This window comes from Ciconia boyciana, chromosome 3 (genome assembly GCF_034638445.1).
Source record: "Ciconia boyciana chromosome 3, ASM3463844v1, whole genome shotgun sequence".
NCBI lineage: Eukaryota > Metazoa > Chordata > Aves > Ciconiiformes > Ciconiidae > Ciconia > Ciconia boyciana.
In genome coordinates this window covers 103,178,778-103,397,088 of record NC_132936.1, presented here as the reverse complement: position 1 = coordinate 103,397,088, position 218,311 = coordinate 103,178,778, and the positions used below count along the sequence as shown (strand labels likewise).

Here is a 218,311-nt window from a genome sequence, read left to right as displayed (position 1 = left end):
TCAAAGTGTAAGAATGGCATTATTCTCTGAATTCTCAAAATTAAAGTGATGAACAGGAACGGTTTAGGAAGGAGTGACCTAAGTTTCACTTAGTCCAGCTTCTTGATAGCAAAGACAGAGAATGGTTTTCTTGAGTATCCAAACCAGCATGAGGATGAAGCAGCCGAATTCACCTTCACTTGAAACAGCTTTAAGATTTTGAGTTCACATAGTCCAATATGATCTATTACCAATAGTGCAGAAAGCTGTTTTATTCCCCTTAGTCAAAACATCGTTACCTGAAATGACAACTCTTGGCTGTTCAACCAGAGATAAATGTGTATAAATACTAATTTAACTTCAACTGCAGGGCAAATCTGAGCAGATCTCAAACACTGGTGCACAGATGTGAGGCAGATTCATCATTCAAATAAAACATGCATTTGTTAGGTAACCTCCTACTCAGAACTGTGTAAAGGCCATCAGCTATGGTCAGATGAGATTTTTTCCTCTCCCATGTTCACCAAACAGTTATTATGCATATGGACAGTTGATTTGCCCATAATTTGTTAACCTGGACAACACTTGCATATTTCAAGTATTCCAAAATAAGTCTTTTCTATGTGATCTGGGAAAAATGTGTAGCAGAGAGAAATTAATGGCCTTCAATATGCGATCGCCATATTTAACATACACTACACATAGCATATTTAATGTCCTTTTACTCCCTTTTTTAAGTCGCAAAGGCAAGTGCTCAGGGCTGTTGAAATGCCAGATTTTAAAAAACCTGCCTGTAATGCATAATTCTGTCTCTTTGTGCATCTATTAGCACGGACTCCAACTGCTAGTTTTTGGCAAGCAATTGGACCTATTTGCAACATCCAGATGCATGGAAAGGGATTTTCCCACTCGAGCCAAGACGAGCCTTTTGGGAATGGGGCACGCGCTGCCGGGGCTGCACAACTACTGCGTGACCATGCTGGGCTCCCAGCTTCGCTTGGCCCGGGAGAGCAGTGCCGGCAGCAAGCGGTAGACCTCTGGATGCAGAAAAGGCAGCCGAGTCCAGCACCATGCCACCTTGGTTGGGTCCGTACCACCGTGCACAGGCAGCCCTCCTCTAGCTCCTAAGCGTCCTGTGCCTGGCCTTCTGCTTTCTGTCCTCGTTGCTGCCTGAATGTGCATAGCCTGTGCAAGCATCACCAGCCCGGCTGGGAGCAAACACGGCCGGCATGCCCGGGCACTGGCTGTACCCGAGGTGCTTTTGCAAGCTTGTGGGAGAGATAGTAAGTGAATTTGGTTTCCAGGGCAGCCTCTAGGTCACCCATAATAGGTCACCCTTAACAAACGGCGTTGACACAGAGCTGGAACAGCGGCGAGTGAATGAAACTTAGCTCTCTCCTATTTGAGCAATGGAATTTATTCCCAGCTCTGACCTTGTGCAAACTCTGTTACCATATTTATCACACGGAAAGAATGACCATGGCCGCTGCTGGCAGCACGGGCAGGAGGCCTCCTCAGCAGGAGCGGCTCCCAGCCTGGTCTGCACACCGAGGAGCTGAAACGGACCCGGTGGTGCTGGAGGAAGGAGGGAAGAGGCATGTCCTCCGCTCTCCCACCTGAAAACGGGGATGTTGCAAAAGGCTGCTGAACCTGAATGGCACACAGGGTGTGGAGCTGCGCAGGACGCTGGGCTCTGCTGCTCCCCAGTGTTTCTCTTCCCCCATCCCCTGGGTGCCTCTGGGTGCAGCAGGGTACTACCCAGAGCTCCACCTCCAGAAAGGGGTGAGGAGAGCTGGCCCAAAGCATCGCTCTCTCCAGCGGTGCCATTGCAGCTGAAGGTCACAGGCCAAGGAGGCTGCAACCTTCCGTTCACCCTTGCGCTTGAAGTCAACAGCTGCATCTCTGAGACACGGGTTTGTGGTGAGAGATGCTGTGCTCGCTCTGCCAGCTTCTCAGGGGGCCAGAAGGAAGGGGGATTTCTGCATGAAAAAAATCTTCCCTCCAAATCCCTATCTCCTCTTGTGCTGTCAGGGGCTACTTAGCTACTTGTACAGAAACTGCCCGTTCCGGTGCTCCCTTCTCTCCTGCGTGCCCATCTCTGCTGGGAATATACTTTGCCAGAAAGAGCAACTGACCTCCCCGAGCATACAGGAAGCATCACGCTAAAAAAAGAAAGCAGATCATGTAAGCAGAGCTAAAATTCCCACAAGGTGTAATTTTTCTCCCTTTGTTACTTTTAAATGCAAATACACCACGACAAAAAGGTACAGAGGAAGTATAAGAGAGCAGGGGAAAGAGCCCTTGGGACCCATCTGCTTTGCATTCGGATATCCCGAGCCTAGAGAGACATTTGTGCTAAAGGTTATTTCAAAGTAGCTCAAAGGAGAGGCTTATTCTTACTTAAGGATTTTTGTTAATCAGCTGTGACGCACCTCAAATCATTCACCTCCCTGGGCTTTATCTGAAATAAGTCTGTGTTTTTCCAACCTGCCACGCTGGATGAAGGAAACCTCCTATTTTGGTCAAAGTGTAGGTTCTGGTAACAGCAGCGAGAATAAAAGCAAAACACAATGCGCAGGCACAGCAGTGCTCACACCGCTGCTTGGCAACTCGCAGGGACCCTGCTGGAGCCAGACAGCCTCCCGGGAACACCGGGATGGGATTTGCCATGGCCGAGGGCTGCGGGGAGGGATTCCCTGGCCCAAGCCTGCTTTGTCGGGTGGTTTGTGGCAGCACCGCAAGAACATGCAAAGAGCAAGAGGGTTTTTTAGTGATTAAGCACTTGTTCATTTGGACCATATGACTTTTTCTGGATAGCTTCAGCAAACTTGAACCAGTATAATAAAATGTCCACCATAAAGAAATCATACTGTGAAGCAAACTCCTTTTTATTGCCTTAAGATGGTGAGTGGATAAAATATTATTTAAAGGCGCTACTGTAGTGATACTTCCCTGGGTTTCTCCTCCCCTCACCCGCAGCGAGATGCCAGAAAGAAGGAGAGTTCGCTGTGAAGCTTTTTTTTTTTTTTTGGCATCCCCAGCTAAGACAGGAAGCCTGTGGTTACAGGCTTTGGATTTGGGGGCAATAGACGTCCTCCTCATTCCACCCGTTACCCTGGAGCTGTGAAGCGTATCTCCATGATGGCCCTCTACGCAATGATCTGAAAGTGTTTTGCAAGTGGCAGATGCCACCAGCATGAGGTGACAATGAGAGAAATAGCCTCATTACAAAGGAGGAGAAGCAAGGACAAGAATGTTAAATAACTTGTGGAAAACGATGCTACGTCGACAGCGCCGGCAAGAGCAGGGTTCATCTCAAGCCTCTTGTCCTGCGGGCATATGTAGGTATATAGCCACCCTGCTGCCTTGGCTCCTCGGGGTGTGCCTGGCATGAAGCAGTATGCAGTGCTCGAGCTGGTGGATCTAATGACTCACCCGCAGGCTTGCTAAGCAAAAATCATTATCTGTGATAAGTCTGAACGCAGACCATAGCTTCCTGCTATACACGATAGGTACAGAGATGTAAGAGGCCACCAACAAACTGCAGCCATGGTAGAGGAAAATTTTGTTGTATACTATGGCCCGGTGAGCAAACCTTTTCTTTTTCTGTGGGTGTTTCAGTCTTTCTGTTTTCAAGGTGGGGCTGGGTGGTACTGCAAACTGCACTTCCTAGCTGGCCGCTTGCATCATGATTGTGTCAAAGCTGCCTAGAGAAAGTAGAATTGCAGCTGAGATACAGCTGAGCAAGATTAAACTGCTCTTTTTGTTTGCACTGTTTATCTTTTCCCTTGCCAGTGCACTTCCCCACATTCCTCTGGTGCACTTCAGAACAAGTAAGCCTTTTGAAATGATTCTCCTAGCACACGGAGAAACCACCTTGGGCAGTCGTCAAAAAGCCAGGCTCAATTTAAGTGTGGCATACTGGCAAGAAAGAACAAAGGTGAAGCTTTTTGCCTTGGAAAAGTGTGAAGGCGACCGTTGCAGTCTGCTGCAAAGGAGATTTTATTTAGAAACACACACACAAATATGGTCATGTAAAATACCATAGAAGACGTTCAAACTGTACTGGCAGCAGATCTCTTTCTTGCTAATGATGTGGTACAAGTGGTTTGAGGCTTAAATCAGACAAGAATAATATAAGAAAATTTATCTGCTGCTTTTCTGCCTTTCCGTGGGGTTCACACAACACTGTCTTCATCACTCCTCTTGGCATCAGTTCCTCTCCATAACATGAGCCTTCTACTTCCCCTGTGCTCTGGCCTTTTGAAATGCTTTCATGAGAAGTGCTGTAGGTCTCTCATATTGAAAGATGAATATTGATTGTAGAGGTATAAAAAATACATTGGTACTTACAGTTGAGCTGGGAAAAAAATGCTTCCAAGGTATCATTATTTTGCCGTGGTAGGATGCTGCAGAGACTTATGTATTAATGTTTGATTTACCACAGCATAACTTCAGTGGTGGAAAATGAGCAATGTGCAAGTGCATCAACACAAGGCACCAAGAGAAGCAGCAAATGTTTTCATGCATTGATCTGTCCGACAATTTGATAAATCAGTAAGTTCTGCCTTTAAAATAATATAGAGGAGTATCAGAGGCTTCAATTTGAAGATGCTAGTCTTTTCTGAGTTGAGAGTTTTGTTCTCATTAACTCAACCTTCATAGTTTCCTTCGGTGAAAAAAGTTTCTGGTTTGATGGCAACAATGCCTGGACTGGGTGCCCGGCCGGGAAGGCAGGTGACAGCAGTGGAAACCCAGCTACAGTTACACTAGGAACTGCCATCAGTGGTACCAAGACCACTGGGCTTACAAAGACCCTATGAGGAAATGATGGCTCTGTGTGCTGAACCTGTTTGGAAATAAGTCTATGGAAAATAAACAGCTTTGGTTGTGCCAGGTTTGGTTGGGAGTGCTTCCCCTTTCAACAGCTATTCAAATGCCAATCTATTTTTACCATTCCAAATATTTTTACAGCACAGTTTTGGCATGCATTTTCATACCTTCATTGGAAGGACTAAGTTAAAAGTTTTGCTTTTACTTTCTAAAATGAAACCAGAGACATAATGCAATGCCCTCTTCAGCCAAGAGCCTGCCGATGAGTGTGATTTGCCTTGTAGTGGGATAGAGAGTAAATATAAATCAGTCTAACACCTGAAATACAGTGGGCGACACCTTCTGTTAGTGCAAATGAGCAGAGCTGCTGTGTCGGTGGAGCCTGGCTGATTTACATCTGTGGGATTCTGGCCCTTTGTGCAACTCACATCAGCTGTGGCTGGTAGGTCCCAAACAGTCTTATTTTCTGCTCCTGGATAGAGACTTTCCCCTGGCTGCCCGGTGGGACTCAGTGGGTATGTCTCCCAGACCCAGACCTAACCCATCATGGGTGTGCTTTCCCCTTCTGCATGACCCTGTTCCTAGCAGGTCACCTTGGCATGAAAAATCGCTTGTCTCCGCAGGTCTGTGCAGGGCCAGATCCTGATTTTGGCTCCCTATGATTACCCCTGCTCTATTTAGTGACGTAGGCCTTAATGTTGAAATGTTCACTGGTGCTAAAGGTCCTTGGAAGACAAACTCCTGCTTTCAAATGTCACTGCAGAGCCTGCCTGGAAGCTCAGGGGATGAAGGCTCCTCAAGGATTCAGGCACTCCTGAAGATGAGTGGGAAGGTGGGAACCAAAAGCGCTGATTTCTGATCCCGTCATGTCCTGCCCACGTTGCTGTGGCTGATGCTCCCCTACTCTGTTCAAGGGGAATGCTATCATTTTGGGGTTTTTTTTGTCTTTTTTTTAATTCACCAGGATACAGCGTGAAACGGAAGCGATTCGGGCCATGAGCTGTCAGTCACGACGGATGCGTTGTGCCTTGGTCGCTGTCAGTTGATATTGCAGGAGCAATTGTGATGGTTTATTTATGCTGTATTGCAGCACCTCAACCCAGAATGGGAGACTCTATTCTAGTGTTGACAAGTTCGGTGAGCCACAGTGGTTTGATGGTAACTCTTAGCCTGGTCAATGTGACATTGAATTAATCTTGCTATGGTAGAGGGGTTTGCAGCACCCGAGTGTTGCTGAGCAATGGAAAAACTGGCAGATGTCAGAGTAGAAAGGGGCTTTTCCACAAAGGATAAACCATTAGCAGTCTTATAGCATATTTGGTAAATAGACTAAGAAGTTGAAGCAAAGCTAAGATACCGCTATACAACCGGAGGTGTTCAGGAAACCACTGCGTGCTCTAGCTTCGTATAATTAAATAGCTGCCCTGTTTCGACCCAGAGGTGGTTAATCTTCAGCAGCAGATGAGCTACTTTGTTTATAATAGGCAAAGGCAGCCTGCAAAGGGCTTCAGTTAAATGCAGAAATCCTATTGTCAACAAGAATAATACTTGATTACTAAGAGCTGGAGTCCTGGCCAGGAACAACACATCTTCAAGTTTACGCCCTTATGATCAGAAGGATAATCTATTGATAATCCAGTTTTTAGGAAGAGTAACTGGAAAAGCAATCTGTGAGCAGCTGAGACTGCATTCTGCTGCACGCCGTTGGTGAAAGGATGTATTATCACAGTCCTCAGCACTTAATCATTGAGTGGAATACACAAAAATAGCCAGGAAAGTTGCAGGCTGTGCTGAATGGGTTGAAAGGTTGTGGGAACATGTTCTGGCACACCCTCGTGCTGTGGTGAGACGCACGACGAGGGGGAAGGGGAGGGAGCATTTCGGCGGGCCCAGGCAAAGGGGAATATACTCTTGTTTCCATATAAACCATCTTCTCTCGTTCACTCAGCATCGTTTTGCTTCCTGAAGCAGAAATAATTTCCACTACTCATTTAGGGTAACACATTTCTAATGCATATAATGTGGAAATGTCTCAGCTGCAAATCTATGGTCCTGCTCAAACACTGGCAAAAAGCTTTAGTGTATTACACAATAAAGTATTGCTAAACATAGGTGACGTGAGTTTAAAAGAGGAACTTTGGTCACCTTAAAAATAGACCAATACAGCATTACAACATGACAACAAATGAGCCAGGCAGGGGTTCCCTGCCTGCGGCTCTTAATAAAACCACCACCAACCCAAGAAAAAAACAAGCCCCGGCACGGGAGCGGGCAGGAGAGCAGGTACCCCAAGGAAATTAGGATAAAGAGCCACTTGGTTGGCTACCTGTGATATATATTAAGAAAAGGCCCATAAAAACCAGTCATTGTGCCACAGTTAATATCAAGTTAGCCGCCTTGCTGCCAGACCAGCCAAGGCATGAATACTAATGCTGCCCTCAGCTGCCAGAGAAATTGTCTCTTTGCATAAGAGCAACGAAGACCTTTTGTCCTTAACTCACTTGTGCCGGGACTAAGCCAGGAGCTCCAGCTGCATCTGCAATCAGACAAGCTCTGCTTAGCAGCATTGAACTCGCAGCATTATATTTAAAACTCACTCTTCTCCGCCTCCCAGGGAGCAAATGAAACAGGAGGCTGCACACACGTTCTTTGGTAGGGGTGGCCCCAAGGTGGTGTCCCTGCTGGGTGCGCAGCAAACAGATCAAAGCGCAGCCAGAACATGCTTTTCTGAGCACTTTGGCTGTGTGAGCGCAGTGGGGGACCCGCAGGCCCTCCCCGAGGGGCCGCAGGGCAGCAACGGGGACAGAAGGTGGTGGGAGACGGCACGGGCAATACAGGGCTGTGCTGGCACTGGTGGAGGCGCGGGGATGCAAGGCACAGCCTGAGAGACCCGCTGGGGCCAGGGATGCGGCGACTGCGGGAAATACCCGCCACTACCGTGGGCCTGCGTGCGGTGGGAAAGTGGAGCAGCACAATTTTGTACAAATCTGGAAGTGAGCAGAAGTCTTTCTCACTCGACAGGAAGGTGAGGGCTCTGCCACCAGGCAGCAGCAGCAGCAGCAGCAGCAGCAGTTCCTTCAGCCTGGGACAGGCAGCAGCACGTCAACAGCCACACCACAGGTTGTGTTATGCACCGCTGGACCCGTTCTCAATGTCGCTGTTTGCTACCTGGTATGGCTGGGAGTGCCGAGACAAGAAAACTAAGAAATTAATTTCCATGTAGAAAAGTTTTTCTGCTGCCTTCGTGCTTGAGAGTATCCTTGGTTTTATGTAATACGACTCACCCAGCAGTCTCGCATCACTTTCTTGACGGATCGCCTACGTGGTGGAGTTACTGCAGAGCTGTTACTTCAGAGTAGCTGTTTCGGAACAACCCTGTGCAAAACCACGCTTATTCTGAAAGAAGAAAACCTTATTCTGGTTGGTCTGGATACTCTGTCAAAACTGACTCCCTTCCAAGAGTGGATTAGGTTTAATCAGACCAGGTGGAAGAAGAGTGCCCACACACAAAAAGATCAGGAACAGCCTTCAAACTCACACCCTCTCTTAACTGGGGTGAACTGGCAAGCATGGACAACTGTCCCATTGCACAGAGGAAAAAAAATAGAGTATATAAATAGGAATCTGATCCGAAGATGCAGCACAAGCCTCCCAAGCCCTACTCTTCTAAGTACGTAACAAGTCTGTGAAGTTTAGTGTCTCCTGTCAGTTGCATTTCTTATGCAATGTAGTTTGTTCTTTTAGTTTTATTCTTATGTTGATTATTTTTCCCCCTGCTTACTTCTGCAATCGTCAGCTTTCTCTTTATCTCTCCAGCCCTGCTTCTTAAAACAATTGCATGTGTACAAACACCTGATTCCTTATGACGCAACACTTCCAATTTTCACATAACCACCTTCCTGTCAACCACCTGCAGCAAATCACAGTCAACTCAAGAGAATCAGGGCTCACTGCATTTATGTCAGTCACACGTTGTTTTCAAGAATCTGGTGGATCTCTTGATCTCACAGTATACACAGTCACTTCCTCCATCAGTAAATCCATGAAAATTAGCAGAACAAAAATAATGGTGACACTGAATAACTCAGTAATATACTCCAACAATATCTGCTAAAGTCCTGTCAACACAGCCTACTTTGCTGTCACTGCAGCATACAGTGCAACTGGCTTTACAGTCCTACGGACTATTATTAGCCTGCTTTTTGGATACTTAACACCTTTTGCAAGAACAGGAATAGAACAATAAACTGAGATTTTATCATAATGATGTTAAAACTAGAAGGATAAAACCCCAAACAAGAGTATACTGATATTTTGTCACACCTATAGGTAAGTTGATGTAAGAATGATTAGCTCTACTCAGTCAGCTTAGTCTTTGCTGCTTGGATTTGTGTGTCCATCTCCTCCTCTGCCATGCTCGCAACAATATGATGTGAGAGCACACTTACAAGGCAACCAGGGAGTTAGGTAATTTATGAGCCAAATAAAAAATCCAGGCATGGTAGAGAAGTGGATGTCTGAAGATACTGTACCTAATGATTCAGCCATTCTTCTTTAGACAAGAGGGAAGAAGTAAATCATAAAGCTGAGTCCTTGAGGTGAAGGAAAGACACAGAGGAGGCTTTGTGTTAATACCAGTGGGGCTACTAGGGTGGCACCTTAATGTGAAGGAATGAAGCACTTCCTTAGCTGAGTCAGGGAACTGAGGCAATTAAATTTTTGGTTTTCTTTGTAGTTAGCTTCCCCAAGGGATTCTTAAGTCAGTGCTGTTACCAGAAGAAATGCTTGCCAAGGCGTGCTGACCATGCATCCGTACAGATCCTGAGAGTGCCTCTTCAGTTTTGCCAAGCCAGGTTAGCTCAAGTCACTACCAAACTGCTATTAAACTAAACTGGTTGACTTAAACCAAGTCTTAACTTAACTTGACTTAAACTGGTTGACTAAACTAAACTGGTTGACTGGTTGACTATAGCTGAGCAGTGAGAGGCATAACTTCCAACAAAGCAGTAGGAACAACTATTGGAAACAGTACCATCATAAACTGCCGGGTCATTCCCAAATCCCACTTGGCAATTAAAGGGTAAACACTGAGGCCAGAGACAAGACATCAGTAAGCAGTATCATCTGCATGGAAAAACCTGCAAGATACATAAGGTGGGATTTACATATATACATAGGATTTGGGAATACTATCTCAAAAGGCTTAATTTGATTATAAAACATGGAGCACAGAGTTTCTGTAAATCCTTTAGAAGGAAAGGTAATTCAGAGGTATAGCTTGCTGGCTCAAAACAAGAGCTGTTCTTTGAATGCTTAGTTCAGCAAGTGTCTCAGGTAAAGACAGCGCTGGTTACCTTAAACCACTTGACATACAATTTGTATCAGGAATTCTCCTTCTATGCTTTTGCAATCATGATTTTATCATGGTAAGGTCAAGGAAGTTGGATATAGAAGAATCTTAAGTTTCAGTTAATTCTCCTAGGCTTTGAACCAGGTTGACATCAGCTTAAGATGTAATTATGCCTGGTGGTCCATAAAACAAGTTGTTCCACTAAACAAGTACTATTTGAAAGGAGAAAATCTCACATCTCCACACAATATTATTCATCCAAGTGGTAACCCATTAGTGTAAATCATCTCTAGGTAGCCATTTACAAGATAGAGGAGATAATGGTTTGGCTGCAGAACATTTTTGGAGGAGGGAAATATTGTGAAAGAAGTGGAGGAACATGAAATCCTATTGTTGAAATGTCTGACGACTCTCATGTACTTCAGTAGGGTCCACATCTCCTTATTGTGCAACCTGTTATTTGCAAACTGCATGGAAGAATCCTGCATGAAAAACTGGCTGTAGCCAAGGCAGGTTGCTCTGATAATTAAAATTAGGACAGAATTCAGTCCCAAACCTACTTATTTTAGGTTATGTTTCTACTACTTCCATCTACCTCAATATCCAGAAGTAGGTTAAAATTAAACTAACAGATTTTTTATATTCCTGTTTTGCCCAGGATACTAGATCCATTCAAATAATCATTTTTTTTTAATCTATTTTTTTAAAGAAGAACTATAAAAAAATGCCTGCAGCAGTACATTACTTTTCCCACTTTCCTAATGGCATCTCCTCAAAGCTCGTGGGATGATGGCCTGTAATTCAGTAAACAGGAGAAAGTTGTTCTGGCCCCTATACATACTTGAGTGCTCCTGCTAAAAGATGCGACTTGATGATGACTACTTTTCTTTTTTTAAAAAAGCACACTACACATTTACTTTTGCTTTGTAGCTGTAAGAGACCTTTCACAAAAGCCAGTTTCTCTCAAGTCATTTATTTCCTTGAAAAATACAAGCTACAACATAAAACACAAACCAGGATGTTTTCCTCTAATCCCTTTCAGCTACTGTACTATTCAATGCTACTGTAAAGTAGGTGTGAAAATTTCACATGGAAAACATGAGTTAGTTGGATCACATCCCCTTCAAATACCTGAATTCTTTTGCAGTAGAAAAACTTCATAGGGATTCAGGTTTGGTTTGTTTTCGTTTTTTTAAAACTTCATAGGAACTATTATACCAGAAGACAGAGTAAACGCTCCAACCTAAGATACAGATCTTCTACTAGCTCCCCCTGGGGAAAGCATGACTGAGGAGTTAGTATCATTAGCCAGCAGGACAGTGATCTCATTTCAGTGACCTTGTTCTTTCAGCATCAGTGACGGCGTACAATGACAAAGCATTTAATATTAAGATGTAAACTGTCAAGTGCTTTCTAAAATGTCAAGTGCCTCTCCCCCAATTTACAAGCTATTATTTTAGAGATACTGTATTATTAAAGTATTGTGAAGTTATGTTACAAGCAGTTATTAATGCCTTTGCTACAGGCTGAATCTGTAAGAGGTGACAGAGCAACCAGCTGTTATGGGATGCCTGTTTGGGATAGATCAAACTTATTTTTCTAACGCACCTTGCCAGTATTTTATTTCAGAGAAGCGACAAGCTGTTGGCCTCAACAGCTGTAGTGCTGATGGTTCAACAGCCAGCTAAGTCAGTAAATACAGGCGTTTTCAAACTGGAAGAAGCAAGAGGATGGCAAGAGGAGTACAGGCATTACATACTTGATTATACTTTGTCTCCTCTTGGACTATAATCACCATCAGATGGACATAGGGTGATTAGAAGCCTTTTATATTTACTTAACACATTCATAACCTCTGCTGGAAGCAGGTAGTCATTGTGGTACTACAGGAATAACTGTAGAAATGCCATCCAGCATGAAGGGGCCCAGATCTACCTCCAATAAGTTTCTCTACACACATTCCAATACTTGCTTTTCAGGAGGGTGTAATGATTTACACATTATTCTGAAGCAGAGGAAGTTTCAATGGCAGATTAGTAACATAAGCTGACAAGCTATATGTGCCTGTCAACAATGCACAGCAGAGCTGTTGCTGTCTTTGGACTATAACAGTTGCCATGTAAAAAATACTCCGTTTTCCTTTATAAAAAAAATCTACCATCCGAAGTCAGTAAGAGACCATGAGTAAGTATTGTGTAGATTTTCCACACTCAGCTGACTTCAACTGTTAACGCCTTTAAAAGCAGAAGAATAAAACCCCAAGTTTATGAGTGTTTGACAACAAACTGTGTAATTCCGGTGCATCGTTGTCAGCGTTGCCAAATCTGGTCTTGATACCACAGGGTCAACCTCCATCAGGTGCAACCGCTGCATGCTGCTTCAGTCACTCTGTGGCTTTCTGTGGAAGTATGTGCAGATCTTCCTCATAGAAACTGAAGTGGTTGCAGCCTAGGAAGAAAAAACCCCAAACCAACAAGAAACGTTTCTAGGTTAACAGTTCATATGCTGAAGGAGTCTTAAAGTCTCCCCTCCATCATTGCTCCAGCTTGTTTAACTTCCCAAGTAAGATAGTAAATGAAAGGTTCTTTACTATAATCTGTTTGTCTCACAGATAAGAGGCTTACTACCTACAGGAAACACTGGGTAAAACCTAGGGTTGGCTTACTGCCGTAAGAAAAGCACTCTGGCTGCCGTTTCAGCTTCCCTACAGCAGATAAGAGAGCTGCAGATTTCCAAGATGTACCAGATCAACGAATGCTGCTGGTGTTCCAAGCACCTCCTCAGGCTTTGAGTACAACACAAGAGCATCCCGAAATCTGAACTAGAGCATACTGGGCAGGAAAGGTAATTGTTCTATAGTAATCTCCCTCCACTGCAAATCTTTCTGTCTTGTGTGTAAACATGTACAGCATAAAGTACAAGTAGTTGTAGGTTTCCTATAACCAAGATTTCTTGGTACAACCACAATATGAAGAGTTCAGCTGCTATGCATAACTTAAGGAGTGGTGGCTTGCCCACTTCATATCTGATAGAAGTGCTGGAAGAGGTGAAATCAGGTAAGAAATGAGATAGCAAAATAAGCCTTAATGATGGCAACAACTTCTAGCATCAGATATTCAATTGAGAGTATAACTAAAATTTGATGATTGAAAATTTACCTAACATTTACTTAAATAAGACTCAGTCAAAGACACTGCAGGACTTGGAGTCCAGTTTCAGAGACGAGTCAAGTTTGGTTTGTTTTAAAAAATGTAATTATCATTTCTCAGTTTGCATGTTAAACCCTCATGACAACTTTTTTAGCTGCTTTATAAGCTTAACTTTCAGATCCGAGGATGAGCTCTGTGCCAGGCTTCTTGTACATCAAGTAGGATTATGTGGGTCAAATCCTGCCCTCTGACCCTTTTACAATTCCTTTCTTTTCTGCTAGTTTTCAGTTGAAGGAACTGAAGGCATTAGTTAGCCCCACGATTTTAACATGGGTAACAAACTCTTTTGCTACCTGGGCTAGAATAGAATGTGGCTCTTTTTTTCGAGCTAAAGTGGCTTTCCTGTAACATAAACAGGCAGATGTGACAGTGAACACATAAACAGTAGATCTGCCAGGAAAGGTGCTGTCATTATTGTGCTTCCCAGAGTAGAGCTGTATTTCAGATGACGGCTACATCCTTTGAACATCCAGCTGGGGACTGCGAGGATCTCTGAGCTCCTGTGTGCCCTAAGTCCCTTTAAAATAAGGGACACCACCTTCCTAAAAATTCTGTTCCTGCATGGAGGGGATTAGTAGATAACATCATTAATGTATCTGGTTTATTAGGCCAGAAATCATCCCTTTTGTCCGTAATCAAAGGGATCAGGTAATTCTTTGAATGCCTGAGCAGGAGAGAACAAACAGGGGGAGAGTGGCAGCTAGGGATAATTTCTTTCATGGCCACTGTCACTGACCGTCCTACTTACAGTTTTCAGCGAAGTGGCCGCTGCCACAGCCTCTTGTCGTTTGGCACCGGGACTGCAAGATGACGGGGGGCTGTTTGATGCGCTCTGGCTGCCAGCTCTGCCAGTCCGGAGCTTCTCTCCCAGAGCAGACAACCAATTTTTTCTTTCAGGTGAACTATTCTCTTTATCTACTACCTCTGTGTCTTTCTCGCATGGAGATATGAAAAAATGGGGGGGAGTTTGAACGCCCGATGGATTAATATGGCTTCCAGGAAAGGAAGGCTCTTTTGGGTTGCGGCTGGAGCCTTCGCAGTCGTTATCCAACTCAGCCAGGCTGAGAGAGCCTTCATCGCAAGCTTTTTGGTCTGCAGCCAAGTCACATAAATTCAGCTTGGATTTCTTAGCCGCATGGTCCAGTTCAGTCACGCAGCTACAGGCCTGCAGACACTTCTGCCCCGCATCGTCCTCCTTGCTGCAGTCAAGCCTTCTTTTGGCACGCTTTTCAAACTGCGAGTGTGGGGCTTTAGGAGGGCAAGTGGCATCCAGGAAATCTTGGGTGACTTCTGCCAGGGCTTTTCTAGGAGAAGGAGCCTTTTTCCCCACTTCTGGAGGAGAAGAGCACGGAGTCCTTGTAACCCAATGTTTAATGGACATTTTGGAGGAAGGGATCGGTCTGGGAGAAGCGCATGGGCTGGCTCCACTCCGCTTGGCTGGGGTGCAGGCTGCGGCCGTCTGGGTTTTGAGAGCACCCGTCGGAGTGTTTGTAGATAGGGGAAGGTCTCCAGAATAAATGGGAGCACAGGCAGCCGGCCGTGGCGAGGAAATGCACGGGCTGCCCACTGTGAAGGCCTTGGCAGGAGTACTCTGTGGGCTGGCTGGCGGTCCTGATAGGGGAGAAATAAGCAGTCTGATGAGGAACACAGAACAGCAGATCGAAGACAGCCCTTTTATAAACACCCCTTCCAACTAGGAGATGAATTCAGTGCTGACCGTGCTTCTCAGACACACGCTTTTGAATTAAGAAGCTGCATAAATCCCTCTAATTTCAGTTAAACTGTTACAAATCTTATGTAAAATCCTGTATCATATTGATAAGTATAATACAGTACGTTTGTGTAAATGTCTGACATCTATCCCTTCTGTAATGAGCCCTCTTACATGAGCTACAGCCAAGGGATTGATGGACAGACAAAATAGATCTTGAATCTTCCAAGTTTATCTAGCCTTGCTGGAAGCCTTGCAGTAGCTCGGTCCAGACAGCTCTGTACTGAGATGCTGCTGGAGAGCAAGGCTGATCCCCATCTGCACCACCATCTTTAGCGGTTGCATAACTGAGTTGAGGGACAAAGGTACTGTAAGCAGGTCCCACAGCTAACTACAATACCAAGGAAGCCTTATGCTATAATGCCCTACCATATGACTAATGCTCCTAGTCAGGCGTTAATGGTTGCATATTTTACAGATGAAAAAAGAAAGAGTGAGAACAGGAAAGGACATACTTTCATTCTCTTGTCTTTTTGCTGCAGGATTTTCTGCGATGCTATATTAGTATGAAGGTGGTAGTTATTTATCACACCCAGGGAAATGTGAGAAACTCTTCAACTCCTGAACAAGGACTTAAATTCCAAAGAAAATAAAATCTGTCACTGTAGTAAGTTATTTCTTTAAAACAAATGATTCCCAAACAGGGAGTTCACACTGGCTTTTGAGCTCACTAGCCAAGATGTAAAGCCCTCTGCTTTTATAAAAGAGGTTCTGAATACGCAGCTTCTTAAAACAGTAGTCATAGGCAGGGGCATAAGGACCTCGCTACTAACACTGGGAATCGTATATAGCAAAGATCTTGGTCTGCAGCAATATTAGAGGGGTGTTTTTTAATTTATAATTTTTTATTTTTTTTATTTCTGGCACCCTCCAACAGAGAATACATTAGTGGGTTTGTTAAATGCCTGCTTTCTCATTAATCTAACTTGTGGTGATGCAATTAAATAGGACAGCACCTTAGTTACTCTATGCATTTCCACTGCTGAGCACAAGAGGTCTAAACATTTTCTGTATACCAGGGGTTTAATCTGAACTCCTAATTCTCAGCATTAGCACTGTACTATAAAACACTTCATTAGAACAATGAGAAGTCTAATGTGAATAACCTGCCATTTTATTTAGGACACTGGGCTGTCTCACAAATAACATGTTGAGTGAGGACCTACATGACTCTTTGATTATATACTATATTAAGCTTCTTTCGATCCTTCCTTTTACTGTATTATCTAGCATCCAAAATACAAGTACTGGTGCATCAGAGCAAAATTAAATAGGTTCCTGTATTAACGGATCCCACTACAAATCCCTCTAACACACAAAACAGAGTTAAAGGCCCCTTTCCTGATCAAATATGCTACTTCATAACAACTTGCTTCAATCTGGACTAAGAGAAAGTAACCGCCAAGATTGGTTCTCCTAATCTTTACTTTAATGAGCACTTACAAGACAATATCTCGGCTAAGGAACTAGTTGCACTTAAAAACCTAAGCTCCTAGAGGTAGAAGAGAAGTAGCAAGCTCAGCAACTCTTGATCCCTAATGACCATCTACAAATTCATACAGCAGAAATACTGCATGACTAGCTGGGTATGAGCACTCTCAATCCCAAACCAATCTGAAAGTTATACTGTGGAGACACTGGATAAGGGAAAAAAAGCTACCCTTGAGTTGGATGGATGTCTACGGCAAGAAGCAAACCCAAACTTGAGAAACGTCCCCAAACTTGAGATAAAGAATACGAAGATCAGACTTTTTTGTAAGACTGCATGCATTTTTCAGGCTTCTACTAAGCCAGTTCCAAGCTGTTTCCATTTATGCTGCCATTGCATGTAGTACAATACTGTAAATACCTGCAGTCAACCTGCATAACACCAAAGCAGGTTATTTCAGATGTTTCCTACCTTCTCTGCTACAAATCTTCTAGAGTGATATTACCAATCTCCAGATTTAAGAGTCACAAATTGTCCATGCACGTGCCTGGTCCAGAAATTTGGTTACACAAAAACATAGAGAAAGTAGTGCAGCTTAGGGAAACCACGAAAATAATTTCCAAAGAAAAGGAAACTGTGCTTGCTACACTTGATGATATAGGTCAACAGTCAATACACAACCTCGATCTCACAATTTGTTCCACATAAATGGGTGGGGAACTACCTAGATCTCCTCCCAGCAGGTCTGAAATAGTACTTAGCTTGCCAGCTCTGCATCAGTCTCTGCAGATAACTCCTATATTCTAACAGCACATGCTTTGTGCTCAAAAGCCAAGGTCAGCAGGAAACCTGCTGTTGTGTTTGCAGTGTCTGTGTACTTCCTCTTCCCTCCTGTGTTACTCTAACGCAGCAAGAGCAAGGAGAAATAAGTTATTTTTCTAGTATGACTGCCAAAGCTGACTGGTAAAGTTTCAGTGTACAAGCAACTTTAGGTTTCAGGCTTCTGGACTAGACCTATGCTTACTTCTCTTTCGCTGAAACTAGTACACGAAGTGATTTTTGAGCCCTCTCTGAGGCAGAAGTGTGTGCACACACAACCCATTTACCAGCTACGGAGCAGACCTGGCACTCTCCCTGCTATTGTCCTGCAAACTTCCTGCAAGACTGTTACTCACTGGCAAAAGGTTAGAGGTAATGTTATCCCATTAGTGGGATTTGGAGACCTTCAGCCTTTATTTGTCTTAGCCACGGTGAAATTCATTTGGAGGGTGGCTAGAAAAGATAGGTGGGACACAGGAAGTCACACCACCAGCTGCTGAGAAGCTATTGTATTCTTAGTTTCAGAGCTACTCTACAGAGAAGCTCATCTTATTTCACTTTTGGGTGGGGTTATTCTCCTTTCACCTACTCTACTGTAACAAAATGCAAGTTTCAGACAAGTCAAAATAGTGCTATGATCCAGGGCTCCTTTCTGCTGGTCTAGGGTACTATCCAGTGAGTAGCTTCTCCACAGAGCCCAGATCTGCTTGCTAGCTGTGAGAGCCTGTCTGATCGCCTAGGCTTTGTAGAAAGGTATTGCATTTGTTAACTAGCCTTAACATGTGAATAGATGAACGCTGCTGATTAATTCTGGAACATTATGATCACATCATGATTGTCTACATGCATTTTTGAAGTACTTTCACTACGTGGCATTTGTCTGTATGGACAGTCAGTACCGCTGTATGAAGCTGAAGAAAGAGATGTAATATTGATAGCAGCAGCAAAGAAATCTGTGCAGAATTCGACTACTGGGCAGGAGGAAACAGTTCAGAGTTCCAAGGCTGTATATGTGCTGTCAGCCCTTTACTGGGTAAACTAGCAAACTGGAAAAAGAGTATGATCTTACTGCTCTTAGTTATTATTTGATATAAAAAAAAGGGTGACTTGTTGATACAGTGCATGCACACATGAGATCTCCTTTGGCTGTTCAATTATTGAACTCTGCTGATACCCACTGAAGATCTGGCTGCCCGATAAGCTGTATTAATGAATATTTGCTTTGCAGTGTGGTCATACAGACCTCGGCATACTTGTAAGCTATTTCAGCCAGCTTGCAGAAGTATTAACAAGTAGAAGTGTTTGTCTGGCTATATGAATTATTGCTTAGTATGAAAAAAATAGAAGACTAATAAGACAAGCCAAAGGCTTTTGTTGGTACAGAGAACAGCCAAAATTCGGAAGCCACGTTGCAGAGCAAGGTATCTCAGCTCAGGGGCCTTACCTGCTCCACGTTGTTCTTCTGGTTTCTTCTGAGTGACCCAGCCCACCAAGCTGCTTTTGCCGAATGCTGATTTCTCCTCCTCAGGATGATGTCGTAAGCGCCAAATCCTCACAGTGTTGTCATCAGAGCATGTGGCAATCTACAGTATAAATTAGTTTGTTGGAGTAACCTGGGCACATCCTATGGATCACTGGCCAAATGAACTAGAACAGCTACACCCAACACACTGTGCAAATATGAATGAGGGTGAAGCCTGGTTGAGAAGGTACAAGATTTGCCCATAAAACAAACAAAACAACCCAACTCTGTTTCATTACTGTACCAGACAGCAGTATTCGCTTTAAAGCGGGCAAGGCTGCTGCCTTCATGTCTTTCTGCTAGAGAAATCTCAGTCACTACTAACCATTTGCCTTGCATAGCTCTGTAACAGATGGCAGTCTGCTCAGGAAAGGCCAGGGCATATTGTGAGATTTCAATCACTCAGTAGACAAAAGCGGCCATGCTGCTTTTTGCACCTGCATCCAGGTCTGTCCCTGTTACTCAGGACCTTTTCTGCTTGGGGATGAGCATTTGTAATACGCTGAGAAGGTGACACTGGAAGGCTGTTGCACTAGCCTTAAGCTAGTTAGCACTAGCCTATGTCTTCAGAGTCAGATGTCAGCAGTATCTGGCAGAGAAACCAACTCTGCTAGAAACATTGGTCTAGATTCCCGCTGCAGCATCATGCGCTCCAAAAGGACCTGTGGAATCTCGTCCAAAGAAGCAGCAGAACCCACCTAGCCCACGTTTTATGGCTCTCTTCGGACAGATTAGCTGGTGACTGACATGGGAATCAGCAGGAAGAAAAAGGAAACGCTATAGCCAAAGTTCGTAGTAATCTGGATGGGAAAGTACCTCTACTCTGACCTCTGTGACACCAATATTGTCCCTACAGAAAGCAATTTTGCCTCTCAGATGACTCCAAGCAGCTTCCTGACCTGTTTTAGCACCACATTTTCCACTTTTCTTCATGCTTTGGCATCTGTACAATGGCTGACTATTTCTTACCTATGTCAGTAACAATTTTAAAGGCTGTATTGGTCTGCATTTCCAACTCATCACAATCAGGATGCTGGGCTACCTCTAGATCACAGATTTAATCTAAAATGCTAATTCTCATATTTTTGTGCATCTTACACAACTAGAACAATTCCTCCTGCTTGCTTGCAAGACTCCCACCCTGCTACACTGCCACACTTTTCTGAAGATCCAGTGCTATAGTGCAAGCTAGGGAAAGGGGGTGACTTGCTTAATACTGTGGGGTGAAAGAAACTCAGGCTATTATCAGGACACTGTCTAGGATTTTTCAGGGTTATTTCTCATTTTGAGCTAGGCCAATCATTTGAACCAACCTCCTACTGCAGTTCTCTTCCTTTTAGTGATACCTGGTGCATAATTACTGACCCAATTTCACTGTAGGTTTTTGGGTGTACACACAAATATGTCACAAAACCAGCTCAGATTTTGTTAAAAAAGGTCACAATGAAAAGAGTCCACATGTTTGTTAAAGGGCATTCGAAACTTCTTGCCGCTGTGTACAAGACTAGCAGATGTATCAATGGTCAGACAGGTAAGGAAGCTGTAAGTATGGAACCACAAAACAAGCTTTTGGCTTATGAAAGCCCTGATTAAATGGTTTCACAGTTTTGTCTCTTACAGGTAGTGTCAAAAGCTCTCATCAGGAGAGGTCTTTGTTCATGTGCAATTTCCTAGGTCTTATCAAATAGCCTAAATTATTTGAAAATAATGAAAAAGTTCTGATACATTGTACTCATGTGACAAGCTTGGTTTACTGAGCCCCCATGAACATTTTTAGAAATTATTGACTAAAAATTTCCTCCCAAATAAAAAAATACTGCTGCAATTTTGAAAAGCAGATGTTGCCACATCACATGTATTGTTTCAGGGGAAAGACAATTTTCTAGAAAACAAACCTTAGTGAAGTCTGAAGGACACCAAGCAATGGAGGTAACTTCTTGAGAGTGACCAAGGAGTATCCGTGGAGGAAGGCTGGGCTCGGAAACCTTAAAAATTCCATAGAAAAGCAAGTATACCATCAGAAGCCCTGCAGCCTAATATACATCACTAAGAAAAGACCCCACAGCCCACCTGTGAAGCATGTGAATACTTTCCATCTTTCCTATACGAGATGGATAAATCAAATGCTCTTAGTCTGTCATCATGAGGGAACAACTGATGGAGCCCTAAAAATCAGTTCATGTTTCATTTCTAGAGGTGAAGCAGCTGGTCAGCACTGAGGTGTACTGACTTGCCTGGAAACACTTGTTCAGTTCCTGCTACACACAGGATTTCTGCCTCCAGAGTTGTCAGCCCAAAACACGACACAAGCATTTTATTATATTAAGTACCTCTACCTGTTCTAGGTAAGACGCTTAAAAGTCTGGGAAGCTCATACTTTGAATCAGGATAGGCAAATATATTCTGCTGCTGTTTTACAAATGCCCCAATCACAGGTCAATGGTTTATTAAAAAAATAAAACTGCCACCAACAAAATCCTGTAGATGAACCTTCAGTGGCATCAGAACTGGCATTTGTGCGACTGCCAAGTGCCTGTACCTCCTCCAACCAACCAGCTGGACCAGAGACCCTCTTAAGAGTTCATAAAAAAGCTTCCTAAATCACTCATGCTCATTAAAGTGATCTCCATTTCTCTTTCATAAAAATCTTTCTCCTGTTCTACAGTATTACTATTAATCTTCGATTACAGCTCATGTAAGTGACAGATACAGCTGAAGCTAGCATTAAGTGGCACAAGGAAGAAAACACACACGCATACACATGCACAGAGATTATATCCAAGTTTTGCATGCTTTCAGCAGGCAATCCTTTCTGGAGCTATAAGTCACCATTACTGATGTGATATTATAAGGGGGATTTATCAAGGGGATTTGCATAAATGACTAAGTGAATGAACAGATCCTTTAGTGTGTGGGCAAAGGAGTAGACCTTACATACAGATTTCAAAGGAAGATGCAAGATATCAGGAAAGGCTTCTGATTTACACACAAGTTTTCTCTTGTGGATCACCTCCTACAACAGCCTGCAAAACTGCAATTGAATATCCAGCTTCAGATCTTAAAGTTGTTCTGATACAAACAGGTTGATCTTAACAGGTTGCTTTTTTTTCCCTCACATAGCAGAGGTAATCACTTGACTAAATATCCACTAAATGCCTTGGTCAGAGTATTCCCTTCTCTGCCAAAACATGCAATACCATGGAAACTAAATACCTATTTAGGGAATAAACAACAGGAGATCTCGGTGCAGAGAACACCTTAGTTTACATTTAATAGCGGTCCTGCTGTACGCACATAACAGACACAATAGCGGTCTAGTAGCCATTGATTGCTGAAAGGAAAGCAGAGGGAGAGAATTATTCTTGCTGGGACACAGTGGTTTTACACTATACTAGCGCAAATTAAACCAACTTATATTATTGTGAACTAAAGGAGGATGTATAGTTATAGCTGTGTCCGCTGTGTTTGGCAGAAGACAGTCGGCCGGTCTGTGCATGTTAAGTCAGGATTAGCCGCAGCACATGCTGCTTTTTGCCTGATTTGACAGGATATTGGTGGGGAAGTTAGAGCTATTGTGGAAAGGTTAAAAGGAGAAACCTAGGAAATGAGACTGTATTAGTTACTCTACTCACTGAAACAGCTGTTGTATCCTTCTTCAAGATTTAGCATAAAATGGTGTATATAGTTTTATGCACCATACGATACAGAAGCACTTAAATTCCAATGCTGGGACAGACCAGAGGGTAACTTAATATGGTCACCTCAGAGTGGCCTGTACCAGAGGATTCAGAGGACAATGGAACTATGGAAGTATATGTCTATAAAAAATATTTTTTTATTACCAGGAAGAAAGCTCAGCTAGGTACCATCTTTGTAGAGAGAAACCTCTCTGCTCTCTGTCTTTTATAATTTTAGGGCTGTTCAAGAGTCAGTTCATTAATCGACGAACTAGTAATTAAAAAACCACCAACACAATGAAGTGAGTGTTCATTGCCTGAAAGTGATTTATATGTGGAAACAGATTGAAACAGTGTTCTCGTCAGCAATAATTTCTAGCCGCAGTATTCCTTGGGAACTGCTGACCCAAACACAACTTAGCACTGCTGCAAAAGTTCCTCAAAGGAATAATCTGGGTGGACAAGGTCTTGCTCTGCCTTTCATTCCTTGACAAGATCTTGCTCTGACTTTCATTCCTCTCTAGATATGGAAAGCTAGCGCTCTTCATTAAGTTCTTTCCAACATTACCTGTAATTGCTCATGCAATATCTAACCATGGTTTTTTCACAGCATAGTAAGTCCTCATCCCAGGAAAAGATACAGATGTTTCAGAGTCAGTAAAATCTGCCAACATTTAAAACAAATTAAGAAGCCTCTGGACATGACAGATCTCGAAAGAGACAGTTTCGCTGGAAGTCCCACTTTCTAACATGACTATGGGATTAAAATAAAAGTAATCATCTGATGATTTATTTAATAAATATGCAATACGATCTGTCACCCACGTGTGATAGCAACAGAAGCCTTCTGTACACGAATGCATTTTGAATGTGCTTAAATGCTTAAATTTTGAGATGTAATGACATCCTTGAATGCTCTCAACCCAGTCCCAGCCTGTGTTCCAAGAAAGTATCAAAACACGTGAACACAGGATGCGCAACCGAAGTTTGCACAGGTATTTTTGCTGAACTCGCACAGAACATGAGGAAGGTTAAAATTACACCACTTGGCATGGGAGTAGCCATGCTACTGCACTCCTGCTACTTCTGAGTAAGCAACCTAGCTGCTTACAAGTGTTCTCCAAATCAAAGAGAATACATACTCAAACCACAATCACAGCAGGCTGGCCCTCTGCTCCTAAAGGTTTGTATTTTACTTTCAAATGCATCATGAAAGGGGTAAACAAGTCAGCATTCCTTAAAAATTACCCCAAACTTGAAATAAGCAGTCATCTGTGGTTTCTGTCTATTCTACTTCAGATAAGAAGTCCACTCTGTTCCCATATGGCTGTCAAGTATGGGGAGCAGAACTTGAAGCACGCCTTATTCTGAGGTCCCTGCTATTAACTTGGTGACATTTGCATTTCCTACACGTCAGCACAAGATGCCAAGTGACGAAGCCTCTCAGCTGTCAGACAATGCTTTGGAATTTTGCTGAAGGCTCTGGCTGAGCCCTTGCTGTAATACAAAGTCTTTAACTACTGTAAATTAAACATGAGAAAAAGCTATGTCTGAAGCAGGAGCTGGAAAAAGGGGAAGTGGGGGAGAAAGAGTGCCCTTTAAAACAATTAAATTGTTAGGTTTCTCTTAACGTGCTCCATTGCTAAACAGGAACCGAGAACTGTCTGTCTACTTGTCATAGCTGGCTGAATCACCAGGATTGAAAGAGGATTTTAATGCCCATTAAAACCAGATTAAGATCAGCAACTTGCAATAAGCAGCAGTGATGAGAGACATACTGATGGCAGGAGGTTAGCTCTGTTTTACATTAAACAGTTACATCGAGCCTTGACAGCAACACACTCCGGGCACAACATGCCAGGAGCTAACCCCACGCTGCTGTAAGTAGGAGTGGGAGGCAGGGAGTGTCCTACGTGAACATGAAAAGCAAATGAAAGAGTGGAGCAGCTCCGGGTTGCACGCTTGGGTCTCTCCCAGTCGCCTTACCTTCCAGACGTACGCGTTGCAGTCACTCGAGCCACTGACCAGGAACTGGTCATCTGGGCTGGTGCTGGATTTGATGTAAAAGCTTGAATTCTGGTGCCCGCTGAAAACTGCCACTGTGAGGAGAAAAAGAAAAGAAGAAAATAAAAGCCCCACTCAATGCACAGCCATGGAGCCGGTTGCGCAAGCAGGGCTGATCTTACAGGCTTTTCCTGCCTAGCCACATATGCTCTGGAGAAAGTGGTTGCACTGCTCCCTCGCTCTGGGGCTCTGGGGCAGGAAGTCTTTATTATTCAACTGGAGCCCTTCAGGCTTCCCAAACGAAGCAGGTTTACCTGAACAGCTCTCGCCACAGCACTAGGAAGCAGTGGCAGTTTCATCAAAGCTTTAGCTTCACCCATGTCACAAGCAGGCTGAGACATCACCTGGGCTGCCCCATTACTCTGGTTAAGGTTCCTTGTCTCTTCCTCTCTCAGCCGCCACCACTAGCCCCGCTACATTAACAGCAGCGGTCGTGCATAAAGCATAGCGAGGGCCGTCTTCCACGCAGGTGGCAACGAAGGCGCTTGCCGCTCCTTCCTCCTGCTGCCAGCATCTTTATTTCATCAACAAAACTTGCATCATGTCAGCCACGCTCGCTGGTTGCCTATATTTAAAGCCTCAGTAGTGTTTGCTAAAGCCTTGAAACCATTGCCCAGAACGGCTGCCATTTCCCCTATTGCGAGGACCGGAGGAGCCGGCAGCCAGCACAGGAGCTGAGTGTGGATCTAGAGCACTCGGCCACACTATGTCCCGTCCTCTCATCGGGGCAGAAAGGGCAAGTTTCCTGATGTAGTGCCAGGTGGGGCTGGCACCCCCTTGACCAGCCCTGTTTTAATAGTGTTTTTGGTGAAGGAGGCAACCCACAGACCAGAGGACAGATGACTACCTTTGGCGGTCTTTGAAAAGTTGCAAGACCCCAAAAGATCCCTTGGTTTTTACCCACAGATCTCTCAGCACAGCAGTTACAGGACAGCGAGGGCTTTCCTAAGCCAGACCTACCAGCAAGTCCTGTTATGGTGAGGATTTCCTCACGTCCCCCTGCAACCTAAAGCTGCCTACATACCAGATAAGCACAGCCGCAATGGGGTTGAAAGCTGGCGAGCGAGGACAGAGGCACCAACCCACGGGCAGGCGCTGCCCTCTGCGGGAACCGCAGCACACCGAGGAGCTGCACTCGTTTCACCCAGCTGGATGAATCGAGATTGCTCGCTGGGTTTTATCGGCTGCACGCAGAAGGCAAGAGCTCCATGAGGAGGCTGAGGGCGGGATGCCCTGTGCTTTGGAGAGAGCCCACTCCTGCAGGGGCACATGCCAGTGAGCGTATTTCCAGAGCTCAGCAGTGGCAGCCGGGGTTAACCTCGACAACTGGCCTATTAATATTTACTACTTGCACCGCTTCTGGACTCTGGAAACGTTCCCACCCACTAGACTGCCTTCCTGAAGAGCAGACAGAAAGACACATTGTTCATTTAATTTCAATCAACTGAGAGACTGACTGAGAAAAGGCAATGGAAACTCAATCATGTGCCTGGCTGGAATGCATCTAACAAGTTTTACCGCTTTCTGAGAAGCGGCCACTGGCCTATGACATAGCAGCTTAGTGCACCAAAGTCTGTGGGCTGTCTTGTCAATGTAAAGGTCACAGATGCAGAGCTGAAGGAATCTAAAAAGCTGAAGCATCTCCACAATATGCTGGGGATGCTTTCTTCCAGAAACTGCAGTAAAAGCTAAATTTAAAAGACACATTAAAATATCTGAATATGACCATTTTACCTGGATTCATACCTAAGAGCTTGAAAAATCAGTGACTGCCAGTAAGCAGAAGATTCAAACTTGCTTTAGGTGGGTAGCAGCTGGACACTAGCCATTCCTCAACAGGTAACATGCAAACTACCCTTAGTCTCAGTCTGGGTGAACCAGTATCTGCACTTATGTAAGTTTTTGTGCTATTAATTTTATGTGGAGGGCTTAACACAGAATATGAACAGCCCTTGTAACAGGTGCCTTCTCTCACAGGTAGCTTTAGACATAAAAGCATGGAATAGGTTTCCTAAGCATTCAAGCTGGTCTAAGTCGCAGGGAGAAACTCGCCTTTCTATGCTCTGTAACACCTATTTTTTGCAGCTATTTCCACAGATATCATGCTTACCTGGAATGGTCCTTAAACTCGTCATATTGAACATGTAGATACTGTCATCAGTGCAGTTAGCAAACAGATTAGCACCGGTGGAATCCAAAACCAGGCTAGAATATCCTATAGTCAGAGAGAAGTTCTTCATAAGAAATAACTCCACAAAAAACATTTTGGGAAACAGGCATTCTCAAAGAAATGCCTAGAGAGGGAAATTTGGAAAGGATCTCTATCACATATGAGATTGTCATTGGAAAGTTTATTCATTTGACAGAGCACTTGCTGGAGAAGGGAATTCTTTAGATTAACATCTACATTTTCTCATGAGGATTCAGGGTGATATTTTGAGAGGAATCTCACCTTCAGACCAGGCAAGTGGTTTATTTGATAGTTTCCAATGCATAACAGGAACAACCAATTGTAGAAGCAGAGATTAAAAATAAATAGAAACCCTCATGCTTTGGTAGAATGAGCCATCCTCTGATTTGCTAGTGATTTAGGTTCAAGAAAAATCTTTCCCTGAAAGCAAATTATTTCACAACCAGCTCCTCGAGGATTTCCCTCTTGTTCTTGGGACTGATACTGACCATTACCACGTCAAGACAGTTGATTAGGCAAGTCATCGGGAATTACTGTGTTGCATCAGAACATTGTAAGGTGTTAAGATACAAAGAAGCACAGAGCAACATGAACAAGAGTGCTATTGTTTTTAATAACAAACAGCTTCAAGTATTGCTCAACTCTGGAAGGTTATAATGTAAAAACCCAGCCCAGTCTGTTGTCTTTGCAAGATACAATGCAAAGAAAGAGTTCAATCTGATTTCTGCTCATGCATCAAAACGACTAGCTAAATTCTACCTCAAGAGCTCTATTATTCCCTTATCTCCATTTCTGAAAATGCACTGCTGAAGCTTATGCAAGTTTTTATCATTGGTGCAATGATACAAAAGTGGGGCACTTTCACTCTTCAACTTGAAAATTTGGTATTGGCAATCAAAATACCCTGCTGAGCTTGTCAGTCTGATCGATAATTGGCTAAAAAGATGAGATGGCACTGTCAGTACTTCTTAAATTCACTTTGCACTTTAACAAATACATCCTCCAATAACTTACCAAGTTTGCGAGTACTGGTCCCAGGATAGCAAAAAGACTTGAAGGGCACCGGGTCCTGACGGTAAGCTGCATAGTTCTTGCGCAAGTCCCATACTTTGATCACACTGAAATAGACAAGCACAAGTGTCTTCAACTTCGAAATTTCTTTTGCTATGCCGATAGGGCCTTCTAAGTGCACGGGAAGACAGGTTGCTCATTACCGAGGAGTGTCCAGTGCTAAGGAGCACAACTGAGCAAGAGTAGAGCAGAGACATGCTGAAAGCAAAACAATTGCTCTGCTGGTTATGGGTGAGGAAGAAGTACTGTCTTCTGTAACTAACACAAGATACAACATGAGCCCGCAAGTCAACTTTCTTCAGCTAGTAAAAGGAAATACAAGCATGCCTTTATACTCCTGACCTGGAGTTTTAAAAATGAAGTCCTTTAAGGTTTTTCTTGCTCTCCAGGAGCAAGCCTCTCTCATGAGCCATAGGCAGGAGAGTCAATCTTATCTGCCTCAGAAAGGCTCTGACCACATGGAGCCTGCTAAAGAATCGAGTTCTGAGAGGGTAATCACCATGCTAATCAATGAGACAGTTTGCTTGAGCTCCAAGATGCTGCAACAGATCTGGCACCTAAAAGAATGGATCCTTTGTAACTCAAGGCAACATTTTCTCAAGCATGCCTACACATATCCAGGCACCAACCACGCACTTGCATGCCAAAACAGCTCACTGTCTAACAATAGTCTGTTTACTTGAGGTCCAATAGGTCCATGAGAATAGAGAGAGACGATAAGAACTGCTCTTGTTCTGCCCCATAGCTAAGATACTAAAATGACCCTTTACCACACATGCACAATTTGTCCCAGCACTGCCATCTTCAGTAAAGAAGAAAAGCAGCATTCAGCTTTGCCAAAGCAAGCTGGCAGCATAGCTCTGCTGATTCTACCTAATAGCAACTGTAGCTTTGTGGGCCACTGTGTGATCTTAGGAAAAAATTGCCCAATCTTTCTGTGCTGCTAAGAACATGCAGAATAGACAGAAAAGCAGGCATCCTCCCTCCTTACCCATCAACAGCTCCTGCAGAGATAAGAGTATGCTCGTCCTGAAGCAGCACCACAGTTACACTCTGCTGGAAATCCTTAAGGGAAGAAAGAAAACAAATAAAAGAAAAAACCCACAACTTTATTTGCTTTCAAGGTCAGCAAGATCTTGCTGCTTAGTCCAAGACCACGTGAATACCAAGGAAACCTCCTCCTAGCCAGGCGGGAGAACCTGGAAATACCAGATGCCATTTAGGACACAACAATCCTTCAAACACTCCCACCAGTGAAATTGCCACTAAGCGGTAAGTGTTTGGGCAGCAGTTTGAGGTTATACCTTTCAGGTCAGAGATAAGAGAGCTGCCTTCATCACAAGGTTTAACAGATTAAATAAGACCAGGTCTTACTCCAGTAAGGCAGTCATTTGTGTGGTCAAATTAGGGGGGAAAAAAAAAATAAAGAAAAAAAATTACAACCCTCCCTATCTCCCCCCTCAAAAAAGGAATGCTGGACCAATCCTTTCCTCTCTGGAAAAAAAAGATGTATTTTCACATGGCATTTGCACAAAGATGGCTTTGATGGCACATGGGTGGTTAGACAACTAAACAATGTCTAAAATTAGCCATAGCAAGTGACCATGACACAAAACCCTATCTCTGCAAAGATAAACTGAAGCATTTACCACATTGAAGCCAAATATTTCTCACAATAATTACGTAGGAAGACTTCTATGAATAACATTATCCCCAGAAGACAGGCCTACATTTCATTTGTTCCCCAGATACGTACCACCAAGGGAGCAAGTCCTCTTAGGTTCTGCCTCTTCTTCTTCGGTTTGGAAGGAGTCTGCTTGTCAACCACATTGTGTGCTCCACTGATTTGATTTACCTGCCTATAAAATCCATCTGAAAGAAATAAAAGACATCTCCATTAATAGTTTCTATGCAATTTTGCCGTCACTTTAATAAAACAGGCAGCAGCTTGGAAAAAAATCCTAAAAAGTGGCTGAGACTAACCTTTAAAATCATGAATGTAATCTGAAAACAAAAATTGTTAGTTACTACGAAACCAATGAGAAGAACACAATAGAAAACAGGAGCATATATTGCAAAAAATTGCAGAGGTCAATGTAGCATGGACACTGAAGCTAGAACTGGCCTAGGCAGGCTGCCTTTGGAAATCATTACCCCTTGGTGTGGTCTTCAGCATGCATCCTCATCTGGAGTGTTCAAACCATTTCATCCTGAGCAGAACTGTACTCATAGGTAGGTTTCCAGTGCTTTTCCACTCTACTTAATAATTTTCTATTAGCCTTTTGTCTGCTACTTCTCACTTTATGAAACTTACTGCATTACCAGAGTAAAGCGACTTTTCTACTTTTTTTCCTATACCTTCCACTTCAATCATGTGGAGCCTGCCTTTTCCCCCACTTGCCAGTTTGAAGAGCCAGGGAACCTGGGACAGATGAAAGAGTGAGACGTGTTCTGGCAGCACAGGCCAGGAAACTTCTGGGACAGAGCAGGGAACTGGGAAGAGGCGTAAGGGCATGACCTGACTGGGGAAGAAAAAGCACAGGCCAGGAAACTTCTGGGACAGAGCAGGGAACTGGGAAGAAGGCATAATGACCTGACCGGGGAAGGAAAAGCTCCAGGAAACATAAAGAGAAGAGCAGAATGAGCTCACCCTGCATTTAGTAGGTGTTCCCACAATACATTCAGTTGCCCCCAGCACTCACAAGTTCCTTTGTTCCTGTGCTTTCTGCCTTCCTTCCTACTCTGGCAGGAGTCTTCCCAGCTTTTCTTCATCCCTCCAAATGGCTCTGACCTAAGCACTCTCACCCAGCCCATCTACCTCCGTGCTATCCCACACAAGGATGTATTCTGTACCCCCTTATCTCCTCATGAATGCACAGGGTATTATCAGGACAGCACGTATATCATGCTGCAAATCTGAGACTTTTACAAAGTGGAAAAACATATTAGACACAGAAGAAATTCCACCCTAAAGCAGTCCACTGTTGTCTGACAATCTTCTTCTTACTGAAGTGTTGCCTGTACTGTAATCGAAAGCATTAGTCCAACATGTACATCTAAGTGCTATTTTTACATGAGATGATACCAAGATTTTTTGATACATATCTGAAAGTTCAGTTACCTTTCTTGTTGCATCTGGTATCCCAAACCATGATGTTTCCATCTCTGCCTCCAGTACAGAAGACAGCTAAGGGAGAGAAAAAGAATGCTATTAGCTTCCAAAAGTGTTAATTTAATTAACTGAATGCAGTACAATGCCATCTATGTGCCTCTGACTTTTCTGCCCCAACACTTGGGATGCCAGTCCTAGAAATACAAAAATCAGGCCAATGTTCTGCCATGCTTTTTGACTAGTTCCTTTACCCTTCCTAGTCTTTCTTTACTACTACTCTAGAGAAAACAGCTTATTAAAATAGTATTTACACACTTATGTATGGAAGGGCTGAATGATTTCAATATCACGTCTTAAACTTGCCCAAGATCAGAAATGTGCAGATGTTAGCATCAGGTCACCGTGAAGTGCCAACAAGTTAGTTTTGGTTCACTGGCTAGGTCACTGCTCAGTCTGCCTCTGCTATTTGTAACTGCCAGTTTCCAAAGCCCTTTTTTAGCCCCAAAAGTACTGATGTGCCAGGGGGAAAGAAGAAAGAAAAAACAGACAACAGGGAATATGAACATTTACCTTTCTCAAATCTAGAAAAAGCAACTGACTTAAGGCTACACTGGTGACCTTTGCATATGCCAAGAAGCTCCCCGGCTCTCACATCCCACACCTTGGCTGTCTGATCTCCTGAAGCAGTGACCTTCAGAGGAAAAAGTAAAATGCTTTAGTCATGTTCTGCACACAGTTGCCAAAGCATTAAAAACAAAGTTAGATGGCAAAAGACTGCTTACAATCCTGTGTTCCCCTGGTACCCAGGCAAGGTCAAATACAGCATTTGAGTGAGCCTGCCATTCTAAAAAGAAAACAAAAGCCAAGATTAGTTCAGTGCACTGCAGCATGATATTTTGCAGAAGACTAAAGAACATCAGACACTGAAATCAGAAAACTTGTCAACAGCTTGCCTTACGCATGAAAAACAACACAGAACAATTCACCTACTACTGCTGTTCTAAGAGCACACTCATGCTGCTGCTTTGTAAAGAAGAGTCAGCAAAGTATATGAAAGGATTTAAGTACTGCCCACATTTATGTTTAAATGACTTGCAAAAAGCTTTCTTTGATTGCAGTAAATAACGTTCTTGTCACATCAAATGAAGGTCACATTCTACATATTTACCCTTAAAGATGAGTTTGCTGGTAGTTTGAGCTTCAGTATCATACAGTCTAACAAATCCTTCTTCATTTGCAACTGCCAGTACATGCTCCAAATTCGGGGCTGAAAAGAAATTGAAACATATTTGTGTATTCTGTAGCTGATTCATAATCATGCCCCTGCTCTTTGTGAAGGGCCACAGACACTTTAAATAGGCTACACAGCAAATAGATAGCTGTGAAATAAACAGTATTTACATAGCAATTTAAATGTTCAAAATGCAGAAATATTGGCAAGCATTTTTTCTAGATGTTCCATTCAGGAACTACTATACATGAGCAGTCAAATGGCTCCAGGAGCAACTTTTGAGATAATGGCCTCTCACCAGCTATAATAGTTCTCTAGTTATAGTTTTCTGTGTCTATATTACCTATCATCTACAACCTCCAGTACTTTCTATGGATCTGAGTTGGAGAAGCAGGAAGCTGCCTTGCAGAAATGTATACGCTCACACCAAAACCGGAGTACTACAAATGAAAGAGTTTTGCCCTAAAGATCCAGGAGCTTCCACGCTTACTTCACTCATCATGTATTCATCTTGGGGAAGCGCTACATGTAACCGTCTAGTGACATCCATCCACCTCTTTGCTTTCTACGTACTATTCTCCATCCTGTTATATCTTTTACATATTTTGAACAAAGCCCAGTTTTTCAACTGTGTAGCCTAGCACTGTCACCAAGAGGACATACCTTGAAACAGACAAAGCTGAAACAAAGAGACGTTAAAATAAGTGCTTTGTAGTTGCTTCTTTAAGGGAATAATTTCCACCAGTATATCTAGGGGCACCATGATCCAATTTATATCACGTCTAGGTGCAAGTACACTATTACCGCTCACTTTAAAACAAGAAACTCTGAAACCGAATCCGGAGACATATTTTAAAAAAAAAATTTAAAAAGCTGACAGCGGTGCCCACACCCTTACCCCTAAAAGGGCCTTTCGGAAGGTGACTTTACCTGCAGAAAAGGTGCAGCCGAAAGGAGGGACCGGCATTCCCGTTTCCCCGTAAGACAGGTGGTCATCTTCTTGGCTGCACTGGTAGCTGTCCAAGAGGTGCTGCAGGGGAAGCGGCGAGGACCGACCTACAACGAGACAGACGGACCGTAAGCGCACCAGACGCCCCAGACTCGGACGCGGGGGTCTAACCCGGGGGCTCCGAGACCACTGCTACGGTAGCGGGCGGCCCGGGCTCACGCCGCCGCGGTCCCGCCGGCCGGGGAAGAGGCGGCGGCGGCGCGGGACGGGGCGGGGAGCGGGGCGGCGGCGGCACTCACGGCGCGGCGCGGCCGAGGCGCGGCGGAGCAGCGCGCGGCACAGCATGGCCAAGAACAACCGGCGCGCGCGGAGCCGGCTCGTGGCGCCAACTCCCGCCACCGACCGACCCGCCAAAGCCCCTCATTGGGCAGCAGGCGCCCGCTGCGCCGCGCCCTCTTCCTCTGATTGGGTGGCGCAGAGGGGGCAGGGCCTCCAGGCCACACCCACCCTCCGGTCGCTCAGCGGGGTGCAGCCGCCGCGAGTAGCCGCGGCCGGTGTGGCGGCTGCCGCGCGCACGCGGCTCGGCGTCGCGCCTGCGCACAAATCGCGCGGCGATGGGGTGGCCGCCCCCGGGGCTGAGGCGGCGGGAGGGTGAGTGCGCATGCGTGGCGGCAGGGCAGGGCAGGGCCGGGGCGGGGAGCGGCGGGCTGGGCGCTGGCGGGGCCTGGCGCTGGCCGGGGCGGCCGTGAGGAGGTCGGCATGGCTGCCAGCGCTAAGTCCTTCCTGGCCGATGCGGGCTACGGCGAGCAGGAGCTGGACGCCAACTCCGCCCTCATGGAGCTGGACAAAGGTGACGCCGGGCGGGCTCCGGGTTGTCGCCGGCCTGGGGAGCGGGGCTGGGGCTGCCTGCCCTGTGCGGCTGCCGTTAGAGCCGTTGGCGCCCGCTCTCTGCCTGCCGCCGCGCAATGGGGGGCGGTCCCGTCCCGTCCTTCTGTTCCCAGCGGCTGGGAGCTTTGTTTTGTACCGCTTTACCGCGAGGGGGGGGTGGAGGAAGGACCTGGTTTCCCTAATAATTATTGTTCTCTTGTTTAGGCCTCAGGTCTGGCAAACTCGGGGAGCAGTGCGAAGCCGTCGTTCGTTTTCCCAGGCTCTTCCAGAAATATCCTTTCCCTATTCTCATTAATTCAGCTTTCCTAAAGCTAGCTGATGTTTTCAGAGTGGGGTAAGTAGCATCAGTCAATTTCTATCCATTCAAATCTCCGATCCGTAGTAATGTGCTGCATCTTGGAATGTTGCTGCATTGGAACCTGGGCAGTTGTGGGGTTTTCCTGCTTGCCTGATAATACCACAGTGGTACCTGCTCACTTGAGGACAAGTTGTGCTTGACTGAAGCTTGCTTTTCCCGTCTTTAGTGGGCTTGAGTGGCTGTGAGTGATCCATGACACAGTTCCTTTCCATCTGTCCTGATGTGAGGATTCACTTGCTAACTGACTTTAAGTTCACTGGTGTAAATTCTCCTCCATAGGCATGTTCAAATTCATAATTAATAAATAGATGAATGATATGTGTGAATTCCATCTCTAAGCAATGTTAATAACAAAGCCCAAAGTATAGCTTTTCCAAGTGCCTGATGTCTAAATGATGCATGGGATGAAATTGGAGCTACTTTGTAATAGCTTACAAAGTTCTCTGTTGCTGTTGTGGACTCTTTACTGTTGGCTCCAGGAAGGAAAAGAAATTCACTCACACCTGGCAGTGGCAATTAGACTTTTCTGTCTTAGTCCTGGACGTGCTTTTCTAGCAGAATTAGATCCCTAAGCGTGCACAAAACAGGCATCTGCTTACACTCCTCACTGGTGTCAACAGGTTGATTTCCCTGGAATTGGCCTAAATTTGACACTACCTGTACTAGAAAATAAAACAGTAGTGTGTTAATAGTCTCTTTTTAACTATATACCATTTCTAAAGCATAGACCTTTCCTTGTTTTAATTAACTCTCAGAAGTTGGTTTTTTTAAATAGTTCTGTGTTTAAAGTGTTTGAATTTTTATTGTAAAACAGCCTGATTAAGAAACGTGTGTGTCTTCTAATAGAAACAACTTCCTGAGGCTGTGTGTGCTGAAAGTTACTCAGCAGAGTGAGAAGCATTTAGAGAAGATCCTAAATGTGGATGAGTTTGTGAAGAGAGTTTTCTCAGTAATTCATAGCAATGATCCAGTTGCTCGAGCTATTACACTTCGGTATGTATTACATAAATGAACCTAATTTACTTGAAATTTCTAGCTAATTATTAGTGTGCTAGTCTGGAATAACAAAATCTGCAGCTACCATGAATGAAGTGTAGGAGGCGTCTTCTGCATTGGTCACAGAAATAAAAGCAAAGACATCTGTCTTAAAGGGGGTGAACAATAAGGATCCATGATCAGAATAACAAAGTTATTAACCACTTATGATGGTAAGAATTGTGTGGATGGCTCCAGGCAAAATGGAATTTGCAACACTGAAATTTTGTGTTCTCGAGAGAAGAAAAATAAAACTGTTGTGTGCATAACTTGGGTGTGTGTAGCTATATGCAACACATGATATATTGCATATGACACATTTAGACCAAGACCAAAAGGGAAGTGCTTCCCTATGTGTTAAAATAATTTTTGTTAACTTGTAAGTAAAACTTACTTGTATGAACCTTGTTACGCTTGCACCTGTTTTTCATTTATTGTTGTGCTAGAAGTTTCCTGATGATTGTTCTCTGATAATAACTTCTAAGGGAATGCCCTTGTATTATTGATTGCTTTGGCCTTCCTAGGAATCAAATGGAGAAAAAAATATATGAATTAAGCTGTCTTTAATGTCACTCTCCTGCTGTTTTGGTGTCTGTATCTCTAACACTACACTACTCAACATGACCATCTTAACTACGTTTTCTAACTCCTGTGCAAGTGAATTCAAATGTGAAGAGAGCACTCTTCTTTTTCCTTTTGTATTCTTTTCTTCTGTCCATCTACAACTGTTACTGATTTCATTATTGAAAGATGAGAGGCATTAACAGGGGTTTGATTAGCTCATGCGTCCATTTCTTCTTTTGATTTTTTTAATTTAAGATTATGCTTTGATGCTCTAGTGTCTCAGAAATGTGTGAGTACAGTATATCTAGATGTTTTCTCATAGTTGCACTTCAGTATTCTAACATAAGATTACCCTTGTTGACTGGTATTGAGGGCTATCTTGACATACTGCTAGAAGTGCCAGGAATCTGCTCAGTTTGCAAAAATACTTAAATTACAAATCAATTCACAAATCATTTCACATCAAGTGAAAGGTTAAAATGGCTGTTGGTTCATCAGTATGAAAATCTTCAGTTGATTGGGTTTTGTCCTCCTTAAGTAGTGTCAGTAAGAAAAAACATGCTGAAGGAAAGAAATGCTAAAGTGAAACTTTGTGTCTGGGCAGGAATTTTATTGCTAGATAACTGTATGTAAATATTTGCATAGAACTCTTGCTAAAATTACCATCAATGCAAATCCTGTGTTCATTCTTCTTTTAATTGGGTTATGCTAAATATGTCTGCAAAGTATCTTTGAGATATTCTTGGCAGAAGTGTAGATACTTCGATTTGTTCCCTTTTTAGCAGTTACACAAAAGGTATTACACTATTCCCAATAATAACCTTATCTCAGATCAGCAAATGATCTTAGAAACAAATGATGAAAGTCAGACATTTGTTTGCTTGATCATGGTAACACAAAGTTTCTAGAAACTTTGTTTTCTTAGCATGTGGTTAACATTTATGACTGTTCAGACATTTTTCACTTATTTACTTCTGCAGTCTTAATTGGGAGGAGGGTGGAAACAGTTCTCTAAATGCTTTTTTTTTATCCCCCTAGACGACAGTGTTTCTGACCTTAAATCCCATGATGTGTACTTCGTGTGTGTCTGAAAATAGCCATCAGTACATTTTAGCATTAAATCTGTTGTATTACTATATTAACTTGAACATAAAAGCATCTTAAGAATGCTCAATGTTCCTAGTGCCATAGTGCACTCTTAATTTTGTAATAATTCTTGATAAGTTTCTCACTGTGCCCATTTCAAGCTGAAAGGTACCAAAATATAGTTAATTTTTATTAAACAATTAACATAAGCCACATGACAAAATTTGTTACCTTTTAATTATATGCCTACTTTTAGTGTTTGTTTCTGTAATAGACATGAAAGAGCACATTTATAGAAAAAAATGAGTCTCTTAACAGTCCTTTTACATTTCTGTTTGGTTTAATCTTGCATTTCTTCATGATCATTGTTTTTCCTGATTTTGCTGTGATTTATTTCTGTAGGATGTTGGGCAGCATGGCATCTATTATTCCAGAAAGGAAGAATGCACATCACAATATTCGTCAAAGTTTGGATTCCCATGATAATGTGGAAGTTGAAGCTGCTATATTTGCTGCTGCCAACTTTTCTGCACAATCAAAGTAAGATGTAATTTATTTCATTTTTTCATATTACAGAGAATGGAAACTCCATTAACACTGGCATTCACAAAACTTAATATTTTATTCTGTAGTGCTAGCCATGTCATTTATAGCAAAACACTTAATTATGTGCAATAACAGTATTGTTAAGTAATCTGAATACAAGTTTAACAGAAATTCTTTTTCTTTTTTTTTTCCTAAAATACTAATGGAAAGCTCATAAATATGGAAACGCAAAGTGGAATAGCAGCTTTAATCAAGGATTATTTTACAGAAGTTATATTAGGCAACTAAATGTAGTGCTGCTTAGTCAGTTTGACACATTTTTGAAAGATTCCATTTTATCATTTGATCATGCCCATGTGCAGGGGTTCTAAAATGACTTAGGTCTTGGCAAGCACTCTTTTGTAAAAGTTTTTATTGTTAAAATGCAACATTTGGTAGTTCAGTTGATTTTTCTTTTTAGTTATTTATTTCTTTTTCATTTCACCTGGTACTTTGTCTTTTCTCTACAGGGATTTTGCTGCAGGAATATGTAATAAAATCAGTGAGATGATTCAAGGTACATATGTATATTGAATGATAAAGGGGAAAAGCTCTTAATTTCTCTGAGAATTCTTTATTATCCATATGTAAATATCAGATATCAGAATACTGTTGCCCTTATCCTCAAATGATTCCAGTTTTTAAATTAGGTAACCAATAATCTAATGTCTGGCTCTTGTGTCCTCTTAAAATCCAAGTTTTCAAAACACCTGTTTGGTAAAGAATAAAAGCTCATCTATAGTACGATGAATGAACTTACATAGACTATTGCAGTTTTGCTTCAGATGAGTTAATATGTGTGTTACCTGCAGTGAAGCAAGGAGCAACCTTCTCAAAGAACCATGAAAGTGCTTGATACTGCTGTGGTTATCCTGCTAGCTACTAGATGAGCTATTTGAAGCTAATGCAAGTGTCTGCACAATCTGCATTCAGCAGTGGTAGCAGTGCAGAGATATTGTGTGCCTCAGTACTGCCAAAAGCCAGTACAAAGGACTAACACTCTGCCTATGTCTCTCTCTTCCTTGTTGCAGGTTTAGCCACACCTGTGGACTTGAAACTGAAGTTGATCCCTATTCTACAGCACATGCATCATGATGCTAGCCTGGCCTCCAGCTCCAGGCAGCTCCTTCAGCAGCTGGTAACATCGTATCCTTCTACCAAGATGGTCATTGTTACTCTGCACACCTTTACTCTGCTTGCTGCTTCTTCCTTGGTTGACATTCCTAAACAGGTAATTCTTCCTAATTAATTGCTTCAATTTAAAGTACAAAGTACATTTATAAAACCTCAGATTTTAGCTGATGCTGAAAATAAATTGTGATGGGTATGCTAGGGCAGTTGCTTCTATGTGCTATTGTCTGGTTTCAGCTGGGATAGTTAATTTTCTTCCTAGTGGCTGGTATAGTGCTGTGGTTTGGATTTTAGTATGAGAATAATGTTGATAACACACTGTTTTAGTTGTTGCTAAGTAGTGCTTACACTAGTCAAGGATTTTTCAGCTTCCCATGCTCTGCTGGGTGGGAGGGGGCACAGCCAAGACAGTTGATCCAAACTGGTCAAAGGGCTATTCCATACCATATGATGTCATGCTCAGTATATAAACTGGGGGGAAGTTGGCTGGGAGGCAGCAATCACTGCTCGGGGACTGGCTGGGTGTCAGTCGGTAGGTGGTGAGCGGTTGTATCACTTGTTTTTTCCTGGGTTTTGTTCTTCTCTCGCTCTGTTGTTGTTTTCCTTCTCATTACAATTTTTTTTCCCAATTATTAAACTGTTCTTATCTCAACCCATGAGTTTTCTTACTTTTGCTCTTTTGATTCTCTCCCCCATCCCACGGGGGCGGGGAGGGTGAGTGAGCAGCTGTGTGGGACTTAATTGCCAACTGGGGCTAAACCACAACAGCTATAGAGAAAGAATACCCTGAAAACTGCTGCTGCTTTCATCTTTTTTGCCCTCTCTGGTCCCATTTCCAGATAACCCCATCAAACACAGGGACACTTCTTTACAGATTATAACCTGTCTTTCTTTAAATCAACTGGCTTTGAAATCAGCTAGGATCAATCAGCATTTAGGAAAGCAAACACCTTGACTTCTTCTGAAAAGAGTTCATCTTACCTGTAGAACCCGAAGCCAGGCTTCACTTTTCACTGCTGTATATTCTCTTGGGTCGTGGGTGTGCCTTTTGCCTTCCTTGCATGCAAGCAAATGAATATTTCAATAGCATAGAGTGCATTTAAAAATGTATTTCTTGAAGAACTCTGAGGAATTTCAATCTGTTGCTATAATTTAGGACTATAAACCAAGTTGTGGGAAAGCAGCGATGGAAAAATACAATGCTTTTATGTTCTGATAATGTGCTTTGTGGACATGATTTATATAGCAGGTCTAAATACAATGACATTTGAGATTCATCTAACTAATCCTTGTAAAGTAGTCATGAAAGTTATTTGCTTTCTTTCAATCCTGTACGGCTATGGAAGGCTGGTGTCTTACTGTTAGACTAATAGCATTGATCTGTCTGAAACTTCTTTTTGGTATGGCTGATTTCTGTATTTCAGAGGATGCTTTTGATAGTACTGAATCTAAGCCAACTAAAACAACATTAGAACACTTGATGTGCTTTTTTTTTTATGGCAGTAAGCATGGTGCTTTAGGCAGTATTTCTGCAACACAAAAGCCAACGCTGCTTAAAAGTGATGTAGCCAGGGTGGGGATGGAGAGCAAAACCATGGCCAGCATGTTCATGCTTTTTCATATGCTGGCTATTCTATCTCTGTAAATTTGCAGGAAATGAACACAACAAAGGACATGCAGTTAAGTGTCACTTAACTTGAGATAAATACTTCAGAGGGGGTGGGTAGGGGTTGTTTGGTTGGTTTTTTGGGGTTGTTTTTGGCAACTAATGAGACACATAAGGTATGTTGGTGTTGCTGTCTGTTAACTGCAGATCATGCAGACACCCAAATTAGCATCAAATGCCCAGAATACTTGCTAGTAGCGTAATCATGACAGTATAAAGTGTTTACTGAGCTTCTCGGGGATGTTTTATGGTGTTTCTGTGACTGCCGAAACACGTCTCAAGGCTTCTCAGGTATGCAAGGTGATGTAGAGAAGGGTGCATGAACCACGAGAGCAGGATGGTAGAAATTGGCTGTCAGACCGTTTTAGCTTGCCATGGCATCACAGCCACATTGCCTTATTGAAGGCAATCAATAAGGCAATCACAGATAAGGCAAGTTAGTTTTGGCTGAGTATGCTCAAAATTTCTTCACAAGTATTTTTGAAAATACTTCCTTCTAGTAGCATCTCTCTTAAACAATGGCTTTACTTTGTTGCAGATCCAGCTTTTATTGCAATACTTGAAGAGTGACCCCAGGAAGGCTGTGAAGAGGCTTGCAATCCAAGATTTAAAGTTGTTGGCCAACAAGACACCACATACATGGAGCAGAGAAAATATTCAGGTTTAAACATTTTTAAGCTAAAGTTTATTATGAAACTTTGCAATTAGTTGTAGAATTCTTTCCAGAAGAACAATTTGGGAGGTAAAGAAAGGAAAAACATACATCTCCATATCCTTAAGTTAAGTTACTCTGCTAAGCAGAGTAGCCATGTATTAATGAACAGTTGAAGTAGTATAGCTGAGGAAAGGCATATGTCTTGTAGTAGGCCTTTTTACAGTAAGGAAATAACTTTTTCTATCTGAAAAACTCATCTAAGATAATAGACATGAGAGCTGAATGTTTACATTAATCTTACGATACTGAGCATGTATTAATGCTGTCATGTAACACGGAGTCTCGCTGAAATTAGTCCAAGCATGTCATCTGGTAAGGTATACTTGAAAGGACAAATGTAACTTTGACTTAATTTCTTAGGATTAATGTCTCATTTTCCATAGTATCCTTGTGACTCCTGTTGTATGAATGAGACCCTAGAAGGTGTTCATAGTGCGTCTGTGTTATTTGGGGAAACAGTTGTTGTATTGTAGATAGTATTGCTGCTTTCTTCCAATCGCAGTTGCATATGAACATTTTTTTCTCCTTGTCTTTCCCTTTTTCTGTTAGAAATGACTATGGGAAAGTAAGTATTTCAAGAACTTTATAGCACAGGCTTATAGCTCTACTTTTCTGGGTGGTCTTTGTTTTTACTACTCTTGGAAGCTACTCTCGCTATATGCTGTTGGAGCATAAGGCAGCTGGGAGGACAAACTATGTGGATTTTTGTTAATTGTGAGAAATAAAGCATGTTTTGCTTTGTCTCCAATTGTTAGATAAAATGATTTGGAGTGTGCAGAGGTTTTTATTTTAGTGAACTGCTTTATTCTTCATTGACTGGAGCTTGTTACTGCATGCTGGATGGCATGCAGTTGTAATAAGAGTTTTTCTGACTTCTAAAATATATAGTCAACATTTTGAGTTGGGCGAATCTTTTCCATATGTTTAAATGACTTGGTAATATTTATACAACAGGGACTGGAACAGACCCTCCTTTTCTCATGGCAAAACCTGCTTCTTGTACCTTTTTACCAACAAGAGTTTCAGCAGTGTTAACTTCTTGAGTGTTTTGGGACTGTCTGTGTAGGTAAGATAGGAGGCTTGGTCTGTGAATTGTGGAGACTTCACTGACTTCCAGACATCAGCTTTAGAAGCTGTTCCTGTTGATGCTTAGAGCAGTCCTCCCACTGACTGTGGAGGTAACAAGCAGTCTGCAGTCCATCCTTCTAATTCTTTTGTGTTCCTGGCTTTCTTCATAGTTACTGTTTCAAATATGCGCTGTGAGTGGTGATCTAATAGCACTAGACTAAAACATCAGTGTCTTGGGAGACATCAAGACTCATTTTCAACCCTAATCATTGTATCATCTTCTGTCTGTTGATGCCATGCTATTCAGTGGATTAGCAAAATACTACATTGGTACAAATTACAAATTTATTTAGAATTTAACCCTTGCACCATACGAGAACATACATATGTCTGGTAAGAACACTATTTGGGGTTTTTATTTGTTCTGTGGAACTAATTCTGTGTTGTTGTTTTTCTTTATTCAGTTACTGGATGTTATAATTCAGCTTTGGCACTCTCTGAGGCAGAATATACTTACATTTTCCATTTGTCTCTCATGTTGCTTTCTCATGTTGACTAAAAAAGCCTCCAAAACCAGTGAATGACTACATTGTGGACTGTGTTGGCATAATAAATCTGAGAACAATGTGAATTTTAAGAGTTATTCCAATCTAGATGTGATAAGGCCTGAAGAGATCTGGCAAAAGGCACAAAAGTGTGAAAGCAGCTCTACTACAAATGAGTTAAAAAATAAAATACGCTTTAAAATGTTTCTCGAGAAACTTAAACTGTATTCTGTTGGACACCGGGGCTGGTAAAGGGAATGACACTTGAAACTTTGTTCTTCAGGGATGTATACTTACATAAAACTCTGCAGATTGTTATAAGGCAAAATAATCCATATACCTCTAAGACTGGAGAATTGTCTTAATCTTTTGCAATATTTGATGAATGGGATCCGATAATATTTTTGCCACTGATTTTTAATTAATAAATGATCTATAATTGGTGTTTCCTAGCATATGAGACACACTGTGACTTTTCTGCAAGCCATGTCCTCAGTCTACTAAAACAGATGCTTCAGGAAACAACTTCTGACTTTTGATTTCAGCATAGTATTTTCTGTGGAAAAATCTTGACTCTCAACTTTTCACAGGCAAGTGCAACTAAATGTTTAATACAGATAGCTCATGGAACTTCCTTCCCTCTGTATCTTTTCTCCTGCTAATCTTTAGGCACTCTGTGAATCTGCTCTTCACACTCCTTATGACAGCTTGAAACTGGGCATGCTATCTGTTCTTTCCACGTTATCGGGGACCATTGCCATTAAACAGTACTTCAGCAGTGTGCCAGGTAAGATGACTATCTTTGGCATTTCTAATGGGTTGGCTATATACTGATAATCAGTTTCATCTAAACACTTTGTAGCATATTCTTAAACTGTTTTTGCACTTCAGAACATTAGCTGAGAGTCAGACTGTGTTCATTGTATGTAAACTTAAAATGGGATACTGTATACCTATGAATAGTCATGCTCTAAGATTTTGTTCTGGATTTTGTGGGTAATATGCTATATGAAAGGGTTTTTTACCTTTGGTCTTCAACTTTTCTTCATAAAATGAAGAAATTTAATGCCTCTCAAATGGCTGACCTGCATTCTGCTTAAGGTGCTTTGAAACCATGGATTTGCATACTTTTTGAGTGGCATGGAGACTTAATGGTGTGAGAGTGGGCTGGCATGTTACCCTGGCGTAGTGAAGCTATGCCACCCTTGTGGGAATGACCTGCTTCAGTATCAGGTGAACCTTTCTGCCTTGTGACTATATTCGGGAGAAACAGAGTAGACATTTTGAAGTGATTCAAGGTATCTTGTTCTTAAAATGGTGATCGTACTGGTTTCTTTTTTCTTCTTGAAAGCCAGACTGCCCTAATGAGTATTATAAGCCCAACTACATGGGCTGCAGAGATGGAGAAAAATAGTACATCCTCTTCAGTCATTCTGGCATGGCATGTCTTAATTATTAATATGCTCACCAGCTTTTTTTAATCACATATAATATTTCTTAAGGCAATACTTGTCTGAGTTCCTGAAACATCAGCCTTCAGACCCAAATATTCTTTCTCATATATGTCTAACTTATGTAGTGTTCAGGAATGGAGGGAGAGCCTCTGTTTGTGTGTGGAGAGAGAGAAATGTTTTCGTCCTGTCCTTTAAACATATGGAAAAAAATTAATCCTAAGTCAATATAGATGTTTTGCAGAAATGTACTTGAAAAGATCTGTGGTGTAATTATGGACTGTGCTGTTTTATGTCTTGTTTGCCTTGTCTTTATTTAGGCACAGCAGCTACAACAGCGAGATCATTTGATTTGGTAAAACTAGCACAGGAGTGCTGTTACCATAATAACCGTGGTATTGCAGCTCATGGTGTGAGAATTCTGACTAATATATCAGCCTCTTGTCAGGAAAAAGGTAAATGAAAGCAAGGACAATGAAATGTGTCTGTTTACAGTCAGGCTTATGCACTTAACACATATTAACTGGTCTTGTCTGTGAACCTGTCTGTAAATCTGTGATCCTTCATGCTGGTTAGGGAGAATAGGAACTATAATCTAGTAGAAAATATTCTGTATGATTTTGTGAATGGTTGGGAAGATTCCATCTTTGTCTAATTTAGAGAAAATTAATGGGCACAGTAGAACTCATGCTAAATAAATGCTTGTCTTACCTTTACTGTAAGACTAGTGAATTGTCTGTCAACCTTTGAAAACTCTTAGTACAAAGTCTGTTGCAAATGAATAACAAGGCATCTAGAAGTCTTAGTCCAGAGATTTATGCACACTCTACGAATGTCACAGTTGGTGTGATTGCTGAATAGTTACCTGAGACTTGGAATGGCAGGATTGTTTCTAATCAAAATAAGGTAAGGCAAAAGTATTAGAAAGATACTTATCTGTCACGACTGCAACACCAGTGCAAGTGTTACACCAGTTATGGTCAGAAAACGTAACAGGGAACTAACTTACTCTGTTTTTTCTTTTCTTAGATCTTCTGCCTTTGGAGCAAGATGCAGTTTTTGGCTTAGAATCTCTTCTTGTTCTTTGTAGTCAAGATGACAGTCCAGGAGCTCAGGCAACCTTAAAGGTGACAGTATTGTTGTCTTTCCCTAGCACAGCTGTAAGTCATAGTAATAGCTTGTATAACAGAAAGGCTGGTGTGCACCAGGTTCTTTCTGGTGGAAGCATAACATATTGGGAGGAAATGAAGATTTTTCTATGTTTTGCCCATAATCAGAGTTCAGAGCAGTAGGGAAACTGAGCACAACTATAGTGGAACTCCTCTCATTTCTAGAGTAAGTTGACTGTTGGGGGGGGGGGGGGGGGAATGCATTCCTCTCAGAGGAACAGCTGTAATAAAACATGAACTTGAATGTGGGGTGGAGGTGTCTCTGGAGGACGAAGAGAATCTTAGAGAGAACCTGCTTTTTGGAGATGGGGATGCAATGTACGTGATTACAAGACTCTTATAAACTATTATTTTTATTTTCCCACTTCATAAGCTGCTACCATTAATTTTATCTAGTTAGCTACCTGTAAAGGCTGGCAGTATGAGAAAGAAGATTATAGTTTTTTAAATTTGTGATAGGTTTTTGTGCTGTGAGCTAGGGACAGAGGCTTGGGCTCTCAGAAAAATCTCATCTTTTGTAGAATACATGGTTCTGAAAATACAAGATCTTCTATATTTCTGCAATCATACTTGCAGATAAGTGTCTGGCTTTTTTATTTTTAAGTAGACATTGTGTTTATTGTATCTGTTGATTGTGTGAATTGCAGATCACGTTAACTTGTATGGTGAAGCTGGTCAAGTGCCGTCCTCACCTGAGCCAGTCAGTAGTTGAATCCCTGCTGACCCAGTTGCACAGTGCCCAGGATGCTGCTAGGATTCTCATGTGCCACTGTTTAGCAGCTATTGCCATGCAGCTGCCTGTCTTAGCAGATGGGATGCTAGGAGACCTAATGGACCTCTATAAATTAATTGGACTATCTACCACAGATAAAAAACAGGAACTCTTGGTAAGACCTCATTCTGGTGAATAGCCCTTGATGGATAAACTCTGTATAAACTACTGTGGATGGATTTCATTTAAAAAGGCAGCTAAGCCATTTGTTATGTCCAAGTTGATGTTATGTCCAGTCTATAACCTTATTTTTAGTTTTGCTTTAACTTTTGACTATGTATGTCGGTGTTCAATGTTGAAATCACATCTCATAGATGGAGCTGAACTATGCAGTGTATTCCATTACATTTTTCCAGCAGATGGCACTGCTTAGACAAACCTAGCTATTGAAATTATTGGGGTACCTGTGAAATAATGCTTATAGAAAAACAAAATGGCAGCTAGCTCAGTTTATGTATGGTTTTCTGACACACATGACTTTGAATATACTGTAAGAGATAAAAATGCCTTTATCACATCTATTTGGAAAGAAATTTGAATTTTAAGAAAGAAATTACAAGCTTCCCACTAATTCATTTGGAGCATTTGAAATATCTCAGTTAAAAACCACAGTAAAGATTCTTTAAATGAAAGTGACTTTAATCTACAAGAAATACTTGGGTTGCCATAACTACTTAAAAGATACATGACTGAGAAAAGTTCTTCAGTTAAAATATATATATAATCTTCTGTGTAGTTTTGAGTTCAAAATCAAGCAGATCATTTCTGGTAGTTTAGGAAACCGAACTGGCTTTTTTTTTTTCTTGTTTCGTTTAGTTCTTGAAATATAACCTTCTTCCTTACCCCTCCACTCTTCATTAGGTTTCTCTTGCCACAGTGATATTTGTTTCCAGTCAGAAAGCTTTATCTTCAGAAATAAAAACTGTTATCAAACAGCAGCTTGAGAATGCCTCTAATGGATGGACAGCCTACAGGATAGCCAGGCAGGCTTCCAGAATGGTAAGTGAAAATACCTGGAGGAAAATGGTTTGGCGTGGTTGGAAGGATGCTAGTGATTTCTTCGAACTGGAAAAAGAAAGTAAGGAAAATAGTAGGACTTGGGAGGAGGAAATGAATGGGGAGCAAGAAAAAAAAAAATTTCCCTCTTAATTCCCTGGAGTGCTGATTCAGATCTATGCTATTTAGGGCAATCATCCCATCAGGATGGTTTTTCACTTGTCTTTTTGAAGTATTTGAGAAGGAAGAAAGTATTGACCTGATACTTTCTCGAGCACATGCATAATAGTCTGCATTGTCTAGCTGTTCTTTAGAAGGTGATATAGGCCATCCTGATGTCTGCTTCTCTTTCTTCAATGTGAAGAAAGGAAGAAAAAGGTACTGTTTCCCTCTTCCCTTCAGTAAAGTCACAGCTGGGGTTAGAATTATATAGAAACCCTAGTACGAGATGCTGGGGTAATTTTAAACAGGTAAAGTACATATTGCAGAGGCGAGGACAGAGCATAGCACTGTTTTGGTAAATCAGTTGGGATTCTTGATTTTTAGCTCTGGGCTCACTTGATAGTTTTAAACCCAGTGTTTCTGTGGGGATGGAAGATATGTTTTCAGTAAAAAAATAAGTAAATTTTGATATTTGTAAATTTCTCATCTTGTCGAATTGTCTTGTGTAAATAAGTCCTATACCTTATACAGGCTGATATTTCCACAAAATAAGCATTTGTGCTTTTATTTATTGGTAGGATTGTCATGATCAAATGATTGGAAGAAATTTCACTATTTTTATTTTTAAAGTAAGAGTAGTTCTGGAGATGTTACTGCACTCATATTTGTTTTGTAGAAACCCACAGCCTTCTTTAGTGTCTCCTCTTAGAAACTTTCTTGTCATTACAGGGCAACCATGACATGGCCAGAGAACTGTATCAAAGCCTGCTGACTCAGGTGGCTTCAGAACACTTCTACTTCTGGCTGAACAGCTTGAAGGAGTTCTCCCATGCAGAACAGTGTCTGACAGGTTTGCAGGAGGACAACTATAGCTCAGCACTTTCTTGCATTGCTGAAGCTTTAAAATCCTATCACAAAGGAATAGCATCACTGACGGTTAGCACAAATCTACTTTAGTGATGATGTTTCTGTATACTGCGGCAGGTCTGTTTGGTTTCTGTTCTTAAACCTCTGAAAAGTTTTTAAAGATGTCTGACATCTGCCAGACTCTCTTTTTGAGAGGACTGCAGGGAAGAGCCAGCTGTAACACACTGCATCTTCAGAGAGAAGGTTCTGTAGTGTCATTAGCTAGATTTCTCTTTTTTTCTTTTCTTCTCCCCCCTCCACTTCCTGCCTTGATCAAATCATATGATATGTGACAGGTCTCTTAAAGGTACAGTACTTCACATTTTCCACTCCTTGTTGTGGATGAATAAACACTATTGTGATAGTCAAGCCCAGGAATTTGTCTAAATTGTTTGCTGTCTTCTCAAGATATGGAGAAGGATTTAATTGTCTTCCTCCCTTCTTCTGAGTTCATGTTGCCTTGTATTTGACAATGTGATTCTGTGGAATCCTAACAACAAGACAATACCAAGTTAGTAAGAGGAGGGAGGACAATTCAATATCATCAAATCAGCAGAATTCAGATGGTACCTGCTTTTATGCAAATACTTTCCACTTCTCTGAGGTGGTAAAAATAGCAAGAAGCTATGTGTGTGATGTCTGTGAATGTAAACAAAAAGACCATTAATGAGTATGGACCTTCAGTTCTTACTGTGAAGTTGCTTCTTAGTCAAAGACAATCCAGCTTCACGCAATACTTTCTTTCATATTTTAGTTTCCATAAGAAATCTACATACAGTTTTCTGTATGTCTTCTGAATGAGGCTGCTTTTTTTTAGTGTTTAATGAAGCTCAGATATTACTGCTTATTAATAAACTGTCCCTGAATAAGCAGGAAGGATGTAAATTTTACACCTTTGTCCTCAGAGAGGGCTCCATCGTTTCTGAAGTATTTAACTTGTTGGCTGAGTGAATAAGGCTTTTAATTCAACATTTCAAGATTTCTCTAACATTTAGAAGACATTGAGGGGGGGACCTCATCTAATCAGATGTTCATATTTAATACAGGCAAGAAAATAACTTGCTTAAATAGGTAATTCTGTGTTTCAGTAATTTAATTAGCCTTTCCCTAGAGTTTGGTTGTTTTTTCTGTTGAAGGATTCCTGTCCTCATCTCCTCTGCTGACTTCATTTCCTGCATGTTGCACATAGGTATTGCACCCAGAAAAGCACTTCCTTGTGGGTTATTGTGGTCTAGAGGAGTAAGTACAGGTTTTGGAGGGCTAGAGAAGAGGAAGTTGGGTTTTATTGCTGGCTGTTGCTGACTTGTTGCATCACTCTGGACAAATCCTAACCATGCTTGAGTGTATCAGCTGTAAAAGGAGCCACTCACTGCTTACACCTACAGAACTCAACATCTCAAAGCGGAGCCAAGTGCCATAAAGTGCACGATAGTCTTACTGCTGAAGACTTTTGCTGTCTCTTCCCTCTGACTTCAGCTTTACTGTTGCCGCTGTTTCAATGTAGAGCATGACTCAGCACTGTTGGTATTGCAGACCATTAGTGCGTATGATGAACCCTGTGTAGTTGTCCACTTTGTAGCTGGAAGACACTGTGCCGTAAATCTGTTGCAGATGTTCAGTCAGCCCAGTTTAGCAATTATGAAATATTCAGACAGTGTCTGATCTTGTCAGAAAATTTCTCAATTCCTTCTTGATTTACATGCAACTGTCCGTCTTGCATTGCTGTATGCAAAATGTTTTTTTCATGTGAGTTAGTCCACTTGAGGAAAAAAGTCCCATTACTTTATGGATGGGAGTGGGGGGCAGCGGGGAGGGCAAGGACTTGTCATAGAGCGTATCAGCCACAGTCCCCATCTGTCTCGCTGTGTACTTGCTTGTATAGTTAGCAAAGGTTTTGAATAGGGCCTGCTCTTTCTGGCACAGAACATATATCTCATTGGAAGCATTGTGCTTATTTTGCACTGGTGGTAATCTAGAGAAGATTAGAACTTGAACAAAGCACTAATATAATCATTGATTAAGTAGCACTAACTCCAAATATGTTGATAACAAGTGGTGGTGTTTGAAGAACTTGGCTGAGCCAAAGAACTCCTTCTGTAATTTTCAAAAAAGAATTGTAACTCATTTATTGCCCATGGCTGTATGGGTAGCAGATAAGGTAAATTGCAGTATTAATGAGACAAGCTTGTATTTCCATTTACAAGAATTGAGTCCAATTTGTGCTACTAAAAATGTCTGGATTTTTCTGATGTAAGTACTGGTACTTTACTCTCTATAAAAGCGTGTAGTCTCTAGAGCAATTACAGTGCAGAGAGATCTCTTCCACAGAGGGTTTTCTGAAACCACCCTTGCAAAAGAAACTGAACAATTTCCATTCCAAAGGGATTTTTTTTTTATGCCTTTGGAGAAGTGAAAGCAAAGTGGTAGCTAAGAGGGGCTGAATGGCTCAAGTGATGAAGTAGTCTTATTTCTTCAGTTGAAATCTAGCTCAATAGTTTAAAGTGGTTGCAATTGGCTGATGTTTCCTCACTTTAGTCAGTAGTGGGCCAGTTCTCAGACGACATGATGTTTTGTGAGAAACTAGTTTGCTGCTTTCCTGCCAGCAAAGAAATGGTTCTTAGTAAGGTTTTGGGATAGGTTATAACTTCTTGCTTCCAGAAGTGACCTTTTCTGTTGAGGAATAAGAAGCACTGGGGAAGACATGCATGAGTTTAACAGGCATCCATTCTCTAAGTAAGAGAAGGTCCCAGTGCTTTGTTTTGCAGATAGCTCCCCCCCCCTCCCCCCCGCCCCTTAAAGAAAAAAGTGTGCTCTTCTGAAAATCCAACAGTATAAGGAAAAATAAGTAGTGGATTTTTGGCTTAACCAGTATCAAATCTTGAGTGCTGCAATTTACCCCCTCCTGGGTGTCCTAAGCTGTCACAGATGCTTCGACAAGTCAGGTAAGCTCTTAGGGAGCAAAGTTTCACAGAACCATATTTTCTAAATAATAGCAGCGTGTCTACCCTCCTGGAGTTTTGTTATTTGCTGTTCTTAGTTGTCACTGAACTGTGTCTCTGCCTTCATCCAATGCAAGGTTCAGTGCCTTTGTAATGTTCCTGTCCATTTCACAGTTCCAAAAAAATCAAAGGTTATCACCCCCTTCCTCTTGCTGCAGATAACTTTAGCCAATTCTTTCTCTTTTGGCTGATGTAGAGAATTTCTTTTTCAGTCCTTTGTGTTTCTGTTTGCCTTCCAATTCAGTGTGCTCTTTGTTATGGTAAGGACTGTCTGGACTAATGTCATTTGAAGCCTAATGGCTTGGCCTTGGAAAAAGAGAAAATAGGTGCCCTAATAGCATTGTAACAGCTTAAGTCCCATTTGTTACAAGGGTGATACGCTTGAAATACGGCTTAGTAATTACCTAACTTCTGTGTCCTTCATATTCAGTGTGATTTAAATTGAGCAAATCTCTTAAATGTAGTTTTAAAAAAGCAGCTTTTAGAATTGAACTGAAGGGTTCAGTTGTCTGATGAGACAGTTCAGTGACATTGCAAAGTTAATTTGTCATGTTTGCTTTTGACCTAGATTGCCAACATTCCTATTACTGTGTTTCAGGCTGCTAGTACGCCACTTAATCCTCTGAGCTTTCAGTGTGGATTTGTGAAACTAAGGATTGACCTTCTGCAAGCTTTTTCTCAACTTATTTGTACCTGCAACAGCTTGAAAACAAGTCCACCACCAGCTATTGCCACAACGATTGCTATGACGTCAGGAAATGATCTCCAAAGGTGTGGGCGCATCTCTAACCAGGCATGTGTTCTTGTTCCACTCTTGTGCAGTTACGTTTATGACTCTGGTATGAATTTTGCTTCTCAGCAAACATATCTGACAAAAGAAAAGAAAAGTGGTAATTACGAGTTTTGCTAAATAGTGGGCCTTGGTTTTCACCTGTAGCTATAAAAATATCTGCCTGTAGCAGGCCATATTTTGAAGTTGAGCACGTACGTATGTTTTTCTCATACGTTCACGCGCACAGCTTCCAAGGATATGCATGTAGTAAGCCACTCAATACACAGTCAAACTTGCAGCACGACCTTTCACACCTTGTTTTGAAAACACCTCAGATACTGTGATTACACTAAGGAAGAATATATACTTTAGGATGATACTGCAACTCCTTTTGGTGAGTGTTGGCAACTGACTTGATACCATACAGAACACCAAGACAGTCGTCTTCTAAAATGCATGTAGGCTGTAAGAAGGAATCAGTGGGTGGTCTTTGAAAGACAACAGTTTGATTTACCAGTAGGGGATGGGAGAGGTTGTTGGTGGAGGTTTTTTGTTTTACTTTATTTTTAACCCCAGGAGGGTGTGTTGGTACAGGAAAAATCTGTTTAATGTGTGGATAATAGTCTGTCACTTTAGTGATTTTTATCTGTGTGAAGAAGCAAGAACTTTGTATGTTTTGCCAGAGTATGTTGTCTTATTCCTTCAGTGTTGTATGTTACAGTGTAGTGGTTTTCTGGATGTGTGGGGGTTTGTTTTGATTTGATTTTTTGAGTAGTAATTTTGTCTCTCTAGATGAAACACTCAATGGAGGAATTCCGAAACCTGGCTACACGGTATGGAGATCTGTATCAGTCATCTTTTGACGCAGACTCAGCAACTCTAAGGAATGTAGAACTGTATCCTCTTAAAAGTCTGAGAATTTGTCCACTTCTCATGTGGACAGCATGAAGCTTAACGATCCCCTCCTATGAAGACTGGCACAAAGTCATTTTGAAGCGGTTAGTAACATAAAAATTAGGTACCAATTGCTTAAAACCTATTTGGAAATAAACATTGCCATAACTATTGTTTGGAATTACTACATAACATTACAAATTATGACACAAAAATTGCAACTGCATAAAACTTGGGATTTCCCTAGTTCTTGCTCTATGTTTACTAAAGGAGTAATGACCGTAGGATTACTTTACAAAAGCTAGAGAAAGTGGAAAAGGAAAGGAAAAGTGCCAGTAAGTGTACTACATTTCTTGTTTTAGGTGCCAACTTTGTAAGTCTTTTAACTCCTTAGTATTAATACCAGACAACAGCAGAGCTGCCTGTTGATTTCACACGCGATAGAAGCCCTGATTTTGGATCCAGAATCTGCAAGGTAGGTTTGATAGTTAACTTTCTACTCCTTTGCTATTTACTTCTAAATCCTTGGGGCTTTACGCCTAGGAATTCAAAGAATGTTCAGAAAGTTTCTCAGTAGACCCTTGTAATTCTGCTGTGAGCAGGCTTGAGGACCTGTTGCTGCTGTGCTATACCTGGCAGGCTAGGGACTGTGTTTCGGGTTCTGCACTTTATACTGATTTTGCTCTTGAGAGCACTACACTGGACTGGTCTTAAATATAGACTTGCATTAAAATAAAAAACAGCTTTTAATCTCTTCTTTAGCCACCTATTTTAACTTGTGTCATTCTAAGTCAGCTCCCATGCCTACTGTTTGCGCTTGTAAGTGCACATTAGTTTCCTTCAGAGTCCTGAAAATATATGCACTAAATTAGTTTAAACTTCTAATGTAAATCCATCACCTCTGGTTCTCTTTTAGCAGTGAACTTATACCCACTGGAACATCACATTGAAGTACCGATGAATTGAATCACTCTTTAAAACTCCCAGGCTGAAATTAAATGGAAGATAATGTGGATAAACATCTTCTTAAATGTGTGATTTTATAACTGGAAATAAAAGTGAACATCCTAAGTGACTGTCGTACTCATTATGAATTAAGCATTGCTTAGAAGATTTATTAATCATACTTGTAAAAAGTATGAAGCTGTGGACTACAAAACACTAGGTGTCTAGCAGATGGAATTGTATTCCAAGCATGAGATTATAAACTTCCAGATTTAGTCTTAACTCTGACTAGCATTCTTGCTTTTCCTTGAGTTGTGAGACTTTTAAAAACATTATAAACACTGCAGGCTTTAATAAAAGCCAGGGGAATTAAACACTGCAGGCTTAAATAAAGGCTAGCGGAATTAAGCATGCTGAGTTTGTTAGACCTGTAACTGCTTCAAGTGAGAGAGGGTGGGGACAAAAAGTGATGGATAAGCTGTAGTTAAAGGATTTAAATGTAAAGGACAAGTCTTATCGTGGAAAAATAATAAAGAAACAGAGGAAACAATTTGAAAGACACAGTTATTAATGGATTTCAAGTTGTAACAGAGGATGGTCTTGTTGGGCCTCTTTGGGAGTAAGACTCCCAGGCTACAATGAGGAAAGTAGGTTAGACACTATGAAATATTTTATTTTTTAGTTTCCAGGAATATAGCTCGAATGGAACAGCACATGTTGAGAGTGAATATGAAAGAAGAATGATGTCTGTATTTAATCATGTACTGGAAGAAGTGGAATCCCTCAACAGGAAGTATGCTCCTGTGTCTTACTTGGTAAGTAACAGTTTTAAATATATATTCTGTAGACAAAGCTTGCAAAAACTCTGCAAATCCATATATCTATGGTGGTCAAGAAACTGAAGAGCACACTCAGTTAATTAACAAACTCTTACTGGCACAAATGGTCTCTACAGAGACTCACTACTTCAAAAATACTTCAAAAAAGGTTTTGCTAAGACATCTGTAACCTTACTGGTCTGGTTAAAAATAATGTTTTAAAAATTCTGATACTAAGAATATAGCAGATGTTAAGATCCCTAAAAGTAGTGTTAAGTCTCTGTCAGATCACTTGCCACACTCACATTCAAATACTGAAGCGCATTCTCTTTGTTCATGCTGTTGTCATGAAGAAATTCTTCCCCTACCACACACAGTGCTGGAGGGTCCAGCACTAGCCTTTCTTAGGTCGCTGAGCTGCTGGCAGTTAATACTGGTGTTTTGTAAGTATAGTGTTTCTCTTATCAATGGAGGTCATCAGAGAACACAATGTAAAGTGTGCTGAATGCAAACAGTGAGCTGATAAGGTACTCCTTTACAGGGCTAGTATGGTTTCGTCTTTTACTGTTAGTGAACGTCATAAACGTGAAGTGCATGTTGATGGGAACAAGGTAGTTCATTTGTCATGGCTGGCATCTATTTGCCTTGTTTCTAAATTCAACAGTCCTTACCAATTTCAAATTGCATAGAAGAATGAGTTGTGTAAAGCATAGCAAAGGTAACCCGGTAAACTTAGTTGTCACTGGCTCCATACCAATGCAGCTTGGTGACTTCAGTAGCGCTGCCCTTGCTCATCTGAGCCAGAAGAATGGTATAGTGCAGTGGGGAAAGGAAGCGTAGATAAGAGGCTTAAAACTTAATTATTGCACCACATAAAGTTGTGATAGATGCAAGTCTTGTTTGCTTGGAGGGGAACTATTGTTTGTTTGAGAGTTTGTGTGTGAGGGGTTTGTGTATGAGTGTTTCAAGCAGATCCTGCTCTGCTGACTGTAACGCTAGGACTGAAATGATTTGGATTTTTCTCTTTCTTGGCCTCCTTGTTCTTTCTAGAGCAGAATACCTTCTTCATAAGGGCAGAACATAAACAGAGAGGCTGAATGTAGTCACTGTCATCATAGTGGCTGTTATCCAATGACTTTTTCAATATATTTCTGGACTTCTAGTGGAAATTACTGCAGTTTCAGTACCTCAAGTGCATGTCTTTTTCCTATGCTATGAAAGATATCTTTTTTTCTCATTTGTTTTGGCTCCATTTCTTACAGCATACAGCTTGTCTGTGCAATGCTGTCATTGCGTTGTTGAAGGTACCCCTTTCATTTCAAAGGTACTTTTTTCAAAAGCTGCAGTCTACAAGCATTAAGGTAAGTACTGCTCAAATGTGGCCTAAAATTTATCTTTATAGAGTCTTTACTTCATGAGAAAAGCCTTACTGAAGGCACAAAGCTTCAGCATTTTTAGTGAAGATACTTAACCGGAAATAGCATCTGGGTTTATCTGTTAGGAACAACTTAAATATGTACGTATGATCATTAAGAACCACTAGGCTGTGACTTATGCAAAGAGGATTCAGTTCTTTGATTGCAAAGCCTTAAAGATAAAATCTAACTGGAACTTTTGTTGATTCTGAGTCTGCAAAGCTAAATAATGTTCTAGTCCTGGGAAGGCAACTTTTATAAATTTGTATTGTTTTTCCTTTTTCCTTTAAAAAAGCAATGTTTACTATCTTGGAAGAAAATTGTAATATTTATCAGCTGACTGAGTAAGAATGGCTATGTGTAACCTTCGGGGGGGTGTATTGTTTTATTATTTTTTAATCAAGTGGTCCCTTTTTCTGCGAGAAGTGAAAGCCTTAAGGTTCTTAATATTTACTCTTATTGCATTTTACTTCTTTGTTCAGCTTAATATACTTGCCTGTGGCTATTTTGTAGAAGATTTTTTTCCACTTCTATTGAAGTGCAATTAATGAAACTGATATAAAGACCACATCTGGTATTGCTGATGATTTGTATTAATTATTATAGTAACAAGTCTCAGATGTAAGTTCCATGTTTCCATTTGCTAGTTTCCCTACTAAACCCCTCATTGGAAATTTTTCTATAAGAAGGTGTTCTGTTTCATCCTTGAATTGTGTTTGCTCTTCTGGAGGCATAAAATTACATTTTAGTCTGTTCTCTTGTGTTTCAGCTTGCTCTATCCCCATCTCCGAGGAACCCAGCAGAACCTATTGCAGTACAGAACAATCAGCAATTGGCCCTAAAGGTGGAAGGAGTGGTTCAGCATGGATCTAAACCAGGCCTTTTCCGTAAAATCCAATCTGTCTGTCTAAACGTCTCTTCAGTGCTGCAGAGCAAATCTGGACCAGACTATAAGGTATGGATAGAATAGAGCTAGGAGGGGTCTTAAGCTTTCTTGCTGTATTTTCCTGCTCTCTTTGGCTCTGGTTGGCAGAATTTTCGCGTTGAAATGAATGGGGGGGTTCTGTAATCCTCTCACTCTTGACAGTTGACATTCAAGCACTGGCCAGAGCCAGGCATAGTGCATGGAAGGGATCTGGGATTTTTAAGTCTGCTGTATGCTAATACCTTTTTAGTAACAGCTGTTCTTCCAAACAAAAGATGCTTTGTGATGTTCAGAACAAGTCATTAAGAATATGCTTGAGATCAGGAAAATTCAACCTAGGTATATATCATATGAAAATCCACAAGGGAAAAAAGGCAGGAATAGATTATTCTCTACACACAGTCTCTAGAACTTCTTTATACTCATTTTAAGGTTTTTTTGGTGGTGGTTGTTGTTTATGGAAATTGGGAGGACAGGCTGTCCAAATTAAGTAGCACCTGAGGAGATACATATTAAATTCAAGTCAACAGTTTTATCAAAGATGGCATGCCTGAAGTTCAGGTTCTGCTAACATCTGACACTTAGTGAAAGGCCTGTTTTGGTAGGTTTTGGGGTTGGGTTTTTGTTTGTTTTGTTGTTTGGGGTTTTTTTTGAGGGGAAAAGGAAAAAAAAGTCAGTTCCTTCTAAAAGAACAACAGAACTAGGAATTGTGTAATGTTTGTCTGACTCGTGTTACTCTGTGGAAAACTAGAACCTCAGGGAGAAAAAGACTTGTTAGCTACCTCGCTTCTGTGAATAGATATTAAAAACTCATTCGTCGATAAAAAAGCATGTCAAGCTGGCTCAAAAATGCACATGCATTGGTTTAGGAAAATTGAGGACAGCCTCAATTTCTCTTTTTTTCCTCTCCTTCAAATGGACAGCAGAAAACTTATTTTAACAGGCTTATATAAAATGGCATTTTAACCTTCCATGTGTTCTCAGATTCCTATTGACAACATGACCAATGAAATGGAGCAGAGGGTGGAACCACACAACGACTACTTCAGCACTCAGTTTCTGTTAAACTTTGTGATACTTGGCACCCACAACATCACAGTAGAGTCCTCTGTAATAGATTCAAATGGTATTGTCTGGAAAACTGGGCCTAAAACAACTATTTTTGTTAAATCTCTTGAGGATCCATACTCCCAGCAGGTTCGTCTTCAGCAACAGCAAGGACAGCCGCCATCACAGCAGCAACAGCAAAGAACAGCATACTCACGGTTTTAATTCCCAGAGTGACTCTGACCTGGTCAATGGTATTACAGTTTTTCTTGGACGCTTTTTTTGAAAGACCTACAATTTTAACTTTCTCCTAGAAAGTCTCAGATGCCAATTTATTGCTCTTTAAATTATCTGGGGTAAATTTGAACTTGATTCAGCAGAGGCAACTCTGTTCAAATTTGGAGTTGTGCTTTTAATATAAGAACTTCTACCTGATCTCTACACTTCTGTTTACAAACCTGTTGCAGCAGGCTCCACAAACTTTGATAGCAGCGGACACTAAGAGCTCTTTGACTAGTACTTTCTGTACTGTCTTTTTTGAAGCACATAGCCTCTAATGTTAGGCTTATAGGACATCAGTAAACACTTTGGCTAATTATGCAGAACTGAGTGTAATACCAAGTTTGTATCTTTTTAATGTGAAGGAATTGGCAGGAATATCCAGAGATTTGTTTTTCTGACATTTTAATAGCAACATCCAGTATTTGGCTGGTGTATGTGTATTATTACAATTTAATGCATGCATCTGAAAGAGAAAAAGTTGCAGCTCACTTCTCATACCCAGTCATTGTAGAGGGAGGAGACTGCTTGAGCGGTTGGTGTCTGGGGAGTCTTACAAGAGGCGGAATCTTACAGGTGGGAAACATAGCTGTTTCTTAGATGATACAGAAAAGATTACTGTGTTGGTTTAAAATCTTCATGTATCTGTATTTCGGAGGGCTTTGGTTTCGTTGGGTTTTTTTGTTTGCTCTTTTAAGAGGGAAGTTAACTTGCAAGTTGTTATTTGTTTTAACTGCTTAGTTTTTAAAAAAGGAATTTTATATACCAGAGCTTTGTAATCTTGTGTACTCTTTGACCAATTTAGTAATCTTAATTATTAATTTTACTGGGTAACTTGAAGGAGAATTTTGCCAATACTAGAAATTGATTCAGAATAATTTTGGAAATATGCTGCTTCGTACATAGTTTTCATGCTTCCTTTGAGATGTAAAAGGCTGAATGCTGGCTGTGTCTGGATTGCCAGGCAATAGATCACATAACATGTCCTTCACCTGGTCCTCATAAATAATCTCTGCTTATCACTCTACAGGAAAGTAGGACCCACTTGAATGGGGAGGAGGAAGGATGGCACTTCTTACAGTCTTAAGTTTGTAAATGGTTTAATCCCTCTCATTGGAGCAGAAATTTTCAGTTATTTTCTCAGTAAATTTGTAAGATACTGTTATTTCTTCAAGTTGATTTCACTGTAGAAGCTGACTAGAGCTTGCAGATTCTGCTTGCTTTATATGCAGAGAATGTGATAATGAATTGTTATAAGCCTAGGTTTCTTTGGCATAGCTGGATGAAGAAATTTTTTTGCTGTGTTTTCCTGTAATAGTTGCTTAAGAAATCAACTTTCTTCCTCTTGGCTTGAGACTAACAAAAAAAAAAAAAAAGAAAATGAAAGCTATCATGGTAGATTTCATAATATCTTGGTCAGGCTATAATCCTAAGCAGAAAAGATAACTGAGATGCAAGGTGGAAATAGACTCACAAAATTGGTGAAAAATTCACCAGCATCCTTCTTAAATCTGATTTTTATTTTGTGCAGGAGACAAGCTACTGCTACCCTTCAAGCTGGCTGAGGAAAGTGGTGGTTTCTGTCCCCACTTTTATGGTTATATACTTACACTTTTTTGTGTGTGAGTATACATACAGCTATGTATGCACGCATGCGTACATGTACCTATAGTTACATATAGTTATATGGTCCGGAAAGAGATGATTCACCTAGTGTTGTGCATGCAGTCTGTCAGATTGAAGATCTGAACTGTTTGTGGTTGGTTGGGCTTTTTCTTTAAAGTTGTAGATTGGTGTCTTAACCACAAAACCCTCCTTATTGTAATGCAAAAAAAAAAAAGACTAACAGGTCAAACAATTTTTTTATCCTGCATAATGAATGTGTGTTTCTTGCTCTGTTGTTGACCAATATGTTGCTGGAAACCTGCGATGGCAGCATTCCAAAACAACTCAGAAATGAAACAAAATTTCCGCACTGGGGAGCAGACTTTTTTTTCTCATAAGTCATATGATGTTCATAGTGTATAGCTAAACTTATGAGAAGCCTAGTAGAAAAAAAACTTACCCAGGGAAAGCCCTGACCTGGCCTGAGGGTTAATTGTCTGTGAGCCAGTAAGATTAACTCTGCTGCAGTTGGAAAAACTTGTTCTTTTTCCAAACAAGCTTGTTCACCTGATCTGAGAGGCCTCTAGAACTCCAGGAACTTGTATCATTTTTGGAGCCAAATTCTGCAGGATTTCTCATGCTGGCTCACTTGCAGGCTAGTTATATGTGCATGCCGATCAGGAAAGACCTTGGATCTGTTACTAAATTGGCCTTTTACATAAGCATAGTGTTTTATGTTATATGGGGTTTGTAGTGAGGTTATTCTTTGAGTGTTTTTGTTTGTTTTCAAACATTGTGTATTTTTATTCCTAGCACACTGAAATACACTTGGCAAACAGGAACCAAGATTTTCATAGAAATCAATCACTCAGAATACCCAAAGAGAAGTGTGGAAGGGTGTTACAGCAATGTACAGAAAGCTGCTGTTGGAGCTATCGGCAGTGAATGTGATCCTTGACTATTAATAGAAGCAGGGAGGCTATCTTGCTTGAATCCTGCATTCTGTTTCTGGTGCCTGTACTTGAAGATGTGCAACATAGAATCTAGAAAGTTCTTCTAATGATACGGACCCAAGTTAAATCTCCTTAGTGTTTCTCAATAAACAAAGCAGTAATTTGATCACTATGCATAGCTGCACTCTGATAATGGAAGACAATTCAGATCTTTTTCGCTTACTGGCAAAAGAAAGAATATATTCAGCGGCTAGACATTGGTCTTGAGGCTGCTGCTAAGAGTTCAAACAACAAAAAGGCTTATGCAGGCAGCTACATCATTATCTAGTCTTAATGATTAATATATGCTTTCATCTAGCTTTGATAAATTCTTGGGCTGGGGAAGGGTGGAGATGATCAAATTAAGATAACTGGAGGTATTCATAATACATGCAGTTCTGCATTAAGCCAATAGTAATTGGTGCTTAGGCTCTAGAATTTAACCTGACTTCTCTGTGAATGATGTAGCCAGTTACTCTCAGAAGTACTTACTAGTCACGTTCTTGTGAACCTGTGCTCAGACATACCAGAAAGTGTCATTTCTAGATTCCTGGCTGATCTCTTGCTCAAGGCAATGTGGAACTCAACAAGGGGTAGGGAAGGAATTTCCCCTGTCAAATTCTGCCTTCCTCTGGAGTTTAGAGTGTAATCTTCTGCTAAGGTCATTTAAGTGTGTTTTGTAAGTGATTCCCTGAAGTTGCACTCGTCATGGGTATTCATGGCGTCTTAGACTTCCCTTTCTTTCCATTCTTGTTTCCTTGGATATGCACTCATTTTATCTGAGGACTGAAATGACTTAATTTAGCTAAGGTTTTTGTATTTGATAGTGAATATATGTATATCTTTAACTTAAATCCTGTGAAACTGTACAGGAATTAGACAGGTCTAGAAGTTGAATGGTCATTTAAACATATGCATAAACTTCTAAAATTATTTTCTTTAGTGATGTCACAACTTTAGTTAAAAAACACTTCTTGAAGGAATTAATAGGATTCAAATGAATTATATTGCATTCCTAAAATCTCTTTTGAATGATGTTCAACATGTGTGTATGTATACAGAGAAAAAGAGATCTTGTACAACACAGTGTGGAAGCATCTTGCCTTCAAAGTAGCTATGTTTCTTTTCTGTCTGTCTTCTTTCTGCTGACCTACAGTGCTTTGCTGTCTCCTTGGTCAGCATATTTACACACGTGCCCTTTTAATTCTTAGCAGCATCTTCTCAAAACAATCCGTTCCTTTTGTGGCAGTGCAGGTGTAGTCAGGTTATCTGCATTGTCCAAAGCAAGAGGGGGAAAAAAATAAAGGAGGGTAGAAGCGGGGACTTAGGAGCCCTGCCAGCTCACAAAGCAGTTTCGAGTTGAGTAGGGCCCAAGAACTGGTAGTTCTCTCATCTCAACTGCTGTAACCCAGCATCCAGCACTATTGGAGCTGCTCTTGCTTCACCCACATAGATGCCTCTAAGGACACAACCTTAGATGCTAAGCAAAAGGAGACTTATCCAGAACCTTGGCCTGTTAACCTCCAAAGCAGAGAGTGATAGAGACAAAAGCACTCCTTGAAAGCAAGGGAAAAACAAGTGTTACATTGCTTTTCTTACAAGATATATTACGCAGTGTTGCAGTTACCTTCTCCCCATGTGAATTTTTAAGCCAGGTGCTGTTTTGTGTTACTGAGAAACAAGCCTGTCTTAGTGGTGACCCTAGATAGCTCCTGAGTTCTTTGTACTCCAAGGGACATCTCTCTGACAAACAGCAGCTGCTCAAACTCGCTATTGAAATCGCGGATTACATGTATTTCAGTGAGCAGTCATCCCAGTTGTTGTTCTGCACACTTCAGAAAGTTGCTCTACTCTGCTGATTCTCAGCATAGTCCTGAGAAATAGGAAGTATCTTCTTGGTGTTCTTATTTGCTTTTATGATAAAGTCTTTACCTCTTGCTTGCCCACCTCAAAGCAATGCTATTGAAATTAAGGACAGCTTGGCTGTATGTTAATGGAGTTTCCAATTAGCGGCAGCCTCCTGATCCAAGCATCTTAGACAAGGCAAGAAGAGCATTCAATGAATTTGGAGAGAAAAATCTTTCTCAGGCTAGAAAGAGCCTGTGGCAATGTCTTAAACTCTTTAGTCTACTGGATGCCTAACTATAGTAAAAAGCTGAGTTTTCTTTTTGTCAGTGCTGAACCAGTGACCCAGTTGAGCAGTCAAGGAGATACTGCAGCTCTTCTATTGTGTAGAAGTAAAACTAGGCCATAGCCACTTCACAGTCTTAAAAATAATCCTTTTTTTTTTTCCCAATGGATAGGGAGTCTTACTTTCACATTCCCTCAGATTTGAGTTTGATGGGGTTTTCAAGAAGTCTTTTAAAACTGACTAATAAAAGCAATTGTTTGGAGTTTTTGATGGGTATCATTGGTGACTACAAAGCTCCAAAGAAGATAAAATAAAGACTTGTGTGGGTTGGCTGATACAAAATTCCTTTCCTCAACAGTTTAAGTATGTGACTTGCTGGCAGTCCATCTTCTAGATCCCTTCCCTGCTTACTAGAAGTACTAAATTTAGGAATGCAGTTAATTTGAAATTAGTGGCTGTCCATGCTTAACACACAGCTTCTAACTACAGGGCAAAACCAATGAGTAGCAGTTGAACTAGAAGAGACTTTCTGTGATAAATATAAACTGAATGGTATGTGGATGGGTGGACTCTGCCAAAGATGATGGGTACAGTTTCATGCTTCACTTAATACAGTCGAGGTGTGTGGTGTTGCTGAAAGGGGCTCTCTGCTGCTTATTCCTGATTCTGTCTTTGCTCTTTGCATCAGATCATGAGTTTATCCAATTAAAACAGTTTCATTTTGCTAGGGTGTGTTTTCAGCTGAATCAGCATGTTTGTCTTGGCTGACTGTGCTGCAACTTGATCAACAGAGCCAGTACAAGGAAGGTGCTGGGGAAGATGTATGGTGTATCCTAGGAATAATAATCAACTGTTGGACTGATGGACCATTTAGGTGTGGTATACTGCTGTATTTAATAGAAGTCTGGAGGGAACAATCTGTTCACATGTATCTCAACTGTGGCATTTCTGCATGGCCAGTTTGAGAGGGCAGAGATCACTGCAGTAGTTACCAGCCAGCTCTATGGCCTTCCCCTCTGTTGGGAGTCACCACCCACGAGTGAGGCAACAGAAGGGAAGAAATGCCCTTGTGGAGCAGTGGATGAGGCCCAGCCTGCAGTGAGTTGTCAGTCTTTGCTCTGGAGCAGATGAAGTGTGCTTGAGTATGTCCTGATCTGCCAGCAATGCATATGGATAGTAGCTAACAGTTGTGAGCAATGACAACTGTCTGACTTGCCTTGTTTAACAAAGTCCTAAAGTGTGTGGATGTCAAGGTTCTGATTTCACATTATTTTTTTACTTATACTGGTGTTATTCCTACATGAACACTTTGAAATTTTGGCTAAAGCCAGGCTTTTATCACTTAATCTTAAATCCACTCGCACTAGTTTCATGGGTACATATCTGCAGAAATTGGTCTGTGCAAATGACAGCGTTGACTAGATCATTGTCCACTGAGTAAAGTGGAAAAGCAACATGGATGGAGACCTCTCAGAGCTAGTCACCCACCTTGGACAGGAAATTCCAGGAGTTGTAATAATTAACAAAAAATGTTGTCTGACCTCTTCAGAAGGTCTCTTTCCCTCACTGAGGGAGGAACGACAGCTATTGTAATTAATTATGCTAATTGTTGTAACTCATTTAGTGAAGCTGTCACTCTGACGTGTTTTTTCCTAAGCAGTGTGAATTGATCCTGTCTGCAATGTACAAATGCTGATAGTTTGTTTCCTTTGTGTCTCTCTATGTCACCAGTAAAGAACTGATGTGCATTTTCATCCTTGTAGAGGAAAAGATTTATCTGACAGTCTTCTGTGCCCTGTGAGAGAGATGCAGAACCTTTCCTTGTTTTGCCTGTTGTAAGGGTTTGCGTATTAGTGTGGACAAAGTCTGTGAGTTGGGTAGTAATTTCTGAGAGTATTAATTCTGAGCACATCTGCGTGATACAGCCAACGTGATGGATCCCCTAGAGAGATTTGTATTTCTGTTAGCATGTACACACTAGGTTAAGAACAAAAATAGACTCTGATTTTTATTTTTGGGGGGAGTGGGACAATACAGGTGAAACAGATAGCTTGAAGGCTGTAGGTTTAGTTGTCTTCCGATATTTTGGCCTGACTCTAAGAAAAGCACCTAGTTATTGTGTGTTGGCTTTCCCATTTAAACAAAACAAAACCGTAATTCCTTATGATTTACTATTTGGAGTTTTAGAAATTCATTGGTGCTATGGAAGTACAAAATACTGTGCTGTTGTTTTGTAAAGGGATATTTTTTTCTTTTTGTATAGAAAAAGGAGGTCCCAACCCTTGACTCTTAAGTGTGTTGTAATACCTACTTGGCAAGATAACAACTTGGCAAGATAACAAAACCAGTGCAGAACTTGCACGGCAATAATGCTTTTGAGAAAAACTATTTTAAAATGCCATGCTGATGAATCAATCTCCTTCTCCCTCTTTTTTTAATGAAAACTTTTTTCTCAATAAAAAACAGTAGTGCAGACCAGGTATTCATGTCCAGGTCTGTCCTTTAATTATATGAGTGTACTAAATGGCAGATGGGAATGTTGATGATTCAGTGAATATATTTATGTATCTACGTAAACAGTACCTCACCAGAAAACAGCTTACCAAGAGGGATATGATAAGTTAAAATTAGTTTTCAGTGAAGCCCATTCTGTAGTATAAACGTAGTGAGCTCTTGCTGTGACAAGACAGATGGGAGAGCCCTCTGCGATGCCTGCCTAATCACCTGAAATGCTTTTCTGCTTCTCTTGGGCTTTGTGCTTTCTGGGCACTACCCTTATCGTCATGGCTAATAACAGCATTTACAGACTGATAATCTACTGCCAAGTCAGTCACTGTTTACCTGTGATGTAATGTAGTTTTTCTCATTCATGGGTTCTTACCTATGTCTGACCACTTATCTTCTGCTGGCAGAGATGAGAATATTCTTTGATACGAAACGCTTCTGGGAGCATGATGCCCTCTTCCTGCTGTAAATCTTAGACTGCTTCCAGCAGCTCCAAGGCAGCCCGGGGAGAAGTTGGCATTGGCCACCTCAAATATTCTGCTATGCAATGTGAATAAATTTTAAAAAGCCACTTTTAATCTCTTGAGCTTTTACTTTCAGCTGCACCTCCATGATCATGATAGCCATAAATCATGTTTTGCATAATCTCATTCTTCACTTTTATTTTTAGTACTTGACTCCAGGAAGTGTGGCTTTAAAAAAAATAATTTAAAAAATACCAAGAACCAAATGTTCAGTAGAATCTGTCCTTCTGACAGTATTGTTAGACAACTCAATTAGTTTTGATTTGGCCTTCAAATGCCCAGTCTTACTGGGCTGTGCCTGACATATTTGGCCATTCAAGGAGTAAAGGAACAGCAGAAGAGGAAATTAACAGAAGTTTTACAAGCCAAGTGTCTTCCACTCAAACCTGTAGAAAAGGAGGTGCAGGCGGGAAGGTGGGGAGCACTTGTGTGAGTGAGACTTGCAAGTGGACAAAAGTTGATTGCAAGTTAGCAATTGAAAAATGTGTCACTGTAACTATCATCTGGTTTATTTCCTCATCTCCAGCTTTTGGAAGAGAAAAAACACCCTCTGATTGTGCTCGTAGAAATGATTACAGCTAATAAAGTTACCTATTCAGTAAACTCGAGTTTTGAAATATTGAGATCACTGGGAATAAAAACATAACTTATTTTGTCCTTTACCTTCAAGGAAAGACTGACCAGTTTTCTAAAGAAGCTATGGAGCCTGGGTTAGTCATAGCAGTTTAGCTGTTTGAGCACTGATTCATTTGTACCTCTTCTTAGTACTAGTTGTGGTGTTGGTAATGAAGAATTGATGGCTGAAATTACAGGATAGAGATGGAAAGGGCCTTGTCCAGCAAGAGAGCAGTGATCTACAGCTGTGCTGTCTGAGACATAACTTGTTTGCCAGTGATTTGGTTACTCAGCAGTCTAGATGGATTCACAAGCCACTCACAGGAAGCAAATATCTAAACAGAATGTAGACAAAAGTTTCCTTCAGTGTAGGACAAATCCTGTTAACACTGTAGTAGGGTTGACGCAGGGCACAGGATCTCTGCTATAGTTCTGTATTGGACTTCTGTTAAAATGAGGTACGTAATTCATGCTCACCAGAGGCAGCTGAGACCATGACTCATTTGTGCCACTCTAAAATATTAAAACTTCCAGGCCACTTCAATTACAAGCCTGGCAGGACATACCACCTGATACATGAAATATTTACCTGTGTTATCCAGGCAATGGCAAAGAATCCAGTCATTGCAAAGAATGCTACTTGTGATTAATGATGTCATTATTTAAATTGTTCCTTTAATTATTTTGACTACCTAGGAGTAGAAGGAGCTACAGTTGAGTGGGCATTCCACTTACTAAAGTATGTTGGAGGTGCATGAAAGCCTTGTACCTTTTCTTCAGGAATTTAAGTCTTTAAACTATTTGTGAGTGTGTAAGCAACTACTAGTCTGAAGGGGGGTGGAAGACAAGAGAAACTGGACAAATTTATATTTCTGTAATAGCAAAGATTAAAGATGAATTCTAAAAGAGAATTTGAAAAGGATCTTGACGTATTTGAGTTTTTGGGGTGGGGGGAGAGGTGTTAACTGTGTTTAATAAATACACTCAAATAGCATATGTTAAGTAATGAAACTCTACTGGTTAAAGACTAATTTAAGTGTACTTGATGATCAAGTCTAATATAACAGAATTAGTACTTCTGAATTGCTAAAACTAGAATCTTGTTCACAAGCATCCTTTTTAATCTAGCTGGTAGCAATAGCTGGAGTTTACATGTTCCTGTGCTTGTTTGTGTGTTGGTGGTTTTTTTTAATGGCCAATCCAATAGCATTGTATCACAAGTTCAAAATTTGTTTTTTTGCATTTATGTAGGCAGCTCTGTTGAACTCTGCAGATGACAGATGTACTTAAGAGTGGACTTAGCCTGGAACTGAAAGCATGCAAATAGCTCTATATGTGAAACTGTAGACTGGACTGAAAAATCTGAGTATTCCAGCTCATGTTTCCCTGCATAATGAAGTCACTGACTAGTATCATCAGATAATACAAAAGTAATCTTTGGCATATACATAATGCCTAGGTTCACATGACCTGTTTTTAATCAGTAATCCGTATTGTTTATCTTGCATGATGAAAGGATATGAATGAACATACATTTGTGTACATTGTGATGACCTTTGTAGAAACCGTGCAGGATTTTATAGCAGTTCAACTGAAATTCAGTGTGAACAAGATCAGCTTTTACAGGCTTGGTAGGATCCCAGAAACATAGCTCACAGGGTGAAGAGCTCTGTGAACAAGGGCACAGAGACCTAGAAAGAAACAGTTAATTAAGTAGAGATTCTACTAAAAAGCAATGGTAATATTTGAAAAATACAGGCTTTCAACTAAAATAGCAAATATATGTCTTTCTGTGGCACTTGACACCCTTACAAAATAAAATGGAATACAAAATTCTGGAAAGTATTTCATTTGTCATCCGTTTTTAAAGATAGTGACCAGAGACAGTGTGAGGTTTTGGCAGCTGCTGATCTCTGGACTACAGGATTGCAAGACTCAAGCTGCAACTCAATGTTTTTATCTTTTTGTTTTGATCATAAAGTCAAGTACTGGTGTTTTCTAAGGCCTCTGGTAAATACTGGTGAAGACTGACTGCTTCTGGGTTTGTCAGAGTAGTGATTTGCAAATCCTTCCTGACTTCCTGCAATGGTTCAGGCTTCTCCAGAGTGTATTATATAGTGTATTTGAGCAATCTTATGTAAACACTTGATTAACTTTTTTCCCTACAATCTATTGCCTTCATTCTTCAAATTCACAAGTGGATTTCTACTCAATTGTGTCTTTATCCAGCTGCTATCTTGCACCTTTCTATCTATCTCCTCAAAGACATAATCCATAGCTTCTAACCAGTCATCCTGTACAACAGTACAACCTGTACATCCTGTACAACAGTGTTTGCACCCAGTCCTTTAAAATATACCTCATGATTCTTTTTGTCATTCCCTTAAGTTATCTTTGCAAAAGTTGTGATACTTAGGAATTTATGTCAGAGAAGGAAGAGCAGAGGGAGCTAGGAAATAACTTGCATGTGTGTGGTGGGGTGACCCTTGCTGCTTTACAGTGAGCAACAGCCTCTGCCTGACCAGGCTGTGTTAGGGCTGTTCTCTTCCATATTCACTATGAAAATTCAATGGCTGGGAGCAAGTGTTAAGATGGTTGGCAGCATAATGAATAGCAGAGATGCAAGTGTATTTCCTCACCTGGAATGTGAGCCTTTCTGCTATAGACTGGGACACGCATACCTTATGCTTGCTTGCAGTCCTAGCTTCTGCCTCTGTCATCTATCAGAGTGAAGCCTAGGGAATGTTTTTGTGGCCTCATCTAATGACTGCTGTTGTTTTGTGTTTTGTGTTTTTTGGGTTTGTTTGGTTGTGGTTGTTTTGGTTTTTTTAAGGTGTACCCTATCCTTAGGGGAGAGATTAAGGTATGTAACAACCCCTGTACTACCTCCACTTGGAGACAGAAGTTGCCACGATAAGAATGTGTGGTGTAGGGAGTGGAATGTACAATACAATTTGCAATACTCCAAATTACCGGCCTCCACCCCAGCTTGAGACAGCAACGGCTGATGTGGGACTAGAAGGTGTCAAGCCTCTGCTTCCACTTCTCCCTGCCTTCAGGAAAAGAAACAATTTATAGCTGGGTATGGTAGATCCTCCTGCAGATTCCCATGTCCAAGACATTGCTTTAGCTAGGGTTGCTCCTGACTAGGCTGTCAGCTGGTAATCTCAGGCACCAAGATAGTCTGGAATTAAAGTACCACCCTATAGTATGTCCTGTCTCTTCACCACTCAAGCTTGAGAATCCTTACTAACAAGCAGTAACGAATGCAATACAATTTGTTCTTCAACTGCTGGATTTTATTTTTGTATTTAGTATCTTTGCTTTAATAAGGGTCTAACTCCAGTCATCACTGAGTATTAACAATGGAAAAGAGGATGCTAGGCTGGTTTCAGGAGGCAAGAATCCCCTGGAATACACATGTACAGAGAAAAGAACATTGAATAGTAGGTTAAATACCTAAGCCTACACTTTGCTGTAGCTAGCTATTTCTCCAGCATATTACTGGTTTGATCTTTACTTACAGTTTGCCAATCAAGACACATTTTATGACAAGATAACTTTTTACTTACTTTTTTCATATTCTTGCTCTGACTAGAATTTTCTGCTTCTCTGTAAATTTTTGGTCTAAAAGGTTTGAATTAATGTCTTCTGCCATTTAGAAATGCTATCTAAAAGACATGCAATTAAATCTTGACCTCAATTAAGTCAGTACAAAGTTCTCGCAGCTTAGTGTGATAAGCAGTTATGGTTCTATGATACTGAATTTGCTATGAGGTATCATTTTACCACTCAGCATTAACACAAGGCACACCTTGTTTGATAATTTTTCAGAACCTCAACACATCAGCCTGTTTCCTCTTCTCCACCCCCCCACCCCTTCCGAATCTAGTTATAGTGGCTTTCATTGCTGTCTGTCAGTCTTGACAATTATTAGTGGAAGGAAGCGGAAAGACCCAAGTTATACCAATAACCAGACTTCATTTATCAATCTTACAACTTCATTCAACTACCATTTCTTAACCCTCAAAGCTGGGGATGCATCCTCATCTGAACAACAGATGATTGAGTGGTGAGTGTCCTGGGGTAAGTATGCCGCAGGAACTATGTCCTACTCAAACATGCTGTCAGATCAGGTCGTGCTCTTCTACCTCCTCCTGCCCTGGGCTCTTTTGGCCCCAGCTTCCATTCGAACCCTTGGGGCTATAGAGCACTAAGAGGTGAAAGCTGGGACCTTAGTGAAACTGTTGCATTTGAGACCGTGGGAGGCACTAGGCATAAAACACTGGTAGGTTAGATCAGCCACAGCCTGGGCCAAGTGGGATTGACAAGGGTGTATGTGTGTCCAAAGGAGCTCAGTGAAACTGGGACTATTGAGGGCAGAGTATTCGTATACGGGGAAAATAGGATAATAGTTTAGCAGATGTTTGAAAGGGTTTTTTCTTTTCCCCTTGCATCACTTCTGTGTAGTAAAGGGAATTTCTGTTGTGTTTTTATGTTCTTGAATCTTTTTTTTCCCAAAGACATAGTAGATTAATAAATCTAAGCACAAGTAGCATTACAGTTATGTCTTGATCATTTTGACACCGTAGTTTTGTTTCCGTCTGCTTTTTTGTTATGAGACTTAGGCTGGGCAAATCCAGCTATGTAATCCCTTGAGGTCTGGCTGGATTCATCCACGCCATTAGGACTGCTTTTCTTAGCCACAGTTAACAATGGTGTAATGGCTTTTATAACATTTTATTAAGTTGAAAGGCATCAATAGCACTAATGATAAACAATTGTGGTATTTTAGGAAGAACAATTTCCAGCACTTACTACACATGCCAACCTGCGGAGCTTTTGGGCAGCACTTGACTCTGTGGCATGAAAAAATTTAGTATTTGTCCCTTGCAAACATGTTTGTGCTGTGGCACAGACTTAAGGAAACTGGTCTTGGATGTCTGTGGTAAGGAGTATATAAAAGCATTACTTTCATCTCTCTAGATTAAAATTCCTCTTCAACTGATGATCACTGTTGCTTAAGTCTTTGCTGCTGCCTAGTATAAATAAGGATAAAGTGGCCTAGCTTGGATTTGCTGTGGGGAGGATTGGAAGGAGCCTTCTTGTTGATGCCAGTCATATGACAAGGCAGTTGGAATGCAGCCTCATCCCTTCCTCTCCCTCCCATGCACGTTGGGACTGTCCCTGGCTTAGGATGATAAACTTAATGTGAAACTACAATTAAGATCATAAGGAATTCAATCTCCTGCTACATCTTTAACTCTGGAGAGAAAAAAAAAGCAGGCTACCTTTTAATGCCTAACAGTGTTATCTAGCTTAATTAACGATTATTGTTTAACCAATCAGTTAAACAATCAGCCAACAGTAGCTTTAAGTGAACTTTTCCCAAAGAAATGATTAATTGCTGTTAACAACGGACAACAGCATTCTACTACATTCAGCAGAGAGACAGCAGTATTTTTTTCAGCCAGTAGTGAGACTGCAGAGGATGTGGGTGAATGTAGCTTAAATGCAAATTATGATGTGACTTCTCCTTTTGGATTTCCCAGTGTTGCGCTATTTCTTCAGTTAGCTTCAGCTTGTGCAAAAACTTCATAACTAGCTTGCAGCATGGACATATTCATCATTACCTTCTTTCGGTAACCAAGTTAAACATAGTCTTGAGGACGCTAAGCAAAAGAGTTGCAAAGCTGCATGTGGCATCATAAGACAAGGAGGTTGCATGCTGTGCTAAATTGGGGGAGGGAAGATGAAGTGTTTTTTTAATAGACCTCAGTTCTGACCAAATTTCAGTGATGGTATTTATTTTACCATACCTACTTCCTAGAAATGCTCAGTGGACCTTGGATCAGACCTGATTAGTTTGTCCCCAGTTCTTCAGTCAACTCAAATGGGATGGATCTTTGCACTTTGCACAGTGCTGTTTGAAGTCGCTGGAATTCAGCACGTGGACAAATAGACTCCCCCACAAAGCCAGCTGTTGTTGTTACATTGGACTCTTTACTTTCTTTTTCAACTAGAAAAAACACCACTTTTCTGAAACATCAATATTAATTTTAGCTTGTAATGATATATGATCCAACAAACATAAGAAGGATAAAGTAGTCTGAATACCTCTTTAATTTTCTAACAAGCTATTCACTAGGGATTTAAGTGTGAGAATATCTTAATAATAGCATTAAGTATTTATTTAGTTCTCTTGTATTTGCGGTTTGATCTACAAACATTGACTGGATGTTGATAAGGGTTTACCAAAACCCAAGTCAGTCAGTCTGGTAAATGTTGACTTGAAATGAACTTGAACAAGTTTGAAGAAAATAGGAGCTTCATCTCATGACTGACCTCACCTCATGTGATCTTTATGATCAGGACCATGCAGTGTAGTGCTTAATTTGCCAGTACAGATGGAGAAAAATATAAGAGATTAATTTAGTGCAGTCAAGTCCCTGTTTTTACTACATCCTTTTTTTTTTTTAATGGCTAATCACAAAACAGTGTGATAGCTAGAAAATGTTAGGAGTCCCATCTGCCTAAAGACAGGTTGGCTTCATCTTTGTGTTTGTACCATGCTTCCATATGCAAACTTTATGCGCTTATAAAAATCTTGCAAAGTGCAAGCCTGTATATAATCAGCATATCATCGTTGCCTGAAGTAATATGATTCTGTAGATATGATTGAACTAAATCAATTTGTCATGGATAAAGATTTCATAACCAAGCTAACACAGAGGTTAAAGATTCAGTAACTAGTTGGAGTAACTCTAGAGCTCCTTTCTTTCAAAAAAAAGCCCTGAACAAGCCCCAGACAAACCAAAAGCAAACCCGCAGCTCAAACTTACCATGGTGACGGTAGTGCCAATGGGTGGAAAAACACCCATGTAACTGAGATGAGAACCCAGCTTTGTTGTGCTCTACTTAAGCTGCCCATTGATTGACACACACAGTATGGCAGAAACACATTATATGCAGTAACAAATGAAAGTTGCTCGCTGACCATCTGGTTGCATTGCGGTGTATCTGTTATCCATCTTTAATAAGTGGTCTCTGTCAAAGTCTTCAGGTTAGTTTTAATGAGAAATTAAACACCTCAAAACATCTGAATTATTCAGCTCACAGTTACAGGCATTGGTATGGGAAAATTTAGTGTGGTATGAAATGGCATTGTAATAGCAGGAACAACAATTTTTTTTCCTGTTGGAGAATGTATATATTAGGTAGTGCAATGTTGAGAGTCGCATCAAAATGTTTATTTTGTTGAAACAAACAAAAAGTCACAAATCTGAGAGTCAAGGCATTGTCCCTCTATGGTTAATACAAAATTCTTGCTTATCTTACATCCTTATGAAAATTGTAGCCAGAAAAGGGAACTTGAAGTTAACTTCTGCATCTTTGAGGAGATTGAAATATCTTTTGAGGGGTTTAGCTGTTTAAAACCTAACTCTTTTTTGAGAGCTGACCTCTGTGTTTTTGAAGGTGATACTGATTTTGACAACTGTGAAATACAAGTAATCTTACTGGATCTGCATATGAGTTACAGAACATGTAGCTGCAACAAGAGGGCTTATATTCCTGATATGCTAGACCAAAAGCAACCAAAAAAATTATAAAGATGATGTATACACTTTATGTAAAACAGATTGAGATGGAAGATCCAAAAGTGTTGGTTCCATTGTTGTAAAGGCTAACAAGCTCTGCCTAAGTGGAAAATTATGAAATTTGCATATAGCTGGTAGAAGAAAGGGAGGGACATGGTTACATCTGCCTCGCCTTCTGCTAGTCTTGCCTAACTGACAAATTGTTCAAATGTGATGTATTCTACTTTCTCACCTTTCTTACAAATGGTGAAGGTCATGAACAAAGATGAGTGTGCTGTTCTTATCCAGCTCCAAACTTCCTTGATTTGGTCTTGCTATGCTGTAGAAAGAGTAAGAGAAAGATTCAGACATGAATCTACCCAGATTCTTTTGGGAGATCAGGATAGCCTTGACTGAAGCATCATGTAGCTTGGTCCCCCTCTGTAGCTTATCCTTAGAGTCTCTTTAGATTCTTTGTGGTGAAAGTTACTGAAAACAGATACTGGTTATCACACTGCTTTTGTGCTACAAAGGAAATAAATGTGTCCAAATGTGTCAAGGGTTGTTAAAAACAAACCCTTGACAAAGCATAAGTAACAGAGTACTTCTAAATTTTAGAACATGATCTCCACCTGAAAAAGTTTACGAACTATCACTTTATATGTGTCCATACCCAGCGGATCTATTTTGACACTGCCTTGGCCTCAGGAAACCATTGGAGAACACATGAGATAAGTAAGAATTAGCTATCAAATGGGACAAAAATACATTCCTGTAGACAGCACCCAACTATGTTGGCCAATTAAATAGAGCAGCAGTAATCCAACAGATGAGCTCAATCTGAAGTGCAGAGCAGAGAGAGTGCAGTACATGTTCTTGAGATTTCTCTCTGTATAAAGATCCATTTTGCTGCAGGACTTTACTAGACAGAGTGATGGGACCATAGCCAGACCCAGCATTAGATGTGAGCAGTCTTCTCTGTTCCCTGGTAGCACACTTGATAATGTTTACTTGTACTGATTTAGTGTAGCTGTGTCTTCCATGTCATATGGCCTCCTTGGCTATGTCTCAGCTTGCTTTCCCCAGAAGCTGTGTGTCAAATTCTGATTTTTACTTTGTTGGACAGAATTTCAAACATTGCAGTGGAATGTGAGGGGATGTTTCCTCACTGGAGCCAGAGTTTGTTCTTCTGTCTAACTATATAAAATTCCCTAGAGCAAAATTACAATGCAATAATACCTGGTTACAAAATGTTTACTTGGTCTCATTTACGCTTACAAAAATTTTGGAATGAAATATTAACTCAAAGAACTATGTAACAATCCAACTTGCATAATATTTAATGATTCCTGATTTAAAAAAAAAACACCAACAGATTTGGGGTCAAACAACATGACACTGCTACTTCAATACTATTTTTATTTACTCAGAAGAAATACCTTCTCTTTGTTTAGTCTCTCTTACCCTAGCAATAACTTTTTGGTTTCTTTGGCTTATTTGGCTGTGTGTTTATATAGATTTTTTTTGTTTGTTTAAAACCAGTAAATCTTCTTTGCCACCTTCTCCCAGGAAAAAAATGTCCCTAAAACAACTCAAGGCCTTAACCTGGCATCCTGCAGTCTTGTTAGAACTAACGCTGTCTGAGGTCTAATGTCAACTCAAGCTAGTAGGGGGGGGAAAAAAAGCGTGCATTTATCATGAGCCTGAAATTTTTGGTCACACTTGTGACATTTTCTCTGAGGCCTATAATTTTTTAATGTGAAAAAACTTGGGCTCTCATCCAAGAGCTTAAAATATTAGAGAAAATGAGCAAAAATGACAACTCTGTATGCTAGAACCGTAGGAACTGGCAAGGCTGACTTGTCTGCAGCTGGCTGATCTTGGTGAGGGATACTGCATGTGGGATCTGGGGCGGGGGGGCAAGGGAAGGGAGCTTGTTAGGGGGCTGAGCCCTGTGTCAGGTCAGTTAAAGCCTTTTTACATAAATACAGGAATGTAACAAGTGTTAAAGTCAATCCCACAATTTACTTCCATTTTAACAGCGCCTTCATGTTACCCTGAAGTGTCCTTAAAAGCATTAAGATGCAAATAAAAGCATCTTTGACTGAAAGGTCAAATAGTCTGATAACATTTACTTCCCGGAGAAAAACCAGAAAAGGAAAATGGCCTGGGTTTTGCATTTTGTGTGTGGAGGCTCATATCCATTTATCAAAAGAAACTCATGTATCTAAAAGATTACTGAAAGTAGAGCTTTTTAAAAGCATGGTCTACTGTTGGATGAGTAAGAGAAAGGATGTAAGAACAGCTTGCCACTGAAGATCAAGGGACTTTAACAAGCACGTTTGCTCTGTTCCTCCTGAGGTACAGCTGGTAGAGATGGAGTGACTTATACTGTCCTTTAAATTTAAGAATTTACTTGGAGAATGGAGGTGATCTTGCCTCTCATACAGAGGATGTAATGGAAGCTACTGTTACCAAATATTTTGGAAGGTTTAACTGTTGTTATGAAAATGAATGAAATGTTTAATGTTCTGAAGACAGCAATGCAAAAATCCTCCACACCAGGGTATCTGTCACTCTGTAAAGCAGCTCAGAATTGGAGGTTAAAATTTAATTAAATCTTTTTTTAAAGGGCCCACAACTTCCTACCTTTTATTTTTTTTTTCTTACCAGTTCTTTTCCCTTCTGTCTTTATTGCAGCCTATAGAAAACATAGTTAAGTTCTTCTTGGTGCTTCTTTAAACTGTTATTTTCCCAAATCCAATGCTAACTACTTAATTCACTTGATGCTTTCTGGATTTATGCTCCCTTAAGTATATGCCCTGTTTCATATTATGCATCTTCCAGCAGTCTGTGCTCTGCACATGCTCCCATCTTTGTGGTTCCTCAGAGCAGTTTTGTCTACTTTCATCTCTTCTGTCATGCTATTTTTTTTTTAATAAAATTTTACACAATTTTCCAAGGAACAAGTTGCTCTTTCTGAGAGGTTGGAAACAGTAGTTGTTTTCTGCTCTGTAGAATTTCTGAGATTTCTCAGGCTATTTTCTTGTCTTTGTTCTCTGTATGACAGGCCTTTATGATTTTTAAAGGCAATTTTGGTTTTAGTGTCATCAGCACATGAGTGCATCCTTCTAACCCTTTTTTTTCCTCTGACCATACAGCATCTGTGACTTCAGTTTGCTACAAGGAAAGCAAGCAGGGAGAACTGATTGAATCTGGTCGGGACAAATGAGCAGCTTTTTATTTCCCAATCTTCGACCTAGACAGAAGTTCAAAAGCATTCCAAAACTTGCTGTTTCTGAACTCCAGAAACAAATCTTTTAGTTGGTTTGGTGTTTACAGCTTTGAACCTGGATTTCATTATGGTTATCCATGCCTCTGTGACTTGTGGACTACTTGAATATCTGCAATGCATTCCCGCCTCGCAGCTATGCTTGCAGGCGGCTCTAATGCTACTGCAGGCAGCTGTAATGCTACGGTGAAGTTGGAATGCAAATGCGTGCTATTGAACGGTAGTGTATGAGAATGACAGTGGCTAATCACTTCTTGAAGTGTACCCAGAGCCAAAAAATGTTATCTCTTTCAAAAGTCTCTCAAGGAGTTTATGACTAAAACCCGACTTGAATCTTGCAGCCAGATACAGTGATCAAATCCAGCCTGTGCAAATTAAGAATCTTCCAGACTGTGCAGCTCTCTTGTGGTAACCTATATGCTGTTTAGGATAACTTTTAAAAGTAACTGAATGTAACAGATGTGTTTTGGTTATCGCTGTGTAACATACCCACCTCAGTAATAACATGTTTTCCCTTCTTATAGGCAGGAACAAGTCTAACCTTCTTTTTCTGTGTTTGTGGTCTGTAGGTTTTTTTGGAGGTGAGTGGGAGACAACTCCAATATTTAATTATCTGCTCCAGCAGTCCTTGAAGTCAGTTAATCACCTAATATTACCAATGTTAGTATCTGTATCTACCAGTTAATAAGCACATTAAAATGTATTTTTACACTGATCAGCAGTGACATCCCTATCAGTATTTCCGTAAGGCTGAAAAGACATAGTTACAGGGGGCATTCAGTCAAAAATATGTAAACTTTAGAGAAATGGTTAAAAAGGCCACAAATTGAGAATTGCTTATATTAATTTTTTGCCTTTTTTTGCATTTATAATAGTCAAATGACAAACAATGAGAGTTCATGAAGCTCAGATTGAGGAATTGCTTCCAGAATCAGGATTTAAAAAAAAAAAAAAAAAAAAATCAAAACCAAAAACCAGTTGTGAAACTTCTGAGCTTCAGTCTTAAGTTATTGACCAAATGAAAAAAATTTCTACTGCTTAGTTTTCTTTTTGTTTGCAGTAATGGCATGTATATACACATATGTGTTACTTTATACTAGAAGGGATTCTTGAGAGGCTCAGACTGGATGACAGACAGCAGGCTTCTCGGGATCCGTAAGGGATATTTCATTGTGCACGCTTCCTAGGACTTGGGTTGTCCATGTGAAGGCCAGGAAATGAGGAATAAGGGTGGGTCTTTGCTACTAGCTCATTCAGCAAAATGCTAAACCACAGCTTCCTAAGCTTTAAGGCAGTCACTCTGACAAAGAATGCTTTGTATGCCTGCTTCCTCATGTGCAATTCCTTTCTGCAATATAAATTGCCTAATTCATTAGTTGTCTAACATAATTTCTGCAGTCCCTCATTTTGATGCATCAGATTTGAGAATATTATTCCAAATTGTACAGTGTGAATAAAATTGAGATACCAAATTTTATAAAAATTAATTATAATTCATGTTTTTATCTTGGAATAATATATAAACAAGGCTTCATTTTGCTGTTGGGATCTAAAAATTAGTATGTAACTTTAATTATGGCCTAGAAATTGTCCTTTTGCTACCTGAGGATTTTGGAGCAAAATTTTGCTGAAAGTTCAAGTGTATGCCCAGAGTTGTCTGCATGAGACTTAAAAGAAAATAAACCAAAACCCAAGTCTTACTGAAGCTGGTAATGCTTCAGAACAGCTCAAGCTGACTCCATAATGATTACTAAGTGCAACTGTCAGATTTAACCTAGTAATAAAAATAACATAGACAGAAAAACACCCAGACTTGGCAACACTTGTGCAAGACATGTCCTTTTTGTCAAGGAGGTCAGCAGTTTTTGTTTTGTTTTGCACAAATAGAACATTATGGCATTATTTGGTTGGTTGTGTTTTTTAAATTCTCAAATGAAATTTATCTGCAATAACAACTTTGTTTTCTTCCTGGAATGGAGGTTGGGATTTAATTTTGTTGATGGTACAGTCATCTCTGAAGACTCATTGTCTAGGAAACAGTGGACTAGCTTTACGCACGGCATGGTTTGTATGTGAAAGCAGTATGTTTTTTCAGTCTAAGTATTACAATTTGAAAATTTTCATTTTTTGTTTTCGGCACGAAAGACCTTCTAGCATCTCTCCTTCTTAAGGTGTAGTTGAGTTGTTTGTGTTTGTTTTGTTTTGGTTTTTTTAATCTGCTTCTGTTCCTTAAGAACCCAGAGTTAAAATCACTTGCACGAGTCATTCTGCTCAGTGTAGGCGTTTTAATAAGTTGAACTAAGCTGAGGAAACTGGGCCTGGTCAGGCTGGAGAGGGCTGAAGGCGGTCTGACAGTGCTCCTCCAAGGCCTGTACAGGGGTCACAGAAGAGACAGGAGCAGACTTGTGTCTGACAGGCACAGTGAATGGAGGAGAGGCAACAGTCCTGTATCACCACACGGGCTGATGAGGCAAAAATTCCTCACCCTGGAGCGGTGTTGTGGGGGTGCAGGTTGGCTGGAGGGGGCTGTGAAGTCTGCCCCCTCCTCTGCTTCTGGGCCGGGCTCAAGTGTCACTGTAGATCGCAGTCCTCCGCAGGGCTTTTCTAGAAGTAGAAGACGGTGTTTGTGGCTGCAGGGCAGGGGTAAGAGAGAAGGGAAAAGCGGGAAAAGTTGATCTATAAAAAGCATGCGAAAGGGACTTAAGACTTCATGTTGTTGCTGTCCGGGCCAGAAGCGCCTTTTTGGTGCAGCTGAGGGGCCTGTAACAGTGTCCCCTCTTCCACTTTCCCCTGTTTACTCAACTTCAACCGAGGGGGATTAAAGCAGTAGGTCGCTAAAACGCGGCGGGGGGGGCGGGCATAGGGCCGGGCCGTGCTGCTCCTCGGCCGTCCCGATCTCGCCGCGCCGGGCTCCGGGACGGGAGGAGAAGCCCCGGGGGGGCCGCCGCAGGGGCAGCCCCTGCCCACTCCGCGGAGCGGGAGTACCCCGCGGGCCTGTTCGGGAGGTGCTCCCGGGGGCGGGGGGAGCCGACAGCCGGGCTGCGAGGGCGGGCTCGGCGGGGCCCGCTCTGCTCCGTGCTGCCGAGCGTGTGCGTGTGAGGGGGCGGGGGGCGCAGCCGCCCGCGCTCTTCGGCGGGGGGCGGCGCTCGCTGCAGCGCCAGCCCCGCTCCTCGGCAGCCAGCGAGCGGGCGGTCACGGCGGACACGCAGCCGGCGGGGGCGGGGAGCGCGGCCCCAGCGGCCGGCATGAACCCCCGGCGGCCCGCGCTGCCCGCGGCGGGGACGCAGGCGGCGGTGCCGAGGTACGGACCCTGCGCGGGCCGGGCCCCCACCCCCAACAGGTGCCGCGTCTTACACCCCCCGCCCGCGGCACCCGCCTGTCCTTGCGGGGCCGGGGCTCGGCGTGGTCCCGCCCGCGGAGAGTCATGCTGAGCCGAGCAGGCGGGGAAGGGAAGGGAAGGGGTGCCGGGCCCGGCCCGGCCCGGCCCGGCAGCTGGCGCGGGAGAACGGAGGTGAACCCGCGGTCTGCGCCTGCCCGCCCGGCCCGGCGCTCCCGCCTCCCCGCCCGCCGGCCCCCGCGCTCACGCCGCCCGCCCCCCTCTCTCCGCAGGGAGCCGCAAGGCGAGTAGCGCTGCCGCGGCCGGGCCAGCCACCTCTGGGTCCATGAGCCGCCGCCAGCCGCCGCCGCCAGCCGGGACTGCTGCCGCTACCGCCGGGCCCAGCTCCCCCAGCCCCGCCGCCTCTTCCGCCGCTCCGCCGCCCTGCCGGAGGTGAGTCCCGCGGCCGGGCCCGCCGCCACCCGCTCCCCTCTGCGCCGCCCGCGGGCCCCGGCTCCTGTCAGCCGCTCCGGGGTGGGGGGAGAGGCCGCCGGCAGCCGCGTTAGCGCCCGTGACCTTTTTTGGGGGGAAGATGGAGGCCGGCTGGGACCGCGCGTGTGTCCCCCTCAGGGGAGCTGCGGGCTGGGGTCCCCCGGAGCCCGCTGAGGTGAGGGGAGGCGGTCCCCGCTGCGGCGCCGGCTGGAGGGTCGCGCCGCTTCCTTCGTGCCCCTTGGAGCGGGGGTGGCTTTCTTCCCCGGTGACTAACGGCGGAGGCAGGTGCGAGCAGCTTGTGGGAGCGGGCTGGGTCTGGGGCCGGCGGGCGGGCACCCTCGCCTGCCTCGCCCCTCTCGGAAAGCGCTACCTGTGCCTTGTTTTTCCTCTCCCCGTAGGACGGTCCCGCGTCCTCCGCTGTGAAGAGGATGGCCGTGACTCTAGAGCAGGCCCAGCGGGTGGGCTATACCTGTCTGAAAGCACTCCTCAGGTTCGCTTTTATGGTCGCCAATAACCTGGTTGCTATTCCGTCCTACGTCTTGTATTTAATTGTGCTGCAGCCTCTCCGAGTGTTGGATAGTAAAAGCTTCTGGTATATCGAAGGAGTATTATTTAAGTGGCTTTTAGCTATGGTGGCTTCCTGGGGCTGGTGGGCAGGATATACAGGTAAGAATGTCTTATTTGTACATTTTAAATTAATATAAATATGTAAATAAGTGTTAAAACACAGATGTTTTAGTATGGGGACACATAGGGGAATATCTAAATATAGTGGATATGTGGGATGTTTTTCTTTCAGGTGTCTCATACAGATGCTTTGTATTTCTGGATCAAGATGCTGAGTGTACTGAAACATTTTTTTAAATTGTAGGTACAAACTTCTTATGTGTTAAGTAAGAGTTTAGCAATCAATATTTCATCTTAGTATAATCGGAAATACGATTTTTTCCTAAGTATCTTGATCACTTTATTTTAGCGTTACATGAATAAGGTACATCTCTTCAAAAAAGAGTTGATTTGTGCTGTGCATGTAGCTGATAGAGCCAAACTTTTCTTTATTAAGACTGTGCATCTCTAAATCTTCTCCACTTAAAACTATCAGGACACAAGGCTAAGAAGTTTGACATGAAGCTCATATCAGAAGAGTAGGTCTTCTATTCCTTGCAACCGTGACTGTCTTTGCTGCTGCTTCAGAACGGAGGGAAACAGATGGAACCTCTTTCATACAAATAGTGATATGCAATGTTTCTCGACTGTATGGCTCTTCATTTACTGTTAGCAGAGCTAATTACCGAATCTGTAGGGTTTTTCCCCCTCTGCATGCTTGCTTTGCAGTTATGGAACTTATTTTTGCTTGTTAGTATTCATAGGCTCCTCAAGGTGATGGACTGAACTGAAATATTAAGGAAGGCTCTAGTCTTGTCCTTGAATGCACTGATTTTCATCCTGGCTACTGCACTTCGTGCAAGAAAACAGCCATCAATTCTTTGTATGTGCTTAGACCTTGGAAAGGGGAGGAAATGAATCTACTGAGTGCAAAATGTGAACAGTCCTCCTAAAATTCTTTCCCTCTCTTCTGCCCAGGCTGCATCTGCAGGTCTTGTCCATGTAAACAAGGAAAAAAAGGAATGGCAGCACACAGCTCTGGAGTCTGGTCAGACTCCTGATTAGTCAGAAAGTCAGTGTTGACCCAGATGAAGCGCTCTTTTTGTTAGGCTACAAGAGCTGAAGCCTCTGTGATAATGTGCCTTTTGGTACCCTGTCGTGTGCCTTTCCAAGATGCACAAAATTTCTGTGGATACTCTAGGTGAGCTTCCAGTTCTTCTTAAGGAGATGGTGGCAGCAGCAATCCAGATTCTGGTCTCTTGGGCTAGAACTGTCGCAACGTTGCACTGCTTCAAAATTGCCTTGCCTGGTACAGCTCAAGCTTTTCCAGATATGCTGTTTAAAAATATTTTTATATGTTTGTATTTGCTCATTAAAAGAAGTCCACATAGTATTTGCAGTGGCAGGTATATTTTTAAAAGTCTGCTTTATGCCTTAAAGCATAAAGGCCTTCTAGAAGGCAGGATTGACTTTCAAGGTGTTGCGTGTATTATTAATTGGAAATGGGAAAGTTTATGGGCATAACGGTAATGTTAAAGTCATATGGCTCCAGGGATTCGCTGTGTGTATTGAATGTGCCAGTTAAAATTCAAGCCATTGTCCCATGACGATATGGTTGTCAATTTTTGAAAGCAGTTTCCTTGGGATAGTTTTACTGCTGACTGCAGAACTGTGTGGTTTCTTTTGCCTATTGCTTGGAAAGTGGTCTTAGCATGATCTGCATATCCTAGAGTCTTCCTGAAGCATCTGTTGATTGGTGTTGCTGATATCTTGACAATGTGAAATCATTTGTTTTACAGTCTTGAAATGTCTTAGTATGTTTGTTTGAAGTATCATTTACAAACAGCTACACAGAAGTGTTTTCTGGGATGGTGTATGGGTAAGGAGGCCCTTTTTGCTTTCCACTATAAAGCATGGCTTTTGTTTTGGGGACGATTTTAAGCAAACGCTTGTACAAAGTTTCAGTTTAAATACATTTTATTTGATATGAAGATATTAACATGTTTTATACTGAAAGCTACAAAATAGCAAGAATAGCTTATTTCTTTTTCCATTCTTTCTTTACCCTCATCAGTGCTCACCACCACATGCAGAACAAACCTGGAAAGTGAATCTTTCTGGCCTTAACATACGTAGACACAGTAATTTATGTGTCTGTTTCCAGACTGATAGATTTATAAAAGCCTGTCACTAGGTCCCCTCTTTTTATAGAGTACGACATAACTAATTCAGAACTGAAATACTACTTTATTAGAGTTGGTCTCTAAGACTTGCAGTAGTGCATCTGAAAGAGACATTGATCCAGAATTCTTCTGTTTTCAATTCCAAAAACTAAGTCAAAGATAGGCTTCAGTATGTTCCATCGTTGCAAAAGGAAATACTTACTATCTTGTATTCATTGGGTTCATTGAGAAGGTGAAGGATTTTTCTTTTCTTTTGGGTAGCAGAGCAGTTGGTGAGTTAGTTTGGTTTTTTTTTTTGTTCTTGATTGAGAAGGTAACCAGCCAAATAAGTTTACTTGTCTTTTAATTGGAGATAGTGTTCTGCTTCAGTCGTGTTGAAGATGTGTTTCAGTTTTTTAATTTATTTACTTTTTCCCTTTCCGAGCTTGGGTCATCTGTTGGGTGGGAAGTGACATAAACCATTTGTAATTAGGGACTTAAACTCAGCCTGCAAAGTGGATTCAGGGCAGACTTTTTTTTCCCCGGTAAGTTTGTATGTAATGTGTATGAGAGAGCTCAACACCAAATGAAGAAAACGTGGTGACTGCTAGGTTTTCATTCTGGGCTCTGCTGCTGTTGCGTAATTGTTGGTATATTTTATTGAATAAAGCTGGAAGAGGTGAGGAAAACTTGTGAACTAGGTCTGCCCTTCTCCTCCCCACCCCCGTATAAACCTGTGTTTTCATGCTAGAATCCTAGAGGATTTGTTACAGAAATTACATGATCTGTGACTACACTGGCAGCTCTAATTTGTGCTTTTTGATAAACGTGTTTCCGTTTGCAGATGCACTTGATGTTATGTAAAGAGATAGTGCATAACTGGACAAGCAAAACGAAGAAAGGAATGGGAAGAGAAATTGTAAAGGTCACTCTCCTTTCCCTAATCTTTTTCTTCTTAAGATGCAAGTATGAGAGAGAACTTGGGTGTAATTGGTTGTCTTTGATTTTTAAAGGGCAGAGTATGATAAATATCTATGTTGTTCTCTTGAACTCTATGAAAAGGAAATCTGAGTGTCTTTTTATGAAGAATGTTCAGATAGTCTAGCAATGTTATCTTTATATGCTTTCAGAAAGGCCTTATAACTCTTCTAAGCCTTTTTCTTTTTTTAAGGCTTTTTGTATAAATGTATTGCTCTCGTTGTAGGAGCTGTTCAGTTAGGATGCTTGGAATGTGCATATTAGTGTGATTTGAAAGGTACCTTTGAATAACACCTTCTAAATGTTTTCCTGGATTTGTTGGAAGATGCACTCTAAAAAAAGCAAACTCAAGAGTGCTTGATCCTTTGTTGGCAAGTACCTTTTTTTCCCGATACTATAATTTGTCATTTAATATACATGTAAACCAGAAACCACTGAATAGTGCAGTAGATGTAATGGGAGGGAGGTGGAGCATATTTGCAGTGGTGAATTTCTGATGACCTCCTGCTCACCTACAAAACTAGTTTTAAAGCAGCCATCTTCTAGACATGAACTTCTTTGGGCAAGTAACTATTGCAGACTAAAGTTTAATATCCCTGTATCTAATCAAATAGCTAAAAATAAAACTGCTAGAGAAAAGCTTGCTTTGCTTAAATATGTTTAGACAAACTGTTTTGTTGTCTTCTCCTGCTGTCTAAATGCAGAAGTTAGTATTAGCTTGTGATAGTGTTGTTGCGGTATTGCAATTGGAAGTCTCTAGGACAACAGAGTAATCAGTTAGCAATGCAGTCCTGATACTCATTATGCTAATCTTGTGCTTCACTCTGCTCTGCACAGCTCGGTCCCAGTGTAGGGAGCGGTGGTGTGTGCCCAGTCTGTACGTCTGTCTGGGGACAGGGAGGAGCTGGCAGAGGGTGACTGTGCTCTGTCTGCAGCAACCATCAGCGCTCTTCTGCCTGTCAGAGCACCAGGGGAGAGGTGTGTTGCATGTCATCAGCAGGGTTGTGTGCAGCTTGGGAGGGAGTTCCCTTAAGAATTGTGCTTGGAGTATTTCATACTCCAGCAGTGAAGTGGATAACTCGACAAAACCTTCCATTTCAGCCTCTTGCCAACACACAGTCTTGCAATAGTGTTGGACAGGTTGGTGGGCTGTGGGCTGATGAAAGGAAGAGTAATACACCTCTGCTGCCACACACAAGAAGATCTTAGTGGTGTGAGTATGCTTACTGGTATAATGATGCAGTGCTTAATAAAAAATGAACTAGTCCTATGGTATTGCATGTTACTGTTCTGTGTCAGCCGGGAAGGTGACATTTAAAGAATGTCTGCAAGAATTGTCATGTTTTGTCAAGTGGGGAGAATTTCCCTTTCCTCCTTTTTTGTTATTCAGCCAAGTAGAGTAATACTGAGATTTGCATTTTTAGTTGTTTATCCCCTCCTCTCCCCTCAAGTAATTTAAAATTTATTGGCTGATTTGTATGTATGACTAAGTAGTGACCACTCTGTAATTTTTTCAGCAGTCATACTTATTTTTCTCTAATTCAAAATCTTTGTTTCCATGTCATCAGTCAGCAGCCTCAACTCCTCTAATCTTCTAAGAATGCGAATATTTTTGTCTTCCAGAACTGTAAAAGATACAGGTGGAGTTGCTGTGACAACACTTCCTCAGTGCAGACAGCATGCGCTGTCTGTGCTGCTTCTCATGACAAGTTGGCCCTTCTCCTCAGGCAGGAAGTGCAGCAGAAGCTGGAGAACAGCAGATGAGATAAAGTAAATTTTTTGCCCCAAATAAGGCAGGAGGTGTTATTTCAGGAGACCTATCTATGCCTCTGACCCTGCCATTGTTTTCTACCCTCATCTGTTCCTACAGTGTGATTTTTAACTGGCAATATTTTGTTTTCGGGACTGGTTGCTACTCTGAGGACTGGGCAGGGAGGGGCAGTGTGGGGGAAACAACTCATGTTTTTGAAATCAGGCAGTGTGTGAAATGGAGAAACAAAATTGTTCTTGTTTTCTGTTTTCTTTGAATGTTTGAAATTATCTGATGTGACTCAGTGGATTTAGATAGCAATATACGACACACAAACTTTTAGTTTATGTTATGGCTATGTGTTGAGTTTCTAGGTAATCCCTGGCTTAAATGCAGCTTTCTCTGATGTGTAAGACTTACATGTAGGTTATGCTGAGATCAAACAGGGATCTTTGAGTTTATTTTGCTGTTTGTAAGAGGAAGTTTGTGTGTAATTTGTGAGCTGTCTTGATAAGAAAAGGTCAGAGTTGAAGGTCAGAGTTGAATGAGTTGGGGACATTGGAGCTGTTTGTACCGTGGCCTCAGAGCAAAGGCTCATTGTGCCTTTGCGTAAGAGGAGGTAAGTACAGTGAACTTACTGTCAACTTTTTTGTGCAAGTGATGCGTCTGTTTGTAAAGAGTGCTATACAGTGACCCTTGTCTTATTTTAATAATATGTAAAATCACACCAGGAAATTCTCATTTCTCCTTTTTGGAACATGAGTTACAGGCTTTATCATGCTTCTTTGTAGTTCATCTAGCGTCAGCAACATGTCAAAAGCATTAAAACTTATCTTTCATTTTCCTGTTGTATCATTTAACTATAAGGGATAATTCCAAAAGATTAAGTATTGAAATGTTCTCTGAATTTTATTTTTAGAAAGCTACTGCCGTTTGGTACAAAACTCAGAGTAAAAGCACACACTGTTGTTTTTTTGCTAGGGATATTTTTGTTGTTTGTTGCTATTTGTGGGCCCCCCCCCCCCCTTTTTTTTTTTAGAGTTAGGGTTAGTCTCTGCTCCTGTTTCACCTACTCTGGATAATATAAAAGCTGTTGCAAGCGTACCAAATCTGTCACATCTGCCTTAGGCTAGTAAAGATGAAATTATTGGGGAATACCTATACAGAAAGGTGTGGTTGTTTACTTTTAAGTCCAGGAATGGCTGTGGGATGCTTCTGAATTAGCTTATGTCCTAACAGCGAAAGGAAGACAAAGTTTGGGGAATTCTGGGTTCTATTCCTGCTTATGGCTGAGTTTGCTATTTTTAGGATGTGTTTTCATCCTTCCCAGTTCTTCTGGGCCTTTGTTTTTAGCATATGTATTTACGCTAGTCATCTTACTTCTCCCTTCGTTGCTGGTTGAGTGTCTGAAAGGATATGACTAAGAATACCTGAGAGATGTGTGTCTGTTGTCTGTACCTTTTCTTGTTCCTTTTCTTGATGGTAGGCTTTTAGGAACCATGTGGAATAATTACAGGAAAGCTGTTGTCCAGCTCCGATTTGGAGAAGCAAAATCTTAGGGAGTTAAATTCTTTGTCCACAAATTCTTTGCAGAGTATATGAAGGAGGAATTTTTCTCCACTTTGACAGTGCGATCGCATCTGTATTGGAACATGTCGGAGATAATGCCTTTATGTCAGAGATGCAATTTCTCATCTCATTTAATGTAACTGTTCTAAAGCATAGAAATTTTAGAGCTTTTCAAGAGAACTGGAGAAAAAATTGGATGTTTAGTGTGGATAAAACCTATTTTCTCTGTCATTTTGTTCTGGGAAATTACTTTTTTAGAATGAATCTCAAACAGATGAACAGAATATATCACTTTCCCTTTCACTGTTGGGTGTGCATGAGGGACAGAGAAGTCTTGCCAAAGGTTAGTTTGGCAAGGTTTTAAGCTGCTGAAAACAGGATCTTAAAAATGGAAGAGTTGTGCAACCTTTATTAGACATGGTAGTTAGTAAATCCTTTATGGAATACAAGCTTAGTGGTGTAACTTTCCAGTGTGAACTGGGCCAAAATACAGCTCCAAGATACATAATCTGCTTGCGTTTATTACAGTGGAATATAAACTCTAATGCTTAAGATGACATGTCAAATGCGGGATCGCGTAGGCATGTAATTGCACTGCTGTTGCAGTCACCACAGTTGAGATAATAGTCCAGCCATTTGTATATGCAGTTACTGAAATAAATAAGGCTAATATGTTTGCATTCCTAAAAATGTTTCATGACACCAGTGAGGGATTCCACATATGAGGCTGGGCTGTTTTGGTTTGGTTTTTTTTTTTTTCCTCCCCCCACAAGCATTTCAAGCAGGGAGTGCCTCTGAAGAAAGCCAGTCCCAGCCTTTCAAACTCATTCTACCACCACTGCTTCAGTTTTATTGGCCAAATATTTTAATGATTGTGTGGTGATCTGGATCATGGCCCTGATCCACACTAAAACTACCTACCCCTTTTTTTTTTTTGCTGGGTGGCTTACAAAACACAGTCCCTAACCCAGTTCATTTTGCAGGTGTGGTGAAAGAAGAAGGTGGGTACAAATGGCAAAGGGAAAGAGGAAGGAACTGCATCTTTTGGTGACAGTACCAGCTTTAATGTATTTGTTGAACTACTGCTTGTGGCCCCAATTCAAGAGAGCAGTTCTGTGCAGGACAGGGCCTCTAGTATGTGAATAAAATGTCACTGAAGTAGACTTCTTCACCTTTTCTTACTATTTTGTTAACTGATTAATGTTTAGACTGGAAAAGTGCCTTCTGCAAAGTTCCTTTAGAGAAGAAAAGTTAAGTGTAGGGTGAGAACAATGGGTTATCATAAAGTGAGTACCAGTTGATAAAGGAATAAAAAGACCAGTGTTCATTTTGATGAAAGCTTAGCAGTGGGGTTCCTCTGAAGTTTTGTATGCGTACTGTTTGAGTTTGTCAGCTACAGAGACAATTGTAAAGAACTTCAAAAGTACTTAAGCTGTATGAATAGCCAACAAAATGCAGAAGTTGTTCAGAGTTGAACAGTCCAAAGTAATAAACATTTAAGTAAAGTAGCAGTTTAGGAAAGAGATTAGTATCATGGTGGAGAGCTTAGGGAAAATTTTGGCTCGGTGCACAACTATACATTCTGTTATAAAATATGTAAAGAACAAGATGGAGAATAATATTAAAAATATAAGTGGTTCAACTTCGCATTCTGCTGTTTTTGTCTCAGTTGTTTTAAAGCTATTGAAGAGTTAAGAAGGGGCTCTAAGACGGTCAAGAGCTTCATTAGTGCAAGCTGAAATCAAATCAGAACAATTTCATTCACAGCTGAACTTGAATCTGAACTGAATTGGACAACTCAGTGATTCTTTTTCCTGGGCAGAATAGAGTAGAAGAGATGCAATCTCCCTGCCTCTGTGTAAAGAAGAAGGGGACTTTTAGTGTCATTGGATGGTAGAAAATTAAAGTCTTTAAGATTTAATAACACATCAGTGCCCGGGGCTTTTGTTTGTTTGTTTTTTTGTAAATACTTTCATTATGTCTTTTCACAAATACTGACTTTGCAGGATAGTTTCAATGGTGTTACTTCTTTTGAGTCATACAACATAATCTGAAAACTCCTTCTTTAAATGTTATAGTTCTAAAAGGTAAGGAATTGTCCCTATTTAAGGAGTCTAATAGTTTAAACTAGCTTGGAGATTCACCTCAGTTTTGTAATTTAACTAAATGGGGAGAGGAAAGATTAATAGCTTTATTACTGCTTCTCATTTATGTAGAACTAAAAATAGAAGTGGTGTTGTAAGAGCAAGGGCCAGCATTGCTGCTGTTTGGGAGGATGCGGGTACTGGAAAGTTGATTCATTAGGACAGTGGTATGAGTGCTTGTGGGTGTGGGTTTTTTGGTGGCAGAAAGGAGGATTTTGTCATAGGCTTTTTAATTTTGTTTCATTTGTTTTCTAGCATCCCGAACTTAACAAGCACACGCAGTTTCTGTGAAAGTCTGTAGTGTCTGTGTCTGCTTGCCAGAACTGGGGAAGAAAAACCATTAATATTAAGAATATGTGGTTTTGGTTAATTTAAGCATTAGTTACATTTGAGTGTGGTGTTTAGGGTGGGGCATTGAACACTATTTTAATGTAATTTGGTGACTTGGGTATTTTATTATCTATGTAGATAAATGTGACAGTGTTTAAGCATGGTTTCCTGATGGGATTAAGCTACTTGTTTAACAGCTATTCTTTCTCTCACCCCTCCCACACTTCTGATTTGCCTCCTTGCAAATCTGTCTGCGATTGACCAGATGGTTCAGATTTCAGACATAATGGTGTTCTCATGAGTTTTGTGAAAATTGGCAGCTGAGCAGAGGAGAGAGAGACCCAAGTTAGTGCCTCAACTGAGGGTAGTGCAGGCAGATTTGGCCATCGTATGTCTTGTTTGACATCTGCTGCACGTCCAACCAGCACATGAATGGGTTTGGGTTTGCCACAGTGCCGGCATATCTTGTCCAGCCTGTTGAGGAGAAGGAGGTTAGACAACAAGTTTTTGGGAAACCAGGCTTTGTTACTTCTGCTGTTGCTGAAGCAGCATGTTAATCTGGCAGTGGCAGACGGTATATGAAGCAGCATCCTTTCCTTTAGGTGATGTTTAGTCCACCTTGCTTATCATAGCCTTTTAGATCCAAAAGGCATATGCAGATAACTGTTTAGTCTTAATGTTAGGAAAAAGGATAAGGTGATAAAAGAACTTAAAGTATTGTGTTTTTAAGACTTTCTATTCTGTATATAAAACGGGAGTTGGCGTAGCCTCCTAAAAGGAGGACTAGAAGGGCATCAACCTGACTAAAACTCTCAAGAAAGAGCAGTGATGCTCAGATTACTGTAGGCAGTGCACAGCTAAAGAAGAAGTCAGTTATGAATCTGACCCAGGGACACGTAGAAACGTGAGGCTTGAGGTGTATTTGAGCGTATTTGGGAAGACCTGGGAGAGAGCAGCGGGTGGTAAGCAGCATGAGAGTCTGTCAGGAAGGGTTCTGTGCCACTGTGTAGCACGTGTGAAGGCATTACATTAGAAATAGCCTCTTGAGTTTTGTACCTGAACCTGTTCTATTTTGATATGCATAAGTATATATAGATGGCCTGGCAAAATGCCAACTCTGGTAACTGCCAGTTCCTTTCTAAATGCATTCTTCTTTCACACCCATTTTTATTTCCTGTGCTTGTCTCTGGCATAAAATGCAGTTGTTGTTGTTCCTTGAAACAGCTTTACTTGGAAATAAATATAACCGTAGCCTGTGTATACACTAATATAACATGAAGGACCTATGAAGTTCAGTTTACATTTGTAAAAATGCTTTCAGATACAGGTACGGTTAATATAAATGTCTGTTAAGCCTCTTGCATGTAGTAGGTTACATGAAAACAAGCAGATGAGTATTTTTTGGTATTTGAAACTCTTCTATTTGTATCATCAAACCTAATACTTCAGTCTTCTAACCTAGTAACATAGGAAGGGAATGTGACAACAGCATGACCTTTGCCCAGGTAATTCTATTATCCTGAACGTGTTTAAAGATCATTTGATGCCTGCCTTGGGCTGCTGGAATTTGACAAGATTTTTACAGGCTGGAGAAGTACTTTTGTCCCTCATCTATTTCAGAGGGAGAAAATACTGAAACATGCCCCTTTTTTTTCCCCTTTGTTGCTTACATTCTTTGCAAATGTTTTAACAGCCTACTAAACTTCAAAAACTAAAATGCAGAGCTGAGTTCATGTAACCACGAGTGGCATTGCCATGTGTCACTGTAGGAAGGCTAAGGGTTATTTGGGTGGCTGCTGTGGTGAAGAAAGAGCCATAGCACGTGGCCTGCTTCTTCCTTTTCCAGTCCTATTACCACTCTTTCCTGATACTTTGCAAAAGCAATGTGGTAAATCTGAGTGTCTGGTCACTCACTGGGTTTGCTTTGAGGCAGGGTTTCTTGGAGCAAAGTACGGAGGATTTAATTGGACAGGTAGAATTCAATATTTGAAGTGTATTGACCAAAGCTTTTACTCCTTGGGAGTGCTAGACTTTTGTAGCCCGAATAAATTTATTTTTGCCTAGTTTTCTTTTTGTCTGAGGAAAGAGTAATTTGTAACACTTTTGGCAAGTGTTTCATGAGTAAGCCAAGGCACTTGTAGCCACAGATCATGGCAAGTTGCATGTAAAGTGCTTACAGTGCCTATTGCTACCCACAGACTTATGAGTGTTCACATTAATCATTTAGTTGTAAAGTGGAATGTTGAGATTTGTCATATCTTCTTGCATTTGTGGCACACTTGCTGTATTTGAAACAGAGAAGTCCATTTCCACAGTCTCTTTCACAGCTGTCTTGTTCAACCCCTTTACGGGTGCTCTCCAGAGAAACTGCTCTGCAGTGAATTACTGTTTTTAATTGAAGTACTCTGACGTCTGTTCTTTTTCTCTTTTTTTTCGTTCCCCCAGCATTTGTCTGCTGTCATTTTTACCATTTGCTCCCAATGTATAGAAAAACTTTTTGATCTGAGATATGGAATTTTTATGTTTTTAATTTGAGGAGAGAGAAGGCAGAGAGGAACAGAAGCCTCAATTACTGTTATTGCAGCAGCATATTTCAAAACTGGGACCTGGGTATTTCATTGAAAGGTGCATTGAATATTAGTCTGTGTGCTGAGGATGAAGGGTGGGTATTGGAGCCAGCCATTCAGAATGTTTCAATAAATTTGTTTGTATCGAATCCAACCATTTTATGTCAGTAAAAAGTACTACTGGAACTCCCAGTAAGACTGTCAGCCACAAATCCAAGGTATTTTTTGCAGTTGTCAGCAGGTGTAAGAGGATTATTTGTTTTGTAATACTAACAGATGCCAGAGCACTAAACTTTTTTTAAAATTAGGAACAGTAAACTTTCTGCTGCTGCTTTGAGGTACATCAGCTAGAATAATCTAATGAAAGAGGCTGTTTTTTTCTGCTAATTACTTCATTTGTGATAGCCTGAGCGTACCATTAAAGGCATCGCTTCTGATTTTATGATGATAGACTTCTGCCTACTGGCAACCTGAAATGTGGCCACACACTTAATTCTTAAGAGTCGCTGAACTGGTATAGGATAACCTGGGGTAAATTTAAAAATGGTAAGATGCTTTGTTGGCTTGAATCATTTGCTGTGTCATACCAGCAAAAGTACTAGCTTAAGTTCCTGGCTAGAATTATTGTCATACACTTTCCAGCATGCTTTTCAAACTTACTGTGGCCTCTTGTTTTAATAATGGGACTTGCATAAACAGAAACATAAAACTGAATATAGGAATTTACTGTTACATTACTCTGCATCATTAGCTTCTTATTGTTTTATGATTAAATTATTTTGATTAAATTTGTGGCAACTGAACATCATTTTCCCCTGGCCTTTATAAAATCCGTTATTTGAAAAAAATGAACGTAGTATCTAAAAGGTCCAAGGGGAAATGTTTTTACAGTTCTTGTTCATGTCATAACTTCTTTGTCATAAAGACTGTTGTTTGTAGCGTGGGTGAGAAGTTTAATAAAGTCCTTGAAACCTAACGGTGCAAACATTTAAGGCTTCTTTTAAAAGGTTTGTTCTTCTACCTTGCATCTGTATCCAGTTATTTTTTGATTCTTTGCATGCCTTTCACTGTTAAGCTTTCCCCTCCACACTGCAACTTGAAGATGTCCAATGGCTTGGTTCTGTTTTGTGGTATATGGGAATGCTAACCCATGGGAACTGGAGGATGGTGTGGAGGTGTATGGGGGGAGGAGAGAATAATGCTGCAGCTGTTTGATTAGTAGCCAGTTTTATTGCTTGAGGATATTGATTTTTAGATTATGTTACTTCTGCAATCTCAAAATACACTGTTTGAGTATGTATTTCTGTTCTCATGATCATTCAGGAGCTTAGTAGCTCTGTGTTTTCTGTCCAGAGTTGACTGAGTTGAAGAGGTTTAAATGGTCAATGTCCTTCAGGTGGAGACAAGCTCCTCAGTTCTGAGGTCACTGTAAAATGTCAGCTGAGAGAGCATAATGAGACAGCATCAATGGCATTTTGTAGTAAGTGAGGCAAGACCTGAAGAATACGAAGAGGTAACTGAACCTGATTTAGATAAGCAGAAGGTAGTGACCAGAGCTGGGATATAGGGGTGGTCTTACCACATTCAGAATGTTGGTTTTCTTGACTTGAACCTTCAGCCAGTGATTAAAGTCATGCAGTTTTCTTCCGTTAGGAGAGAAAGATCTGGTATTTTTTTGAATCAATATGACTTATTTAAAGGATATATGCAAAATCATGTTTTTCTGAGCCCAGTTGGATGTGAACACTGGGACAACGGTTTCCTTGCTCACTAGTGTAATTCTGGGTTATTTTAACCTAGCACATCTTCTGAAAAGCATAGTCTTAGTTCTTAGCTGTAGTCACTCTGACAGCTTTTCTTGTATGTACCCTTTTGGCTGTAACCCTTGCCTGTGTCCAGTCCTGGTGGTACAGTTCTAGAGCTAAGTAGTTGAATGCTTGGGGGCTGATCAAACCTTTTCACCGTGCTATTTAATTAGGCTTGGTATGTAGGGAGAGATGAATGCAAACTCTCACTTGGAGTTTCAGTTAAGTTCCACATCTTGTTTAAAGAAAAAGTAAGGTTTGCTCACTTCCAGCCCTATTACAGTTTTCTGGTTCCTGTGTTTGATAAACCTCAAGGCACTTCAGAGAATTTAATGGGTACCAGAAAACCCATGATTAGTTACCTCTCTAGCTATGATGTAAATGCATTAGAATAATGTGCTTTATCAGCTCCCTATGAGAAATTGCTCTCCCTCTTTGTGCAATCTGGTGCCAGTTTTCTGCATTCTGTATGTCTTATACCTGAAAGAGCCTCTTGTATAGTGCTCTGAAAAGTTTATGGTCCCAAAATATACAGTAACTTAAAACTTGCAGTTAAAAATGGAAATGAGACTTCCAACTCATGTCTTTTCATTGCTAGTTAGCCTCTCCGATCCCTTATGCAGTAGATAATAACTAAATTCTCTTGAGTTCTTCCACTGTCCCCAGAAGGACTTGATACTCCATGGCCTTGGGATATTTGTTGTAAGATTGCTGAATATGTCATTTATTTCTGCAGCTGTGTTTTTTGGGAAAAACATCTGAAAAGTTTCTAGATGCTCTGGTTTTGTTGAAATGATATGGGAAGCTTGCAATCTACAAATCTTAAAAGGAGAGGAAATGGCCATCTCTTCCTGGGCAGGTTCATTGCTATATGCCACCAGTTACTTGCTCTTTAAAGCCATACTTTCAACTGGCCTGATTTGGAAATCTAGATAAAGTAGGAGCAGAATCTTCCATATGGCTAGAACCGTGGCTTTCCAAATACCTGACTTTTTTTTTTAAGAGCCAAACAGCAATTTTTGCAGAACTTTGCTGTAATAGAGCTTGCTCCCTCTTAAATAACAGTGAAAATTTTGTGCAGTCTTTATTAGGAGTTCATTTTGGGCAGTTCAACAGTTATCACAGAATATACTTAAACTTTTTGTAACAAGTTCCTTCAAGTCTTAGGTATCGCTGTCCAGAAACATTAAGGACTCAAATCTGTCTACTTCAAAAGCAAAAATTCTAGAAATCAAAAAACATCCACCTATTTACCTATTTATGATAATAGATTATTCTTATCTTTATTTCTTTATAGCCATCAGACTCTGCTCATGTCTTATTTTCTTGAAACAGAATTACACATTTTCCCCTATTACTTATTTGAAGGCTTGCTTCTGTCTTGTGGGTGCATTTTTTTTCAGTGGAGTCTTTGTCCAGCTTCCCCAGTATTCATATTATTTTGGGCTACACAGTGCAGACTCTATTTCAGTCGTATAAAGAAGAAAGTTAGGTTCCTAATAGAAAGTCCTGTGGTGTTGCAGTGTGCGTCTCTGCATAAGCAGCCAAACAGTTGAATGGATACTGTGGGAGTGCTGTGGTCCTGTACGGTGGCTTGTTGATTATTAGTTTGTTTTAGCCAGCTTGCACTAGGACAACTAGTTTGCATCAAGATTCTCAGAGTTAACAGCTGAGGCTGCAAAGCAGGTTCCAACCATTCCCCCTGCTTTAAAAGAGGGGGTACTTCCTCTGGAGGAAACAGGACTGCTATTTCACAAGTAATTTGCTTTGCAAAGACCATTACCCTAATGGGATTTTTCACACAGTTGGTTTGGATATACTGTTTTTCAGTGTTGATTACACAATCTGAAAAGTATCCCTTTACTTAGGGTTGTGAACCTGGGTGTGTTCTCTGTGCATTGTCTTCCCTGGAACCTGACTGGGAAGATCTGCTTTTGTCCTCTATCTATGAGCTTTTTAAGGCTGTATAATATGCTAGCTGTGCTTTTTGAGCTGCCTTAACAGTTGAGGGAAGTGAAGTACCTTATGAATGACTCTTTGGCATCACAGGGAATTTCACATCTGGAAAGACAAGCAACAGGATCAAATTAGTAATGCATACCATTGCCAATGACTCAAAAGGAAACTGAAGTAACAGTATTGTATTTTGCGATACTGCTCCTGGGTAGATTCTGCTGCCTAGACAGTTGACTCTGCAAAGGCAGCTCAGGTTATTGTAATGATGCAGTACTTCATCTGTGGCAGAGGGTGTGCTTTCACAGCACTCTCTTAGGGAGGAAATATTTTCTTTAATTTGCTTTCCCCAAACAAAGCCAAAGCCCACTAAAAATCAAACAGCTGTCACCTTGTCCCTGCCTAAATAGTGGTTCTGTAGTGTCTGTGGCACATAGCTACAAAATTTTTATAACAAGGACGTTTAGCTTTCTCTTTTGTACTTAAGCTTACAGGGAAAAGTAGAAGAGTGGGGGGTTGCACATTTTTAACATGTTCTAACCTTCTTTAAAAGAACAAAACTCTATGCTTGCTATGCTCTAAAGACCACAACATGCCTAACAAGTTTGTTTGTTTTAAAAAGAAATTCACAGCAATTTTGAAAGTGACTTAGGTGACTAGTGCTGGTTATGCTTTGCATGTTGGGCCAACCGGACTTGCCCAGCAGGTCTTCCAGCATAGCAGACCATGGTTCCGTAAGATTCATTCTGGTCCAACTGGTGGTTGCTGCCCCATCATCCCGTCGTCTTCTGATAGCTCTGATTGTGCTGGCTTGCCCCTTCTTTTTTTTTTTTTCCCCCACCACCACAGATGCTCACATGATGTTGCAGTGGCTCTCTTTTGCTTCTCAAATGTTAGAGCAACTAATAAGAAGTAATTAGAGCCCAAAATAGGAAAAATAAGAAATATCTTAGGTAAAGATAGTAGGGGAAATAACTGATGCCTTCCCACTTGACATGTTGGGAGTTTTTTTGTTTACTTGTTACTACTTTAAGCTTAGAGTTCTATGTTTAAGTGGGTGTCAGTAGCTATATCTGAGTGTTAAGTAGTAATTTGAATGTCTTGGTGTTTGAGTAACTAAAAGTAGCTCAATTTCAATGTAGCTGCTTGCATGCTTTGTGTTTGACATGCAGACGAAACAGTCTCCATAGAGTACTTTAATTTGCCATAATATTTCGTAATATAGCTAAAGTTACAGATAAAGATATAAATGAAGATCTAAAGATCTCTGTATTTGCGTGAAGATCTCAAGACTTTATAGCAGTGAACACAATGGCTTATTCTGGCTAAAATGCATTGTTGCCTCAAGTTTGTGGTGTTGATTACTAGTCCCACTTTTTTGCCTGAGTCTGATCCCAGGTGAATCATATTCTGCTTCTTCAATATTAAGGTTTGAACTATCCTTCAAATTTATGTCTTTGCTGCAGTTCTGTAGCAGTAAGACAGAAAAACCTTGCCAGTTTGTATTTGCAACCTGTGCTTTGTGACTGTAAAGGCTGCTCTGTTTCATGCCGCAGGATGAAGTTGTAGGTTTTGTTGTAGTTGAAGGTATCCACTAAGAAATAATTCTGTTAACACTGAGTTTTTCCTCCTGGTGTCACATAGATCACAGAATCACAGAATTGTTTAGGTTGGAAGGGACCTCTGAGGATCATATAGTTGAACCCCCAGCTCAAAGCAAGGTCAGTTAGAGCAGGTTGCCCAGGTCCATGTCCAGTCAGGTTTTGAATAGCTCCAAGGATGGACACTCCACAACGTCACTGTGCAACCTGTGTCAGTGTTTGACTGCTCTTGCAGTAAAAATGTTCTTTTTTTCCTTGTGTTGAAGTGGGATATCCTGTATTTCAATTTGTGCCCGTTGCCTCTCAGCCTGTCACTGGATACTGCAGGAAAGAGTCTGGCTAAGTCTTTTTCACTCTCCCTGCACCCCCATCAGGTAATTACACATGGGTAAGATTCCCCCCCTGGAGCCTTTTCTTCTCCAGGCTGAGTCCCAGCTCCTTCAGCATCTCTTTGTATGAAAGATGCTCCGGTCTCTTAATCGTCTTAGTGGCCCTTCGTTGGACTCACTCCAGTAAGTCTTGCATCTTATATTGTACTGAGGAGCACAGAACTGGACCTGGTGCTCCAGATGTGGCCTCCCCAGTGCTGAGCAGAGGGGAAGGACCACCTTCCTCCACCTGTTGGCAAGGCTTTTCCTAATGCAGCCCAGGATACTGTTTGCCCTGCCATGAGGATGCATTTCTGGCTCTTGGTCAGCTTGTCTACCAGGACCCCAGGGCCTTTTCTGCAAAGCTGCTCTCCAGGTGTGGGACTCGGCACTTCCCCTTGTTGAACTCCCTGAGGTTCCTGTTGGCTCATTTCTCCAGCCTGTCTGCATCCCTCTGAATGGCAGCATGACCAGATGGCGTATCAAACACTCCTCCTGCTTGTGCGTTCTCTGCAGACTTGCTGCAAACCTGCAGAGAGTGCACTCTGTCCTATCGTTCAGGCTGCTAATGAGGATGTTAAACAATACCGGTCCCAGTATTGACGCTGGGGTACACCCCTAGTAAGTGGCCTCCAGCTGGACTTTGTGCTGCTGGAGGTGATGATTTTTCTCTCCAGCAGCTTACCTTCTTAAAGCTTAAGTCCCAGTGTTGACACACTGAATTTCAGACTACCTTATGCCTTTTTTGTGCTCTGCATGACTTTTCCCCTTTTCTCCCATTTTATTTCTCATTCTTTTCAGGTAAATATAGAGGGGAGGTCTGCCTCTAACTCTTCCTGACTTGAACCCAGGAAGGAACCACTTCTCCAGCTCTAGATGGAAATTTTTGTCAAGATACCTGTAATTTTTAAAGGGCGGGCGGGAAGCCATGGCACTTCTATTGAGTTGTACCTGTCTGTCGGTGTTTGATGTGTCAGACCCTGTTAGTCAGCTCTGTTCGTGCTTGGTTAGTTGCTCAGCAGTAGTGATGGGGCAGATGAGTATGGGTAAAGTACGGTAGTAGCCTGCTGGGTTCAAGTTATTAAAAATACAGAGCTGCAGCCAACTGTTCTTTGCTTGAAAGGCTGATAAGGGTAACAATAATAGCAAGCTCTGTATTCGTATCATTTTTTTTAGTTACCCAGCTGAACTGGTATGGTTTTTGATCAGGGAAAAGAAACACTCTTTCCTCTTCTCACTGCTCTTCTATGGTACTTACCCTTTTACAAAGAGAAACATGCTTGAATTGTTGTAATGGTGTTGTATTCTGAGATTCCCCTGTTTTCAAAGTAACTTTTTTCTTTTTAATTCTAGAAAAGCCAATCTGTTTTTAATAAAGCTGATTACAGATAGAACTTTCTTTGAGCTTAAGGTGCATTTTGCATGGTAGCCATACTTAAAATACTGTAGTTTCAATATACAGTATACTGAATAGGACTTTTAAGGCTGTGGTATCAACTTATGAAAATTTGATTTTGGACTGCCTTCTTGTTACGAGGAAACATCAGTGTTAACAGGTGAAACTGCAGAAGTTTGACTTTTGCATTTTAGAAAAAAATGGAAAAGTGTTCTGTGGATTTGGTAGATAAAGTAATGTGCTTGAGTGGTGAGAATCTTTTCTCCCTTGTAAAAATTATCCTTGTAGATAAAGAGACTGAAATGTAGGGCCCACAGCCTTGTCTGACAAAAAGGGTCTATTTAGGCAAGTGTTGGACCTCTTTGCGTTGAGGGATTGACTGTGGTGTTTCCATCATTGTCTCTAACCTTGGGGTTGAATGGCAGAAAGTACAAGCTGGTAGAAAAAACTTGTATGTCTTGGTTCTTGTCCTTAAAATTTTCAAATCTGTAGTATCTGTCTCGGGAGCAATAAAACATCTGTGGACCAAAATTTCTTGGGACGTTTTTTCATACAAGCAGTCTTGTGGCCCTGTGATTGTCAAAGGAGGTTTCTCGCCATGTAAAATTGCGCAGTCTTAGTAAGCTGCAAATCTTGTCTTTGCTCTGTGTAACAACTTAGCTGAGATCCTTCTATTCAGAGTCTCTTCGATGCCTGTTTTACAGAAATATGTTTCTTTGCTTCTGTCACTTATGGTGCTACAGCTTTTTGGTCATCCCCAGAGTGTTTGGAAGCTTTTAACCAGCAAAAAACAAAAGTTCATTTTTAGCTTATATACCTCTTTGGTTTATGGTCATCTCAAAGACAGTCCTGTAGAATTGGTCTTTATTTGATGTTGGAAATAAACAGTTTTGAACATAGATGACAGTGTTTCTTTCCCCAGTGTGAATAGGAATGACCAAAATGGTACTGAGTATCAGCTTTAAATATGTACTGAAGTCATAGCAGTTAATCTGAAGTATATTTACTGTTGGTTCAGATTCTTTTGTCTTTTTAGGACCTTGCTGACCATGTGCTTCTACCTAGGTAATTTTTTGTGCATACTTTGCAGCTTCTTAGGATTGTTTTTAACATTCAAGCCTGACTATTTGATTTTCAGTATCCCTTAATAACCTTTACTTGCTGTTCTGATGTTTTATTTCCTAAGTGTGTTAAAAATGTAAAAAAGTATTCTTTCATGGTGAGAAAAAAATTGCGAGACTGCCCCATTGTTTTGCTTCTCCTTCTTCTAGGCTTCAAACTAACTCGTTTTTTTTCTAGCCATTATAACATCTGCAGTATGTAAGGTATTAGAGCATTAGGATATTCGTTCATGGATGCATTGATGTTCCTCTGGGTAGTTAATACTTAATGTATTTTATCTGTCACCGGGGAGGAATGTGCTGTACAGCTTGCTCCTTCTGCAAGTGGTCTGACTCATGAGCTGGAGATACTTCAAAAGGATTTCAGCACTCTATCCCATTCTTCAGTCTTGCAGTTGCTTTTCTAATAATAGAAGCAGCAAAACAGACAGTGGAGTTGCTTCTCGGCTGCTACAGTTTATTACCAGTATAGTCATGAAAGCTGACATCAATTGCAATCATCACATTTCACAGTCCACATTTGCCTGTGTGCCTACAAAAACTGTGTCTCTTGTACCGCTCCTTGGAAGCAGTAGCCACCATATACAACTAGGGTTCCAGTTTGGATGATCAGAACTATGAGCTGTGGGACTCTTGTGCCTCTACAATTCAACCAATGTTGTGGGAGCAGGATAAAATAGCTGTTGGAGACCTCCAGCAAAATGTGCAGGGTATGTCCAGTGAAAGACGTGCTCTTGTAAGACTTAAGATATGTTGGAACTATTCCTTAAATATCTGTAGTGAGCATAGCTTCTGTATCCTGACAGAATTTCTTAACTTCAAGAGTTTTCTTATCATATAAACTGCTTGCCTAGCATAATTACAAAGAGGTGAAGCTCTTGAAATGGCACTGCCTGTACTGAAGTCAGTGGAAGAAGTTTGCTTCACTGAAGGTGAGCTAAGGTTTCACTTTTATTGATTCTCAGTCACATATACATAAAAGGAGCCCTCTCTTCAGCCACAAGCATCGTCTCTTGTGCCAGTGAATTATAGAACTCAAGCAAACTGTACCCATGAGGTCTTGAACGTGCACTCCAGGAAAATTAAGTCAGTCTTCAAAAGTAGTCATTGCTAGGGCCTATTTCCAAAAGGAACTGCTGTGCTTTAGGAAAAATGTGGTTCTTGGGTTAGTTAGAAAGATGAAAGAGCCAGGGCATCTTTGTTGTAATTGTCTCCTGTTTTTAACGGGAGTCTCTTACTGTCAGTTAATTGAAGTAAGAGTGTGGGTTGACTTAGGGCATAGATATTGTGACTGCTGAAGTCCTCTTCTCCACAAAGTAGATCTGTCTGTAAACTGCAGAAAGAGAGGGTGGAAGCTAAGAAGAATGGAACTGAAAGCAAAAGGAAATGTGTGTTGTTTCCTACACTGAAGTGTAGAGGTGTGCAAAATGGCTTGTCACAGAAGAATGAAGATGGTGACTGGGACATCTTAAACCCAGCCTCATTTTATTAACATACACTGTAGGAAAAATCTCCATTTATTTGCAGGCTTCTCTTTCCTAGCTGCTGCTTCTGTGACTTCTCTGATAAGCATTTTTCTTGATGGAAATAAAAGGAAAAATTTGTCAGTGCAGGCCAGTTTATTACCATCATGAAAGTCTGAATCAAGTTAGCTGTAAAAGATGCTTTTTTTGGTATCAAAATCTTGTTTGAAACTGTGTTTTTTACAACCTTAAGATGTATATATTGTAATAGCATTGAAATTGACAATACTTTTGTTAGTAACGGTACCTTCTTTAATGGGAAAAGAAAGATAACATGTTAAGTGAAGCTTTGTTTAATGAGATATGAGGTATGCGTGTTCTTTCCCTCCTTTTCTGGATTGTGCTTTTATTGATCACCTGTGTGTCTTGTGTGTACTTAGAGACAATACATTAACGTTTCCTTGGCAGCATGAATTTTGGAAGGAATGGGTGGGATAGGAAGAGCTATTTTTGTCTTTCCAGTAGTATATGTGTGGTTTTATATAGGTGTTTTTAAATACCTTCTAATCCTAAATACACGCTTAATAAATGTAAAAAACTAACTATATGCTGATTTGCTTAGTCCATTGTTTGTTTTCCTTTTTTTCACCGTAGGCAACGAATTCGCAGAGACAAATGCCTTTAACCTTTTTGTTAAGGGGGAAAAAAACACCTTTAGCATGTCTTTATCTTTTTTTTTTTTTTTAAAATGCACTCTAGGCATGCTAAGTAATATTTAACCTCTGGCATCACTTCTGGGATTTGTTAATGCCAGCTATCAAAGAATCCCATCTATAAAGGAGAGACAAATGAGTTGAACAACTGTACATAGCTACTCTAGCTGAAACATGCTTTGACGAGCCATTTGTGAATAACATAAAGCAGGGTTGCAACTTGCTAGACACAAATGCTTAAGTATGAAGAGGAGTGTTTAAAACATAGAAACCTGGTTGTCATGAGTTACAGTCACTATTGAATACCCAACAATAACACTCCTTCTTTTAGAAAGCAGGGTGACTTTTGAGGAAGCAAAGGAGGCTGTCCATTAATAATGCCATTTATTTGTTACTGAAGGCTTCCAAGCAATTGACGAAAGGTGGTACTGTTCAGTCCTAAGTGTTGCCAACCTGCAACTTCTTGGAACAGATTTTCTTGAAGTCTTGCTTCATGGATGCAAGTGATTACAAGTGATCAGAATAAAAATAAACTAAGGGGTGGGAAGTTCTGGAGTAAAAGTTCTTAATTTCTCCAATTTCTAGAGAAAGTTGAGAATACTTTCTCTAGTATTCTCAACTAGAGAATACTAGACTCAAATCTAATGTGTGTAGACTCAAATCTAATTGTGTGTAGACTCAAATCTAATGGCAAATAAAGTGGATATCCAAATCAATTATATGCTTACATATATCATAACTTTCAGGTGATTTATTTAGCTGTTTTATAGGTTTGGAGTTTTTAATAATTGTGATTAGAACACTTAAAGAGTTTCCCTGACCTTGCCATAAAGCATGGGTCTTTTCATGTTTTTTATTTATGGGATTAATATGGTAGCTTTTAGATTTGGATGATAGTAGTACGAGAATTGCCTCTGGGACCTTCACTGCCCATTTCCAAATGGCTGTTGAAATTTCTGGCAGGAGGCTTTTTTTTTTTTGCTTTCCAATTCAGTGGAGAAATAAGAAGTTAAAACTCAATACATTTTGAAATAATAACCCCAGATATTCATTAGAACTTAAGTTGTTAAGATGCCAATAAAATTTATGCCGATTCTTACGGCACACACTGTAGTGAAACGATTAACTACAACAAAGAAGAGACAGTCAGAAATTTCAGAACATTTTTTAAGTTTTAAAATGCAGTATGCAAAATGAAGTAGTTCATATTAATTGCTAGGCAATTGCGCAGAATACTAGACTGCCATTCTTGCGAGGTATATTCAAAAGTATAAAATAAATCTACTGAATTGTTAGTTAGCTGAGTAGTCATTTGCCCAGCCTAATGACATACTGCAATTAAAGTGCTTGAATATTTATTCATAGCATTGCTTACATACACACAGTTATGTTAAGGACATGATTACAAAGCAGCCAAGTGTTCTGAGAACTCTCAGTAGCTACCTTTAGATGTGCAACAGTTCAGTAAAAATGTGGAAAAAACTCTTTTATTGCTTTTATTTTCTTCTTTAAGCTCTGCAAGGATTAGCTTATAAAAAGTTCGGTTTGTAGCTCATTATATGAAATATTTTTGTGATGTTTTGGAGACTTGGGTGCATCTTGGACTTCTTGTTGTAAGAGAAGGATAAATCTTTCTGTCTTAGGGTGCATGCAATTGCAAGTAAACTTGTCTTCATCCTTTCCTGGAGAAGCCTTTTGCTTACAACACTAAGTCAGAAATGGAAGTATCTCTTACAGCTAAGCCACTTCTGTCTCAATCTTGTGGATAAAAGATGTCATTATTAATCAGAATTACCAGATTTTTTTGGTACTAAGTTTACCATTATTTCAATGTGAAATTTACTGAGTTTACCATGATTTCAACCCCATTAAACTGGTTTCCTGCTCTTTGCTTCCTTTATGTTATTTCACTATGTTAAACTGCATTTGCAGAAATCTAACTATTGTGAGGCTGTAGACAGAGAACTGGTATCCTTATAAAATGTGCCCTGGCAATAGAAGGAAGCTGTGGAGGAATGTTTGCTGGTTTTCAGGCACCGGTGACAAATATTTGTCTTTGAACTGTTTTTTGTCTTGTTATAGTGGAGCAAAGCAGTGTTCCTGGTTCTACTGCCATGCAGCTGAGGTTTTGATTTGAATGTTTCCAATTGCAGTGGAGGAATGTAATAGCACAAGTATTTCTTAAAGCAAAAGGTGCTCCTTTTGAAAATTTCAGTGTGGTGAGAAAATTGAAGACAAGCATTTATTCCCTCCACTGAGTTTAAAGGAACGCTGTGAACTTAAAATTCTAGATATTTGAGGGTTTTTTCTTTTTTCAAAAATTGTGGTAATGGCAGTGGCTTTTCTGCACACTTTTGTGGTTTGCTGTTCTGTTTCCAATTCAGAAATGCTCTGTGAAAGACTTGCACAAACTGATTCTTTTCTCCTTGATAATCAGGTCAATCAATGGACCATAAAGCGTTATTAAGCACAAGAGACAGCCTGATTGCCTGAGGAGAAATGACAGAGGGAAAAGAAACTAGAGGATGTCCAGTTGAATCACTGTGATTTAATAATTTACTACCTGTCAGCTGAGCCACAGAAGTTGAGCTATTAGCCTGGCCAGTTGATAGATAAAATTAATTGTGTAAATCAATTAAAGAATTAAATCAAACTTTTTTTTTAACCTTGCATTTGGAGTGGGATAACAGAGCCCACCTTTTTACTACTTCTCAGCTGAAACTTGTTAATGCATTGTAAGCTGGTCGTGTGTTTTTACCCTCAACTGTATTTAGCAAGAGTAGGTAAAATACTCTAGGTATCAGCAGAAGCTTTTTTCCCCTGTTTTTCTTTGACTGAGGCCTATCTGAAAGTTTCAGTGTCAGACATTAGTCTTCACCTAGTATGCTAAAAATGTGGGTTTTTTCTAGCAAATTGAGCTTCATAAGTTCTCCTCTTTAGTTGTTTTCAATTGCGTGTTACTTCTCATGGCTTACATTTTTCAGTCATTAACTTTATTTTAATCCTTCAGAAAGTTAGATCTGTGAAACATTTTTGAAGATTAAAAAGAGTTTATTTTTAAACTGCTCTACAGTAGAAATGATTAGTAGTATAAATTGATGTGTTCCAGGGAAGTATCTCTAGTAAAGTAATCCCTTTTTTCCTCTGAGTGATCTAGAAATAAAGTAATTTTATTTGGAAATAATTAACTACTTGTGAGAAACCTTATTTTGTGGATGCTTAATGTATTTAGTACTTAGTTTCTGTTACCTTTGGAAAGCCACAGGTCATTAAGACTATTGTATATTGGCTGCTTAATAAAGACACTGAAGTAATAATTTCAAAATCAGTATATGGTTGATTCATTGCCCTTTAAAACAATTCTCATTTCATCTTAGTTTCTTGCCTTGTGGGGTACTGCCATAGGTAGATATGTGAAATACTTGATAAGGAAGGTGCACGGTCAACTATGACTGCCACGTCCAGGCATTTTCCAGCTTTCATGGAGTTAAAGAGGACTTCGGAGAGAATTTGCACATAATAGAGGAGGAGGGATAAAGGGGATCTTCCAAGTTCATGTTGAGAAAACTGTACTTAGCTTGCCTGAGGAAAGGAAAGGAGGTTGAACATTATGGAATGAATAGTCCTTCCCACTTTCATATCTCTAGTCTGATTCTATCTACTTGTGACCAAATACAGCATTTTATTTTTTTATTTTGTGTTCAAGTCTCAATTTGGTACTAATTTGGGAGCTGTTAGAAGTAATAGAAGTGGCAATTTTCAAAGGTGTGATGCTAATTGGATTTCTGCAAGGACAGGGAAGCTATGCATGGATTATGGCTTCTTGTCTCCAGTGTGTAGTCTTTTGCTTTTGCATCAGTTAAACCACTGCTTAAAAGACAGATAGCAGTAAAGTAATTAATTGTCCTGTGATGAGACTTGTTCATTGCCTGGAGACCTGTTAATAACAGTACTAAAGATTCAGTAGTGGAGGTGAAGTATTTCCTTTGATGTCAGAAATAGAAATAATAGCCAGTAAGAACCACTTAAGATACTGAACAAACACAGAAAAATAATCATATACTACATGCATGGGCGATGCATCTGACTTTTCCTTTTGAACTTGACAGAGCTACTCTGCCCATCCTTTCCCTTTACCCTGCATTGCAGTAACCATCCCGTTTATTGAAGAGGGCTGGACTCTACTGGCTTGTCTCTTTGCCCCAATAACAGCATTAGATGTATCCTGGTCTTTCATTTACAACAGACTTTTTCTAGTTTTCCATCCTGTGGTGTTCTTTGGGAGACAGTCTTTTCTTTCTCTGTTTAGTTACTTTGTGATGATGGAAGTAGCAATTTTAACTCCTTTTCCTTACCTCAGCATATTTTTGCTAGTCAGTGTAAATGTTGGATTGTCAACAGCTGTGGCTTCCTCTTGACATCATTCTTGCCACTGGAGTATCTGGTCTCTGGTCTACAAAATAGTGACTAATAGTTTCTGTCATCTGAGCAGCATTTTCTGAACCCACTTTCTTGCCTATAGCTAACTTGTTTAGATTTGAATTACTGAGTTTGTTTAATGTAGCATTTTAAACCTAATGATCCAACTACAGATTTTTTTGTTTTGCTTTTACTGGAGTAGTCTAATAATAGTAAGTGCAGAAATGAAACAAACTTGCTAAGTTTAAAAAACAACAAAAAAACATTTTTGACAGCATGATTTTTTTTCATCTAATGAGGTGAGACAGTTGAATTTGAAAGCTGGGTCAAAAGCTTATGTAATTTTGAGACCCTAAATATAGAGTGGTGTAATGACACAAAAAGATCAATCTCTGTGCATATGTTCTGGTAGAGTATTTTTGTTTTGTTCTTATTCTGCGCATGCAATTTAAACCTAAGCTGGATACCCTCTGCTTGGAAAAATGGTCTTGCTAATATTCCTATCTTATGCTATGTGCCAATTTAAATTGACATGTAGCATGTAGGTTTCTGTATTATAATTGTCTGGGTATGAGGTCTTTGGGTTTTTTGTTTTGTTGATAGTAAAATTTCCATGTGGTCATTGTAAAATTTACCTTTTTATTTATTTTTTTTTTAATAGTAGTGGAATGGGGTGATGATGTTAAAGCAGTATCAGAAGATGAAGCCATGGTGCTGGTGAACCATCAAGCAACGGGTGACGTCTGCACTCTGATGATGTGCCTTCAGGATAAAGGCACGGTAGGCTACAACCGGGGAGTGGGATAGCTTCTGTGTATGCGATCTGTTACCTCTGGTGTGCTTGCATCTGTGTGCGGTACTGATGACTGACTTTTCTGAGTTAATCTACCAGATAATTTCAAGACCCTGAATAGGAAGCTTTGTGTTTAGAATTGGTTCAATGTGACAGCCAGTAGCTTGGAGCAGGTTTTAGACCATCAATGTTGCCTTTGAAGAAGGACAAATACGATATGAGTCAGTGTGCATCCAGTCTAGGTTAACATAGAGGGAAGCAGATCTCCTTCCAGGTAATAATGTACCTGCCTTTTGCCTCTCACCTCATACCCTTGTGCAACTCATGCCAACTTTGCTCAAACCAACCCAGGTCTAAGCTTCTTGGTTATGACTTTATTCCAGCATGGAATTTTTCTCAAAGTTAGAAGCAAGTTGTGTATGGGGTTTTGGTAGGAGTTCAGAAACTGAAAGTGACTTCCCTATGACGGCATGTCCAAGCTAAGCTAGCTAGCTCAAGTCAAAATTGCTTGAGCTCTTATTTCACAAACTCTTAAGCATTTCTTGGTGAGAAGTGCAACTAATGTCAATTGTTTCACGCATTGCTCCTCAGAAAATTCACATCTAGGGAGTGTAGTGCTGGAAACTAGCGAGTGGGATCTGAACAGGAAATTAAATTTATGTGCAAATCAGGAGGAAGGGGGTATGTATGATTAGTCTACAAAGGGTGGGAGACATACCTGGCAAGCTGAAGAAAGCATCAGCTGTGTCTGTCTTAGTGTTGTCTTCTTTCTTGCGATCATACAGTGAAGAAACAAGGAAAACAACAACTGCTTTTTGTTGCATCTGCACAACTTGTAACTGGCACTGTTTTTCTTAGTGTATATTAATATAGATTGTGTATACACTGTATCTCTACCAGTGATCTAACATTTTTTAGAAATTTTCCCAGATCTTATGACAGCAGATCTGCTTAAAAAAAAAAAAACAAAAAAACAAACCAAACTCAAAAAAGAAAGTACGAAAATGCCACTCAAGATTGAGCAGAGACTAATTTCTTTCTTTCTACTGTAGCCTAAAGAAGACTGTGTTTTAAAAGTCTTTAATTTCTTTTGGAATTGAGGAAGTTAGGTATAGATGGTATTCTGTACTGTATCCCAATGAGCAGAATGACAGAATAAACACTCTTTAATTCCCTTCATCAAAATTATGCATAGGACAATCTTATGATAAAGATATGACTGTGAGGGTATAGTCCAGTGGATATGTATTGCATATAATCTTGACTATTGATGTCCCAGGTGTTTTAAATATCATAGAGCTTCATTGACTCATGTATGTATACTAGTGTATATTTAAATCTAAGCCCTATTTATCCTGTTTGACTCCATAGCTAAAAAGTTTCTGTCAAGACAGAGTAAGTGTCAGTGAACGTAGAAGATGTTAAAAATAGAGGAAGGCATTGAGATGGCAAGTAATCTTCACCATGGAAACTGTTAGGTTTGCAGGTTTTCAGAAAAGCAAAACATCCTTAAAATTGCTATTTTTTCCCTTAAATAATTGCAGTCATTGCTCTTGGACTATACATGTCCAGAGCCTAGTATGGCTTTAATGTTTTTAGCTAAGAGAGAAATAAAAAAAGTACTAGCTTCAACATGTGCTTAAAATATAGCTTGAGTAGTACAAGTGGCTAAAAATAATGAGAAAGATCAGGATAGTTTATCCTTGATAGAACTTGCTGAATCTGGTGTTTTTAAATAGTATGTTTCATATTTCTGAGCAGAAGAGAATTGTCTTTACTTTGAGTGACTGTGAAACCACTGGAGGGGAAAAAAAAAACCAAACCTACCTGTCCAAAAGAAATCATTATACAATAGGCAACTATTTAAATTAGGCAGTTTTCTTTAAATACAGTTTAAACTTAACATGGAGTCCTTCACAACCTTGATATTCATCTGTTAGTAACAAGATAGTAATTTCCAATAATTGTTTTTATCTCGTTTAGGATGGTTAAGCTGCACTAATTCCTAAACACTTTACCACTCAGACACCACTTTTTAGCTCTCAGAGTACTTTATGAAGGTGAAAGGCTCACTTCCATTTCACACAAAAGGGCATATGAAGAAGTAAAACAGCTTACCAAAGGCAGCCTCTTGGCGGTGATGGTGCAGTGGCAGAACTAGGAAGACCTTCCTCCTGTAGCAGTCCAAAATTTCTTTTGCTTGCTTTTGCTAGCCAATACAGACTGAAACCAGATGTAATCCACGAGCGCTTACTGTTTAGTGCTGCTTTTAAAAAAAATGTTAATTTAAGACATCAGAAGTGTTCAATTTAAAGTTCTGTGTTCTTCTGTGTAGTGAGGTAGAATACTGAAACATTCTTGCAACTTGACAGTGTTTCCTAAGGGCCATGTCAGGAACTGTGATGGTATTTTTTTTCTAGTATTTTATAAATTCTTATATACAAATGATAGCGTAGCCTATCTGTTTTAAGCAAATTTATCTCACTAAGCAGTAAGCTAAAATACATGTGTTAAGATGTTTCTTGTCTTTCACATTCACTTATGTGAATTAGGGAAGTGGAGCTTAGCTAGAAGTTCTAATTTTAAGGGAAGGACTGGACTGGTATTGTTTGACTAGTACATGTTACCATAAGACAAGCCACGCAGAGCAAGGTTTCAGCTGAATCAGAAGTGATCTAATTACACTTTTTATATAGTGCAAGAAATGGTTCCAATTTGTTTGTGAAAGTAAGTGTTAAAACAAACTTAGTAACTTAGTTGAAGTCTCATAAACATTAAAGGTTATGTGTTTAACAAAGAGAAGTAGGTTAAAATGCTGCTATTACTGCTTTCTGACTGGATTAGGACTGATAAATGTGGCTATTTTTTCTGATTTACAGCAGAAAGCAGTGCCAGGAAGGGTGCAGTGAAGAGGAAAAAAGTAGGGCTTGCAGCTGTTTGAGTGCAAGTTTCAAGACATGCGTTCCCATGTTTTTTTGTTTCATTGTTTCATGCCTTTCATTGTTAAGTTGGAGGTGCTTGAAAGATGAAAGTCAGTCTATTGAGGTTGCTTTGTTATGAAATCTATGTAGAGTGAAATGAAAGTGGGCCTGTAAATAGGAGGCACCTAGATGTTTTTATAAAATTGGTAAAAGCTTTTTCTACATTCTGAACTTATTTAAGCAGAAAGGATGAAACAAAAAGGACCTGAAATAGCATCCAAAAATTCTTTCAATCCATAAACAACTATGAATCTGTGCTCAAAGCACTTCTGAATGTCTTTGCTTAAACCTCCTTGAAATGCAAGTGTTAAGACACTCATCTGATAAGCATTGTTTCGTTCCTGAGGATACTAAAATGGAAGAGCCACCACCAATATCTTGCAGTGTCCTCTGTTCTGCCCTTGGTAGCAGAACAGAATGACTATCCATTAATCTAGTTTGCCTTTCGATTGCAAACAAGATAATTGTGTCCTATTCTTTGAACTCCTCCTTTTTGATTTTGTGTGTTAGAGTGTGTGTATATATTGATTAATTCATACATAAAAATATTTCCTCTTTGTGCTTCTTACCACTGCTTAGGCTTATAGGCACATTTGTAATCACTGAGTTCTGGAGTTTGCCTCTTTGTAGCCCACTTGCAGCAAACTGCCTGTATGTTTTGTCTTAGTTATAACTTGTATGTCACACTGATCTTTGACACAATTGCATCACTCCTTCTCAAAAAGACTGAGGAAGTCCAGGGGTGCTAGTTAGAAGCCCTGTGTCACCTAAAATGTGATGAGATGGACTTCAGACTCTGAAGAGCAATGATCAACTTTCAGGATAAACCTACCGTCATCTAAATAAAAAGACAATAAAAAGTGGTATGGGAGGAGAGAAGCAGTAGCATTGCTGGGCAAGAATTCCTCCTCCAGGATTGCCATAGAACATCTAGGGACCAATGTTGACTCCTCAAAAGACACAAACCTTTTCTTTTCAGGGAAGCAGATTATTAAGCTTGCTTATCTCCTGCAGTAAAATAGATTATGTTGGTTTAACTTCTACTTGATATAATAGAACAGTAATTGTCAAAATGCCAAAGTAGTAGATGAATACTGACAGTCGTACGGGTACTGCTGCAGGCTAAATCATCATCAGTGGAATTTTGGTGGTGTTTTTATCAAAGGATATGTTTCCCTACACCAGCCTGTTGTCTTTGGGCTGGTGCGTAGGCATGAACTTTTGATATTGTAGTGCCTTGAAGAGCAATAACACCTCTCAGTGATGCTTTTTTCCAACTCTTGTCCTTAGGGCACACCTTTTCTTTCTTTTTTTTCCGCTCCCTAAGGCTTTCTAATTTACTGAAATTGAAAGAATGTGAATCTCTGCAGAGAAGAATTTCTGCTTTAGGATCCTCTCTTTTACTTAACACAGGCCTGGGGATAGGTGTGTGAGAAACCATTTCACCAATATTTTCTCAAGAGGGGAGTTATATCTAGGAACTAATTTTTCTTTTATCACTCACAAATACGTAGTGTGTCTTTGTTCCCTTGGATGTGTAGCATCTAGTAAGAAATACCACTGGCAGACAGGAAAGGATACTAGCATGTCACAGAGAAGAAATGGATGCTTGTTTCCAAAGCAAAACCTTTCATATCTTTGAGAGCTGTCCTTTTCTCTCAGACATCGTTTCCTTTTCCACTTCCAGTGATGCTAGAGGGTCCAGAAATGGGTGCTCTTGCATTATCCAAGATCTTCAAATAGAAAGTTTGCCAATATTAAAAAACCACAAAAGTCGAGGTGTTCTTAATGTGCTCTTAGGCAAGGATAGCTAGCTTCTAAATGTGACATTCAGATTTCGCTGTGAGATACTTTATTGCCTTAGACATATAGCTATCTTAAACGCTCTTTGGCAGGTATGTTCTTGCAAGTGTGTAAAAACTTCACTTTGCTGAGCATCTGGCTGAGCAGTTGTTTAAGGATAAGTAAAAGAAACAGGGTATGTGGCAGTTATCTTTCTCCAAATATATAAGCCAGGATTCATTTATAGCTTCTGTGGTCAAACGGGAGAATAGGTAATTGGAACACTCCAAGAGATAATTAGATTTCTTTGGAAGAAAGACTTACTGGTGCAATTCTAGATACAAATTGCAAATTATTGAGCTGCTTTTACAAAACAAAATTTCTGCATGAAACATGATCTGCTTCTTTCTACAAATTCCATGTAGATATGTGAAGATGTGAAAACAGGTAAAAGCCACCATATTTCACTGTATCAAACTATTTAGTTAGGAGTATTGTTGAAGGCATGGATGTGGATTCTGAGTATTTCAGTCACTGTGCAAGCCTCTGGTGTTTGGAGAGAAGCGTAGAGTCCACTTCAGCAGTAGATGTAATCAACTAATACATGAACAATACATTGTATTTTCTAGTGGAAATCTTTATTTCTTAGACTGCTTTATTTCTGTCTTTGCCTCAAATTACATATCTTGAACAACTGAAAGGGCCAAGCAGAAGGTGCCTGTTTTAAGATTCAAAAAACGATTCTCTGACTACCAGAGAAATGTCAAGGTTCTCCGTATGCTTTTTTGATAGTGGTAAATGGAAGAGTACTATGTTATATGACTTTAAGTTTCACTGAACTTGAATCAGTCTTAGTGTGGCCTTACAGGGAAGAGTAAAGGCAGCTAGCCTCCTATATGATTGAGAGCATGTAAGAGACACTGGATTTTCCAGTTTTGGAGGGCCAATTCCTACCCCTCTCAAAATCTACATGTAGCAGCTATAGAGGGGAAAGACCTTATGAGAGAAGCAGCTTTTCCCTTCTGTTATTTACTACTTCTGGAGTAATTCTTTTACTTTAAATCTCAAAGGACTGAACAGGTATAGTATCTGCCTTAACTGTCCTGTTAAGAAGTGATGGTCAAAGTGAATCTAGTGGCTCAACTTCTATTTTTGCCTTCTCACCGTGCTTCTTGGCTGGGACAAGGAGCATGACTTAATGAAATTTCCAGGGATGCATGTGGCTGCTCTGCCATGAGAGAAACCAGTAATGGTGTGTGGGCTATACATAGGTCTCAGTGAATGCTGCTGTTCAAAGATAGAGTGAGCTTGTATGGAACACATGCACATCAGAAGCACGAGAACAACACGATCTCATCCCCAAAATTCCCAAGTACAAAAAAATATAAGGAAACATGCTTTTGTGGTAGACTTAGAACAGTTGGAGATTTCAAATATAGATCTATATTGTTTTGCATACTTTAACAAAGACTGAAAATGGTTTTAGTTTGCAACTGGCTTAAAATTGTGGTGGTATGTCAGTAAGAAGCATTACACTACCTGTGTGAAAAGATGGAGTAGAAATTACTCTAGCATATGGCTAGAAGTGTAGAACTGTATATTATATTACAAAAAGGCAGCTATTTAATCCTGCTCTTGAGGGAGAAGTGTAGCACCTGTGCTGCTTTATACTTTGAGGCATGTAGGACTTTATTCCATGTGTTTGCTAGTTTTATTTGTTGTGAGGGTGACAAGAATGTGACCAATATATACATAATTCTCTGCACTTGATACTTACTAAACTTTTTTTTTTTAACTTTTCAGGTTGTCCGTCAGATGATGTGGCTGATGGATCATATTTTTAAGTATACAAACTTTGGCATTGTGTCTCTAATCCATGGAGACTTCTTTATAAGACAGGTAAATGGAAACACGTAATAGTGCTTTGATTTGTCCTTGTATTTGGAACATTGTGGTGTTATGGGACTTACTCGTTGCCTCCTGGATGGTTTGCAGGGTGAAATAACTATGCTGTAATGTGTGTATTTGGGTAGAGCTTTGTTCTGAAACTGCTTTTTTTCCAAGCTTGTTTTCTTATTTGCCCAGACACAAATGTTTACGGAACCCAGTTATGATGGGAGCCTTTTATGACAGAGGTATACAAGCAAAGTACATGGACAGTCCTTTTTGTCTCTCTGCTTCTGACTGCCCATTGTTGGCGCCTCTCTTCTTTCCTTAGTGACCTTGAAGCTGTGCAATGAGTCTGGTTAGGTCACTGTTCTGACTGTCAAAGTTTCAGATAAGGAAAGACAGGACCATCCCTTTTGGTGGTGACATGGTAGTAGACCAGTTTAAGGTAGTGATGTACCTGCATAAATAGTAATTAATTGATTCTTGAAGGTTAATTATTATTCAAGCATCAGGAAAGAATGTGTGTTGCACCCAGCATCTCAAATGTTAAGGCGTGAAAACCTCAAATTATTTCTTAGAATTTGGGGTTTTTTCTGTTGTTTGGTAGCTGTTGATCAAACTGTACTCTAAAAGAAGAAACTTAGAAGTACAATGATAAGGATGAGCCTGCTGACATGTGAACTGCAACATCCAGCATACACGTTTCTTTCCTCTCCTTATTTTTATTTGTCTGGACTTAAAATTGTGGGCAGCCAGAGAGAATTAATGAATTTTCACTTTACAGAGAAGGAGAAGGTAATTTACTCAGAATGAAATAAAGAAATACTTAATCGCAGCTAAAGTGAGATTTCTCACTAAGACTAGAGGCATGGTTAGAAAACCTAAGGCAAAGTTAGGTGATAAAATAAAGGTCTCTAGAGATATACAACTGTGTACTGTGAGAGTATGGAAAGGGACAGGATTTGATACTTTGTAAAATATAAATCTATTTCAGTAGTTAAAATTCACAAGATACACATTTTGGGGTACACATGGCTGTCAGCTTGTTAGCTGTAATTTCTGAATGTGGTGTTGCAATTCCAGTTACAAAACCAAACCATTACTGAGCTGCAAAAACTAGGGCTTTTCCTCATTTTTGTAAAGTGGCTGAGATATGCAACATCACAGAGAAAATGATGTCATCATGCATCTAAATATAAACCAGTTGAAAATAAAATGTTTCTTGGCTGTTAGTTAGCCTTTGGGTATAGAAAAAACACTTAAGGTGAGTGAGTAATGATCCTTTGCCTAACTATAGAAAGGCCCTAGTAATATTTGGATGAGCAAATACTTCATTGGTTTTTTTTTTCCCCCCCCTGTAAAATAATGTGATTTGGTCATGGTACAATACTTGCTATTTGTTAAAAATGTATATTAGCCTCATTTTCATGAGCAGCACCAATGGCAGTTTTAGGAATGCTTCTGAGGTCTACTAGAAGTGTTTTCTCCCATTGAAAAGTTTACTGGAAACCGTGTCTGGCAGTAACTTGCCATATTGGTGATACAAAGCGCATGGCATCCTAAAGAATTTGTCAGCAGTCTGCTGCTACCTGTTTTCTTTCCTTAAAGGAAAGAAGGCTGAGCCCGTTCCTTGTGATGGTGATCAACTAGCCATGGTCTTCAAGAATTGGTTGTGTATTAAGGAGCTAATTCTGCTTCTGTATGACTTACTTTCTCTTCTTTCTGGACAGTATGTTAATTGTGTTTTATCTTCCAGGACTCTTCAGTATTCCACTTGTCATGGTTGCTTTAAAACACTCCGCTTTTTCCCATTAGTCCAGTAGATTTTTCTGTATCACAGTAGCATCTTAAACCTCATAGTATTTGCTAAATGGCAATTTATCCACCAGTGGTATTCGTTAGATTTGTAGGTTCCAGGTTTTGGAGAGTTCTAATATCTAATGTGTGAAAAGTTTATTGCTCACTGCTGTTTTTTTTAACTACTGTGCTATCCCTGAGTCCTGTGGTCTGGTGGGAAAGGACTGTTTTAACTGAGGAACTTTTATATTGCTCTTTAATTGCATTAATATGAGCAGGCAGAGCTTTTTCCTTCCCTTTCATGAGGTAAGTTGGAAGTAATTGCAATCGTGTGATTTCAAAATGTAGGAGAAACACTTTCACAAAACTTGTCTTCAATAAAATACTGTTTCTTGTTGTCTTCCATTCAACCCCACTCTTTCCCTCTTCCCTGCCAAAAAAAAACCCTAACCACCAAAGAGTGGAAGGTTTGTGGCAGTTTTGTTGATATTTCAGAGAATTAAGCTTCCCTCAGCAGAGGTGATTTTAAATTTTGGACTCCTGTGTCTTTTGAGTGATTTGGCAAAGTCACTTTGGAGCACGCAAAAATGATAATTGATGTAAATTAATTCCTGTGAAAATTTGGGTAGCTTGCTCTTGCTGTGTATGAAAGTGGGAAAAGATTGTTATTGAAGATATTTCTGTAGTAATTAAGGACAAATCTTACTGTCTTAAGTGAAAAAGTTGTGCTAATACATCAAAGAGGAGAAATGAATGAGGGTTGAGTCTGGTTTTTGTGGTGTGTGGTGTTTTTTTTCCTCCTCCCTTTGGTCCTTCAGGTTTAATTATCACCTGGCTGTACCCTATATACAGCTAACTATCAAAAAAGAAGCTGGTGTCATACAATATCTTGTTGACTAGGGCATCTAATTTTTATTGTTGTAGGCTTTCTTTAAGTTCACACAAATAAAATCAGTTCCTACTCAACAGTTTCTCCTAGAGGAAGAAAACCTGCAAACATCACAGCCCAGTATTTATTCCCCCCCCCCCCCCTCAAAACAATAAGTGTTTCCGTCAGTGTGCTGATTTTGGCTGAGACTAAGCATTCAAGCAGTGCAGGTTTGGGATAAATCTGTGGTTCTGCTGTGGTAACTGAACTCGGGCCTGATCTCGAGGTCCGGCTGTGTCTTCTGATACCTCTGCTATTCTAATACGGGATGCAGGGAGGGGTGCATAGAAGATATGCAAACAAAGATACTGTTTGGCTTGCAGAAATTACTGATGATACGTGGACCTCCAAATCATAGCTTGACCCCTAGATTGTCTTTGCAGAATTTGGTTTAGCAAATTCAACTTGGGACCCAGTAACAACTAGGGAATTCTGTAAATACATCCTCCTGTTATGTGGAGTTCCCGTTTACAGTCTGGATGTTGCTCTTGCAGAGAAGCCATCAAATCGGGAGCTTTGTCCTCAATTTCAAGGGCTTTTTTCCAGCCTTTCTGTAAAGTGGCATTAACTCATCCACCAGCAGGTACTCAGAGAACATTGTTTTGTGTTTTCATAGAGGCTTATTTGTGTATCTGAAAAGAGAGAGAAATCATAGAAATGTAATAATTATCTATCTTAATGTTATCTCTTTTAAGCATTCATTTTATTTAGGTAATGTTTTATCCTTACAGGGTAGAGCACACCGTGACCAGCAGCTTGTGTTACTCAAGGAGCATCTAGAAAAATATTACAGGAGCCGTAATCGGAAATGGATTGTTTTATTTCCAGAGGGTGGCTTTCTTAGGAAAAGGAGAGAAACAAGCCAGGCATTTGCCAAGAAAAACAATTTGCCATTTCTTAAACATGTCACCCTGCCGAGAGTTGGGGCAACACAAGTAATTCTGAAAACACTTGTAGCACCACAAGAAAATGGAACTCCAGGAGGTAGAGACGCTGTGATAAAAGGTAAAGACCACTTCACTCTTGTGGATAAAAAGCAAATTAAATGTCCAAGACTTGAGTTAAACAAAACATTTTGTGTTGAATTGGTCTCTTTAAATGTCAAATACATCCATAATGCACCATCATATTTATATAAATGTTTTCATATTTGCTTTTAGTTCCACTAAGTTTATTTTTTTTCTCTTGAGACACACACAAAAAAAGAAAACCTTGGTTTTAATTTGATTTCGCCTACAGTGTGGCTGCATGAATGTTTGTCTTGGTACACATGATGGGTAGAGCAGATACTGGGATGAGCACCTGGAGTGGGCAAGAAGGTGGGCTGCTCCTTTCAGCACGATTTATGGCTTGCACTGGTTTATGCTAGTATGGAACTATAGTAAAAGTATTTCTGGAATATGCAAACTATGTTCAAATTTTTATTCCTGGCTTTAAAAGTTTATTTGCATCCAGTAGTGTATACTTCATTCCTCTTCTTGAACTGTTTTCTATTGAGTTCAAGTTTTTCTATTCTTTACAGATTTTTATGATGACTGTCCATTTTGTTGCTGGAGTTAACTGTCACTGATGACTAGATTTGAAGGATTGTTTTGGCTGTCTTATGTTAGAAGACTTATGATGGAATAAGAATATTCCTGCTGCATTATTGTTCTGGGACGCCTGGGCTGTAAGGGAAAGTATAGCTGGGATATAAATAATGCCTGTAGTTATGGGACTTGGTGCTTTTAGTCTCTCAATTTTTAAAATTAACTTCTTGGCACATTCAGAGAGCAGGGTTATATCTTACTTATCCTAGTTGTGGATTTCTGTTACTTACTATGGAAACAATGGATTGGGGGTTTGTGGTGGTTTCTTATTGATGGGTGGTGCTGGTATTTCCATAGCCAAATTATTATAATTGTTTAGCAGTTTGAACCAAAGATCCATCCTAATGGAGCCACATATGCAGATGACTTTGGGTTTTTTCTGTGCTGAAGTTCAAATTTCAGGGTTAGCAGGAAGCCTCATACAGAAATTGCTTCCAGATTTTTAGTTTTGAAGTTAATCTTGTCAACATAGGAAATTAATGGAGATGATGTTCTTCCAGAACTGGAGGGAAGATCTTTAAATGAACTGAAAATCAAGCTGTGGAATGCATCAGAATATTTCCTTTCAGGCTACATTCGGAAAAGAAAGGCTGAAGAAAGCCCTTGTTGTCTTAGAAGATTTTAGGATTAAAAGAGAAACAGAATACCCTAGTCCTTGTTAAAAGTTACTTTTTTGAGGAGAAAAATTTGGCCTGTTCCTGTTCTATTTATTGTCTCAAAGGCAAAAAGGTATGAAAAGTAAGAAGTTCCCCAAATGTGAATTACAGGCCTTCTAGTTCTGGAAGGGGACCAAAAGCACTCATCAAATACCAATTTTATATTTTCATACTCTTAGATTGCTATCAGCTTAGCTGAACATCAAACCTGGCTTCTGAATCGTGAGTGGCATGATTCAGACTCTGGAGAAATGAGCATTTGATAGTAGTTGACCTAACTGGGTACTAAAATAAAGGAATTGTCTCAGGTATAGTGGAACCACATCTGTCCATCCTACTCAAAAGACAGAAGGAAAGATAAGTGAGCAGAAATAGGAAAGAAATGTGTGGTTTTAGCTATCATTCTTTCAGGGTAATGGACATGACAACATTATAAAAGGGATGAAAAAGAGAAGTGAAAGTAAACTTTTTTTTATGATAGGAAAGAGTAATATTGGATACATATGAAGCTGAGGTATTTTAAGTCCTCTCTTCTCTTAAGCTTACAGAAATGTTTCTAGCATGGTAAAACTTCCCTTTCAGAAGACTCTTCCTCTAATCTTCTGCCTTCCAAATGCTTTTACTGTACTCTTGCCACTTCAGAAAATTTTTGAAGAATGTTCAGTTAAATTAAATATAATTGTATGAATTGATATGGTTATATTATAAAGTTAGAAGCCTAACAAGTTAGTGATCATCTTTACTTTTTATCTCTCTTATCTTTCCCTTTTTTTAACCACATGAAAAAACGTGGCTTAGTGAAATCAAACTTGCCTGTATCCTCTTCGGGTTACCATCATTGAGTTGTGGGTGCTAGAACTAGATGTAGTATATACAGTAAAGGTTTCACCAGTGTCTTACATAGAGATTGCATATAAACTTTTTGTACATTATTATTGTACTCCTTTGCTTGGGAAGTGGCTTGTGTGTCAGTAGCATTGCACTTGAAATTCACGGTTCACTGAAGACATTTTTCCTCTGCGCCACTTCTTGTGGTCTATACTGTCTTATTTAACAATGTTCCTGGTGTCCTGGGTTACCAAATTATTCAGTTTACTATAATAAGCTTTCTTCTCCATTATTTATCATTCTCAATCTTTCTGTTACCCCTAAGCTTTACTTATAATGATGGGGTTCACCTCCCTCCCCCACCCGATTTTAGTTAAATTGGCTTATAGATTAAGAGTAACTCCTCATCAAAAATTATGTCCCCTTCCTGTTGAGTTTCCTGGGTAGCTATGTTATGATGAGTCACAATACATAGTTGCGGTGTTCTTGAGTGCTGTCATTTTACTAGTACTTAAGTCATTTAAAATTATCCTTGTAGCTTTTATACCATTGTAGATTTTATACTGTTCTACTTTCTCAACTGGAATGATGTCTAATACTGGGTGGAAGAAGAAAAGATGAAAAAAGCAACTGTAATAAAAGATGGTTCATTTTTAATGTACTGCTACGCTGCACCCTAATTTGGTACAAACTGGGTTGCATACAGTTGTTTCATCATGTCACCCCCCCCACTCCCCGGCCCAGTAGCTTGCTTTTGTACATCAAATGTCTCTGGAGTTACGGCCTTCAAATAGTAGTTCAAGAATTGTGCAACAGCTAAATGCTACATTATCTGTCTGTCTTCTGTAAGGTCTCTAATCTGATTTCTGTCATCCCTGTGGTAGAGGTGGGCTTATGTTGTGAAGTGTTCAGTAGCCTCCCCAAAATTTCAGTAGCCTTAATTATGTTATTAGTATTCTTAATATCCAATCCCCTTTTGAGTTTAATTTTGTACTAGTTATAAATTTCCCACAGTTTATTACCTGATTCTTCCTCTGTAAAGTGACAGGAAGAGCAAACCTTCTTGAGCTAGACAATCAATACTATTTGATTATTCTTGTACTTAAACTGATCAGTTCTTTATCGGTTGCTTTTCCAAGGCAAGCAGCCTCTATTTTCCTAATTTCCTCCTCCTAACAGTTTTCCAAGCCTTCTTTCATATTTAAAGTCCCAAGTACTAGCCTTCATCAGGGTGAAATTTAACTTATTGCTGGTAAATACTAAATTAAATGACTAAAACAGTTGTTGCTTTTGCTGCCTTTTTGAAACACTTGCTTAATTTTAGCAAAATTGTATGATTTTATTCCTAAATAAATAGAAGGATGGAAAAAAGTATAGAAAAGGTAGTACTATCACTTGATGGCTTGAGTGCTTTTGAAGCTAGAAAGTACAGCCAATGTTGTTAAGTGGTGTCTGACCCTGAAAAGATGGTATAAGTTAATTCTGGTGTCTCATGGAGGCATCCCTCTGGGCAGATGTGCTGTGCCCCCCCAAACAGAGCGCTGCTGCCAGTGCCTGTGTTCCAGGAGAAGGTTTTAGTGCAGAATAGAAATATGGGCAGCATAAAAATACTTGATTTGTAACCATCGTCACCTTAACCCTGTAGGGACTGATGGGGGGCCGGGGGGTATTTTATGGTTTTGGTTTGTTTGTTTAATTTTTTAACGGAATGCTTAGTCTCTGACATAGTTGCAAGTACAATGTTTCATCAGTTAATAAGAATTTATCTTCTTGTGAGTTTTAGAACTAGCAAAATGTTCTAACAGCTGGCAATTCAAAGGAGTTTGGAGCAATTGTTCGCTGAAGATACGTGTTCCAGAGCTTATTTTTGATCAGCCTTGCTCTAGTATGTTTTTTTAAATTCTGCTTTATTTTACCATGTAGCAATTTTTTGTCTGATAAGAGGTTGCTATGAGCTTGGTTAGAGCCATATTGAAATCTTATCTTACTGTTTTCAAATGCAGCACAGTACATTCAGTTCTAATGCTTTTTCTCAGAGAAATTAAATTTTCCCTTCTGCAGACCTGGACACTGGACTTCATAATTGATTTTTTTTTTTAATCAAACTTTTTGATTCACTGTTACATGAGGAATGTGACTTGAATAACATGTGGGAAGGCTTTTTTTTTTTATCCTGGAAAAGGCGCTTCTTGTTTTGTTCCAGGTGATTTGTTATGGCGAGATCTTGGGATAATGAGTAAGATGTTCAATCTGAGAGCTAATCTTTGGGAAAAGAGTTAATTTTAAGGTCAGTTGATCACACGAGGACAAGTAGAGGACAAGCGGCAAGTTACAAGAACGCATTGCTATGCAGGGGGAGGCAACAGCCTCTTTTGGCTGCGTTTAGAGTGACGTAAGTGTTCAGGAAACCACACCTGAAAATAGTGAATGCTAGTAAATATTTTCTTTTTCAAGTGGGACCTGTGGTCCTCAGATTCATGCCTAGTTGGTGCATTCTTTTCCACTCTGGGTGCAATCCGGCAGTATTGCACCATCCAGAGCTTGGCCGGAGGCAAGGTTTGCTGCTGAAACCTGTCTTTACAACTTGCTCTTTTTCTCAGTGGTAAACACTGATGGTCTGCTGGCGGGTTTGAAAAGTCCTGTGCATAGTCAAATCCAGCTTTTAGCATTGATTGTGAGAGTAACCCCTGGGGAGGACGTAGAGGGGACGAAGAGAAGCTCTGAACCCCACTAAATTTGTCATTGTAGACAGTCAAGTATCTGCTGTGAGAGGACCATAGAGGATGACACAGCCCTGAAAGTCTTGAAGATGCTGATGGTAAGTTGCTTCATGACTAAATATGAAGCAACTTGCTATCACTGAATCCACATGTGGCACAAAAATAAGGAAAAAAATAGTTATGAAGATTTGCCTCTGCTGGTGATTTAAAAAAATAAAACCAAAAAAACAAACAAGCCCAAAAACAAGTTAGGAGACTGTTTAAATTTTATTTTGATTTTTTTGTCTAGGCCAGAAAGCTACTGTTATACATGATTGTTCAGTCTTGTCATAGCATTCATAAGGCAAGTATGTACCATTCATACTAAAGTACATTATTACTACGTGGTATGGATGCAACTGTGTAGGACAGATGCCTGCAGGCCTGTTTTGAACCTTTATGTACTATTTAAAAAGAATCAGATTGCTAACATTTTGAGGCTATTTGAGAAATCAAAATCTTCCACCTGTGCTGAAAACAGCAAGCAGACTGACACCACAGAAGAAAAACTAGTCCTCGGAGAGATCAGCTTAAACTTGGCCTCTGCAGCAGTTTCTTTTGCTAAAGTCTCAGGCAGCCAGGCTGCTCAATCTTTCAGCAGGTACTAGAAACAAAGGATGAGGGTGTCTTTTAATGGTAGGTAGAAAGTTCAAAAGGGTTTGGCTGTCAGAAACATCTGTGGCTGTGTTGGCCAAGCCAAACTTGGCACGAGGAGTTCTTGAACAGGTATACACAGCTCCCTTTTTTTCAGCTACAAATACCAGACCTGGGATTCACACCGTGTTATAACTCATGCAGCAGTCTTTCTGTTCTGAGTCCCTGTTAGTGTTCTCCGTTTAAAAAAATAATAGGGTTTATTCTTGTTCAAAGGTCTGCTTAGGCTTGAAAGCAGCATCCTCGGGCATACTGAGGTCCTACCACTTTGTGTTGTGTGCAGTTGTCTCTTTCAGTTTCAGGATCTGTTAGAGCTTCATGGCTTTAAAATAAATTTGCTCATGAGCAGGGCACAACGCAGTATAACCCCCCCAAAAAGGACAGCAAGATTTATTTCAAAATTAATTTTCTGAAATTCTTGGTGACTTAGGTTTTTTGGCAGCATGAGATCTTGGATGATTATGTAAGGCTTATTTTAAACCAGTGCATGCAGAAATATGGCTGTGACTGTGATTTGATGGCACGTCTTGGTAATTGCACATGGAGGTAGCTGCACTAAGACCTTCTTGCTCTAAAGGAGGGTCTATTGAGGTTGACATTACCTTCAGAATTCCCCCCCTCCCCCCCTTTTTTCCCCCTCCCCTAACCTGGTGTTCCTGGTGGGCTGTCAGAGGCAGGTTTTTCTCCCCACCCTGCCTTGGAAGGGGCTGGAGGTGAGTTTGGAGCTGGTCTGAGGAATCCATGCAGCAACTCTGCTCCACAAAAGCAGAAGGTAGGAAATCAGCACAGAAGAGGACTGCAGGAGTCTTCCTGTAATGAAATTTGAACCATTATCCACTGAAAGAACAGTTTGAAATACTAGCTAAATATTTAATAAATGATTTTAAAACATGTTACTGTAAATAATAAGATAATGTGCCCGTATTCATCTGGCACTTTTTAATTGCAATTAATTATCTTTTTTGCTTACTCACTTAGACAATTTACTTGTCTTTATGCATTCTTACTTTACATCTGGGAAAATAATAAATTGAATGGCTTTGTTCTGAAATTAATTTCTAAATGAATACTTCTGTGGATTTACTATTAATTTCATGTTGGCTTTTCTCTAATACATTGCTACTTTTAAAATGAAGGACTCTGTAGTTAGTACTTGTCTTAAGAGAGACTTGACAAGCACTCTGTCATGATGCTGGCAAGCCTGAAGTCTCTAATGGGGCCTCGTGTTCTCATTTCACGTGTCTGTCAGGGTTTTAAAATACTGTATTTCCAGAAGGTGACACTGGATGTTTCAGCTTGACCTGTGTAGCTTGCACTTGGTCAAATTTTGGAATAGCACATCACATGCTACTAATAACTCATAACCTAAATATTAGGAAATACTGTCTAGCCTTATTCAGGTAGTGTATTTGCATTTGTAACGAAGCAGTACAACTCCGTTGTTGAGTAGGCACCATGAAAACACTAGCTGCTTGTTAAAATAATTGATAGATATACGTGATAGTGTTGCTGTAACTGTCTTCTCACACTTAATTAAATTAAATGCAAATTAAATTACATGAAATGCAGGTAGAAACTCATGAGTCAGTCCTTGCACATGTGTTCTAGTTGGTGTTAATAACTATGGCTTTTAGAGTGTGCCTCAGACTGTGTGTTGCAGACTTCTTCATGTGTGTGGTAGCTCTTCTGTAAAATTTGAGTGGCGATTCTAGGCAAGACCAAACATCTGTCTAGCCCAACATCTTGTCTGTGACTCCAAGTGGATATCAGAGTGAACACAGCAAACATGCATCATACTTCTCCTGCATACTCTCCTAGCTTCTGACTGTTTCCAGTGTGGTAGGTTTCTCAAGCCAGATGGGGGTTTCTGCCTGTTTAGTTAAGCCTCTGACAGATTTCTTCCAGGTACTTGGCCAATTTCCTCTTTAACCCAATTCTCGGCATCCTTGACATCCTGTGGCAAGGGGTTCCCCATAGTTTTACTCCCCTCTGCACAAAGAATCGTTTCTCTCTGTTTGCTTTGAAAACTTTTCCTCTTGGCTCCATTTTGAATATGTCTATTCTTGTATTGAGAAAGATGGTGAACAGTCTATCCCTGTGCATGTTGTTCATGCCAACAGTGTTTTTGTCAACCTCTATCATATTTCTTTCATAGTGATCTCAGCTGCAGACTTGAAGAGTCTTGTACTTTTATGAAGACCTAACACCTCTTACATGCTTCTGCCAACAGGTGGCTGTTTTTAGTAGTCAACTTTTAAAATGCTTTAAGATATTGCTGCGTATGATGTAAGCATATTACTATACTAGTGTATGAAGCATTAAGTAAGCATATTACTATACTAGCCCGAACATAACATGACCTCAGAACAAGGCAGCTCCAGTTCCCACAGAATAGATATAAAATTGACAAGCTAAACTAATCTTGGCAATGTGCCCCTCCTTCCTGGTTTGCTTTCCAGATCTGCTGCTCTCCCTCTTCTGCAAACCTGTGAATTGAGGACATGCCGGAGAGAGGTCGTGGCTAGGTTGATACCTGACCTTGGCTATTGCTGGTAGTAACCTATGTTCAGATTTAAATTTGACTCTCCTAAATAATCTTCATAGCAAATATTTTCACCTCCTTTGATCCTTTTTTCAGTTTCTAAGTATGCTGAGCAGCATATAAACACGTACTGGTATCGGTCTTTCTGGGACCTTGTGGATGCCGTCTCCTCTCCCTTGTGAAAACTGACCATCTTCTATTCATTGTTTTCTTGTCTTTAATACGTGAAGTGGTGTATTTCCTCTTTATCCCGTAACTCAGATTTTTAAGAACCTTTGAAGGATTTTTTTTAAAACTGTCTTTGAAAATCCTACTATGTTGTCTGACATAAATTACCTTTATCCACTTGCCCTAACCCAGTAGTGAGGCTAGTTGTCCAAAGGGATCTGCAATGGCTGTTGCTTCATCAGTGATCTGCAACTGCGAGCTCTTACAAAGGCCCAATTGTAAATGTGCTTAAAGTGCAGACCAAGAAAGTTGTATTTTTATTTTTGAAGTTTTCCTTTTGGTGAATGGGGGGAAGCACCTAACATTTGGGACAACGTGTTATGTGACTATACTCATACCCAGTGAGTGAACTTGTTCTATTCTGTGTACTACAGTATGTGAGAATAACAGAAATAACTCTGAAAGTAAAATCTTGGTTTGGCTGAAGTTTGTAAGAGTATTTCTGTGCTCTGTAATGAAATCTCGATTTGATTTTTGGCTGTCTTATTTTATTTGTGCCTCATACCTCATGAAGTAATATAAAAATGGAATAGCTATCAAATGAGTGACATGTACTTTCTGATTACTTTTAATGTCATGTTTCTTTTTTTCCTAGAGAGCAAATCAAAAGGCCTCCAGTGGGTGATAGATACAACCATTGCGTATCCCAAAGGTGAACCTATAGACATCCAAACTTGGATTCTTGGCTACCGACAACCAACGGTTACACATGTACATTACAGGTAGGAAATAAACCTTCTACTCTTACATTGAACTAAAATATTAAAAAAACAAGTATTCACAAATTAGTAATATCATGTTTCAGGATATGGGAAATCAGTAGCAATGTCTTTTTTATGTGCGTCTCACACAGGTGAGCAACTCATATTATCTAAACGCAACACCGTTTTCTTTTGAAACGTTCAGTAACCATTCTATATCTTAGCACATGTAAGTTTTTGATTAATGTCCTGTGGCTGAATATGGTTATGGGGAATATATTTGATGGCTAGGTCATCTTTTCCAGTTTAATGTCAAGGTGCTGGTAAACCCGACTTGATTTTTATTTTTTTTTTAAATAACAACAACAAATTAAAAATCACTGTTTTATTAAATAACAGGTTTCCTGAGAGATTATTATATATTGTATTTAACTTTCTGACAAAGAAATGTCAGCTTTTTCACTCAAAGCATACTCTTAATAGTTGAGCAGAGCAACACTCTGGAAGTAGTAGCAAATCTCACTGACACCTAGGATGGGATGCTATTAAAACTTTTCTCCTCAGCAGTTCTTTCTCTCAAGACCTAAACTAATGGAGAGAGAAGTTGCATTTTGCTTTTGGTTTGCAGTTAATTGTAAGTCTGAAATCTCCAGAAATATTTTAACACTCTTCCTATACCAAATAAGTTGATTGCATTTTATCCCAAAATTGCATTATTTGTCTTAATTCCCTTTTGCTGATTTGGGGAGCTTTTAGACTTTTACAATAAGCTTTCAGATATCCTTTTGTGGATCCCCTGGGTGGCAGTTTAACTGGGAATGACCTTCTCCAGCATCACTGCTATGTCAGTGTTGTGTGATGCACAGTACAGGCTGCTCACTGGAGCTCCTTTCCACAGCCATGTTTAAATCTGTCCCTGCTTTTTATAGAAATCTGCCTTCAAGTTTTTCTGAAGGTGAACATACTTACACCCTGATTTATGTAAGATATAATATCTATTGTGCTTTATTCAGGTCACCTTAGTACTCTCTCAGGTCTCTGGGATAATTGCAAGTTGAATGTATTTAGAATTTTACTAAAGAGTGTTTCCAAAAATACTTCCTTTAAAAAAGAGAGAAAGTTATCTTAAGTTGATTTAACTTCCTGCTTCTAAATGTGTGTATTCAAAACCTATTTTTGAGCACGAGCATAAAGATGATGTAACCTTCCTTGCATTGAACTTGAATGTTACAGTTCTTGTAGTACTAAAATTCTAAGAAAAAATATTAGAAATTATTTATTGTTGGTTGTAGGTTTGTTGTTGTCTTCCAGAGGGTCTAAATCACTGGATCACTGGGTTAGACAGGGGCAAGCCTCTCTCTCTTTTTTTTTTTTTTTTTTTTAAAATAACATCTAGTTGTTATGGCTGATCCTTTAAAAACATTTGAAGTATGCCCCAAATGGAAACGAAGGTAGTGGCATGTCTCTGCAGGCTGAGAGCTGGATGTAGTACCTCTGAAATGAGAACTGAGTGTCTTGGTTTTAACTTGAGCTTTGGCTAATTTTCCTGTCCTGGTGATTCTTAAATTGGCACGTCAAGATTAGGCATGTGTCCCCTGGACTGTAAGGGCTTTAGTTGGATGCAGAGTAGCAATTCTTAAAGATGCATTTAACAAAGTACCCTGGTTCTGACAGCGGGCAGTAGCAGCACAGGCGGGGGAAGGCAGTCCTCACACCATCTGCACGTAAACACGCGGTGGCTGTAACATGTTCTGAGCAGGCGTCGCATCTGGATTGCTCTTTTGGTAGGTGCTGATGGACCTGGCCTTCACAAACTTGTCTAATACTATTTTTAAACTGCTTATACTTAGACTTCTACAATTTCTGCAGCGTGTAAATCTTCTTGAGGGTGGCAGCCAGGACCACTTCCTTTTTGCTTGTGTTAAGTTCTCCTCCTGATGCCTTCAGTGGCTGCACCCTGTTTCTCGTGTCCTGCCAGTAGTGGATCAATCATTCCTCTGTGACACTCTCTGTGGCCTGTGATTTTACAGAGCTTTCTCATATCCTCCCTTAGCTGTCCCTGTCCCCCTCCCAGCCCGACGAGTCTTCATCTATTTGGTGTCTCCTTACATGAAAGCCTTTCCCTGATTATCTTGTTACTTTTGTCTGCGCCTTTTCTAGTTCTGCTATAACGAGTTTGTGAGTTGACTGACATTCCCCACAGTGATTTCAGGATTGCTTACCAGCGTAAGAATAGCTAATCTTAGAGGCTGTGGCAGTGTATGCGTAGCTGCTGGTGCTTTTTCCTTCCCCAGTGTTCATTGCCTTGCCTTTACTGGTATTTAATTTCATCTTCAACTATTGTCAGGTCCTTCTGCAACTCTTCTATTTGAGTACCCAGAATAATTATGTACCAAAAAAGTCATATCGCTTTTGTATCCTTTTTTCCAGATTTAGTGTATCATCTAGCTAAAACATCATTAGAGCTGTAGTTTGGAATGAATATGGTGAATTTTTGCCTTCAGTGTTTTTGACAATAAAATTTATTTTTAGATATTTTTGTGTGGCTTTAAAAATATTTTTCTGGTTTACATAAAGGATGTATTTATCCATGGCCGGATTAGCAGAGAGCAACTGAACAGTGTGTGTACATGAATTTACTCATGTTGCATCATCTTTTTCTGTTGCTTATACAGAAATTTTCCTGTGGGATTCCCTTCAGATCATTACAGCAACTGATTTTTTTTATTATTTTTTTTCCAGATCACCTGACTTTACTCATTAGGGGTTATTTTTTTTTAGCAAAATGCTGTAATGTGATGGGCACCTTCAGGGTTTTGACAACTTTAAATCATGTATTGATGATTTGAACAGAGTTGTTGGTACCACTGAAAACCTGTGAAGACAGAGTATGTGCGTGGGAAACTGGGGAGGCAGACAGGGAAGAGTAGGGAACAACCCTTCTCTCCCGGAGGGTTTCTCGTGTTAAAGAAAACCTTACAGCTCTGCTATCACTTTATTGAACCTTCTCCAGGATTGGGAAGCTGGATAATTGAAGCCCAGTGGGCTGACATTGATTTCTTAGAGCTTATTTTTGAGATTATGGGTATGGTCAGTGGAAAGCTGTCTCTCAGGAGCTTTGGGTCTGTGCCTCCTAGGTAGTGTCCTCACTTGTCCGAAAATACAGTGATGTCTTGAGCCTGTTTCTGTGTCAGATCTTAATCGGGAGCAGTTCTGGAAAAAACACCAAAACCCTTTATGCTGGTTAAACAGTGCATGCTACAAACAGCTCTACTTTGTGACCAGCTAGCTGATCTTGCCATGTCAACCTCCTTCCTCTCGTCCCTGGCACTTCTGTTTGGAAATGCAGAGCTACCTTTTAACGTGCTGAAAAGTGTCCTGGGAGGTTACTGTGCAGTGTTGCTCCCTGAGAGCTGGTCAAGCCGCAGTGTGGAGGATGATACACCAGACCTGTGTAGCTGTATGGCTTGACCGGGAAACCTAAACTACTTCTTTAAATTCAGCTGGGAACTGAATTTCAGCTGGGAATGCCAGCGCTTATTCCACAGGTCACAGATTCGAGGTGGTTCCTCAGTAGTTCTTAATTTTGATAACAATTGGGTATTAACTACTTTTTGTCCTTAACGGTGTAGGCAAGGATTAAATCAGTGACTGAGGTTTGAAAAGGCCTGTGCTGTGTGGATCCCTGAGATGTCCCTTGTGAAGTTGGTGCATTTCTTTAACTCTTTGAAACAAACTCAGTTAACAAAGGAAAACCCAAGGTAAAGTGGACTTCATCTTTGAAAAGATGGAAATGTCAGAAATGTCTTCCAAAGATGGCAAATGTCAGAGGTGTTTCTATTTTTCTGCGTTTGACGTAGATGTCCTCTGAAATTTTCATGAAATGTATATCGAGTATGTCTGGATTGTTGTTATTTCCCCCTTGTCCTTCATTTAGTGCAAAAAAATTTTGCTCATTGTTTGTAATTTGGAATGTCTTGAGAGATTACATTTGAAATACATTTTAAGGGTAATTTTTAAATAACTGGGGAGAGAGAAAGTTCTGCATGAGTCTGTGTGCTCTAGTGCACTAGTTTCTTATTTCTTTTAACCGAGTTATAGCCAAAAAAAAAAATTACCAAAAAAAAAAAGCCCCTTTGGAAAAAGTAAAGTATAGTTTTGACCAGATGCCATCTCTACTGTATGAAAGGAGAATCGGGATTTAAACATGCTTTTTCCCTTTTAGAGTAGTCCAGAGTGAGGAACTGATGTATGACAGCAGTGGGGGAAAAAAGCAACATTTTCTGTGCTACTCGAACTGGAGCAGAGGAGACTGCAGAGCCTCTTTTGTTCTGGTCACTCAGTGAGTCCTTTCTTCTGTTCCCCTTGGTCACAACCTGTCTCTTTCTGCCTTACGATCTTTCAAATCTGGTGTTTTCCTTTTCTCATAGCCTGTCCTTTTTTCAGGATTATTTCTTTTTCATCCTACTTAGGGAGCAACAGAGGAGTGTAGAGGACACAGCAAGCAGCCTTATGTTTTAATTTTTAGATGCTTTTCTAGCTGATGGAAATGGCAGAGAAGGCTCAGTTTAATCCAGTAATCTTTTTTTGTTTGAAAGCTCCATTTTGATAATGAGTTGAACCTTGCTTTTCAGACTTCAATTTTCTGTACAAATGGCATGTTTTTCAGAGGTTCATAATTAGGCTAAGCTGTGGCCTGATTTTCCTCAGAATGTCAAAAGACACTTCCCTAGAAAAAAGGACGATTGCCAAATTTCAGATTCTTCAAAACACAGAGGTGTGAGAACTTATCCTTTTAACTATCAAATAATTTTTTGACCCTGACAGGCTTGTCTCAAAACTCATTGGAAAGTGCTGAAAAACTAGGTTTGCTCTCTGAAACATAATACTCAAGGAAAATATCTAATTAACTTTTTCCAGGTCAAATGGCACTGGAATTTTTTGGGGAACTTTCAACCCATCTGTTAAAGCAGTAAGCACCAAAAAAAAAAGCACTGGAAAAGGTGCAAGGCATCTCCAACTAGAGGCATCACTGTGAAACCTGCCTTTTAATGAGTTTGTTGGAAAGGTTTGTTTTCTCTTCTCCAAATGGTTAAGCTTTAGCTTGGGTCATTTTGTGACGTGCGTTGACCACAAATCCAGATTCACTGCGGTTACACTCAGCAGAAATAATCTGAGTGGTTTGGTGTCTGTGTAGCAAGACTGCATACTGGCTACTATTCTCAGCTCCCACCATTTCTCCACAGTGAGTTGAGTTTCAGGATTATTTATTTTCTTCTTACACCAGTCACTTCTTTAGTCTAACTGACTTGGTGTTTCTCAGCTGGTCTCCAAGTTTCTCTAATAGTAAGATTATCCATGTGCTGCAGTTCTGTTGTCAAAACCCAAGAGTTAAAAATTGAAAAAACCCTGGGTATGAAGTTTGTTTGATGCTTAGCTTCCCCTCAGTCAAGAATGGCGTGGGGTTGGGGTTTTTTACATTAGCTTCCTGCTGGGTCATGCCCTTGTACAACCATCTCCCATGTTTGCGCTGTGTGATAGCAGTTGTGGTGTAGAGGCCCTGAAGTCAGAGCCAGCCGTAGTTACCTCCGCCGCAGAGGATAGCTGCATTTATGCTGCATGAAAGTACCACGGTATTTCCAGCTAACTCAGCTATCTTTGTGCCATAATGCAGATGAGCACTATGTCACCTTTCTTTCTCGTACCAGTTTTTGTACTGTGCTGCTGTTGAAACAAGCTTTCAGCTACTGAGGAAGTTCTTTTTTTTGCGTCTACATTGATACAGATTTATTGAAATAAACTAGACTCCTAGCTATAAATAAGATGGAATACGTTGTGGTTGCTGAATGAGTTTTGCAGAAATGTCTGTGAAGGGCATCCAGTTTGGCAATATATTTTAATATGCTTTTTTTACACGAGGAACTTATTTTCGGTCGTGCCTGAGATCTACCAACGACCTCCATCGTGCTGGGTTTATTTAAAGAGTCATTGAAACAGTATATAATATGATTTAGAAGGCGCAAGGGTAATAAAGAACTTTTAATTCAGGGTAGGACAGATGATGAATGGCAATTAGTACTTAAAGATGGTATCTATGAACTTTAGAATTTTCATACAGAATTAGAGGTTGTTTCTCCAATAAGGACCATTTAAAAGAGATTAAATGTTTCTGAAAATGCCGTATGTCCGAAAATTAATTGGGGTTGTTTGAGAAATGGCCTGTCAGTAGGTAAGTCTCCACAATTTCTTATGTATGCCAACACGTCTTTGACAGTTACATCTCCTTTTTTTAAAATCCTTTCTTCTTTCCTGGACTGTCATTTATGCTAATATATTCTGGTTTGGGACATAGAAACACATTTGTGTAGTGGTTTAAGAAAGTTGCCGTCCCTCGGTCAGCTACGTGGAGTGTCCCACGTCTGTGGTCACCTCGCAGCTATAGATAGGTAACCTCCAGCTAGAAGATACTGCTTCGTTACTGAGACAGCTTTGCAGACTCCCATCGGAGTATGTCTTTACTTCACCCCCACTTTCAACTTCTCAGGATGCAGCCTGTGGTGGCACTGCTTTTACTGAAGGGGGCACTGCCCCCTCCCCACCTCCCGGTGATGATAGCAAAGTAGCTGTTGCCTTGATGAGAAATGAAAGAAGGCGGTATTTCCATTCTGCTTGAATTTTCTGGTCAAGTTGTCTTATCCAGTGCTATTAAATTCCTTGTTTGCCACATCAGGAACAAAGACACTCCTCATGCAATGTGAGGTTAGTTTTCTCAAAAAGCTAGAAAGATTCAAGTGCCCAAGAGAATCTAGAAGCTTCAGATATTACATGTTGACCTTGTTCCTTGTCAGGACGGTTCTATGTGGTGATAACATTTTATTTTCCTGATGAGATCAGCAAACTGTTCGCTTTTAGTGGCATTCCTGACGCTGGATACCCAAAGGTGGGGTAGAGCCAAGATGATGCTCATGCTGTGACCACATTGACAACTGTTTAAATACCTCATTGAAAAGAAGAAACTATTTCCTTCTTTTAACAGTAGACCTGGCAGATCTCGCAGCCTTTGGGAGTGACCCTGCTCCAGTTAGAGCAATGGTTTTCTGCTGTTGTTTTGGGTCGTCTGTGTAGAGAGTTTTGTAACATTAGACTTTCTCAGTTACCTTTCCTGAACCCAGTCTCCTTAAAGAGGGTGTTCTTTTAAAACACAGATGCTAAAGGAGCCCTCTGATGGGCAGAGAATGATGATAGTGGCAGTATGTTTAGTATAAATATGGGGGGGAGGGAGGTCAGCTTCACCTTACCTAGTTCAGGAAGGGTTTGTTCCAGAGTTTTAAGGATTTTATTTTTTAAACATTTCATCTCTAATTTAGCTCAGTCATTAGTACAAATGTTCTGCTTGTAAAAATAACTCTGGATAATCTAAAAATATGTTTGAAAATGCTTCTAAATACACTAGTGCTTAGCATTGCTAAATTGTGGCAGCTAGTGTAGCGTTATTGGAAAACCAGTTGTTTTCCACTCTGCATTAATATTCATTCAAAATGGGTGTAATGGTGATTGCTTCTTAAACTTCTAAGAGGCCGAGTTTATATCCAGAGATTCAAGTATTCTGGTAACTGTATTGATTCATACAAGAGCCTGGATGGATTCAAGCAGGAAGGTGGTGTGCTGCGTTCCATTAGTCTCTCACAATATTGGTATCACTTAGGCTACTTTGCTACTCCATTAAAGTGCCAGCTCATAAATTGTTTCTAATGAGTATCTTGTAAGCTCTTGTGATAATGTTTTCAGACTAGTAGGTACATTCTTGGAAAAATACCAAGCTTAACTAGGTTATTGAGCTGTAGAGTTGTTACCCATTAGGTAACTGAGAAGTGAAAGTGGAGGTGAAGAATATCTGCAGCTTACAATGGAAACTGTGTTATAAAGCCAGGTAATATGAGACTTCTGTCCTGAGCCCACACACGCGTTCTGTTAGTTCTGAACCATCTTCAAACTTGCGTAAGCAAGCATCTGTCCTTCAGAAATATACTGTGAAACACAATATTCCATTGCTGAGTCCCTTTATCTCTTCACAGCAGATAGGCGGAAGAGAGTAAAAATAGTGCTTGGCAACTCGGTTGTGTTTGGGGACAGAGAGTAAGTCTTTCTTAGTGTTATACCCTCAACAAAAATGGTCCTTTTCTCTGTGGGTGTGTTTTTTTACTTGCCTCTATGTGGTTTAATCCTAACCTGCTGTACAACGTCTGGGCTTCAAGATAAAGTAGTTCTTTATTACCTGTCTTTGTCATTGTTCTTAATATGCACGCTGAGGACTTGAACTATTTACTGGACCACCAACTATTTCATAATATTTGTCTTCGGCTAAAGACGTTTCTTCAAACTGTATTTTACCTGAGATAACAGTTGCTAATTTCTGGTTACTGAGACAGACTGGCTTTACTAGAGCACAGAGAACTCTGCAGTGTGAGAAGGACGTAGGCAGAATTGCCACAAAGGCTACAGAAATATCTGAGTTCATGTTCATGCCATAGTTGGAAAACAAAATTGTTCATCTCCTTATATTGAAGTTATCTCTATACACCGAAGCACCATTATTTTTAATTTGCTCATTAGAGCAATGCTTTGCTGCTTTTCTCCTCCACTTTTAGATTGTTTTTCCATGCACCAAACTGAAAGGAGGAGATACAAAGGACTTGGCAACAAAGCAGGCAAAGATGTTGAAAGCAGTAACAGCAACAAAAGCACTCCTCAGACGTGTCTTATTTCTGTAGTCTGACATTCCCATATCTGTTCAGACACTTCCCACATGATTGTGGTGTTATTTCAAATTCTTTTCAGTATAATCAATCAAGACTGTTTAAAAAGACATGAAAAATCCACTAATGAAAACAGAAGCATGGCATAGATGACAGGGTAAATGAGAGCTCACCTGAAAAGAGAAACCTACAGTAAAGGTCTTACATTTCAGAGTATGAATTTTTCAGGCTAGCCTTATGCACAAATCTCTTCTGCATTGGCCTCCCAGTGAAACACAGCAGATACGTAAGTTCTTGTATGTGTCAAAAGGCACTTAGGGTCTGCTGAGGAGATTTCACAATTACTGTAAGACTTGAAATTCTATTTTGAAAAAATCCAGTGAGGTATGGTGGGTTATTTGGGGATTTCTGTATGTATGTATCTCAGTGAATTCTGCCCTGGATATCTCATTTTCTAAGTAGACCTAGTATTCAGTGTATAAGTACCAAAACATTGGTAACTCTTCCATTGGGGTGTTTAAAATAGAGCAGCAATGTTTGAGTACACTTACTCACATGGTCAGTTTTCAGTGTAAAACCTGCCTTAGAAATTTCAGACAAAGATGCTGGCATCCTTTGAAAAGCACAGAGGACTCGTTTTCTGGGATACAGGAGAGCTATTGGTACTTAGTGATGTTGTTACGTAGCTTCTGCCTGTTGAAGAACTGTTTCTTCAAAACTGTGGATGAACCTTCTCAGTCTTTTATTTCTTTCGGTTTCAGTGCATGAACTTCATAGCTTCTTGGTTTGTATTTTTTTAAGGATAGTAATACAGCGTGGTGGTATTCTATTTTAAAAAAACCCAGCAACTTAGTAGCTTTTATCAAATGCTGTAGCACAACATTTGATAGAAGCTAATAATGCCTATGTCTTCTGTGTGCATCTGGCTGGTAACCTGGAGTATCCTTGATACCTATGTGATCTGTGAATTGGAGAGAGAATGAACCACGCAGTTAGATTTATACCAAACTCTTGTTCTCTGTGTTTTGGGGTGGGCTGGGGCAGAAGGGAAGAGTTTTGTTCTTCACATACAGAATGCACTTCCTAGGTTTAATTATGTGTGTTTCTTTGGTAGGATTTTTCCAGTTAAAGATGTACCTGCAGAGCCTGAAGCTCTTACACACTGGCTCTATCAACGATTCATTGAAAAGGAGGATCTCTTGACACATTTCTACGAAACAGGTAGGTTGATATCTAGCAAAGAGAATTGGGCTTTGTTAATGTCTTTTCTTACAAGGATCTCAAAAGGGTTTAAGAAGGCGTATACGTTCTTCACACAGACACAATAGATATAATTATCAATACTTTTTATGTGGCAAAAAAAGTACGATGATAAATTATCTAGGAAAGGTAAATTACCTGGGTAACATTAGAATAGGGTAGTGTTTGGAAGCTGGCACATGCAAAACAGATCTAAGGAAATCCTCTTTTCTGCGATAACATAGTTCGGCCGTGAAACTTGCTGTCACAGGATTTCATTGAGTTGGAATAATTTAGCAAGATTCAAAGAGGTAGTGAATGCTTACATGCATAGTAAAAGTATTCAGAGCATATGTTAAGTTTGGAGGGGATATAAAACCTTCAGGGTTTAAAATGAGCAAGTTCTTGACTAAAAGGGATTAAATCAGACTCTTATGTAAGGCAGGTTGTTTTGTCTGCTTAGTGCGGCTATTTAGCATGTTCCTCCGGCACTTGTACTGTCAGAGAAAACTGATCTAAGTAGTCTGCAGGTCTAATCCAAAACCATAGTCCTCTTCTGTTTCCTGTTAAGCTAAACAGAAAGATGCTGTGATTGGAAGGATCTGCCAGAAGTCCAGAGCATAAAGTCTCTGGAGTCTTGATCTGCAGCCCTGTGCTCTGAGTACCGGCCTCCTTGCTGCAAGGTACTGAGGATGACTTCTGTCATAATATGCTTTCAGTGTTCATGGATCAGAGGAATCTAAATAAACTTAGGGCATTAATAACATTACTGAGGGGATGCTGGCAAGCATGTGATTCAAAATACGAGGTAAATACTTTGAAACTATAGCTGGAGAAGTGTTTCCTCAAGGCTCTTTTTTTTTCCATCCAGTTGATACAGAAGTATGTCATCTGCTCTCCAGCAGGGGTGTGTGTGTGTGTGTTCAGAATACAAAACAGAGGAATTCATCAAAATAAAAAAAAAAAAAAAGAAAATCCAGAGAGGGAAAAAATAGTTTTATTTAGACATACAGGAAAGGAAGTTTATCAAACATAGACTGAGTAAGAAGACTCCAGATGAAATAATGCAGCTTGTCTCTGAAGAAAAATAATCTCTTCATTAGCAAGTAGCATAGTTCTTGAGGGGGGGGGGAAATATTCAGTGTCTTGAATCAACTGAGTTTAATATTCCAGAGTGACTGTTAAACAAAGACACTACTTCTATTAGATTATTTATTGCAAAGACTGCTTTAATTCGGTTTTGAGTGCTTAATTTATCAGTGCCTAAAAAGATTAATAGAGTTCTTTAACAAGACCTGTACTTTGCTTTATGAAATACTGCTGTCACTCATCCATCGTTGATGGCAAAAGTCAGACCCTGCTATATAAATTGCATCCAAAAGCATATATTGGACTTTATTAGACAAATAAGTTTGTGAATCTGTTTAAAACTACAAGTGTAGTCAATAGGAGGTAAGGAATTCTTGCTGTTGAGACGTTATTTCACAAATACCATTAAAATAAGTCATACCCAAAAAAATCTAAGTAGACCAGAATTTCAGAGAGTATAATGAATATAATCAGATTTATTCATTGAAATGCACTTCCAAAGTAGGATAATTGGTTATAATTTGCCAGTGTAATCAGTATGAATTAATAAGACGTGTTTTAAATGTAAATGCTATGACATAGGACCTTATTAGGCATAAATTAGCATAATTTAAAGTTACTACCATTTATGCCAGTTGAGAACTTGCTTGCATTGCTTTTGTTGGCTTACTGCAAAAGTGCTGTTACAGTTTTTGGAAACCCCCTGGAAAAGTCCTGAGGCCTAATGTGAGGGGAATGCTTGAAGCTGCTCAAGAGCTAGCTTTGTATTGACATGTTACATTGTCTCAAGTTGGTGTGGTTTGAAGACTTAGGGCTGTTTCGGCATTTTGATTTGTTTTGTTTTGTTTAAATACACATTGCTTAGGCACTTGTCTCAGTTCATAAAGCTTACTTTGTAAAGCTGGAGTAATATTTAATGCTATATGAAACTTTAAAAGTTTGTATTGACAATGTCATCGGTAGGAATACATTCTTTTGGCATATTTTTATTTGGGAAGAGGAAGAAAGAAAGCCTAAAACACCTTTTTCCTTTTCGCTGTATTCCTAAGCGTTACGAACTTTAAGAGGTCTAATATTACAGGCTTTCTCCATATCCATTAAAGTTAAACAAAAAAAGTATCTGCCTAAAATTTGAATATGAAATGGTCCCATACTTTCTTACGGGTGCATCTTACACATTTCATCTATAAAATTAAAACCGTTTACAGTTAATATCTGTAGGTACAAGCAACACAAAGACTCCTATTTTAGCAGCTAGTGGAAAGCTTGTATTGGCAAGTTCATGGTTTCTCTGAAGTCTTTTCAGCAGGATAACCTTGAACACTGCAGTAACACAAATGAGATTACATTTAGCAGGACAAAAGCACTTGGAGACTAATTAAAAAAACCCTATAAACTAGGAGCTTATCAGTTGGAAATGAGTAATTTTACACTGAAGTCATCATGCTCCTTATTCACTCTGATCGTAAGCCAACTGGTGTGATGTAACTAAAAAAGTAAGCAATGTCATCCTACAGGGCAACAGGAGAGGGTTTTCACCAGTGCTACAGAAATACTCTTCATTGTACCAAATCTGAACCTCATCTGGAAATTCTGTATACAGGTCTGTCATCCCTGTTCAAGAAATATGAATTGAACCAGGAAGAGGGACAGATAATAGGTGCTAAGATGATTAAGGGGAAGGAGGAGTCGTTTCTGTGAAGGACAACTAAAAGTGCCTGGCTTGTCTCAGCTAGGAGAGTGAAGGATCGTTTTCTCTGTAAGATACAAGTTGCCTTTGGAGAGGAGGAGGGGGAAGAGACAGTTGCTATCAATACCAAGGAAAAAGGAAAGTTATTTAAACCAAAGGTCAGTGTTGGTACAGGAAAACAAATGGGCCATGGAAGAACAAATGTAGCATACAGTGGGCAAAAAGCTTAGCAGTGAGAATTACTGGGGAATAAATGGTGTGGCAAATCTGCCCATGTGTGAAAATACGTATCAGTGAGAGGAGGACGGGACTCATCAAGGGTTTTTTTAGGGTTTGGTGGGGGGTTTTTAGTTTTTTTTAATTATTATTATTTAAGAGCATTCATACAGGAAGAAAATCTTTGTCTTAAATGCTTGATTGCAAATGTGAAGCATAGAGATAAGTTGCTGATGGTATCTAATTGCCCAAATTGTGTGGTTTCTGAGATTCAGAATTGACACAGCTATATCTTTACTCTCTGAATCATTCATCTCTTGTTCTTCTATGAGTAGTTGTGACTCCATAATGCTGCAACAAGTACATCATCTTCTCTGGTATATTTAGAGTTGTTATATCCACTGTTCAGGGTTAACAACAACAACAAAGTGGTTCATATCATCTAGGCTTTTGTGCATCTCGGTAAAATCTAATGCAAATTATTTAATACGCTGACATAAATATATGCCAACAATTTGCTTATGATCATAAAGCTCTGATGAATTCAGACAGAAGTAATTTAGTGTTGTAAGTCAGAAAAGGTCAAAATAGGGAAAAATGATTTTTTTTCATCGTGTCAGCTGTGTCTCCTGCCAGTCTTTCTCATCTAAACAGATGTTTCCAAAAAGTCCTTCTGCAAAACTGAATAGCAAATTACAATGCTTCCTTAGTCTGTATGACTGATTGGCCAATGAACGTTCAAACAACATATGGAAACTATTGTTTACAAAAAAAAAGTGCGTGTGTGTATGTACATATATATATTCAAGGGGAACCTTGAGAGTGTATGTGTATTGCTTCTTCACAGTATACAAAATCATTACCAAGCAGCTGTAAAGTCTAGTATGGAGTCCATTCAATGTGATCACATGGACATTAACATAACTTCAAAAATAACACAGAAAACTTAGTTGACAGTCAGATCTCCCTGCAAAGGTTGAGGATGGCTGCTTTTAAGGAATGCTTTGCAGTTTATGCTTAAAGCTTAAGTTGATATCCGGATGAAATGAAAATTGTTCATAATAATAAAGAAAAGGGAGGTTTTTTAATTGTCTTGAAGATAACTGTTAATGCCGGAGAATCTTTTGAAAGTTTACCAGCATAATACAGAAGTAACCAATTAATTGTTTGTGGGCACTGTTGCTGGGACAAACAGCAACGGTAAAGAATTGTGCATTAAGGCTATCGTTCCTGCTGCAGAAGCATTAAATGTGTTTTCTTTTCTATTTTAGGAGCTTTTCCTCCACTGCAGGGTCAAACAAAAGCTATTTCTCGGGAGATGACCCTCAGTAACCTGTGGCTAGTCGGCATACAATCACTTGCATTTTTGTCAGGCGGTATGTGGTACTGCATCTTTCAGTATTTTTATCATTGTCTATTTTAAAAGTGGAATGGGACCTGAGGACACAATGGGAATCCAGGCTCTTGCAAATGAATATCATGTTGTATGTGCAAATGTGAATATTCAAGAGTAAAGGAAAATACTGGACGGACTCTTACCTCTCCTTGGGGAAATTTTAAACTCCACTAAAAGTGAAGATCAGTAACATAGTGACCTGATGATGTATTATTTTAAGAATTGTCTGTATTTTTAAAAATGTATACTCTCACCCACACTTAAGCAAATACAGCATTTGGACAAAAGGTGCAATCGTACAACCACCGTAGAAGAATGTCTGTGACAAGAAAGCTCTGTCACCACAAGTATTTCTTGGCATTGTAGTTAGAGCTCAGAAAATTCAGCAACTTGTCTCTTCAGTAGTCTGTACAGCATTGGTGTGGTAGAGATTCCTCATTTGCACAAACTTGTACTTTATTGCAACTCATTGTGCTGGAGTCAAAGATACTCGACAGAGCTGGTGGCGGTATCTTTGCGGCTACGCAGTCAGCGGTTGTTGTATTAGACACATTGATCTAAAACCAAGACCCAAATAAGATCCAGCGTCAGGTGTGTTTTGTGAGGAATCAGTCCTCAGAAAAGCATTGCAGCATCATAGTGTGACTAAAAGCTATCCACATTTGATGAATCAGCCCATCCCTGCTGTGGTCTTACCATCAGCTCTCTGAATTCCGTGTGCTACCAGTATCTCGTATTATGAGGAAACTTGGAAAATATAAAGTCACTTGGTTTATTTTCCCTTTTTGTTCAGAATGCATCTCAACGATCGTTATCAGTTTTCAAAATGCACTTTTAAAGGTGAAAATACAGTGAAGGAAAGACATAAAACTTAGGGAATAAGGGAAAGTTTTGTCACGCACTGTGAGCCAGAGCAATTCTAGCTGTTCCTGAAGGTCTGCTGGTGCTGCTGGTGATTTTTTGCCACCTTTGTATTTTGTATACTGCAGTCCAACCAAGGTGACCTTTTGAGTGGTTTATAGAGGCCTTTTTCTCCCCGCTAGTTGCAACAGCGCTAAATATACTTGTGGGAGAGTTTAAATAATTCAATGCCAACCATCTTAATGTTTTGCTAAGGAGTAATAGAAGAAAAACTAGTTTCTTAAAAAGAAAAAATAGGTATAATTGCTATCATAAATCTATAGGAAGATACTACTGCAAAAAAAAAAAAGTATGGGAAATACTCTGAATAACTACATGGAGGGCAGTATTAATTAGCTCACCACGGTGCTAAAATCTTACTGGAAAAAGGATGAGTTGAATTTAAAGGCAAACTGGAACAGAAGGCACTTTCAGATGTGTGACATAGGATACTTTTGAAAGGATGTCTATGATGTACAGTCTTACTTCTGGCAGGTCTAGTTGGCATCATGTTTATGTGATTATACACAGATTTGAGAGCGCTGTTCCTAAAATAAAACTAATCTCCCTAAATACAAGCAGGATAGCCAGAACTTCAGATGTTGGCATGCTGCCTTTTACAGAGTAATTTTACTGAGAACAAAGTAAGCCCTCAGTAGTTTTGGCTCTCAGTTAGCAATATCGATCCCCCTTCTCTCTCCCTCTCCTGCTACACGAATCACAGTGGGTTGTGTGCAGAATACAAACCCTAGCCAGTGTTCCCTTTGTGGGGGGAGCTGAGAGCATACCAAAAATGAGGCAATGCCAATTTCCCTGACTTAATGGAAAAATACCTAGTCAAATATGCCACCCCTGTCCCCCCAAAAGCAGTAGTGTTATCCTAAGGTAGCTCAGTGGGATGGTTGCAAAATGATACAGCATAGTAAGTTCCCCTGAACTATGAATCCCCTCGTTGACTTAAAAGAACCACTGCAGCTGGGAGGCAAAGGACGGTGGTTGCCTACAGCTTAATATTTTAGGTAAGATACTGTTTCTAAATCCCATCTCTTTACACCCAGTCACACACCTGAATTCTGGTGTAATGTAAAATCCATTTAAAAAGAGGTATGCCCTGAAAGGGAGGCAGCCTTGGGAGCATTTTTTTTTTTTCCTGTTGCTCTTGCTAAAGTGCAGCTGATGGAATGAATGTATTTAATCTGCCATTTTACAGGAGGGAGTTGGGACAGCCCAGCGCCGTTACCATGTAAGTGATTATGTCTGCTGCACGTGGGCGTAAACGGACTCTCAAAACTGCAAAATGCAGATGGCAAGTTACTCGTTTCTGTCCACCAGGTGGTTTGATCAGAACCACAGAGATGCCCATAGTACAGCTGGTTTTATTTTGAGCTAGGACAGACTGGAGTGATATAAAAAGGGAAGTTTATATAAGCAGATTGCACAGCAGTAACGCGCACCAGGAGGTTGTTCTTTATAGACCCTGTGAACTCCATGTCGGAGCATACTGTTTTTTTCAAATGCAGTATATTTTTTTTTTCCAGTGTATTGCAGTCAATAGTGGGTGTTCACATGCTGCCTAAAGAAATTAGTAATGCGCAATAATGTTTCAGGTAATCATTTGATTTATCTGGTCCTGTTCAGTCTCAGTTTGTTCCTCCGTAGTTCTTACTATTGCGAGACATTTGTTTTCAAGCACTGATTGTTGTTTTGGTAGGGTGAGTAAATAGTATTAGGCCTTAGGCTTCTTTCCTGCCTGCACTGGAAAATGTGAAGAGCACCTGATGTTATGTCTCCTTATGGCCGAGTTGGTGTAGAAGACAGTGGAATGAAACAGTTGTTAAGAAGCTCTGAAGTACCCTCCCAGCACGAACTTGGATGCTGCTTCATGAAAGAGAATAAATTGGATAAAATAAGTTTTTCTATTAATGGAAAAACATAAAAAGCATACAATATGTAGGAAATTCTGTGCTAAAAATACCATGCTGGTCAAGACTGTTTGGAGCTTAGCAGGCTAGGTTGTAAAACATAAATTCCTGTTGGGTGCAGTTCGGTTCTACCTTCTGGCAGTTGGCCGGCATTACAGCTGTAGTGGGCATTTTGCTGTGCCATCCATGGGCTTCCTCTTCTGAAGAGTTCAAAATGCGTTTGATAGAAAATGATGTTAATGAACCATACGGTTGATCACAAAATGGTTAATAATTATAACTTTGAATTTATACTAGGAGAAATATAATGGAAGAGCATATGAAGTGATACAGCACGAAAAAAATACAGAAAAAAATGCTAACTGAAAGCTGTTGCACACAGAAGTGAGAACATAGGAATTTAAGTGTATTGTGAATAAAGATGGTTCTCTGCCAGGGTTGCACACAAAACATCTGTATGTTTCTATGTTTAATTGTTCATAAACAAGTTGTTACAATTGAAACGATGCAAGTCCTAGTGGTTTAGCATTACTGCTCTTCGAATCCCATTACAGGAAGAGTATCTGCCCATTCACAACGAGCAGTGTTTTCTTCAGTGCCCTTTGGTGAGTGCGCCTTCCTTACAGGTTCTGTGGTATTTTATGTATGGTTCTATCAAGCTTTTCAACAATGATGTCTCTTGCAGGAGGGATTTTTTTTTTTTTAAGTTGCTCTCATTGGATTTCCAAAAGCAAGATTTCAATTTACTGTGCTTACTGGAAAATTAAAAGCTTCCTTCTCCCTCCTCCACCCCCAGCATCAAAAATAAGATGCATCTTACTGCAGTAAAAATACAGTGATCACTGTGGTACTGTTCATTATTCACTTGTTTTGCAAATGATGTAACTGGTTCTTTTCTGTCTGACGCTGCCATAAAGTGCTGTTAACTTTTTTCACAAGATAATGTGGATACCGATCACTGTGTGTGACAGGATTCAACTGCTCCACTTTGCCTTGACATAAAATTTTGGGACCAAAGGTACTTAAAACTGGGATTTCCAAATCATGAGACCGGGGTTGGGTGCATTCTCTCAATAGTCAGCTGGAGATTTTGTGGTGATCTGATACAATCACATAAAATAATTACACATCTGGGGTACTGTATTGTTTGGAAATAATGGAGCCATATGAAATAAAGGGTTATTTTGCAAAATTGCATACTTGATAGTTTTTACACTTTTTTAAAAAAAGAACAATTGGAAGAGCAAAATTGAAACCATACTCTGGTTTAAATGTCTGCATACATTATGAACGCTTCTGAGCAGCTTTATTTTTTCTGTAAAAACTGTAGACTACCTGGGTGTGATACAAAAGAAGTCTTTAAAAGGATTCTATGCATTTTAAAGTTAAACCTTTTATTTTATCATTGGATAATGAAGTTGCTATACACTGAACTGTCCTATTAAAGTGAGTTAGTTCCTTAAAACTACGCTACAATGGTGTTCATTTCGTATGATAAAAATTAGTTTTCTTGATACCAGTTATTTTCACCTCCAATTTTCTCCTTCCTTCCTGTGTTACCTGCATTTTTCTTTTGTATGATAAAATGGATGCAGAAGCCTGTAGTGACTCTCAGTGATTTTGCAAAGGGCTGGTCATGTTCGGAATTATTTTATTGAATTTATTTCATTGGATTTTTTATCAAATCTTTCCAGCAGCCAAGATGTCTTTCAAAATGTAGACACATACAAGAAGCAGCGTTTCTCTACAGAGATTATTAGGTGTCTTTTTCCATTATTTTTTTGTGTGTGTGTGGCAAGAATAAAGTTGATTTTTTTCCCCCCAAGATTATTTCATGTGTTTCTAATCCTTAATAGATGAGATTATTTTCTTTGGTTGTGTTTATTGTGCTTATATCCAGTGGCTACACAATCTCTGTTGTGGTTACCATAAACACAACAAATAGCAAAATAATGCTTTGGTTCACTCTACAGCTGCAGTGTTAACTTGCAGTAGATAACGTTGCTTATTAGAGCTCTCATCGGGAAGGATGCAGAGAGAAATGTTTCTATGCCAGAAGTGGTAAGGGGCGGAGTGGAGCAGTAGGGAGGAGGGGGGAAAGCAGCTTCTGCAGCCCTCGCTCACTCCAGCACCCGCTGGAAACTTTGCCGGCACTCAAGCTGCAGAGTTTCTCCGCAGGTCACTGCGTAGCAATGATTCCCCTTGAAGTTTCTGAGAGTTGAGGGCACACCGAGAGCAGAACCTGGGCCCCCATCGAGCCTGGATTGGCACCATCCTAGAAAGATGTGAATCCAACCTTTTTGCGAGCAAGGGTGTAATCATTTTGTAGACACGTGTATTTTTTAACAGAGTGGTCTGTTTTTAAACAACTTCAGCTAGGCAAAGCAGTATCGAGTGGAACAGCGCCGTTCATTCTGTGGCCCTGGCATCTCTTGCTAACGATAGCTCTGAGCTCCGCGTCGCCTTTCGTGTTAACTGCTGGTGCGTAATACTGCAACGTACAACAAAGGAAAAAGGAACTCCTTGGAGCATAGTAAGACATCTTGCACAGTTTCAGAACAGCGCCATGGTTGTAGTTATGTCTACCTCTTTGTTTCCCTTCTGGGCTTTGTCTTGTTTTTCTGTGTGGTGTTTTTCTGGGAGGGGTGGGGGGAATCGGGGAAGGGAGGGAGAAAGTGGGAGGGAAAACTTGAAATCTGAATATAAGACACTGGTGGGGGATCCAGTGCTTACCAGCCATGTTGTCATATTGAAAAAGCCATTGTTTTTAATTCCTGCCTAGTATGAAATGTTTGTTTTAAAAAAAATCCTTCCTGCTGGAAAGAAAAATGTATTTTTAAAAAGAAAAAAAATCCCTCTTTTGGCTATGAGAATGTCAGCTGTATGAGTTGTGACCATATCATGACATGCTGATCAGATATAAATAAATTTTTATCTCTCAGGACTCTATCTTGTGGTTTTACTCTTCTGGTAACTGTCACAGGTTTTCTGAAAGGATGCTCTGCATTTTTAAAGATCATTAATTTCAACTGAGGCAACAAATAAAGGTATGTGGATGTCATGTGTGCACACTCTGGTTTACAAAGAAACATGTCTTGTTGATTTAAAAAAAAAAAAAACCAAACCAAAACGCACCCTGTGAAATATACTGAAAGGCTTGCTGCAGGTTAGCTCAGGCCCAGGGGAATTGCTGCGGTTAGGTTCCAGTTCCAGTGTTTCTCTCCCTCTGTCTCTCCCTGCCTCTCCGAGAGCTGCTGTGAGCTTCGAATATGCTATAAAATAGCACGCTTAGCCCGTGGGGCACGCAGAGTGAGTACATAACTTCCTAGCTGATCATAAATGGGTGGCTTCTCTTAACAGAAGTTGCAGAGTAATGGGCAGAGCTGGAAGAATGGGGCTCAGAACGGACCGGGAGTCTGAAGTGTGGGCAAAAACACGCGCCTGAGATGGTCAGACATGTTACGTGCTGTAGTTACCTTCACTTTTGAGATCACAGTTATCTCCTGCAAAAAAGTCTTTCTGGTTGGTATCTTTATAGATAGAATCCATTAGGACTTAAATTTCCCATATGTCCTTGGGTTCCCTGTGGCATAAGGAAGAGCTCTCTTCGGTCGGTTGTCCTTTCTAATGTCAGTCTGGTTTTGTGCTGAGTTAGCCAGTTGGTTTGATTAAGACTTCTTCAGAAGTTGGAGAAGTGATACATCAGGAACTTCAGAGCAGCTAGTGCTAGCATCTAGTGCAGCTGAATAAAAGTGCTTATATTTTTACTTAAAAAAAAAAAAAAGTTGTAGAATTTGTTGTAAATGATAGTATTGCCCAAGTAGTAAAGGCTGATGAGAATGGATAGGTTGATCCGTGCGTATTAAAGATGGCAGGGAGCTCCCTGGATTGTGATGTGCAGATTCTTTGGAAAATTGGGAAAGTGGATGTTGTGACAGTGATAAATAAGATCAAACTCCCGGTCCATGCAATGAGTAAGTAAGAAGCTAACCTCAGTAAGGCCAGTCAGTGTGGCTTTGGGAGAAAGCAGCAATAGCTTTGCTAAACAAAACTACAGTACTAAATTTGATGAGATGGCAAATGCGGCTGATTATCGTGTGACAGAATATAGTTGAGGCTTTGTAATCTCACTTGAGAATCTCAAGGAGAAAAACCGTAAGGGATCAGTTTATATTAAATTGCTTTTGAAGAGAAAATTTTCCATTTGCAGTTAACTAGTATAATTCTCTACAGATCTGTTCAATGATATACAATATTTTCATAAATGATACAAAATAAAATACAAATTTTTTTATTCTGCCGATTTCTTATTTATGAGGACAAGTCACTGAGTAGTCCAAATCACTTGGTAAAGAGTCTTTGACAGTAAGCATCGTAACAGGGGCAAAAGGAAGGTCATCTAGCTACAGGGATTAGATGAAGAGTCTTATCAGGAAGATAAATTGTCCCAGAAGACAGTGACAGTGAAAAGAATTGAGAGACTCTGGCAACTGATGGCTGCATACGAGTTTCCATTGTGAATAAATACCTATATATAAATAAAAGGGCAGACTTGACCCTCTGAGCAGATATACCAAGTAGGAGCTAGAGGGCAGTAGGATTTCTGTCTGCAGCGTTAGTGAGACCATCTATTGAATATTGACCCAAAATGCCTAGACAAGATGGAAGAAAAAAATTTCTAAACCAGTCTTTCCCTCCCCACAGTGTTCTTGCTTCTAGGTTGGGCACGGCTGGCTGGCTGACTTGGAGCTGAAATAAATGCTGCCCAGTCCCTTAGTACGGTTTTCTTCACCTCTGAGGGGTGGCTGGCTGCTCACTGCTCCTTCCGCCTGTCTTGCCTTTGGTGAAACTGCACACTCCCAGCTCTGAGCTATGGCTCTCTAACTCATCTGCTTGTTACACCCTGGGCCGCCTTTTTTTCCTTGCCCCACAGTTTTGGTTGTTTTTTAGGGAAGAATCATTCCCCTTCAACCACTGGCTCTCCCCTCAGAAGCAGCCGACTCCATCACACAAGAGGTTAGAAGCTGAAACTTCTGATTCAGATGCAATGATGTTAAACACTGCTGCTGGTTAACTTCTGTCGCACCCTCACCTCCCACCAGCGAGTCCCCTCAGCAAGCCTGTTTCCTTTTTCTTGCACTCATCTGCTTTCCTGAGGAGGAGGTGATGGGTACAGCAGCACTGTGAAACCCAGCCTGCCAGCGCTTTCCTCCAAGGAGAAGCTGCTGGGTTTTCTTTTCCTCCACACTTTTGAGAACACGGAAGATGCATTTGTTGTTGTTGTGCTCCCTTATCTCTGTGTTTCTCTGAGGGTTACACACTGGGTCTTCCTCATCAGCAAGTATTGAAGGGGAGAAACCCGGACCTAGTAGATAGGGGCTCTCCTGCACCTGTATCTTCAAGTGCACAAGATGTTCTGTGTCCTTCTGAAAAAGAAAGAAAACTCCCTCCACTGGACAAGACGGTAATTTTCCTGCATTGAAAACGCCAAACTTAAAATCTGTAGAACAGAATTGATGGTGTGGGTTGGTTTTTTGGGGTTTTTTTGCCACTGCTTTGGCTAAATACTCCCTTGCAGCTGGTAAAAGTAGTGGAACATTTTATGTGCAGTGCTCTGCTCTGTTACACCACAGCCAATGACTTTGGGGCCTACGCCAAGCACAATTTTAAGAGCCTTCAGAGCTGAACCTCATATGCTATAATTAGGGTGGGGCTGTTTTTCCAGGAAGTTTCTTAGCCAAAAGCGATGACAAAAATAAGTATAAATATTATTTTAATAGACCAGTAGAGTCTTAAAACTAAGCTTCCTTAATTGCCCACAAGCCTGCAGTAATATTTGCTGAATTAACCAGTGCTGGATTAATTTCTGGCAAATAAATTTTCTCCTGTTTATTCCAATATTGAGCATTGATTCCTTGGTCACTTAAAGTTGTAGCTGATGGGTTTAGTTACTCCAGCCATTGCCCTACAGTAATACTAATAAGATATGGTAGGTGTTTTATGTTTGCAGTGTAGCTGTTATCTAACGTTTAGAACAGTAGTATGTTCTGCAGGCAGCTAAGTATTTGCGAAGCGGACAGAAGAATGCGTAGGGGGGGACAGTCTCCAAAGGTTGCCTGTAACACCTCCTACCGTGTGCCCCTTATGCAAGTCGTGCTGAGAGAAGGATCTAGATCAAGACTGGTTTTTAGCATTAGTCATTGAATAAACCTTCCCCCCACACACACAAAATGAAGCTATACCAACCCAACCCCTAAAAGACCCCAGACGGAGCCAATTAAAGCTATAAAGGTAATCTGGAAAAACTTATGTTAGTGGAAGAATAAAGTCTAGTTTGCTCAGTTTATCCAAGGGTAAGTAAATACAATTCTATTATGCACAAGTACTTGGCAGGTGCTGTCGGCCATGGACTCCACTCTGGAAGAAAAGATTTACGATGCAGCAGTTCAGTGTAGAATATAGCCGAGTTCAGAATGGAGGCGGGGGGGAGGCCCCAACGTGGGTATGTGTTCAGTTCTCCATCCCTCAAGTCTCGAAATCAAAGCGTTGTCTTAAATATTTTATTACAGAGCTGAAATAGAAGTAGGTACTGTTTAGCCTAATTACTGGGGGAGGTTGTGACCTACGTTATGCAGGTAACTAGGCTAGATAATTGTCATGATGGCTTTTGGCCCAAAAGTCTATGAAACTTACAATTTTATTAGTAGCTAGATGGCCAATTCTTTTTTTAGGCTTTTAACTTCTCAACACAATGTTTCCACTTTCTGCCCCAGGCTTACAAAGACGCTGATTCTGCAAGAAATAGCAACAAATAAAATACTAATTTTTCAGACTACTCAATAATTTTCATGTTTGGAGTTAACTATTGAAATGCCTTCCTTTATTATGTAAACGCAGATGCTAGGAGCTGCGTAGAGAATCAGGCCCCAGATATGTCTGAGCCATTATCCTCACACCCAGAATAGCCAGGACAAGTGCCTCGGGGAAAATTGTAAGGATCCCTGGAGTGGACAAGCATCAAATAACCTTGCTATATATAGGGATTTTCTTCGTAATCCTTCCATTAGAAGCTGGCTTAATGTCCTGGCCCACTGAAATGTATATCCCTATTTTGTTTTCCTTTTAGTTTACTTCCTCAGTGTCGGTTTTGTTTTGTTGTCCTGCTACATTTTTGAGCTTAGGGAGGTTAATGGGTCCTGCAGGCCACTTATGAGCGCTTTCAAAAGTCCACTTTGTTTCAGAAAAAGCTTCATTCATTATAAATGTTCTGTCTTTGCATTGGTTGTTCTTTCTGTCTTACGTTAGGAGAGGTTTAAACAAAAAAAAACCTGATGTAGCTTTTTTTCCCTCTACCTTTCCTAGTTTTATATATCTCTGTCAGTCTACCGTGACTGAGGAATTCTCCAAACTACTTAAATTTCTGTTCTCATTCTGGTAGATCCATCACCTGCATAGTTAAGTTCCTTCTGCTTCAGAGAATTGATTGTCCTATCAGTATAATTTATTTAAATACTTATTAAAATACAGCTTGATGGCAAGAGGATTAGATTTATTAATGGATTTACCATTAGTGATTTCCTGACTCCAGTGAAACATACATAAATCAAACAGTAAATATGTTAGCAGCTACAGCAAAAAATCTACTGCCAATAGTTTTTAATTTCCTGCACAAAAATACACACATTTAATTTTATTGCATAGTGAAGAAGACTAAAAGGATAAAGCTGTTCCATAAGGTAAAGTGAGCAAACAGAGAATTTACTTCCTTCATCCTAGTACTATCTGTCTTTAAAAACCAAAACAAAAACACTCAAATGAGGTTAAGTTTAATAAGCTTCTGCTGGCATCTCCCTGAAATCTTTGAGAACCAAGCAGTTGTTTATAGAAACCGACATGCTGCTACCCTGAAGCAGAGCTCTCTGGGGAACAGCCCTGTCTCCCTAACAGATCTGTGAAAAGTTGGCCTCTGATTTTTTATTTGTCGCCCTTGAATTTATTATATGTAAATAAATCCAAAATATTCAGTTAAGCCAAAGGGTGAGGATGTGGAAAAACTACGTATTACTATGCAAAAAGCTCCTGACCTTTATTTTCTGGTTTGCATGTACCTCTCCAGCACTTTGTTGTGTAAGGAGGTATTATATATGCTGTGTACGGTAATGCAGGCAGCACAGCAAACCTGAGTGTATTAAGGGTAGATATCACAAGGTCAGAAGTGCCAATTGCACTAATTAGTGCAATCCTGACTAAGAACAGTTACATGACTTTATTTTTAATGAGCACAAGGATTATGGGAATTTAGATAGAACAATAATCTATTTTTATCTCGTATTTTGTAAGCTCAGAAGATGAGTCAGGCATAAGCTGCATAGCAAGAAAGGCCAGAGCCATGGCTAAATGAACAAAACTGCAGGAACAAAAAGTTCCTTGCTTCGCAGCACTGCATGGAAGTCTCTAAGTTATGGCAATAACCCTCACTTGATATTGACAGTATGTGTTACAATGGCAAGGTAACGCACAAGTGCAGCACCCACCTAGGAAATTTAGTATGACAAGATTATTTTTTTTTAATACCTCGGTGTTTGCAAGTCAGGAGGGAAAGAAAATACATTTTGCTAACAGTTAATTATACTTACTTCTTCTAACTGCTGCATCATCTGCTATTGAAGGTTAAGAAGGCTAAAACTGTTAAAAGAAAAAAATAATCAACAACAAAAAAGGAGCTGTAGAAAACTGCAGCTTTTCAACTGATCGGTCTTCCTCTATGTCATAAGCTGGCAAAAGGGGTATAAGCTTCATGTTCTAACTTCATCAGGGATCCTTTAAAGACAGTTGATGGTTGCAAGGCATAAGAGATGCCCAATCTTGTAAGGTGGTCAGTTACGTTGTCCGTACTGTATATGGCACTCGATTAGAGAGTGCCCCAAGGCGGCACCGCGTAGCAGTTTCTCGGGCTACAGGCTGAAAGTAAACCAGAACAAACTCAAACAATAAGGCTCCTGTGCCTAAACCTGACAACTGAATAAGCTATAACTGAGAATCCATTTCTGGCTCTTTGTAATGTGTCCTGTCATGCTTGGGGTTGCATTGATTTTTAGTTACAATTCTTATAAAAATAATTAAAAATTAATTATTAAATATTTTTAAAGCATTGTGCTTTTGTGAAGGGACTAAATGTTGTTAATCCAAAATGCTTTATTTAACACCCATATCTTCCAGAATCAGGATGCAAGACAGTGCCTAGACTTTCTCCCTAGAAAGACCATGGTATTTCAATTTTTAAAAAGGAAAAACAAAACAAAACACACAACCCACATTTCTTTGAAATGGGAGCCTATGTTCTTAGATCACTGCTGTCAAGATATGCCTTGAAGGCAAAGTTGGGTGTCAATTACTCCAGACCTGTTACTGTGATGATAACTGTTAAAGTCTAAATTAATGAGCAAGCAATGAGGTGCATGCAGGAGTCTTGGGTATGTGTTTCCACAAGGACTAGGAGCTGACTTACATGTTTATGCAAAATACATGTTCTCTGTATGGAAAGGCTACACACTGAGATTTGCTTACCCTCTTTCCTGCCTTGTGCACTGACTGCTAGTAATTAAATCAAACACTGAAGATGGTATCTCCTTTTTGTCAGGAAGCCATTTGCATTTCTGAAAAGCTAGAGGCAGACAAAATCGAATCAGTGGGAAAGTCAAAACAACTTTCTACATCTTGAGAGATGCGAAAGGGGACTTGCAGCTTTTAAAGGTTCATTAAATCTCATTCAGAAAAGGGTGAGGATAGAAAGCTAGCTTGCTTCTTCCACCTGGGGTCTCTCTACAAATGCAACCTAGCCTGGAAAATACACGCTAGGTTAAGTGGGTAGGCCCAGCATCTACAGTTTGTCAGCTTACTACCTGCCCTTGAACTGCATTCAGGATTGCGTTCAGAAAAGTAAAGTGTGACTTTCTCCTGTCCTTACAAACCTTTATAAAACTTTCCACTTTTCACACTTCATTTGCCTTTATCCCTACCTGACCAAAGTTACGTGTGTTTTTAGGATGACTGGATCTCATGAGGGCACCATCTCCTTGGATATGCAATTTAAAAGCTGGAGCACTCTGGTAGGTCCCTGTATTTCAGCACATTTTTCCAGGGGGTTGAAAAGATAACAAAGTGCACCCCCACTATGCTACATGAGCTGGTTGAATAATTTGCAATACAAGCATTGGTGTGGACAAAATATTTTCTGGTGATTAATCTTAGTTGGGAAAGTAGGGTGAATCCTGGTATCCTATAGGGGTTGATAATAACAGTTGATAATTTAGGGTTTTTTAGATATTACCTTTTCAGATAAGACATAGACCAGGATTTTTCCTATATCAGAATATGGCATTAATGTCAGCAAAAGTTAAACTGAGTCTGATTTGAATTGTGCTGCTCTTTCCTCAGTCAAGCAAATCCCCATGGTACTAAAACCTGGGTGATTTAACATTTGGATTGCTATTTCATGCCCAGGATCCTGTTTTAGGTTGAAAACAAGAAGCTTAAGAGAAAGCTTGGAGAAACAAGCTCACATCTATAGAAACAAGTTTCTATATTGATCTATAGAAACAAGTTTCTCACATGGAGAAACTGAAGTTTAGCAGGAAGAATAAAATGATGGTTTCAGCTGTGCACAAGGCTGTGGGCTTCTTGCTGGCTAGTGTTTGTTCTTTGTACTCCAAACATAGAGTTGCCACAAACATAATTGCACAGGCCAGCCTGTAGGAGAATCTTGACTTTTGGCAAAGTCCACAGTTCCTTTAAGATGATAATTGTCTCTGCTAAACACTTCTTAAATGTAAAATCCTTCCGGCAATTATCTGCTGCAGATAGAGAGAAACCTGCTATTTCTATCTAATTTTCATTCAAAGGTTGGGGAACATCTCTAGAAGAACAGCTTGTAGCCACCAGCTGCACCTGGATTGCTCAATACCTTACTATCCGAATAGTGCAGAATTGACAGTATTACCTCGCCTGCTGTGGTTCTGCAGAGGCTCTGCTACCTCAGTCCTTCAGGACACCGAGTATCTTTCTTCCAACTTGCATCATCAGTGGAAGTTTCCAGTGCTGAAATGTTAGAGTGCTTCACCCCTCTAAAAGGAGATGTATAAATAAGAGGCTCATTACATCTGTGCTGAGACTTTTGGACTGGACATGTTTGTTGTTTTAAAAGATCTTTCAAACTGGTTGCTGTCATTAGTTTTCTCTGGTGATGTAGCAGGTTACTAATTATGTTATATTCACCTGAGCTGTGGTAGATATCAGGTATTTGCTAAACTGACTATCAACCAGATTTATTAGGAAGGCCTGGGTTTCTGTGGCATTGGGTTAGCATCTGTACTGCTTGCTGTGCTGGCCCAAATAGGAATTTCTCAGAGCAACAGCTGTGGGATCTTGAGCTTGTGCTCAAGCAGTGACTGAGAGATTTTACAATAAATGTTTCAGCTAAATAGCCAACGAGAAGCTGCTCTCCTATTAGCCTTACTTTCTGCCTGCCCCCATGCCGTCCCAAAGCTGGGGAAGAACTCTGCTGATGTTCTCTCTGGATTTTTAGCTAAGTAATGGCTCATACTTAAGACTTACGTGAGGAGAAAGCTCACTTACTTATGTCAGGACTGCACCATGCACCATGCACCACAGAAAGTAAAGAGATGGAAAGATACTTCTATTTAGCCATGTCACATACCTACAAGAAAGACTTAGAAGGATATTTAGAGATTGCAATTTGCTTTAACATTTGCATAAAAGTGGAAAGAAAAGGCAGTAAGTGCATGTGTGGCAAAATTAAAAAGAAGAGTGGCATTTACAGCTGCTTAGTTTAAAGTGATGAGTAAACGTGACGTGAGGGATGCATTATTTTTGCACTGTACTGGAAAGTCTTTTCTTCCAGTTTTATAAAACATTGATTTTTATGTTTTTATTGTAAGTAATTAGAAATCTAGGACTAGCGTTAGTTATGTATAGAGCAAGTGTTAGGGCTAGCAAATGTGTCGAGGTTTAATTCCTGTTTTATATTGTGTAATGGCTTTTCCTCAACAAAAGATGTGTCAGGGAGGGAATGAATTTCAAAGTAAATGCCTGAGACTGAAGCTGGGACACCTGATTGCCTAACCTGGGTGAGATGCCCTGTGGAAGAGTACTGCTCAAACACAATCTCTCAAACCACATCAAGTCTTCATCACTGGGTAATGTTTAAAACACAATCTGCAATCGGCTCCTAGTGATGCGTGCAGTCAGTGAAAAGCAGCCTCTGAAGCTGCCTGTTCATCGCAGTGCCTCTCCTATCTGCAGTGCTGGCTCCCCCCAGGTTCCCCAATGGATGGGAGCACTGAGGTCTTAATTCATGGTCCTTACCCGATTTATCTGTGGCAGATGAAGAGCTTACTACCGCACCTTTCAGTTTCTCTGCTAGTGGTAACTGCTACATGAAGAAGTTGTAGATGGGTGGTGTGCCTTCAGGTGTTACATTCAGAGTGTGGCATACTGATTTGAACGGGCCCTGATTTCAGTTTGTATTAACACACCAGGCCAAGAACTGAGGCAGCAGAGGGTTGACTAACAGCGGTTGCCAGATCTCACTGCACTGGTCCAAGAGGTTACCAAACACAGAGCTAGAGCAGGAGAAGAAAAGTTCAAGGAAGAAAAAAACAGACTTTAGGACAAGGGTCTGGTGAGCTCACCACTGAAGACGAGGTTATGGGACAAGTACTCAGTATTCACCTTTATGGGAGTTGGTTGCCCATTCAGCAGCAATTAAATGCTCTACCCTGCCCTCATTTGAACTGTTCCTTGCTAGGGGACCCATAGCACTTGTATTACAATGTGTCTCTTCCTACCTTTTACTCTTTTCTGATACAAGCACCTTACTTCTAGCTTGTTCTTTCCAAAAATCTGAAGAAAAATAGTTGCTTGACTGAAGCAGCTAATTTGAATGTAAGAGATAGGAAGCAGCTTTGTAGAAATAATTATGAACAAGCTTACAGTGGTTTAGTTAAACTGGTTCAAGCATGTGCAAGTACACTTACTTTGCTCTGAGACATAGCTTCCACTGTTCCTCGTAAGTCTCCAGAAGCACTAGTTGTATTGTTGTAAGCAGTACCTTCAACTGGTGCTGCTGTGCAGCTCTGCACGTAGACCAATTTCTCCCTTTTCTCTCCTACATCTATTACTGCAGAAGTAACACCCTGAGTTAAGAGTTGTTATAATGGTAAAATAGCCTGCTCTTGACAAATTGTATCGAGCTTTGAAAACAGATTAGCACAACCAAAAAGAGATGATCTCTTTCTTACTTTTAGGGAGAGTGAGAACAATGTCTTAAGAAAACCAGGTCACCTGCTCCTTGAACCCATTTTCATGGGGGTGTCTGGTCATATCTCCGATGCAATGTGTTAGTAAGAACATTGATCCCTATAAGCACATGCCTCTCAGCCTTGTTGACTAATGCACGCTAACAGATACTGTGGGTGAAGCATCGTTATGTAATTGTGCTTGTGTTGCAGACATTGACCCTCCCATGACATAACAGATCCTGTATTAAAGACAGAAGCAGCTTTATCCTAAGTATTATTGCTAATGTGAACAGACCTAAACCTGAGCAGATGCACTGCTGCTACATGCAATGTTATGCCACAATGCCAATAATAATTTTCAATTTAAAAAGCATACATTGTTTCATTTGTTCATAAAGAAAAAACAGATCTTCAGGTTCTGAAGATTTTGTAGTTTAACATCGGTGGTGTTACAAAGTCAGTATTAGATAATTGTAAAATGTGCATTAAGCAACATATTTTGACCTTGACTACTCAGACCTCAATTATTCAACCCTTCCAGTTATTATAAAAGGGGTCAGGTCCTCTGATGTCTACTAATTAAAATTAAAAATGAAAACGTTCCCAATTTGTCTGAAACCTCAAAACATATTTAGTATACCAGCAAAGAGAAAGAGATTAAAAATGTTGAAGAGGGGGAGGGAGAAGAAAATGAAGGGTCCAATTCATCAGAATACTATTGATTTTGACACTGAAATGTTGGAGGCCATTTCAGTATTTTAAACAACACATGAAGCCTTGTGGTCAGTCCACTGGACTGGCGTTGGAAGAGACTTGGAAGCCGTGCCCCTCTGGCCTACCAAGTGGCTTTGCCTCCTCGGGCTTTTGTGTTCTGCACTGAAAAACACTGACAAAAACCTTATGCCCACCCAAACCAAAACTAGCCATTTTCTGCCAGCACAATATGCTGAATTAGCTTGTGAAGGGATCAAACTAACACCAGATTCTGTCTAATGTGAAACTACAGAGGCTAGGTAACAGCTCAGTGTTTCCCGTTGGATGGCACCAATATGATTGTCACCTCAGAAACACAGGACTAACAACTCCATTGCAAGTAAGGTTTAAACTGGGGTCCTGTACTGTCTGGTATGTCTGCTAGGCTTCCTCTTCCCTTGTTGCATGTCCCATGCAACCACAAACTGTGTCCTCAGATCTTCTAGACACCAATACCTTCTTTTCACTCAAAATTACAGGTTATCATACTTTGATTATCACTCCAGTACACCAGTACTATTCAATCAATGAATATTAGAGGACATTGCTATTTTTCACAAGCAGTTGAATCACAGACAGCTAAAGCAGCAATCTTCATCTGAATTTTTCATTTAAAAAATGAAACCTTTCATGGAGCTGACTAAGCTGTCTGTGTGAGCCAACAGGCGACAGGATTGATTGATTTCACGGGGACCGTGCAGAATTCAGTCATCTGTACCACTGAGAAGCACAGAGCAAATGGTCACGCTGTTACTGAAGTTACTGAATTAAAGTTGTCAGTTTAGAGCAGTGCAGGCCAGCACATCTTAATCAGAAGAATTCAGAGCCAATTCTCATTAATTAGAAGTCATGTAATAACTATATGGTATGTTTTTCCATTAAAGACATTATGAAAGGCCTTTGGGAAAAGAAACGTATTTTACTAGACGGAATAATAAGATACTGCCTTTTCCTACAATCTTGCTTGAGTCATATCCGTGTAGTTGCGATGATCTATAGAAAGTTAAGAATCCATTTTTAGATTCTTTGACACAATATATAGCAGCAAAGCAAGCATGAAGCTTCCAGGAAGTGTGGTGCAGGGTACATTTAAGCTGAACATGTAAGGAACATTTAAGGAACACGTAAGGATTGAAAGGCAGTTTCTAATAGACACATTAATGTAAGAGAAGTAAGAAATTATAGTCGTTTGTACCCCTAAAAATTCACAATAAAAGTCTAATGACCATTTAAATTGTACCCTTGCTCCTTTGTTTCTGAGGTGAGTCATTGGTCACATCCAACTGGACACACTAACCTGTCACTTAACCTCCATAACAACATGTGTACATTGACTGACATTAACTGAGATAACTAACATCTTTACTGCTATGGCACTTTCACAATAACGCTACTCCCTTTTGGTGTACATAGAGCTGTCAGCCTTCCTGGGTCTCCCTGTTAGCTTAGGTAAAAGCATACTCAGAAAAAATCCCTGAACTTACCTATGACCTTCCTGTCAATGCTAACATTGTAAGCATAAATGCACTACACTCTAATTTTCCTAAAGAGTAAGATGTATTAAAATAACTACTTGGACTGTCTGCAGTGAGCCAGGCCAAAGAACAGGCTGCTTCTTGTACTTTTACCTACACTTTTTTTGTCATCCTGTGGCTTAATGGAAAACTGATCTTAAGACCAAAAAGCTAGATTCAATTGTAACAAAAGACAGCTCTGAAATTAGGCTCAATACTTTATACTTTCAAGGCATTAGAAATGTAGTTTATCCATATATGACATTTTTCATTATGAAATGTACAAACAAAATTATATTCTCCATCCGCTCCATCATATTAGCAATTTGCAATAAAATATGCTATAGGAATGTTGGGTTATCCCAAAACCAAAAGGTTTTAGAATCTAGAATGATTATATTAAGATATGAGATTATTAAATGCTTATCTAGGATATGAAAAAGGATTCAGCCCTGTCATGACAACATAGGGAAATTATCTTGAAAACATGACAATGCTTTCAGAGTATTGTATTGCATTTTATTGCCATAAACCAGAAGGTTGTCTGGGAGTCTTGATGTTGCATTTCCATCCCACACATTAGGGATGGAAGAAACATCCCCGGTTTCCTAAGGAGACATGATTTTTTTGGTTGATCCATCTGTTGTTACCCTGCCCCACAGCTTTCAGGCCTATTGGCCATACTCAGCTGCATTTAAATCATGTAGAAGTCTCAAATGTGATCCTAAGAGGGTTTTTAAGCTGAAAAATTGATAGCTACATGGAAAGCAGACTCCCCAGCTTAATGACCCCCATGAGAAAAAAGTAGGCAGAATACAGGCATTTTCTATAAGCTGGCCAGCTGGCCAGTCTGTGGATGGCTGCACAGTAACTGCAGCGTGTGCTGTCTATGCCCAGTGGGCATTTCAGGGGAACATGCAGCAGAGCTGCTATTATGGGGTGGGCAGCAGAATTTAGGAGGCAAAGAACTCAAATCTGTAGGAATCCAACATTTGTTGGCTCTGTTGCTCATAGAACAGCTTGAGAGGATTTATCTTCTACATTTCTTTGAGGAATAATTCTTGGCTTGTGCGATAAATTACTACAGAATAAATCTACGAGAATATTAATAATGAAAGCATCTTGCTCTTCTATGCTGCAGCCCATCAAAAGATCAAAATCTCGATCACTACCTGTCTCCTGTCAAGTTGGTAGCAGTGCTGATTTCATTCTAGAGAAACAGAAGTGACACACAGCCACCGTGTCTGACTTGCTCATGGCCGCACAGGGAAACCAACAGGGAGGGGTTCAGTAAAAACAAACATTTTTAACAGCAGTATGTGGATAACTGATGTTCCTATTGTCCTTGTTTAAAGGAAAGGAAGGACTTATTCAAAAGTAGAGCTAGATTACTGCATTCTGCTTGTAGTCTACTGAAATAACTGCTACATGGAAGTATGGAACTCAAATATGTTGAGGAATTCCTTCCAAATATGTTGCTTGTTAGACCAAGTAGGCGATTCTGTTATTCTTGTAGAAGTTATGTTTATAAAAGCCCCCTGAAATCATCTTGTTTCCTGAAGCTTTTCAAGTATCATAATTAAACTGATTTTTATACATGATGTCTTTTTATTATAGTCACAGGGCTAGTTACTAAAATAAGCCTACTCTAGCTATTCAGAGTGAAGTCAGAGATAAGGCACCTATCGACTTGAACTGAGCTGAGACTTTGTGTTAAAACCTTAGTACAGCATTAAGTTCTGATTTTACAAATTCAGCTGTTAAGATATTAAAAGTTAAGGAAATTTCTTTCATCAGCTGGACAGGAACCTGCCCATGCTGCATGTAAAAATATTAAGAGCCCTAAAATGTTTTCTGAGCTAACAGGAGGCTATCAGGGCAATGAGTTAGGAGCAGACTGGGCTGAGCCCTATTCTCCCCAACCCTCTTGCCTGTCTCTCCCTTGCTTGTAATGCCTGTCCTCACACATCTTGGCATTCTTGCCGTGTTTGGGTTTCTTCAGTGGTCTGCTCCAGCATCGGTCTTTAGTTTGGCTGTCCCCAGGAAGGTCGCAAAGTCATTACGTATGGCAGGGTGGGATCAAGGAGAGGCCATGTCTGAGAACTTGGTGGTGAGCCTAGAGCAGCTCTGTGCTATGCTTTCTGTGGGTATTTGTAGAAGAGTGGGTGGAATACATCTCTCTGCTGGGCAGGAGTATCTGGCATGGCAGGAGCCATGCTCACACAAGGTAGGTTGAAATCACTTCATTCTTTTTGTTTTTTTTTTAGAAAGGGGAAGAGAAACAAAGGGAAGTGAGGCTGTTTTGTGAGGGATTGCAGATCAGCCTTCTTCACCCGAGGCCATTCGTTACTTCAGGACTCTGCCCTCATTCTCAGGGTTGCAAGACCTAAATTACTGTGTATACACTAATAAATCAAATCATTGTAGATAGGGAGAGGATCCACTGATACTGTGTAGGGATTGTAGCCAGTGATGTCTGGTTTTATGACTATATTGGCCTCAATGCTATTCATTCTGCATTGATACCAGTTTTAGAAAGAAAGGATTTGTGCATATTCTAAATTTAACCTGTACTGTTTCTCTTACCTATGTACACAGAACTCATCCTTTCATCTCCAGTTTGTTTTGGGCATTCATAGTGGGAAATTAGCCAGAAAGAAAATTAAAAGTTTTCCTGTTTCTTGATAGAAACAGCCTTAGATGTCCTATGATTTGAGCAAGGTGTTGGACCACATGATCTCCAAAAATCCCTTCCAACCAAAATTAGTCTACGATTCTATGCTGGTCTCCTGTTTAGAAGAAATTGCCACCTCCCGTGGACCTGTGTGTGTTATGCACTTTGTGGCCACATGCTGATTGTTTTCTGTCTCCAAGCTAGAGCTGCAGTTTTGCAGGACTTTAGGGCTCTTGTACCCACGGAGGCTGTCAAGTCCAAAGTTGCTGCTCTGCCTAGACAGCAGTGTTTGCGAGTATGCATTGCATATGGGGCTGTCTACTGTCCAGAGATTCCTTGTAACACCGAAACTTGTGGGTGGGGGGGTGAAATGAGGACAAGATGACAATGTCCATAGCAGAAATACCTCACAGTAATAGTTGTCGTCTCCATTACTGTCAAATTAAGTCTGAATTGTTGCCCATCACACACTGTTTAGCTTGAGGGAAGTGAAATGGTGGCTTTGCTTCCGTGGCAGAAATGAGAGTAGTTCAGCCCTCTGAGGAGCCTTGCAGAGTGGCAAAGGAAATGTCAAATATCATTTGGTCAAAGAGTATTTTTAAAGTCCTCTGAGGAACAGTCCTTGCTCTATACACTTTATCTCCACTACATATATAGAACAGAGAAACAGAAGGAGCTTTTTATTTAGGAAGTATCAGCTTTCAGACACAGCTGGGGACATTTAGAGTTGAGGCTACATTTGGACTGAGACAAGTTTTACAGACAAAATCTGCACCTTCAAGCAGCTATACTTCGATTCGAGAGCAGAAATGAGCGATAGATGGGACAACAAGCTGAAATTCAGTATTACCAGGCTCGATTTCAATAATTGTCATGTGACACTAGGCAAGTCCACTAAGCACTATCAACACGCCATCTCTAATCCAGCACAGTGAGAATCTCAGTGCAGCAGATGTAGTCCAAACTAGCTCAATATTTAAACTCTTAGACAAAATCTAGGCATGTGTTTAGGCACTCTGATAAATAAGATTGCATTTCAATGAGTGTTAAGTATCTCAATAAATGAAAGAACATCTATTTAGATACCGCGCTAGAATCAAAATCCCCAGAGAGGTTTGTTTCTACCTTTGTAGTGTACATAGTATGTCTAGAGAAAGGGAAAGATGATCATATGCTGAAAACAAGGGAAACTGATCCCTCTGTGGACCTTAATCAGTTTTTCCCTAGATGCCTCTCTATCAATTTGCTGGTTCATTTAAGTTTTTTCTTCTCTCACTTGAAGATCTACACAACTTCTTCTTGGATCCTCCAGATTACAAATTTGAAATTTGGTGGAAACATATTGAAGGAGAAAATGGGAAAGTGCAGCACAAGTTCTGTCTCTAAAAGCCAGTTCGAGGTCTTGAGAAAGAAGCCAATGGTGCTGAATGAGTTTAATGTGACGGTCTTGTCTAGAAAGCACTATGAAGCTGAGTGCTACCAGACCTGTATGTTAATACCAGAACTATCTTAGATGTATGGAGTGTGAGATAATGATTAGGCCTTCTGGTCTAGGATGCTACTGGTGTACTGTACTGAGAGAATTAAATGTTTAAAAGTCATATACTTGGGGTGATTACACAAAACCTGGATTATTCTCTGAGGTCAAGCAACTGCTATTGTTGCTTAAGGCTTCATAGATTAATGGTCATCCTCCATCTTGCAAAGTGACCTTAAAATTGCAGTAGAAAAGGAACTTAGAAATTATGTTGACAGTCTGCACTAATTACTCTGTGTGCAAGCAGGTACAAGTAGTTTGCTACATATGCATTCTATATGCCTGGCTAAAAACAATGCAAGACTCGCAGCAGGAGCTGGTGAGAAAACAGCTTAGGGGAGCCCAGGTGCAACTGGTAAGGTCACCTCAAGGAGAGAGCAACCCCTGTAATTCCTGGCATGGAGTTTAGAGACTCTACGGATTTTGCTTTCTTCCCTGGGCTCATGATGGTGGCTGCGTGGCTCCCTGTGGCCAGAAGGAGAATCACTTTCTCTGTGGTGAGCAACTCCGGCAAAGATTTTATTTGTGGGGTCACTTTGACATAATTCTAGGAGGTGGTATTGTAACTTTCGGCTGTTAAATGCTTCAGTCTATTCCATATAAAGCTTTGGAGCATGACTAATTAATTAATAATAATCACCTCTAGCAGAGAACACATTAACTGCCTGAACTCTCAGGACTTAGAAGACCAGAGAGAACAAGTTGGAAGATGCTGAGAAATTAAATTAGCAGATTCTCAGGATGGCAGCCAGTAATGGACCTCATGCACTCATGTGTGGTAAGGGATGAGCTCCGTGCCCTGGGGACCCAGGCAAAGCTGCTGTCTTCTCTGGGATTACACCGTGTGGGTACTTCCCTGAGGACAAGAAGGGAATGAGCTCTGGAGCACTCCAGAGCCCTGTATTTATTCAAACTAATATTCTGTGAATCAAATGATCTAATTAACTAAACATGCATTTGACCACAAAAATGTTATTTTTAGCTAACATTGCAAACCTATATCAGGGTTGCTTCTTTTTCTCACTGAACTCTCCCATCTATTTTCTACAAAATTCCCCTATTTTTCTCATTTAAATCGTCAGTAACCTGTGTCGCTGTTCCTGAATTTTGAACCTCAGAGCCTGTTATGTCTCTTCATCCTTTTTAATGATGAGATAAGCTTCTAACAGAAAGACAGACAGAAGTAAGCAGGTTCTTAGAAACAATTGTAACCAACAATACAGGTACAAGTAAAGTTTTCTTTCTGTTTTCAAGTAGAAAAAGAGGGGGCAATTACAGATCAATGTGATCCACAAAATTACATTCCAGTTTGGATTTTTATTACAAATTTCCAGGCTTCAGGCTAAGCTTGAGATGACACTGAAATCACCAAAATGGAAACAAATAAAATATAACAAATAAATAACAAATAAAATATAAAAAATAAAATAAGAAATAAAATATAACAAACAAACAAATAAAACAAGTCTCAGATTCTGAGCTTCAGCCCCCCCCAAACTGAATGAGGTATCGTAGAAATCAGATTTCACATTCAGAGAGAGAAAGTCTCAATGGCCTTAAGTATTTGTTTGTTGCATACCACAATAATTGTTATCATCTTAATTTTGCAGACTTGGGGACTGCGGACTGCCTGATGTGTCAGCAGCCGCTGCTCTAAACTGTTTCTTCTATACTGTAGCCACTAACAATATTATTGCCCTACTGTGTAACATCGCTGCAACATTTTGTCCCATTCTCAGTTTCCAGAAGGATGATAGCAATCTGGAAGAAAAAAACATGATCAAAGGCTGCACAGATGGTTCTGTAACAGCTGATAGGTAGCTGCAGTTGTTGATGAGTATTCTGGAGGTGACAGACAGCAAGGGCAAATAGGAATTACTGCCAGCATTTAAAGGGACTCTGCCAGGCCACAAAATAATCCTGATTAAAGAAATGCTTCAGAAACTTTTCCAGCACTGAGATTTCTTAAATGGGAATAAATTCCCCAAAAGACAGGGACATCTCTTTCTCCTTTTTTTTTTTAAAAAAGACAATTTAAAACTGTGCTGTGCAGTAGCTTTCAGAAAATGTGACCCTGGAAATAGAAATCTCTTAAGTGTCTTGCACAAGCTATTTGCCGTGTGCTGCTGTGAACAATTACAGAATTACCTTCTGTTGTAACATGGTACAGGTAGTGTCTTGGAGGAAGGTGCTCAGGTTGTAACAGGTAATAACCACGGTTCCTGTCAAGTTGGCTTTTGACAGAGTACCAGTCATGTATCACTGCAAAGTGGAGAAGGGGCTTACTATGGAGGCTTTTGACACAGCAGGTAGATCTTCAGGGTCCTTTAAGAAAAGCCTTGATAGGCACCATGAGGCCAAATCCATCAGCTAGTGACTCTGTTCATACCCAGGAGTGCTCCTGGGTCCAGGTCCAGTCAGTCTGGGACTGTAAGCTGAGAATGGTACCCAAGGCATGGTGACATGCGTGGCAGAGGCTCACTCAGGACCCTGTGGCTACCCAGAGTCCTCCAGGAAGAGTGTCAAACAGCCACGATCTGAGCCTGCAGATTGCACCTCTTTGCTACGCTACCACATATAAAAGCTCAGCCACGCAACCCTCCCATTTACTGCTGCAATGCATGTCGACAGCAGGAGGAGGCAGGCTATGTACCACCTGGACATGCTAACCAGTCAGGCTATCCCAAATTATTGGATGTATGATTAGACAGTTGTCATGAAAGATGAGCATGGTTTCAGTCTTGCCTATGTGTGAAAAAAATGAAGTTCCTATAACTTCAACATGAGAACCCAGGGCCTGATTAGCAGCAGTCGGGGAGACATTGTCTTGGACCTTGACATATCCAAGACTATGGCCTTCCCCATAACCCCAGCAGCAGGTTGACATGGTGACCGTCAGATTCAAAGGACAAGAGGTTTCTGAACACAAAGGCATCCTTAAAGAATGAAAGGGGTACTGTTGCTCTACCAGCAGAGGTTTTTAAGGCAATTGGGCCTTTCAGCAGCCTGGGGGCTGCCACCCACCAGAAGATATCTAGGCAGCCAGCATCTTTTACACAGAAGATGTTTTCACCAGCTTGGAGGCTTTCATGATGGGCTTTGGGGTCTTTCAGGTAGACAAGTCATTTCATCAGCTTTCATCTGTCTTGGGAGGAGATGGAGGAGTTCCTCCCCAGAAAAAATCTCTGAACCCCAAGAACCTTAAGGCCTTTACTGAGTGATGGGCTCAGGAGTGGGAGCAGAGCACTAGCAAACCACTTTTCATGTTTCCCAGTCATCCTTAGCAGTGAGACATGACAACCAGATTCTGAGATAATGCTTTCAAACATTAAGCAATGAATGACAAGGACTGAAGTTGGTTTAGGATGCTGTCTTAGGAGCTGGTCCTAGCTCCAAACTTCACACAGGCATTCCTGATGCATTTAGCCTCTTAGACAGTTCTGCTCTTTTTAGAGGTGCCCTTGCTCTGTTTGAGGGCCCACTCCATGCACAGACAATTGAAGCATAGCCATCTGCCAGCTGTATTGAATATGTCCCTATTAGCTGTTTTACTTAAGCACTCTGAGCAGCCTCTAACTTCTGATGGCGTAGTCCAGCCTTTCCAGGAAAGCCTGACAATAGATATTTTTATTTGGCTATAAAACTACTCTGTGCTGCATTGACCTTTTTTTCCCCTGTGGTCTGTCACGGGGCTGAATGCAAATAATCCTACTGAACAGGTAATCCCCCAGAAAGTGATTTCAGCCCTGAGCAGAGATCTTTCATGCAGCAGGTTCTCGCTCTGGTCCCAGATATTTCCAGGTAGCTTTTCACATTTTCTGTTGCTGGATGTGCTGAGTGCCAAAATAACTCTCCTCTGAACATGACAGGAACAGCTTAATTGACCTGGAAAACTACAACCTGTTTCTTCTCTTTCATTTGGAAGATTAACCTTGAACTTCTGATGCCTGCCACCAGCAGGTAAATCTCACTGTTTGGCAAGTTGTGGTGGGTAGCATGAGTCACAGTGCTATGACCTTAGTGCTGAGCCTGCTTGATGCCTATGGCTATATAGAAACTGCAAAAGTTCCCCAGCTATGATCATAGGTGTCCTTAGCTCACTCACTGAAGAATGACAGCATTCTGAGCCTGATTTCCCAGTCCTAGCCTCACACCTCTTCTCTGCAGTGAGCTTAATGTATGTCTAGGCAACACACCAGTGTGGGCCCTGAGAGGATAAATCAGGCTGTTGCTACAGGATGGCATGGGTGAAGTACAGAAAAGTCAGCTACACTGTGAGTATTGGAGAATCCTACATTAAAAGGCTGTGCTGGTTTTAAGAAACAGCCCGACAGACTCCAACTGAAGGCAAGCAAATTTTTGCTTGCACAAGAAATAGATATACTTTTGTTTTGAAGTGCTCCTTCTCAAGATATTTCTCTATGAACAAAATCTGAAGATAGGATAAGATTTCATAACCATATTGGCTATATCAGTCCTGCAATAGCTGGCTTCCTGTTTTCTCCAGTTAACCTAAATGTATTATGACTGTCTTTTCCATAATGAGTTCCACTCAGAACTTGGTGCTCCCTAGGCAAGAGGTCATATTAATGTCATTAAGTCTCTTCCTGGAAGCCTCCTACAGTAATAAGGCTTAAAAATTGTGAGGAAAAAAGTAAGGTGGCCACCTTGCTCTTCAAAGACTTATGTCTAACCACAATATTTGTTGATTGTTTCAAATGAGGACAGCTGAAGATATTTAAACATATTTGAGCATGAAAGCAAAATTTGTTAAACTGTATCTGTCAGGTGCCAAATGTTCTACAGGCATCTAAAATAGATGGGCCCTGCCTTACCTGAAGGATATGCTGAGGCAGTGAGTTCTTTAAAGCATTATATTCAGACATGTTCTTTCCCTTCTGTTATTTCCACTGATGACAGTGGGCCTCCTCTACAAGCCTCACTGCCCACCTCTTGCTTGCTCATAAAGTTTAAGCCAGAAAGAAACACGCTCTCATCTGGTCTAACTTCCTGACTAGCAGATTTCACCCTGCTATTATGGATAGAACTTAATAATCTGTATATGGTTAAAGTTTATGTTCCAAAAAGAAACACTGTCCTGATATGTAAACATAAAAAATCAGAGAATCTGCACTCACCTTAGTTGTCTGCTCCTAAGGAGCTCTCTCAGCTAAAAATCTGTGCCTTTTCCTCTAATTTGTCTGCCTTCATCTTCCAAAAATCAGTTCATGTCATGCCTTTCTCCATTAGTCTGAAGAGCTTGTAAGTACCAGGCGTTTTCTCCACATTAAAGCACTTACTCACTATAATCACCTTACTGTAATATAAGTAGGACTGGATTTTAGTTTGGTTGCAAGTTAATACATGACAAATTTAAAAAAACATGTAGTTCAGTAAGCAGTGGAGCTAATGAAGTTTGTTTTCCTGTGGATTTGTACCTCATAGTGAGATTCTCTGGTGTCTCAAGAGCATACATTAGTCAAAGGTTTTCCCAGCAGTAAACCCATTCATCATCATCCATGTGGATTCTCTGGTCTAATAATATAGTTGAGCACTTCAGGGTGTTTCTTCCCTCTCTGCCGAGTTATTTTCTTGGAACTTGTAGGAGGGGAAGGGATATAGAGACTGACAGAAATACATAGGTGATATTATCAGTTAAGTTCCATTTGCATAGGGAACGAGACAAAAAATCAGTTCTATGCAAAGTAAACACTGGGTTTTAAACCTTTGCAGTGGAAAATGCCACTCCAAGTAGTTGCATTTGAACTGTCTTGTTTTTAAAATCTTTTTTCGGTATTGTCATTGGGAAACCCACATACCAGGATCCCCACTAAGGCAATGGGTGTTGCAGTTGCTCCAGAATTCAGATCTTTCCTGTTGAAAACCAGGCAGCCAGTTTCTTGTGGTTTGAGCTTAGGGATGCCGGGGAGTTCTGTACCGTATGGTACCAGAATATTTGTCTTCTGCCAAAAATTTCTGTCTCCCCATCATCTGCTCCAACCACATGGCCTTTTTTCCTTAACAGTCAATCACATCAGATATAACTGATATTTTTGGCACAGGAATTTATTAATCTCCTTGAAGCAAAGCATCATTATGAGGCTTCTGCGTGTTTCTACATGGGGCTACAGTATGTCATGTACTTGTACTGTCAAGAGTCCCAACAGTGACAGGTGCCACCTGTTAAAACACTGCTACAACTGTTTATGGATCTTGCTTCATGGAAAATACTGTCTCTAACCCATCTAGCTAATGCACTTCTAACCTTTAACATTACAAAATCTGAATGCGTATTATAGGCAGTGCCCAAGTAAGGCTAGGCATTGTGATCTGAGATCAGTACGGTATGCAAATTGATTCCTTTGGTATCTGCTACAAAAAAATACCTGAAGCAGGTTTTCTACTTGTAATAGATAACTAAAGTTTTCTCTTCTCCATTTGCTACTAAATAAGCAAAATGTAGGACTGCTGAGGACTAAATTCTGCCTTTGTCTAAATAGAATAGGAATAGGGGTGGCACTGTGTCTCTGCTGGCAGTCAGTTTGAAAAATTTGGTCAGTGAGCGCGTGCTTCAGCCAAAGGAAGTGCGGTGTGAATGAAGCTGGAGAGGGCTTGGCTGTCCTCCAAGCCTAAAAGCCGAGTTATCAAGACTTTGCAGAAGCTGTTGTGTCATTGAAGAGTGCCCCAAAGTATACTGCAGCCTTCCATTTGAAGGCTCTGCTGCCTGTCTTTCCAGGCATGGTGGCTGTTAAGGCAGGAGATATTTGGCAGCAACTGCATGCTATGTTACTGCCTTACTACCTTCTGAGTGTACAGAAAGGTACCGGATTCAGAGTAAGCGTGAACTGCATGACATTTTGCAGGTGCGATGACCTGGGAGAAAACATGGAAGAGATTTTGCAATCATTATTAGTGATTTCACTTCAATGTTTAATGTGATTTCTGTGCATTTTTCTCCAACAGGAGAAACAAGGCAGAGGAAAATCTATTATTCTTATGGATAGCATGGGTCTACAGACATGGGGGGTTAAAGAAATAATGACTGGCCTAGAAATGAATGTATCTGTGACAATAATGGGGCATGCAGATCTGGTGACGGCTGTACTTGAAAACATTTCTCCCAATATAGCTGAAGGGACTGTAAGTACAAATAAATTCACACAAAAACATTTGAGACTGTTCCACAGTAAGAAGCCCTAAAATTGTTGCTTTTTTAAAAATTGGGCAGCTCAAGTCAGCAAAATATTTACTTATTGTATCACTTAGGGCATTTTTTGACAAATATTTTGAGAGGTACTACCTATAAACTTTAATCTGGAAGGTAAGTATACTACTTCCCTTTCAAAAGAGGAGAAATTGAGGCATAGATCCTAAACTTGTCTACTGTCCTAGGAATGAGCTAGTAAGCAAGCCCAGAATAGAAATCACAGATTGTCATACTAGAGTTCTTGCTTAGAGACAATTCCAATTCTTCAGATTTTGATGAATTTAGGATTTAAGGTTACTCAGGAATTTCACTTTTGAAGTTCTATGCACCTCAAAAAATTGGTCTCTTAATGACTTTAAATAGTGGTCTTAAAGATCAGTTCAAGCATTTTCTGTTCTTAAGGTAAATGAATACTATTTTGAAAATTAGTGTATATATGAAGACATATATAATAGATAAGGCTGTTAGTTTCATTTCAAGAAACAGAGCTAAGTAACTATATACTTTGAAAATGTCCAGCCATGTATTGTATTTAAATATTCCTTTACAGAATATAAGGAATGGATAAAGCAAATCTGGAGTTAGTAGAACTCATATGCCCCCCTCTCTGAATGCAAAAACGTGTCTTTTCTACTCTCCTCAGTCTCCTTCTCATTAATTCCCATGCTGTTAGCTTTTTGTTTTTTCAGTGCTTCATGTAAAAATTTAACCTGCTGCTGAATTTATTTCATGTGGGTTTATGTTTTCCTCCTTTTAATAGTTTGTAATGCAAAACCATAAAGGTACAGCTGCTGCAACAAACTCCCCTATTGCACGCATTGCTTTTGGAGTCTAACTTGGCTTTGAATCCTAGCATTAATAAAAATGAAAAGTAGCATGGTCTTAAGCACTATAATTAACGCTTCTAAATTTTGTTCCTTTGCTGTCCTGTCCACAGCTGTGTTGTGCAGAATTTCTTCAATGAACATGTACTTTGTTTCCCTCCCAAACCAGCAGAGGAAAAATACTAGGAAATTTTACCCTCTGGTACTTTTTAGACAGTGCTTCTGTCTAATATTCCAGTATTTTATATGTTTTTGTTAATCCTAGATGCGAATTTTGACATTAAAGTCAGCAACTAGAAAATTAGAAAAAAAATGGTGTCATCTGTGTACAATAATCCTGGGTAAATGTAAAATTTCTGTGCATGGACCAAATGAGAGAAGGTGAGGAAAAAAACCCACATTGTGCATAAAGACATTTAAGGACGAATGCAACCAAATATTAAAAAAACCAAACTACTTATGTGGTGAAAATGAACTAAAATAAAAAACTCGTGTCTCAGTCACTCCAATATTTATAATTCCTCTTGTTGTCATTTAAAAGCATTCTTAAGATCTCTTACCTTGCTAATATTAGATACTTAATGCCTCCTTTTTTCCTGGAAGACTTTGGCACATTTCTGAGATCCTGGAATATTATTTTACATGTCTTTCACCTCTTTGAAGAGAAAAGACAAGGTTTTTCTCAGATACTTTTCTAATTATTTTTATGAAGTGCATTTATTTTTCATCATTCATCCTCTTTCTGTGTTTATTTTCAGTACTTTTCCTATTGAGCTTCTTTTGTTTCACAACCTGTACTTCCATGCAATTTTCTCTGATTGGCTAACAAAAAAAGTTGCCAGAATCGTAATATAATTTGCTACAGTACTTTACAATACTTTTTTGCTATTAATCTGTAAAATTATACTGGGTTGGACTCCTACAGCAAAGTGTTAGCCATTTATTTTTACTTATTTCATTGTGCTAAAAAGAAAATATCTAAGAGAAATACCAAATTACCTACCATATTATTTATCTTCAGTATTTAATATTTTGTCACATAACTAGGCCCTGTTTCAACTAGGCCCAAGTTTGAAAAGGTACTCCTTACAGCACAAATGACAGATGTCACAAAAATTGACAAACTTTGGCAGAGAACTACAGAGTAACTTGTGTGTGTGTGTTAAGTTTTGGGAAATGATCAATGAAATTTGATGTAAAAAAAGTGGAATAAAATATTAGAAGCAATATTATAAATAGATTATTGAAAACTGTTTGTAGCTTTCAAAGACCTGAAGTCAGCACATGTATTTTCAAGACTAGAAATCTTAAGAGTTGCTCCTGAACTAGAGATCAGAGTTGAAAATACAATACCTGACAAAAGGGGCCCCCATTTCAAACTTGATATATATTTTTGGAATCACTGGACTCTGGGTTCTCTTGTATGGCCAGCGTGAAAATCAGAAAGAAAGAAAATGGAGCGCCTACAGAAAATTTTAATGACCACTTTTAGAAATGCATTTTTCTCAAAATTACCCAGCTCTTAAAAAATAAGTATAGTCAGAAGTAAAATGACTGTGCTGCTGGTTTTTGGAGCATGACATTTTGACATTTCTCTCATTCAAGCCAACATTTCTAAAGAAACTTTCAAGATAGCACCTAGACAAAACACAGTATTGAAAACCTACTCTATTTCTTTTGAAATATAAATAGAAAGGCTCCCATTGATAACAGTGGGAATGCGTGATGACCTTTTGCTAATTTGAAAGTGCAGAAGTTTGAAACGGAGATGTTTGAAACCAGAAATGAGGCTTACAGCCCAAATAATACGTGCTGTACTTTTTGTCATTTTTATTGCATAACGCCATAATTTATTTACCATGCTAATAGTGTATGTGAGGATTTTCTTTTAAGGTAATTAAAATCAGTGATAAAAATGAACCATTTAAAACACCCTGTTACTCATTAACAAAACTAAAATCTCTTTACACTGTATAATTCATTTTCTCATTTTTTCCTGTAATGAATAGACATTATCTACAGATAGAAAGCTACGGATTTTTATAATAGATAACAGGAGCTTTTGTGCCTCCTGATGATGAAAGGAGGCACATCATGGCACATCTAAGGAGGCACATGCCTCCTTAGATTTTTCTACAGGCTAATATAAGAATATTTCATAAATACTCAGTAACAGCATGACACCTATCCCCCTCAAACCTTTTTCAAAGCCTGAAACAAAATGGGGAAATGGTTAATGAGGCCACATGGAGATGCAGTATGAGGAACTACCCTGTTCTATTGCAGAATTTCTATGTCAACAAATAAAATTGTTCCCTTTTGCATCTGATTCAGGCATTATACAAGCATGTTACAATTCTTTGCTGAAGAACTAGGAGTTTCTTGTTTCAGTCATAGCTACTTCCACATGGAGAGAGATTAAATTGAATCCAGAACTGCACTCTGGTATCACTCCAGAATTATCCTCTAGAAAATACACTACACACTTCCTAAAATTTCTGTAATGTTATTTAGTATATTGTGGTGTTATTTAATGTCATTTAATGTAACCATAATAATTACTGGTTTAACTTGTGGATACAGACCCATGCATTCCTGTTTTCAAATTTACATTTTAACCCATTACATTATTTGGTTTATTTTCAAAAGGCATTTGTGTATGGTGTAACACAGGTGTTAATATATGGCATAACAGTAAAGCTGCCATGCCTTTCAGAGTTTTTAATGAATAATTTCTTGAAGAATCATGAGGAATTTTCCTCATTGGTTTTAAAGGACGGTTTTCCAGAACAAATTTCTATTCTTTTAAATAGCTTGAGTTTTTTAAACACTTATCAATGTTAAAAAACCTCTCTGTTAAGATCTTCCGATTTTCTATCGGTATCTGTTCCATAGAAGTATTTCAGGAATGGGGATAATTTATTGTTATTTCTACTGGAAAAAATGTCTCTTCCTGAGGAGCTACGAGTACGTTAGTTATTTATACCTACACGCACGATGGTTTATCCGCCCCCGCCATGTGCTGGCCGCCCCCTGCTTGAGCGGCCTCCTGCGCTGACACGGGGGCGGCCAGGGGAGGGACAGGGACAGCCCTGAGGCAAGCGCGGGCCCAGGTCTGCTGCTGGGAGGCTCGGGGCGGTGGCCACCCCCCGTTGTAGTTAAGAGGAGAGCCCCAAGGCTTCGCTTGCAGGTAATTTCAGAGCTTGTTCTCCTCAGAATACCTGAACGAAAGGAATCCACAAGCCGCCGGGCTGGCGGAACCTCGAGAGGCCACCTACTGCCTCACCCGGTCTGCGGGGAAGGACGGACACCTGCTGCCCGCCTCGCTCTGGGAAATCGCCCGGGAAGGGGGCTGCCCGCCTCCGGGGTGGCCCCCGCCGCAGTGCCCTGCCCGCCGGGGAGGCAGCCCCGGGGGTCACCGCCACTCCCCCGCCCGCAGGCTGCACCGCCGGGTCCCCGGCCGGCGACGAGCGGGCGGCGGCGCCCGGCGAGGCGGGAGGTAGCGCCCCCCAGCTCTCGCGATGGCTCCCTGCGGCCGGCGCTTCTAACGGCCGTAACCCGGCAGTCGCTGCTTACAGCGGCGTAGCCAATGGGAAGGCGGGGCGCGTGGGCGGGGTTGCGAAGCCCGGCCAATGGGAGGGAGGGGCGGTGTGTTTAAACAGCGCGGGTGCCGAGCCCGGTCCCCCCGGGAGGTTGTGGCGGTTGCGTCGCCATGCCCGGCCGCCCCGACGACTACGAGGTGCTGCTCACCATCGGCGCCGGTTCCTACGGCAAGTGCCGCAAGGTGCGCCGCAAGGCCGACGGCAAGGTGAGGCGGTGGCGGTGGTGCCGGCAGCGACAGCAGCAGCTGCGGTGGAGGCGGAGGCACCGCTCTGTTAGTCGTGCTTCCTCGTAGCGTGTCGTTGCCGTCGGTTTCAGCTGGGAGCTGGCGGCTCTCCAAGATAAGCGAGTGGCTTTGAAAGCCTCTCATCTCTCCTCCGGAGCTCTGGCTAGTGTATAAGTCACTCCCTAAGGGTTTTTTTTCCTCCTTAGATCTTGGTATGGAAGGAGCTCGACTATGGCTCGATGACAGAGGCAGAGAAACAAATGCTTGTTTCGGAAGTGAATTTGCTTCGCGAGCTGAGGCATCCTAATATTGTCCGGTATTACGATCGGATCATCGACAGAAGCAGCACAACCCTGTACATCGTGATGGAGTACTGTGATGGGGGTGACCTGGCTAGCTTAATTGCAAGGTGCACCAAAGAAAGGCACGTGAAATCTGTTTGTGGCAATTTTGGAGTATCTAGCACAAAGTGTCTTGCGCAATCAAAAGAAAAAGCTCAAAGTGAAATGTATCTCTTCTTAGTAACTTCTGAACATCTTCGGGTCTCATCCTTTGGACCCAACAACTTTTCTGAAATGTGAAAATGTTGTACAAAATTACACCACCGGTGGGAATTGTGCTAATGTTAGACCCTCTGGGGGAGGAAGGGAATATTTTGGGGATTCTGCAACAAAAGTCTAGATGTCTTCCAACATATTTGGAGTGATTTTTTTTTTTAAACTTCAATTTTTTAAATAGATGTAGATGCCTGTAGATGCCTGTTGCTGTTACCTTTCTATAAAGGTGCTGGGGTTGATTCAGTGACTTTTTATAGCAGTAGTATTTAAAAAGTTACAGAACTAAGACTGGCAGCAACTACTTAAACTGATGTATGCTCAGAGAATACTTTTGTTAAACAATGTGTTCCTCTTTCAGGTATTACTTGGAAGAAAGCTTTGTTCTCCGAGTATTGACTCAATTGACATTGGCCTTGAAGGAGTGTCACAGACGGAGTGATGGTGGAGTCACTGTGCATCGTGACCTAAAACCAGCAAATGTCTTTCTAGATGGCAAGCAGAATGTGAAACTAGGAGATTTTGGACTGGCTAGAATATTGCACCATGACACCAGCTTTGCCAAAACATTTGTTGGAACTCCTTATTATATGTCTCCAGTAAGACATCTCTTCTGTGCCTTATCTCCCCTCTTGTCCCTCCAAGATCTGTTTTCTGCAGTGTTGGTCTCAGAGTCCATGAACGTTTGGGAGGTTTTAATGAAGAGTTACTAGCCTTAAATGCAGGTGACTTTTTTTCATAGAGTGTATATGTTCTGGAGACAAGGTTATTTTGCAGTTATTTTCATCTCCTTTCTTCCTCACACCATCACTGCCTTCTAATTGAAGTTGTTCTTCACTGTATAAGTTTTGATATATTCTTGGAATATTAGAGATGTAAGGTAGTTATGTTGGAGTATCTTGTTCCTGAAAGGGAACAGGGAAGCTAGAGTGCTTTTATGTTTCGTGGTGTTGAGGTAAAGAGCTTATTAAATTACCTCTTGATGGTGGGATTTTAATTTGTAATGGAAATAAGCAAGAACGAGTTATTTCCCTATCTGGTGCATTTTGTATGGGAAAGATTAATGTTGACTGAAATACGGAGTTGCATCAACTAAAGATTGGTGCAACACTTCAGTCTTCTACAGCGTAGTACTCCATAACTTGTTAAAATCCTGCTAGTAAGAGTAGCTGTGGAGGTTAATTAAGACAGAATCTTAAAAGCAACCCCAGTAAGTAATGGTTTAATTCAGGTTTGAACAGTAGCTGATTATCCTGCAATAATAGAATGACGTCTTAGTTAATAAACTTAAGATTGTTCTCTTTCTATAGGAACAAATGAACCACATGTCATACAATGAAAAATCTGACATCTGGTCTCTAGGATGTCTCCTGTATGAATTATGTGCTCTCTTGTAAGTATAGTAGTGTGGTAATGAATGTGGAAACATAGCTGTTAATGCATTTATGATTAAATTTTGTGTAGATGAAAGCTTAAAGGTGTCAGAGACTAGTCCTAGATTTTTATTTCTATATTGGTCTTGACATTAGGAAGTCAAAACAAACCTTTGATTGCAGCTTTTTTCTTAGTCTGATAGGGTTTTTTTAATGAAAATAAGTCCTGTAAAACTAGTGAAAGAATCCAAGAAAAATGTTGTTCTTCAGGCCTCCATTTAGAGCTTACAACCAAAAGGAGTTGGCAGAAAAGATAAGGGAAGGGAAGTTCAGACGAATACCATATCGTTACTCAGAGCAGTTGAATGAACTTCTCAAAGAGATGCTGAATGTAAAGGTAAGAATCAATTACTAATTTTTCCACCTATAATCTGAACTAGTACTGAAATACTAGTTTTCCTTCTCAATTATGAAACAAACTGAAGTAGTGGTTGCTATCACCTTGTCACTGGCAATATCACTTGTAGGGGAAGGAGGGATGAATTGTGCTTTGAGTCCATTAAACAAAGGCAGCAGCTCAAGTGTTATGCCAGGCTCACAGGAGGCAAAAAGGCTGTCTCAGTGTTGGCTTATACAGAATTTCCTAACAACATGCTTAACAAGGTCCTATAACTTCAAGTTTAAAACAGTTCCAGTGTGTTTGGAAGTTGGAAGGGGTTGTTTTGTCTTCATTTTGGATTTTGCTTTATATGGCTAATGTATAGCTTGCCCCTCATGGCTGGCATGGAGGTGTTGAGAAGAATACTGCATGGGACAAAAAAGCTGTAACAAGAACCCAAGTCTCCAACAGGTATGGATCCTTCAGGAATCAAGTGACAGGTAGAGATGCAGAGTGTTGGTTCCAGAACCTACTGACAACTGCCTCTGTAGGCTCACCACCCCATTCTGGCTCAGAAAGGAGTGGGTGCCTGGGCTAGGAGAGCCAGACTTGCAGCTTCTAGAGCTGAAGGCTGGTAACAGCATCCTCCCTCAGCTTTTGTCATCTGGTTGTGCTACCCCTTCCTAACTCCATTTTTCTCCAACTTCTCCTTCACTATATAGTACCTCAGCTGGTTTCCATGGTCTTACTTGAGAATCCCTGGCCTTAACCTTTCTTGGTTACAGACGGAACCTGTTGGTAATGTCTTTCCTTTAGGATTATTGCCGACCTTCCGTTGAAGATATTCTACAGCACCCCTTGATAGCAGACTTGGTGACAGAAGAACAAAGACAAAATTCTGATAAAAGAGGCTGGAGATCATGGGAGCCAGAAAGGCTGCAGTATTCGGATGCTGCAGTGAATGAACTGAAAAGGAAGGAACAACAATTACAGGAGCGAGAACAAGCCATTAAAGAGAGAGAGCAACGTTTGGAGCGTATGATATTCCACTTTGGGAAGGGGGTGGCAATGGGATTCTGATTCAAAAGAATAAGTGCGGAGGAAGAAAAGGTAGACAGTTTTCAAAACCCTCATTTTAATGCACTAGGATATCGTACTCCTGCATTAATTACTAGAGTTTTGTCTAAAGACTAAAACAAGAATGCTTGGGCTTACTCATCTTATACTAGTTCTTGTTTTAAGTTACTAAGATATAATTGGCAGTTTGCATATAGAAGTCTGGCTTGGGAAGATTATTAAACATGAGTGGCAATTAGGAAAGTAAACAGAAAAATAGGGTCTGAATATATTGTTCTGCACTGTGCAGCATAGGTTGCTTTTCACCTACTCTGTGTAAGTTAACATTGGCTATTACTAATGTGTAATGTAAGGTGAGCCTGATGTTGGAGCAAAATATACTTGAGTAAACAGTCAACGGCTTTTATAGAAGCTGCACCCTACAGGTAGCTTGCCTGTGAAACTAAGGCTAGTCCTCAGGTGCTGGTATTTTATGTGGGCAGGAAATCCCTCTTTGCATATGCAGTAGGCTCTGTAATACAGATTTTAACCATATATATTGTTTTCTGAGCCTGAATAACACTGCTGCTGCTGTAAAGAGGGTGTTTAGTCATAGCTGAATTATAGTATCTGGTATCTAAATATTTATTTAGATCTGGTGTCACGTGTGCCATGAGTTAGTGTGCAGAATAGAAAGCTGCTATAGCTTCACTGTTGCAGATATGGCAGAGTTTGACCTGGGGGGGGAAGCATGCCTGGCATTTCAGAGTACTTGTCCAGTGCTTTATCAGTGCATTGATAAAGGTGCATCTACACAGCAGTTATCTTGCTTTGTTTAGAGTCATAGAAGCAGAAATAAGGGTGCATCTGACAGGCTATTACTGCTCTTTTTCTGCAAGAAAATCCATCATGCACAATCACTCTAACTTTAACATTTACATTTTAACACTGCATACTACCATATTTCTACTTCCAGAGAGAGAACGGGAACTCTGTGTTCGAGAGAGACTGGCAGAGGACAAACTTGCTAGGTATCTTACTAACCTATAATTGCCTAGATTAGAAACTCTGTAATCTTACAACAAAAAGCTTAAACTTATCTTTTCAAAACAGAGCTGAAAACTTGATGAGGAACTACAATCTCTACAAACAGCAGAGGACATTAGCTTGTGCAGATGGGCCAGGTATGAAAATACGCAAGAAGCCACTTGCACTGATAAATGTAGGCTGGTATGACCAGAAGAATGCCCCTGATGCTCAGCATGCTGTACCTAGTCCCATTGTAGCGATACAAACCCCAATTATCTCTGCGTGGTTGGGAAGAGACTCTTGATTTTCTAATTTGCAAAAATACTTAATGAAGGATGCTCAGCCATGAGTATGAGTGACCACTGTCAGCACTGCAGTCTTGTGCTGTTTTGAAAATGAGGTTCCTGTGGTAAGCTAATGGAAGCGCTGACTTGTAACTCAAACTTTCTCGAGCTGTACTTATTTTACTTATGGATGTCTTTTTATAGACCTTTGATTTAGTTAATTTTAATAAAATTGCACATGTCTAATCACTTCAACTTTAGTTCAACTTCCAAAAACTTCAAGGTGGGAAATAATACTTGTTGCAAGTGACCCAGCTGTGATTGGTGGATCGTATAAGCTCTGCAGAATACAAACTGCTGTTATACTCCAGTTTAACTCAATAGAAAAAAAAGCTTTGAAAATGTGCTATAATGCTTCCTGACTACCAGTCTAATCTGTTTTACAGTAGTTATTACCCCATAAGTATTTGACCCTCAGTTTGGCCTTGATTGTTCAGTCCGCACTATCATAAGAGGTAGTATCATCTGTTCATTGCACCCATCTTTACTATTAAAAATGATTCAAGTATCTAAATGCATTTTGACATACTGGTGGAATATTAAATGTCTGGGTCCTAAGTAGTACTCTAGAACAAAGAAATGTGAACATCCCTTAACATGCAGCAACACTCTCTTCATTTAGTTTTGCTCAGATAAAGCAAGATAAGCATGTCACTGCCTCTAATACAAATAAAACTGAAGTTGCATTTTTTTCACAACTGCCTATCACAGCAGGAAAGAATGCAAGTAAAATGCCACCGGAAGTCAGTAGTACTTTCAGCTATTTCTAACACTCCTGTCAATTTTGAGAATTCCACCTGTCTCTCAATATCTTGTCTGACTTTGATACATTAAAGAATATAAAATTAAGAATATATATATATATATTTGCCTTGGGCTTTCTGATGTTGCCTCTAGCACTGGATGCCTGAAGGTAAATAAGCTTCAGCATTTGCTTCTGTTCTCTTCTGCATCTCCCACCCCTTTACCTGATATTTTGATCTTAACAGGGGTATTAATTTTTGAAGATGGGCAAAACCACTTTGAGTAGTTAATGCCTCCAGACAGACAATGCAGAAAAGTGAATATAGTTATTATAAGAGTGACCAAACCTTGCCATATCTGTAGATCACTTGATTAAACATTTGTCGCAATGTTTGCTGCTCTTCAGATTCATTCCACAATACTCTTGTAATACTGTTTCTAAAATTCTCCCTATACTGATATGAATAGACCAATGTTTCTCCAATGTTATCAAGATTGCTTCTGTTATCTTCAGTTACTCTAATATGGCTGTATTTTTCACAACTGGATTGCGTCTCGTGCATCTTAAATCCCTAATTTCTCTTCAAAGTCAGTTGTGTGGTTCATTTCACTGTAAAATGGAATACCAAAAATCCTGGTTTTTAGGACAGTGTCCTAGACACTAACCTATTTTTGCAGGGATTTTCTGATTCTTAGGGAAGGATTTAATGTTAAAACAGATATAGCTTACTGATATGAAACTACAAAATGCTGAAACATTCACTAGCCCCTTCACTTTGGTCCTTCTCACTTTTCTGTGTTTATTGCATCCTTGCCCTAGCCTAATTAATTTAAAATGAAGGCTTCAGCAGAGTTACGATTAGGATAGTTAGACCTTTGATAAGGTCTATTTTTTTTTTTTGAGTCTTGTGAAATTGGCTCTTATGAGAAACAACTCAGATGTTTTAATATTTTTTGATGGTAGTTTTTGTAACCTAAGTCATTAAAAACAAACCAAACTAACTGTCTTTTGATTGTGGCAGTTCTATACAGCTAAAGCATAGCTATACCATGAAAATTCCTGTCCTGGAGGCTGCAGTGAAAGTAACTTGCTAATTGTTAATGCACCTAAACTCATTATTCATCAAATCAGAGCCTAGTTTGTAGCCTATTGACTTCATACAAGGATGGAGTTGGAACAATATGGGTAATGTAGCAAGACCACTGAACAGGTTGGGTCTGCCTCTGCTATGAAGGAAAGACAAGGTTTTTCGGTAGCTGAGAGCCTAATTCTCCATTTCCCTTTGGAACTGGATTATCTTACTGTTCTGTCCTTCAGAAGAAACTCCATGTCTCTTCTCCTTATGTCAACTAATATTTCCTTAGGTGTTGGGAGGTACACCCTAGAAACTACAATAGCATATATCCTTTTACCACAATTATTTAAAAGCCTTGTTTTCATTTTTTCCTCCAAAAATGGAAAAGGATTGCTGCTATGAACTGAAATGCATTTAATTAGGTTACTTAAAGCCATAGGTAGTTAGCAAAATGGGTAACAGGGTTAAAAGACATAAGCTAAGCAATAAATGCTGAAAGTATGCTAATTTAGTACTTATTTTTCGATTTCTTAAGATAACGCACTCCTGCTCCCCTTTTCTACAACGAAGAAGAAAGTTGATGGAAGTGAAGAGAATGCTGTGCCTCCTGTTAATTTGGAAAACTATCCCCTTTCCAAAGGGAAATGCTCTGATCTCAAAAAACGTCTATATGCTGCAAATCTACGGGCTCAAGCACTGTCTGAACTGGAAAAAAACTATCAACTAAAGAGCAGACAAATCTTGGGCATGCGCTGAAACTGTAACATTAGATGTACAGTATTTAACTTTTTAGAGTGGATTAAATGTATAGAAAGATACTTGTGCCTCCTGCTTTTAAGCTGGAACCTACTGAAAATATATTTTAACAGTTGTTATACAAACTCTTAGTCTCTGATAGGTAGTTCATGATAAGAGCATAAGAGATTATATTATGAAAACAGGTAGTTTTGATACCAAATCAAACAAGCTGAATGAATTGTATTATTAAAGAAAAAAATATTTTGGTCCTCCTCCTGTTTACTATACATTACTCTTCTAATATAAAGATTGAATATTGTAAAACAGATTTTTAAAAAAAAAAAATCTGGTGTGAAAAACTTTTCAGATGAAAAATGTACAGAGATTCACAATCTGTAGGTTAAAATGATGCTGTATGTAAAGTACAGTTCTTGATAAAAGAAGTATTGATATTTTGTTTATATGGAAAAACACTGGCTTGTTGTCTGTGCTTGTAAATATTTTTTAACTATCAAAAGAGCAAAAAGAGATTTTATGCTATCTCTTCCTACTAGGTGACCACCTAACCTAACTGGGTGACCTATCAGAGCAGGCTACTTCTAGTTTAATGTCTTTGATGAATGAGTGGGATGGGTCAGCTTAGCATAATTGATGAGTTTATAGTCCTTTCTGCCTGGGCAGCTGAAGGGCTTGTCCATCAGCTCCTGAAAGGCCTGCTTCAGGGCATAGCATTTGAAGTAACACCTTCTGGGGTTTGCCTCAAAACTGTGTTACAAACTGATCCCCTGAGACCGCTGTCCTGGACAGGACACCACCCAGGGTATTAGCACCTGTGTTTGGGGAGGGGCAGTTGTAGTTTGAATAGCAAATCCTTATTTTCTTGAAGCTTATGAGGTATCCCCATCTTTCCCTTCACAATTCTCTGCCAGCGTAGGAGTTGCTCGCTTAAGGTGGTGTAAGTTTCATGAACTAACTCAGACTCATTAATTTAAAAAAATCCTTTGGAACTGTAATGTCTGACATATTTTATATAAAGCTTTTCTATCTCTGGGTTGAAATGTCATAAAACATACATTCTTAGTAAACAGCTAATTTTCAAAACATTTTTTTCCTTATTGGGCCATGAATGTTATCTAAGGAGGTATTCTAGATGGTTTTTACTCAAAAAAAGAGAATCTTATTTGAAACATCAACTTAATTTGGCATATTTGCTGATACACAAGTAGTTGTGTCACCAACAACGGTTCTGCTCTAGCAGATTCTTAACCACCCAGCAGAGCTTATCATATTTGCTTGCCCAGTGGTTATTGTTTTCACCACAGCCTTTGCTTAAAAGAATTAGAATATGACCATTTGGTTTGCTAGTCTAAAACTGCAACTATTCTTGTAGTCATTACCCAGTGCTAGGTGTGGTTGGAAGTGTCTGCAGGTATGCACAGCCAAAGTAGCTGTGCCATATGGATCGGTGGAGCTTTCCTGCTGCATTCTTTCATATTGTTTACGATTCTTACACATATTTGGAGGGTGAATCCCTGCTTTCTCACCACGTTTGTATATTCAGATTTTTCTGTTCTGTGCCTCAACCAGAAGATCTGCAATGCAGTTCTACTGGCCTTCATGTGGATCTTTCTTTATTGTATAGTCCATAAACTAGCAAAGCGTAGAATATGCAGTAGTGTTAGTCTAATCTGAAAAAATATGTAGGATGCAAGAATTTTGTTGTATGCTTTGTCATCTGCAAAATGCAGATACCAATTAGTGAAAGGAGTAAACCAAGCAACCAAGAAAATAAATTAGTAATTAATGATTGAGGAAAGACTATATTGTGAAATGTCTGGTGCTTGCACATGCTTTGCTTTTAACAAGAGCAAACTAGAAAATGGCTTGAGAGTTGTGTTGGTTTTTTTTTCTTGGAACGCATAGATGGAACAAATTATTTCTGCATTTAAAAGTAAAATACCTTCAGAGCAATACCTGCACCTTTCCTCTTCCTTTAATTCTCTACTGACCTCAAGATGGCACTGTTGCCCTGTAATTGTTGAGAATTTCTTTTAGTCTATTGATACATTCATACAACATTTAAGATCCGATTTAAATATATTTTTACCTGTTTTGTTTCAGGAAATCATAAGTGTGTTGCTGCAAGATGCTGATCTTCTTAGGCTACAGAGGCTTTAGTACTTGCTGGTGCAATTACTTGTAATTATCTCCGATTTGCTGTTTTGCATCTTTTATGCATGTTTTATAAAAATAGTTGAATCAAAGTCTTAGTTAACAATTACACTATTATGAATAAGAAATGCTACAGAGTGCAAACTCTTATCAATCACAATGGCAGTAATAAATGAGAACAGCTTAAGTTACAGCTGTAGCATTGAGCTGTTTAAGCTGCTTTACTCACAATGTCTTACTGAAGTATTATCACTCTAATATGATAAATGCAGTGTCTCTTGAGGTTTTTGAAATAAGAACTTCCTACCAGTATGTGTCAAACATAGGGGAAGGCATCCTGGAGATGGTCTTCATTCTCTCTCAGAATTTTTGCTTTGGAATCCTGAAATTCACATTTTCCTACGAAGGCATAATTGTTTTTCCCAGAGGACATCTGTAGCGTTGGAATCGCATTCAAGATGTAATTTTCAAATATATTCAGGAAAATAAATAGACCATTTATGGGAATAGTGACTGCTTATAGAGCGCTAGCAAAACATTGCCATCATGCAGATGGGTATAGTTAGCTCTTAAAAGTGAAGGAAAATTGTACATATGTACATGGTACAGCTTAAGCCTTACAGGATGATAATAATGGTGTACACTGTTGAATATTGTGAGATAAATTCATTAATGTTTAATATCAGTATCAGGAATTTTAATAATATGTATAGTTGTGGGCACACAAATGACATACAGAAGTTCGTTCTGAAATTACAGGAAGTTTTATATGCATAGAACATAATTTAGCTCAAGGACAGATGGGAGGGGAAGTTGCATCATCTTTGAAAAATGTGGACCAGATCCCTGATTTTCAGCCTTCGTGTATGACCTTGATCAAGACCCTGTCCTGGGCCTTAGATTCCCATCTGTAACAGGCTTGTCACAGCAGGGTTGCTGAGAGACAGCACTGGGATCCTGTACAGGTCTTCTGCACTTTGGGCGGATTTTTGGTGTCAGTGGTGCAACCACTTTGATCTCCAACTTTGGACAGCTGTGCATGTACTAGGGAATGGAATTTACTGGGAAAATAGTGGTGAGTTACCAAAGTAAATTATTTAATGATTAGCCTGTCAACTGTCCCCTCTGCAGCCAGTTGACCAGGCCATTCCATGTGACTACAGCACTTAAATGGTGTGAAAGTGCTGGCTAGCTAGGCAGATAAAATGCTTAAAGGAAATCAGGCTTAGATATAGAGGATGATCAAGCTTCTTCCCAAACATAAATATCAATAGGTCATTTAATCTCTACTATATCATCAAACAGGTGGAGAGATAAATCCCTCTGGAACAATTATAAAATACTTTATCATAAGGAATTTCACATTTTTGCCTTTACTGTCAGTGAGTAACGCACGAGGAAATGATCTGGTCCTAACAGTGGCACAAGCTGGTTCACAGGCACTTACTGCGAGAATCAATCTCCTGCAGTTTCCCACAGGTACAAGAAACAGCGCAGCGCAGAAGCTGCCTGCTATTACTCTTGTCTTCATCCAAAAAAGAGAGATTGCTCCTCACTTATGCTGCTCATCATCCTAGCCCCTGTGTGTACCTCTTGCTGTGCTGATAAAGATGAAGTCCATTTCCCAGTAAGCAATGCTTCTAGCATTCATAGTCCAAAATACCGTTGGACCAGTAATGGTACAGTGGCAGCCTTTGGGCCGTGTCTTTGTCTTATTCTTCCCTTGTGTAACTTGTGTGAAGCCAGAGGAATCCTAGTATCTATAAAGCTGGTGTATCGGGCGTAGAAGCTGAGGCCTGCCCTGGGAGCCTGCTTAATAGACATTTCAGCACCATGGAAGACTTTGGCCTAATTAAGGCTACATACAGTACAATCTACATCAGGTATTAGAAGTGAGTTTTATTTATATATTTACCTTAAAAGGTAGCTGAAAGTTAAATATTAATCTTTACAACTTTAAAAAGCTCCACAGACTGATAGCGTAACGCCACATATTGTTATACTGCTTTTCCATTTAATCTTGCTTTCAGCCAGATCAGCAATGCTGAGAAGTTACTATACTAGAGGTAACAGTGCCTTTATCTGACATATTATTTTGAAGGTAAAGTGCACTTCTGAGGCTCAGCTGCCATGAAAGGATGAGGCTTTGTTGGAAAAAAAAATCCTTTGTATTCTACAAAATGGACTCATGCCAGAGTTTTATGATATAAAGGCAAAAGAAAGGCTACAGAGATACCTAGAACTAGCTAGCTCCAGATAGTCTTATTTTTCAATGTAGGCTCTTTCTGGGTAAGAAAACATAACATATCTATGAAAACTTTTGGCTAATTAACTTTCATTTTTGACTGGTTTAATTTTTGACTGATGGATGAAACTTCTTGCTGGGCTACTTGGTTCGAGCAGAGGTAATTTATGGGCCCAGTTACTACTGCATCGTTCTCTACTGTGAATATATTCTTGGTCTCAATGCGTTATGTCTACTTTCTTGGCAACTGAAACTCTGACTTGGACATGACATACAGCGAGTAATAACCAATAATGCAGCTTCCACTATCAGCTTTCTTATGTAGGTTTTTTGTCATAAAATTAATGCAACATACAGATTAATGAGGAATATGGCAGTTACTCTGCAGGTGCTTGAATACTTGGCTAGAGCTAGTAATTTTTTCCCCATTATTCATACTAATCTGAAAAACTTCTTTATTTGCAAAGATAGCTGCTAAATACTTTTTTACTGTTTAATCAGCTCTTTTAGCAGGTCCTGCTCTTGTAAGGTCAGCAGAAGCAAGGTTATGCATAATACAAATTTTTGCACATTTGTGTCAGTCAAAGTCCCAAGGACACAACAGAAGCCCAGTAAAGCCAATGACAAGCTTTCCTTCAGATTCAGTGAACCCTTGGCTGGACTTCAACTTCATTAGCATTAGACATACTAGACATTTGTAAATACTTACACTTGTTTGCTATTTGGGGAGGAAGAGCATTGCCAAAGGCACAGCAGGAACAAACAATCCATCTTCCTCAACAGAAGTGAAGACAAGCCACTTTAGGTAGAGCTCTCGATCTTGGCTTCCTCCAAATTGAACTTTCCTTGGCAAGAATTCACATCAATAACCCTCTGGCAAGCTTGGGTATTGCACAGACCTCTCTGGAGTTGTATGTAGTATTAGGGAACAGTGAATGCATTTTCATTTCTGCTCATAATGCGTTTTATCATCCAATTGCAAATAGAAGCAATATTATCTACTTGACCTCTCAGCTCTTCCTAGACCATCAGGGAATACTCCAGTGGCCCCAGAGCTAGATGGCTATTTAGGTCATCCAGGAAGTTTAGAAAATCCTTCCTGACAAATGCAAGTGTTAAAGTCACTGACCGACTTGAGTGCTAATTCCCATGTAAAGTCTTTTCTGACTATTACTAATCAATCTTTAGATGCCACTAGGGAAAGATAATATGGACTTTCTGAGACCTGGATGATAACATAAACAAAGCCATCAGGGCAAATGGCAGATCATGACAGATAATGATTTCCTGGGAGGTGAAGCAAATACCTCCTATGGCAATGATCCACGTAATTAGCTTGTACTGGATTAAAAGTACTTTGTGGTTGCAACTAAAAGCAGGAGGAAGCATTAGCATTAAAGAAAATGATATCATCAAGGAAGTATTCAGTTGATTGGAAAAATAACATTTTTATGAGAATTATTACAGACTTACCTTTAGGGCACACTTTAAATATTTCTGCCCAGGTGAACTGAAAGCTAGGAAAATCTTCTCACCATTGTGCCAGTTGCTAGAGGGATAAGTGTGACCAGAGAACTGCTGCTGTGTGATGCACTCAGAGGGATCTGTCTGCCTATAAGGTAGGCTGGGGCCTCACTCTCATCAGGTGTAAGATCATTTTTCACCAATTTTAATTCAGTCAGCTTCAGCAATGTGATGGGCACCGATCAGCAGTGGGATGAATATTTTCTAGTTACTGGTATTAAGTAAAGGACTGAAAAGTAGACCCTGCATTGCCTAAGTTCAGGGAATTTCTCTGGGCAGAGCCCTGGAAACTTTGTTTCAGAGGCTTAGAATGGAATTTGTGTATGAACAACCACAGTTGTCACTTGTGCATGTTTTTAACCTCTTTCCCTGTTTAATTCTGCCATCTCACGTTCTGGCTAAAAGAATCCATGTCAGACTCATCTTGTAACTGCTGCTAATTTGCACTTGCTGCTGGCATGGCTGTGGGTGCAAACCAGGCAGTTAAGTGTTGGCATGAAGCAGTGAGTTAATCACGGCCTTGGAAGCATGGTCCTGTGCTTGTACTCTGGGGAATGAGTTCAACTGAATGGCAAAGTCCAGCCAGGGAACTCAGCCTTGGGTTTGTGCGGCAGTAACCATGAGTTTTGTTTTCGAATCTGGCTCTGCAGTAAATTCTTACATACAATCCTAGAGCCTGGCTCAAATTGACCAGATGTTCTAGTGGCCACTTGCCTTTTTAATCCTATTTTTTTACAGTTTAGATTCCATCTTCAAAGCCACTTTCGAAGTGACATAGCACTTGCTACAGAGGACGATTCTAAGTGCAGTGTTATTGCAATGATTTGCAGTGTTTGCTAGTGGCCTGCCATATCTGCATTGCCTCAATCACATGCAAAACTTCCTGCCAGAAATGGGAGTTGTTTCTATAGGCTTGCTCCAGGTCCTGCCCCTGCACCCCTAACCAAGCTGTTTCTCCGCAACTTCAGCTTGGACAAACAGCCAACTTTCTCAAAAAAAGAAAAAAAAAAAAGAATCACCTTTATAAAGTGGGATTGAAAAAATTACTATGCTGTGGTGAAGCACTTTGAGATCTGTACATGCTGAATAATGCTATGTAACTCTTCATAGCTTTGGAGTTATTAGTGGACATGTAAAGATATGTATGTAACCAATTGGCATTGGTACAAAGTTGAAGAAAAACTGTGTGTTTTGCATGGATTTATTATTGTTATTAGCATACAAACATGTACTACCAAAGACGCTGTCAGCTTTAGTCCTAATCCAGTATCCCACAGTACCAGGCTGTGAACAAATATTTTTTAGTGATCCCACAGTAAAATCACCAATTTTTCTCTTACAGACAAGCAGAAGCATCAAAAAGTAAAACACGGAATAAAATCAAATCTTTGCAATGGCAAGGACAGCTTTCAGCATATGCAAACACCAAATTGTCTTCTCTTCTTTTTAGTAACAAAACACAAAACAATCAGCCTCTTCCCCCATTTACAGGCTCATTCTCCCTGGTGACTCGGCCTGGAAGAATGGCAGCTAAAGTCCTTCTTTAATGCCAGGGGAACTACTTACCATGCTGTAAATCATTCTGTCCTGTTTCAGCCTCAGCAGTGCTGAGAAACAGGCCATGTACCCAGTCTCAGCACCGCATGTCCCTAACCGCATGCAACACATTTAAGACCCCTGATTACCTGTGAGGTCCCTTCCTGCCCTTGGTAAATAATAAATAAGAATAAATGCATGAAAAGAATACTAGACATTTCTCAACCTGGGAGTTATTCTAAGGAAACTCAGGACTTGCATTACCTGACAGTGAGGTTTTTGGTTTGTTTTAAGCATGTAGCTAGTAGAAACAAACCCCTGCTGATATATTGTCTTTGCACAACTATTGGTTCTTCACAACACACCGATGCAGACCACTAGGTAAACTGGAAATGTCTCCGTGGCAACATGTGCCCTTCTAATTTTATTAATTAATTTAATATCAACCTTCTGATTGACAGCCCAGTAGCCTGACTTACTCCCTTCACAGGAGAGGATGTTCACTCTGAATTAACAGGGTCAGACTGTCTCTATATGCAGTCGGTGCTCTGCTTTCTCATCGAGGTTGCTCAGATTAGTGTCACTCTTGCTTATTTGTTTTAGGAAGTGGTTACTTCTTCAAAAAAGAGGAAGAATAATTTTAGGTAATTTTATATAGATTACTGAGGAGGTAGCAAATGATAATATTTGGTATCTTTACCCCTTTTTTTGTCTGAACTAATCCTCCTTTGGCACAGGAGTGAGAGTGGCTGTTTAAACAACAGTAGTTTATTTACAGCTACTTGGGGTTTCATTGTCATTTGTCTGGGATGGTAGAAACATTAACCTGAATTCAGCATTGTTGAAAGCAAAGGATTTCAATGTAAGTGCTTTTGCAAGGTATGTGTTATAAATGAGAATTCTCATTTAGGACCCATTTCACAATCAATTCTTCCTCTGTGAGTTATGGGGAAACTTTTTTGCAAAATTTTGGCCAAATATCATAATAAAAAGTCCATTGACCCCTTCAGCTGTTGTTTTAGAGTCATCTCTTTGCAGCATATTACTTCTGGATTTTCTCCCATATTGATCTTCATTAATGTTTTATTTATCTGCTTCTGAAACTTTCCCAATACCGGACCTGAGTGATTGTGGCTGCTCTTGCCAGAAGACACTGACAGCCAGGGGATAGCCAGACGGCAGGGCTAAAATACTGGGGAATGAGATGGCTTCCCCATGACCTGAAACCTTTCCATCACTGCTGACTAGATTTCAAGAAGACACGATACAGTTTAGGCAGGAGTCTTTGATGTGAGAATCTCTGAATCAGGGTTTAAAGTCGTATCAATGCTACAGCTCCTAATGATCAAACTTTGAGCAATAACTTGAGAACTTATCCTTGAGATTATCTGTAAATTTTTCTTCCATCTCCCTTAGAGCACCTGTGAAGGACAGGGGATTCCCAAAGAAACCTGTCCTTTTTGGCAAAATACATCTCAATAAGAACTGTCTTACTAAAGGCTCCAGATAAATGCTGAGCATTTCCCCCGCTTACAAGTCTTTTATGTTTCAGGCCTGGGCGACATCAGAAGGATTATAGTGTGGGTGCTCAGCAGCTCTGGGAGACATCTGCCGTACGTCAGACACTGGTGAACTGAGAGGTTTGCAAACAGCTGAGGGAAGTTGCTGAAGTCTGCAAAGACAGAGCAAGATTATTAGGCTTTGTCTTTTGATTGTAAATGCAGGAGGAATCCTGGCCCTGTGGGAGCCATTGATGCTATTGTGGCCTGGGTTGCATACAAAGTCCTGCCTTTTTGATTTAGAGTGTTTATTTGTTTCCAAACCTCTTTCCCCACCATCCTTCATTTCTACTGTCCCTGGGGATGATTCAGTAGAATAAAGCCACATGAGTATAACACCCATCCAGCAAAAACACTTGAGGGCAGACTTCAAACTGAGCAAGTGTTTTATTACTTCCTAAAGAAGAATGTTTTTATAAAGTGATACCCTTATGTCTATTACAAATAATACATCTTACTAATAAGTCATTTTAGCTAAAGAGAAACCTGTAGAAACTGCTCCCACTGTCCAACAATCAAGTGAGGCTGGCAGAAGGAAGCAAGAACTTTGGATTTAGTAAAAATAACTAACTCTGCCTATTATTTGCTTTGATTTTTCCCCTCCTCTTTCTGTCTTCGCTCCATCTTGTCTATCTGCTCCATTTCCTTTGTATTTTTCAGTCACACTGTTTTTTTTACTGGAACAAATAAAGCCCAGGATATTACACTGTTTGTTCGACCACTGTACTAGTCTCCAGCACCAGGCAGCCAACAGTGTCTTCCCAGGACTTAGGAAAGCAGGGATCCTTGCTCTTAACCTTCCTCCTGAACTGCATCTAGTCTGTGTGTTGCGCTCATGTGTGCATGAAACTGATACCTCTAACAGTCACTCAGTTAGAGGGAAGATGACCACATTTGTAATTGCCAAGACTGTGTGCAAATAGATGCCTGTGCACATTTTATGCTACAGTTGTGGTCATTTGAAATTTCCCAAACTGAGACCATCTTGGAAATGCAACTTCTTCCCCTTTTCACTTTAAAAGCAACAGCCCTGAGAATTTTTAAGAGGGCTGAAGAACTCGCTGATCTCACTGAAACTGTCAGGGGAAGTAGATAGCAGCACAGAAATTAGCATGCTAAATGCAGGCCAGTATTTACCTTGGGTATCTGGATATTCTTTTGATGTAAAGGAGCATTGTATTCTCCTTAGTGCTTTGCTACAGAAGCATTTCTCCAGCAGTAAAACCAAAAAAGCAGGTTTAATTATTAGCTGCTTTGCCACCTTGGTGGCTTCAGCAGGCTGCGTGCAGACTTTGCAGATCATGGGACTCGGGCACACCCAAAGGCTGCACAGGCAGTCTTGAAAAGAAAAGCTGGAGGCAACCATTCCCCTCTAAAGGCTCCCTCTCTCCCAGATAAACAGCTGTACAGGAGGGAGTATAAGGAGCTGGTCGCAGCGCTGCTGCTCCTGTCAGCTTGCTACAGGTGGGAGGGTCCCCAAGCACGCGTGCTATCTTGGCAGCCCAGAGAGACGGATCTGTGCAGGGTTCCCTTGCTGGGTGGAGCAGATAATACAGAAACATGAAACTGAGTTGCCTCCAAGATTGGGGTTACACTGGGGCATGTCAGTCAGAGGATACGGCGCTGAGCTCCAAGCTCTGTCACCGGTTGCGCTCTGCCCAGGGCTGGGAGCATTGAAGGCTGAGCGCCTGGCTGGTGCCCAGGACTCAGCACTGCTTGCAGCCCCCTTTGCTGCCCATGGCCCTGCCTTTTGGGCAACCCCAAGGAGGCTTTTCATGGGCTGAACGTGATATGGGATCAACATTCACTTTTTTACCCGTGGCTGGATTAGGTGGCGTGCAAACTGTTGGGTTTTGGCTGCCAGAGAGGGCTGTCCATGTGTTATCATCCTGACCAGCACAAACGGGCTGTGTGACACAGTTACAGGGGGTGAGAGAGAGACTAAGGAGGTCAGGAGGACACTATCGTATGTGGGTCTAGGATTAATCACCTCAATAAAGGGAAGACTCAGTCCTGCTACATGCCCCGGTGGGAACCGCTGGGCCATGTACCACTGCCAGACTGCCCCAGCTGCCCCGACTGCTGGATCAGGCCAGAGTCAATGCCAGGAAAGCATTGCATATGACCATGGTGAATTATAATGACAGAGTTCAAACAGCTCCTCCTCTCCCTCCTGAAACACTTCCCAGCCTACACGCTGCCTGCATGTCGCCATACCGAACATTTCAGGAGGGGCCACACACGTGCACACCCTATTCTTTGTTCACCCACACAGCGTGTCCTGGAGGGCAATCCACTGGTGTGGTTGCCTCCCACAGAGGACTATGTGAGCCCATCCTGTTACGACTCCTCGGGGAAACGTGAACACACAAACACTATCAGCTGCCTTTCTGTGCACTTATAGGCTGCAGTCAAGTCTCCAAGAATCCCAAATATCATGTGGGAAACATTTTTCCCACTTAGGATTAGACATAAAGGTGTTGGCTATCATTATTAACAAGCATAGAAGCTCCAACGACCAGCTTGAAAAAGATCTACTAGTTCATTGATTTTTAACAGTTAGTGTCTATATATATGTATTTCGATACTACTTATAGTGATATAAAATGCAGGTACCAGTGCATTAACAACACTGCTGTGCTGTGATGCTGCTCATCAAATAAGAACATATTTTGCTTATTTACAGATTCCCTTTTTTACAAGGAGAGTATCTTCCTATAGGGGAATTTCCAAGAAACAGTAGGCTCTGGTTTATCTAATTAGCAAAAGCACAAAGTATGTCTATTATATGTGGCTAATCAAAAACTGAATAAGCATATTCCTAGAACTTTAGTTGGCACTGTTCATGATCCTAAGGTTATACACAGTTTAACTGCAGCTTTTTGCACAAGAGCTTGACACATGGCAGGAAAAAGACCTTTATCCCCACTGTTAACTAACCAGATAATATACATTGTTAGTCAATAAGGGAGATGGAGCACGTATTTCACAAACAGATTACTTGGAAACTTGACGGACGAGTCCTTCCTGGGACAGCCATGGTAACTGCTGTATTTAATATTTGCTTTGTCATCTTTTTCGCAGTGGTAGAAATGGGTTCCCTCCATTGACTCTGGAGCTACTGTGGCACATCATTTAATCCACTGTGCTGGTTTTGGCTGGGATAGAGTTATTTTTCTTCATAGTAGCTAGTATGGGGCCATGCTTTGGATTTGTGCTGGAAAACAGCGTTGATAATACAAGGATGTTTCGGTTATAGCTGAGCAGTGCTTACACAGAGTCAAGGCCTTTTCTGCTTCTCACCCCACCCCACCACCGAGTAGGCTGGGGGTGCACAAGGAGTTGGGAGGGGACACAGCCAGGACAGCTGACCCCAACTGACCACAGGGACATTCCATACCATATGGCATCGTGCTCAGCATATAAAGCTGGGGGAAGAAGAAGGAAGGGGGGGACGTTCGGAGTGATGGCGTTTGTCTTCCCAAGTAACCGTTACGTGTGATGGAGCCCTGCTTTCCTGGAGATGGCTGAACACCTGCCTGCCCATGGGAAGGAGCAAATGAATTCCTTGTTTCGCTTTTCTTGTGTACGCGGCTTTTGTTTTACGTATTAAACTGTCTTTATCTCAACCCATGAGTTTTCTCACTTTTACTCTTCTGATTCTCTCCCCCATCCCACGGGGGGGAGCAAGCGAGAGGCTGTGTGGGGATTAGCTGCTGGCTGGGGTTAAACTACAACATCCACCCACGCTGATATGAACTTTTGTTTTACCAAACATTAAGACAGAAACATCTGGCTAGATATAAAGCAGGTCAACACAAATAAAGCTTTCAAGAAGCAATGTTCACAGTTGGTATTTTGCTATGTGACTAGCCATTCATAATGAACTGTATAGAATTAGCTTGTAAGATTTATATGAAGGTTTTTTGAAAACTCATGCCTGAAGTGTGGCTCCTCCATGCTTAATCACCTACATAAATGACCTGTTTTCCAAAAGCAGCCACCACTTCTGTTTGCTTCTGAGGGCAAACTGTTGGCTGCCCAGGACTGATTAAATCAAAACACCTTCTCTATGCCTGTGAATTTTAGCTTGGAGACACAGCTTTGAACATCGTATTTCTAGTATATTGGCATAAGCATTAGTATTAGCAGGACAGGCCACTGGATTCTACTCTTCCTTCTGACATTATTCAGTTTGTGGCATTAAAGAACTCACTTAACTCATGCTTTAATGTAGGAATAAGAAAAACCCTTGTCTGATAATGAGCAGAACTAACACTTGGGGGCAAGAGTCGCCTCATTAGCCCTTGACCTAATCTCTGAGCTATTCACACCAGTCTTTCTTTATAGTCAGCGACAGAAATGGGCACTCTAAGGATGGGATTCATCTAATCAAGTACATACTACTGTAGGAGGAGATAAACCACGTTGCAGGCTCCACTGACAAAGCTGATTAGATCTTCACTGACTCTAAAGGGAGACTCGTGATCTGAAGATGTTTGTGTGTCAGCTACCAATTCCCGGGCATGAATCCCTCCCTTATTGTCCAGTTGAGGCTGTGGTTTCATGATCAGCATCAGCAACTATGGGCTGTTGCCAGTATACAGGCACACACTTTTCCCTGCCCTAATCACATGGTCCTATGTGTCAGCTCTAGCAATCCTGCAGCCCTAGGTAAATAGGATTAACTTGCTGAACTGGCTGAAAACTAATGCTGAAGAAAAAGAATTTGGTTTTGGCTGCACTGGCAGGCAGAGCTGATGCCCCTCATGGCATCACATGCCCTAATTGCTAGATCTGAGGCCTGGTTGGGGGCAGGAATGTCATTTCTGAAGGGGAAATGTGACTTGCCCTTTTTGGCACCAGCCTTTAGTTGGACCGGCTTAAGCTGACCACAAAATGGCCTCCGTGGAAGGCAGTTCTGAAAATGAATAGATTTAGTTACAGAACATAAAGTTAACATGTTTATGCTTACTGTCTTGGGATATGATTTGACAAACATCAGATACAATTGATCCTTGAAAGAAAAAGAGGTGATGAGACATAGCACAGACCTTCATGTCTCCATCCTTATGTGAAGACCACGTTTGGTGCCTGGGGAAAGGAGCAGTGTCCAGCAGGTCTCAGAGTCAGGATCATGGCGCATTCCAAATCACAGCATCAGCCCTGGGGAGAGGTGATGTTAAATGATCAGGACTGAAAAAATGTTACTTCTGCTCTAGGCAAAGATGCTTTTCAAACAGATCTCAAAATGGTTAACTGCAGAAAATGTTTATAGTGGGTGCAAACTTGCTTTAGTAGATGGCATTGATTATATGACATCATTTGCTAGAATGGCTTATTTCTAAAAATCTGCAGCTTAGAAAGGGCAGTCTTGGTCATCAGCTTGGCTGATGAACAGCTATTAACAGCACCTACAGACCTAAACAGGATCTAATGAAAACACTTCAAGCAGCAAAATAAATTGTCTTTACACCATTTTTACACAGATATATCCATTTGTGTAATAAAGGGAAATTCATCCATCTCAAGCTGATACAATTAATATCTAATATATAAATGGTAAAATGATGAGCATGCTAGAGCTCAGCCACTTGAAGGACTTTACATGAAAAAGTCTTTGTGTCATCAAGACAGATGGACGCAGTTCTTGCCCGATGTGTGTTGTGGCAGAAAGAGCAGTGGAGATGTGTGGGTGGATGAACTGGCTGGAAACACCCAGGTGTACCTGGGTTGCCTGCTGAGGATGAGCCTGAGGCTGCCCTGCAGATCAGACCTGTTGGTGCTGGGTCAGAGTGGGAGCCTGTGAACGTGTGTTGCACAGGGGCCCCCATGCCTGAGCATGCCCTACTAGTCCTGTGCCACCAGGCTGTTTGCCATGCTGCAGGTGGGCCTGTCTTGCAGAGCAGAAACGATAGGATGTGCCATATCCTGTGCTCATGGCTGTTCCACGAACCACCCTGTAAGTTCTGTATATACACAGCCAGCGTGACGGCTTTCATTCCAGTTTGCCTGGGAATCTTCCTCTTCTGAGCCAATACTCTTCTTGTACTAAGTTCGCACATTGCCTAGCTCAAGCCCCAGGACTGGAATCAGATCTTTGCACAGTGTGCCCTTGATGTCACTGAGTTCCCAGGAGATACGGGGGTGTACCAGCAGGGCCCCATTTATCAGGGCAAAATGTGCTACGAAAGGACATTTCTTCTTTGGCAGCATTGCACAGAGGTGTTTGCAGCCTCACATGATTCAAAATTGCACTTTTTGAAGTAGTTTTGAACTGACTTTTCAAATGCCAGAACATGCACATTTATGATTTCCCTAGTCTTGTAGGGACTTCTAGGGACTTACCTCGAAGGACCTGAGTGACCTTCTTCCTGCAAGAGACCTTTAGAAATCCTACACCAATGAAATGGAAATGGAGAAGAGAAGGCTGCGGGGAGACCTTATAGCAGCCTTCCAGTACTTAAAGGGGGCCTATAGGAAAGACAGGGACAGACTTTTTAGCAAGGCCTGTTGTGACAGGACAAGGAGCAATGGTTTTCAACTAAGGGAGGGCAGATTTAGACTGGATTTAAGAAAGAAATTTTTTACACTGAGGGTGGTGAGGCACTGGAAGAGGTTGCCCAGAGAGGTAGTGGACGCCCCATCCCTGGAAACATTCAAGGTCAGGCTGGATGGGGCTCTGAGCAACCTGATCTAATTGAAGATGTCCCTGCCCTTGCAGGGGGCTGGACTAGATGACCTGTAAAGGTCCCTTCCAACCCAAACTATTCTATGATTCTATGAAATCCTATAGTGACAGTGAAAATCCCTGCCCCCAAATAACCAACTTTGATGCCAGAAAATATTGTATGTGCTCTGACAGGGCCTGATAGTGTAGGTAGGTGGAGCGGGCACCACAGCAGTTAGCATACATCTCTCTCAGTGTCTGCCCTCAGCAAATATCCATTAATTCATTGATACTCATTGCCACAGGTCCAAGAGGATTGGCTTAGATTAGAGCTAGCAATCTCACATTCTTTCTAAAGATAATAAAAGGCAGAGTGTAACAATCTGATGTATTAAAAATGCCGTATGAAGGATAATTTATTTCAGTAATAATAAAAAATGTTACCAACCAATCAGCTGCAAAGACATTTTTTCATTCCGTGAATTCCATATTTACAGAATTTTCCCATCCCTGTTGAATCACTATCTTTCCAGCAGAGAGCCACACTGTGTGCAAAAGTGAATAACGCAACATTTTTTTCTGACTTTTTTCCTTTAATGATGAATATGGTGGTGATTTTTCTAGTAGGATCCACTTGAGCATTGCCTGAATAAGGTATTAGCTCTAACTAATACCTTATTAGTATTAACTTCACAGCTGATTAGAGCAACTATTTTTCCTGCCTACTTGTGAATAAGAAAATACTAGTTGTACCATAAGCAGACAAAGTGGTAACCAAAGCAGCCAGAAATGCTCTTAAGTCCACTGAAAAATATGCATGTTCCTTAATAACAGTTATAGATTGGCTGTGCAGTTAATTGTGCCAGAAGTTACGAAGCAGTTGCAGGCTGCCAAATGCCACGGGATCAAATGAATGGCTTGACAGTAAGAAAGCAAAATAAATAACCTAGAAAGGAAAGATCAAAACTGGACATAAGAAAGGTACACTTTTAAAACAGTTGTTTCTTTACTGGGGAGAAAAGATTTTGGAAGGGAAAGTGTTTTTTTCAATCTGCTTTGCAAGGTTCAGAAGAAGTATAGCAGATGATACACTGACCCCCTCAACTTCTCTGCAGTTCTGCCATTGACTTCCAAAGAGCCCAGATTTCACAGACACAGTAACCAGGTAGAAGAAGAAATCTCTTTATAGATCAAGACGTTCTTCATTTCCTATCTTAATGCCAATTACAGCTATAGTCTTTCTTCACAGGTCACAGGCAAAAGCATGTAAGCACATGCTTAACTCGCCTCTGTTCAAAGAAGGCCTTTTAATTAACTGCAAACACATGTTTAAGTCCTTTCCTTGATAAAGCTGCTTTCCTGAATCAGGATATAACAGTGAATTTGACGTAGAGCTATGTGAACGCTAATACCCACTTTTCATTCGTATTGTTATTCATTACAAGGAACAAACTTGTTTATGTAGGTAACTGGACAGTGAATGCTTCTGTTCACTTTGGTGTTGCCGACTGGATCTAATTTGAAGAAACCTTGTAAGGACAGCTAACAGAGAGAGACACTGCCTGCAAGAAACACAGCCTAAAATGAACACTGACAGCCTTGAAGTGGAACAGACAGATGGAGTCATGTTTGCCAGAGTCCCACAAGCCTTTATTAAAAGCAGACAGGTCTGATGACTGCACAGAAAGGGAACAAGTTAGGTGTTAAAAGGAGGCAGTGTGCTCTGTAATATGGGACTGCAGTAGCGGTTTATAGACAGGGTTTCACCTTTTCCAAGTGGAAAGGCACAGAATGATGAGGAGCCCTCCGTGGCTGAGCTCTAGCCACTTGCAAACTTGTGCAGAAATTCAAAGGAAAAAGCAGTGACTTTATTTACCCAGCAAACATGCTGAGTAATAGTGAATCTCCCAACCAAAGTCCTATTCTGCCCACAGTGCTCAGCTGACTTAAGAGAGCTCAGCAGCACTCAGTGCAAAGCATTTTACCTCAGAACAGGCAACAAGCAGCAGCTTTCCGTTTAGCCTTTCCCTATCTTGTCACCCAGTTCTGGGGTGGTATGAAGCTGCATACTGGCGATTCAGAGTTACTTCTCCCCTCAGAACATGAAGCATTTACAGTAAGTAAACAGATTTGGAGACAGGTCCTTCCACATGTGCAGACCGGAAGCTAAGCCAAGAAAGAATTGGGTGAGTCATGAACAATGCCTGGAAGCCTAAAAAAAAAACCAACAAAAAACCTGGAGTCCTCCCTACTTTGAAGACATAGTATTCTCCTCAAAAGCAGAAGCAGGAACAAAATGTTCTCCTGTTACAAATCATTTATGGCTTCATTAGGTACCTTTATCAGTCACCTTCCCATTAATCTTAAAATTTATAATGTTGCCAGCTGGACAGCCCTAAATTTAGGAACTATCCCTGTTCCTCTTGGATGCTGATGTATGGTAATACAATAGAAAAGCCTGGGAACGGCAGTGTGGAGCATGCTGGTTTATGAGAAAGAATCTGGGGAAGAGGTAGCAATGTGAACCCTTGTGTGGTCCAGCTGCTGGTCTATGCCTGACACGTCCAGCAGTGGGACTGGGCTGCCACAGGGGATTATTCATCAAAGTCCCTGTATTTGAAGCCAATGAAGACAATGGTAGCTGCTGGGTCCCGTAGGACAAAACTATATGCACAGCCCTATTCATCGGGGAGCAGAAGAAGGCCTGAGGAACCATTATTACTTCCTGCCTGGGAGGAAACCAAGCCCTCCCACTCTCCTGAGGTACATGGTCCATGCCTTGTGTCTTTTGGCCCCAAGGGGAATTCAGTATTCAGCCTGGTATAGCAGGAAGAAAAGCTATCCCCGGACAAGGGCAGGATCAAGAACGTGCCATCCTGTAAGGGGAAGACAGCAGCAAATTGACCAGTTGTATGGTATCCTTGAGCAGATTAGGAGGTCCCATGGTGAAGAAATGTTAGAAGGATCACAAATTGATCTAGGCATTGTTTACATACCAAGAAAGAAGCCAAAAAAAGCTGTAACTCCCCTCCTGTAAGTCAGTCAAAGCTCTTGACACAGTTTATGTTCAATACCGATTTTTATTCATAAGGGTGGTACTGATATTGATAACCTGTTTATTTCGCTCAGGAGGGGACTGAGTACTTTTACTCAAAAAACCCATGATGACATCATGGGGGCAACCAACTAACACTCAGTTTCAGTAATTCCTGAAGTCCGGCCAATGAGAGACATTAAACTCCTTGTCCTCCCTTCCTTCCTAGCTAAATTCCATTGGATTAACACCAATCCCTGTAAAATGATAACCCGCCCCACCTGCAAGAATTAAAGAAGATTTGAGCTGTACCAGTTTCTTTGACCCATATATCCTAAATTTGGGTAATTCTTCTGTATTAACTAATGGCCTTGTGTGGGAGCGAGGAGAGGACATTTCAGTATAATTGTTGGTCAGCTTCCTGACTATTTACAACATCTTATTAAATGATATTATGGCATACAGGAAGCCAAGTAGACGAGGAGAATGTTGTAGCAATCTAATTACCAACTCTCTTACAGTACTCTTTACGATGGTTATTAAAGCATTCCATATGCGTTCCTACCGCTAAACTAAAAACATAGCAGACCTAGATTTTGACATATGAACAATCTCACAGAAAACAGGGTTCAGGGTCACAGGTCAGTACAGCAGTGCCTGTGGTGCCCAAGCCGTGTCTGTAACATAAAAAGCATAACACTGCAGCATAAGTGAAGAAGAGGGGATGGCATGCACAGATTAGAGCAACGTAGTAGACAGAGGTGGACATGCTGGGACTCTGCTGAGCTTAGGGGAAGCCTGTCCTGAACTACTGGTCTCAGTTATGCTTGTTAATAACTCTTTTCTTGTGGAAGTGTGAACACCTGCTGTCATTTTACTAATAAAATGAGACTAGCTGTCCAACTCCAGCTGCCAAGAACCCTGAATCACCATCCCTTTGGAATCTCCAAGTATAGCAACAGGCTTTTGCATTCTTGCTAGATCTTCCTTTTCAGGGCACCGGTTTTCTTACTGCCTCTACATATTCATACATGCAGCTATACCTCTATGGCTACAAATAGCTATGGCTATTTGTTTCCTCTCTCCATTTTCTACTCACAGAATATTCTTCGACACTCTCTCTCTCTTGCTGCAATGTTTGTTGGCTCCCTGGAACACAACAGGCAAAGTAAGAGGTCAACTCTGCCTTTTTGTAATTTTTGTTATTGTGTTTTTGTGATTTTTCTGGATGTTTCAAAATATTTGGTTTCCCTTTCCTTTTTTAACTATAACAAGTTTAATAAAACAAATAGCATCTTGGCATAGACTTTTTAGCATTTATGTATTTTTGCTATACTACAGCTTTTCAAAACTTCCTCAAGCAAAACTACTTTCTTCTTCTCTCCAAATTTTTTAACTGCTCATTAGTTATTACTGCCTCATCACTCATCCTGCCTTCAGTGGCACAAACAGGAGAAAAATTAAATAGAAATCCCCCGGCAAAAAGGCCAAACCTCAAACAAAACTAGGAGTTAGAAAGGCATTAAGAAATAGCTGTTGGGATGTACTGTGGCATGTGTGGTAGCTGGAAAATGGGCCCATTGATTTGACAGCTGGGGATGGGTGCCGAGTTCATGCAGTTTGCGGGCTGGCGGCTGGCTCCTTCCCCCTCTCCAAGCAGGCAGGAGCCGAGGGGCCGTGGCTGGGCAAGGCCACTTTTGGTGCCTCAGGAGCTGCAAGGCAGGCGCGGCTCCTGCTCGTGTTTGTAACCCACCAGGCACAAACCCCCTCCAGTAGAAGCCAGGACTTCACCACGGACAGAGGCGGGAAGGGCAGACGGCCTGGGCCTGCGAAAGGCTGCCCGACGACGAGGGGCCAGCGGCCAGACCCCGCCACGGGCCCTCCGCGGGCACCTCCCCGACACCCGGGTTTCGCCGTGCCGGCGCGGGCCTTCCCCCCCACACCCACCCCGGGCCCCGCCGCTGCCGGCGGCGCAGACCCCCGCGGCGAGCTCGCCGGCGCTGGCCAGCTCCCGGGGCTCACCTCCTGCCGCGCCGGCCGGAGAGGGCGGCTGGCTGGGCCCTCGCGGCTCCCGCCCCGGCCCCTGACGGCAAGGCCGTGCGCCGCGACCGACGGCCGTTAGCCCGCCCGGCCCCCTCAGGAGGCGGCCGGTGCTGACCCTAACGGCCCCCGGCTGACGTCACAAAGGTACCCCCTTCAACCCCGCGCGACCCCCCCACCGCGCAGGCGGCCCTCCTCCCTCCCTCCCGCCCGCCCGCCCCGGCCCGCAGGGGGAGCCCCGCCCCCGGGCGCGCGCCGGGCCGGGGCCGTGTGAAGCGCACCTTTTGCACGAGTCCCGCTCGCCGCGGGGCGGGACTTGCGGGGCGGAGGGCGGGGGAGGTGGGGGAAGCCGTTGGGCTCAGCCAATCGGAGCCGTCTCTCCCGGAACGTCACGCGCGGCCCCGCCCCCCTCCCCCGGCACGGCTCGGCGGGGCGGGGCGGCCGCGGCCAAGGGGCGGTACTAAGGGGGCGGGGTCGCCTGTCGCGAGGGCACGCGGGCCAATGGGGAGCGAGGCGGGGGGCGGGGGCGGGCGGGCGCCGCCGGGCGGGTGGGCGGTGGCCAATGGGGCGCGGGCGGGGGGGCGTGGCTGTGCCGGCTCGGGTTCCGTGTGGAAAGAGTGAGGGGGCTCGGGTGCAAAGTTTGCTCGCCCAGCGCCTGCGGAGGGAGCGGCGGTGGCCGGGCCGCCGCGGCGGGGAAGGGGCCGCGCTCGCCCTCGGGGCTCCGCCGGGCCCGCGGGCCGCTCGCCGCGCCGACCGCCGGCCGCTCTCCTCTCTCGGGCCGGGCCGGCAGCCGCTGCCCCGGCGCGATGTGCGGGGGGATGGCGGCGAAGGGGCCGGGCGGGCCGCGGTGGTGGCAGAACCGGCGGGCGCGGCTGCTGTGCATGCTGGCGCTCACCTTCCTCTTCTTCGTGGTGGAGGTGGTGGTGAGCCGGGTCACGTCGTCGCTGGCCATGCTCTCCGACTCCTTCCACATGCTCTCCGATGTCATGGCCCTGGTCGTGGCGCTGGTGGCCGTGCGCTTCGCCCAGCGCACCCGCGCCACCAAGAAGAACACCTTCGGGTGGGTGCGGGCCGAGGTGATGGGCGCCCTCGTCAACGCCGTCTTCCTCACTGCCCTCTGCTTCACCATCCTGCTGGAGGCCATTGAGCGCTTCACGGAGCCCCACGAGATCCAGCAGCCGCTGGTGGTCATTGGTGTGGGGGTGGCGGGACTCATCATCAACCTGCTGGGGCTCTGCCTCTTCAACCACCACGGTGTCGGGGGCCATGGCCATTCCCACGGCCATGGGCACTCGCACAGCAGCAGGCAGCATGCCCGCAGCGGCCCCAAGCCGGAGCAGCCACCTGGGGATGGGGAGGCTGCACTGCACCGGGAGGAGACCAGCACCTTGGTGGAGAACTGCAGCAGCTCCAACGGAGTCAGCCAGGAGAAGCTAGGTAAGTCCTGCAGCGCCTCTGTCCCGTCTCAGCGTAGAGGTGTCAGGAAAGCAGGAGAGGTCCCTTCCCCGAGGAAGGTGGTGGGCATCCTGGTCCCACCTGGTGCTAGCTTCATGGCGAGCACCCGTCCTTCCTCCTGGGGAAGAGGCAAGAAACTTCCTTAGCGGTGCTCTCAGGCACACAGCCGTTGCACCTCTACCTCACACCTTTCCTTCAAGTGCTAAAAGGAGTGCCCTAAGTTGTGTGTTTGTCTTGCAGACAGGTCAGGGTGTGAAAGAGTCATACGGTAAAGCAGTTTGCCTTGGAAAAAGTTGGTGCTGGTAGAGAAGGCACATGACAAGTGTTTTTGCCTAGTGACAAAAGCTGTCACAAGACATTGCCTTAATGTCTTCTGAACTGGCTGCACATCAAATAGAGCACAGCTCAACACCTTAGTCCTGACAGCTGGATCTCTTGGTTGGGTCAGTTATTAGCTACCTGAGAAGCTAATCGCAATCTGAACGTAACATACTGAAGTATATTCCATTGCAATAATGTTGTACTTCTTTGTGACATCCATATTAATAGGAAGAAGTCTTGGAAATTACCAGTCAGAACTGTGGAAGTCATGCAGTAGGCACTGAACCTGAAGCTCACTGGTGTCAGAGTACATGCGTGGTTTCTTCAAATTAGTTTTCTTTAGCTTTCTAAAGCATGCACCTTCCCACTCACTTGCACATAGAGATAAATTTAAAATCTTCCCTTCCCAGTTGTGATCAAACTGTCTGTTTTGTGGGAGGGAATTTCTTGGGTTATTTTTTTTAATGGATCCAGAAGCCTGGATAGTTTATTTTGAAGTCACTTGGTCGAAGCCAAGTACTGCATGCTAGCAGAGTGAAAGGTGCGTAATTGCCGTTTCTCTACTTTAATCATATGGCATCCCTGTTACCAGGAGGAAGGGGTTTCAGTCTTCAGAACCTCTCTTATTTCCAGGGCACATCATGAGACCACTGTTTTAGCTTAAATTGAGCTTTAATTTAGCAGAGTGAACTTTGCTACAGTCTCGGTTTTTCCGTGGTCAGAGGTTCCAATACACATTTGAGAAAGTTAGCAGTTTCCCTCTCCCTCTCTCTCTGGTGTTTTGACTCCATTTTAATTTTGAAAAGACAGGTTTTGCAAGAGGATAGGAAAGTTCTTCTGAATATAGTACACCATTTTCTTGACCACATAATAAGCTCTTAATGTTGGTTTAGTTCCAACAAAGGTATCCTAATAATTAGTTTCAAACAATGTAAAATTCCCTTAACTGTTGATCTCATAGATATCTTGGCATATGAATTGTTCTTGCATGGTGAAAAGTTGTGCTTTTAGCCAAGTTTTGGACTAGTTCTAGACTAAAAGATGAATTTATAGGATGGATTAAAATGTATACTGTTTTGAGCTAACTTGGCTGGAATTTCTCATGGATGTCCTTCTGGCAATAACAAATAATTTGTTGTGGGTATTTAGGTGGTAATAGGGCATAATTTTGGTCACGGTGAAACTTTGAAATAAGTTTGTATTTCCTTCTATGCCCTGTCATGATTATGTAATGGATGGAGTTATTCATAGTTTACCTATGGAAATGTTACAGGTAAAGGTGCTCAGAGACTTGTGAGAAGCTGTAAGATGTGCAGGTGAAGACTAGGGAAACGACTGAGAGTGGTGCTATGCCTTCATTGGAAATTACAAAGAGGGGTAGACCCTGATTTCCTAAGGTAGAAGTAGAAAGCTAGCGACAGCCTTAGGGGCTAGTCCTGCACAGGTATCTTTGAGCATACACTTTATGTGAAGTTTATAGTTAGATTTAAATGAGCGGATTTCAAATGGACACATTTTAACCTTTTGCCATTAAAAAATCTCAAGACCTTTCTGGAACCATGTTTCCTGTTACCCACCCTTATAGATAGGTCTACTGACTTTCCAAATCCTCTTTTCTCCGAGTACGTGGTATGCAGCAGAGTGTCAGAAAAGTTCCTCTTTCCTTGCTGTCATCGTGGACCCTGAGGTCTGAACTCTGTAACCTGAGATATTTTCCTCTAATTTATTAGTTTCTCTGGAAAGTTACAGGTCCCATATTCCATAACTCCTAGAAGTTGTGTGGAAAATGTAGCTCGAGCTTTAGGACAGAAGCGTGATGCATGAGGTTATGAGCCTGGGGCTTGGAACTGACCCGCTCAGCCGCCTTTGTAGGAGCCCACCCCTTCTTCAGAGGGGAAAGAACTTGTAGACACTTTATGATTGTAGAATCGCAGTCGTGAGAGCAGAGTGGCAGAAGCTGCAGGTCATACTAACACGTTAATGTTTACAAAGCTTTGAACTGAATAACCACAAAAGCAGTAAGAGCTCCTTGTTTCAGATTGTCGGGCCAGTGGCCAGTGCCTGTTACATTTCTTTAACACTGGAAGTTTTCTGTCCAAAGAAGAACTTTTGAAGAAAAGTAGGAGGTTAATCATGTAAAATACTTTCAATTTTGAACATTGGAAGATGTTTTTCTTTCAAAAAGCATTGTTTGTAATGATGTGTGCATTTATTCCTATATAGCTAGTTAGGTGTGGAGGAGTGGTAATATTGCAGACACTTTTGACAAAGGAGGGGACTAAAATGTTTGTTTATGCATTGCACAGTCCATGACATATGGCGTTGGGCACCAACAGCTATATGTCACTCAACAGCTGTATGTCACCTAAAAAAAAAGTACTAAAAATACATTTTTTATGTATTCTGAAATATAAATAACACTAGTTGATAGCCTCTGAGAGCTTCAGTGATAACTTACACTGTCCTTTAGTCAATACTGCTGATAAATTCTGTGTTTTAGACCTAAAAGCTCAGCTCATTGTATCTCACAGTTCTGCTGGCTCCTTGCACCATCTCAGAAAAACTTCCTTTTCCTTGAATTCGAAAGTCTTTTGGAAATGAACTACTAAACCTGAGAAGAAGTTACTGTAAAGCAGTATCCATACAGCTTTTGAGCTTCCTGCCTCATAAATGTTAATATAAAATAGTATATTAATATATAATTAATGTAATTAATATTAAGTCCTATGGTTTAAGAGAGATTTTAGCAATGTGATTAGCCTTCTGGCTTTTCAAAAGAGGGAACAAATGTAAGTTACTTAGCTACTTAACCAGCTTTTTTTATATATGCTCTGTAATTCTGCATTTCCTTTAAGAAATGAACAGTGAGTAGTCAAATGGTTAAAGAGCTGGAAAACATGAGAAGTTTTTCAGTAGAATAAATTAAAATGCGGTCATCTTCATACTTTGCCACTCTACATCTTTAAGCTCCATGTAGAAACAATTGCCTTCTAGACTATTTAGATCACTTATTGGGACAACTGAATATTTGTCAGCCAGATAAAATGTCGCTAAGTGTTATGGGTAGAGTTGCTTTTCAGTTGTGTACTCAATGTGGCAAGCTTAATGTTGGTTATTATTTTATATAGAATTATAGTAATGTGTAGTAATATAGCATGTGCCTAATTGTTTCACTGTTTTCTTGTCAGGTGATATGAAAGATGACATGACTGACCTACAAGTGAATGGGAGCGCTGGTCATTATCCTCTGGATGTAGAGGAGGTTGAAGAAGACTCTAGTGCACAGCTTAACATGCGTGGAGTTTTTCTGCATGTTTTTGGAGATGCCTTAGGTTCAGTAATTGTGGTAGTGAATGCCTTGCTCTTTTATGGGTTGTGGAATCCATGCCCCAAAGATGGGCCCTGCTTTAATCCATGTGTCAATAATCATTGCATGGAAAACGCTACTTTATCCCAAATGCTTGGCAGAGCAAACAAGTCTGAGCAAGAGAGCATTACGGTGGCTGGTCCATGCTGGTTGCTATATTTAGATCCCGTCCTTTGTCTGATAATGGTTTGTATACTCCTTTACACAACTTACCCGTTACTTAGGGAGTCAGCCCTTATACTTCTCCAGACTGTGCCCAAACAAATAGATGTTCATTCTTTGAACTCAAAATTACGTACCCTTGAAGGAGTTGAAGCAGTCCATGAATTACACATTTGGCAGCTAGCAGGCAGTAGGATCATTGGCACTGCTCACATAAAGTGTCCTGACCCTTCCACATACATGATGGTGGCAAAGCGCATAAAAGAGATCTTTCATGACGAAGGGATTCACGCAACTACCATTCAGCCTGAGTTTGCCAGCGTTGGCTCTGAATCAGGGAGAGGGAAATGTGAGTTTCCCTGCAGGACTCAGTGTGCTTTGAAGCAGTGTTGCGGAACAGGAGAAGATAGTACTGCAAAGAAAACAGAAAAATCTTCGTCACTTAGTATTTCTTGTTCAGAAGTTGTCATTGAATTTCCGAAAACTAGGAGGACTAAGTCGGAGAGCATCCCTTCAGTTAAGCTAGAGGCAAACACCGATCAAAATGAGCAGTTTGAGTCATCTTTGTAACTCCCCGAATGGTGCTACCTGAGTTTTGGTGACTTTGACAACAGCTATATTGCAAGAGGAAGAGACAGACGTTTGAGATGCAATTTTGCCAAGTAGTGTAATTGCTGAAGTCCTTGTTCTTGTCATACTGCTAAATCTAGAATGCTTGTTTTAAAGAACATAATGTCACTGTCATGATACAATGTGTTTGTGTTGACTTTGTACTGAGACAGACAGAAAGTGCACCAATGCTGTAACAACTTCAGAAAACCAGTTTCAACATTTCAGCGGAGACGCTTTTTGCTGTGCTTCAAATTAAAATATTTTTTCCAGTGAAAAGGTATTTGAGGGATAAGCATGTAGGAACTCAATTTGTGTTACAGATTTCTTGGACCTACTCTTTCCTTTAATATTTGATTTGTAGATATTTTAATATATTGTTTATTTAGAAGCCCTAAGGAAACCAAAGTTCATAGAACATTTTTAAAGATATAACTACATAAAACTGGAAACCACTTTGCAGTTCCACATATTTTTCGAAAACCTATATAATAATAAATATGAAGGCTTTTCTAATGAATTTATCGTATAGCATATTTTAAAGAGAACATCATGTGATTGTTAGAAACTGTCCCCACTTTTTCTGGTAAGGTAGCGAGGTAATTAAAATCAACTGCTTGTGGAAATATCAGATGTGAAAGGGTTTTTTTTCTATCAGAATGGAAGTTCAAGCTACTGTATACTGCTCTGTGATCAAGACGTGAGACTGACCGATAAAGTAACACATACTTTCATATTTTACTGATTTTCCGGTGTTTTTCCTTATTTCCAAGTTGTGTCTGGTCATAAAAGTCTTTGAAGTTTAAAGAATCCTTGACTCACAGTGCTATGAATGAAGAGCTGGAGCTTCGTTTTTAACTGATTCTCAGTTTACTAAGATAGAAGAATTAGTTATGTCAATAAGTGCTCTGTCGGGGAAAGTCTGCCAAGCACCGACAGTACAATTCGTGCTTTTAAGCATAGACAGTAGCCTCCGTAACAAGTAATTTGGTGGTGCATTTTGCTTGTAATTGAGTGTGTCTGTAAGCACTTGCAGTGACTGCAGTCCTGGTCCCTGCAGTGTCCTCAGGAGCCTTCCGCTGACTTTTGAGGAAGTGGGGCAGAGAGTAGGATTTCATTCACTGTATTTCACACTTTAAGATGTTTATGTATCACATAATTTCACTTATTAAGTATCTGAATCTATGGTTTAAAATGTTAACTCAGTTAATTGACAACTGGCTCTAAAGAAGCTGTTACAGTATGCTGCCAACTTACACCTTAACAAAGAAGAAACTGGTCTACGGACTCTGAATTTGGCAGAGACTAGATGAGAGTTGAAGATAAAACATACAAGAAGTCTAATCTAAAACCCTGACCCTTTCAATCTACGCTCAAGTTATGTTTGGGAAATAATGTCTTGTGATTTAATTGACTGCTCCTATGCTCAAAACTGGAAAACAACTCAGATCTTCCATTGTTTGCTCTATGACTCTGGACATGATAAACACTCTGCCTCAGTTTCCCTGTCTTAAAATGGGGATAATACCTACCTCACAGGGGTGTTGTGAGGCTTAACTCTTGTGTGAAGAGCTCTGAGATCTGTTACTGGAGGGCACTGGAAGGGGTATAAGATATTAAATTACATGCTAATTTAATATCTTACTCTGTCTACAAATGTATTGCAATACCTAGGCACAACAGAGGGAACTGAGGATAGCTTTGGCCTTATGAAATTCTTTGATGCTGTGGTTTTCAGGTTTTTAACAGTATTTAAATGTAGATTTTTTTTAAAAAGAATGTTTTGTTAGTGAAGGGAATGTAGCTTTGCCTCCGGATACAGAACACCTCGCTAGTTTGAATTTCTAATATGTGTCTCGTATGATAATTGCTCTTAAACAGTTCAAAATAGTCTGCTGCTCGTCAGACCTGGATTCGCCCAGGTTGTGTCAGTGGTCTTACCCAACTTCTCAGCAGAGCATTGCAGTCAACTCTCGATTATCCATGGGTGGATTACCAGTGTTGTATATGAACTGTGCAGTCTACAGGGCCAGACTAGCTCTGTATCGTATGCCGATGCGTTGGCCAAATGCTACGTGCCAAAGCATTGGAAAAGTAAAGGAGCTCAGTCCAGATTTGCACAAGCCCGCTCTCACAGGGTTTGTTAGCTTGGGTGCAGCGCAGCACCATGCAGTTATTTTGCCTCTTGGCTGCTCAGATGCATCCACAGGAAGCTGCGGTGTGTGGATGGGTCGGTTCAGCATTACGCTAGCTTGGGGATGTTGGTGCTTCACAGCCATCAGCATCACTCACCTTTTTCTGTGTTTATGCTTGTTGTATAGTCTCATAAACTAACTTAAGTATGTTAATATAGTATTTATATATGTTTTTGTTTTGTCTGAATTACCTTAACTCTTTCTTCTGTTACCTGTATATGATCTAGAGTTGACTGTTAAATGAGATCTTGTATGAGACTACATTTGCAAAATATGCTACCACTGCTAGTATACTACAAAGTATTAACCAAGTAAATTTTGAAATTAACAAAGTACTTTTTTTTTTTTTTGAAATGTGTATCCTTGCTTTTTATGGTAAACTTTCACTAATTAATTTGCTCGCTAGTTTAAAATCAGTCTCAGTCATTAGTATGCATTATTGAGGTCCTGCTGTATATCACTAATGCGCCATAGAACTACTGCTCTTCAGTTTATTTTAGAAAAGAAACCAAGACAAACCATAGTAGCACTGAGAAGCCTGACTGACTTCTCTCCTGTTGCTCTTACAGGAAGAGAGCAACTATTAAGTCTTGACAGTTGCCACCATTGGTTAACAGTCTCAGTAAATGCATCTGAATAGATGGAGTTGTAGTCACTAAGTCCATTGTAAGTATTTAATCTTTTTTTTGTGCCAGAAGTCATATTTTTCTATTTCTGTGTCCATTGCAGGCAATGGCTAGCTTAAAAGGCAAAAAGCTCTCCCCCACGTTATTTTTATTATCAGGACAGGATGCAGATGTGATGATGATGGGGGCAGAAGGGGGAGTTGCGTGGCCTCTCTGTCGAGCGCTGTGTTGCATGTGCAGCACCAGCTGGTGTTAATGGGGTCCTTTAGTCTCTTTAGCCCTTGATGGTAAATTCCCTGAAAGCATATAGTCAGGTCAAGGTGGTGGCTGTACAGCAGCAGGAACGCAATTTTTGTGTTTGTTCTGGCTGTATGAGACCCGACTGTAGCCTGCTAGCTTGCGGTATAGCTTGATTTTTTTTAACCTGATCTGTCTGTGGTTACACAGACTTGATTTGTTCTGAAGATCACAGTTCCAGAATACTGGGAGCATTCAAAAACACTGCACAGTCTCTTTTTTTTTTTTTCCACAAAGCATGAAACTAGTGAATCTCATGTAAGTGAACACTGCAGTGGTGGGGAGCTAATTGTATTGTGTATCACATTCCTGAATTTTTAAAATAAAAAAATATGGAACACTGATTTTAAGGAAAAATATGTTTGTATTTCAGTGTCTAGACTGTTTATGCTTCTGATTAAATGTGTTGGAGATGTACCAAACATCAGTGGGTGAAATATTTTACACTTAGTACATGTCTCATCCAGAAACATGCTATTTTAGACTCACTTCTTAGATTATATCTGCACCTAAGGGTGCAGTGCAGAACTAATTCAGACACTGAGTGGGCTAGCCACAGTACTGTGAAGCTTTACTTTTTAGCAAAGTAAATTGCTTCTGTGGACCCCCTTAAAATTTTATCTCGATTGCTTTCAACATCCACTCTAGGCTTTTGGTAATATCTGTTATTGCTGCATCATGGTATTTGGTACGGACATACACATAGTTATGTAAAAGACAAAACTAGCCCCAACTTGTGACTCCCCAAAAGTCATGGCAAGGGCTCAGTCCTGTAAATTTCTCTATTTGTGAATAGTTTCATCAGGCTGACGAGTAGTTACTTGCATGCAAGGAATTACTTGCAGCAGTGAGTCCAAAGCTTCTGCCAGTAGAGCCTGGCTTTTGAAGAACAACTGAAAGTACCTCGATTTTATGGATGTATTAAAATCAGGAGTCCTGTGGTGTTTCTAAATTTGCTGCAGAAATACTATCAGTTTGTTATAATTCCAGGATTTATTCCTTTTCCCCGTTCTCCAAAAAAGAAAGAAAAAAAGCCCACTGAGTGTCCTAAGACTTGTTAACAAGTTTAGCTAAACTGACATTGCTGTTTGCTTCTGAAATTGGGCCATCTGAATTTATTAAACGCTGCCTAGTGGGGTTTGGGGAGGAGGGATAAAGATTCTTGCCATTCTCCTTCCCCTGCCCCCTGCTTTGACTGCACTTTCTAATCTCTTCAGCTATGGAGAGACCGGGGGGAAAGGAGGGGGTGAATTTTGTAGCTAGATGTTCCGAGTTCCACGTGGAGGGAATGGGAAGTACTGCTACCTATATTTAAAAGCATATAAATACGCTCTGACTATTTTAGTTTCATAGCATAGCCTCAGTTACACCCTTTTTAGGTATGCATTTAAGTTGTTCAGCTCTGTAGTAACTTTGGTTTTTTCTTTCTCTGCTGGATGGAAAGAGGTGGATGCTCCATTTGCCTGAGCTAAAGCCAGTCTTGACAATTTTCCAAATCAAACGTAGCTTTGCTGATAACAGGTCTGATTATTCCTTATGACCTTTGCTTTGTGTGGTTAGCTGCCTGTGAGGTACAGTACCATGTTTTAGCAGGCTCACATTTATATCTTTTTGCATTCACCATGTTATCTAAGTAGTTGAAGAGCAAAACCACGATCCTGAAAAATACGTCATCTGTATGTCTTCAAAAAGCACATGGGATTAATTTGGCTTCTTTTTTTTCATGTCCTGGATCCTGTTTCTGAGCAGTGTTAAAATATAATTGGTGTAGCTAGTGTTCGTTGATGATATTTATTTTTGCCCTCTTTTAAAATAAATAATAATGTGGGGGTTTTTTTGTATTAAGTATTAAAGTCCTGAGAAAATAAATGGAGCTCTTGAATGTCAAATACTTTTAGTTGGGATTTCTTTCTCAGGTCAGTTCCTAGGAAGAAATTTAACTAGTAGAAATGCACTTTCACCATCTCCCAGAACCTCAGAAACAAGTACAAAGAGCACAAGTAGAAGAGGAGGTTCATAAATGGGTTGTAAAGTGATGGCCTCCAACTGTCTGGATTCCAGGTGCAATTAAAAGAATAGTTGCTCAGTTCTAGTATCATGTGAAGAGTTAATTATGCAAAATGCATTTTTCTCCCTGCATTTTTTTCCAAAGAAAAACAGCCTTTGAAAAGAATAAAAAAATCTTCCTGTCCTGTTAATTGGCCATGGTTAAATATCTAACATATGGGTCAATAAGGCAGGCTTCCTTATAGAAGTCTGGACTGTTTTATTTAATGTCTTTGGAAGATAGCTACTTTAGAGCAGAAGGTGCTTTGGTGTTTTTCAGCTTCATTTGTTTCCATTCAGAAACACGGCAGTTTGTAAAGTTTGTTGGGAGAAAAGTACTGACTGCAGGAAAAGCTACAGCTGCCAGCAATAATACTGAGGAGGGCAGGATCGTTATTAATACCTGCCTTGAGCTGTTCATGAGCTTGCAGTGATGAGTTCATTTTGGAGCCCTTCACGGGTGCAGCTTCAGCAGCTGCTTTTTTCTGCTTCAAGAGGGAGAAGTGATTCCACATTACTAGTTAGATATGCAGGAGGGTATGTTTGGTTGTACTATAAGCATTGCGCATGAGCTTGAGTTCTGCCATTTTCCAAAGCTCCTGCTACCTCATCATGAAAAGACGTGATTTAAACTTAATATGAACATCCTTTATGAGACATGCCAGTGTGGGAATTCTGAATTAATAGGATTAATAGGGAAGGGAAGCTTCAGGTCTATCGCTTCCTTTTGCTTTTACACGTACGTTTAGCCATGCCATTCCTAGACTTCCTACCCCAGATGGTTGCCTGACCACCTCAAGGACCAGTTCCAGCTCCCAGAACAACTCCTTGCTGCTTTTGCATCGGAGGAGCTGATGCCCCAGGGGAAGGGCAGGATGGGAGTGAAGCTGTGAAGGCGAGCACTTTCAGCAGGAACCTTCTCCTCACTCTGATCCATGCTAGCATCCCAAACCTGGCATGAAACCCTTGCCACCGAAACTTTGGTTAGCATTTAGATATACATATTTTGTGTAATCTTTTCTTTTTTTTGTGACAATCAACACACACTTTAAAGTAGTGCTCAGGCTGAATTGTAATCCCCCCTCCTGTCACCCAAGCTCCATTTCTAGTCGCAGCGTTGGTAGACATCCCAGCGTTTCCCTCACACCAGCTAGCGCAGCTAAGAATAGCCGTGGCGATGCTGTGGAACAGGATGTGCAACCTGCTGGGTTTCCTGCATTTGTGCTTGTGTTGCTGCCCTGGGCTGAAGCCTGTCCTCCTCCGTTTTCCCTGCTAGTGCTTCTGGACTTGCTAGGTGAATTTGTTAGATTTAATTTGTTAGATAAGGTTTGCTGTGGGTTGGCCTATACTTGTTTCAGTTGCATTCTGCAGTATAGGCAATTGCATTCTGCAGTAGAGGCAAACCCTCAGCTGAGTGAGATATTTACTTGCTGCCAGGCTTCCTTGCTTCAGAGTATGGCTGCTGAGCGTAAGCAGTTGCTGCTGGCCCGCCGCAGACAGTGGCAGATGAGGGCTGCAGACCTGGATTCAGCTTTGCTGGTTGGTTTGATGTTACCGTGTCATCCATCCTTCTAGCTGAGGGTGCAGCTCAGCAGGTGTGTGCAGCGAGTACAGCATGGTGAGTCTCAGCAGAAAACTAGGTCACTGGCGCTTACCTGATCTTGGTGCTCGTACCCTAGTTTAGGAGTGAACAACACTCCCACAGATAAATGCTGCACGTATTGCTAGACCCTCGAGATTTTTGCGTTAGGCAGCGTTCGCTGGAGACAGCCCATCAT

General features: G+C 40.7%; 5 protein-coding genes and 1 long non-coding RNA gene across 9 annotated transcripts; 4 read left to right on the top strand and 2 right to left on the bottom strand.

The window, feature by feature from the left end:
• Positions 1-11,116: 11,116 nt before the first annotated feature.
• DTL (denticleless E3 ubiquitin protein ligase homolog) lies at positions 11,117-33,788 on the bottom strand. Of its 2 annotated transcripts, none has more exons than XM_072856886.1 (15): positions 33,715-33,788; positions 33,189-33,314; positions 32,196-32,294; positions 31,810-31,871; positions 31,598-31,718; positions 31,037-31,102; positions 29,672-29,787; positions 28,907-28,980; positions 27,859-27,962; positions 26,764-26,868; positions 24,576-24,688; positions 20,808-20,897; positions 18,835-18,973; positions 14,120-14,982; positions 11,117-12,610 (listed from the first exon to the last, which is right to left on the bottom strand). In XM_072856886.1, exons 2-15 carry the CDS (start codon positions 33,223-33,225, stop codon positions 12,542-12,544), a joined length of 2,058 nt encoding a protein of 685 aa, XP_072712987.1. In that variant the 5' UTR covers positions 33,226-33,314; positions 33,715-33,788; the 3' UTR covers positions 11,117-12,541. The 2 variants fall into 2 exon arrangements, with proteins under 2 accessions (XP_072712987.1, XP_072712986.1); XM_072856885.1 differs by lacking the exon at positions 33,715-33,788 and adding an exon at positions 33,507-33,646.
• Positions 33,789-33,902: 114 nt separating this feature from the next.
• INTS7 (integrator complex subunit 7) lies at positions 33,903-76,248 on the top strand. The gene is made up of 20 exons (XM_072856884.1): positions 33,903-34,057; positions 34,300-34,429; positions 35,300-35,446; positions 37,541-37,678; positions 38,194-38,240; positions 38,755-38,954; positions 41,059-41,181; positions 43,518-43,635; positions 44,620-44,754; positions 45,329-45,426; positions 46,116-46,355; positions 47,102-47,239; positions 48,128-48,334; positions 51,902-52,096; positions 52,868-52,971; positions 53,376-53,444; positions 54,597-54,729; positions 55,995-56,093; positions 56,917-57,102; positions 58,057-76,248. The coding sequence occupies exons 1-20, from the start codon at positions 33,967-33,969 to the stop codon at positions 58,342-58,344; spliced, it is 2,886 nt and encodes a 961-aa protein (XP_072712985.1). The 5' UTR covers positions 33,903-33,966; the 3' UTR covers positions 58,345-76,248.
• Positions 76,249-80,781: 4,533 nt separating this feature from the next.
• On the top strand, positions 80,782-148,247 carry LPGAT1 (lysophosphatidylglycerol acyltransferase 1). The gene is made up of 9 exons (XM_072856883.1): positions 80,782-80,940; positions 81,249-81,408; positions 81,846-82,113; positions 109,054-109,172; positions 115,752-115,847; positions 119,295-119,568; positions 128,415-128,541; positions 138,391-138,497; positions 142,782-148,247. Exons 3-9 carry the CDS (start codon positions 81,876-81,878, stop codon positions 142,931-142,933), a joined length of 1,113 nt encoding a protein of 370 aa, XP_072712984.1. The 5' UTR covers positions 80,782-80,940; positions 81,249-81,408; positions 81,846-81,875; the 3' UTR covers positions 142,934-148,247.
• On the top strand, positions 142,803-186,576 carry NEK2 (NIMA related kinase 2). Of its 3 annotated transcripts, none has more exons than XM_072856882.1 (9): positions 142,803-142,886; positions 177,589-177,806; positions 178,298-178,535; positions 179,247-179,329; positions 179,580-179,706; positions 180,505-180,724; positions 181,721-181,775; positions 181,858-181,928; positions 184,473-186,576. In XM_072856882.1, exons 2-9 carry the CDS (start codon positions 177,622-177,624, stop codon positions 184,691-184,693), a joined length of 1,200 nt encoding a protein of 399 aa, XP_072712983.1. In that variant the 5' UTR covers positions 142,803-142,886; positions 177,589-177,621; the 3' UTR covers positions 184,694-186,576. The 3 variants fall into 3 exon arrangements, with proteins under 3 accessions (XP_072712983.1, XP_072712981.1, XP_072712982.1); XM_072856880.1 differs by lacking the exon at positions 142,803-142,886 and adding an exon at positions 177,223-177,364 and having other exon boundaries at positions 184,473-186,575; XM_072856881.1 differs by lacking the exon at positions 142,803-142,886 and adding an exon at positions 177,257-177,340.
• Positions 186,577-191,811: 5,235 nt separating this feature from the next.
• On the bottom strand, positions 191,812-205,574 carry LOC140649533 (uncharacterized). Its single transcript, XR_012041644.1, has 3 exons — positions 205,438-205,574; positions 198,766-198,877; positions 191,812-193,824 (listed from the first exon to the last, which is right to left on the bottom strand). It is a non-coding gene; the product is annotated as an uncharacterized lncRNA (long non-coding RNA).
• A 508-nt stretch (positions 205,575-206,082) lies between these two features.
• Positions 206,083-214,831, top strand: SLC30A1 (solute carrier family 30 member 1). The gene is made up of 2 exons (XM_072856879.1): positions 206,083-206,892; positions 210,420-214,831. The coding sequence occupies exons 1-2, from the start codon at positions 206,262-206,264 to the stop codon at positions 211,328-211,330; spliced, it is 1,542 nt and encodes a 513-aa protein (XP_072712980.1). The 5' UTR covers positions 206,083-206,261; the 3' UTR covers positions 211,331-214,831.
• Positions 214,832-218,311: the final 3,480 nt, after the last annotated feature.

Coding starts and splice junctions, on each gene's coding strand:
- DTL (XM_072856885.1), bottom strand. CDS start 33,552: ATGCTGTGCCGCGCGCTGCTCCGCCGCGCCTCGGCCGCGCCGCGCC. Junction 27,963..28,906: donor TCTGCAGGAGCTGTTGATGG/GTAAGGAGGGAG, acceptor TGTCTATTTCAG/TGTGATCAAAGTATGGGACT. Junction 26,869..27,858: donor GACCAGTACTCGCAAACTTG/GTAAGTTATTGG, acceptor CTCTGACTATAG/GATATTCTAGCCTGGTTTTG.
- INTS7 (XM_072856884.1), top strand. CDS start 33,967: ATGGCTGCCAGCGCTAAGTCCTTCCTGGCCGATGCGGGCTACGGCGAG. Junction 35,447..37,540: donor GCTCGAGCTATTACACTTCG/GTATGTATTACA, acceptor TTATTTCTGTAG/GATGTTGGGCAGCATGGCAT. Junction 37,679..38,193: donor AACTTTTCTGCACAATCAAA/GTAAGATGTAAT, acceptor TTTTCTCTACAG/GGATTTTGCTGCAGGAATAT.
- LPGAT1 (XM_072856883.1), top strand. CDS start 81,876: ATGGCCGTGACTCTAGAGCAGGCCCAGCGGGTGGGCTATACCTGTCTG. Junction 109,173..115,751: donor GCCTTCAGGATAAAGGCACG/GTAGGCTACAAC, acceptor TTAACTTTTCAG/GTTGTCCGTCAGATGATGTG. Junction 128,542..138,390: donor GTTACACATGTACATTACAG/GTAGGAAATAAA, acceptor TTTCTTTGGTAG/GATTTTTCCAGTTAAAGATG.
- NEK2 (XM_072856880.1), top strand. CDS start 177,269: ATGCCCGGCCGCCCCGACGACTACGAGGTGCTGCTCACCATCGGCGCC. Junction 180,725..181,720: donor GAGAGAGCAACGTTTGGAGC/GTATGATATTCC, acceptor TTCTACTTCCAG/AGAGAGAACGGGAACTCTGT. Junction 181,929..184,472: donor AGCTTGTGCAGATGGGCCAG/GTATGAAAATAC, acceptor CGATTTCTTAAG/ATAACGCACTCCTGCTCCCC.
- SLC30A1 (XM_072856879.1), top strand. CDS start 206,262: ATGTGCGGGGGGATGGCGGCGAAGGGGCCGGGCGGGCCGCGGTGGTGG. Junction 206,893..210,419: donor AGTCAGCCAGGAGAAGCTAG/GTAAGTCCTGCA, acceptor TTTTCTTGTCAG/GTGATATGAAAGATGACATG.